Source organism: Durotheca rogersii (assembly GCF_024521655.1).
Source record: "Durotheca rogersii strain YMJ 92031201 chromosome Unknown GGS23scaffold_18, whole genome shotgun sequence".
NCBI lineage: Eukaryota > Fungi > Ascomycota > Sordariomycetes > Xylariales > Xylariaceae > Durotheca > Durotheca rogersii.
Genome location: NW_026251249.1, coordinates 534808 through 737927, shown reverse-complemented (window position 1 = coordinate 737927; position 203120 = coordinate 534808). Strand labels below are relative to the sequence as shown.

Here is a 203120-nt window from a genome sequence, read left to right as displayed (position 1 = left end):
GAATATAAGGCTTAGTAGCGTATCGCTTCTTAAGTTAATAGCGAAAGGAACCATTATCCGGGCCGAGCTAAAGTTAACGGTTCCTATAAAGGTACTTCCGTCGAATTCGAGTTTCATACGGAACTAAAAGATAAAGTTTACACTAAGTAATAAAAGATAACTAACGAACCTATCTTTAATAACGTAAATCGGTAAACGAAGGTAATAATCGGTAAGCTAGATAGAACCGTCGATTATTCCTATATATAGGGTTTCTATAAAGGATCTAAAACCTCGCCATATCGCCTTAATACCGGTTATTAAAAAACGCTACTTCTTTACGTAGCTTTCTACGATTATATTAAACTACGTCCCTATATTAATTACCGTAAATACGAGAGCTTCGTTCCCGTTAGGTCTTACGTTAATTATTAACTTAGGGAGAAGCCGGATATAGTTTTTAATATCCTTCGTAATAACGGAATTTACCGCTATTCTATTCGAAGTATTAATAAACGGGGCGGTAGTTTACGGTACGTTAGGTATTTTAACGCTTTTTTTCCGATCCTTTTATACCTATTCCTTTATAATCTTAATAACCTTAGGTTAGCCTTCGTTAATCTCTATAGCGCGTATCGTAAGGTACTTAATTACTTATTCCGAAAACCCGGGCATAAACTTAATTAAGTCGTCTTACGAAACCTCGAAGCGTTTCCTATTATTCTTATTAATCTTATTTAACTAAAACTCTTTTAATAGCTCGTTAATAATCTTCGCCTTCTTAGTTAGATCGTTCGTATTCGAAGTAACGCTCTTACCGGCTTTAGTCGGTTTACGCCTAGGCTATAACGTTAGAACTTCTATATCCTCTTAATCGGGTACTTCTCTTTCGATATATTCGCCGTTAGGACCTTTAGTTCGCTTAACTACGTTAACTTCGACTAGGTCCGTTTTAATAATACCCTTATAATAATAAATACCTTCGTCGTCGATAAGACCCTTAGTCTAACTATAACCTAAGATCCTAGTCTCGTATAATTCGTAGCTATATTTACGTTCGACTATTTAAATAACGTTAATCTCCGATATAGCTCTTAGTATCTTTTCTTATTTTAATACTGCTTCCTCGTTTTTAAAATATCGTAAGTTAAGGAATATAAGCTTTAGTTTTCCGGCTAAGTAATAATATATCATCCTACGTACCTATTCTAGAGATTCCTTACTCTAGTATACGTAAAATAAGATATATTAAGCGATCGGTTCTCCTTTATGCTTAACTTAGATAATAATCGTTCCTAGGATTAGCGTTAACTCTAGCTTATCCGCGTCTCCGTTCTCGAGATAGTATAGTCGCTTATTACTTCTATAACAGAACCGATTCTCGGTTATATCCATTAATAGCGGGTAGCGGCTATAGTTATAAAGCCGATCGAAAATACCATAAAATTAATATTCGAATTCTTTATAATTACTTATCTAAGTTAGTAAAATCCTACTACGTATGCCTCGGTAGTTTAATATAATACTACGTCTAGAACTTATTAAGGTCCTCCCGCTAATTTATAGGTTATAAAGACTTAGGTTCTAAACCGCGTTTACTAGGAACGGGTTTTCCTATTAATATTATTAATCGGCGCCGTACGTATCCTTAGGACTATAAGAGCTACTTTCTTAACGATAGTTCTACGAAGTTATCTTTATCTTTAAAGCGTTAAATCGATCGTAGAAGGCCTATATATTAACTTCTTAACTAATATTTAAATAGCCGTAAGAAGGTTTAAGCTACGAGGAAGGCGGTAATAAAAGTATCTAAAGGCTAAGAGTCGTTAATCGTTAAACTATCTATATCATAGGCTTCTCGGGCTTCTCGAAAGTTACCGTCTTTTACTATCGTCGTTCCTCGGCTTAGGTCCTATCGGTAATTTATACTACTATACGACGTTCCGCTTACTTATAAAGCTAGGTATAAAAAGTCCGGTAGTCGATATTTCCGATCTTATTATAATTATAATCTCCCGTTTTATAGAACTTTATAATTAAGGATATCCGGAATTTATCGATTAGGTATCTTACTTTCTAAGGAAACTTTTCATTATCGTTTACGAGTTTAAAAAGACGTTTATAATTTATAAGATACGTAAAGATCGCCTTAAAATCGTTAATTACGTTACCTCGTTTTAGTTATACGAGTTTACGTTTAACGTTAACTTAGCCTAGTCCATCGGTAATCCTAAAGCGGTACTTTAAGGCTATAACGATAACTCTTTAAATCGTTTAATTCTTCGTAACGTCGTTAATACGCTCCCTAATAATCTTAATAGTAATTTATTCGCCGATCTCCTTAATCTTATCGTCGTCGCTTATACGGTAGCGGTTAAATAATCGATCTACCCTCTCTAGTTATTAGGTTACGTTATATTCGTTAAACTTAAGCCTAGGGTAATCGGTAGGGTTAGGGAATCTAATGGCTAGTATTACGATAATCGGGATAGCTACCGGTATATTTTAACTACTAAAGGCATTATTATTATTATTCTAAGATAATGCCATGAGGATTAGCGGAATAAATACAGAGCCGCGGTTAAGGAATAGCTAAATAAGAGTTTTATCGTCGTCTTCCTTTTCTTCGGGCGGATATAAGGGCGAAGAGCTAATATCGACTCTTAAGGTCTTTATTAGTAGTTTAATCTTTACTACATCGGGTTTTAATAACGATTTATTCCGTTTCCTAGCTATAAACTCCGTTTAATCTAACGATACGAGGTATAAAATAAAAAGAAAGATAGTAGGGATCTTATTATCTAATAAAGAGGTAAAGGTATAATAATTATTATTTATATCTTAATACTTTTCCTCTAGTATAAGTATATTATTATCTATTATACTATCCCGATCGATAGGGTCCGGATATTATACGAGCTTTTCTAGTCGGTTAACGCCTAATTAAAGTACGATACGTATTCCTTAGATTAATAATTTAACTATTATAAATAAGTCGACGATAATTCCTTTTATTAAGGTCTAGAACTCCTAACGTATAATCTTCGTTAAAGTAATACGTATAAGGGATAGATCCCGAGTAAAGAATCGCGTTAAATACGAAACCGGTTATAGCTATAGGCCGGTTTCGATTTAACGGAAGCTATTTAATAATATTAGCGGTATTATCGCTAGGCGCCGTTTTACGCCTATATTAATACTTCTCGCCATACTAGCTATTAGTTAGTAATATAAGGCCAGCCTATATATAGGTATACCTATTAGCTCGACTCTAGTTCCGTTTCCCTAATTCTTTATATCTACGTAGTCCTATTAATATTAATTCCTAATTCTCTTTAAAACTATCGGTTACTAGTAGCTATTAGTTTATTAATTCCTATCTATATTATTAATATAAATATCTATATTATATCGTATACTATATCGTCGAGTCGCTACGCCTAAGTATCCTAAAATACTTCTAGTATAATAAGTTATTAGTATCTATATATTTAATCTATATCGATTAATAGGTTTAGAAGGAAAAAAAAGCTATCGTAAGGTCGGTTAAGGCATAATTACTATTAGCCTTTATCCGCCTTTAGTATTAATAAGGGAGTAGCGGGTCGTATAGGTTATTATAATTTATATTAAGGCGTTCGTACGTCTTCTATATAGTAAGTAGATAACTATAAGGGGGCTATCCTAATCGCTATAAGCTTTATTTACTCGCACGAGATATACTATATTATTAGCGGTTCGAGGAAGCGGTTAATATCGAAGGCTAAGTACTATCTCTAATAGCGGTAATATTACGACGATAGTTTCCTAGGCTTATAGGTTCCTCCGTATAATAAATAAATAACCATACGAAGAATGTCCTAATCGGTATAAACGCGGTTTAGTCGTCGTATTATATCGTAATATCGATAGCTTATTAGCGTTATAAGTATTAAGGGCTAAGCGCTATCCTAATAATAATAATATCGTTATAAAAGTTCCCGGGCTTATACGTACTTCCTTATAGTAAATAAATAATTATAAGACGGGATACTTTATTTAACGTAAAACGCGGACTACTTCGCGGGTTAAATAGCGGCGCCGACGGCGATCGGTATCCTTTAAATCTTAGTAGCGTAATAAAAACTCCGTAAATTAAAGGTCAAGGGATCGAAAAAGTTATAGGGTAGTCGCTACTAAAGAGGAGCAGAGCGTACGCGATACTAAAGACCCGGATATATTTACTCGAAAGTATATTCTATCGAAGACTATAGTACGTACGATAGTCTAATGTAGATAAAACTAATATCGCTATATTAATCGAGAGATAAGGAATCTAATATAGTTATCGTATCTTAACTATGTCCCTTAGTCGTAGAGATATAATAGTCGCTTACCCGAAGGCATAAGAGGTAAGGAAAGAAAAGGAGTAAAACGTAAAAGTTACTTATTCGGCTATAGCGGTACGACGAAGTAACTTAAGCGCCTATAACTAAAATAAATATACTTATCGGAGAATAACGAATCTAATAACAAAAACGAATCTTTAATTAAGGTAAAAATAATAAAGATAATAATCTAGCTAGGTAATAAATTAAATAATAAGCATGGCATATCCCGCACTTACGGGAGCTATGGTTACTCTATATAGGCATAAGGCCTATCGTAACGTATTACGTAATGCATTAAGAGGGCATGTCTTACCGCACCACTATACTATACGAAACTAAGATCTTAGGTTATAATTAAACGAAGGGTTTTATTAACGATAAAGGTATGTATTATTATAAGGATATTATTAAAACGGACTTAATCGAAGTTAACGTAGTTAAGCGAGCTAGAGGTTCTAACAGCGAGTATATCGAAAGAGAAGTACCCGATTAAGAGGATATAGAAGTCCTATCGTTATAACCTAGGCGTAAACCGGCTAAAGCTAGTAAGAATGCTACTTCGAATACGAACGACCTAGCTAGGAAGGCGAAGATTATTAACGAATTATTAAGCGAATTTTAGCTAGATAAGATTAATAAGAATAATAGGAAACGTTTTAAGGTTTCGTAGGACGACCTAATTAAGTTTATACACGGGTTTTCGGAACAGGTAATTAAGTACCTTACGATACGCGCTATAAAGATTAACGAAGGTTAGCTTAAGGTTATTAAGATTATAAAGGAATAGGTATAAAAGGATCAGGAAGAGAGCGTTAAAATACCTAGCGTACCGTAAACTACCGTCTCGTTTACTAACCTTTCGAATAGAATAGCGGTAAATTCTATTATCGCGAAGGATACTAAAAACTATATCCGGCTTTTCCCTAAGCTAGTAATTAACGTAGGACCTAACGTGAACGAAGCTCTCGTATTTACGGTAATCGACATAGGGGCGTAGTTTAATATAATCGTAAAAAGCTACGTAAAGAAGTAGCGTTTCCTTATAACCGGTATTAAAGCGATATAGCGAGGTTTTAAATCCTCTATAGAGACCTTATATATAGGAATAATCGACGGTTTTATTTAGCTTATCCATTATTACCTTCGCTTACCGATTTACGTTGTTAAAGATAGGTTCGTTAGTTATCCCTTATTACTTAGTATAAACTTTATCTTTTAGTTCCGTATGAAACTCGAATTTAACGGAAGTACCTTTATAGGAACCGTTAACTTTAGCTCGGCCCGGATAATGGTTCCTTTCGTTATTAACTTAAGAAGCGATACTTTATTAAGCATTATATTCGGCGATTAGGAAAACTAGATACTATTAATACCTTAGGGCGCTTTAATGGCGTATATAGGCCTAAAAACGCGTTCTTAGTCGATTACTTAAAGACCGACGTTAGCCTTTAAGTTAAAATTAATTATACCGGCTTTTATAACGACGATATAAAGGTAGTACCTATTTCCGAAGCTAAGGACTTATCGGCCCTAGAACTCGGTTTAGATAAGGGAGATAAGGCGATCGTTAAATTAAGTAACGAAGAATTCCTTTACGTTTTTAGTAAAGTCGTTACGAAGGTAATTCGATATGCGACGTAGGAATCGAAATAACATAGGCGAGACTTAGCCTTTATTTCGGAATGAGCTTATTAAGTTAAACGTACGTTTTTAGTTAATATTATATATAAACCTAAGTCGCGTAAGGTTTAGCCCATAGATAATATACCGTTAAACGGCTAAGTACTACTAGGAATATTTAATTAAAAGGATTAAGTAATAAGGGAGGTTAAGTCGAAGTACGAGGTACTAGATATATTATAACGCGATAGACCCTATAAGAATATTATACTAAGATTCGTTAGTAACCCCCGAGGTATTAGATTAATAACGGAAAGACTTAACGTTATTAAAATAAGTTTATTAAATACGGAATTAACCGATTAAGAGAAAGACGTATTTATTAAGATCTTATACCGAAGAGAGATAGCCCTAGCTTAGGATTTCTCTAAAATCGGGAAAATCTAACCTTAGGTTTACCCCGACTATGAGATTAGGACGGTATTATATAACGCCTAGTAAGCTAAAGGCATTCCTATCCTAGTACCTCTTAAGGAACGAGTAATTAAAGTTTTACGTATACGACTAAAGAACGGAATCCTAAAAGAGAGTTACGGTTCTTATCGAAATACGTAATTCGTAGTCGAGAAAAAAGATAGTAGTTTACGACTTATTAACTCTATAATAAAACTTAACGACTAGATTATTTATAACGCCTTCCTATCCCGAAATAAAGACTCCTTTACTTAAGAATTCGTTATATATCTAATCCTTATAATCGTCGACTTTTTCTTTAGGTACGACTAAGTAACGCTAACGGAAACGAACCGTAACCTAATTACGTTCGCTACTCCTATTAACCTTTTACGTATAACGACTCTATTATAAAGCGCGACGAACTTAGTTACCGCTTTTTTCCGGGCCGTTATACGAATTCTTTACGATTTAGTTCCTATTAAATACGAGTCCTTCTTCGACGACGTCGGTATTAAAGAGCCGGTATCGAGATACGATAACTAGGAGGCTTTTCCGGAAATACGACGCTTTATCCTTAAGTACTCAGAGAATATCGACGCCGTTTTTCTAAACTTCGAATGAGCCGGTACTATTACTAGCGTCGTTAAGTCCATTTAGTATAAAAGTAGTACGGTAATCGTCGGATATTTATACGGTATAAACGGTAGGAAGCCCTTAGAAGCGAAGATAATTAAGATCTTAGAATAAAAGTTATATAAAAATATAAACGAAGTAAGGTCTTTTATCGGTATTACGGTTTTCTTTAGGATATAGATCGATTACTACGCTATAATCGCTAAACCTCTCCTAGAATTAATACGTAAGGAAGTATACTTTATTTAAGGTATCAAATAATAATATATTATAGATTTACTTAAAACTATTCTTATTAACGTATCGGTATTAATTATTTTAAACTATATTATTAAATAATTAATCCGAGTAAAAGTCGACGTATTAAGAGACGGTTAAGGCTACGTATTAGGTTAGGATAACGATAAAGGTAACTTTAAACCCTTAAAATACGAGTTAGGGATCTGGAAAAGGGCGGAGTTAAATTACGACGCTACGAAACGAGAGTATTTAGGAGTCGTTAAGTCCTTACGATAGCTTCGAAACTACCTTTACGGCATCTACTTCGTACTTAAAACCGACGCTAAAGTATTAATCACCTAGCTTAACGACGGATTCTTTAGTCTCTTAAGCGTTATCCTTATTAGGTAGATAACTTATATAAAGATATTTAGTTTCGATATTTAATATATACCCGGTAAGAGATACTCCGCTACGAACGGTTTCTTACGTAAACCGAATAACCTAAGCGACGACGACGACGATTAATAAGAAAGCGATATAAAGGACTTTATTAATATATGGCTTAATATAATATACGCGAATATAGTCGTATTACTTAACGTCGTCGAGTAATTTAGCGATAAAGCCCTATCGTTATAACCGCCGGAAGAATAATCGATAGAGTCGTAAAAGATAGTAACGTTTCTTACGCGATTTTAACTACGTAGCCGATTAAGAGATAACCGATTAGTAGGGTATTAAAAGCGATAGACTTAGTTTAAGAAGGAAGCGCTTAAATATATCGTTTCGGAGGATATTATAGTGGTGCGGTAGATCTAGGCCACGTAGCCTTTTGGATGCGTATTTATATAGGTCGCGTACTTATATTTTTATTAGTTAGACTTAGACCTATAGATATTACGACCTATAGCTATTTACTCGTTTCTTGCTATGCCTTTCTAGCTATCCTCCTTACCCCTTTCCAGTCCCCTTTCCCAGCTGCCGTTTTTAGCTGGCCGATTAACCGATTATAGCTATTTATAGCTGTGATCTTAGTTGATCGGTACTGGGCTAGTTGTTGGTAGTTAGGTAGCCGTTTCGTGCCTCCGTCAGCGTACCTACGCTGCTCTTGTTTAGTGGCGACCACCTAGTAGCCCGATCCTTACCTCAGCCTTAGGAGCGACCTTTTGCGCCCGTTTTTGTAGTTAATAGGTTTAGGATACGACGATTAGGAGATTCCCTGTTTTTCAGTTGATTAGGAGCTGTTTTCGTGGCTTTTGGTCAGAATTTTCAGGTCATAGCTTTTCAGGTTAGGATCAACAGGGAGGGCAGACAACCATGGCGACCATCAACAACCACGCCCTCCCATCAGCTTTTGATCAGCTTACCTGAGAGCTCGTTCGCCGATCAGCAGGAACCCTTATCCTCGTTTCTCAGTTATCTCTTTTGAAGGAGCTGTGCCCGTTTTTGTCTGGTTTTGCCCCCGTTTTCAACAGTGCCTAGATGGCAGTTTTTCGCCCTCAGTTGATCTAACCAAGTCACCGCCACTACCCCTTTTTACAACAACCTCGCACGCGCTTGAAGGCATCCGTTCTTTACCGATCAGTTTATTTTAATTGCAAGAGGCTTGCCGATAGCTCCGATTGCCCTTGTTTTATCCCTGCCAGCCAGTTACGGCACCTGGGGAGGTTTCTCCTTGCCTCCGTAACCGATAGGTGCCACGATGCCCTTAATTACTAAGAAGATACCGACATACCTTATACCTACGAACCTAATCGGGACCTACCGATTAGCGCGATAAACCCATATAAACGATACCGCGATATACGAATTAAATAAATATTAAATAAGATAGCCTAGAAAAAAAAAAAACAGTTATAGTTATAGAATAGCTATAGGAATAGTAATGCCTAGAGATCCCTCTTATCGCCCTTACCGATATATGGTTAGTAGGAAGAGCCTAGAGAGCCCCTAGAACCACGTACCGGGGAGGGATCGAGGGTTAAGGAAAGCTCGGTAGATGCTGCCGGACGAATACATAAACGGTTACTAGAAACGAGTTATAGAAACGGGCATTAAACAGGATATATTAGTTAGTTATAAGATCAGGATCAGTTAAAAGGATCGGCAGTTATATAGACGAGAAGGACGGAGATTACGTTATATCGTATGGGGATTATTTCTTTCGTTTTTTACGGGAGCTACGCTTGTTTTACCTGCCCGTTGTACTTTCTGTTTCCTAACTATTAATCTCTGTTATTTCTTAATGGCCCTAATAGACCTAGCTCGCTCCTAGTTAATTAGGGTTAATTAGGAATAGGTTAATTAGGTTAGTTTATAGGTTATAGCTCCGCTAGCCTAGTTCTTATTATTAGATCTTTCCTGTTTCATATTAATCGTTAATTAAACTGGCTTAGCTCTTAGTTGGTAGCGATTGAATAGGTTTAGGATTGATTAGGATTGATTAGGCATAGTTAGGTACGGTTGCAGTCACCCACCCCACCACCCACTTGTTGCAGTTGCAATTGTCTCCTGTTGTTTCAGGATCAACCAGAGACCTACCTGACTTATCCTGTTGGCCGTTGATTGAACTGGCTAGCTTTCAGTTGATCAGGGTCGATCGGGATCAGGTTGATCGGGATCAGGTTGATTAGGTTAAACAGGAACGAGAGCCACCGCACCTGTTGCTGTTGGGAGTTTAATTGCTCCTTGCGGATTAATTAAACTGGGGAGGCTGTAGTAGTACGGTAGATCTAGGCCACGTAGCCTTTTGGATGCGTATTTATATGGGTCGCGTACTTATATTTTCATTAGTTAGATTTAGACCTATAGATATTACGACCTATAGCTATTCACTCGTTTCTTGCCATGCCTTTCTAGCTATCCTCCTTACCCCTTTCTAGTCCCCTTTCCCAGCTGCCGTTTTCAGCTAGCCGATCAACCGATTATAGCTGTTTACAGCTGTGATCTTGGTTGATCGGCACTGGGCCAGTTGTTGGCAGTTGGGCAGTCCTTGTTTCGTGCCTCCGTCAGCGTGCCCACGCTGCTCCTGTTCAATATCCTATAAAGGAAACCCGAAAAGTATAAAGGCATACGACGAGTTATCGACTAGGAGAAACTACGTAAAGCTATAGTTAAGGATTACTACGAGGACAAGCATGCCAGGGCCTCCCTTCGGGGGGCCGTAGGGGTTTTAGTTTATTGAAAGGATAATTAGATTATGGACGATATTATTATCTATTATATAAAACGTAAATATTTATCCTATCTAGAGGATAGTTATAATACGTTAAACTCCCTATTATACTAATTTATTTATAAAGGTAATTTCCTGATAAAAATACCCTCATAAATAATCCTATAAATAACCTTATAATTACGAAGTTATTTAGAAGATATTCTATTTTTATTAGCTAAAAGTTTATACGGCTGGTTTAAAGAAGATATATTTAATAAAACTATAATATATGTAATAGGATCCTTATTTATTTAGTAATGTATTTATTTTTTAACTATTTTAATTTTATCTATATATAAATTAATTTAGGTTAATTTCTCTTTATTTAATCTAGTTTAGTTTTTTCTTATTACATCTAAGTTAGTTTCTTTTCATTTAATCCAGGTTAATTTCTCTCTGTTTAATCTAGGTTAGTTTCTCCTTCTTTAAATAAGGTTAGTTTCTCTTTATTTAATTTAAGTTAATTTCTTATTGTTTAATTTTAGTTAAGTTCTTTTCGTTTAATACAGGTTAATTTCTCCTTGTTTAATTTAAAATAGTTTCTTATTATTTAATTTAGGTTAGTTTCTTTCTATTTAATCTAAGTCAATATCTCTTCGTTTAATTAAGAATCGATTATTAATTAATTCTTTTTCGTAGTTAAATTTAGTGTCGATTCTTACTTATCCTTTTTCTCCTAGCCTTTAGAGAGGTTCTAAGTCTTCGATACCAAAACTTAGAGAAGCGTAAAGCGCTTTGGTGTATTTTCTTTATACTTTACTATATAAAGGTATATAAAGAGTACTTTAATTAATATATAATATTAACTTAATTTATTATTATCTTATTACTACTTTAGTATTATTATTATTTATTTATAATTTTATTTATAATTTTATTTATAATTTTATTTATAATTTTATTTATAATTTTATTTATAATTTTATTTGTTATATTATTTTCAAATTCTGATTTTTATATTACGTTTTAATTTTATTAAATATTATATCTATTATATAAAAAGTGACCTATATATAACTCTATATTTTTTTAATTATTCGTTTACCTACTTTAAATTTTAATTCGCTTATGTAGTATAATTCGTAATCTCTTATTATTTATATAGAGGTAGTTTATATTTTCTTTATTTATTTATTTTTTCTTTAAATAATTATTTAATTTACTTTCTTCTTTTTATATTTTATTACTTATAAAGTAACTTAAATACTTACGTAGTATAATAGTACGGTAAGATATACCCTCTTAATGTATTACGTAATACGCGACGATAGGCTTTATACTTATATAGAATAACCATAGCTCCTGTAAGTACGGGCCATGCTATATTTATTATCGAGTTTACTACCTAGCTAGATTACTATCTTTATTAATTTTACCTTAATTAAAGATTCGTTTTTATTATTAAATTTATTATTTTCTAATTAGTATATTCATTTTAGTTATAAGCGCTTAAGTTACTTCGTCGTACCGTTATAACTAAGTAAATAACTTTTACGTTTCGCCTCTTTTTTCTCTGTACCTCTTATACCTTCGGGTTAGCGATTACTATATCTCTACGACTAAGGGGAATAGCTAAGATATAATAACTATATTAAATTCTCCGTCTTTTAGTTAGTATAGTAATGCTATCCGGAGGATAGTTATAATACGCATAACCCCCTATCATGCTAATTAATTGCGGGGTTAAATACCCCTGTAAATACCCCTGTAAATGGGTGTCATTTGGGGGAAACTCTGTTTTTATTAGCTGAAAGTTCGTATACGCCGTTTTAATTGGTTAAAAGTTCGTATGACCCGCTTAAAAGGGATGCATCCAATAAAACCGCAGCATACGCGTCCATCTATTTACCTACGCGTTTAATCCTATTTCCTACTTATTTTAATCCTATTTAATCGAGGTTAGTTTCTCCCCGTTTAATCCAGGTCAGTTTCTTCCCGTTTAATCCAGGTCAGTTTCTCGTTCAATCTAGGTCAGTTTCTCGTTTAATCCAGGCCAGTTTCTCCTCGTTCAATCCAGGTTAATTTCTCCCCGTTTAATCAAGAGTCGATTACTAATTAATCCCTTTTCGTAGTTCAATCAAGTGTCGATTCCTACTTACCCCTTTTTCCCTAGCCTTCGGAGAGGTTCTAGGTTTTCGGCACGAAAACCTAGAGAAGCGCGAAGCGCTTTGATGTATTTTATTAATTTCATCTATCCTAGATCATCGTACGTACCGTAGTCTTCGATAAAGTATACTTTTAAATAAATCTATCTAGAACTCTAGTATCGCGTACGCTTTACTCCTCCTTAATAGCTTTTCCGTTTTATGTAATAATATTTATCATATTTCTTATATTTCTTATATTTCTTATATTTCTTATATTTCTTATATTTCTTATATTTCTTATATTTCTTATATTTCTTATATTTTTTATATTTTTTATATTTCTTATATTTACTATATTTATTATATTTATTATATTTATTATATTTATTATATTTATTATATTTTTTATATTTATTATATTTATTATATTTATTATATTTATTATATTTATTTTATGATTTAAAGCGTTAATATATATAAATATAAACGTTTAAATAGATTATGATATATTATATAATTTATTTTATTATTATGTTTTATTTAGTTTTAAAACTTTAATTTATAAGCTTAAAATAATTATATTAAAATTTATATTTACTTTAAGATATTAAATTATTTAATTAATATTTAATTTATAAGAAAGCATAATATATAATATTAATTATTCATGTATATTGTTAATTAGTACCGTATACTACGTAACGTAAAGCGTAAGCGTATGGCGTATAGGTACGTAGGTACGAACGCTATCGACGTAACCGTACGGGTACGTAGGTACGAACGTTCCAAACGTATACGTGCAGGTACGTAGGTACGAACGTTCCAAACGTATGCGTACGGGTACGTAGGTACGAACGAACGCTACAGACGTAGGTGTGTGGCTTTGTGTCGCAGGGTGGGGTAGCTTGCGTAAAAATGACCGTTTCGTAAACTTTTGCACTGTGGCGCAGGATTGATCTTAGTATATTAGATTTCGGCTATAGGGGACGTACTTCGACCTACGATCGGATAGCTAAACTATACTACTAGCGCGGCATATTCGAATACGTCGCTTAAGAGGTTAAATCGTATCCTAGATATTAAAAAGGAAATAATACCTAGAAAGTCGACCCCGCCTTATATTACGAGTTAATTAACGTTCTTACCTACTAGGTAATAAACGTATGGTATATACTAGTAAATAACGGATTTATCGTAATAATTAAAGTACGAAACGAACTATCCGGTTTTCTCGAAGCCCGAGTCATTAGAAAGCTAGATTCTAAGACGATCGCTAAGTTCCTTTAGGAGTAGATATTCCTATAATACGGCGTACCCTTAGTAATTAAGTATAATAACGATTTAGAAAATAAAAAGAAGGTCCGCGAAGTAATAAAGCTAGTCGGTATTAGAATTAAAATCGGTATTATTTATTTCCCGTAATCCTAAGGTATAGTCGAGGTTAGGTATAAAGTAATTCGCGGAGGCCTTATAAAATATATAAACGGTAATAATCGGGAATAAATAAACCTATTAAGGGTAATTATATAAGTAAATAAGACCTCGACGCGCTTATACGGAATGTCGCTATACGAATTAATATATAGGCGTAAAGCTATTATCCCGATAAAAGTCGTTATCCCGATCTAGCGTATTATAAATTAAAAGAATATCCCGGACCGAGAATCGCTTTTAGCTATACGCATACGATTAATCGAAAGACGCTAAGAAGATATATTAACCGTAGCTAAGGTTCTAGCGGCTAAATATAAGGAAGCTACCCGGTATTAGAACGAGAAGAACGCTTACCGGATACGAAAAGAGCCCCTAAAAACCGACGACCTCGTGCTATTATACGATACGCTACGATATATAAATAAGTTAATAGCCGTAAAACTAAAGTACTATTAAAAGGAACCGTATCTAATCGCTAAAGATTAAGATTATAATCGTTATAAGCTTAAAGAACTAGATAAAGTTCCGTTATTATACCCGGTTTTAGGCTATAAACTACGAAAATTTATCTAAGATACTAACGGGTTTTAAAAGCTAGAAAACCCGGAAGAGGACGAATAAATTATACGCCTATTACCGATTAAATATAAGGACTAGTAATCGACGACTACTAACGACCCCTAAGCTAAAGGAGGCCTAGAGCCTATGCCTTCGGTAATCGACGACGAAAAAAAAGAATGGTTAACCCCGAACGATAAGGTACGAATTATAGTAGAAATATTAAATAAAAAGCTTAAAGGATACGAACTTATACCTAACGATAAACCCACATTAAGAAGATTGACCCGATTTAATAAATAACCCTTTTATTATAATACGATAAGGCTATAGTACCTTAAAATAACCTGCTGAACAGGAGCAGCGTAGGCACGCTAACGGAGGCACGAAACGGCTACCTAACTGCTAACAATTGGCCTAGTGCCGATTAACTAAGATTATGTCTATAAATAGCTGTAATCGGTTAATCGGCCAGCTGAAAACGGTAGCTATAAAAGGGAAGGACTAGAAAAAGGTAAGGAGGATAGCTAGAAAGGCATAGCAAGAAACGAGTAAATAGCTATAGGTCGTAATATCTATAGGTCTAAGTCTAACTAATGAAAATATAAGTATACGATTCATATAAATACGTATCCAAAAGGCTACGTAGCCTAGATCCACCGCACCACTATAGCCTCCCTAGTTTAATTAATCCGTAAGGAGTAATTGAACTCCTAATAGCAATAGGTGCGGTGGCTCTCGTTCCTGTTGAACCTAATCAACCTGATCCCGATCAACCCTGATTAACTAAAAGCTAGCTAGTTTAATTAAAGGCTAATAGGATAAGTTAGGAAGAAATAGGTCTTTAACAAGGAGCGATTGTAACAGTAAAAAGTAGGTGGTGGGGTAGGTGACTATAACCGTACCTGATCCTGAACCTGAACCTATTTAAACCTAAACCTATTCAATCGTTGCTAACTGGAAGCTAAGCCAGTTTAATTAACGATTAATAGGAAATAGGAAAGATCTGATAATAAGAACTAGGCTAGCGGAGCTATAACCTATAAACTAACCTAATTAACCTATTCCTAATTAACTTTAATTAACTAGGAGCGAGCTAGGTTTATTAGGGCCATTAAGAAATAATAGGGATTATTCGGAAAATAGGAACTATAACGGGGTAGGTAAAATAAGCGTAGCTCCCGAAAGAAACGAAAGAAATAATCCCATACGATGTAACGTAATCCCGTCCTTCTCGTTTATAACTAGCTTTACCGATCCTTTTAACTAATCATAATCCTATAAATTAACTGATATATCCTATTCATGCCCGATTATTTCCGTTTCTGACTTATATCTAATTATTATTCGTCCGGCAGTATCTACCGGGCTTTCCTTGACCCTCGATCCCTCCCCTATACGTGGTTCTAGGGGCTCTCTAGGCTCTTCCTACTAATTATATATCGGTAAGGGCGACAAGAGGGGTCTCTAGGTAATACTGTGACTATTTTCGACTATAACTTGCGACTGTTTTTTTTTTTTCCTAGGCTTTCTTATTTAATATCCTGTTTAATTCGTTCGTTTCGGTATCGTTTATAGGTCTATCGCGTTAATCGGTAGGTTCCCCGATTAGGTTCGTGAGTATAAGGTATGTCGGTATCTTATTAGTAATTAAGGGCATCGTGGTACCTATCGGTTAGGGAGAAACCTCCCTAGGTGCCGTAACTGGCTAGTAGGGATAAAACAAGGGCGATCGGATGGCAAGCCTCTTGCAATTGAAATAGACTGATCGGTAAAGAACGGATGCCTTTAAGCGCGTGTTGTAAAAAGGGGGTGGTGGCGGTGACGGTGTTAGATTAACTGAGAAAACGGCCATCTAGGCACTGAAAAACGAAGACGAGACCAGATAAAAACGGGCATAGCTCCTTCAAAAGAGATAATTAAGAAACGAGGATAAGATAGATCTACTGATCGGCGAACGGGCTTTCAGGTAAACTGATCAAAAGCTGATGGGGGGGCGTAGGTTATTGAGATGGTCGCCATGGTTGTCTGCCCTCCCTGTTGATCCTGACCTGAAAAGCTGTGACCTCAAAATTCTGACCAAAAGCCACGAAAACGGCTCTGGAGCTACGAAAATAGCTCCTGATTAAACGAGGCTCTGGGGATCTCCTGATCGACGTATCCTGAACCTGATGACTGCAAAAACGGTCGCAAAAGGTTACTCCTAAGGCTGAGGTGAGGCTCGGGCTACTGGGTGGTCGCCACTGAACAGGAGTAGCGTAGGCACGCTAACGGAGGTACGAAACGACTACCTAACTGCTAATAATTAGCCTAGTACCGATTAATTAAGATTATAGCTATAAATAGCTATAATCGGTTGATCGGCTAGCTGAAAACGGTAGCTAGGAAAGAGGAGGACTAGAAAAAGGTAAGGAGGATGGCTAGAAAGGCATAGCAAGAAACGAGTAAATAACTATAGGTCGTGATATCTATAGGTTTAAGTCTAACTGATGAAAATATAAGTACGCGACCCATATAAATACGCATCCAAAAGGCTACGTGGCCTAGATCTACCGCACCACTACACTACCTATACCGATCGAAGAATAATAGAGCCTAAGAGCTTAATATATAGTCGCTTTCTTAAGTAAAGGAGGAAAGAGGTTATTCTCATATGATTATTAAACCGGTAGCCTATATACGAAATTAATACCCTAAATTATAATATTAATAAATATGCCCCCTTTATCTCTTACCTTAAAAAAAAGCATATTTCCATAGATTATTAACGCCGATTAACGCGTTTTTATACTTAGATAAGTTATCCTTTACGTTTATCGTTAGGAATCCGGGATATTAATATCTTAATATTATGTAATTATTATATTTTAATATAGGTATATTTTAATATTTAAAAGGAAAGTAAGGAAAGTAATTTATATTAATAAAAGGAAAAGAAATAGGAAAAGAAAAGGAATACGCGTCTAAAAATAAGCTAGAAGTAATACATACCCGCCGATTAATACCTCTCTTTTCCTTTTAGTTCCTTTACCTTATCCTTTACTTACTAGTTACTAAGAAAACCAAAAGCTTATTTACTTCCCGACCCCCGGAACGTAACGATCTTTGAGTTTATTATAATTAGTAATTCTTTTTCCGTTATTCGTATTATAAGTAGGCATAAGGCCTAGCTTAGATTTTCTATTAGAGGGGGGTTACGATCCATTTTCGTCCGTAGGTAGGCGAACCGCTTATTTCGAAATTTATAACGTACCTTATTAATAGAAAAGAGGTAGACGCCGTAGGAGTACCCGAAGATATAATCGGGAGCTAGGGAACGATAGGAAAAGAACGGTTATATACCTACGTACTTAGTAGTATCGGAAAAGGCGAGCCGGCGCTCGTAGTACTAATAAGGTACCTCGTTAGGTACCTTATACTATTAAATAAATAAGCTAACGACGTAACGAGGATCCGTCGCTAGTCGACGGAAATACTTACCGACCGGTTCTTTATTATTAATCTTTATAAATAACGTCCGACGACGAAAGAACTAAACGTAACGGGCGAGGAATATAATATAGCTCTAAAGGTAGGTAACCTTTTTAAAATCCTTACTTAGGATTTCCTATACGATATACCGGCCGGCCGCCGGCCTACCTAGAAAATAAAACCGAACGTTACGAATTATTTTACTATTAATTAATCTAACTTTTAATTAATAGATCCTATTAATATTAAGAGCTATATACCTAGCGCTATTAATTTATTACCCGAATTCCTTCGATACCCCGGAGCTACCGGCCGATAATTACTTTCGGGCTTTAGTCTAACGGGCGGAAGTACGGGATATACGGTACTTATTAAGGCTTAGGAATTAGTCGATTAACGTCCCGGAACTCCTCGGTAGAAGGTAGCCGACGGAAGGATTCGTCGGGCTACTTATTTATTAGATTTATAAGCGGCGGTATCGACTTAGCCCGTTAATACGTTACGGCCTTTTTTTTTTTCTCCTTAGCCTTCTTAAACGTCCCGGCGATCTCCTCGTCGGTAATCCCCGTAGCCTTAAACTACTCGAGTAGCTTAAGAACGGACGCCCGGTTTAGTTTAACAAGTTACTTTTAAAGGGTAGGATCTATCGTATATATATATATATATAAGAAGTAAGGAAGTAAGGACGACGAAATTATAAATCTAGAATCGAGAAAAGTCGAAAAATAAACTAAAACGAAAATAGAGGACCTAAGGAAAGGAAGAAAGGAAATAGATCGGAACCGTAAAAAAACGAGAAATAAGAGAAGAGGTCGGACGAAAACGAGAGAGTTAATACGTTACCTAGGTCGTAAGTACCGTACTTAGGAGAGTCTCGATAGTACCTACCTTAGCCTACGTTTAATTACGAGTCTACGAATATACGTACTTATTACTTTATTAAGAATATATAATAGGAAGTTATAAGCTAGCGCGTTTCCTATCATAACTTTATACGTATACGGGAGAACGCGCTTTCCTAAAGCATTAGTCGTAAAGATATATTTAACTATATCGTCGATACGTCTCCCTTCCTTCCTTTCTTTTTCCTCTTTAGGTATCTTATTTCGAAACCCCTCTCTTTATAATTATTATATTTTTATTAATCTCTGCCTACCTTTTTTATTATTAATTTAAATTTTTATTTTTACCTTTAACTTATTATCTTTTCTCCTCCTTTCCTTAATTCTTTTATTATTTTTTACGATATCTTCCCCCCGCTCCGCCGGTATTCCCTCTTCCTTTTCCCTCCTTTCCGTTAATAGAGACGTACGTCGCGCCGATTTAGCCGATTAAATAGAACTCCTACGGGAGATTTATAGTAGTAAAGATAACTAAAGTAATATAAAGGAGTATTAATTTAATACTTTAGATAATTACGATTCGGGGAGGGATTCGATCGAGTTAGAATCCGATATAGCCTAAGCCTTCTAGCTATTCGCTAATCGATCCCGAATTATAAATTAATAGCTATAGGAATAAACGAATGTAGCCCTAGCTAACTCTTTCGTATGCGTCGCCTGTTATAACTATCTTATTAACGAGGATATTTATACCTTTTATATTATAATAAGCTACGACCTCGAAGGTAGGAAGGCGGCCTTCGAAGTAGACCCGTATTAAACGATAGGCTATCGATCGGTAGAATCGTTTAACTTCCTAAACCCGTTAGTACCTCCTCGATAACCCCGCCTTTATTTTAGTTTTTACGATTTATACGGACCTAATAGATTCCGAACGAGCTATTACCGATTCCGAAAAGTTCTCCTCGGCTTACTTCGCCGTAGCGCTATATTTCCTTAAGCTCTAGAGATTATATACCTTTAATATAATTAGGAACGGCGCTTTCGATCGGGCGGCGTACGCGTTCGGTTAGTTACGGCGAGCCTAGAAAAACGATAGCCTCGAGCCTTACATAACCTCTTCGTTTACTTATTACGTCGCGTTAATAAATTAATAAAATAATTATAATTACGGTTTTTAAAGCGGCATTTTACCGTATTTTATCTTTAAACGACGGATCGAGGTCGTGCGTTAAGCCTAAGAAAATAAGGGGCTTAATTTCTTTAATATTATAGAAGAATACGCCGAGATAGTAGAGTAATTTTATATCGTTTAAGTTTTAAAGGGGGGGGTAGGTATCGTTAAGCGTCTTCGGTAAGCCGTAAATTATTAAAAGCGAATTAACCTTATTAACGCTATAACGTCCGTTTAAAGTACGCCGATTAGCGAGTCCCTTAACCGTAAATCCTCCGTCCGTTCGATCGCGTAAGCAAAAGTCCGCCGTTTCTCTATAGCCTTAGTACTTAATCTCCCTTACTTCCTAGTATTAGCGGACGCCGAGCTCTGTTACGATAATCTCGTTAAGGTTATAACGCGCTTCCTTCCTTTCCTTAGCCTAATAAGGATTAAAGCTTTTTAATCCAGGGAGACCTTTATACCGTATAGGTAGAGGAAAGATACCTAATTAATCCTTAGGACGCGCCCGCTCCCTTATTATTCTTTTAATTAAGAAGGCTAAGCCGAGACTAAGAAGAAGGTAGCCGAGGTAAAGAAGGAATATACCGATCGGGTTAGATCGGTAAAGGTAAACTAAGCTAAGTTAACCGTAAAGTAATAGAGGGGCTTTTTTATTATATTAAACGATAAATTAAAGGCCTGCTTTTAATAATTAGATAATAACCGGTAGAATGGAGTTTTGCGGTAGTTTTTAAGGAAAGATATTAATCGAGACATACCGTATTATCCTTTTTAATTTAATTATCCCTTACGGTATAATTAAACTAAGGAGGCAATAGTAATACGGTAAGATATATCCTCTTAATATATTACGTAATACGCTATAATAAGCCTTATGTTTATATAAAGTAACTATAGCTCTCGTAAGTACGGGATATACTATGTTTATTATTTAGTTTATTACCTAGCTAGATTATTATCTTTATTTCTTTTACCTTAATTAAAGATTCGTTTTTATTATGAGATTCGTCGTTCTCCGGTTAATATATTTATTTTAATTATAGGCGCTTAAGTTACTTCGTCGTACCGCTATAGCCGAATAAGTAACTTTTACGTTTTACTCCTTTTCTCTCCTTACCTCTTATGCCTTCGGGCTAGCGACTATTATATCTTAACGACTAAGGGGTATAGCTAAGATACGATAACTACATTAGATTCCTTATCTTTCGATTAGTATAGCGGTACTAGTTTCATCCGTCTTAGATTATCGTACGTGCTATAGTCTTCGATAAAGTGTACTTTCGAGTGAACCTATCCGGGCCTCCAGTATCGCGTACGCTCTGCTCCTACTTAATATATTTAACTTTATCGTTAACGCGTTTCCTTTCCTCCCTTTCTTTTTCTTCTTTAAGTATCCTATTCCCAAATCCCTTTCTTATAGTTATTATATTTTCCTTAATCTTTAGCCTACCTTTCTTATTACGAATTTAAATTTTTAATTTAAGCTATTTCTTAGTCTTTTTTTCCTTTTCTTTTTAAATCTTTTCTTTTTTTACAATATACTTTCCCCGCTTTATCGGTATTCCCTTTTCCTTTACTATTTTCTTTATATATAAAGACGTACGTCGGGCTGATTTAATCAATTTTATAGATCTCTTATAAGAGATTTATAACGGCGAGGGTAATTAAAGCAATATAAAGAAATATTAACTTCATACTTTAGAAACCTACAACTCGGAAAACAGCCAAATCGAATTAGGAACCAATATAGCTTAGGTTTTCTAATTATTCGTTAATCAGCTCCACATTATAAATTAAAAATAATAAGGATAAACGAAGGTAACCTTAACTAACTCTTTTGTATGCCTCGTCTGCTTCGTTTGTATTATTAATAATGATACCTTCATCCTTTACGATATAACTATCTACGATCTTAAAAGAAGAAAAGCGGCTTTTAAAGTCGACCTTTATTAAGCCTTAAGCTATCGATCGGCGGAACCGTTCGATTTCTAAACCCGTTAATACCTCCTCGATAAGCCCACGGCCGCTTTAATCGTTATAATTTATACGGACTTAGCTTACCCAAAACGAATTATCGTTAACCCTAATAAGTTCTTCAAAGCTTAATTCGCTGTAATATTATATTCCTGTAAGTTTCGGAGATTACTTATTTTTAATATGATTAAAAACGGCGCTTTCGACCGGATAATATATACGTTTAGGTAATTACGGTAAGCATAGAAAAAGAATAATCTCGAGCCCTTTATAACCCTTTAATCCATATACTACGTTGTAATATTAGTTTTCTTTATCTTAAACTATCGTACGTACTATAGTTACTGATAAAGTATACTTTCGAGTGAGCTATCCGGGACTCTAGTCTCACGTAGGCTCTGCTTCTTCTTAATACAGGTACTTTTAATATAAATAAATTATTAAACTTTAATTCTAGGACGTTTAAAATTAATTCCCATTCTTCTTCTTCTAGGTTTTCTAAAAACGCAAGGCTTCTTAGATCGTCTTTAGGTAGGTTTATTTCTTTACCATAGAGGAACGAATTGCTCAAAATTCGAATTCGTGTAAGAATAGTTAACGTTTCTTTTAAAGAGGATTACTTTCCCAATACTCGTTCTCTAATAAAAGGTCGCCCATATCTTTCTTATTTAATTCTGTAATGAAAGAGCTATTAAGGTATTATAACCTAATTATTTTATAAATAATATACTCTAATTATAAAAAGGGTTGTAATATATTATGGAATTAAAATTAGATTTATAAAACCGATACTTTACTTATCTTTTAATACTTCAGCGTAAAATAATGCTTAAAAATAAAATATATCTAGATATTAATAATTAAAGAACTAAAGAATGATTATTTATAAAGAGAATATCATTTATTTTATATAGATTCTAATAAAAGTTTAATAAAATCCCTTCTCTTACAGCTAGTTACTTTTACAGTAACTGTTACCGGCCAAGTAACCGCCTACCGGCTATATAATCGGTACTAGGAATCTAAAAAGGTACCGGCTACGTAAGAAGAATTAAAGAAACTTATTTCCTATTATAAGTACGTTAATATTAGTATTATCCTGCTTCTTGTAATAGTATCTATTAATACTTTTTCTAATCGTAGTTTTCAATAGTTATCTACTGATAAACAAGTGGAATTAAAAACATAAATAAGCTTTAATATTCCTTAAATAAAAGAAGAAGCTACCTATACAAAAGGGCGCGCGAAGAGCTATCTTACGAGTAACTGGAGGAGAAGTAAAAGCAAGAAAAGGTTCTCTTTTCTCTAACTAACTAAATGAAAGTAAGTAATGAAAGCGTATATATAAAAGCTTCTATTGCTAAAGTTAGCAACGAAGAGAAATAACCTAAGGTACAACCTCTACGTAGCATTATTTTAATATAATTCTATTTTATATTCTGCTAAAGCTGCTAGTTTGTTAACACAGTGTCGGCAGGGTCGTCGTTTCGACGAAGGCTTTGCAACCCTGTCTTATGTTCCGTATGATCCTGACTAAGTTTCTTTTGAGGAATAAACGGTGCAAAGATTAACCCTACCCCAGCAAATGCCGTATACATAATGAACATGTCGCGTAGACTGTTCCAGTAGGCAGCCCGAGCAGCTTCTCCTTGAGCGCCTGGCAAGGAAGCGACGAGCCCAACGTTGCCGCCGGCGCTCCCACCCGAGAGCTGCCCGGCCAGCTCTGGGCCCAGTTGGGAGAGGAGAGTCAGGTACTGTCTATTCATACCGTTTTGGAACACCACACCGCCGATTACTACGGAAATGGATGTCGCAAGCTGGCGAATAAACCCAAATGTCGAAGTCATAGCCGCGATGTCGCGGGGTTCAACGGTTGTATGCAGCGCTACAAGAGGGGATTGGAAGTTTGGGCCTACACCGAGGCCTGCGATAATCTGATAGATAATGATCTTGGCCCAGTTTGGTTTGGCCTCGAGGCTGATGAGCAGACCGAAGCCGAGTGTCATGAAGACCATTCCGAATATGATCAGCGGCAGGTATTTGCCCGTTTTCCTCATAACCAAGCCCGAGATGACAGACATGAACGATAACGCTAGAACGTAGGGGAGTAGATAGACACCTGAGAGTAGCGACGAGACGCCGAGGACAGCTTGAAAATAGAGCGGCAAATAATAACTTCCAGATATGAAGACAATACCGTGGGCGATACAGACGGCAAAGGTTGAAATGTTCTTTCTGAACTTGAACAGTCGCAGCGGAATAACCGGATACTTGGCGTACCACCGCTCGACGACGGCGAAGAGGGCGATGGTGACAACGCCGAATACGATCAGGCAGATGGTAGGGGCCGAATTCCACGGGTAGGTGATGCCGCCGAACTCCAGGCCGAACAGGAACATGAGGGTGCCTCCAATGATCAAGAGACTGCCGAGCCAATCGACGGCGGCCAGGCCCTGCCGAACGGGGGTGCGCGGGTTGTGCAACTTGAGTACAAATAGGAGCACGGCGAAGCCGACGCCGCTGATGGGCAGATTCACGTAAAAGCACCAGCGCCAAGTGACCTGGGAGGTGAAGACGCCGCCGAGGATGGGGCCGATGGCGGACGCGATGGCCCACACCATGCCGAAGAAGGCGTAGTACATGCCTCGCTTACGCATCGAGACCAGGTCACTGACGCAGATGTTGGTGAGGACGACGATGCCGCCTCCGCCGACGCCCTGGATGGCGCGAGACGCGATGAGCATCCCGATGTTGATGCTCAGCGCACAGAGGAGCGACCCGATCCAGAAGATGGCGACGGCAGCTAGCAGGACGGGCTTACGGCCCCAGATATCGCTCACCTTCCCCCAGCTCGGGACAGTGGCGCTGTTGGCGAGCAGGTAGGCGGCACCGATCCAGGTGTACCCGGCGGGCGACCGGAACTGCTCGGTGATGGTTGGGATAGCGGTGGTGATGATGGTGACGTCGAGGGCGGCGAGGAAGAGCGCTGAGCACAAGGCGAACATAATGAGAGTCGTCTCCAACTTCGTCCGCCCAGCTTCGGGCTCCTCTTCTTTTGCCCCCGGCACAGCATCGCCGGGGGGTCCGTTGGATTGGACGACGGCCTCGGCGGATGCGCTGCTGTTCTTTGGGGCATCTTCCTCCTGCGCGGTACTCAAGGAAGAGCTTAGGTGGGTGGCGTGGCCGGATGTCTTCACTGCTTCCTCGAGGTCGTCGATTTTTTCGTCATCCCGAGCGGGAGGCGTAGAAGCCTCGCGATCCGGCGTGTCCTGCATATCTTACCCCGTCCGTGGAAACCCGACAACCAAATGGACATGCAATTCGAAACAAGATGAGAAGATATGCCTAAGCAGAAAGGCGAATGCAAAGACAAAACAAGGGGAGAGAGGATGGGGGGAAGAAATACGAGACGATATTTCACGATGTAGTAACTATGGTAAAAACGACCAGGAGCACCAAGCCACCTTTACTCTCTACCTAACCGATTTGGTTGTGAGTCGCGAGCAGCGTGTTGAGCCTTCGCACAAGGATAGAGAATCCACAGCCGGTAGATGAGTGGCCAGGCTGGCGGGAAGAGAGAGGGCCGAAAGCCGAAATGGAGGTGTGGAAGAGGTGGGAAAATAGAACCATGACAAATTCATGGAGACGCATACTACTTCATCTCCCTGCATAGAGCGCGAGCGTAATTTCCAGCCATCGCTACTCAACCGGGCAGGCATAGGATAGCGGGCAGGGCGGAGGGGAGAGATGGCAATAGAAGAAGAAACCGGGAATTCTGCATTGACCATCGATGGCCCGTCGAAAACCGGAGAGCTTCAGAATTAGAAGCCTACAGGACAGCCCATAGAGACTCGTGAGCTCAGCATAGAAGGGGCTGGCATAAATGAGCGGGGATTGTGAATCTCCTAGACGCGGCCGAGGGCGGCCGAAGAGGCGAAAAAGCGCAAGAGGAGGCGAGAGGGAAAACAACGAGGTGGCAAGGTGACAGGCGGTCAACAGGTGCGGGCGGGTGACAGGTAAAGCACCTAGAGAGAAGCCGTCGCAGATACGGAGTTTACGGCTGTGTAAACCCGAGGACAAGAGCAAGGGCGGCAAACTATGAAGACCCTTGCGAGACGTTGTTCTTAGTTCCGAGAGCTACCTACCTAGGTACATACCTACCTACCTACCTTGGGTATTTCCTAATTATATCCATGGGTACTAGTTGCATAATTAGAAAAGCATCCGCTCGGTTTGGTTGTGGTCACAATAGATAGATACCTCGCCCATCCCAAGAAACAGTCCTGTGGAATGCTACATGGGTTGTAGAAAGGTCGGTCAAATCAAACTAAGAGCTCAACTGATGATAGGACTAGATGAATTTCTGCAGCAAGTAATAGGATAAGAGGACCCTAGAGTCTCTCACAGTCTAGGTGCCCAGTACAGGTATATACCTACCTAGGTACCTTAAGTACTTATGAATACGGGGAGGACCGAATGCCGAGACCGGCTACAGCTTTCTCTCTATATAGAAATACATCTGGGTATTATATACCAACCTCAGCTCCTATCTATCAACCGAGAGCCCGTGGCCGAGGCTAACCTCAACTAACGAGGTCGGTCCAGCAGGTAGGCAGCGAGCCGGAGCGTAAAGTATCCAAGTAGACTCCTCTCACACGCGCGCCCACCACTTGGCGACAACGCGGCCGACGCGGTCCCGTGTTGGCGCGTGCCGGCGGGAGTCGCGCATCGCCTCGAGCTGGAGGTACAACAGCGTGTGGAATAGCACCCACGCCGCGTCGCACAGTGTCGCGTCCCGGACCCAGTATGCGAGCTCCCCGCCGCGCCGCTTCTCGCCCGCGCCAACCTCCGCCGCCCCGCTACCGCCGAGCTCAGCGTAGCACCGCAACACGAACCGCGCATACTGCGTGTCCACGTCCCAGGCCGCCGCCTCCGCTGCGAGCCGCGCCGGCAGCACCGTCGCCGCGAACCCCGCGTCGCGGCTGCGCGCGTGCACCGCGTCGTGTGCCGCCTGCCACTGCCCCGTCGGCGCCTCCCACCCCCACCTCCGCCCCACGAGGTGCCGCTCCCCAAATTCAATGAACGCCCTCTCCACCGCCGGGTGCGCCAGCAGGTTACACGCCCGCTGCCGCGACAGGAGGTCTGCTCCCGCCTCCTCGCAAAGCCCGAACACCGCCGCTAACTCCCCCGCCGCCGCGTCGAGGTGTGGTGGCTTCTTCTTGTACACCGCCCACACCCGGTCCCGCGCCGCATCAGGAAAGTCCTTCGGCGGCACGAACACCCTCAGCGAGCGCTTCGAGCCTGCAGTCGACATCGGCGTAGCCGATCCAATAAGGCGTTGAGTTTCGGGTTCGGTTTGCGAGGTCATTTTTCTTCTGTTTGTATGTATCTTCTGATTTATTTATTTGGGTTTGAACCTGCAGCGTTAGTGGTGGGTAGGGATAGATGCTACTGCTGATGAGATGTGACGATGAGCGAAGTAGATTGCAATCTCCAAGCAGGATAACCGGGGCTAGCCAGCATCATCGAGACTTTTATAAACTTGATGCGTGCGGCTCTCCGGCTTTGTTTTGCGTGAAGGTCTTCGAATGATGTTTTACCGAGACTGCTTTGTCCCTACCGTTTCTCAAACGTTAGATAAGGAAGTGAAAAAGCTCTCTGAGACATTTTTGCTAAGCTCTCCTATAAGAAACAAGAACGCTTTGTAAAGTCTACATAGAGAGAATTGTGACATAGAACAAAAGGGTGTGCTAACTTAGAGTACTCTCTTGCAAACAGGCTGCCAGCAATCAAAGAGAACTGAGAAGATGAATGAAACAGTGCTTAGAAACACCGCTTACCTTGGGAGCGCATTTACGTACAAAAGCATAAGGTGCATTTTATGTAGGTGAAATATTCGCTAGTTATTACCACAGTGTCATGCTAGGAAACCAGAACCAACCCTTCTCTGCTTTTCTCTCCAGAGCTCTCTTGTGTTTCTTTGCCGCCTTCTGGCGTCTCTCAAATTCCTCCTCCCCTTTAGCATGCACAGGGCCTGACTTCTTCGCCTGAGCGTAATCGTGGTCAAAGCTATGTGGATGCTGGCGGAGGTGGTCCTCTACGTAGAGGTTGCACTCATACTTGAGCTTAACGTAGAGGAGGTATGCAGCGGCCCATTTATCCACAGCATCCCAGGGATGGTAGAAAGGATTATCGCTACCAAATGAACCGGCATACATCGCCTGGAGGAACTCAAAGTCGCTGCCGCTAGCTGCCGTTCCATCATTGAAATGCCTGCGGTAGTTAAGCAAGCGTATGATGAAGGCACAAATGTAGTCAATCGGCTCCCAGGTAGCGAGAGGAAGTTTGCTCTCGGGGCATAAACCAACATACTCGTGAAATACCTCAGGGGTCTCGAAGACGTCCTGTAATGCCTCCACAACATCCTCCCAAGATGGTAAGGCGACCAAGAGGTTCTGGTTAAGCCACAGTCTCACAAAAGTTGACCACGCTTTTGCGTACTCTTCGCAATCGTAAAACTGAGCAAAGTCGTCTAGAGTCCACTGTACCATCCGCCATTGATCTCGTGATATATTTTGGTTAATCAAGCCGTAGGCTGTAGAGTAGAGACTTTGTAAATCAGCATCAAATGTCTCTTTTAGATCTACCTTGGAGGGTCCCCAGAATCTTAACAAGTTCCTAGTTACCATAGGAGGATCCATGGAAATAAACGATAAAATAGTTTCTTGTTGACAGTAGATATTGGTGAAATAATATGCTGAGACTTAATTTGTTTAGATTGCGCGTTGTACGTAGGATGAAATACAAGTTATAAAACTTGACATTTAATAAACAATACGACTTTCAATAAATTATACACTGTTATTAAACTATAATTAAGAATACTAACTCATCATAATACACTGTTATATGTATAATACATTGTTTAAATTCTGTTTCTTTATTATTACTACATATTACTGAGAACAAAGGCTAGTATATATTGAATAAATGCAACGTTGACACGCTGTTGGAAACTCGTATGGTAACAGTCTGCCCAACTGTCAGCAACTAGCCTATTGCCGATTGACGTAAATCACAATTGTAAACAGCTGCAATTAGTTGATCAGTTAGCTGAAACGGCAGCTAGGAAAGAAAACAAAAGTGAAAAAACTAAAAAATATAAATTGAAAGCATATTAAAAAACGAGTAAATTGCTATAGATTATAATATTTATAAAACTAAGTTTGATTAATGGAAATCTAAATGCGAGGCCTATAGAAATATTTATCTAAAAGGCTATGTAGCTAAGATTTACTATACTACTAAAATATTTCAAAGTTTAAAAATAATTATTATAAGAAATTATTTTATATTAAGTTATTAATTTAGTTTACTTTAAAGACTAACGGACTTGATTCTATTTAAAACCTAATTATCATAATATAGTAAGCCTTACTTGATTATTGGGTTTTCATATTTAATTATATAGTAATAATAGTAAAAGAAAAAACATTTCGTGCATATTAGTAGTAAATAAGTCAAGTAGATACTATATATTATCTAACTACAGACTTTACCTTTTCATACTACCCTACCTATTACTAAAAAATAATAAAAGTTACTACTTTTAACCATGTATAGCGTTATTAATTTAAGATTATAAGGGTTATAAGTTATATTATATAATTTCTTTTTATATAATTTTTAAATAAATATAAATTACGTAATATTCAAGCAGTAATATATACACTATACATAATTAAAGAAAGGAAATATTAATAAAATATATAATAATTACATATTTATAAATAGCATGCTAAATTTAATATACTTTTTAAATTTAAAATAAACACTTTTATAAAGTTTTTTAATATTGTAGTAGTGCGGTGAGACTAGGCTACATAGTCTTTCAAATGTATATTTATATAGGTCTCGCATTTATATTTTCATTAATTAGGCTTAAATATATATATATCAGGACCTATAGTTACTTACTCTTTTCTCAATGTCTCTTCTTAATTATTTTAGTCTCTCTTTTTTGTATTCTTCCTAGTTGCCGTTTCATCCAGCTAATCAACTGATTATAGCTGTGTCGCGTAAAACGTAGACGCCTACATTCACGCTTTGCGGTATGTAGGCTTATATAGGCTGGTTCAATTACTACGTAACAAGCTGTTTATAGCTGTAATCTAGTTCAATAGCACTAGGCTAGTTGTTGGCAGTTGAGTTGACCTTGCCTTACGTGTCTTCATCACAGCGTGCCCACGCTGCTCCTGTCCATGAAGCATAGAGACGTTTAAAGTATTTCTAAAGAATACTCAGAATATTGAGATTAACGATATACTTACGTTTAATTACGAATATTATAAACTTGCGATAAATAAGAAAGTAATCTCGCAACGATTATTATTATATTATTCGTTACGCTCTTTTTAATATATATATGAGGATTTATTTAACTTTTCAGATAGATACGACAGCTTTAAATAAATATAATGTGATACCTTAAATAGAAACTCTTAAGATGTCGCGTAAAACGTAGACACCTACATTTACGCTTTGCAGTATGTAGGCTTATATAGGCTGGTTTAACTACTCCGTAATATACCCCCTAGTTTTTAAATACCCTAGTAGGTAGGTAATAACTGCTAACGTCCGACCGCCTCTTTTTTAGGGGCCCCTCGTAGAGAATCAAACCTCCTACCTCTTAGCGCGACGCCTTACTACTAGTTCTAGTCTAGCTCTAGGGCTTTACCGCGTAAGGGGCTACGCTTACTACGCCCGTATACGCGTAATTAAAGGAACCGAACCACTAAACCAAAGCACCTTGGAGCGCTAACCGGGCTCATAACTATCGCGTAAAATGTAGACGCCTATATTTACACTTTACGGTATGTAGGCTTATATAGGCTAGTTCAACTACTCCGTAATATAAAAATAAATAAGTTTATTTAGTTATATAAATTATTCGATTCTTTAAGAGATAGGTACTATAATAGTACAGTAGAACATACTCTTTTAATATGTTACGTAATACGTTGCGATAGACCTTAAAACTATATTGAGCAACTATAGCTCCCGTAAGTATAGACTATATTATAATTAGAATTATTACTTTATTAAATTATTAACTTATTACGTAGCTATATGAAGGAGCTACGTACGCGAGAGCGCGCGCAGAGAGCTATCTCACAAGTAACGAGAGAAGGAGCAAAAGGAGAGAAAAGGTCGTCGATCTATCTAAGAACGAGCTAAAGGAGTAGAAGTAACGGAGCAAATATATAGGAGCTCCTATTACTAAGGTAAGCAACGAAGAGGAACAACCTAAGAAGCCACCTTTACGTTACATAACTTTATTATTTTTACTTTAATTTAGGAATTGTTTTCATTACTCAATTTATCATTATTTAATTAGTATATTTATTAGAGTTATAAATGCTGAAGTCGCTTCGTCGTATTATAATAACTAAATAAGTAACTGTTACATTTAGTTCTTTTTCTCTTTTTACTTTCTTTACCTTCGAGCTAGTGATTACTATATCTCTAGAACTGAAAGATATACTTAAGATACGATAACTATATTAAATTCCTAGTTTTCGATTAATAAAGTAATATTAACTTCATTTATCTTAAACTATCGTACGTATTATAATTACTAATAAAGTATGCTTTCGAGTAAGCTGTCCAGAACCTTAGTATCGCGTACGCTTAGCTCCTTCTTACTATTCACAGTGCTTCTTTCTTGATGCCTGATTGCCTTAGGATACTATAAGTATATCCTTCAAACGGTAACCGTTTTAATTCATCTCGTTTCTAGTTATATAAGCAACCGCCTTTCGCTAAGTACTTATTTGTTTATTTTTTTTTTTCAAAAAAGTAAGTACTTGTTTTTCTTACTATGAGAATATATTTATTACCTAGCTTTGGGATTTTATTATAATACTACTATATAAAATCCTTAATACTATATTCTTGTAACTAAGCTTTATCTTGTGTATATATTACAAGATTCAGCATTTAAATAATATCTGCAACAAGACGAAACAGCCACTGTAATAGCATTTATTCCATTTATTACTTTATAAAACATAGTAATATACGCCGTACCTCTATCTATATATCGTATACACAAGTCTACCTAAATCCTTTATATTTATATACTACCTTAGCGCGTAGACTCTAACTCAAAACTTGCCCTTTATAGTGAGTGTATTTACCTTCGCCCTCAACCGCGAATGCTTCTTAGTTCTCCTTGTATTATAAAAAAAGAAACGTTCTCTTAACCCACTCACGAGAATCAAGAGTCAACAGTCGGGGACGCTGACGGGGATGTTGAGTGGCACGCTAGTAGCTAGACCACTGAGGCTCGTCTCCTTGAACTCGTTTCTCATGCCTTTAGCAGTGAGGCGCATAGCGCGAATAGCATCGTCGAGCCGAACCTTCTGGGTGCCCGTCTTGCTGCTTAGGGCTAGGTTCGCGCTTGAGATGGCCTTCACTGCGCCGAGGGCGTTGCGCTCGATACAAGGCGCCTGTACTAACCCGCCGATAGGATCGCACGTCAGGCCAAGGTTGTGCTCAATACCGATCTCGGCCGCCTGCTCGATCGCCTCGGGGCTCGCACCCATGCATGCCGCGAAGGCGCCAGCCGCCATGGAGCAGGCTACTCCGACTTCAGCCATGCATCCACCTTCCGCTGCCGAGATAGTGGCCCCGCGCTTGTACAGCATGCCTATGGCGGCCGCGGTCAGAAGGAATGTCATAATATCGCGTTCTGTGTCGTCGCTGATAAATTCGATAGTGTACTTTAGCACGGCAGGGATGATTCCTGCCGCGCCGTTTGTCGGCGCCGTCACGACTCGCCCACCCGCCGCATTCGTCTCGTTCACTGCGATTGCGTACATAGTTAAGTAATCCATCGCCGGGAATGTGGTGCGGCGCGGGAGGCACGGCATGATGGGGTGGTAAATAGCGCCGTGTATCCGTTGGGGTCTCCGCTTGTTAATCGGGCGCTTTCGATCTAGTGTGGCTGGAGTCGACGTCACCGGCTCTAGTGGTGGTGCTTCGCCATCGCTACCATTCTGGGACGACAGTTGCTGTTCCCCCTGGACTGTGTCATCAACCCGGGCGTGCGACGGGTACAGCCCTCTCGTTAACCGTCTATACAGGCCCGGCGCCCGTCTATGAAGCTTAAGCGACCCCGGAAGTATTGCATCGAGAGGCGCCTGGACACCTTCGAGTATGCTGTCGTCCATAACCTCCCAAATGCGCATCACTTTTCTAAATATCTCATCGTCTGTGTACCCATGACTCTTCTCGTTTTCGTAAACCAACTGCGCAATAGTTAAATTGTGCTTGTTACACAGCGCCAACAGGCTCTGGGCGTCGTGAAACGGGTAGCGAGGTTGTCGTTCAGCCGTTTTAGTATTGGTGACTTCAGCGTCCGCGTCTCCTGTCGCAGGCTCCATAGAAGAGAGGGATCCGGATTGACTCGAATGAGCTCCTTCTAAAGTCATTGGCTCGTCGGCAGGATCACTGGCGTGGGACTTAACCTCGGGACCAGTTCTTCGATCCCCCGCTGCATTAGCTCGTCTGATTTCTTTGTAGAACATGTTCTCGGCCAGGTCTGCCGGGTGCCCACCGGAGCTCTCGGATTGGAGTTCTTTAGTGTTCGAGGTATCCTTTGCGGCCTGGACTGCTGCTGCTGTGGTGGCCGCGGTGGACAACGCACCGTTGACGACGAAGCCACCACCTACGCTGAATAGATCATTAGTTGCCAGCATATTCCCCTCGTTGTCGAACGCCATAAAGCGCATGCCATTACTATGCATGGGCAATTTCTTGCCCCACTCCCATTTGAAATCGCGGTCGTAGTCGAAGTCAATTTGTCTCGCCTTGCCTTGGGGAAGCCTGTGACCCAGGAATAACTTCTTCTCCTTTTTGATCCGCTCAAAACGAGTGGGCACATAGGACGTGTCTACAGTTTCCACATTCGCACCCTCGAGGCCGAGCAGAAGCGCAGAAGGCGTCATGCTGCGGAAAGTCCCAGAATCAGCAGGTGTCCTCTTCAGCAAATACATCGAACTAAGAGAGATCTAAGTCGGGTGCCGTGGAGGCTTTACTCTAGCAACAAGATAGGTAGAGAGATGGCCGAACCTTAAGGAAGAGGAAGTGTTGAAACTTACTGGCCCTCGCCGGTGAGTGCAAGACTGCCGTAGATGGAAATGCGTATCATGCCCACATTTTCTAACAGGCCAGCCTCGATGAGATCAGTAACGAAGATACCACCTGCCCGCATCGGCCCAACTGTGTGGGAAGAGGAAGGGCCGATGCCGATGGAGAAAAGGTCGAAGGCTGAGATGACCGCATGCTCATGGTCGGCTTCGCTATAGGTGCCCGGCTGAGCATCTTCACTGTCGTCGGGACTGGACGAAGGCACGCTGAAATATCGAGTCGGCCACAGGCGGGATGAAGTCTTCACCGCCTGTCCCCGTTCACGCCGACATGTGCCGGCGGTACTGGTCCGCCATCTACGCGCGAGTCGGCGAGAGGGTCCGATGACAGCCGCGCGGCGGAACAGACGCGGCTGCTGCTGAAGGACCGCCCTACTCATCGCGAGCGATCGTTAGACTTAACGAGACGGGGCGTATCCCAACTTCACGTCATCGGAAGAGGAGGAAGGAAGAAAACCAAAGAAGGGAGGGGGGGGGGGAGGCATACAGAGCGGTATGTGGGGAGGGAGAAGGGTATTTCCATAGAGCGAAGGCAGTGAGTCGATGTTGTTGTTGGTGATGATAATGATAATGATGATAACAGCTAGCCTCATAGGAGGGTCCGTCCAAGGGATCGGCCCTACCATCCCGATGAGCGGAGCAGAGGCGGATGCCTATACGCTGGTTGATGTTGTCGTCTTTCTTCATCTTGATACTGACCATAAGCAAGCGAGACCCAATCGCAGCACGGCGATTTCCAAATTTCGAATCACGTCGGGGTGGATCTAGGAGGGATACGCTTGGACCAATAGGCGTCGATGTCTCGCTACATTGTTTGTACCTGCCTACAGGTGTGGAGGGGTATCTTAATTCTACGGGAAGGCAGGTAGATACCTAAGGTACCTCGTGTGGTGCCGGAGGTACTACTACATGTAGGTAGAGGTACCTAAGGTGAGCTATACTCATACTCTCCAGCTTCTGTTGTGGCAGGATTGGTACGTACCTCTCGTAAGGCTCATTCGTACCTCATCTGTAAGTATGGGTACCTATACACGACATTTTGAGACTAGAACCCCGAAGGCCAAGTATGAGGTACTTGGGCTTTTAGTAAATCCCCGATCCTGCTTACCACCCTATACCGAGGTACCTACCTACCTACCTCATACCAACCAACCAAGCCTGCTGCGTCCTGCTCAAAATATCCTGTCCTCTCCTGGCTCTGTGCCGAGTCCACAGCAATCAACACGGACACATGCCTACAACCTTGCACTCTCACTCTATCATCGCATACTCTAGCGAGGCGATATCACAGTCGACCTCCTCGGATCGCGTTCTCTGCCTGTTGCTTTCGCCATCCCGCCTTCCTGGAGAGCATGCACCGTCACTGTTGACAGCCTCGATTTTCATGCACATGTCTTGAATACCAACATTTGCAGCTTCAGGCGCACCGGCCTGGCCTTTCTTCTTCCGCCATGGGCCTCCTCTCCTTCTTCCGAGCCACCTACGATCTCGATACCCTCGACACTCGCTTTACCAACTCCTCCTCGACCCCCTACAGCGCCGTCATAGAAGCCCGAAACGACCCAGCCTCGAGCAAGGAGAGAGCTGCCAAGTGGAGTGGTCAAGCCCAGCCCTCGAAATGGCATACCCCGGAGTTCATCTTCTACCGTGTATTCATGCTCTGCGTCCTTCCTTACATGTTCTGGATCGCCTACGATGCCTCGAGAAGTACGCTCTTCAAACCGAAGCCCCATCTCTTCTGACATGAGTTAACCTGTGTTCACCAGCGACGGACCCCAAATATGCCAAGTATGAGCACTTGCTCGCTCCGGGATGGATTCCTGGCCGCAAGATCGTGGGCGTTCCCACGCCTCGGAAACGGCACTTGCTAACAGCCGGCAGGACACCTCCGATTCCCAGTACCACACCTTCCGATCCAATCTACCGTATATGGCCGCCTTGCTTGTCCTACACCCGCTTCTTCGCCGGCTCTATATCGCAATCGTGTACCGATCGAGTTCGGCGGAGCGGTCGTCGCGGCCCACGCCAGAGGAGGCAGACCAACGATTGAATCAACGGGCAACTTTTGACTTCGGTTTCGCACTCATATACCTCATTGCGCTCCACGGGATTTCCATTGTTAAAATCCTCGCGATCCTCTATGCGAACTACCAGATCGCGGCAGCATTACCTCGAAAATTTATACCCGCCGCGACATGGGTGTTCAACGTAGGTATCCTATTTACCAATGATCTATGCAAGGGGTACAGATTGGGGGATTTGGCTGTCTGGATCTCGGGTCCCCCGGTTCATAGCTCGCTCATAGATTCTGATCCCGCATTGGTATCCTGGGGTAGGTGGGTCGATAGTTATGGCGGTCTCATGAGCAGGTGGGAGATCCTCTTCAACCTTACCGTCTTACGCCTGATCAGCTTCAATCTGGACTACTACTGGAGCCTCGATCGCAGGAGCTACAGCCCCATCGAGGTGAGTCGCGCAACAGCGCACGGAAAGGGATTATCGAGACGGTACTAATGCGCCTAAGAAGAAGCAAGTCGACCCGGCTTCTCTGAGTGAACGGGATCGCGTACAGATCCCGGCGCAAGCCAAGGACTACTCGTTCAGGAACTATCTCGCGTATGCCATCTACGCACCCCTATATCTAACGGGCCCGATCATCACTTTCAACGACTTCATCTCTCAGCAGCGGTACAAGCCCGCCACGATCGAAACCCCGCGCACGATCCGCTACGGAGTGCGCCTCCTCCTCACCCTGGTCGCCATGGAAGTGATCTTGCACTACGACTACGTGCAGGCCATCTCGAAAGCGGCCCCGGTGTGGGCCGAGTACACGCCCGCCCACCTAGGCCTGTTCAGCTATTTCAACCTGCATCTCATCTGGCTAAAACTGCTGCTGCCGTGGCGGCTCTTCCGGCTCTGGGCGCTCGTTGACGGTATCGACCCACCCGAGAACCTGGTCCGGTGCGTCAGTGACAATTGGAGCACGTTGGCCTTCTGGCGCAGCTGGCACCGTAGCTTCTACCGCTGGTCCCTCCGCTACATCTACGTGCCCCTCGGAGGCTCGAGCTTCCGGAACCTCCGCGAGGCGGCCCGGTCCGTGCTCACCTACGTGCTTGTCTTCACCTTCGTGGCCCTCTGGCACGACATCCAGATGCATCTCCTCATCTGGGGCTGGCTCGTCGTCTTCTTCATGCTACCCGAGATGGTGACCGGCTTCGCCTTCCCCAAGAGGAACTGGGAAGGCAGACCCACCGCCTACCGCATGCTCTGCTGCGTCGGCGCTGTGGGCAACGTGCTGATGATGATGACAGCCAACCTAGTCGGCTTCGCCGTCGGCGTAGACGGTTTGAAGAGCATCATAGCAGGCATACTGAGAGATTTCTCTGGCAAGTCCCTCCCCCCCTCATCCTCGCTACCGGACAACTGCTGACAATAGTGCCGTATAGGGTTCGCCTTCCTGATGGGGTCCTTCTCGGTATTGTTCGTCGCCGTGCAAATCATGTTTGAAGTCAGGGAATCGGAGCTGAGGCGCGGTATCAATTTGAAATGTTGATCTTGGGAGACCGTTCAACTTTTGACATAGCTACTACATACGTAATAGGTCTGGTACTACTAATATCACTTACCCCCTCCTGTACGAATAAGAAGACGGAATTATGAAGTATTCGACCGGAGTCCCTTTATACAATGTAGATGATTATATATATGTATATATATTGCAGCTAAACGTGGCATTACTCGTTTTAACCTATATACGACTCGCGCCTGAGGGTATCTCGCAAAAGGCGATAACAGAAAAAGATGAAAAGAGGACAAGAAGAGGGGAGAGGAGCGCATGCGCAACCCATGCCCGAATCTTTCTCCTCTCTGAATTAAATAATCTATGGCATTCGCTCAGCCAACTGCTTAATCCACCATACGCGTATTCTCATCGTAACGCCATCCACACGTAACCGAGTGTCCAAGCACTAAGTCTCCGCTGCTAACCGCCCTCCCTCCACATACCGCAACCCGTATACGAATAGCCAAATCCCTGGTCGCCAGCTGGCCACCGCTTGGCCGCTAGTCGGGCGAGGGCTCACTTATGCACGAGAGACTCGAGGCCGGAGACGCGACCCATCTCGAGTTCGTCGTGAACGGGGACGGGGGAGGGGCCGGCGAACTTGCCGCGGCAGCCGAGGCGGTCCTCGACGAGCCAGCGGCGGAGGGCGATGAGGTACCTGACGAGGACGAAGACGAGGACGGTGACAGCGGCGATGCCGACGATGTAGGCGGGGACGAGGGGGCCGGCGGCGCCGTCGTGGGCCGGGTCGGGGTCGAGGAAGGCGTAGGGGTAGAAGCCGCGGACGGCGCGGATGAGGTAGGCGAGGGCGAGGTAGAGGGCCATGAGGACGACGAGCCAGAGGGCGTGGAGCCAGGGCGGGGGGCGGGTGCGGGGGAGGGCGATCTCGACGAGGGCGAAGGCGCTGTTGAGGGCGTGCTCGGAGACGTTGGACCAGGCGGCGTAGACGGAGGGGAACCAGGCGCGGCCGAAGGGGTAGATGACGGCCCAGTAGACGACAGTGACGAGGAAGGGCAGGGTGACGACGGTGGTGTAGAAGAAAGCGTGCAGGGCCTGCAGCGGGCGGGGCCAGCGGCCGAGGGGGGGGCCGCGCGCGGGCGGCGCGGCCAGGTACGACAGCGTGTGCAGCGCGGCGGCGAGCTGGTAGAAGGCGATGCCCCAGTACGTGAGCACGGTGAAGAAGGAGAAGCTGTCGCGCGCCTTCTGGCAACCGCCGAGCTCCTCGTGCGCGCACAGGTAGCCGATGTCGAAGAGCAGCGTGACGAAGGCGTAGAGGCACTGGGAGAGGAAAGTTGGGCGGCGGTCAGCGGTGGGTGGGTGGCTATGGATCTGGAGAGGGAGAGGGCGGGAATGAAAGAGAGAGGGGGGGAGCAGAAGAACAGGAGACGGAGCTCTTGCATGGCCGGCCCGTGGCGGCGTGCACGCTCCGCAGCAGCCAGCGACCATCGCAGCGACGATCAGACCCCGATTGCCAGGGACGCCGCATTTTCTCTTCTTTTGGGGGTTCAACACCGCCATCACTAGCACTATCATAACAGTTGTTCCCCTCTTTCGTCACGAAACCCCACGAGGGAAAAGGCAAGATGGGTAAAATGGTATAAAGCGCAACTCACCATGAGGGCGCGGAGGCCGAACAGGACGCGCGGCGACACGAGCCACGACGTGACGAAGCGGTGCGTCGGGTCCCAGGGCCCGGGGCCGAAGGCGAAGGGGTTGCGCAGCCCCATGGTCGGCTGCGGCGGTCTGGCTAGCGATCCGGGCCCGATCGCATTCGCTTTCTCGTGGCGCTGTCGCGATGTCGTCGTCGTCGTCGACGCTGATGTTTACGGATGTGGATATGTATTCGGCGTTCTCGCGTGCCCTTCTTCTTGTTCTTTTTCCCGCTCTTTTCTCTTCCAAGTATATAGAACTCGCGTGTCCTAGCCCCGCGTGTTCCCCTCCTGCGCGTCTCGCGCGCGATCGCGTGGGATGTCTGGTTTGTTGTCGTGGCAGCGGTGGCGGTGGCGGCAGCGGTGGTTGGGGTGTTAGTGGGCGAGGCTGGGTATGGCGAAGGCGCGCGAGAAAGACGGAGTGATTGATTCGATGCTAGTAGGTAGGTATATATACACCTATATAAGCGCGCAGGGCCAAAGACACGCAGCGCCCTTCACATGTTGTTGGTCGCGGGGGCGGGCGAGAAGAAGAAGAGGCAGCACAGGATATGTCCGCATACATATGCAAATTGTTGGGACGAAATGCTACGTGGGAGCGCGCCGTCCAAACTTGGCTTCCAACGTCCCGGACAACGGCTTGCAACTCCATCAACCCGGACCACACACGCCGACGACAGACAACCTGTCAGACAAGACCAAAGCGACGCGGAGAGGGATACCGAAATGCGCCTAGGTACCTTGGGTCAATTCCATTTATTCAGGAGGGTATACATCAGACTACTACGCAGTCGGGCTAGCCATGTACCCTGCCCGCCAAGAGCGCGCTCTGTACCTGATCGCCTCGATTCGCCTCGACGCGCCTCGATACGTATAAATAACTAGGTACGTGGGCATATGCGACACTCGCTCCGCCTCCTCCCCCCCCCCCCCCCCCCTCTCCCCTCTCTCCCCTCCACTCCCTCCCAATGGGCGACGAAGCCGGTGGGGACGGTGAGCCTTCGCAGCGCTAACCAGAGACCCGATAAGTCGGCGCGGCACCCGGCACAGGTGGCTATGAGCTGGCGTGCGGTGGCTGGCCCTGTCGAAGGAAGCTGCCGAAGTTGCAGGGGTAGTCCTTCGATCCCTTTTTCTCGAAATATGTAAAACTACCTCCCTATCTAATACCCTAGCAGCACACGTTTCTATATATACCCTCCATCCACCCTCTCCGTATGTATACATGTAACCGCACCAGGGCGCCGCCATCCCCGACGCCATACAGGCGCCTGTGGCTGAAAGGCCCTCTCGATACTGGGAAGCTACCCCGTACCCGAGTCGTGCTAGTTACCCGTACATATACACTAGCAGAAGTTGTTGAACCTGGTTACATGCAAATAGGGACGAGGCGGGCGGGCCCAGGCATCGTCCAACAAAGTGACGCCGTCGTCATCTTGGCCAGGCACCAGAAAAGAAAGAAAGGAAAAAAGGACGATAGAATATACATGAACCCATAACTTGTTGGGCGGTACCGAAAGGCGACGCCGTGTGACCGGAAGATCTCCGATTCGACTTCGTGCGGCCCATTTTATTAGCATCCGGGGGACGCGATCAGCGTAGATCTCTGCTGCAACACCCGCGAATAGTCCACCTTCTCGAATAGGAAGGATCCGACGTCGCAAATTCCGAGACGCGATGGGCTCAGCACATGTCGGCGTGTCGAGGCTGGCCCCATCCCATCATCTGTACCGCGAGGAAGACCAACTGAGAATTCTTTGTGACTACGATTAATGCAATGACCGTAGGGGCTTGCCGAGTCCCGAATTGTCCGTCCTACTTCCCAAACTCCGCCGGCTCCCTTGACGCTTCGCAAATGCTTCGCTATGCCTCCCGACTTGCTTCTCAGACCTCTCTTACCCACGTTGTCCCTATATATACATTATCGCTATACGACAATACCTGTCCTTCTGCCAAAACACCCACATCCGCCCCAATATGACGAGAACCTCCAAAAGGGTCACGACCAACCATCTACGATGTATCCACCCGGCCTCCTAGGCCAGCGCCTCAATTGTTTTTCTCCTGCTCTCATCGTTGTGTAACGACAATCCTCGATGCTTGTTTTTTTAAAGGGGAAGAGCGGTGGTTGGGGTTAGGGTTGAGGTTGGGGAGGGAGCAATTATCAGATCAGTAGCATAGCATAGCAGAAGCCGAGCCATAGCGTTTACTTGGCCAGACGTACAGTAGCAATAGACTTGATCTAGTGCCCCTGAACCCGATGCGGGTTACGAGAACCGGAGACTCGATAGACAAAACTGTCCCGGATTTTTTGGGGGTCCGAGGTCTCAACCATGATAAGTTGACAAGTGCCTGTCGATCGCACGTCGATAGTCGCATACCCAACCTAGCCTTCCCAATCGAAATGACGACATCTCGACGATCATCGAAGTCGGAGGATTCCCACCTCCCCCCCTTCGTTCCCCCTAAGCCCCAAAGTTCTGTTCGCACCTGCAAATCAGGTCCTCGTTCCACTAGAGATCACGGTTGGTAGCGCCTATATTCGGCGACGCGCTTCCCGTCCAGGAACTGCGGGCTTCGGGCACTGTAGTACGGATTCGGCGACTGCTGAGCCTTCCTGGCTTCGAACTCCGCCCGTTCCTCCTCGTCGAGCGAGAATGCCTTTTTTAGCCACCCGAAGGCGCTGCGTTTCTTTTTAATCGTCTTCCGCTCCGGAGTGATCGTCGTTACGTTACTCAGCATACTCATTCCCATCGCGGACGGCTGGTTGCGCAGGTGGCCGGGATGGACGTGCGTGCCTGCCGTCCAAGGTCTCTGCTGCAGGGGGGAATGGGGACTTGCTCGGACAGGGAAATAGTGCTGCTGGTCGGAGAGTGGAGAGGGTATCGTCGTGAGCGGGAAGGCTGGCGGTGTCATCTTGACGATGTCTTCTACGGGGTCGACCACCGAATGAATAGCGGGACGGGCCTCGACATCCGAACCATAGGCAGAGTCCGGACCTTGGTACATGCGTGGAGACTGGTGCCGCGGCGAAGCCTGCTGAGCGATTGGATACTTCGGTCTCTGAAACTCGGGAGCGTCCCGGGAAGGAACTTGGATCGCCTCCGGTAGGTTGCTACCTTTGAGAGAGATCCTCTGGCGCAGGGACGTTCGCTTCGGTTGCTCCTCCCGTTTCGGCTGCTCCTCGCGCTTCGGGCTCGGAGGGTCCTGGATTCGAGGCGACGGTACTGGCTCCGGCGGCTGCGGAGTGTACGTCCGCGGCTGCAAGATGTAAAGGCCCTCGTCCATCGCAGGCTCGGCCTTCTCTTCCTCGCGATCGGGCGTCGCATCTTCTACCAGGCTCACAACCATCTGGGGAGGGCTGCTCGCCTCCAGCTCTGCCGGTTCTGCCAGTTCTATCGGGGCACTGAATTGAACAACCATGAGTGTCTCTCTGGCCGTAGCGGATCCCGACGGAGACTTCTGAGACGTCCTGCTCGGAGATTTGACTGCTTGGTATCTATCAGATGACAGCATGAACGAACCCGACGAGCTGCCCTTCGGCACGGACTGGCTAGACGGGCCAGTGAAAGGAGCAACGCTAAACTGCCAGAAAAGTCAGTAGGCAACAAAGGGATGCCGGCATGAAGAAATCTCCTCACCCTTGTCCTCCGGCTCACCTCCCCGGCCCGGTAATTCGTCTCGGCCACCATCTGGCCCAACCTACTAAGCAGCCTATCCAACGTCGACGTAGTTCCTCGCAACTCTGCAAAAGCCTTATGCCACCCTTGAGCATTCCCCTTCATGGCGTCGAATATCTCTACGACCTCGGGGCGTTGCTGGCGCCACGCTCGATCTTGCTGGCCGCCAAGGTACGTGGCAAATTCGTCAGTCGCTCGGAGGCCTTCGTTGAGGTCCAGGATAGTTGCTTCCAGTGCTGTGGTCGTCCGGGAGATGATATGCTCGATCTTCTCGTTCCCGGTCACAATTTGTAGCCGAAAGTTTCGGTCCTCCAGCATCTCCTCAAAGGTAGCAATATTTTCCATCGGCAGTTTCAAAAAGTTGACGCGTTCCCGAATATCCTGAATTGCCAAGTCGACGTCCTCTAACGTCGTCTCGAGAAACTCGTCCACCTCGTCGATGTGGCCTTGCAAGATGTTGACCACTTGCTCGTTGCTGTTCGCGATGCCATACAGCAGAAGATATACGCCGAAGGATATCTGTGCCATAAGCTTCCAGAGTTCGTGGTAACGCTGGCCCGGCCGGGAACGCCATAGATCACCGTGTAGCTTTGCGCCCTTCGCACAGCTCAACAGGTAGTTCCTACGCTCCCTCGCAGGGGCAAACCTCAACTTCGGTTTCGACACGACAGGGCAGGTGGCTTCAACCAGGGACTCGGAGAAGGCTAGTTGCATAGCGGGTATCGGGTGAGTGGGAATATTAGCTGCGGCATCCTTGGTCTTCTGGCGCATAGCTCCATCGCCCTCCCCAAATTCGGATCGCTTCGGCTCGTGCATTCTGCGAGGGGTAGGGAGCAGGTCGTCATCGTCCTCCGAGTCAGACAGGAGAACCGAACGATCTTCGTCATAGTGAAGAGATAACGGCAACGCCATCGTGTCGAAAAGCAGGCACCGCGCCCCCCTCCCCTCCGCACGAGGTTGCGTTCGAGCAGGGTGTTCAAAGTCGTGGTTAGATGATCAATCGCTGGGGTAGGCAGGCAGGCAGGCAGGCAGGTAGGCAAGAAGGCAGCGGAGTGTACAAAACCTTACGGATGCAAGCCCGGAAAGTTGATAGATTTTGTACACCCAATCCACGACTACGCCCCGGCAGGAAGACAACAGCTTAGTCAGTGGAACCGAAGGTGGTGCTGCCCCGACCGACAAAACGACGAGACGATATAGTACGGCAAGCTGCGCCGAAGGATCGATCGATGGAGTATTACTCTTGGAATATGGGTGGGATATATATATATGTGTGTGTGTGTGTACGTGTGTGTGTATATGAAAAGAACGAATCAAGATCTGGCTGTCAAGGAGAACGCAGCGGGGTATCTGAAGAAGGTTGCCGAACCGTGTCAAAGATTATTATTATTATAGGTTGTTGGTATGGCGGACTATCGGGGTGTCGCAGAGTGGAATCCTAACCCTAATGCGAGGCTGGGAACACGACGGGATTGGGGAAGATGGCCGAATTGAAGGGAAACTGGAGCGAATTGGATTAAGAATTATGCACTATCATGTGGTGTTCACCTTTGGGGGGAGGGAGGGAGGGGGTGGGCATGCGGGCGAGCGCGAGCGAACGAGAGAGATGAGCATGTGAGGGTGAGAGTAGGAGTTGGAGTTGGAGCGGGATCCGAGAGAGTAGCGGGTTGGCCGACGGGCGCCAAATTAACCGAGGAGGGACGGGGACGGACTGAGAGCGAAGAAGGTGGAGAGCGAACGAGCGGACAAGAGAAGGGGGATGCTTCTTCTCTCTCGGTCGGGGTCGAGGAGGGCGGTAAACGGAGACAAGAAGAGCGGAGTTGGTGGGCGGGTAAGGAAGGAGAGAGAGAAGGGGGAGCAAAAGCCGGGCCTGGCGATGGCGGGAGAGAGGAGCGGAGGAGGGAGAGAAAGAGAGATATTCGTCGCTAGAGAAGACGGAGGAGAAGGGACGAAATCATCATCTCACTATCTCTCTACTCTACCCTCTGGAGGTAGACGATGTACGCAGGAGCGCAGATGCCGGACGGATGACAGGACGCGAAGGGAATCGTGCTGCTGAAGACTGACGTGAAGAAGCTGAGCTGAGGAGGAGAATTTGAAGGCGTCGACTTGGATGGATTGAGGATTTCGCGCAGAGCGTGGCCTAAGCAGAGTGGCCTAAGCAGGTTGCCCAGAGCCCAGAGCCCATCGAACCTAACCTAACCTAATCTGCGGCAACACTCCGTATGAGTATGAGTACAGGCACGACCCGGACTTGGACATGCCCAAGTTGAGCTAAGCTAACCTCATAAATGTATTGTCGTAGTCTCATAAATGTGCCAGGTAAATGCTGAATATGTGGGACGTATTTATTATGTACATGCGTGGCGCCGCAACTGATGTACTTAGGCTATAGTGGACCGTACCGAGGGTACGTTCAACCCTGCGCGGCCCGGGTACCTATCTCCGATATCAGACGTCAGGTAGGTTGGGTAGGTACGTGAACCTTGCACTCTCACAGGTAGGAAAGTATGCCATGTGTTGATACGGTACCTACCTGCCTTAGGTACATCTGACACCAACCAAGATGGTTTGCCAACCCCCCCATCTATCTCCTATATCAGGTGCCTAACCTACCTACGTAGCCTTCTCTATTTTTTGGGGGGGGTCTTGCTGTTGTTTCTTGTTCCTAGACGATGGAGGCTCAGTTGGGAGCAGGGTGGAAGGCCCAATTGAGAGAGGTACATGGCCTACACGCACGCGCGCCCCGGAGACCTTGCCCAGGGCGCCCCAGCCCGTTGGGGGCCATACCACCTACCAACCAACCTAGCGCTGTCCGCGTATGTATATACCTGGAGCCACTAAGGGGAGGGGAGGGGGCTCTAGCTTAGCCGCTAAGACGACGAGCTCGGACCAAGAATGCGACCAGTAGTGATGGAAGCGAGTTTAATGTTGCGTGCTATCTCGACCTAAATCCCTATCGGGAAATCGGCTACGTCTCCCTCGAAGGGTCCGGGCGGGCTTACGAGTAGGTGCCACGCCAGTGTCAGGGGGAAAGGGGGGGACGAGGGGGGACTTGTTGACCGCATTGAGCCATGAACCGCTTACAGCAGCATCTGTCAAGGAGGCAAGTCACCCTATCAGCCTACTCGGTACCTAACATACCTAGGTACCTACCTCCTATACCCAGTACATGCGCCACCTCCATTAGGCACGTTAGCTTCTGTCCGGTAGGTACCTACCTACCTATGAATTCCACACCCACACACACCACATGACAACACTAATACGCCCACGTTCAATCAAGCCCTGTAGCACATATTAGGTACCGAGATAGGGAACCTACCCAGCATATATGAATAGGCAGCCCTGTAGATGATTGCAAGTCGCTGCTTATTCCCCCCCCCCGTTCTCCCCCTTTGCAGCGTCATCAGTGTCGCAGTATAATTTCTCTCCTCTTTCTAGAATCCCACATCTGGCTAGCCACCCGCTCGTCGGCAGCCCAGCCGTTCATGCATGACAGCAGCGCGCGCAGCCGAGTCTGTTCGAATCCATTATCACCACTCACGTATACGACGAGATGGGGTAGGGTAGCATCCCACAGAACTCCCCCCCCCTTCACCCTTCTTGCTTTCTCTCTGCCCCCTCTTCCCACTATGCACGTAGCGAATCGTGGAAGTTGGCCTCGCTTCGGAGCCGCCCTTCGACAGGCTGGTCCGGATGCTTCCTGTCCGTCGTCGCGGCTCGACCGCAATACCAGAGCAGCGCAACAGGAGGACCTATATGTGGTCGTCTTATTTATTACAGCCTCCCCCCTCTAACCCGGCCATTGGGCAGCGCTTCTCCAGTCCTTTTTCCTTGCCTTCTCCCGCCTCGTTCGGCCCCTTTTGCAAAAAACCAGCCGATGGAAATTACGAATAATCTATACACAGACAGCCCTCTTTTAACGATGCCGATATCTCGGGGGTCGTATTTCTGATCATGCCGTCCTCTCTTTTCCACCTTGCCCAGTAAGTTCAATAGACCACTGCCGACCCTCTTCTCTCTTCTCGCTTTTCCTCGATGGGATGGAAGCCAACGGGCAGGCTATGCTTACCTGGGGTACCTCTCACATACCTGGTAGAGCACGCCCATCTCGGGTACATCCATTCTGTACCAGATTCAGGTGGTTAGTCGTATCAGGTAGGTACCTGTATACGTACATGTACCTACGCGTGCTCAGAGAGAGATGAAAGAGAGAAAAAGCACATGGACATCTCCACGAATCTCCACGTAGAACGGGTAGCCCCCCCCCCATCCTTGCGGCCTGCAACGTGCACGGCGATCCTCCCAGCCGCTTTCGGTCTGGCCCCGTGTTTCTTCTCCTGACTCCTGCATGTTGGGGTCGCATTCGACGCCCGTTCTTGATACGCCTCGCCCCCGTGAAGGCCTTTCCCTCGAATCTCGACCTGCCGTTGGACACGGTCGACCTAACGGGGTCTCCTTCGCCATTGCTGGTCGTTCTGACGCTCGTCGCCCTGTCCGTCTGCCCAGAATCTGAGCTGATCGAGCCTGAGCTCGAAAGATCCAGTCCCTCGCAACATGTGAGGAGAACCCACCAGAACGGATCGTGCTACGGGCGCACCTACATACACAGGCAGGTAATGCACGCCCAGTTTCACGTGCGAACCCGACGTCTTGACCACTGGGGCCGGCCTTGTTTCTGAGAGGTCGCCATCCCTTGATGGTTGTCGGTCAATACTTCGCGAGCGGCTAGCACATACATACGGTACTCGTAATAGGGCCTAGTCTTCTCGCCCTGAGCTCGACGTCGTGGGAACCCTGAGCGCTAGCTCTATACCCACATGTACATACCTACATGTCGATGAGCGAATCACCAACAGCAGATACTCGTCACTCGATCTCGCACCATTCCGTGACACAGATTATAAGGAAGGTCGCCATCCAGCTCCCCATTACTATACGTGCCTAGGGCATGCATGCATAACTACAGGTAAATGTATGCATATCTACAGTAGCAGCATTAGCACCCGCGTCATGAAGTCGAGTCCGGCGGACGCCTCCCGACGACGGAGCCGTTTAATGAGGTATGGCAGGTATGGTAGTAGTTATTATCGTATATCGAGTATCCGCCTAGGTTAGGGATATGAATGGAAATCCACACTTAGGTTATGACATCTCTTCCAGTCCAGTCCAATCCAGGCCGAGATTAGCCGCCCCTGTCTAAGCTAATTATGATAATATCGCTAGCCTTCTCCTCCCTCTATCATATACTAGCATATACTATATAGGTTAGGTACCTAGGTGTGTATAGTACGTACAGTACGCAGCTATGTACATGGAAGGGAGGCAGAAAAAAACACGGGCACTACAAGATGCAACCAAGATCTGTATCGCAAGGAAGGTCGATACTTTTAATCACCGAACTCCATTCATCATCCACTTATAAGCTCTAACCGGGTTCATATATATATACCTATATAAGGCATGCCTCAATCTGACCTTAGCGCACGCGGAACACCCGCGAATCTCAAGCCTAAGGGATTGCGGACGAAGCCTTCTAGAGTTGGGTCAAGATAGAGAGAGGATGATGTGAGCGCGCGCGCTTGGTCAGAGTTGACGAAGGAGCCCAGAGTCGCAACGACGGTGGAGTTCCGGTGACGAAAGGGGGATTACGTAGCTCCCTAACAATATCTATATGTATGTACAAACGTGCCGGGACTACGGCGTGGCAAGCAGAAAGCGATCAACGATCACGAAGGTGGATGGCTCTATTCCCATCCCTCCTCCATGACGTACTACAATAACAGCCATCCAGCGTTTGCCTTTCACCCCGCCTAACCTGCCTCATACACCACCTCTCTCAGACCCAGGTGGATATGCCAATTCGTAGGCATACCTCTTACATACCTACCTCCTTGCGTAGGTACCTACGTAGAAGCGCATGACGCATATCTACCTATTATACCTAACACCCACGATGAGATTAGGAGGTAGGTGTATATATACAGATGTACGCGCATATCCTACAAGGACGTTAGGTACCTTCGGTACTCAAGGTAAGTGCTTGCATTAGGAGACACCTCCTCACACAAGTTGGGGCTTGTAGGGGCTGTATATGGTTGATATGTAAGCATACGGTAACATCAACCAACACTATAGTCCTCTCCTCTCCCCCTCTTTCTCTTGTCTTGATTCATTCTTCTTTTCAGACTCCCTATCCTACTTTCCTCATCTCAGGGCTCAGTGTATGGGATACATACGTCCCTCAGTATGTAGGTATCACGCCCCTACGGCAACCGGCAGCGTGACCAACACAGCAGCATTACTATCCCGTCGGCCGCCAGCGCCCTCGCCATTCACTCCTAAGGGAACGGGTGGATGGGCGGGATTTGGGGCGTATGCCGCGCCCAGGGCCCGCCCCCCTTTCCCGACCAGGCCCGGATAAGTAAAGTTGCACGCGAGCCGGCACCGATGCCATCAGCACTACGCTGCACAGCCTTGCGGGCGTGCCTGGGCGCCGCCGGAGCCCAACGCCTCCTCGTCGCCCTCCCTCTCTCTCCCTATCCCTATCCCTCCTCGCCGTCGCGCGCGCCGCGTACAGCAGCCATTGGCGTCGGGGCCAGCGGCCGGCCTGCCTGCCTGCCTGCCCGCCCGTACGCTAGCTCCCCCGGCACCGCCGCCCGCGCGAAGGAATCCGCCCAGAGGCACCAGCCGCGAACCCCAGCGCATCGCATGTACCCTGTCGTCGCCTCGCCGTTCGCGGCCTAGCGGGGCGCCTCGCGATTGGCCCACGATCCGAGAAAGGGGGGGGAAGGGGGAGAGGGGGGAAGCGCTGAAGCCCCCCTGACTGGCTGGGGAGCGAGCGCGGGACGATAGGCGACGACGGGCCCTGGCAGGCGGGCGAGCGAGCGAGAGAGCTCGGCCCGGGCCCAGGAGGTTGCGAGACGGCTCGCTGCGCTTAGGCAGCCTCCCGCGTAAACGGCGTAGCGCTGGGTTTTTAAACAAGTGCTCGCTAAGGTCATCGGGGAAGGGAGGAGGGGGATAAACAAGGGAATACTTACAGGCGTACGCGCGCGGGAGTGCAGGAGTAAGAAGCAAAGAGGAGGATGGGGGGGAGGCAGGAACTGGGTTTTGCGCAGACTCTACGTGCTTCCAATATATTGCCCTCGCGGCCCGGGCGAGACACCAGCACGTCGTATCTCACACAGCTTTGGCGTCCCTCCTGGGTCGGATGCTGAATCGAAGACCGGCGCGTGGAGGGCGCTTCTACCTCTGTTTACCACGACGCTTAAGCTAGGTACATCACCAAACCCCCCTTCATGCTCGCGCATGCTGTAGTTCCTAATCTCCCGCCCGGATGGGCTCCCTTTACGTGCTACTCCGATAGGCGTCGCGGATAAAGATCGCACGCGGTTAGTTAGTACCTAGCGTATATTAAGCGTATAGGACTTAGCGGCCTCGACCAAGTTACAGTTATATGGGGATGTCTATATACGGGGGTGGGATTCTGAGCCTCCGACTCGCATCAGCGCTCACTACTAGGGTCTAGGACGTTCGGGATTCAGGGTTTGGCAACGAAATTGCCTGACGCCATCTTTCGCTGTTAGGATCTTGACTATATGCTCCTACTTGGTCCCGATTCGCCTTTCTTTCTTTCTTTGCCTCTCCTGCGCCTTGCTGACAACGTGGCTGATTCGTCGCGTCTACACCAAAAGTAGGTAGATGGTCCCGGTTGGCCCTCGTGACCCGGACTCAAAAATGCCTAAAAATATAGAAAGCCCCTTCTAATGACACCAGCCAAGAACCGAAGTCCAACTATGCGTCTTCGGCCTGGTACATCTGTTTATCCGTCTACTCTCCCCCCCTTTAGGTACCCATATTAGCATATCGCCGGACGGACGTACTTTCCGGGTCCTAGTACCCGCTTCCGTAGCTCTTCACCCGGCTGAAGAAGAACGGCTTATCGTTTTTGAGCGTGAACTCGGCCCAGTCGTCGGTGAGCATATTGTAGCTCCAGAACCCTTTCCATGCGAGCCTCCTGTTGTTGATCCGCGTGGCCGTGGTCGCCGTCCTACCGCTGCCGCTGTGGAACGTCAGCTCCATCCTATACATGTACTTGGCGCCAACACCCTCGGTTTCGATGTACAAGTCGCCCTCAGAGCCCTCGGTGTCGTCCCCGCCGACGCCGCCGCCTACCTTCTTGTCGCCACTACCGCTACCGCTACCGCCCACGCTCAACGAGGAGGAGAGCCGCCAGCGGCCACGGAGGGCGCTGGCGCCGTCGCCGCCGTGTCGGCGGTGCAGGTGGCAGTTCTCGACTGTGAGGTGGTGGACGACGCTGGCGGGCTCATCGGTAGTGAGCAGGCTAAGGGCGGAGCCGTCGCGGAAGAGCCGCAGGTACCGGTAGTACGTTACAATGTGCACGGGGCTGTTCCAGGCGATCTGGTGCACCGAGGCCTGCCCCGCGCGAATGTAATTCACAGTGCTGATGTAGCACCCGTTGAACCGGACGCGCGGTCGGCGGCGGAACATCATCTGCCACGAAGACGCGTACAGGCTATGCAACAGCACGTAGGTGGCGGCATGATTGCGCTCTAGTCGCCGCCGGGCGAGCTCGTCCATCGTGTAGACGACTTCCCCCTCCTCCTCTTGGGCGTCGGCGAGCTCTTGCACCGCGTCGAGGGGTTCCCACCGGAAGCCGAGCTGCCAGCGGTAATGCATGGCAGCGAAGCCGACCTCGGAGCCCAGGCAGACCCGGCGCCAGATGTGGTCCTCGGTGGCTACGAGGTACGCCAGACCGCGGCAGACCTTAGCCAGGCGGACAAAGTCCCCGACGTCGGCGACGGCGACGTCGCGTAGGACATGTACGAGTATCTCGTTCGGAAGGGCTGCAAGCGGGCAGGGGGGTGGTGGCATGCCCTCGCACTCTGGCGGGGCCCCCTCGATCTTGAAGTCGGCGAAGCTAGCGATGAGGTCCGGCACCGAGACCGCATCCGAGGGTGGGGCGGGTCCTTGTAGGGAGTGGTGGGCGGTGTTCGGGACGGTGACGGCAGCGCCAGACGGATTGGCCTGGGCATGAGCCTGAGCCTGAAGCTGAGCTGACCTCGTCCACCGACCCGGGAAGTGCTTTTCCCGATAGGATCGATCGACGTTGTCGTCCATCCGGAAAGCCTTCCGGTAAAGCTGTAGGCTATCGCCGAGCTTGCCGGTGGTCTCCTTTTCGACCGCCTCCTCGTAGAAGTCGAGAGCAGTCCGCGGCTCCTGGGCCCCAGACGGGTCCTTGCCGGTAGTAGCAGCATCGCCGGGCCGGCCAAAGTTGTGCCCTCTAGGAGAAGAGGCCGGATATGTCTCCTCGAACAACTGCGTCTTCACGTAGACGTCGTCTTCCTCTAACTGGGCAGTCTTCGAAGCCGCCCGCTGGTGTGGAAATTCATTTCTTCTCGTGGGCTGGGCGGAAGGGCCTGCCTGAGTTAAGGACGCGGGCGGTTTCGAGGAACCGGCCGCATTCTTGGTGCGAGCTGACACTTCGGCTTGCCATTGCTTCCTGAAGGCCTCCAATTCGGATTGTATCTGCTCCGTCGGTCGATCCATGTTGCCTTCGGGGTGGTTGGGTGTCGTCTAGGGGTCGGCGCGTGCTCCCGGCGGTTCAGTAAGTAGGTAGGTAGGTGTAGGTAAGTTACGTATACCTGAACGGACTCTGGGGCTGAATTCTTCAGACCAGCTCTGTATTTCCTTATTCGATATCTCGCTGCGGCCAGGCTCCAGACTTTTCTCCTTTTCTCTTTTCCTATAGAAGTACGAGTGCGTGTAGGTGTGGCGATATACCTGGAGTCGCTAAGTCGAGCTGGTCTGCGGACCTGCCGGAGTGAAGGTTAAGATAGGCGGTGCCGGGCCGGGCCAGATGGGATGGTCGGATGGTCCTACACGTGCATACGCATAGGCGGTTAGTATGCAGGTGTGGATGGACGTATGAGCGTACGCAATTGGGACCGTCTTATGGTGTGCCCTGTTGGGGTGGATCGAGACGGGCTGAAATGGAGGGGGGCCGCAATCGTGATGGGGTCATTTGGGTGGACGACACGGGATGGGATGGATAGGGATGAGGTGGGTACCTGGGTACGCAGGCAGCTTACGATAAGGGACCTTATCTCAACACTGACGTAAGGGGCCCACCGGGTCCCTACGCGTGGAGGCATCTGAGGTACCAGCTCTTCACCTTCGGGTACCTCCCGCCCGCACCTACCTAGCCTAGGCCACCACATGTAGCCTGTAGGTACCTACGCTATAGGGGTCCGATGTAGGCGGTTTCCCTATACCTGCTGTGCCCCCCTCTAAGGCCCGGGAGCGCGGGGGGAGCAAGCACCTAAAGCTACAAGCCGGGTACTTATAGCTACGCATACACACAAGGGCGCAAGCAACGCGACGTGAATGCCGGTGCGATACGCTCCGATTGGCTCTGCCATCGCACACATGCTATCGGCATTTTCGCATGCTGGATTACATAGGTAGGTAGGTAGGTAGATAAGGTACCTATGTAGTTCTGTGCTTGAGCTTCGCTCGGGGCTCGGGCCATGATCGGCCAAAGGCAGCTAAAAAATCGTAGCTCCCCCTCGCCGCATCCTCGCCCGCGACGACGAAAAAACACATATGCGCATATTCTGTAATATTCCATAGTAGGCATTCCTAGGCGCTTCCATGTGTTTAGCCCAACTCTTCTAGCGTGCTCTACCATCGCCCCCCTCCATCTGTCCTTCGCCTCTCTACAAACTTCTCTTTTTCCCTCCATCGGCAAGACAAGGTCAATTTGCTTACCTTGTCCGCCCACCACATCCGTCTTACACCTCGTCTCGGCGCATTCACTTTTTTTTTCTTCCTCCCTCCGATCTCGCATCGAGCCGCCGTGACAGACCGCGCCTCTGGGGACGTCCGCACCGCCGCGCGCACGGCAGCCACGGTGATCGCTATGGATCATCACCGTGACTTCGGCGGTCACAATCACGATCGACTAAGCGAGGCTGAAGATGCTTTTGCGGGGCAGACGATGATCTCATCTCAGGACGACGCCAATGGCGGCGATGACGGCATTGAAATCTCCGCTGGCCAGAAGATGATCTCCGCGATTTCGGGCAGTTTCTTAACTTCGATTCTCGGTGAGCTCCCCCTCGGTGGCCCGAGTCAAGACCGGCTCGGCTCGAGTAGCGCATGCTGACGTCAATGTCACCACAGTCACCCCTCTAGACGTCGTCCGCATCCGATTGCAGTCGCAGGGCACGACACGGTCCCCCCCGGAATGGCAGAGACTTGCGGTTTCGTCGCCTAGTGCGTTTCGACCGTCGAACCTCGGGGTTACCGCTTGCTGCCGCGAAGTCTTCTTCATGAATAACACCGCAGAGCTTTGCCTCGCCGGCCCCAGGATCGAAGCATTCGGCGGCGGTGCCGTCTCGCCCGGCGATTGCGCGGTGGAGGAGGTGCAGAAGAGGCGGTTCAACTCCACTTTCGATGGCATGAGGAAGATTGTGCGCAATGAGGGGTTCACCACCTTGTGGAGGGGCCTCTCGCCGACTCTGGTCATGGCCATCCCGGCGAACATCATATACTTTACCGGCTATGAATGGCTGCGCTTCGACGAGGCGAGCCCCATATACAAGACCGTGAAAGACGGCTACGCACCCCTCGTGGCTGGCTCCTCGGCGCGGATGCTCGCCGCCACTGCGGTGAACCCGATCGAATTGTTCCGAACACGTCTCCAGGCGACGCCAGGCTCGACTGCGACCAACCACCTGGCTAACACTTTCTGCGGCATGCAGAGCATGGTGGCCGAGCAGGGCTATCGCTCGCTCTGGCGAGGGCTCACGCTGACTCTCTGGCGAGACGTTCCCTTCTCGGGAATGTACTGGTGGGGCTACGAGACGGTCAGGGGCAAGCTTACCGACCTGCGCGAAGAGCGACACAGCCGATCTCTAACTCGAGACAGCAATAGATCGTCCCGAGATAGAAAGCGGTCACAGAGTCGGGAGGGCCATGGACAGACCTTCGTAGATAGCTTCACCGCGGGCGCCCTCTCGGGCGCCTTCGCGTCAACGATCACGATGCCCTTCGACGTAGGCAAGACGAGGACGCAGGTCTACCGAGACGCCGCCAGGAAGGCCGCGGTGTCGTCACACAGCACGCCAGCGCCGGAACAGCAGAACATGGTCCGGCTGCTATGGCACATATACGCTACTGAGGGCCTGGCGGGGTTGTGGAAGGGATGGCTCCCCCGAACGCTCAAGACGGCACCGTCGTGTGCGATCATGATCAGCAGCTACGAGGTCGGCAAGCGAGCCTTCCGGAGCGTCAACGAGCGGAATGCTAGGAAGTAGCATAAGGGACGGGACGGTGAGCCTTGATATTGCCCTGGACATCATTCCCGCCGCTCCCACCTCCGTGTTTAGATTTTGCATTTCGAGGCGTTTTCTTTTCGCACAACCATGATGATACCTTGCCTAGAGGGTCGGGGCTGTCGCTTTGGAAGTGTGGGTTCGGTCACGGATCACGGTCATGGTCACGATTACGGCTTGCGAGAAAAAGTTGGCCCCATTCCATCGCATCGAGGGACGGGAAAACGGTTCGGCGTCTGCGGCGAAAAGAGAGAGAAAGAGGGAGAGAAAAAAGAAAAGCATCTTGTACAATACACTGCTACTACTACTGACTGCGCACGAGTCTGTACGCTACGCGAAGGACGGGCCATTGTTCCAGGCTAGAGGATCGATCCACTTCGTGTAGGTCGGGGGGGCGGGGAGGCTGGAGCGTGGCAGTAGGACCACCTAATGTGAGAGTAATTCTGACGATCGGCCCACTGTGCCTATCGTATCGGGACGCAATCAAACTATGCCTGTTTTTCCTGGAGTGCACGACCGCGAAAATCCTGGGGTTTTTTTCCTCCCCTTGTCCGCGCTTTGACTTAGGTATGTGTAGGTAGAATGTTTTCAGCCCCGAGAGCCACCACACCACTATACGCGTCGTCACGTTTTTTTTTGATAGGGGGTGGCTCTGGACCGCGTCTCGGAGACCCGCCTCCACCTCAACCAATTTTAACGAGCCCATGCACCACCTGCTTACAACCTCCTTGCCTATAGCCCTTTTTCCTTACCTAAGTAACAACCTCTTCCCGCCATTCAGCCCTTCCTTTTATACAGCCCGCTTTCCTCACCGACTGCCTCGCTCTCCTTCTTTCTTCACCTTGGTATACGCTACGCTGTGGGATTTGTCTCATCCGCGTTGCTGGGACGAGACCATCCGCCGGCTACCTGCTTGCTCGCCTGCCCGCAACCTAAGGAGCTCGACGCTTGCTTTTTCCGCAGTCTTGCGCTCGCTCTTGAGGGACACGGGATAGCTAGCCGTCGCAGTCCTGGCGCTCCGCCCAATACGCAGTCGCTACTCCGTCTCGTCGCACCCCGACCCTCCCTATCACTCCCACTCCCACCAACGCCGCTCCTCCCCCCCCCTCCCAGAGTAGCCGTCATGTCCTCGCCGATATCGTACATGAAGCGCAAGGCGCCGGTCGACGGCGCCAAGTCCGACGCCGCGAAGAAGGTCAAGACGACCGCAAACGCGAGCATCACGTCGTTCTTCAAGCCGCCGGCCAAGGCCAAGTCCACGACCCCGTCCTCGTCCCCCGCCGGCGCCGGCGCCGGCCCCGATGACTCCGACGCGCCCCCGTCCACTTTCAACCTGGCCAAGTGGGTCGCGACCCTAACCCCCGAGCAGAAGCGCCTGCTCCACCTCGAGATCCAGACCCTCCACCCGAGCTGGCTCGCCCACCTCAAGGATGAGATCGTCACCCCCGAGTTCCTCGCCCTCAAGAGGTTCCTCGAGAGCGAGGTCAAGGCCGGTCGAACGGTGTTTCCCCCACGCGACGACATTTACTCGTGGTATGTCGTCTCTCTTTTACCTTTTTTTTCTTTCTTTTCTTCTTTTTCTACTACGCTCTTCTTTTGGGCCTGTCGTTGGTCACTACGTTCGCGCGATTTGTACGCATTTCACGCATCACATTGGCGCGTCTATATCTGTCCGTGTATTACGCTGTGGTCTCTTGACGTCATGCACGGCGAGATGTAAAATAGAGCAAAGCAAGAATATGAAGCTGACGCGACAACTACAGGTCCCGCTATACCCCGTTCAGCTCGGTGAAGTGCGTGATCCTGGGGCAGGACCCGTACCACAACCACAACCAGGCGCACGGGTTGGCGTTCTCGGTGCGGCCGCCGACGCGGGCGCCGCCGTCGCTCAAGAACATGTACATCGCGCTGCGCAAGGACTACCCGTCGTTCACGGCGCCGGCGCGCGACGGGGGCCTGCTAACGCCGTGGGCGGAGCGCGGTGTGCTGCTACTCAACACGTGCCTGACGGTGCGGGCGCACGAGGCGAACTCGCACGCCGGCAAGGGATGGGAGCGGTTCACGCAGCGCGTCATCGACCTCGTGGCGGCGAAGCGCGCGCGGGGCGTCGTATTCCTCGCGTGGGGCGCGCCCGCGGGCAAGCGCGTCGCCCGCGTCGACACCCACCGTCACCTAGTGCTCAAGACCGTTCACCCGAGCCCGCTGAGCGCGTCGCGCGGCTTCTTCGACTGCGGCCACTTCAAGGCGTGCAACGAGTGGCTTGCGGTGCGCTACGGCGACGACGCCGTCATCGACTGGAACCTGAGCCCCGCCGCCGCCGTCGAGAAGAAGGAGGCAGTATCTCCGCCGCCGGCCACGGAAGAGGAGAAGGCAGATGAGACAGTGGAGGGAGGGGAAGAAGACAAGGACGACGAGGGGGACGAGGACGGGGCGGCAGGAGAGGAGGCCAAGTCAGATTCAAAGTGAGCCCGGATTGTGGGCTCAGGGACCCCGAGAAAGGAATGGGAAAAGGGATAGGCAAGGGGAGAGGCGTTCCGGTCGGCGTTCTTTGTACCGCGGGGCCGACGGTTATATTGTGCTGGGTATCAATACATCGTGTCGCAGATTGTACGAGCCTCTCAACCTCCATTGAGGTTGCATATCCTTCGCCCCCTTAGGACGGAGAGATGTAGAATAAATTAATAAAGTGCGCAATAGCAATGCTGCCTTTTTTTTTTTAATCCTCGTGTGTACTCACTTGGTCGAGTTTCTAAATCCTAGGTGTTGTCGATGGCGCCCAGCAAGGAGGGAGGATGCCTGTACTACCGCTGCTGTAGCGTGGAACTTGACGTAGCGTTAGTACCTATGTCGACTTTTGCTACGATGCGATTCGCAATGATAGTAAAGCTGTCTAGGATAGGTATCTAATAAGTCCCGAAAGTCTTCATCGGCATGTCTTAGAGCCGTCGGGCTTCGGCTCAGGTACGTTAAGACAGCTTCATTCCCTAGGCGACCAGGCGAGAGATAGTCCGGCAGCAACTGTTCGAAAACATATACTATTAGCCAATCGAGGGGGATCGACCCTTCAGGGAGGCGGACTAGATTCGCAAAGTGAAACGGAGGGATCGTATTTTCCAGACTCGTACCCGGGGGATTGGCGTGGCATAGATGTAGGTATGCATACGGCGTGGTCAGATAAGCATCGTGGTGTCAGTTGGGCACCGAAGCACGACACCAATGGAGATTAGGTAGATAGCGGCCCACGATCTTTGCGACGAACGAGCCTTAAAGCAGTTCAACGTTGGAAATTGCGCACGCATACGCAAGCACATACGTACCTGTCGTAGCTCATGTATGTCTGGGTAGAGGGAGGGTTTGTAAGAGCAGGCTGGCAGTTATACATAGTGTACGTCTCGCGACCAGAGACTAGAGCCAGCCAAGGCGCCGTAGACAGAGTGTGCAACATGATCACAGCGCATCACCGGGGTCTTGGCGCATGAACGGATTCGCTGCACCGTGCCGCCGACACGCTCCCCTCCATCCCGGTGACCACGTCTACTAGTGAGACTTCTAGAACGGAAGAGCCGTAGTCAGCACATGGATGTGTTGATATCGCGGTTGCGAATGGGCAATGCATGCAATGCCGCTACGGGAACTAGGAACTGTCTCGGGAACCGGAAATGGAGGGAGGGAGGACGGAGGAGACCTGGCTGTCCCCACCACATACTGCCCTGCCCTGTGAGTGTTGGGTATCTAGGTTATATTTCCGTTTGCCATGCGATTCCCAGAGGTCGTTAGATGAACTGCTGCCCACCCGGTCAGTCCTATACAGGCAAGGGAGACGGACAGCACCTAGGGTATATTCCTCTTCCAGGATGTATACGCCCACCTACCATTGATGCAATTGATTCATCATATCTACTGGCCTGCATAAGCTTCTGGCGAATGCCTGCGGAGCACCGGTGTCGGAACAGTATGTGACGCGCAGAGAGTAAGGCTCCGTGACTGGCAAATAGGTAGGTGCATGTACTAGAGTTATCGTGGCTGTTAGGGGGCGACGGGACGCCCGTTGAGATCCAACGCTAGGCATGCAGGTCCGCGAGTCCCTTGAATCCCATACATATGCACGGCAAGCCTCCACGCCTGCATATCATCTCCCAGAGTTCCAATATGGGGGCTTGGCTGGCGTGGGACCCGAGAGTGGATTATCGCAATAAATATCCGCCTGTAGCCTGCTCGAGTTTGCGTATGAAGCTATTTGGGTATAGATATGTAGAGGGACCCGGGTATAGGGGAGGCCATTCCCAGAAGCGTTTTCGGACTGGTGTGGCCTCTCTCGGACGTGGCGAGACCGCTGACAAGGAGCAGCCTGATTTGGGCAGAGTTGCCTGCAAGCCATTGGCGGAGTGCCGTTGCGTGTTATTGGAGCTCCGAGTCTCTAGACGTACCCGTTCGTCGACCGCGACGTTCTGCGACCAATGGTGGGCGTGGTGGCTGACACGGTATTTCGTGCGTCTGAGGTACTGAGATTGCGCTCCCCCTTTTCCCCGACAGTCCGAGTATACACACCACAACCCCCTTCACCCTGATGGAGGGTTTGGTTGCCTAACGCGCGCCAACTCATCTCAACCCCTCATCCGCGCAAGTGACTGGTCCTGCCCGGGAGGGTGGCTCCCACGAACCCATTGGCTTCTCGTTTCGAATGATGAGTTGTACTCCTGCAAGCGTGATGTCTTCGAACCAGACCTGGAGATTTGAACGAGAGGGGAAAGAGGGTACCGGCAGTATTGTCTTGGCTCCTCGTTGGATCCCGTATCTCGCATGACCACCAACTAGGTACCTGTCAACCGCGTGTGGCATCATCGACATCTCGTTTCCCTCACCGGCACGCATTCTTGTTCCACCTGTTTCAACGTGAGTTATTGTACCTAGGTACCGCGAACACGGCTAGACACGACTTGAATCTAGATCGAAATACAGCATCGAGCAGCCTCGAATTCCCGACGCAAGGCAAATAGGCAACGTAGAACATGGTGCGATATTTCTGGCGGCACTTCTCGGGGTTGGTGTCGAAGTGCCGGTGTTGCTCTGTTGTCCAACCCTTTCTCTGTTGAGGCCCTACGCTACCGGGGTATTGACACATGGCGGCTTGAGGACCATACTAGGGTATCTTACACCTGGCAGTAATGCGCGAACATAAGGAACATAGGTCAGTCGCAAATCGTTGCCGACGAGATTCGATAGACGATGTACGCAGGAGGTGTGACGTTCCTTGAGAGAGAGAGAGAAAAGGAGAGGAAAAAAAGAAAAAAGGCGAAGCTACCACTAAGCCAACCAGGCTGGGGTAGATTGTGATTAGCCCACATCTGCCGGTTAGAGCTGACAGTGTGCCGTACGAGACTAGGGAGTCGATAGGCAAGCAGCTAACAGGAAGAAGAGCCCGAGTCACCTTCATCTGCTAAAGGGAGACGTAGCGCCAGTTCTTCGTATTGGCGGGAGAGCAAACGCACATATACAAAGCTTGTGTGGCCGAGTCGGAGATAGGGTATATAGCCAACAACATGGCGAGCCAGCTAGCTAGCGAGAGCACGAGACCGCTAGAAGAAAAGATGGAGAGGGGCGAAACGAACAAACAAAGATATCGTATATTGATGGATTCGAGTCGTGGAGGCGCCGAGCTCCTACACGAACGAGTAACCCAAGCAGATTTGCTTGTGCTAGGCAAACTAGCGAAAGAGGTTCGACAAGAGACGTAGGCATGGGGAATGTGGTATATAAGGTGGTAGGTCTAGATTCGGGTTCCTACATGGACGACGATGACGAAGGACCCTGGGAATACCTAGAAGGCGCGGGAAGAAGATTATAACAACTGAGACGAAGAGGAGATTATCGTTGAAGCGTGTGCGATTTTCATTTATGGCGTAGGTACGTACATGACGTAGAGAGAAGAACCCTCCTCCGCCCCTCTTCCCCTGGACCTGACCTATACCTACCTCCTAGGTACCTCCAGGGGTGTCTGAGGTACCTAGGTACCCATGTGCCTGCCTTAGGGTGCTATACCGATTCAACCTAAGGTTGTAGGTTGTATATCGACTTCTAGAATTCTCATATGGGTACTAGTACCTAACGCATAGGTACCCTATAGAAATGTGTATACCTAGGTACCTACAGTGTACATACCTGTAGTGGTAGTACCTGGTATACGCAGGTTGAGGTAGGTTAGGTCGCTGCTTGACAAATGAGACTGGGCCAGAGTCTAACCGGAAGTCGCCCGGCCGCTAGCGCACTTCCCGCCCTGCAATTAAATTAGAGTTTCTCTTCTCGTCAAGTGGTCACAGGTAGAAGTGCGGTATTGGTAAAGGGGTGGAGGTACCTGTTGGGCCCGTGACGCGAAAGTATTATCAGGCGCGTCGCGTACGGGAAAGTGACCTCAACCCATCACGTCGAGGCCGGCGCCGGAGACGTACCTGTACGCGGTCCTGTACATGTCTCCACATACAACTCAATGGCAACCCCTGTCAGGATGGGCCAATCAGGCATGGTTTCACCTTCTCCACGTAGCTAGTCTACCGGCCAGACATCGCACTCCGTCCGCCGTGGCCGCGCCTGCCCTTCTCGTTGGCGACAAGCACCATACTGAGAAGGGATAGACGGCACACATCAGGCACGCAGCTGCGCTCAGGTACTCGGGTACGCTGGGCCTGGATGGGAAAGAGCAACAGACAATATGGTCCTCTTGGGACGTTTGGCCTGTCTGCCCCTTAATTTTTAATTTGTGCTGCTTCTTTTTTTTTGTTCTTCTTTTCTCCCTCCCTCCTCTTGCCATACCCTTATCTCTTCGCTCCCCGGCCTCGCAGCTTGGGTCGCTCCGAACCCTCCTGTGCATTTTGATACCCCTTCGTCCTGTCGCCTCACATCTCTCCCTCTCTCTCGGTGAAGGCCTCAGTCCCAGTTGTTTGGTCGTTCCATTCTCTTATTTCCTATCTCTTTTCCTGTCGCCAGGCGAGGCGTGGATCCCACCCATACTTAATCAATGCCCACACACCCCGGTCTTCTGTGTTTTCCCGCCAGCAACGAAGAACTAACCCAGCCGCTTTGCATTCAATACACGCCCAGATAGGTCGAACGAGCTCCATTGCCAATACCAATCGATGTTATTATTACTTACCACTTGATACCCAACCCCCACTCCCTGTCAACGCAAATTGGACAGTTCTTCCTCTTCCCTCACAATCATCCCATATGTTAGTTAGCCCGTGCTGCAGCGAGGGAGAAAAAAAAAACATTGACCGCCTGCCAAAAACCACTGATTCGGGTGTCTCGCTCTCCCTTCCATTCTTCGACTTCAACCTACATGGTGTAAACCCGGAATTTCTTAACCCATCCAGACGTCGACCTCGAGTCTGCCAATCACGATGCCGAGCCTCTTTTCGAGAATAAGGGGCAAAGACAACCCTTCGAAACTGAAGTCTAGGAAAAACCCCCATCTCGACAACTTGACTCACCAATTGTCCCATAGGCCACGGTGGGAGGACGCATACACCAGGACGTCGGTAGAACCGGAGGAAGTCCAAGAGCTCGTTGCGCGTTGTACGGAGGAACTCAAAGCCAGAGGTGGGATTCAACCTGACGCGCCCTCGTCCTCGCGAGCCTAGGCTAACCAGTCCGTGACGCGTAGCCCTCGATCTTCCCTTTCTTCTTCTCCCTTTTCGCCCGACTTCTGACCCTAGCGCTGTGCGCACCTTTATCCGCCACTTCTTCGATGGCGATCAGAACCTGTCTGGTGACCCTCTTGCCCAAGAGTTACGCATGGTGGCACCCATGGTACGTCTCGTCACGTCGAAATGCGCCGGCTCGCAGGGTCCCGTGATTAACAAACCACCAGGTCATCTCTGGCGTTCTTAAATGGTGCTGGAGCAGGCTGCCGGGCGGTCTCGTAGGCTGGGATGCCTACGAGCTGTTCAAGGTCGGCGAGCAAGGTATGTCTGGATAACGTACCCCTCGCAAAGAAGCAGGAATGCGAAATATATGCTAAGGGCAAACGAACGATGTAGACTCGAACATGGCTCGCGACTCCTTTTCGACCTTTATTCCGCTAAGCGTGGAAAACCAAGCGCGCTCTCACATCATTTTCGACTATTTCGATCTGCTCTCAGCTATCGCGGCACACGGTAAATCGAACGGCCTCAGCGGCCGCAAGCTATCCCGTATGGCGGCGTGGTGGGCCTTTGAATATGGGGATACGGGTAGTGGTTTCGAGGGCGGATATAAGTCGTGGCTGAGGTTCGCGCGTCCCCGAAATCAATCTCCTCGCATCGGTCAACTAATGAGCCCCTAGCGCTGCGGATGCGACGAGCCACCTGTTCTTCGCCTATTTAAGGTCCCTCTCTCCCCAACAGGCTCGTGCAGGTATATCCATGCTTCCGATGTCCTTGCAGAAACTACTGCAGGAAACCGAGTACCCCCCGCAAACGCCGTCATTGATGATGTCGTCGACGTATAAGGTGGTTATGATCGTGGAAACAGTGTCTCCGACGCCGTTTGCGCTCCTGCGCCGAGCCAACAACTTCCAGTACCGGGATGACGACAGAGCGCTCCGAGAATTCTCGGAATACGAAGACCCCGTGACCGCCCTGACCGAGGAATGTCGGAGAGTTCTTAAAGCGATTTCTCTTGCGAACCAGTCTCACGTGTCCAGCTCCAAGCATTCTACTGGCCTTCGGGATGCTTCGTGGTCGCGCTTCGAGGACATCGGCTTCGGAGATGCCCTGGAGGAAGAGGATGAGGACGCAGAGTTGGCCAAGATTAGCCAGGCACGCAATCCTCGTGGACTGCGGACTATGCCTGCGTCGGGGGCCAACCTGGGGAGACCAACGACGCCCTCCTGGGCAGATTTTCTATCCTCTGGATTCGTCAATGATTCGCCCAATAGCCCCACGAATCTCCTGTTACCTCCGGACAAGATCCTACCGCCAATCGAGACAGCAGTCAGGCAACGGAGCTCGCAGTCGCACCGCCCGCGCCTAGAGAGCGATCGTAAATTGGAGCCCGCAGAACTCGCCAGCATCACTCGAATCGACCTGGACGACGCGTTCTGGTGGGTGTGGATGAATAGTTTAGCTCCTGAGGAAACTGCAGATCGCAAATCTGCCTTTGGCCGATGTACCGTTCTCGAGACCGTCATCCGCGAGGGCCGGTGGCTCTTGATGGAAGAGATGGTGAAAGGTGCGGCCCCTGAACTCGATGCCGGAGCTTATATCGCGGAGAAGAAGGGGTTCTTCAGTTGGACGAGGCGCAACAAAGGCGTCACTCGTAGCAAGTCGTCTGCGAAGCCGGGCACCGATAATCGTCTGAGGCCCGGTGTACCGGCTGGTCTTGGCTCGAGTAAGACGAGCATCGGGCCTGATCAACAAGCCAAGATCCAGGCAGCCGCACAGAGACTACAGGCAAAACAACTTCAGGAAAAGCAGCCGGAACCCAAAATTGAGCGGCGCGGGCGTACAGACGTTGAGCTAATGAAGGAAAAGACTAACAGCGTCCTTACCCTACAGCCGAGCATCATGAATGCAGCTTCGCCAGCGATGAAGTGGGCGAACAAGTACGATAAAGAAGCTATTCGCGAAGCCTATCTGGGAAATGCATTTGCCGGCCGTGGTGTGTCTCAAACATCACTTTTAGCGTCTAACCCTGCCGGCGCGAGTGGACCGGCAGCTAATGGCAGCGGTCCCAATCCGGACGCCGTAGAACACGCCCCGTCTTCGGCTGCTGTGCCTCAAGGCTCACCAGAGCCCGAGCAAAAGCCAGCGGCATCAGGTGGTACCCCGGCTCAAACCCCGGCTCCAGTTCCCGAGAAGAAACCGAATCCCCTCAAACCTATCCGTACTGCTGAGCGTTTGGAACCCGCCGGCCGGAACTCGCCGTTGCCCCCCACTCCACGTGCAGAGGAGAGCATGGAGGCGACTCGGGAAAACATGCTCTCTCCCGAGCCGGTCAGCCCTGATAACAAAAAACACAAGAAGCTGCACAAGGAGGAAAAGAAACCCAGCGGTTTCAAGAAGCTGTTTAGTCGAAACAAGAATCGACAATCCAAGCTGCCAGAGAATGCCGCTGCTGAAGTGAACAAAATGCTAGCTGCAAATCCGCCTCAAACGCCCGAGGCGGCCGGCGCCCCTTCTACGGCACCCGCGGCACAGCGCTCGCTACCCGCCCCTCCGGATGCAGCTCATTCTGACGCCAGCCTCAAGACCCCTAGGGAACGACCCGAGGACAAGACACCCACGCAGACACCCATCACACCGGCGGGCCCCGAGCCGGCGTACGACCCATCGATCGACGACAATCTTTCTCGCGTTGATACCGCGGATGCCGCCGAGGCTCGCCACGAATTTTCTCGCTTCGATCAAGGTCCGCTCCTAGACCAACCCGCCTTCGTCCCCGATGAGGATCAAAGCGTTGACAGCGCTGCCCCGCCGCCGATCGCTAGGCACCCTAGCCGACATCCCCCGGCTGAGCAGGACGACGACGTAGGTGCGCCGTCACCGACCGTTCCGAGGCAGGACCGATGGGCCGCTATTCGGAAAAACGCGGCCGATCGCGCCGCCCGACAGAGCGAGGAGCAGAGTCGAGGTGCATACAGCAAGACCACAGACGGCGATGACACTAGCGGCAGTGGTGAAGAGAGTAAGTAGTGCTCTCTGTCCTTTTATGGAACTCGATATAATTGCTAACCCGTCGAAGCCATCGAGTCCCGTGTGGCGCGCATCAAGGCCCGTGTTGCCGAGTTAACGGGTAACATGGAGGGTACCTCCGGACCCGGAACTCCAACCCCTCCTAGACGCCGCTAGAGTTGGTTTCTCAGGATGAGGAATTGGCTCTAAAACGACGCGGATCATTTACTCCCATTCCTCGGGTCGTCTCCAACACATCTCATTACTCTCATTTGTAGCATCCGGCATAACCCGCATTGGATGCTCTTTAATACGCCTAGTTTTTCTTTTAAACTTCGTCTATCCCCCGTATTCCGATGATACCATTAGAAAATTTCGTTCAGTTTTTCTTTCTCGGCGAGAGCCAGACTGGAATCTAGTTTTCTCGATGTTCGACGTCTACAGTCCAACACAATGCTCTTCTCTTCGAAACTCTCCCCGTGAAACATTTGGCAAATACAGGGGCTATCGCCGCTCTAACGAGGCAGGCGGCCCAAGAATTTAAGAGACGTAGCCCTGGCTTCTTGTGTGTTACTATTAGGTTCGACAAAACAGAAGAACGGTTCCGCGGTACTATCGCAGTCGACCTCCTTTTCGTTATGCGCTATGTTTTTCTTCTTCTTTTCCATATCGAGGGAGTAATGGGGCGACGAGAGAGGAAGATACCAAATTCGCAGAAAGGGTAAGAGGTCTCAGGGGGAGCATGGAAGATACCTTAGGCAATACTTGCTCGGGGAGTGCCATCGCGCTTCGTTTTGATTTCCTTTGTCGTCACGAGTTTCCCTTAAGGTCAATTATCTGAGCATTCCAGTAGGCGGCTTAGCAGCTCCTTGTCTTTTCCCGTTCCTCTCTTGCGACCTCGTAAACCTGGAACGGGATAAATAAAGAGGAAGCGAGGAGGAAAGAACCATGCTTGCGCCAGAAAGTCTTCTCATGGTTGCTGCCTAGGGTGGAAAGGATAAAGGGGGGTGGGGATGATAAGGGTCAGAGGGGAAAGGAGGAGATGAGTTGCTCGTAATGCGAATTATTCTGTAGATCAGGAGAGCTACGTAGGCACTGAGGTTGCTTCTGAGAGCAACGGAATGTGAAAAGAAGAAGGTGAATTGACTGACTATTTAAGAAGGAAGGAAATGAATAAAGGAGATATGAGCTACCTATATATAGATAATAGGGAGCTAGGAGCTAGGTTAAGTAGGCGAGCAACTAGAGAAGAGGTAGGCAGCCATGTATAGGTGGCTCTTTACGTAATATAATTTAAAATCAATTAAAAATTAATCTTTAATAAGTTAAGAGTAATATTTGTTCTTTTTCTATAACGTTCTTATATGTTCTTAATTTAAAATTTTATAACTTTTATACTTTTAAATTAATTCTAGATTAATTGTAAAGGTTTATAATAATATTATCATTTTAAAATAAGTTTAATTTAAAGTTAAGCTTAAGATTTATTATATTTAAATTAAGTATAAAATCTATATTTAATGAAAAAAAATTAATACTTAAATATAAAGATAAAAAATGATAAAATATAATACGTTTAATATTATAAATTTAATTAATTAGTAATTAAAATTAATATATAGGTTAGTAATTTGAACTTTCGAAAAATTTTAATTTTAATAGGATTAAATTTAGATAATCTATAGAATATATAAAGAAATATAGATTTATTGAACAGGAGCAGCGTGGGCACGCTGACAGAGGCACGAAAAGGGCTACCCAACTGCCAACAACTGGCTCAGTGCCGATCAACCAAGATTACAGTTGTAAACAGCTGTAATCGGTTGATCGGCTAGCTGAAACGGCAGCTAGGAAAGGGAAGGAGACTAGAAAAGGGCAACGAGGATGGCGAGAAAAGGCATGGCAAAAGGAGTGAATAGCTGTAACTAGTGATGGCTACAGGTCTAAGTCTCACTAATGAAAATATGAGTGCGCGACTCATATAAATAGACATCGAAAAGGCTACGTGGCCTAGATCCACTGCACCACTACAGTATCCTATTTAATTAATAGAGAAAAAGCTTAGTATAATCGTCTAATCTGGTTAGAAGTTAGAATAAGGTATAGGGGACTAGTTAGGCTAGTCTGAGACCTTATTAAAAGATCTTTTCGTTTGCTACGAGGCGCCTTGCCTAAATACCTAGGGTACGAATACGTTAGTTGAGTGACCTTGTTGCATTTTATGCTCGGACTTTCTCGGCATCCTCTTCTAGCTGCTATGCACTCGGAACAAGGCCTCTCTCGATCACAATCCAAGCCGTTGATACTGCAGTGGTAACACGTGTTGGCCGATTCCGGCAGCTCTTGTTTGCAAGTGCAGAAAACCTGCGATTGTCTACGCCATATATTTTGGCAAGCCTGATGTGTGCGGGCGGCGACTCACACCCGAGCCCTGCGGTCTGGCAAGAGGTGCAGGGCACTCTGTTACACGCTATCTATATACCTTTGCTCAAGCTAAGGCATCTGCGATATCTCATATCCGGTACTGCATAACCGTCCTCAGGGCATTTGTGATGTTGATCAATATATTCCCCTAGCTTGTAGTGGTTTTTAAATGCTGCAGGATAATGGACTGCCTCCAGGACCTTCCTTGACTGATATTGCGCCTTAGAACATAAACTCCGCGGACACTTCCCACCGGTGAGTTCGATGACGCCGAATGTGTTTCTTCAGATCTTCTAACGAAACAAACGATTTGCCGCAAAGATGTTTGGAACATACATGCCCGTCTTCGGCGTTTGCGTGCTGTTCTTGATAATGATTGTCCATCTACCTTTTACCAGAAAACCAACGATCGCAGGTTGAGTGGGGACATTCACACGTGACACTCATTTTCGAGGATAGATCTTGTTGATGGGGATATCGATGACCTCGGTCTCGATCAAGCTGTTAGACGGCCTTAACGCTGCAGCTGTATATGTAGGTATAAGCCTTCAGCTGATTGATCTTTGAGCAATCGGTCAACTTTTGTAACCTTGGTAAAGGTCAAAGTTGGCGAAGAGATTGGTTCGAGGCAGAGGAGATGCACCTGGACAGGCCCCATCCATATTCTTAGACGTAGGTATTCTTTATTTAATATTCAATCTATGATTTTCTGTTAGTGCATAAGTTGTACGTATCGCGTACCCCGCCACCTTCAGGTACCATTATGACACGTGCGTTGCGGGGTTAATAGGTGGTAGGTCTCACGAGTCTGAAATCTGGTTTTCCTCTTCTCCCCTCCATCTCTCTAAACCGAGTCAGTCAACTGTAGCAAGATGGCTCATTTCGAAGCGGCCACTAAAGCCCCGCTGGCTCTTGTTCTGCCCAGCTTGCTGTTGGCGAGCTACCTGGAACGAAACGAGTCGCTTCCCTCAAGCTGGCTACCACTTTCCAAGACGTATACTCGAGCTGCCTCCCTTCGCAATGGCGCCTCTGTCCAGCTTACCTCTCCTGGAGCCGAGGGAACAACCTGGAGTGACCGGGATGTCATGGAGCAGCTGGTGTCCTCTACATTGAAGCTACCGCCCCCGCAAAGCGCCTCGGTAAGTGCTGAGCTCTCTGACCAGCTGCCGTCTCGTTCTGATCACCATGTCCTTACCAGGTCCAAGAGTGGGTTCGACGTAGCTACGACTTGGCCGTGAGAAACCCTCAGAACCTGAACCAGTCACTCCTAGAGATCGAGTCTCATCTGACCCTACGCACCTATATCGTCCGCTACGACCTTTCCCCCGCCGACATTGCCGTGTGGGCAACCATCCGAGGCAATCCTATTGCCCTGTCCCTGGCCAAGAAGGTGTACTGCAATGTCTCGCGGTGGTACCACTTTATCGAGGCTTCTAACCCGTGGTTCGCGGACGTGCTCACCGATTTCACTGCTGCCGACGTCAAGGAACGCACTCGAGCAATAGCCGCCGCTTCGGCGGCTGGCGCCAGCTTCGACGTGGTGGCTTTGCCGGAAGTTGACGGTCCCATGGTTACCCGGTTTCCTCCCGAGCCCTCCGGCTATCTTCATATCGGGCATGCTAAGGCAGCGCTTCTCAACGACTACTTTGCCCACCGGAATCCTGGCGGCGTTCTCATCTGTCGGTTTGACGACACTAATCCGTCAAACGAGTCGATGGATTTCCAAGACGCTATCGCCGAGGACTTGGCCTTGCTAGACATCGTTCCCGACAAGACGAGCTATTCCAGCGACTACTTTCCGCAGATGTACGACCTGGCTGTCCAGATGATCCGAGACGGCAAGGCCTTTGCCGACGACTCGGAGCTCGGCAAAGGCGACGAGAGCAGGAAGAATCGGCTTCCCTCCAAGCACCGAGATATGGGTATCCAAGAAACGCTGGAACGCTTCCAGGAGATGCGAACGGGATCCGCCGAGGGCCAGCGATGGTGTCTCCGTGCTCGCATCGCCTATGATAGCCCCAACGGCACCCTGCGCGATCCCGTCATTTACCGGTGCAACCTCACCCGACACCACCGTACGGGCACGAGCTGGAAGGTGTATCCAACGTACGACTTCTGTGCGCCCATCTTGGACTCCATCGAGGGCGTTACCTTGGCCCTCCGCACCAACGAGTACCGTGATCGCAATGCCCAGTACGAATGGATACAGCAGGCCCTCGGCCTGCGCCCGGTGCCCATCTGGGACTTCAGTCGTCTGAACTTTGTGCGCACCGTCCTCTCGAAACGGAAGCTCACGCGCATAGTGAAGGAGGGCAAGGTCTGGGACTGGAGCGACCCGCGCATGCCCACGGTTCGAGGCATCATCCGCCGCGGCATGGCCGTGCCCGCCCTCCGCGAGTTCATCTTGAGGCAGGGTCCCAGCCGTAACATCCTCAACCTGGAGTGGGGCACCTTTTGGGCCACCAACAGGAAGTACATCGACCCTGTAGCTCCCCGGCATACTGCCATCGCGGCCGACGACGTCGTGTACTGTGATGTGAGTCACCGCGATGGCACGCCTGTTGATGCCGCCGCATCAGACGTGCCCAAGTACGTCAAGAACCTGAGCCTGGGCACTCGGAAGGTCAAGACGGACAGGATCATCATACTCGAGCAGTCCGATGCACAGAGCCTAGAGATCGGAGAGGTGGTCACACTGATGAACTGGGGCAACGCCACGGTTCGGGACATCTCTAGGATCCAGCCGCGTGGTACTGGTGACGCCGGCGCGGCCACTGCCGACGACCACGGCCAGGGCAGCGGTCCGCATTCTGTCGTGAAACGCCTGGCCCTAGAGCTGGACCTCGACTCGCGCGACTTCAAGAAGACCAAGAAGATTACGTGGCTGGCGGCCGTGGAAGAGAACATGGTCCCGGTGGAGCTGATGGCCTTTGACCATCTTATCACCAAAGACAAGCTCGAGCCTTCGGATGTGCTCGAGGAGTGCCTTACGCCCACAACGCAGTTCACAACTCGCGCCTTCGCTGACTGCAACGTGGTGGACCTGCCAAAAGGTGCCGTTGTGCAGTTTGAGCGGAAGGCGTACTACCGACTGGACGCACCCTATCGTGGTCATGACACGTCGCCAATGGTGTTTTTTGAGATCCCTTCTGGTGGCAAATGAACGGAGGGTTTTCTCACCGGGCCAGGGAAATATTTGCGCGCGTAGATGTTCAGAAAGTGTACGGAGGCGATAAAGCAGACATGTCGGTACGCTCTGCGAGGGCAATGTAGTTCCTAGCTGCAGGCCTAGCAGCTGCGTACTATTATGCAGAGAAAATGCTGCCTGTTAACCAACAGTCACCTATAAACTGCTGCTCTGCAAGACTCGTCCATGGGACACCCTTTAATGCCGTTGTCCAATTCGCCGCGTGACCTGTGCGCTTTACTGCATGAACGTCTTGGGTGGAGTGTTGATGCTACCCCTTTTTAAGACCCGGTACGGCTATCGCCTAGACCGGGCTTGCCGGCGGGCGTGCAAATCAAAGCTTGGCTCGCTGAATTTCGTCGCGTGTGATCACCGCTTTCCCTCCCCCTCCCTCTCCTGTATCTTACTTGTCCAGGGTGACATCCTACTGTATGACCTCCAAGACTGCTTACGGATTCATAATATACAAATATAAAGTTACGGGCTGCCTACTCGGGGATTGAGTCAATAACCAGGACAGTCCGAGATAATGTAGCCTCAAACATAGGGCCCCGTGAAAAAGTCGTGCGATCATGCCCATTCACACAAATATATACCTATACCTACCACTGGCCTCTCTTCCTATGACCACATCAACTGTCAGCCATCACTCTCTGGCTGGCGTTACTTCCTTCGGTCTTGGGAGGCCGGAGGAGTTAAAATATCGATATCGGCTTTAATGGGTTCCGATCCTTTCGCTATATAAGGGATATATCTAATATTGTAAAGGTATGTATCATGTATTATGGGTACGATCAATCAAGGTCACGTATATAGAAACATAGTGTGCAGCATTTGGTGGCAGAAAAGAGAACCCTTGTGTTGGCTTCAAAGTCGGAGTCGCCCAAAACGACCCCCTGTCGAAGCCCTCGCGAAGAGTTTCCGGTTCATTGCATCCTCTCGGTTACAGAACACTGCCAATTGACTAAACCATAAGCTTGGGGCACCCAGTGCCTCCCCTATGTCCGCCCTGTTTATTTAGTGCCGGCTTACCACCTGTAAGGCGGCAGGCTGTCTGCGGCTCTGGAGGGCAAGGTTCGGGCAGCATTACGGCATAAGTGAGAAATCAAACTTATATAACGAGATCGCCCGAGTTAGACCACGCGACTCCATCAAGGATAGCATTAGTGTAAAGGAAAACGGCCTCGTGTATCCCAGCGTCTCCGATGATTCGCGTTGGTCACTTTGCCCCCCCCACCTCTTGAGAAATATCCAGCGCTGATAGACGTAGGTGTCTCAAACGGCGTTGTCTTATCCCCAAACACTGTCGTAATGAGAGAGCTGCTACGCCGGAACCTTGATGAAGCTGCTCATCGCCGAGATGATGATGGCCGACAAGTCAGTCTATGCCCCTTACATATATAGCATCCCGAAAGGTAATAGAACTTCATCTATACCAACAAACATTAGCTAAACTTAGCTGCGAAGGGACGTTCATCCCGAGCCACCTCACCTTGATCAACGAAAGCTCATCTCGGTTCTCTCTACAGCCGTCGCGTGGCATGCCACTTCGGGGTAAAGATCGTATCACCAACGTCTAAGCACGAAGCAAAACTAATGCCAACTCCGCCTAGATCTCAACCAGGCCCTAGATGAGTTTTATGACACTCGTGCTATGCGATACACGGTTGACCGGTGGGTGGAGAAGTACCCTGTCCATTCTGCAGTGACAGACGATGCGGACGACAGGTGGATGTCGACATGAACCAGGGAATGCCGCGAGCAATAATTCTGCCTATTACACCGAAGGTGGTTAGGCTGATATATGGGTATTAATCGGACTGGGCAGCGAAGTATCGTACTCCTCCTACGTTCTCCGGGCGTCTTTCGTGCAGGTCATGGATCCGTGCTTCCTTGTATTCGGGGTTAGCCTGATGTTATTGACGAATACTGTCTCTCTTTGTAAACAATGCCCTTGTGAGAAAATAGACGTGTTGAGTGACCTTGCATAAGATAACCGTCTTTGTCCCTTCGCTCTGATTGTCATCTGTCGACACGTACGCCTCGGATACTATACCGAAACCTCGCCGACTCGATATCCTACAATGTGCGCTACGGATCAGGTATATCCGCGGCCACGGGCCCGAACATTTGGTATCGAGCTTGAGATGGTCATTGCATGGATATGGGATGATGAACCTGATATTCATCAAAGCCTGGCAGGTCAGCTGCCACCACTTCTCAAGTTACCCGCCCAGAAACGAGATGAACCTTACTATTATGAGGATGATTGTGTACGAAGTCACATCCTACAGACGCTCGTCGCCCACGGCCTCCCTGCCAGCCTAACCCCTCAAAGCGTCTCCCAGACTTGGGTGGTAAAAGATGATCGCAGTATCCGACACCCTGAGATTCAGGGGTATCACTGGACGGGAGTTGAGATAACGTCGCCGGCTGAAAGGGCCAACACTCCTGTGGTCTTCAAGGTACTTCGCTATGTCTGTGAGCTACTGAAGTCGAATTACAGAATCTTGACCAACACATCCTGCGGATTCCATGTCCATGTAGGCGACGGCGACAACGACATGACGCTCGAGCACATCCGGCGAGCCCTCGGATTTTTCTGGGCTGCGGACCCGCTGCTGAGCTGTTTGCACCCACCACACCGGAGATACAATTACTACACGCAGAACATAAGGGAGGGGAGTGCATTATCACATGGTAAAAGCAGTAAGGGTTATTTTGCGGGAAGCCATGGAACGCGTGACAAATTCTGCACTCGATATGTTTTCGCCGGGACGCGGCACGGGGAACTGCCAATACAGTGGCGGCGCGACAATCGTAGCCGGCATCACATCGAGGCTTTCGAAGCAACTAGAGCACCCGGCCATTACGAGCCTTTCATTTGGCGAGACCATGCCGAAGATGAACGGAAAAACAACGAGACCCGCAAGACCTACGACGAGTCGGCGTCGGAACTTGAGTTGGCTTCATTGTTTGAGGACTGGGAAATCGAGTCTCGTATAAAGAGACACAAAGCGAAGGCCGACGACGAAGGCATCGCCGCGGACGTAGGCGCTCCGTATGTTTCGACGCGGCCCCGGCGGGGTCTAGGCCATTTTAAGATTCCGGTATTTACACCAGAGGACCAAGATCGGATCCGCAGAGAATTCAATGTGGAACATGCCATATGGCGGCCTAATGGCAAGGCAGAGCCCGACATCGGGGTCTTTGCCGGTCTCGCGGAGATATTCTCAGCAAGCAGCTCGTGCACGCTGCAACTGCTTCACCGAGTCTCGAGGAACGAGCGCCCGAACTACAACTTCGACTCGTACGCGTGCCCCATAGCTCAGAGCCGCCCCTTCGAACAACACACTGTAGAGTTCCGTCAAGCGGCGGGAACGCTAGATGGCGCCTGGGTCGAGGTATGGGCGAGAATCTGCGTCGGCCTCACGCACTTCGCCATCCACGCCCCCGTCCCCGAGTACTTGAGTGTCATGTATCACCTACATGAAGCCCAAGCCGAGGGAGCCCCGTACAATGTGATAGACTTGCTAGACGAGGTTGGCCTATTTGCCGAGGCAGAGTTTGCGGCGAAGAGGCTTGCGCGGTATAAGAAGGAGTGGGGGCTGAAGTTCACGAACGAGACGGACGAACCGTCATGAATGGAATCCAGGTAGGTAGGTATGTAAACCCGCCTTGCGCTGGGACCCAATTGACTCCGAGGCTCTCTCGTTTCCAGATTGGGTTGGAATTCACGAAAATGAGAGAGGGCCAAGAGCAGAGGTAGGTAGGTAAGACGCGAACGACTCTCGAAATACAGAGCGTTGCTCTAAGGTAAGTAAATAAAAGATAACGTTACATACCAATTGAGCCAGCCCTTATATGCCTACATACCGCAAAGCGTAAATGTAGGCGTCTACGTTTTACGTGACAGATAAGTAATACACACAATGATATAGATTATATTATTATACCTAGCATACCCTAATGCATGATTCGATGCCCCTCTGCGTAGCCCTTAATACCTAGTGCCACATAGCCACAGGTGGCCAGGTGTGGCTGCGATGTCTGGGTTCTGTGCCCTTATCAACTATCCTCAGTACCGAAGGTTCGCGGTAAGATTGATATCGCCATCGGGCCCGATCATCTCCCTTCTCTCTCACTACCCTCCATTTCAACACCAGCCATCTCCCCTCCCTTCCGGCATGGAGGACGCTTCCAGCACTACTAGTCGCCATGGAATGAGACTTCGCGGCTCGACAAGACAACGACCTGTCTGCTGGACGTCTCTGCCCGCCGAGATTCGCCTCATGATTTTGGATGCGATTACACAGCAGAAGCATCCCGGCTGGGCTTCTTTCGCATCCGTCTGCAAAGAATGGCAGTCCGTCATAGAGAGGCGAAACTTCCACCGGCTGAAGCTACGAGCGTCTTGCCTCAATGATTTTGAACGTATCATCGTTCGTCCGAGAGAGCTCGTTCGCCATATTTGCCTCGATATCGAATTGCGGAAGTACACATGCCGAACTTGCGAAAAGAGCGAACGGTTAGGGCAAAACAGCTTAGTCTTTACCAAGGGAATCGAAAAGTTATTCCGTATCCTCAGCACCTGGAAGCTAGCGAATGGCTTGACGTTGGAGCTCAACGCCTATTCTCCCAGCGACTCGGACCACTGGTTTAAGAACTATTATTTCACCTCCAGTAACGACGGTAACGGAGACGCAACTTCTACACATTTTACACAGGAAACCAACCGCAAGTGGCACAACCCAGAGCACGATTGGGCCAATGGCCGACAGCATACGACTCCCCCTAGGTCAGCTATACTGGGGGCTCTTCGAGCCGCTCCAGCTGCATAACCAGGAAAAACTTGCTCAAGTCGACGGCGTCACATGTTTCATCCTACGTCGACAATTACGTCGTCGCATCAGGATTGGGGATCTTTGGCGTATATTGAACAAGTTTGGTCGTTTGGAACACCTTATCTATGAGCCATGGAGGGAATGGGCTAACCGATCGAGAGTCCTCCAAGATAATAGTACGTGTCGAGACCTTCCCCCCCCCAAAAAAAAACACACACAGATACACACACACATTTTTCACATTTGGTCACTAAGATCTGGGTCGCAGAGCTCATAAGTTTCGTCAAGCGACACCTTCCCCAAACTCTCAAGAGAATATCGGCTTTTGAAGATTTCAGCGAAGATATTGTCGCAGCACTGGGCGGCGCTGTCCCCGCATCAAGCTGGAGCTGGTCCTTTTTGTCGCACACGGCCCCCGGGGCGATCCTAGTGAGCGCCTCCCGCGTCGTAGAACCCCAGCTTGGCGCGGCTTTTGCTGCAAGGAGTCTCGACCTTGAACAGCTCTCCGTCTCTTACATGGTCAACGCCCGGGATTTCTTCCAGGCTTGCACGCCAACTTGGACTTGGGAGCGCCTGGAGTGACTGGCGCTGACATCGCAACTTCTCCGAGAGACGGGAAGTCGTAAGGAGATCGATGCCTTGCTGTTCAACGCTGGTATTACCGCGCTTCGGATGCCGAAACTGCAGACTCTAGTCCTCTGGAATGGCCACACAGAGAATGCATGTGCATTTATACACCACACGGGCAAGGACCATGCCTCTGTCGCCTGGCGCGGCACATGGAATATGGACTTGAGCCCTCGCGTGGTCGAACTGTGGCGACGCGTGGCCTTCGAGGGCCATTCGCGTCACGCACTTCGGGTCGACAAGCAGCGGGCGCGAGGCGTCATCGAGTCCCATGGCGATGCCATCTATCATTTGAACTTTCCCTGTCAAGTGGTTTCGCCCGTGTCCCTCTGGCAAATACGCAAGGAAGCAACCGATCGCAGCGCATAAAAGCGCAAGACAACTTCCCCCGTCAAACAGAGTCCTCCTTCCTGTGACGGACGTCAATAAGATGGCCGTCCTCTGCCCGCCTCGGTCTCGCCCTCTCTTCTCCTCGTCCTCGTACTCCTCGTCCTCGTACTCCTCGTCCTCGTACTCCTCGTCCTCGTACTCCTCGTCCTCCTCCTCTCCACCATTGCCACCACCACTACCATCGCCACCACCAATGTGAGTACTGCCTGGTCTTATCACCGTCCCTTTGCGCCCATCTCGGCTCTTCACACCAGTCCTTGCCGGACTCGATTGGTCTAGACTGGACCGAGCCGATGCATCAACATTGATGGGACTTGGTCCAGACTGACTGCGATCTGTCATGAATCAACCTCCATGGGAGAAACGCGTGTTCTCAACGAATATCTAGTTAACGTGCCTTTCCCTTAGGCCGATACTTCGATCTGGCCGTGTTGTCTCCGCCGACGCCGCACTCGCGAGGGCCCGCGCCAGCCACCTGGCCGCCTGGAACGCTGTCCACGTCCTCGACAGTCTCGATAACGGCAAGTTTCGCCGGCTGATGCGGGCCCTCCAGAAGGCCTCCAGAGCCGTGGTACGGGCCAAAAGAGCTGCCATCCGGGCAAACGCCCAGTAAATGTGAGTTGGATATTTTTCTTTCGCTTGTTTCTTGGCACCACTCACCATAATTGGGGCAGCCTATGAAGCCTTGGGCAAGTGGTCTTCGGCGGAGGTATCGGTCAGGAAGTTCTGGCTGATTCAGGACGATTGGCTGGCACCTTCTCGTGGTGTCCTGAGTTAGTAGCCGTAGATCTCGTACGAGAGCTCCGGTGAAGCGAAGACCAGCCATATGGGACGTTGGCAATGCTTGGAAATGCTGCAATGTCTTTTATTTTTCTTCTTCTTTCGTCTCCTTTTTGCTGTGGTGGAGGAAGCTGGGCAGGGTTTGGCTGCAGTCGGGATGTCCGAAACGCACTTCGAAGAAAGTCATGAGCTTGAGTCCCGTGTTTTTTTATGCTAGCGTTCAATTCCAAGTTGTGCAAAAGATGCTCTGCTTGCTATTCGACGACGATACATACACCCAAATTCACTTTGCCATGCCTCCCAAACGACAAGGCTATCCCCAAACCCTGGCAAACCAGCAATAAGGCTTCTGGCCGTAGATGACATAGCTGCATTAAGTCAGTGATTTTTAAAAAAAGCTAGACCGGCAGAACTCACATCGGCCAATACGAGTAGATTCTCGTGTCCTTCATCTCGTTCCGGATGCCGGCGAGCAAGCACACCTCCGGTTCTAATCCCATGTTAGATCTTAGCGTTTTTGTCAAGGGGGTATGTTAAAGAAGTCAGTATCAAGAAATAATAGAGGGAGCGTTCACAGGAGATAAGAACGCGAGACTCGGAAGGCGAAGAGCGACCTACTTACAACATACAAAGAAACGTAAGAATCCCCAATTTCGTTACAGGCTTAATGCAGACAGACATTGTCCTCGTTTCAGTTGCTCCCTACCTTCGCGTACTCGCGGGGGGACGAGTCAACAGCATAAAACAGACAATACTAGGATATAATCCAACCGTCACAGAATACCTTCGACACGATGGCTTCAGATCACCTCACGTGGAACGAAACAGCGGAGTGCACAAGGATCAAATCCAAGTAATATGAGAGAAAGTACGCGGTGTGGGTATTAAAACTACCAAGAACCCACGATCAGCCGCCACCGTTGTCTCAGCCGTGGTGCGCGTAAGGTATACCTATGACGATGCCCCCCCCACACGCTCCTCCTTGGCATGCACGGACGGTCTCACCATCCGCATCCCAGAACCCCGTGGGGAGCACTCGCACGGTTGCTATTGCGCCAGGGGCAGCACCCAGGTGATCTCGGTGAGGTTGTTCAGGTTGGTGACGCCCAGCATGCTCATGCGGAAATACGCCTGCGCGTAGGCCTGCGCCGGTGCGTTAGCTAATGGGGGAGAGAGAGCGGAGGGAGGGAGGAAGGGAGGGAAGGAGGGGAGAGACTCACGGGATTCCACAGGATCTGGCCGCCGACGGCGGCGAACTGGCGGAAGCGCGCGCGCGTCTCGGCGTACGCGGCGATGCTGCTGTCGCTGTGGAAGATGAGGATGGTGCTGTTGTCGCCGGCGAGCGTCTCGCCGTAGTAGCGCGTGTCCCAGCGGGCCGGCGTCGAGTCCTGCGGCGTGCCGGCGCGCGCCGGGTCGACGAAGCGCTGCGCCGACGCGCTGTGCGCGCCGAGCAGCGCGACCAGGTCACCCGGCGTGAAGGTCTTGGCCGCGAACAGGGCGAGCAGCTCGGGCGCGTCCTGGAACGGCAGCGGCAGCCGCCCCGCCGGCCCCGGCCGCGCGTCGTCGCGCCGCCCCACGAACGCCCGGATCCGCGGCCCCCCCGGGCACGACACCGTCGCCACCAGCGCCGCCGTCTGGATCAGGTCCGCCATCCCCACCCCGTACGGCGCGAACTTGGCGTGCCACGCCCGCGTCTGCGCCGCGATCTCCGCCAGCCCCATGTTGTCCTGCCGCGCGAGCTCCTCGTCGTTGAGCAGCAGCGACCCGTCCGCCCCGCCGTACGCCGAGTCCCGGTCCCACGTCGCCGCGTCGTGGAAGCCCTGGCGGATGGCGCCGCGCGCCAGCGCCGTGCAGCCGGCGTCGTCGCGGAACGCGGCGCGCAGCTCGACGACGACCCAGTGCCAGACGCACAGGAGGATGCGCTGGCACGTGGCCGACAGGAAGTCCCCCGGCGGCGTGTACGTAGTGCTGTCCGCGTTCGCGCTGCCGCCCGCTAGGATCTCCTTGATCGCCGTCCCGCTCGGCGTCAGCGCGTCGTCGGGCATGCTCGCTAGGTCGCCTATGACCTCGGTCGACCGCTTGCCCAGCGAAGACTGGCCACCCTCGAGGCCCTGGAGCTCGGCCATCGCGCGGCTTAGTCCGGGGTAGCAGAAAGCCCGGGTAGCCGCCCAGCCAACCAGCAGGAGCGCAGTCGAAGCCTTCATGATGGACAGGTGTTCGCTGTCGAGCCCGGCGTGCAAGTACGCGTGGGTGTGGGTGTGCGCGCGCGGGGGGGGGGGGGGGGTCACGGTCGTATTACTAGGTAGTAAACCGGCGTCGTGTCGCGTTGCGATACGGATGATTGGGCCACTGGGTGGCAGACAGGAAAGAGAAACGTGGGCGACCGGCGAACGGTTCGGTGGCGGAAACGAGAGAAGTTGATCGAGAATGATATGTATATGTATCGGCATCTCTCAGCCCTCGCGGGATACCTCCCCCCTTGGGTCCCATCCATACGACCGAGAGGCACATCTCGGCCAGGCTCGCGTACAGCTCGCCATCATCAGCTGGAAAGCTTTGCCTGAGAACTATCCGTCAAGAGGGACCCTCTCGCTGCCTCATCAGACAGATAAGCATGAATTATGTGGACGGCGCAGGCAAGCCTCCGACGGCGCGTGACACGAATGGAAATCATCCTCGCGAGAGCCTAGCAACAACGCATCATGCACGGTGAGAGGCGAACAAATGCCCGCGCGGTTAAAGGGGGGGTGAGGACGGGACGGTGATGTGTGCTGCTCACTGAGCGTGATCGCACAGAAGGCTGCGTCGGAACTCAGTCTAGAGCACGGCGGGATGTCATGGCACGAACGCCGACGCGCATCCAACACTATTGGCGACCTAACAATAGCCCTCGATGCGTAATGGAGGCATTCCCATACGTCGGAACCGAGGAATCCCGCGGCAGCGAGCCTCGCTCTTGTGTCCGCTCCTTCTGGCTGGGTCACGGCCGCGTCGTGGTCGTCAAATGTAGGTATATCGAGCGGGCGACAGAGCTCGTGTCTGCATTTCCACCTTGGCTAGATCAACCTGGCCCAATCGCCGAGCCTTTGTCCTACAGGTGACCCCCCTGGCCTTGCAGGGGAGGCGTCAAGCCAAGTCGATAACACTCTCAGCTATGTATATGATGAGGTGCGCTCGGCGGTTGAGCGCGTAATTACAGGCCTCCCTCCCCCACCCACACTGCGACTCGCGGGTTATGATGATCGTCGGCGAAGACCTACGGCGCGCTTCTCCGTCAATCCCTCTCATCCCGCAGCTTTGGGGGGGGGGGCCATGCATCATCGACTTCTACGTATACCTATATATAAGACAGGGCTTGGTGAATACAGGACAGATCCAGCTCAGCTCTCGCCTGACGCGCGAGGCACGCTCGGCATCGTTGTAACGGTGGGTCACAAGCCGCGGCTGCGGCGGATCAGCCAATCCACCTCGACTCTCCCTCTCGTCGCTGGCGTTGGAATATGATTACTCGTCCCTCCCGATTGGCTGCGAAAGGGGTTCGAGCGGTCTATACTTAGCCAGCGAACATCTTGCCCACGGCGCACGACATCTCGTGTTATCGGACGACCAACTTTCCGGCTCTTTTCATCCGTCGATGCGACTTGGTGCCGATGCCGCCGACATTCGCTGGCTCTGTTGACAGAATCGAAAGGGGAGGGGGGGGGGGGGGGGGGGGGGCAGCGGGCACGGCGGCGACCGTCGATCGATGCTCTCTGCACGCCCTTTTTTTTTTGTATTCGCAAAGTTGATCGCACTTACGATAGATACACACGCGCAAGCCCGAGGGCACCTCGCATCGGGTCGTACCGTAGAGCCACTGGGAGAATATAACTGCTCCCTTTCCCCTACCGGGGAGCTCTGCCCGAGATTTGCTGCAACTGGAACATTACACGAAATAAATGTGCCTCCATTTTCAAGATAGAGCACCAAGACGGTGTCACTCAACTCTCCGTATAGCACCACTGCTGGTCCTTGGCTTGCCAGTCGGTCTCGGTATACGCTGGCTGGATGCTCCGGGTTGGTGGCCAGATCTATATGCAACAGGCATCCCTGGCCACCACTATCCGTCCGCATCGGATGGCTCGGGTAGAACTTGGAGGGCCTCATCAAAAAGCCATGCATGCATGTATCCGGCACCCTGTGAACCTAGTGAGGAAGAAGGCGGGCTCATCCGGGGGAGCACACAACCACCTGCGTACATACTTAAGGGGCGCCGTTGACGGCGTGTACCACCGACGCCGACCTATCCTATGATCTTCTTTAACCATTCTCTCTGTTCTGTCTTATCTGCAGTCTTAATCCCTTCCATGAAGGACTCGTACTGCATCCGAACAATCTCATCGTGGCAATTGCTCCAGCTCTCAACCATGTCACGTAGTTTTTCGCCATACCCTTCGCCCTTCAGGCCTAGGGCTTGTAGCATGAGCTCTCCCGCAAGCTCAATACGTAGATAGTCGACGAGACTGAATTCTGGCTGCGGGCGTCGTTCCAAGGAGCCCAATTCGAGAGCCACGGGGATCCTATACATCCGGTAACACGACCCCAGGGCAGTCTCCTTTACGGACGGCCACGTCTGGTGGTATGGCCGCTTGGTCCCCACGAGTTCTTCAAGTAGTGAGGTTATATCGCTAACGAAATCCTGAACGCTCTCCCCAAACAATTCTAGTGGCACCGTTTGATACCTGCCTTTGAACAGTTTCAACTTTAGGGGTAGCGTGGCCGGAAGTTTCGGTGGCTGTCGATTCGGGTCGCGGAGCCACTCTTGATTTCGCAGCGACCCGATACGTGCGATGAAGCGTTCGAGGAGGGGTAAGTAGTTCGACCTGACGAACCCGGAGAGTTGCGCGCTCAGACTGGCCCCACGATAGGGATGGTCAAATAAGGAGAGGAACCGGTCAAACCCCGCCGTGTCGGCTGCAGAAATGTAGGCATCCGCTACGTCGACGAGGAATTCTTGAAGGCCCGCGATCGTAACACTGCCCAGCGGGTGGGGGTGAGAGTTCATCTTCTCGCTCAAGAGAAGGCTCACGCTCTGAGCTACACCAAAGCTCGTGGCATCTACCCCATTCCAGACGGAAATCCAATGCGACCCCGCGTCGTTGATGATCCCCCTTCTAGCCGCCTTGTTGATTGCGTCGATGTCCTTCGGGGCTCTGATGTTTATCATGGATAGCTCTCTGATCGCCCGGAAAGCGGCCTCTGGGAGAAATTCAGCGTGGTCCAGGAATATGTCAAGCAAAAGTTTCGGGTGCACCGGCACGAGAGGCAGGCTCTCCACAGGGAGGGTAAATCCGCCGAGATTCAGGAATAGTGTAGTCCACCGTCGGTGGTTGATGGATGACTGTTCCAATATCGGGATAATGATCCGCTTCATCCAAATTTCTTTACTTCGCACAGCAGCCTCGCTTCTGTCTTTTAGATCCGGGATGGCCCCCACAAGCAATCCCAGGATTGGGGGAAAGCAGGAGTTCTTGTCGATCCGGGGCATGGGGCCATCTCCAGACTCAGCCTTCAGCCAGTCTTCCTCGGTTGGCGGGTGACGTTCATTTATGGATGCCGCGATTGGGACGGCATGCTCTTCTATCAGGTCGATAATACTTGATTTCAGCTTGTCGTCGTTGGTTACTGATTTGAGGCTGGTAAGATTTTCGACAATCGCTGTCCGGATGTCTGGATGAGTAGCAGTTTTCAGCAGGGCGGCGAGAGCCTCGCAAGCAAATGCCTGGTCCAGGTACTTTCCCTGGCATAGTATCTGAGTAACCATCTTAACAATGGTGACTCTGATGTGGGGAGCGGTGCTTCCTGTCTCTTCTTCCTGTCCCGTCGAGGTCGCATCGTTCTGCTTTCGAAGCCTATCGTGTATTTCCGAGAAGAGATCGCTCACGAACGCTTTCGCGTCGTGTGCAGGAAGGCTGCTGAGAAATTTGGCGTTGCATATATGCCTGTGCCATGAACTCTCGTCCTGGTAAGCTAAGATGACCTGCTTAACGAACTCGCAAGCAACCGATGGCTGATCCCCTCGGGAAATGCTCCGTATACAGGATATTACAGGTCGAAATGTCGGTCCGTCTCCCATCCGCTCAGAGTCGAGGCATTTCAAGAGAGATTTTGCTAAATTACCAAGTAACCGCGTTGGTATTGTGGACGAAAAACGCTCTAACGTCGACAATACTGAGCTCATATTGGCGCTATTCTCTCGTTGGAGGAATTGATCGTCTAGGCGCACAGCAGGAAACCGAGCATCATATAACGAGGGGAACGGCTTCACGAATGTACCGGATTCGAGGACATATTTCGTCTCCAGGAACGCGATGGCAGCCGCAGCAACGGCATCCCTTACATGGGGGTGAAGACCGGATGACGACCGATAGAACTCCCATATGGACGGTAGGTATTCAGTATCGCGAGTTCTAGGCGTGTATTGGCGGAATGGTAAATCGGCAGTGACTATGCCGTGGAGACCATAGGTATCGAGCATATGGTCAAGGGAATAAGCAGAGAATTCCCCGGACGTGTCGGTTTCCGGCATTTCCGAGAGTGGCACATATGCTAAGGTTGGATTCCAGACAGTAGGACTTCCGATACCCTCATCCGTCGAGGGCAAATGGGGGTGCTCGATCTCAAACAATGATATGACTGACTTCGGCAGCGTGACATCGATCTCATCGTAAACATCTTTCCAAAAATAGAGCCCTTCTCTTGGGGACATACGACTGCCGGTAAGCTCTCCTGTGACATGATTCCACGCTTTGAGGACCTTCTCCTCTCTTTGGGTCCCCTCCTCCGCTGCCAACACAAATTGGCGCAGGGCGAAGCCGTAATCGTCTACAAATGGTCCTATTGCTTCGATCATTGCTGACTCTGTCGGCGGGGGGGCTAAGAGTACGTTTCCACGGGCAAACACAATCGCCTCGACTCTGGACTTAGTATACGGCATATCCTTCAGGATCAGAGGCGTCAGCCATTGGATGGGAAGGCCGTTTGGCCAAGGTGCTTGAAGCCTTGCGGTCATGGGGTACACCTTTACTCGGTATTCTCGCCATAGCTTGTCGCGAGATTGCGCGAGATTGTCCAAGAACTTGTGGACATGCCGTGGCACCTTATCGAGGAAGAGTGCCTCCGGATACCCCTTTTTCAAGGGCCCGGAAAGGGTGTTTAGGCCAAGGCTTTTGTGAGCCTCTCGTAGGCCAAAGCTCTCGATCTCTAGAAGCATGTCGATGGTTGGCTCCCAAACAGAGAGGAAGATCTCCTCATCGGATAGTGTTATCCGGTCTTGTAGGGCGGTCAGCCTTTCTACACGTTTCCAGATCACTCCGGAAGGCAAGTCAGAAAGACCTATCATATATTTCCAACTCCAATAGGGCTCCCGAAGACATGTGGCTGCCGTTTCCATATAGTTCATTATGATTTGATTCGCCCGCTGAACGTCCGCCCGAAGCTGTTCATGCAAGAGGCCCTGGATTCCCACATGATATGGAATTGCACTCAGAAGATTTATGTTTATTTTTGAACACATGACGTCCCGCGAGTAAATTCTGTAGACGGCGTTGGCATCTCTATCAAATCGCCGTGCCCAAGTCATCGTATCTTCATATAGGCTTAGCGATCCGGATGCCATGGATAGAAGGACTGCTGTGGCAGCCCTCTCCGACCTCTCTCGCGCAATCGGCTCCGATACGGCTTTGCGCTCTTGCTCCTGCAGGGCTTTCTCTATCTCGACAAAACAGGTAGCATCGTGGGAGTCGCCAGCATGCAGTCGCGAATTTAGCTGAGCGGAGACTATGCGCAGATTGGTAAGCCCGTCGCAGCTGGGCGCGTAGAGCCGTACTAGGCCAGCGTTTTCCCTATTAAACATGTGTCGAGGATACTCTATGAAGTGGCTATGCGCGTATATCTTCCTCAAGTACTCAAGGAGGAGGTGGGAAATGGCACTCGGGAGAATATCGAAGAGTGTTAGTGGCCAGACACCGTCCCAAGATTTGATCTTCTCGCCGCGCGTATCGGAAAGGTCGATCGTAAAGCCTAGAAGCGGAACGTTCTGGAGCAGCAGCTGCAAGAGCGAAAATCGCTGAGCGGGTTGGACGCCCCGGAGGACGCTGGCGACCTCGGTCAAGGACCACTTGCCGTTCTCTGCCACAAGGGATATCAAGGTCGAGAGAGGTTTTTCCAGTCCATCTCTCTTCCCCTGAGACGCTCTCCTCCAGGCCCTAATGGCGTAGTAGAGAATATTGTCGGGGATGGTTTTCCCGATACGGGGTTCCACGCCTATACACCCAATAAGGAGACTGTAAAAGCGTATCTGAAGGCTGGAGTTCGCTCTCCTATTGCGTAGCCGCCTAGCCAACGGAATGGCAAGGTCCTGAGCCAAGTTCTCTGCGTTCTCCCTGAGTGCATCGGGCGCGGCAGAAAGTCTCTCGAGGAGCCCAAGAGCAAATGTGACATCACTGGCCTCGAGAACGAACTTGTAGCCCGTGATCCTCTTCGGCGTGCCCTCTCCGCAGAAAACAGCAGCAACCAGTTCTTCTTGATATGCGCCCACATGTGCCAGCCAGGTGTTTCTTCTAGCACGGCCTTTTTCATAGACACAAGTCAGCTTTGTGACTATATCCGACGTACACGCAGGGGCGATAGCGTCATAGAGAGACCCTAAAGGTCTAGGATCAGGGTTCACCGGCACGTTGGGGTTTCCGCCGCTGGTATTATGCAACGCTTCGAAGAGTTCAGACATGCATTCCTGACGCTGCCGTCCATGGTGGGTTGCCGTGCTGGATCCCCCAATGCACTGACAGAGGAGACGTACTTCGTAAACGGACATTGCCGACATCAAGGCAAGCATCCCGGGAGTTCCTCCGACGGATTTCCACATATCAGGGAAGAATTCGGTCCGAATTAGTTTACCGAAATGATTGATGGCCACGTGTCTGCCAACAGCGGACACATTTTGGCAAAGACTTTCGACGATAGCACCGGGCTCCTTGCAGACGCAGAGGAATACATGTACGACAATAGGTGGGATGGCGCCAGAGTCGATACTAGCATAAATATGATCTGATATCGGCTTCCAACCAACACTTCGAAGCGACTGCCGGAAGTACTCCACCAGCTCCTTGCTGGAGCTGGTGCGGAGAGTGCGGTTGTTCAGGTCCAGCGACATATTTTCTAGTCAAGACGTAAGCTCAGTAGCGAACGAGGGTAAACCCAGAGAGACACACAGGGGGCGATGAATCCCAGTGGAGAATGAGAGCTATCAATGTGTGAGGATAAGCTCTAGTGTCGGGGGTAGAAACAAAGGCGATGAATTTATCATGGGTGCTCGTCAGCGCAGGTCCATCGTCACTTGGGACCGGCCATATTCAGGGTCGACTTACCCCCATATACGTCACTCGCACGTCACGCGCACGTAAGCCTATAGATATAGGTATACATACTTACCTATGTCAATGCCAACACCACCAGCCTTCACGAGTTGCCACAAAGGGCCCCCTTGGTCCTATCCTAGCCCGTGCCCTCCCTGACTGTGTGTATTGTCGAAGCATTGGCCGGTGACTCGCTGGGGACTGACGCTGGCTCCGATTTAGATCTGCAAACTAGGCAGCGATCGACTGGGCGGATGACGTGAGCCAGCGACCTTTCAGCTTGGTCCAGCCAGGCAAATTCTACGTAGCAGAGGCTGCTTGGTTTACTACTCCCATAGGCCGGGGCAGAGCAAGAGAGGGAGAAGGGCTGTGCCGGCCAACGAGACCGGATGTCGACGAGGGTGGTCAGAGTCGGAGGAGAGAGATGTGGCGGATGAGGTAGGGACGTAGGTATCAGTACTAGAAACGACAGGTGGCTGCCAGGCTGTCGCCCCGACTCTCAGTCGTCCAGCCATGTGGCAGCAGCTGCTGTGGGGTGCTTGCTATTTTATTGCACTGCGACTTGATGCCCGCCACTAGATACCTATCTATAACGGCCACTCCAATGAATCGTCCAGGCCTTTCGGGAGGAAGACGTGCCCTAGGTATGGAGTTGTATTCCCTGCTATCAGGTACCCGAGTTTGGCCTCCCGCCGACGGTACCTAGGGGACCGGATCTTCTCGTAGCCAGAAAATAAACCGCTTTTTGCATAGGTATATGCGATTCATATGAGTACATAGACCAGCCCAACTAGTCCCCCTATACCTCACCCCAAAGAGGGCCACGGCTTTCTAAAGATTCTGTTAGCTTTTTCCAAAACCACCAACTCCACTAACTGGTTGGGGTACCTAAGTTTTTTTTCGATTACTTAAGCCGCCACTACCGCTACCACCAACTGCCACCACCAACTGCCACCACCAACTGCCACCACCAACTGCCACCGCCAACTGCCACCGCCAACTGCCACCACTGCCACCACTAGGTACTAGCCAACTACCACCACTCAGTAGCTGCAGCACCACCACCACTTGCTCTATTATATGAACGTACGCATCTAGGGCAACGTTTTGTCGCGAAAAAGAATCAATTACATGCGCTCTCGCACAGAGGTTAGAAATGCATTGGAGAGGAATTTTTAGAACCCCTATAAGGAATTCGGATCAAGCTCGGCATAAAGCGGGTTTTTCGCATAACCCGGTTCGAGGCCGGGGTGAGGTACAGGGGACTGGTTGGGCTGGCCTGCGACCTCGTCTGCGACCTCGTCCGCGACCTCCCGCGACGGACCGGCAATTGTGGTCGGGTACCCCCACCTTGAACTTCCTCCTACCTACACGGGTAAACGGTGCCTTAGGTACTTGTGTGGGTACCTACCCCAAGGCGGGCGTTATCATCAATAACAACGCCCGGATATGCAGCTATGCCGGTAACATGAACAGAAACCACCGCTACCGGGCACACAGCCACGAGACATTCCCGCAAACCACCGACACAGCAGCAGGACGCAGTTCTGAGGGGATCATCATGGCGTCGACCTGGGTGCCCGGCGTTTCCGCCGAGACTCCCTTTTCCCTGGCCAACATCCCCTTTGGCATCATCAGCTCTCCCGCCGACCCTGCGCCGCACGCTGCCGTCGCCATCGGGTCCCGCGTGCTTGATCTCAAGGTGCTGTCGTCGCATCCCGCTTTCGCCAGCCTCTTCCCCGCGCTCAAAGACTGCGCCCACGTCTTCTCGCAGCCGACTCTAAACGAGTTCGCGGCGCTGGGACGGCCGGTGCATCGCGATGTGCGAAGGGCCATTCAAGGTCTCCTGGCCGCTGAGACGGCACACCCGGACGTCCTGAGGGACAATGCGGAACTTCGCGGGAAAGCCTTGCTTCCCCGGACAGGGGTCCAGATGCACCTACCCATGAGCATCGGCGATTACACTGATTTCTACGCCGGCTTCCACCATGCGTATACCGTCGGCGCCATGTTCCGCGGGCCGCAGGCCGCTCTGCAGCCAAACTACACTCACCTACCGGTTGGTTACCACGGACGCGCCTCGAGCATCGTAGTTTCGGGCAAGTCGATCCGGCGTCCTGTCGGTCAGATCATCCTCGACCCGACCGCCGAGCCCAAGCAGCCCACCACCGCCCCGAGCCGGCAGTTGGACATCGAGCTGGAGCTCGGCTGCTTCATCGCGACTCCGAACGAGATGGAGAGCCAGATCAAGGTCGCGGACGCCGAAGACCACATCTTCGGGTATGTCCTGCTGAACGACTGGAGCGCGCGTGACATCCAGAAGTGGGAGTACGTCCCGCTCGGGCCCTTCAACGGGAAGAACTTCGCCACCACCATCAGCCCCTGGGTCGTGCTCGCCGACGCCCTCGAGCCGTTCCGGACCAGGGGGGTCGACAACTGGACACCGCTCCAGGCGTACCTGAACGAAGGCAAAGAAGAAAATGTCTTCGACATAGAGCTGCAGGTCGAACTGAAAAGTACGTATACCTCGCCCAGAAAAATACCTCTGCGGTCAGGCCGGCTGGCAATGGGCAGGGCTAACGTGGCGCAGCACCGCAAGAAGACGTGACCTTGATATCGATGACCAGCTCCAAGTATCTCATGTGGTCGTTCCCACAGATGATCGCCCACCACACCCTCGGCGGCTGCCCGCTGAGGACGGGCGACCTCCTAGGGTCTGGAACCATCAGCGGCCCGTCGCCCAGCGAAAAGGGGAGCTTCCTCGAGCTGAGCGACGGGGGCAGGAAGGACATCTTGCTCTACGGTATGGACGTGCGTCGCTTCCTGAAAGACGGCGACACCGTTACCATCACCGGCATCTGCGGGAAGCCGGGAGAAAGGGTGGGCTTTGGTGAGTGTGTCGGACGTATCCAGGGAGCCGCTCCTCTGTAATTTTATGCCGCAACGCTACTATCGTGGGTGTATGCGCCGGAAGTCCGGTCATGCAAGACTTTGCCCCAAACCTGTCGTTTATACGAGAATATCCTGCTGCGGTTTTATGTATCTAAATCCATCACGGCAGCATTCGAAATATGTACACATCAGATATAAGACGTTATAATCCAACCCCGCAACATTCGTTACAAAGAGAAAACGGATGTATATAGAGTAATGAAAAATGGGACAGGTAAAGATTCTAGATGCTTTCGGGAAAGAGATCCTACTACTCGCAAAACTGGCCATTCTAGGGTCCTACGTCCTGGATAACAGGCCTGATGTTGACCTTGTAGTGATCTGACAGATTTAAAACAACTCGATCAGAGACGCGTCTCGAGATCGAGTACTGCCTAACAGCACATGCAACATGTGCCACTGTCCACATTTCGTTACATACACAAAATGGTGGCTTGCGCTATTATGCGAGTTTTGTTTAAGACATGAGATAATAGCGGCACTGTCTATTGTAACGCTTCAATGTCTTTGAGACAGATATTCATGGTTTGTAATAATGCGCCTTTGAACACCTACCATTAGTAATCGGGAATTGTTGAAGACGTATCCTATGGACATTAGAAACAGTCACAACTTAGGGAGGACATGGTAGCGATTAAACAATTCTGTCTCCGAGTATAACGAATATTTTGTTTCCCATCAGTCCGAGTGTTGCTTGTGATGATGAAAGGACCACGCAGGATATATTAACAACTTGGTATCTCTCAGAAGGATATCCGCCACTTGACTAACACCACACTCTCTGGTAACCAAGCAAAGACATAATTTAACCAGAACTACCATTGTTAACTACAAGCACTGTTGCATCGCTACAATGACAGCAATCGAAACAAGGCCATCATCGCCTGCGTGCCCCGCTCGCCGCGAATCTAGGGGCAGACATCCACGTGGCAGTTGCCCTCCTCCATTTCCCGTCAAAGGGGAGGGGCAAGAATACGGTGTGGTCCAGAAGCACATGGGGGACGTATTCTTCGTGGTCAACACGTACAGCACGGGCGAAAATGGCTCGGTGAGGACCTATCTATGCGTAGTCGCGGATGCGGTACTGGAGGAGATATCCTGCATAGTCCGGGGAAGCATTGTGCTTCTCACTCTGCCCGGCTTCCCGCGCAACATGGCAGAAATCGCTCACCTGTATTCCCAGGATATCGCTCGCAGCCTAGTTATCCACGGTTGCGTGCCTTGTACAGCGTTCCAGAGCAATGTTATAAACTACGCTGACGATGGCCCCGATGACGGCCCTCATGTAGATAGCACACATAATCAGGGAGTTCCGACTGGTGCTGGGGAGGATGGAGATGAAGACTCAGGCGTAGAACTATAGCCATGCGTAGACACGCTCCAAATAGAACATAAACTAAGCCACCAGCATTGACTACCATTGATACTCACAGGATGTGCCATCTGAGGAAATGACGAAACGAATCTCGACAAGTGGTCACGTACTAAGCAGGTCTAAAAGGAACAATGTTTCAAGATCTCCCAATCGTATTGAATGTCTACCTCGCTAAGCGGCGGCCAGCCAGCCCGCAGAGCGCTTAATGTTGATATGTCGAGGCTCAAATGCTTCCAAGTGTGATGCTTTCAACAATCCATGCAAAATGGGTATCTTTTTTTTGCTCCAGCTCCAGCTTCGATCCTGATACCTCCTATCCCTCCCGCGTTGTTCTCCCACGAGGGGCGGACGCCATATTTTCTCGTTGCGACATCCCTTAGTACAGACCGACGCAGACGTCACCCCTGACTCGGGCGGTCAGGTGGACTTCGGCCTCGAGGTCGAGCTTGATGCCGACCAGCAGGGCGGCGGACTTGTGGTTTCCGTTCTCGTCGGTAGCACCACGGAGGAGTTGACCTGGAACAACGATGTCAATACGCCGCATTGGACAATTCTCCCGGGAAGCGCCTTACCAGCTGGCTGAGCGAGACCGGCCGAGGTCGGTAGCTGAGGAAGGCTAGAGAGCTGACCGCCCTTGCGACCACCGCGGGCCTGGCCGTCGGAGTCCGAGTCGCTGGTGTAAGCGACGTTGTTCTTCATCGGGATGGGGGCAGTACTGAGACGCGGGTTAGTCCGAGTCACACGTTACCTCTGAGACCCGAAGGACCAGGGGGGAGGGAGGGGGCGCCAGGGAGACCGTGTCACTCACGCGGTAGTGGAGGCCATTTTGAAATGAGGTTGTTTTGGTTGGAAAGTGGCGGGAAGAGATCTCGAAAAGATTTGTGGCGGAGAATGCGAAGTCTTTGAAAGTCAGCCCGGCTGAAGTTGTGAAGATGGAGTTTGATGCTGGATGCGTAGAAAAGACTCTCTTCATCGATCTGGAGAAGGGAAAGCTAGCTCTTATACAATCCGGGTGCTACGCACAGCCGATGGCGCCGAGCTATATGTTCTCCACGAGCTTGCGCAGGGGTTCCCACCACTATCGGGACGGTGGAGTAGCGACTGGTTCGTTGCAACACAAATCTTATTCCTAAGCATTCGGATGTAACATTCTCGTCTGATATGGCATGATTGGAGCCTCCCAGGAGTGTGTATGGGGCAGGCTGGGTTCGTTGGAGAGAGTATTGTGTCGTATTCTCATTGCTTGACTTTCCTTGTCTTTCACTGGGACGCGGCGGGTCTTCCTTGATCAAAGCGTTGAGCCTCAAACACCCTGGGTCTCGCTTGACCCCTGTTCTCGAATGACAGCGCTCAGATCTGATCTGAGAGTGGTACGACTCGTCGGGGAATAGGCACTCTCGGATGCAATGGGACCCTCCCCTATTCCAAGGACCCTGAAGTCGAAAACGGTCTAGAGCCGAACCGGGAGTTGCTGAGGGTGTGGCCGCCTTGCTCGGGCTAATGAGAAACAAGTTCGTCTTCCCTGGAAACCCAGATCTTAACATCTTTGGTAAACATCGTCAATACTCTTCGCTACCCTGGTCTATTTTTGTTTCTGCGTGCATACGCGTGGCCTTTCGATAAGCAGTGCTTGTCGAGTGCGAGAGAGAGACACTGATGTCGCCGTCTAATACCGCCCAAACATCTCAAACCTACACATTCCGCGGGAAGACCCTCCAGGAAGCCCTCGAAGAATTCGCAATGTCAATCCCTCTGCTGCTTGCCATCACGATCTGCCCTGCTCTCCTCGGAACACAGGAAGCCATCCGACAAAGCCAGTCCAAGAGCAAGCGCGAAGAGCACCGCTCCCGCAGGTGCAATCTGGTCGTGTCCTGCGTGAAGCAGTCAATCAGGAGCCGCGATATCCACGGAAAATTAGTCGTGCTCAAGGATAACAAGGTAAATACAATTACACCGTTTACCATGAGAAGAAGCAGAGGGCGAATTGGCGGGACGTGCCACTGATGCAATTTGTGTTTGTAGCTCTACATTACTACGAGCGTCCCATCAACAGAAGATGGCGTGCCGACCACCGCCGGCGGTGGGTACCCTTTCGCTGGGTACTATCTGCCCTATCCCGACAAGCCCTACGAAGGCCTAGTGAGCACCATTAGCGACGACCCGCCTATGCTCAACTGGATATACGTCGACAAGGACACGTATGAAGTCAAGTACGGCGTCCGCGCCGACGCGCAGCCCAACATCACAGGCCCGTTCGATTGCACCCGGCAGGACCGGCGCATGACCTTGCAAGGCTGGGAGGGGTTCGTCGCCGTCGAAGAGTTCCCGGGGATCTGGGCTCTGTACTTCGACAAGGACGACGACGGCCTCGTCACCAAAGTCCCCATGGGGACACGCGTGCTCGAGATCGAACTCACCCGGCGCGAGAAGAAGGAGCGCAAGCCCGAGCCGGAAGACTTGAGCCAGGCGCAGACGCTGGACGAGAAGATGAAGGAACACCAGGAACAAGCCGAGAGAGAGGCTCGGGAGAAGGAGGAATTCTACCGTAAGCAGGAAGAGGAGCGACGACAAGCGGCAGAGGCAGCAGCTGCCGCTGAAAACGGGCAAGTAGCGGAGGAGTTGGAGGAGCGGCCAGATGGCGTGGGGGACACGGATGATCAAGCGGAGGATGTGGCACAGGCGAGCGTAACATTCGATCTAGACAAACTACGTCTCGCCGTACCCGGCGGGAGCTCGGAGCCCTCTGGTAGTAATCCTCGCTCACCTAGCGTAGTAACTGACAACGCTTCATTCTGGTCGTCAGCGAGGAAACTGAGCGATATCAGCGACAGCGAGTCGGTCACGGCGGCGAGCTCGATCGCCGCCGGGATCGACGAGGCAGACAGCGTCTCGGGAGACCCGGGCTACAAGCGGCCCTACGTCGAGGATGTCGAGGACGAGGGCGATGACGATGTCGAGAGGGGAGAGGAGGAGGTGGCGAGGACATGACGAAACTATTATCTTCATTTTCGGGCAGGTTGGTCGGTCGGTTTGTGGGGATCGGGCCATGGATGTATGTATACCCTCGCAGGCGCCATCTAGATAGAGCCTGGTACTCTCATCCGCTGGAGCAGCAAGCCGCGGGGAGGGAGGACGGGGAGGGAACGAGAGACTAGGGACACATTGCGGGGGGTACCCGGCGATCTTATTATGGGCAAGTAAAAGGCATGGGAACGTAACTACCAATATGAATATATATGACGAGGCTTCTAGAATATCACTCAAGCTACTAGCTGTGTTCTAATCGTCGCATCGGCTAGGGAGGCGGAGAGGTGAAGCTAAGTTTGTTCGTGACCGTGCCTTGCTGCCCGGGGGTGGTACTGCTCAGCGGGTCTCCGCCTGGGGGTAGAGTTCTCATTTCCAGAGACCGGTCACTCGTGCTCGACTCGTGATAAGTGTACAGTGCATAACACAGAGGTATGTACATACTACAAAGGCATACCACGTGCTTAGAGGGAGAGATGTCGCCTACGAGGCCCTCGCGGCTTCACGTTTTAGTGTGGCCATTGGGACCCATGGAGTTGACAGAAGAGGACGTGTTGACACCCTCATACTTGGGACGATCGGTTCAGGGGCCGACGGACGGGCCAGCGAGTCCTAGCCTGAATGTGGATGATAAGGGCTCTTTTGCCTGGTCGACATGATGATCGTCCCCCCCCCTTCTGCCCTCCTGTTCCTATTCCTCTACTGCCACAGTTTCAGATGTAACCTCGCCCAGGGAGCTGGACTGGCTGGGCCCATATCAGCTGTTTTCCAGGGCTTTTCTGTCTCACTTACTCCCCGTGCGGCCGCAATCACGCGTTCGCCCTTCCCTCCCTCAGCCATCGCTCTGTTAGTAGTAAGCCAGCACAGTCGACCAAGCCCTCCAAGGCCGACCAAGCCAGCAACTTGCAAGGCAGCCCAGCTAAGCTTCGCTTGCAAATGAGCCATCCGCCATCTTGGGTTGATCGTGGGTTGTTAGCAGCTCGGCGAGGAAGACCTGTTTGGATCCTTTCTCTCGCGGAGATTCTATTCTAATCTATACACTAGGATCGATATCCAGTGCAGGCTCTTCACTTCGTATACACACCGTAGTTTCGCTTTATTTTTTTTTCCTCCCCTCTACATCCACCTTCACTTCTAAGTCCACCGGTTGGCCACGAACGTTTTTTTCTTCTTAATTTATCTCTTTTCGTAATTAATTTCCCGCTTTCCATTTCCTGCCGCATACACACGCACACACACACTTCACGACTGGGAGCGGGCACTGGCTGGGATGCCATGTAATTTTCGAACCAGGAAACGACGGTAACCAAGGAAACGAGAGAAAGAAGCGAAGCAAGAAGACCAGAATTTTGAAGAGAAGGAGAAGAATATCGAATCTCATTAAATGTCGGAAATGATAGCGGATCTCCTCCACTCCCTAGCCCACGACTCCGACGACGCGGATGGCGTAGCGCAGCTGGTCGTGACCGCCATCGGATCCTGCGGGCAACACTACGTCTGCTGGAAGACGAATTCCGGCGAGTTCAAGCAACGTAAGTAGACACGCTGCGGCGACCCCTTCCCTCACCGCCGTGACTCATGCTCAAACGTGTTCTAGAATCGAATGACCTCCCCAAGGCGCTGCAGGAGTGGCTGTTCCCGGCCGACGGGAGCACGCGCGACTTCGAGACCCTGCAGGTGGTGCTGTCGGGCGACGACACCTTCTGGGCCTCGGATCGCGACGGCGAGGTGCGCAGCGAGCAGCCGAGCTCGCAGCAGCAGCGGCTGCGGCGCGCGCTGACCGTCGGCGGCGATAGCGTGTCGCCCACGGGGCGGCGGCGCGGGAGCAGGGCGCGCGAGCTCGCCGAGAGGGGGATCGGCGGGTTCATCGGCGACGCGGAGCGGCCGCGGGCGAGCACGGCGCCGTCGGCCTCTCCGCCGGCGGCGGCGGCGACAGGCGAGCGCCCCCACCCGACGCTCAGGACGACGGGGTCGCTGCTGCGGTCGGCGGCCGACCAGCACCAGGTGGTCAGCCCGAGCCACAGCCGCTCGGCGTCGGTCGACAAGCTGCGGCGCGTGGCCCTGGTGCCGCTCGCCGTCAGCCAGCAGCGGCGGTCGTGGGCCACGCGCCCGCGCAGCATGGTCTACGGCGCCGGCGTCTACCACCACGAGGACCTCGGCGTGCTCAGGGAGCAGCCCAGCTCCCACCGCCCCGACCTCCCGCCTCCCAAGTCCGCCGCCGCCGCCCTGCCCCCCGGCTACCCGCAGCACCGCCCGCGCGCCAGCAACACCCCGCCCCGCGACGACGACCGTTGCACTTGCACCTGCCCGCACCACCACGGCCCCGCGCCGAGCGCGGCGCCGCCCGCGCGCTCGAGCTACGCGGACGCCAGCGTGCAGACCGACCCGACCCCGGAGGACGACGGCGGCGACGACGAGTACGCGGCGCCGCGGCGGCGCCAGCGGCACCAGCGGCACTCGACGGCGTCGTCGACCGGCAGCGTCGACTCGTTCCGCTCGAGCACCTTCAACAGCCAGCGCGCCAGCTTTGAGACCACGACGACGCGGCCCGACGACGCCCACGTCTACGCGAAGGGAGACCCCGACGCCGCGTACTACGAGGGCGGATGGGGCTGGGCCCACCCGCAGCACATGCAGTTCCAGCCGCCGCCGCCGCCGCCGCCGCAGGAGGTCTGGGTCCTGCCGCCGAATCCCATCATCATGGGCCGCATGCAAGACTACTTCCGGTCCTCGGCGTACGTGCTGGGCGGCGCCCTATCGTAAGCTGGCGGGGAGGGCGTAGACGGGAGGGAGATGCTTCTAGCGTGGGGGTGCTGTGTTTTCCGGGGGGGGGGGTTATAAATCTTTTCTTTTCGTCTTGCTCTTTCGGGGCCTCTTCTCTTCTCTTCTCTCTTTCTGCACTTTTTTCTTTATTTTTTCTTTTTTGCGCATTTTGCATACCCCATCGTGATCCCGTCAGTTGTAAACCAGACAAGACCGACCCGCGCGTATTTAGAAAGCCAGAAGGAAGGGGAGGCGGGAAATGTCCAAGTATCTACGCACACGCGTCCTCATATGCGAAGTAGATAACGCGAAGAAATACTCCCGCGAGGAGCAGCAGCATTTAAGAGAGAAACGGAGTTTACGGAATGTATAAAGGGGCGCACATTCAATGCACATATCTACGCGTGTATACGTGCTTACATATCAGTACATATAGCGAAAAGCAAAAGACTGTTATCGGGAGACAGGACCTCCTTTATTCCTGTCCTGTCCGACGACTCGAAGCATGTAAGGAGAGCCTGTGTGGACTAGGTACATACAACCGCGGAAGAGTAATGTGTATCATAATGTATAATAAACAGACCGAGAAAATTCTTATCTACGAGAAGACTTGTTTAGTCTTGCTCATGGTTGAGGGTTCCGTCACCAATTTGATATCGTAATGTAATAGGCGGCAACGCGCCCATTCTTAATTAGTGGTTGACCTGGTGCCTCTAGTAGATATTCTACTAGTCTATCACTGCTCGGTTTTCGCTATGCTGCTATTCTATCTGCTTCGGGGATCATACATGGGGATAAGACGCTGATAGCTAAGCTAAAAATGAACGACACGGGAGTCAACCCTTCGTGTCTATTTTGATACTTACCCAAGAAAGACAATACCGAGACCGGTTGTCTACCTAATCTACTTTCCCCTTGGCGGCCTTTATTTTTTGAGAGAGCTTGATAATGCCCTCTATGACCTTCCCCTTGAGGCCGCTGAGGCCGACCGCGGGTCCTTCGTCGGCGCCGACGAACCTCCGTATCAACATGTTGTACAAGCCCCCAAAAGCGAGGGCGATAGCCGTGCTAGTAAAGATGATCACGTTATATGGCATACTGAAGTCGGGCGTGGGCAGGCTGAGTAGTAGGGTCGTGGTCCGTAGGTTGGACGTTATCGCTCGCGCGTGAGGGGCGTCGGGCGCGGTGGACGGCAGTATGGTGATGATGGCAGCAGCGACGTCGAAGCCACGGTTCGCGTCTGGGGGATACTCGGTGTAGCGCAGGATGGACTTTTCGAAGTCATAGCTGAGGAAAACAGTGCTGGCTGGCGGAATGCGCATCCGTAGCTCGAGCTGTGTTCCCCGGACGCGATCTAAGGCTGGACGATAGTATATTTCTTCGAGTATCTCCTTGCCATGCCCTCGCTTACCCCCGCTAATCTGTGTCTTGAGAGTGTGGAGATATATTCGCATAAACCACGGTAGGCTCTCCATATAGATAAACTCGACCTCGTAATCCGGGCTCGGGTTAGTGAGAATAGTACGGATGCCGCCACGTTCTTGTCCGTGGCCCGTGGAACTGCGCTCGGCATAGAGAAGCGGGACATCTGGTTGGAACATCTCATCCGCATCCGTCTTGCCGTGTTCTCCCTCCCGCGACATACGGGGGAGGACCATGGAGAAGTCCACATCGGTGGGGATTTTGTAGCAGCGCGTGGCGTGGTCGGGATACTTAACCTCGGTCGCGCCGCCTGCTGTAAAGACATCCCGGCTATAGGGGGCTACGATGCAAACGGGGGTGGCATCGAGACCAGCCAATGGGCAAGCCCCCTTAACGGGCTTGCCGAAAACTTGGTCCAGAGTCCATTCTTGGCCCTCGAGGAAATCGTTGGGGAAGCATGTGTCGTCCGAGTGGTATGGCTTTGTCGAGTTGCATTTGAGATCGTGACCTGGCGGTGGCCGGGGAATCGGATTACCTGCATCATGTTAAACAACTGGGGATGTGACCAGGCTGTCTTCTCTGCTTACCCCTGGGCCGTTTAGACCGCTCGATATCCAGAACCATGTCGATTGTCTGCTCGATTTGCAACACGCACCCCTCCCCGCCCGTACATATAGGCCGGATATCGATCGCCATGCTCTGCCAAGATGCGTCGAAGAGCTTGTGCCCGTCCAGGAGACTCGAGATTCCGGCCTTCCCTTTGCACGGGAGGAGCTTCAAGAACGGGGTCAAATTCTCGGTGCAGACGACTTCTCTCGGTAGGACGCCGTGCAAGAGGTGCAGGTTGGCGAGGGTAGAGTTGACGTGGGTGCCTTCGGGCTGGAAGGACATGACAGGTCGGGTCGTCCTCGTCTCGTCGATGAAGTTCAGCGACGCGCAAAAGAGGCCAGACAACGCGTTCGTCAGAGTCAGCCATTTATGGTCAGCCCTACCGGTGCACATAGTCAGCGAGGGGGGCAGAGATTCGTCGACAGCGGGACCGCCCCAGGCGACACGTACTCTTCGCCGGTGTCCGCCTCCAACCACGCCCAGAGCTCGACGCCGGTTCCGCCCTCTCTCGTGCCATCCCACGGCCGCCGACCCCAGCTCTCAGCATCCCACCTCCCCAGGCTGAACCTTAGATGGAGCTCGCGCGTTCCTACATGCTGCAGTATCTGGCCTATCGACCGGGGGAAGAAGCGAAAGTCGTGCGCCTCGAATTGCGATAGGCTCGTGTTGGATTTGAAGTTGAAGCTGGCGAGGAGGGCGGATTGCGGTAATGGTTTGAGGGTGAGGCGCTCGTAGTAGTCGGAAGCGGCGGACCGCCAAAAGAGGAAGAACAAGGGTATCAAGTAAGAAAAGAAAGGACGCATCGTGGCCGTCGATGGTCCATCAGAACGACCTGGGTTGGAAAATGGTTGGTGGTTAGTTGAAGAGGGAACAGGATGGACTCGACGGGCTCCTCTGGGGGCAGCAAGATATGACAGCGAGCGAGGTAACAGGACAGGTACACTGTTTAGCTGAGGAACAGGGCTTGGGGAGTGCCCAGGTCAGGTACCTGACGCTAGGTTAGGCACGCTAGGTAGGTACTCAGTAGTGTTGGGAGAGGGGGGTAGATACCTCTAGTTGTTCCGACGAGAGGTCGGAGATACTTGACAGAGTCGGGGGGGGGGGCAACTTGCTCCGTATACTGCTATGCTACCGTATACCTACCTGTAAGGTACCTCTTAAAATCAGGGGTAGATAATACCAACCAAATATGTCTAAGCCATGTGTAGGCCGTCCAAGCCTCTCTCCAGCTTTATGCGTTACCCGCGCCGATTGAATACAGGTATAATACATGTATACGTACATGCACATCTGGCCCAGGCAAGCCTGTAAGTCAGGTACCCAGGTTACGTACCTGATACAGGTAACGCTGTCCATTACCTCCCGCCTTCAGTGGCCTCCGGTGCAGATCCCTAGAGCTCTCCGGTAACAGCCAGCCAACCAATAGCGATCTTGGCCTAGAGGCACCTATGAGATGACCACTGCTAGAACAGCTAATTGGCCCCCCGCAAAGCCCCACGGGACCTATAGTGTCGGGTAACCTGCGCCTTTCCCGCATCCTTACCTAGGTAGGTACCTTTTTTTTTTCTTGTAGGTCCATTCCATTACATTGCTCTTCTTTCAGCCTCGTCGCCGTTCGCCGTCTTCTGGTACCACCGCGTCGTCTACTTGGCACACCTGCTCTACCTCACCTCGCGTATTTAAGTAAAACAACACCGGCGATACCGCAAATCCGTACATCACCTGCAAGGAATCAGGAGCGTCGTTCGCGATAGTACCAGCATACCTGCACCGGACCTCGAGGGCTCCGTTCCCTGAGGACATACAGCATGGCGGCGGAACAGCGAAAGCTGCTTGGTAAGGCCTCGACAGCAACCTTGCTTCGTTCATTACCTGTCGTATGGCCATTTATTTGCTAACTCTTGTCTTCCTTCCTTCTAGAGCAGCTCATGGGCGGCCCCCAGACCTCGCGCGCGGCCCAAGTCTCCCTCACCGACCCCAAAGTGTGCCGCTCGTTCCTCGTCGGCACGTGCCCGCACGACCTCTTCACGAACACGAAGCAGGACCTCGGGCCGTGCCCCAAGATCCACGCCGAGTCGCTCAAGGCCGAGTGGGAGGCCCTGCCGGAGCCGGCGCGGCAGAAGTACGGCTTCGAGATCGACTACATGCGCGACCTGCAGAAGTACATCGAGGAGTGCAACCGGCGGATCGACGCGGCGCAGCGGCGCCTCGAGAAGACCCCCGACGAGATCCGCCAGACCAACGTGCTGCTCAAGGCCATCGCCGACCTCGCCGCCACCGTCAACTGCGGCCTGCACGAGGTCCGCGTGCTCGGCGACCTCGGCGAGGTCAGCCGCGCCTGCGACGAGTTCTTCCGCGTCCGCCAGGCCGCCCAGGCCAAGGCCGAGCGCGAGCGCGAGCTCAAGGCCCTCAGCGACACCAGCGGCCCCTCCGGCCACCAGAAGCTCCAGGTCTGCGACGTCTGCGGCGCCTACCTCTCCCGCCTCGACAACGACCGCCGCCTCGCCGACCACTTCTACGGCAAGATGCACCTCGGCTACGCCCAGATGCGCAAGACCTACGACGCCCTCCCCAAGGACCTCCGCGGCTCCGGCCGCGGCCCCCGCGCGCCCCTCCCCGACGACGGCCCCGGCATGCGAGATGACGGATACGGCGACGGTGGGTGGAAGGGCGGGCCTAGAGGGCCCAGACGCGGCGGGTACGGGGGCAGGAGCGGACGCGGGTTCCGTGGTGGCTGGTGAAAGGAGAAAAGCGATTTATATTAGACGTGGGATATTTTTTGGTTCGTATTATGCGCAATGCTGCGACGCATCCGATGGAGTTCCTGGTGTTTGGGTAAGAGTTGGTTGCAGACTACGGTTACGATACCTCAATAATCATTACGAATAGGCGGAAATAATGGGCTAGTCATCCACAAATGCACATCTCTGTCTATTAGGTTGTCGTTTTTGAACTGGTATCTTGTACTGCGTGTGTTCCCTCTCGTCATCTCCAGCGCTATAGGCACCACTTCAACGGATCGCCGCTCGACTTGCCTATCCATCAGTCGTACTTTCGTAGATCTCTTAAGACTGCCACGTCAAGCTCCAATGAGTGCCCCAAACCCAGGACAGACCGTCAGAGGGGAACAAAATCAAGGAAAAAAAGGCAAGGTCAGGACGTTGGCTAGGCGGCGGTCTTGGTGGCGTCGAGCGCGGCCATCTCGTCGTCCCACTTCCCGATGGGCGGCGAGTTCAGCCCGGCGAGGGGATCGGCCAGGGCCGTGTCGATGACTGTATTGTTACTCGTATCCGGTTTCTTGGACCCGGCGGCGGGCGTCGGTAGGGCAGGGAAGTCCTCGATGGTCGGTGGAGCTTGAGCGGGCCCCTTATGCTGTTGCTGGGGGTGGGCCGCGCCGTTTTGCGCCGGCCTGCCCCTGTCGCCGTCCTGGTAAAAGCTCCCTCCTCCTCGGCCACCTCTTCCGCCTCCCCGAGTCGGGTCTCCCCTACCGCGTCCGCGCCCGCGCCCGCGTCCACGTCCCCGGAAATCGTCGGGCCCGAACTCCCGCGGCACGAAATCGTCGCTCTCGGCGAACCGGCTGCTCGCCAGCGAGGATCCGGCGCTGCGGGCCCCGCGCACGCCGCCGTTCACGCCGCGGAAGCCGGCGCGGCGGTCGCGCTCGTCGTCGAGCGTCTTGCCCTCGTCCCAGCTGCCAGCGCCGCTGGCGCCACCTTCCCGGGCCCCCATAGCGCGCAGCTTGCGCTCGCGGTTAGCGGCGCGCTCCTCGTCCATACGACGGCGTTCCTCGTCGCCGCGGCGTCTACGCTCGGCCTCCTCGGCACGGCGGCGGCGGGCCTCCTCCATGCCCTTCTCGTACGCGATAGCGTGCGACCGGCTGTCGCGCTCCGCTTGCTCGAAGCGCCGAGTCTTCTCGGCCGCCAGCAGCCGCATCTGCTCCATCTTGGCCGCGAGCTCCGCGTCGGTCGGCTTCGTCCGCGGGTTCGCACCCGACGCCAGACGGTCCACCGACGCCGTGTTCTGACCTGGTGCTCCGGTCCCCACCGCGGGCGATGCGCGCTGCTGCTGCGGATGCGGATGCGGATGTCTAGGAGGTCGGGCGTCACCGTTGTTGGTACTGCCGACACTGACGGAGGGGGCGTCGTGAGATGGCTCAGAGGACCCGCCGTTCGCTGCTGTAGCTACGGTTGTTGATGCTATCGTCGCTGTCGAAGCGGCCCCCGCCCCCGCCCCCGTCCCCGCCCCCGTGGCGGCGGCAGGCTTCGGAGAGTGCTTGCGTGGGCGCTGCGATTGGTGATGCGGCGACGGCTTTGCGTGGCGCGATTGGGCTAGGGACGGCGGTATACTTGGCGTAGTGGCCGATTGGACCTGTGCAGAGGGCGTGGGCTGTTGACTCTCGTCGATCGCGGGTGCGGCGGGGTTTTCGACACGGTGGGCCGGCGGCTGGGCGATCACGGGCTCAAAGTCATCCGCGAACAAGTCGTCGTCGGTCCGGCCGTTGAATTGGTCGTCCATGACGGGCAACTTTTTCCTATCCAAAAAGCGATGACTGTCGGTGCTCAGATGCCGTAGTTGAGGTGCTAAGGTGAGTGCGGAGGATACTACCGAGAGAGAAGATACGACGAGAGGAAATTGTGTAAGTAAATTCATGCAAGGAACAGGTGTTCGCAAGGCCCGGCTAGTGTAGGTATGTGATGTGGGCACGTGGGTGAATATTGGAATGTCCGTTCACGCGTCCACATGTGGTCGATATAGGTACAGATCCGAGTCCGAGTCAAGGGAGGGATGGTATAACGGTAAGAGACTGTCTCCCTTCGTATGTAAGCAGCGGACGCACTGGCTGACTGGCTGACCTACTGCAGAGCAGACGATAACGACGTACCGTGTCGAGGGAGGAGCCTAAGTGTCCAATGGGGATGGAATGGAGGCATGGAGATAGGACAGGGACTCGAAGCAGAGAAGATGCTGTATGGTGGAAGAACAGGAGGGGGAGTTCAGGCGGAGAAAACCCGGCCACTTTGCTTCTCCCTTAAACCCCGCGTTCCGAGACAAGGTGAGGTGGGTTATCGAGGTTACGTAGCTAACGCGGCTCAGGCATATTATCATAGGTACTAGTGTTACTTGTCTACTCGTAACCTTGTGACGCCGCCCGAGTAGGTATACCCTTGCCCCGCCCGCTTATGCAATACCGTGAAGTTAGGTCGCTGCAAGGTGTATATGTGAATCCTAAGGCATCTAATTAATCAGTAAAGGACTCTTGCAACGCTTACCTATTTATAGTTAAAGACTCTTATAATGATTACCTATTTACCTAAAAGGAGGCTTATTTATTTACTTATAAATCAAGCTTTATAAAAGCTAATTATTTTGTAATTCCAGAACTTAGAATCTCCTCTTAATAAATTTGTAGTTAGGTTTAGTTTATAACGTTTCGTATACCTTTAAATAACTAAGTAATTATGAAGTAACGTAAGCGAGCCTTGCCAAAACGCACACATAGACTATCCAATATTGTAATATCGCTTAGGTAGGTGCCTACTACCTATGTACCTATCGATAAGCCGCCCCTCGCGTCGCCTGAGCACCGAATACCTACAAGGCACGATACTTTTCTTTCCATCACCCGATATTGCTGTCGTCACGGAGAGTCGGCGGGCAGTCTCTTCGCTATGGCTTCCTTCAAAGCGTTGATGCTTCCCACCATCTCCAGCCCGTGCTTCTGGCATACGATCTGTACGTTTCCCCGCTTGGTGTATCCCTCGGGTGCTACTACGATAGCCTTCCCTGTCCTCGCGCAGAGACCTAGCTCTAGCAGGCTGATGGGTGCCTCGGTGGCCGGGTGAAAGTGAAAAACCACTATATCGGCCTTTTCTTGCATCTCCAGTTCCCATTCCACCTGCTCGCGAAAGGGCGCACAGGCTGCGTCTTCGCGCCAGCTCTTGTCCCAATCCGCCCGGTACGGGTTGATGATGGTAAGGGGTAAGTCTGCGAGCGATTCCGCCAGGACCTCGCGCCAGTCTCGGTCGTCTGTCCTCGTCGTCGTGCCGGCCAAGAAGACGGACTTGATACCACGGTGGGGCTCCTGCGACGGTGCGAAAACGACGTGGTTTCTCGGATGATTCTGCGCCATTGTTCTGTCTTCCCCTTGCGGGAGGAATGACCGGAGGCGAGAGCTGATAAATAGGCGACGAGAGGAGGCTCCGGATGGCCGTGTCAAAATTACAGGCGGGCGTCAGATTCATATACCCACTACCTACCTATGTATGCTTGGCTGCGGCGAGACAGATACAGACAACCAGGGGTCCAATCACATCGTCGACCTCCCTTAACCAGCTCAACAGACGTGCGCTTTTCAACGAATTCCTGTCCCCGTTTGTTCCTCTCTCGTCACTCTGGTTACTAGTCCCAATTGCTGGATTCGCTTCTACCCCGGGTGGAGTCGTGGGAATATGCCTCTGATGGATACTGTCGTCCTCACTCGCTACTTAGCACCTAGGTCACCCGGCCGTTTTCTACCCCTCGGCGTTCACAATCTCCTGCGAGTATATGGGTATGTGCTCCTAGTCATTGAACGAGTGAAAGACGTGGTTTTCCGCCGTGGAATGCATCCCAAGCTCGGTACTCGTGCAGGCTACCTAGCCGCGACGGTTAAGATACGTAGGTAGTGCTTCGCAACCAACCCTACTAGGACAGCGATCCATACTTGTCTCTTCGTTATCTTTCCTAACACACCAGTGCCTCCTTTCACCCCTGCATGTCTCTTGCTTATCGACCACATATCCATACACACGCATATGAGTGTGGCTTATCTCCGCGACTGGGACAACCTGGGGAAGTGGGTATTGATAACCGACGGGCTCTGGTTCTCCCCTATCACCATCTTCCTTGGCCAGGGTCGGTTTAAAGCTGCCGAATCTTGGCAGTAGGTCCGAATGCTTGTTTACCCGTGGAAGGCCGATTCACCCTATTTAAGCTATTCGGCGATGTAACTCGTCTGGTACGCAGAGACGCTTCTATCAGACTGGGAAGGTCGATAGCCACACGTACCACACATAGGTACCACACGTATGCAGCCGACGCAAGGGAGGGTGAAAGACGCGGGGAGCAACTTAAGATATGCCGGTGGCGTTACCAATTCTTCAGCCCGTCGAGAGTCTCGATAGGCGGTTATCGGACGTGGGACAGGTGAAGGCTATCTATCCCTCCGAGCAGGAGGAGATAAAACTCACTCGTCCCCCTTCTCGGATATGGCACGGTGGAGGGTGATCCGGGTCTCTGCCGCGATTACGGACTCTGCCTGGCCGTATCCCCCATCATGAAGTATCCGTTCAACGAGTCGGCTTCTGCTTCTATAGGAATGTCGGCCAAAACCAGCCCCGATCCGGCCGTCACTGAAATATCGTCCGGGAATTCGTACGATGAGAAATGCGGTCGCGTTGATGTCTCAACTGCAATCGCGGACCTGGCCCAGATTCGACACGCCCATCAATGGGACCCTAACCTTCCCCAAGAGAAGCTCGATGCTGTCGAGTCAGCACTCGAACATGGAGACGCCACAGATATTGCCGCAGCCGAACCGATTTTCACCGAGGACTCGCCCTACGAAGAAGTTCGTGCCGCCGTGCGCAATACCGATGGCAGGGAGGTCGCCTGCACCGTCAGGGCGTGGATACTGGGCATGATATTCGTCACCCTTGGCAGCGGACTGAATATGCTGCTGAGCATGCGAAGCCCTGCTGTGAACTTCCCGGCCTTAGTGGTGGTACTACTAGTTTATCCCATTGGATGTCTTTGGGCCAAGGTTATGCCCACGAGGAAGTTCAATATCTTAGGGTTGGCGTGGACATTAAACACTGGCCCATTTACTATTAAGGAGCACGTCGTCGTCACCCTCATGTCGAACGTATCCATCTCATATGCCTACTCCACCGATGCTCTACTCGCGCTCCAGGGAAAGCCATTCTACGACGTCAACCTAGGATGGGGCTTTGCCTTGATATTTACCCTGAGCTCGCAACTCATCGGCATATCCCTGTCCGGCATGTTTAGACGGTTTCTGGTCTGGCCTTCGGCGATGATGTGGCCTAACCAGTTTTCGTACACCTCGCTCTTTTATGCGCTTCACGACAAGAGCAAAAGCGATGGGGCACAGTCCAATGGATGGGTCATTAGCCGTTACCGGTATTTTTTCATCGTGATGACCGCCATGTTCTGCTATTACTGGATCCCAGCCGTTCTCTGGCAAGGCCTCTCTGTATTCGCGTTTGTCACTTGGATCAGACCCGATAATGTTGTGCTCAATCAGCTCTTTGGTGGCTTCACGGGACTCTCCCTTCTCCCCATCACGTTCGACTGGACCTACGTTTCCGCATACCTGCAAGATCCTCTGCTGGCCCCGACACACTCCCACGTGAATACGTTACTCGGTCTCTTCATTTTTGTCATCATAACTACGATCGGAATTACGTACTCGGGGGCCATGTAAGTTACCACCATCCTACTAGAGACCAACTCTGCTTTATGGCTCGTTTATCATCGCGTAGGTACAATAACGTGGAGTTCCTAATGTACCCGCAGCTATGCCGAGTATCTTCCCCTCGTTACCTCTCAGGTTTACGACAACACCCAGAAACCTTTCACCGTCTCGCGAGTCCTCGGAGATAGTTTTACCCTCGACGTAGATAAGTTCCGGGCCTACTCTCCGCTATTCTTGTCCCCGACCCTGGCTCTGAATTACGGCCTTTCTTTTGCGGCCTTGACTGCGTCACTCGTCCACATCTCTCTCTTCAACGGCAAGGAGATATGGTACCGCTTCAAGACTGCTCGCAACCAGGAGCCCGACATACACCTCATGCTGATGAAGAGGTACACGGAGTGCCCCGAATGGTGGTATTTCGCACTTCTTCTCGTCTCCATCGCGCTCGGTCTGGGCACTGTCTTGGGCTACGACTCGCAACTTCCTTGGTGGGGATTCTTCGTATCCATCGTCCTGGCGTTCGTGTTCGTGATCCCCACGTGCATGGTGATGGCTGTGTCGAACATTCTGTTATCCTTGAATGTCCTCTCTCCCTTCATAGCTGGACTTATCTTCCCTGGCCGTCCGATAGGCGTGATGATATTCAAAGTCTTCAGCACAATTACGTTAGGACAGGCTCAGACATATGGTATGCGGGACGCTACCTACCCTTTTTACACAGGAGCTAACGAATCGGCAGTATGTGTAGTTCATCTCACTTTCCTCCTCCGTCTCCTCTGCTCAGCTTTGCGCCGCCTCCCTGCAAAAGCGATTACCCCTGACCCGAGCTCATGGGGAGGGGCAACTCCATTGTGCAAGTCCATTTTCGGATAACTGATGCTATGCAGAGCGCCGACCTGAAGTTGGGCCATTATATGAAAATCCCCCCCAAGGTTACCTTTTGGTGTCAAGTGGTAGCGAGTATCTGGGCGGTGTTTGTGCAAATCGCTGTCATGAACTGGACATTGGGAAATATCCCTGACGTTTGTTCCAAGTAAGCTACTTCACACTATTAGCTACTCACGCTGGACTAACTCGTAGTTCTCAAAGCAACCAAGTGAGTCACTTCAGCTGCCCGAACGGCCGGGCATTCTTTTCGTCGTCCATCGTATGGGGTGTCCTCGGGCCCCGTCGCATGTTCGGGCCTGGGTCAATGTATGTGAACTTCAACTGGTTTTGGCTTATTGGAGCTGGCCTGCCCCTGTTACTATGGATCTTGGCTCGGAAGATGCGGGTTGGGTTCGTACGCCATTTAAATGCGCCGGTAATGTTTGGGGCTATGGGGTGGCTGCCACCGGCTACGCCTCTCAGCTTCTCGTCGTGGGCAATCTTCGGGTTGGTATTCAACTACGGCATACGGAGGAGGTTTAACGGGTGGTGGCGCACGTACAACTACGTGACCGCGGCTGCTCTTGATGCGGGACTCATCTTGTCCACTATCATCATCTTCTTCGCTATCACCCTTCCCGGCGTTACTATTCCTCAATGGTGGGGAAACGTTGACGTGTTCAACACAGTCGTAAGTCAAGACACGATTCCGATGGCTGCCGTTACCGGTATATGCAGAAGTACTTACAGATATATCTAGGACGCTTCTTATTCAAGTTGGTTGAAGACGGTGTCTGAGGGTGAAACCTTTGGGCCGGAGACGTGGTAGAGATCCATGTGGGACGAGGGAATGAGTTCACAACTGCGTCTACTCTAGCACGTATTTATGCTCGATTATCTCATGCTCACTTGTTATCCTACAATATTCCCAGGAGCAACCTGGCCTCGCCGGTTATTCGTATAATTAACCAAGGAAATCACCGTTCTCTTCTTCTGGATGTAGTTGAAAAATACTCCTACATTCGATATTTTTAGCGCTACTTAGGGCTTATGTATTTATAAAGCTTCTAGCGCCTCCGAAACTCGCCCCCCTTTCAAAGCAATGGGGCGGGACGAGTGAAATCTCCTTCCCAACCCCTTGCCCCTTTCCGGGAATCATGTTCACGACGAGGAGGACCAGGCATTCTAGCAGCTCTATGACTCCGGCGTAAAACTCTGGGTTGCCCGCGACCTCACCGGGTTTGGGGAGCAACTATCTCGTTCCCGTTCCGAACTGACGTTTGCCCTTCGCCACATTAACGGGGCGGCCGTTCTCGTACACAATCCAAGGCATCTCCAGACCATTCCTACGCGCGGAAACTTGTCTCCTAGCACCTAATCCAACTAATGAAGGTCTAAACGCAGGTTTCCAGTTGTCAAGTTTCACGATGACCGGTATTTATTTGCTGGGGAATCCGCATTTCCATCTAATGGTGATGGCAAGGCATATTTGCCCCTACTCGGTTGCATGGGCACACCCCTAGATCCCGTACGTAATAATACCCTCGGCTGTCGAATACGCCTATCGAGGCGCGCCTCCTTGATGCCAAGAGGCGCTGGGGCTAGAGCGAGACGCGTAGGCGACTCAAGCACACGCTGGCCGCCGCGGAGGGCCCGCGCAAGGTCCGTAAGCTGCTCTACTTAGGCCTCGGGGACATGATGGACGCGCTGAGTGGGCGCTGAGGCGTAGGTACGTGGTATCAGCGCTTCCGGTCTAGTCCATGTACCCGCCATAACTTGCCCATCTGCCTGCAGATCTCCATGCATACAAGTCTGCTGGTGCGGCTGCGTCGATCGTCCCTAGCTACCAGCCGATCCCGTTCAACAACGAGCCTCCCGACGCGAGCGCAATGTGAGAGGAGTACGACGGCTTCGGCTTCGGCTTCGCGAACGAAGAAGCGGAGGACATGATGGGCTTGTGGGAGCTGAAGATCAGGGGCTTGGCGGGAGGCATCCACGGACAAGCATAGGGGATCCCGCACTTACAGTACTTATGTAAACTAGGCAATACCGGAGAGTGTCTAGCATGTTCTCGAGATCGTGCGAACTGCGTGTCGTAACGGAGCACCCTTCCTAAGAGAAATCGAGACGGGGTGCCTTAAGCAGTCATAGGGCGTATAAGTTCGACTAAGGGTGCCCGAATCTAGCAGTTCTTCTCGGTGCGTAGGTGTGCCTAATTCACGCTTAATAAATCACCGTGGCCCGGCCTGTTCCACCACACTGGTTCTCATCCCGAATCCGACCAACAATCCCCTCCCCCTCCCGCAACATCTCTCTCTATCCTTCACCAGACCGTCTCCAACCCGTTGACGCCGACGGGGCGCTCCGCCAGCGTCGTGATGCGGAAGCCGTGGCGCAGGCCCTCAGCCGCGACGTTGACGTCGTAGTCAGAGATGGCGGTGTGCGCCGTCACGCGGTTGTCCCAGAGCGAGACCGTCTCGTCGTCCCACTTCACGCGGACCTGGAGGTCAGCGCTCTGGGAGATGTGCTGAGGCGGGCGGCGTTAGCGAGGATTTTGTAACGGGGGACTGGGCCAGCTAGTGGTTGGTAGGCTAGAGGGGGTGGGACGGAGTAGCGACAAACCTTGAAGAGGAGCTGCAGCAGGGCGTCGGACTCTTCTTGCTTCAGCCCGATAATGCGCTTCGTGAATCCTGGGTTGATAAAGAGTGCTTTCTCGCCGGTCACCTTGGGGGTCAGGTTAGCGGTGTACTCGGCTAAAGGGGAGGGAGAGGAGGAGGAGTCTCGGCTGCTCACCGGGTGCACTCGGACGATGGGGTGGTACGATGTGACGGGATCACGGCGGACGAACTTGCCGTCGCGTGTCGCCCGGTCAGCCTGGGGGAACCCGCTGTGCTCAGCGCGCAGGCCCTCGAGCAGGGTTTTGATGGGGTCAGAGAGGCGCTCGTAGGCAGCAACCTGGGAGACCCAGGCGGTGTCGCCGCCGGTTGTGGGCACCGCGAGCAGCGTTAGCAGCGTGATGCCGGGTGGCTGGTGCTCGTACGACACATCTGAGTGATAGCCCGTCGTGGTTAGCCGGTCCGACCGGAACTGCGCCCGGTACAGGTTGTCCGGCCCTAGGTAGATGTTGTGGAACTCGATGGCGCCGTCGACGTGAGATCCCACGGGCTAGAGAGAGAGTGGCGCGGGTACATTCCTACGGTCAGCGATGACGAGGTAGAGGTAGAGGGAAGGAAAAAAGAGAGATAGTAACTAACGTGGACGTGGAGACGCCCGAAGTAGGACCCGAACTCCTTTTGCTTCTCGACACCAATGTCTTTGAAGTTCTGACCGCGGAAGACGACAACGCCCCGCTCAGCTATCAACAGAGCGAGCTCGTTCTTCTGCTCGTCGGTCAACTCGGAGAGCTGCAGGCCCGTGATCTCGGTGCCGACCCGCGGCGTGAGCTTCGTGATCTTTACGTTCGGGTCCTTCAACCCGAGCAGATGGGGCTTCGCTTTGTCGGCGGCGAGGCCCCGGTCTACGAACTCGAACGGCTCCGTCGGAGGGAACTTGGTTACCTCATCGTATACTGGCAGGTAGGCAGTATATTTGTACTACAGAACTCGCTTCAGTGCGCGTGTTCTGTGACAACCCCCGCCTTCGTATAATGCATCCTCACTTACTGCTGCGTGTTGGCCTTCGTCGTAGGCACGACTGATTTTCTTTTCTGCCCGAGCGGCCAGCTCATCTCGGCTTGGCAATTCAGCAGCGACTGAGGGGGCCATGATGTATCACGGAGAGTTGTAATTCAACTTGGGAAGCAGAGATCCCTGTTTCCTAGGTGGTCTCCCTGTCGGTTATTTATCTAGGATCGACGTTATAGGCCGTCGACGGCGTTATCAAGAGTCAAGTTGCTCCCCGCACATTCATCATACCTCCCGCGGATGGTGCGATACCAACTATCCCAGTATCTTCTCCAACAAGCTCAACGCTTGTGAGCACGCGAGATACAGCCAAGACCGGGCTTTCCTCTCTGATTGCCTAGATTTGCAAATGCTTCGATCTCGTTTGTTGAGTTGGCCCGTCTACTGTTACGTTCTTTCGTCACCTGTCGCGGAGATAGTATAAGATCTAGTATACTTATCGCTCCAGGTAACGGTGCGTGCGGAGCACGCAAGATGGGCATCCGCTGGCAAAGATAAACGATCGTCAAGTGTTACCGCAATGGCGATGGATCAATGAGAGGAGCTTGACCGGCCAATAAATACGATGGGTGTAGCGCGAGCCGCTTTCTTCTCGGTATCGGCAGATGTGAAGTCATTAACTGGTTCGGGCCGGGTCCGACCAAGTATAGGACGACAAGATGGCGACTAAGCGTGATATAATCACGGTCAATGAAGCTTCAAGACTAGACAATTCGTCTAGCGACGGGCTCAAGGATGCGGACCAAGAGAAGCAGCAAACGAAGACGTCCGCCGTGGCAACCAGAGAAGACAGCGCTCGCCCTGAACATCCGATTCTTAGTTTCTTCAAGCGGAGAGACAGACACAGGCCGGATGAAATCGCTACCCAGCCATCAGTCTTCGACGACCCTACCAGAGCACATCAGTTCAAGCCGAACCCCAAGTATGAGAATCTCCACCGATTCGAACCGTCCCTGAGATGGACGTGGCGGGAAGAAGAGGTACCCACCGTCTACAACTTGAGTTGAACTCTGTTCGGTGGAAGAAGACGGGTGACAGCAGCAAGCCGTTTGTATAAAATACCGAGCAGCTGACTCGCTCACAACAGATACTAGTTCGGAGGATCGACTGGAAAGTCACCGCCTGGGCCTGCATCGCCTTCTTCGCCCTGGATTTGGATCGGAGCAACCTTAGCCAAGCGAACACGGACAACTTCCTCGATGACATGGGCTTCACAACTAATGGTGAGGGCCACAGCCCCGGATAGGTTATGATAGCAGTGGGATCTCACGCACCGCCTTTTTAGATTACAACTATGGCAACACGGTGTTCACCGTATCTTTCCTGCTGGCCGAGCTCCCCTCTCAGTTGGTAAGCAAGAAAATCGGTCCAGATCGTTGGGTATGTAATACTCCTTCCTTTCTCACTCATTTAGTATCTCTAAAATGTACCGGTAGGCTTCGAATATTAATGTGACGCAGATACCGATTCAGATGATCCTCTGGAGCCTCGTCGCAAGCTTCCAGTTTTTTATGCGCAGTCGATCGTCGTTCCTCGCTTGCCGTGCCCTACTGGGCCTTCTACAAGGCGGGTTTATCCCGGACCTGATTCTCTACCTGGTAAGGAAGCCCCTCTTATGCCTCCGGTTTTAAGAGTCGGGTATTGACCACGCCCTTGCAGTCGTATTTCTACAAGGGCACTGAGTTGCCCTTTCGTCTGGCCTTATTCTGGATGGCGAACCGGCTGACGGATGTAATCGCTCCTTTGCTCGCCTACGGGCTCCTGAGGCTCAGAGGCTATCATGGGTATGAGGGTTGGCGCTGGCTGTAGGTCGGGATTTCACCTTTCTAGTCTTACGAATCCCTGAGACCTCTTCAATTCATTTCCCTCGTTCGCATTTTCAGTAATGAAAAGTGATGCTCACGCTCGGCGCGCGGCCATCCGAAACAGGTTTCTTATCGAGGGAATCCTTACGCTCGTCATCGGAATCTGGTCGTGGTTTATGATGGCGCCATCGCCGACGCAGACGCGGGCGTGGTACCGGCCGCGGGGGTGGTTCACGGAGCGCGAGGAAGGGATCCTCGTCAATCGGATCCTACGCGACGATCCGTCTAAGGGCGACATGCACAACCGCCAAGGCATCACTCTCGCCATGCTGTGGAAGTCCCTCGCCGACTACGACATCTGGCCTATCTACGCCATCGGTCTGACCTTCGGCATCCCGCCTGGACCCCCTGAGCGCTACCTCACGCTTACGCTGCGCGCCCTCGGCTTCGATACGTTCAACTCGAACCTGCTCAGCATCCCGGCGCAGGTCATGACCACTGTCAATGTAGGGCATACAAGCGAGAAATGCAGATACAAGAGGACTTGGCCCCTCCCTTGCGCGCCCATATGCTGACAAAGTGGCAGATGTTGATCCTGACTTACATCTCTGAGCTTGTCGACCAGCGAGCGTACACCGGTATATTCACGCAATTTTGGTATCTTCCGTGCATTATAGCTCTAGTATTGCTACCGGCAGACACGTCACGTTGGGGCACGTATGCGCTATTGACGGTTCTGTTGTCATACCCGACCCGTAAGCCCACCGGCCGGGTGACGGCCTCAAAGTTTGGTCTGTCCACTTTCGCTGACATTTCGTGTCGTAGCGCACCCGATGCAGGTCGGATGGGCGAGCAGAAATTCGAATACTGTTCGTACTAGAACTGTTTCTGCCGCCGCGTATAAGTGCGTTTCTACACCTTGCTCCGCGTCGGGGGGTGCGCGGTATAACTGACGCTGGACACAGCATCTCGGTGCAATTACAATCCATCATAAGCGCCAACATCTATCGCGACGATGACAAGCCACTGTGTTCGTACATCCCTCGGTAGCTACTCTTCTCTGCTGGGAGGTGGAGTGCAGACACGTTGCTTATGCGATCTAGACCGTCGGGGTAATAAAGTGCTTCTCGGAATCAACTGTGCGAACTTTTTCGTATATCTCGCCGCCAAGTTCTACTACGTCTACGCAAACAAGCGCAGAGAGAAGATATGGGACGCGATGACACCGGAGGTAAGCCGTTTAGAGGAGGAGGAGGAGGGGGGGGCATGGGGCCGAAGCCGTCGCGCGCCGCGCTGACGAAAAGCCTCCCCCCCCCGGATCTTCGTTCCGACATAATGGCGTGCGTGCACGGAATATTGTGCTAATGGCGCTCGCAGGAGCAGAATGACTATCGCGAGAATACTAAAGATGAAGGGAGCAAGCGGCTCGACTTCAGATTCGCAAGCTAAACCGACCCCGCACGCGACTGGGGGCAGGTCCTATAACAGGACAAGGAGGTGTTACCGTAACTCCTTTCCTCCGTCAGCGGCGACAGCCCTTTCACCGTTCAGGGGTAGTGGAGGGGAAAGGGGGGAGCTGGCGACGAGATAATTGATATGGGGAATGGCTTGATGATTATAAATCGTGCCATTTTACGTATTTTCCCTTGTCAAACAGCCCACGGCCCATCGGATACCGTTGCGAGGTTTTTGTTTAGAAGTGCGCCGCGGTGATAATTTCAGTTATTCGGTGGATAGTCTGGAGAATGGAGGGTTTTGCTGTCTGCGGATGAGGGACCGGGTTCTTGCAGTCGGCGACAGAGCTTATGATAAATAGACATTATCAACTATGTCGAACAAGTCCAGTGGCGGACTCGAGATATACCGGTAGATGTGTTCGTAGTATATACTAGGCCATGGTGCGGCGGGTGAAGGATGGAGGGATGTATGCGGCCGGCACCGGCCCAATCGATATTGCGTGATTCTCGATAAGTTGTCGCCATCGACGTCACGCCTCCGACGTCTGTATATAACGATGACCGGCGGCATTCCTAGCGCTGGCCAAATTTCTGTAAAACAAATAGCGGCTCAGACGGACGTGACTGTCACCACGGGGGAAAAGAGAAAAAAGCGCCAAAATGCCGACGGAATTCATTAGCCTAACCTTCCCCTCTCCTTCGACGGAGCTGGACCCGCTCCCCGAAACGGCCATAGACCCGGACTTCCTCGTCCGGTACGCCCGGAATCTGGATGACTATGCCTTCAACTACACCCTCGTGCCCTATGACTCGTCATATTTTGACCCCTTCACCGTCGGCGCCACCATCGCTTCCGTGACTAAGAATATCAAGATCATCATCGCCCTGCGGCCGAACACGCTGTACCCCACCGTTGCCGCCAAGGCGCTCGCCACGCTCGACCAGCTCAGCCGTGGTCGCGCCGTCGTGCACTTCATCGCCGGAGGCAGCGACGTCGAGCAGGCGCGCGAAGGCGACTTCCTGAACAAGGAGGAACGCTACGCACGACTCGAGGAGTACATCAAGATCCTGAAGCGGGCGTGGCAGTCGGCAGACCCGTTCGACTGGGATGGCAAGTATTACCAGTTCAAGCAGTTCACGAACCGCGTCCGCCCCGTCAACGGCAAGTCAATACCCGTGTCGGTGGGCGGCTCATCCGACGACGCGTACCGCATCGGCGGCTCGCTCGCCGATATCTTCGGGCTCTGGGGCGAGCCCCTCAAGGAGACCAAGGACCAGATCGACCGCATCTACGCGGCCGCAGACAAGGCCGGGCGGGCCCCGACCGACCGCCCGCGCATCTGGGTGACATTCCGGCCCATCCTGGCCGAGACGGACGAGCTCGCGTGGGCCAAAGCGCACCGCACGCTCGACGCGCTTAAGGGGAACCGCGCCGAAGGCAAGGGCCGGGTGCCGACGGACGCGCCGCCGCCGCAGAACGTCGGCTCGCAGCGGCTGCTGGAGATCGCGAAGCGCGGCGAGGTACAGGACCGTGCGCTGTGGTACCCGACGGTGACGGCGACGAACGCGCGCGGCGCGTCGACGGCGCTGGTGGGGTCTGTGCAGACGATCGTCGACTCGATCGTCGACTACGTCGACCTTGGATGCGAGCTCATCTCCATCCGTGGGTACGACAACCTCAACGACGCGATAGACTATGGTCGATACGTGCTGCCGGGCGTGCGCAAGGTGCTGAAAGAACGGGAGGCCAAGGCCAACGGTGCTTAGTAGTCGTAGGTAATTAGTCACGTAGCCGCCACGTAGCCAGCACGTAGCCAGCACGTAGCCAGCTACTCCGAAATGATAACGCGTCCATATCCCTGCTGAAGAAATACCTAGACTTATCGCACTTTCATCAGGTACGTGACATGAATCATGCCCATCGGCTTTCAAGCTAGGAACGAGGTGAAGGGGTGTCACGCGCGATCACCTTCCCGTCCGACGTCGTGTTCCCACCCCCGAGCCTCGGTGGTCGAAGATAGGACGTAAAGATCTAGAATAGCGCCCGCCCCGCGATAATCGAATGGTCTCAGTGGGACCTTCACGAGAGGACGGTGCGTACGAACATGGCTAGGCATAACAGGTGCACCACCAGATGCACAGACGGGCCGCCTAATGCGGGTTGCGTCTGCTCTTGCGCGTCAACTTGGTAAGCAATGCGGATGTAGGCTCGATAGCATGGCCAAAGATGATAGGATCCCAAGGCGGCGGCGAGTAGCCGTATCGTGTTATCGCCAAGGCTAGGTTGGGCGAGAATGACGATGCATACGAGGTTAGTTGCGAGTAGCAGCCCGCCATACTGGCGTAGAATGAGCTTCGCCGCAGGGGTGCACGCCGGAAGCTGCTTTTCCGGACGGAAGATGAACGACAGAGCGGCAGCGGTCTCGACGAGGGCATGTGCAGCGAACGGCAGTTTTGTTGAGATCATTGCGCGTCGCCTCGGCTCGATTCGGCGAGTCGGCAATGTGGGTTGCACTTCGAGAGCTGAGGTCGTATCGAAGAGGGAACAAGTTCGCGACGAGAAGAGGGTAGCTAAGCCTTCATAGTCCGGGCAGGCAGGTTATCGCATGTACGCAGACAGAAGCCGGGTGACATAATCAGGTGTTTCTCGACTTCAAACTGTCTCCCGCCCCCATGCATGGTACCGGTGTAACAGGTAGGGGGAGAATGACAACAATATCTTAGGTGCCTCTAGCCACGACCTCCCTGGGCGGACCTAAGTACCTGCTTCGGTGCTTGGAAACAACAACATCTTTTACCTCCTAAAATCGACCCTCTGGCGGGTATTGATACGACCAAAACAAGAAAGGATTGAGAGGCAGAACCATCGGGAAGGGAACGTCGATTTCCCATCCGCCCTTCACGGAGCAAAGAGGTGTACATACCTCTATGTAGGTAAAATCCCAACAACCCCTGACAGACGACGCCCCGAGCCGACAGGGGTGCGTGTAGCTCCAAGGCACATAACCTCGCGTACCTACACATACTCAGATGTCCGAAGAATACCTCCTAGCATAGGCATGTGCTTAGGAGAAGGGCATTACTGCGAACTGGAAACTTTCCTGGAAGCGTCCGCTGGGGCTAGCTAGAGAGCTACCGCACATCTACTGAGAGGAGAGGAGTAGGACAGGCCAATGGAGTTAGCGGACGTACTGGCGTTGCAGCGGAATCAAGCCAATCCGACGGCGATAGTAGCGGACTCGCGGGAGTGGGCTCGACAGGGGAGCATCTAGCCTCTATTATCATCCCCTATTCCGCACTGAAGCCAGGCCTCACCTCCAACGTGGTGTTGCGAGTGAGCACGACGTACATACCGAATCTGGCTATGCAAACCCCCAAAACCCGCCGCCGACGTCTCTACGTGTACATGTAGACCTGTTCGGACCGGCCTAGGTACTTCACATATCAGCATAGGCACATTGACTGTTGAGTGAGAGCCGTGGGTACCTACCTACCTCTACCTACCGACGCACCCCTTACAGGGTCCCAGGGAGCAAATTAAGTACCTGCTCTGCTCGCCCCGAGCGTGGCCCAAGTCGGCGGGTGGCAGGGGTGCCAAGGGCGCTGGAGTGGTAGCGGGCGACAGCGGGCGACAGCGTGTGGCAGCCAGCCGTTAGGCGGTGTATCATGATGGTTTCATAGCTTCGGGCGCTATACCTCCTTGAACGAGAGGTGAGTCGGGTACCGTAGAGATACCCAGCTCGGCAGCGGGCGCGTCACGGATTGCCCAGGTACTATGTAAGTACATAGACCCCTGATTAGCGGCTCGCCAGCCGAACAACAAGAGAGAGACCTTAGGTAGCCCCAGCCTCTATGAAAGCACCTAAGCTGTGCCCTACAGGTACCTGCAACACCGCAACACTGCAACACTGCAACACTGCAGCAACCCACACTTGCCCCGACACTGCCCTGTTCGTTCCCTCGTCGCTCTCACAGTCTCGTGTTACTTAGGTACCTCGAGCAAGCGCAACTTGGCTTCAGACCAAGCGCTGCGTAGTAAAGTCGCCTGGGCCGCGTCGTCTCTTCTGCTTTTCCTGCGTTTCTCTTCCCTCTCGTCTCCTCGCCGCGAATCCTGTCTAGGCGGCTTGGCATCTTGGAGCGTCGAATGCTGTCCCCTCACTCGCTGCAACCGTCGCTGGGTGTCCGTCGTCTCTCCTTCTTCTCTTTACATAATCCACGGCTTTCGTTCCTTATTCACCCAAGTTCGCTACACAGCCTCACTCGACGTCAGCTAGTCGGGCTTGCTCTCTATACTCGCTGCCTTCCTATTGTATATATACGCCGCCGCGGCATCCTCAGGACTTGTCGAGACGATATCACGAGGGGGCACCGAACAAGTCGACCTCGCTTAATTTGTGCTTACGTAGCCGTGCCCACCGCCTACCCTCATCGGAGCTACCCAGCAGTTTCTCAAGCTGCTTTGTCCCATCGCCGAGACGTATAAGCTGTAGTAGAGCCGACGATAGAAGCTTCGTTCGCACTCCATAGCGTGCCGCCTGAGCCTTCGTAAAGAGTAGCCTCCTCCTGAATTCGCAGGATGGCGTTGCCCAATACCTTTAGGGGCCTAGGCCTCTCGATCCTCGGCCTGGGAGCCGAGTATCCGCCCAACTCCCTCAAACCAGACGAGCTGGCTAAGCTCGCCGCGAAGTATTATCCCGAGTCACATGCGTAAGTAATCCTACTAGATCGTCGGGGACGGCACCCGGATCGTTGACGATACATCTAGAATGGAGAGGGTGTTGTCCATAAATCGCTTTACTGGCATCGACACCCGGTCGTCTGTCGGCACGTCTGACCATCCCCTGGTGAATAAGCCAGATGCCCCCTCGATAGCAGAGCTTCACGGGCTGTTCGTGTCACATGGCGTCCCGCTTGCTGTTGAGGCTTCCAGGACGGCCATGGCAGAAGCTCGGATGGATGTCTCTCAAATAACCCACATAGTTTCCACGACGTGCACGGATAGCGCGAATCCTGGCTTCGACCACTTCGTAGCAAAAGGCTTAGGCATCACGCACCCGGTCGAGAAGGTCCTGCTGCATGGTGTCGGCTGCTCAGGCGGATTGGCCGTTCTACGTACTGCTGCTAATTTGGCTCTGGGCCACTCGATGAGGGGGATGTCCGCCAGGATTCTTTGCGTTGCGCTCGAAGTGAGCACAACCATGGTACGAAGCGAGCTAAATAGCATCGACAAGCTACAAGAAACGCGCATCGGCGCCTGCTTATTTTCAGACTGCGCCAGCGCCCTGGTGTTGAGCAATGGCATCGGACTGCCCACGGTTGAACCGATCTACGAACTGCTAGGATGGGACCACAGAATCATCCCAGACACCGAAGCCGATCTTGGGTTTGACGTGGACCCTGTCGGCTGGAAGGTCGTGCTCTCACCCCGCGTCCCTACTCTGGCGACTCAGGCCCTCAGACCAAGTTTTGCCGACCTATTAAGAAGCATTCCTGGACTCCCTTCAGGATATCGTGAAGCGCCCGACTTCGATTGGGCGATGCACCCGGGCGGTTTAACGATCTTGACGGGAGCGGAGAAGGCGATGGGTATTTCGCCGGAGCACATGCGCGCTAGCTACGACCGATACATGAATCACGGGAACTCGAGCTCGGCGACCATGTTTAGCGTCATGGACCGCCTACGAAGCAAAGAGATGGATGAAATGGCCCCGGGCGGTCGCGCTCGGAACTACGTTGTGGGGTGTGCGTTCGGACCCGGGGTCTCTGTCGAGATGTGCATGCTGAAGCGCAACGTGGAACAGCGTGGGATGCAGACCCCTCCCGAAACCGACAGCGAGGCCAGCAGGAGCGAAGTCGGTGAAGACTCGGTAGACTGGGCGAGCGTCGAATCCAAGGAGTCGACCCCGGACACGCCCGGATCCGCAGACGCCCCAGGCGACGACCGTTTTGTCGACGAAGCACTTGCCAGCGTTGAATTGGACTGATTGCAATTACCTACATGTCGGGTTAAGTCGCGACATCGATATATACACCCAAGCCGCATCGATATGCAAATGATTCGAATTGATTCATATATACGTGCAGTATACCTATAGTAATGTCAGCGTGGGAAAGGCGGTATGTCGACCGTATGTACCAGTTGGCTCAACCAAAATTGTGCTTCCTTACACCTCAAGCGAGCCGTCTTCAGAAAACCCCCCCCCCCCCCCCCGTCCTAAATGCCCCGTAGGCCAGTATAATCTTGACGGTCTTAGCGGGGAGGACGGCGACTTATCCGAACCCACACGCGACGATACGGTACATCTTGCACGGGGCGCGAGAGGACGATGTTGCAATTGCTGCACCCGCTGAGATAATAGCCAAGCCGAACGGGGAAGATAAACAAATGAAGGGAGTCCGATGCGGGGAAAGAATCCAGGAACCTCCGTTTCTTAGCTTCCGGGATAGGTTAGCACGACTCCGTACACGATGCCATCTTGTAGGCGATAAGCACCTGGGAAAGCTTGGCTTGTTGGGGCGCATCGAGTTCCAAGTTCGTCGGATAACCGAACGAATGTACGTGGCCGGCCTTTTACACCCGGCCGCTACGTTGCAACGGCCATGACTTCAGGCAGAGAAACCGGGCTGTTCGTGGGGCGGCTGCGGCATCTTCTCCTTCCTTTCATCGTCTCTCTTGCTGCGCTCGCAGCTATCATGGCGCCTCTTCGTGAGTTCACGGTGGCCCCTATCATACTGTGGCTGTCAACATCTATTCTTGCTAGAAGCACCAATGACACGTACACGGGCAACAACTCGCCTGGCCTGCCCATGGTGATCAACACGTGGGGAGGGCCGTTTACAGCAGCGACTGACGCCGCTTACCTCGCTCTCCTTCAGCCTGAGACGTCTGCCCTCGACGCCGTCGAGATTGGATGCTCCACCTGCGAAGCAAATCAGTGCGATGGGAGCGTGGGGTTCGGCGGATCTCCAGACGAGAACTGCGAGGTGAGACACCGTCCACCCCTCTCACTACACCCCTCCCGTTATTAACCGGCTACCAAGACTACCCTTGACGCTATGATCATGGACGGAACGACCATGAAGTCGGGCGCTGTCGCCGCGCTGCGCCGCGTCCGCGACGCGGTCTCCGTCGCTCGAGCCGTGCTCGAGCACACCACGCACTCTCTGCTGGCGGGCGACCTCGCAACCGACTTCGCGGAATCCAACGGCTTTGCGGTTCAGGACCTGTCGACGCCCGAGTCGATCGCGTCGTGCGCGCGGTGGCGCGCTGCCGCCTGCCAGCCCAACTACCGCCTACGCGTGACGCCGGACCCGGCGACCTCGTGCGGGCCGTACTCGCCGTCGGCGGGAGACGAATACGGGGAAGAGCCGTCGGGAACGGCGAGGGAAGGCCACGACACCATCTCCATGATCGCGCTGCACGCCTCGGGTGCCATGGCAGCGGGCACGTCGACGAACGGCGCGGGGCGCAAGGTGCCGGGGCGCGTGGGCGACGGGCCCATCGCCGGCAGCGGGTCGTACGTCGACGGGGAGGTGGGCGGCTGCGGAGCCACGGGCGACGGCGACATCATGATGCGCTTCCTGCCGTGCTACCAGGCGGTGGAGAACCTCAGGCTGGGGATGGACCCGCAGAGGGCGGCCGCGGACGTGGTGCGCCGCATGGTGCGCCGGTACCCCGCGTTGCAGAGCGGGATCGTGGTCGTCGACAGCCAGGGACGGCACGGCGGCGCGGGCTCGGGCTGGACCTTCACGTACGCGTACCGCGGCGCAGGGATGAACGAAACTATCGTGGTCAGTGTGCCGCCGCTGAACGAGGGTGCTGCGGCGGGGACGGGCGATCTGCGGAAGAGTTAGGGAACGACCAAATTCTAAAGAATTGTGTGTAGCGAATGTCGAGATGCAACTGTTAATTCAGCTGAGGATAGGCCTTTGGTAGAGCCCGGGGCCGGATTTACACTGAACACGCCTATTTCTGAATCCCTATATTGAACAGTATCGACTGACAGTTCTAGTACCACATACCTACCGACCGACTCGACTCGGCACTCCGCCATCGCAACGCCGCCTGTCCCCTCCTTACCTCGCATCCTACTTTTTCGCATCCCCGTCTAAGTACTTCTTCCTCAGCTCGGCCTTCCACTGGTCCATGCTGATCCAACGCTCGGCGCCGCCGTCCGGCAGCGGGACGTAGCCGCGGGGCATGCCCTCGACGAGGCGCGGGTCCCAGGACGGCACCTCGATGAACTCGTGCTGGGGGCGGCACCGCAGGTCGGGCTTGCTCTTCTCCAGCTCGCCCGTGCGCAGCTTCTCCAGGCACGCCGCGCACAGCTGCAGCGCGCCGACGCAGTCCGCGCACGAGTGCAGCGTCTCGCTCATCACTGCCCACTCCCGGTCGCACCCGTCGCAGCTCACGAACCACGTCGGCTTGCCCGGCGCGTCCCCCGCCTTCTCCTCGCGGTCTCCGTCGGGCGGCTGCGGTGCGGCGGCGGTTTTGCTCTCGTCCTCGGCGCCGTTGGCGCCGTTGGCGGCGGCGGCCTCCTTCTCGGCGTCGACCCACTTCTGCCACCGCTGGAGCGCGTTGTACTGGACCATGTTGCGGAGGGCCCAGGTGATGCGGTTGTTGCGCACGTCGTCGACGGTGTTCGTGAGCCGCGCGAACATCCAGTAGGCCATGTCGTCGTTCTCCTCGTCGTCGTCCGACAGGAGCTCGATGCTCGTGCGCACGATGTGCTGGGTCCAGTCCTGCGCCAGCTTCAGCCCGCTGCCGCGCTTGTGGTGGAACCGGATCAGACAGCACGCCGTGACCGAGTTCATCCAGAGGTCGGCCACGTCGGCCATGTCCGGCAGCAAGCCGGCGAGGGAGTCGCCGTACTTGGCGGCCTCCTCGGCCGACACGCCCTCGCGGAACGCGCGGTCGAGGTACGTCTGCGCGAGCGAGTCCGTCATGGCTTCGATGGCGTGGCGCGACAGGCTCTCGGTGCGGGTGGGGCGGATGTCCTGTAGCGCCGTCTCCTGGATAGCCATGGCCTTGTCGCGGCGAGCGGGGTCGGCGGCGGAAGCGAGGGTGCGGGCGAAGCCGTCGCGGACGAGGAAGAGCAGGTCGTGGGTGTCCTCGTGGATGCCGTGGCTGACGCCGATGGCGAGGGTGAAGAACTTCTCGACTACGTCCCAGCGGCCGGTGGCGTCGGCGGCGCGGGCGAGCATGTCGGACTCGCGGACGTGGACGATGTCGAAGACGAACTCGTTAACAAGCTCGTCGAAGAAGGCGGCCCAGCTGTCGCTCGCCGCATTGAGCGCCTCGACGAAAGCGATGAGCTCGCCCCACGCCTCGCGGTCCCGGTACCGCAGCAGCACCTCGACGTAGCTGACGAAGTGCACGTAGTCGTAGTCGAGGCTCTCGCGGTGGATGCTCGCCGCGCGCGCGTCGTCCTCGCCCTGGTCCCACAGCCGGTCGCCGAGGTCGAGCGTGATGCGCGCGAGCAGCGACGAGTTGGCGTGGTCCTTAATCCAGTCTTCGTCCTCCTTGCGCAGCTCGTCGATGGCCTTCTTGGCGCGCGAGAGCAGGTCGACAGCCTCGGTGGAGCTCGTGTTCGGCTGCTTCGCGATGAAGTGGCACGCGTGCCAATTCTTGGGGTCGAGCTGGACGGTTTTGCGCGCGCGCGCTTGGTAGATCTCGACCGCACCATGCTGAAACGGGCACAGCTGGAAGGTGATGAGCGCTCCGTGGATCTCCCAGCTGGCCTGCTCGACCAGTGAGTCATTCTGCTTGTCGAGCACCTTCGCCGCCCAGGCCTCGATCATCGCTATGTGATCGAGGGAGAACTCCCGTCCCTCGTATTCCGCGAACATTTCCGAGTCCTCATCCCGATACGGATCCGGCTCGCTCGGCATCCGGCTTGACTTCTCCGGATCAATCTGAGCCGATATGTTAGCGAGGAGTTTACTTGTAGACGTCGATGGCTTACCCGTGATAAATAGCCGCGTATGAACCAACAGGCGCTGAGAAATTGGCGAGGGGTGAACTCGACGCGGCGGAAGAGATGATGCGCCAGTTCCTTCGCCGCGTATGAGTAGAGCACTTCATGTAGGTTGGCTGATGGCGCCTTCACCGCTGCGACAAGAGAAACGCCCGGCTCTTCGGTGATGTGCTTGGTCACTGAGGAATCGTGGAACCACCGGGACAGTTCTTGAACGCCAGACATGGAGTACACCCATTCGCATCGCGCCTCATGCAGGGTTTTGTATTCATTCTGATCCCAGGTGTTCATGCTTACGTTGGTATCGAAGGGCCAGAACATAGAGTCGATCCCACATTCCTCTGTGAGAAATTTGACAAGGAGTGGTCCAATCCTGCCTTTGAGATCTCGGTCCGCTATTGCCAGGTCGACTTCCTTCAGATGGTCCAGTAGCCAGTTCACCGAGTACTGGCGCAGTACCTTGTTGCTCCGCAGCTCTTCTTCCGTCAGGATGGTTAAGCAGGTAAGAGCGATTTTTATGTTCGCATTGTCGCTGTCGAGGCATATGTAGTCCTTTCGTCCAGCGCCAAGCATCGCATCAAAGAACCCTTCGAAACCAAACCTGGCATAAAGCTCGGGGGGGCAGACGTTGTTGAGGAAATGACGAACGATGGAAATCTCGGACTCCTGAATAACCTGTTGACCGTACGCGGCTACATCGAACAGGGCATCCTGCTGAGAGCCCTTCTCGGGAATCCGTTCTACGATTTCGGAAGATCGCCAGTCGACGTAACCCGTGTCCGTAATGGTGAATATGGGGTACTTTTCGGCGAGCTTCTGGGCAAAAGGGAGAAGCGATATCGTTAGTGTAGCCTGGGTCTCCCCCTCATCAGCAACCGACACGCCGGTCTTCCGCCTTGTGAGCGTTGGAGGTGCAGTAAGGGCATCTGGGAAATCTCTGGCCCGGTACTTGACAGATAGAATAGCTTCCATTATTTCAACTGAGTACCAGCTTCGGCCAGTCTCGACCCACAGCATTATCTCGTTGATTTCTTGGATCTCCTTAACGGTACGCGTCCTGTTGAGGCGGCGGATCTCGCTGTCAATTTGGTCAGTACGAGTCTTGTCAGCGTCCCTGAGCACCTCTTTAATGTCGTCGACGAGGTCAACCTTGGAAAGGGCATCGAGACTCGTATTCAGCTTGAAATAATCGCCGTCACATTTTCTTCGCAGAGTCTCCAGAATCCTATTCCTCCAGTCATCGATACCAGGCCGGCTAGAATCCTTGAGAATAGGCATGTTATCCATCCGATCCGTGATGTATTTATCAATATCGTCGTTGTTCTGATCGGAGAGTGTAATTATATCGTACTCGAGGCCGCCGTCTTGGTCGAGCCAATCGGATACAATATCCGTCCTGGCCGTTAAGAAAACGCGGGCTTTTTTGTCATCGGGGACTGAGGTCAATTTCCGGAACAGCTCGACCAGCGTCTTGTCCAGGCCGTCAACGAACAAGAAGAAAGTTGTGTCCGAATTCATTCTCTCCTTGTTGTTGACAAACAGTTGCTGCCAGAGGTCCAGCGTGCCGTCGAAGTCGGGAGATCGCTCAATGATTTGGTATACGGACTTCGTCATCGCTTCATAGGAGGTAGCGATCTGCCAAAGCAGTATTCGCGATACCAGCTCCAGTATACTACTAGTGTCCTCGTCCTCGGGTTTCCTCTTCTCGCTGTCCATAAAGAAGTAAACGGAGACCGTTCGAGACGTAGGCCCTGCTAGTTCCCCTTTCCTAACACATCTCAGAGCATTGGCCATTGCAGACGTCTTCCCCGAGCCATTCTTGCCTTCTAGCACGACGGCTGACCTTTTAAGGGAGGACGACTGCACCCACTGGCAGAAAACCTGATCATCTTTCAACCACTCCCCCGTTCCGCCAACCAGCGTGTTCTTGCGGGAATCGAACGTCCTCTGCCACGTTGGAATCGGTTCCCCGTCCACATCCAACGTCGTGCCCGGGAACCCGAGCGTTTTGGCGATTTTCCGGCGCCACTTCTTCGCCTCGTCCTCTTTCTTCTGCTCCTTCTGGGTTTCCAGTATCAACTTGACGTCTCCGGCACTGTCGCTCACTATCCTGTAGGTCTGGGCGTTGACTAGCAAGGACTCCTTCGCATTGAGCCGGTCCATCATACTCAGCAGGTCCTGGATACCGTTGTCGTTCAGGAAGAGCTGCTTCGTGAAGGCAAGAAACCTCTTGTGCTTTCGCCGCAACTTGATGGTGCGGTCGCATATCTCGACGAACAGGCGGAGATTCTGGCACGCGACGCGCGTGAGCCTGAAGTCCATCCTCCCCTGGTACGACTCGAGACGCTCGAGAAACTCGACGCATTTTTCTAGGAGCTCGGCAAGGTTCTCGAAGATACCCTCGTAACCCTGCCAAGCTTGTATGACGAAAGTGAGTGCGTTATAGCACATCCCTGCCGGCGCAAATACCTAGACCCTTCTCAGTAAGACATCCCTACCAAGAAATGCTCTTAGGGAGAGAGAGCCCTAGTCGGGGCGAGCACACGGATCCGATCACACGGCGAGGTACTTACTGTTGAGGCGCCTTCTGCAACCAGTCCACCAACGGTGTTGATGCACTGCAGAGTTCTCCCAACGATTTTCTTGAATAGGCCAAACTTCTCCGACTTCTCCTTGTCTGAGTCCTGGACACCATCGATGAACTTGAGAACGGCGTCAATGTCAAGAGTCTTCTGGATCTTGGTGGGGTCTCCACCAGCCAGCTCGACGACTTTGTTATTGACTTCCTTCCATATTGCCTCGATCTCCTTCTGTTCGGCTAGGTCCGTCGCCTTCTCGGAGGCCGCACCGACGCTTAGTCCACTCGTCGACGGTTGCAAGGTTGAGGGTGCCATTATGGCACGTGCCGTATGGTTGTAGGTATGTTAAAACGAACCTCTCTTGCTTTCGCCTGTAGCTACTTTGGAAACAGAGTGAAGCAAATATTCCCGCGTATTCGTAAGTGTTCTTTCTGTCTATTGTTATACTTCTTCGCTATAATACCCACCTCTAAGTGTAGAAACCTCGAGACTCCGACGAGCGAATTTCATGCCGCCGCATACCCCGGCACGGCCTAACATGGCTTGACCACATCACACAAGGTCAGCCAACCCAGGGAAATATTCCCTGTCGAGTGGCTCCCCTAGTGGAAACCCGAAGGTGATTGGTATGAGACGGCTACCCTTTCGCGTTGCCCCTTGTTCACGCATACGACCTACCCCATGTGGCTGCATCTGATGGGTCATCAGAATCCGAGTTCGAGTTAGGCTCCTTGCACCGTCTGGAGTAAAAATAGCCACGATCGAGTCACAGCTGTATAAGGGATGGAGCCACATCAAGATACCACAGCTATTACACGTAGAGCATTGTTATGCCCTCACGTAAGACGAGCGGTCTGTGATCCCCACCGGGTTCCCATCCCGATTCGATGAGACCGTTGCACTGCGGCGGATTTCAGCCTTAACGCATATCATCACGCATTTGCCGTCACCGATCCAATACCCCGTCCGACGAACAGGGAAGGTAGGTATAATAGCGTGGGGAGCTGTGTAAGCCTACCCTAACCAAACAGGGAAGTGTAAGCGCCTACATGTTCCGTGGCGAGGTGGAGAGAGCTATCGAGACGCTATACACCTTGGCTGACTAGTTTCTCCGCTCGTCATGAGAACGTTTCATCTGGTTGTCATGTTGGCAGGAATTCTCAAGGTTACGGCTGGTTAACTACAGCTAGGTAATACACGACCGGCCCGAGGCGTAATTGGCTTCCCAGACACCCTCGGTGGCGCATCGCTATCGAAAGGGGGCCACAGATCTCGCTCTTCCCCTCTCCAATCTAACACTGGATGACGGGGACGTTTCCGGGCGCGCTGTACGGCTTGCCAGCGTTGTCGGGCTGGCCAGCGAGGCCGTAGATGTTGATGACGATGCTGGGATCGTTGCGCTGGTAGGCGCCGGGGAAGCTGACTGTCTGGCTGGCAGAAAAGGAGCCGCTGCCGCCGACGCGTATCTGCGCGCACGACATGTAGAACTGGGCGCCGTTCTGCATGTGGGCCGAGTGCAGGGCGAGGATCTCGACACGCATGAGGTAGTCGCCGGGCGCGATGCACTGAGGCAGGCTGAAGTTGACCCAGCCTTGGTTGGCGATCATGCGGTCGACACCCCACTGCTTACTCGATGTGTCGAACGTGTCCTCCCACACCTTGAACCACTTCTGTCCCGCCTTGCTCGCCGTCGCCGCGTTGTCTACTTTGGCAAGCCATACCGTGATCGGGCCTTTGTGCGACTTCGCGATTGGGTGGTCCGGGTCGTTGGGGAACTGAGCGCCGCCGATGATGTGGCCGAAGTAGGCGCCGATCTTGTCACCCGGCGAGACGCTGATGACCTGGTTGGAGGTTGTGCCCTGCTTCTGGCAGATTATGTCTGCCGACCTATTCGTCAGCGATTGGGGCCCCAACCCGAGTACTCTCTACACACGGGCGTCGAGTGTTCGAGGAGGGGGTGGTCACGCAGATGACATCTCTTTGGCCTGAGAGCTCTCACCTTGGGAGTTCACATCAGTGACGGGGTTATTGTCGTTGGGTGCCCGGAGACCAACCAGCCTGCCCTGGCTTTGTCCATTGACTGAGACTTCCTGTAGCAAGAATGGTAAGCTGGACGAATGATGAAGCAACTATTCTAATTGGTCTTACCTGGAAGATGGTGTGGGCCTCAGCTGACAGAATGAAGGCCGTAGCGGCAACCAAAGAAAACTTCATTTTGTCTGCTTTTATTTGGGTCGAGGATACGATGGAGGGTGTCAGCGTAGAATGGGCCTGGGTAAGCTGAGTTTGCGTTCAATCCTCCGGGACGCCATCGGACATTCTTATAGAATATGATATCGGGCATGCACGACATCGCTGCATCATATGCCGAACAAAATATAGTAGTTGTGGGCGACGCCGATACGAGCGGACCCCCTATTTCTAACTCCGTGCCGTAGAGGGATAGTCGAGTCTTCGCCAACGCTGGCGGGTCGGAATTCGGAAGTTGAACGGGGAAGGTTATGTCATGCAAAAGGAGGCCATCAGATATTGGACAAGGCCTCCGTATGGCTGCCACATCTCCGGTGGATCTGGGGTAATATAGCCGGTAAAGCCAGAATTCATATCCAGGCCTGGGCTGATTGGACGCGGGGAAGGGTCTCCTTAAGGGGAGTGGTTCCGTATCACGGCCCTCATAGAAAGATGAACATATTGGAAACGAATCATGGGGATTATCGCGATGATCTACATGGGGAATCTGGGGAGCACGGCGATTCGCCGGCACGACTGTCCTGGTTTCCGCGTGCCAAGCGAGTCCAATGGAGTAGGAACGCAGGAGAATAGGGGGTGGCCACACAGGGCTTCTCCGCAACATTCGCATTAGGCCGACACGAGAGTAAAGACGGGGGTTCAGGCCGGGTAGCCATTGGTGGCGGAAAGTATGTCGCTATACACGTGGTGTTGACAAGAACCCCTCGTCGCTACACATGACTCCATCGACATTGCAGGCGGGCCGACTAGACTTGGAATTGCTCATCTCATTGCCCTACTGATAATCCTCCAGGTCGACATGTTGCATTGTAATTCTAACTGAGCACTTAACAGACGGACGCAGGAAGAGGGTCAAACGAGGCATATATCGAATTCGTCTACCTGCCTCTTGGTAATGCCTCGGGCCGCTGGCCTCGAGAAGCGTACATGTTTTCGTCACGAACATATCACACGTTCAATGCCTACCGCAGATTCGTGGTTATGTAAGTTCGCCTCTCGTGCCATGTTCTTCTCGTGCTGGATATCCCGAAAGGGGTGAGCTTTGCTTACCAAGTCTATGTTGCGGAGGGTTTGAAAACAAACGGCTGTACCGCGCTGATAAAGTGATGCTAAATGCCGTGTCTCTACATAGAATTAGCAGAGAAGGCCTGAAAAGCCGAGGCACTGGTCACTTCTACAGGACAACGAGACCCCGCGAGAAACAAAGGAGAGGAATGAAGTGTCGAGAGACTTGTATTCCATCGAAGTAACAGGGAACACGGCGAGAGAGAGACTTTTCAGACTGAGCTAAATAATATATGTGTTGATTGCCATATAATATGGCTTTGAAAAAGAAATTCAAGTGAGTGTTGATCCTGGGTTGTTCGGTGCATGACTGTTAGTAGCATGAAGAGCTGTGTAAACGAATATTTATGTGCTGGTAAATGAAATAATAGTATCCTGAGATGAAACTTAAGTGAGATCTTAGTCAGCGTGAGCGACCGCTTTTAGGATCTAGTTGCACCAGACACGCACCAACTCACGGCTTCAGCTTTCTTGTTTTTCTCGCCTCACTTTCATATGGCGTCACTTCTTCGGCGGTTGGCTTGGCCTGGCCGGGTATGGAAGCCTCTTATCTTCTCCAACCCTAATTTCACGCGAATTGCCTTGGGTGAGAAGATAGAGGAGGAGCAGTTCCCCGACTACGTCGTATCGCGTTACTACCCGGTCTGCATTGGCGAAGTCCTCAGGGATCGTTACCAGATTGTCGGCAAGCTGGGCTTTGGATCTAGCTCGACAGTTTGGTTGGCGCGCGACCTAGAGTGAGATGCTCTGGTGTCCATTCATGTGACCTGCTACACGCGACGCTTTGCTAATAGAGAGTGTAGGGGTCGTCGGCATGTGGCAGTGAAGCTTTTCGTGCACTCGAAGTCTATGGGCGAGCAGCTGGATCGCGAACTCACAATGTACAAGCGGATTTCCGCATTTTCGGCAAAGCATCCCGGTCGCGGTGCCGTCAGGGAACTCCTGGACTCTTTCGATGTTACCGGACCAGACGGATCCCACCGGTGCCTAGTGCACCCTCCACTGTGGGAGAGCGTCCTAACTTTTCTTCACCGTAACCCAGTGAGGAGACTACCCGTGCCAGTCCTCGCCTTCACCCTCCGCCGTCTCTTCCTTGCTTTGGATTTTCTGCATACAGAATGCCAGATCATCCACACAGGTGCGTATGAGCGGACTGAACCGAGCGGATCTATCCTTGGTTGTGTTTCATTCACCCACCCACCAAGAACAGTGCTGAACTGCTGCCGAGTAGATATTAAAGCCGATAATATCATGTTTGGCATCGAGGACGATTCGGTTTTCAGCGCATTCGAGGAGCAAGAGCTGCGCGACCCGTCCCCGCGAAAGTCGGTGGATGGAAGAGTCATTTATGTGTCGCGCGAGCTCCAAATGCCAAAGCATTGGGGCGCACCGGTCCTCTGTGATTTCGGCTCTGCCGTTTCTGGGGACACGGAGCATCTGGAGGATATACAGCCCGATATATACAGAGCACCTGAGGTCATCCTAGAAGCACCGTGGTCGTATCAGGTTGATATATGGAACACGGGCTGCATGGTAAGGACTCGAACCGAACATGGGGCTTCGCAGATTCAAGAGCTGACCCGTGTCCCTACCATCTTTTCTAGATCTGGGACCTCTTTGAGGGCGGTCACCTGTTTACGGGATACGACCCGGAGTCTCAGACGTACCGCAGCCGGGCGCACCTTGCCGAGATAGTTGCATTGCTTGGACAACCTCCGCAGGCGCTCCTCCATTCCGGCAAGTCGAGCCATAAATTCTTCACCGATACAGGTAAGCTCGACGTGCCCAGGTTTGGGCTATGAGCTCTCCTCCTTACTGACAAGACTCTGCTTGTTCTACAGGGGACTTCCGTAAAGATATTGCGCTCCCGGAAAGCACATCGCTCGAGGAGAAAGAGACCAACCTGGAGGGGGAGAGTCGAGAGAGGTTCCTTGCTATGATGCGGAAGATGCTCCATTGGGACCCTTCCAAGCGTGCCTCGGCGAAGGCACTGGCCGACGATGAATGGATCCTGGAGAATATATAAAAAGGTGCGTGCGGACCACGAGGATGGCCGCGGGGCCTGCTCAGCGTGTCCATCGGTTCCTGTCGTATAATGACCGTCTCAATGAAGCCCACTCTGATAGCCGGAGCCTCATGAAGCACATTTTGTAGTTAGATCTCCTATGGGAAACTAATAAAGAAAGCTCCTGAACTGGGCAGCACAACATCGGGCTTCAGATATGGCTTTAAGCCTTAGATATCGCTCTCAAATAGGGGTGTGGTCGAACGTGGAGAGGGTAATAAAAGACCCCTATGTCTGTTTGCGTGTTGATGACGTTTTAATTGAATACTCTCACAACTCTCTACACGGATGGACACTTCCGATTAGGCAGATAAATCTCACGCTGCTTTCTCCATAAACAAATACATCGCCGCCTCGCCGTGCGAGGCTCGCTTGGAAAAGTCGGCCGCATGTCGCCCGGTCGCCGGGGGCTGGATGCCCGACTATATACTAGGTCGCTGGAGCGCCCCCTTTCTTGGTCGATCTCGCGGGATCCATGTGCTCGACGTGGCAGGAGGGGAAATGTTGTGGCTTACTGTCTCATTGTAGATACCCAAATGACCTCCAAATCTCGGTAACTGGGCTAACCCACATATTCGCAGTTGTTTAGAATAACTTCCGGTGTTAGATGGCTCGAGTACATACTGTAATAGTAATAATACTACTCGTCACCCGGGTGTTTTATCATCTCAGAATTCTCATATAGCATAGGGGAATAGGTAGGTATTGGGTGTTATGCGTGGAATTGAAGTTGCCTGATGTGTCGTGTAAAACGTAGACGCCTACATTTACGCTCTGCGGTATGTAGGCGTATAAAGGCTGGTTCAATTGGTATGTGACATGATGGGGAAAAGAAATCATGCATTAACGACAAAAACCTAGCCCCTTCACGGCGATATCATGTCGCGAAGTTACTGCGGGGCCGGCTGTACAATGCAGAGTGTCTACGAATACTTCTTTTCCACCACCGTGCGGAACCGAGTGTGAGGTCTCGCTAGTTTACCCAGAGTCCGGAGCCAAGAAACGGGGTTTGGAGCTTGGAATTAGCCCGGACTGGCAACCCCCTGCTCCCTGCCGTCGTCAAAGAGAGAGATACGAGGCTGCTGCCGCGTAGACTCTTCGTCCACGTATGAACACACCTACGTTGGCCCTGGGAGATAGAGATAGGCCAGGAAGGTGTCTAGACGGGCGGCATTTCATTTATAATCTTGACGCAAGGGATTTCTGGAGGCTTTCTTTGTAAAAGCGGCTGTCTGGCGGAGGGCTCACTTGTGGGACCGTACAGCATTCTTAATACGCCGTACTAATAATATGAAGTAGAGATGAAGACGAACGCCAGGTTCGCCGTAATCTGCCCGAGAACCTCGTCTCGGCGTTGGCTTAAGTATGGACTCGCTATGTATACCTACCTATGTCTTCAAGTTGCGACCAACGCTTCTAAATAAGACGCCTCCGATTGGAGAGATACCTAATATCTGGCGTTGAAGCAAGAGGTCTGCGGAGTAGCGATATCCATGACAATAGGCAACAATCGTTTATCATTACCTATCAGGTGGCGCTGCGTAGGGTCTCTCTCCACCCGGCAGGGCTAGGGATGCATGGGCTAATAACCAACACGGACAATGTTGTTAACCGGAATGCGATGCTACGACGCCAACGAAGAAGGAGGTGGATGATCGGCGGCGCTAAGCCACGATTTGCCGCGAGTTCCCGTGCCGGACGATGTTCCTTCGGCTCTTGGGAGACCACGCGAGTCAGAAGCCTCTGGAACGCCAGGCCATCCACTCTCCGTATTCGGTTTCCACGCGGGTTGATGGCAATTTTGGGCGTGCTGGAGTTTCTCCTTTGTCGTGGACGGGTAGCCTTACGCAGGGATGCGCGATGGAGCCGAACCAATCTCGGGGCTCACCCGGATGCCTCATCGGTTAGTGTGCGTATGTGTGTACATCGCAGGATGCCGTCAAGGCAACCCTGCTTGCTGGTTCTCTTGACTTGTGTTTCGTGGCTTGAGAGTCTCATAGTCCCCAGGACCTGCCTGGTGATGGGTGAGACCTCGAGACCCGATGATGAAAGAGCTTCTCTGTCTCGCTATGAAATGTCCTACCTTACCTGCGCCACATTGCTACAGTGTGCTATGCAAGTCACAAGCCGTACATAGGTAAGCATATATGTATTACCGGTAGTCCTGCGGTGTTATATACCGCGACCACGTCGTCCTCTTTTGTCCCAATCCCATAATACTACGATATCTCGCTTGCCTTGGCCGGCCGCTAACTCCTGTAGTGCCAACCAGACGTCAGCAACGAAGTCATGGGCCAGTTATCGGCAATACTGGACGACCGCGGACCTGTGTTAGCGTCTGTGGCTGTCATATTAGCTGCCGTATTCATCGCCACCCAGCTGTTCGGAGACGACGCCGCGTCGAAACTGCCGCTAGTAGGAGGAGAGTATGGAAACGCTGAGAAGCGAAGGAAAGCATTCATCACAAACGGGTTGGATTTCTACCAGAAAGGATACGAGCTATTCAAGTCGAAGGCGTTCAGATTGACCACGCTAGATGGTATTAAGCCAACCCCCGAGACAACAACCCAAGATAGGATAGACGAGCTAACCTGCAACTTGACCAGGCGAGCGCATCGTCTTGCCGCGTAGGCTCATGGAAGAAGTCCGAGAGCTTCCAGACGACGTCATTAACATCGAAAAAGCCTTCGACATTGTGAGTCCCACAACGCGGAGCGGCAAACTAATAGTTGACGTAAGCTAAGACAGTGTAGATGAATGAGGCCAAGCATCTCGAGATGGGAAATCACAAACAAACTGCTTTCCTGGTCCACATTGTCCGAGGCGACCTGACCCGAAGCCTAGGTGAGCCACCACTACACCTCGATCTCGCTTGCAGCCGTGGGGGGGCGGCAGGTCTAACTTGAATGTTATAGTCCGTATCAACCCTCGCCTCTCGGAGGAGACGGCGCGCACGATCATCGAGGAGCTGCCGCCGTGCGGGGACTGGACGCCGGTCGTCGTGTACCAGTCGGTGCTGCGCATGGTGGCGACGATCTCGGGCGCCATCTTCATCGGGTCAGAGTTGTGCCGGTCCCCGGAATACCTGCAGGCGAGCATCGGGTACACCCTCGACTTCGTCAACGCCGTCAACAAGCTGAAGCAGTGGAACCGCCACTGGCGGTGGATCGGCCGCTACTTCACCCCCGAGGTCGACAAGCTAATCGGCGAGCGCAAGAAGGCCCACGCCTTTCTGCGGCCTGTCATCGCCCAGCGTCGCAAGGCCATGGCAGCCGGTGAGGAGGTGCCTGATGATACCCTCAGGTGGATGCTTAATAAGGTTGACGAGTTCGGCCTCACCGACGACGACCTCGCCGAAACCCAGCTGAACCTGAGCATGGCTGCCATCCACACGACGACGCTAACGGTTACCATGATGTACGTATTCAGTGCCTTTAACCTCCAGCCGGAGAAGGCTAGGCGAAGTAGGAAACTTATGTGTTGTTGCGGCGGCCGCTAACAGAGGGTGTGAATTCGTGCAGCCTATACGACCTCGTAGTCCGGCCCGACGTGGTCGCCGAGCTGCGGGACGAGATCCGGCGGGTCCTCGCGGCTAACGACGGCGTCATGACGAGCCACGCCCTCTTCGAGATGAAGCTCCTAGACAGCGTGATGAAGGAGTCGCAGCGCGTCAACCCGGGCAGCCTTATCCGGTTCCAGCGCTACGTCGCGAAGCCCGTCACGCTCAGCGACGGCACCTACTTGCCGGCCGGCCGGTTGATCGAGACGCCGCACGCGCTGGCTGTCAACGACCCTGCCGTGTACAAGAACCCCGAGGTAATATGACGACCCAGCCCCTCCCTTCCTCCCTCTCTCACCGTTCCACCCGTCTCAACCCGAGAACGAGGCAGAACCGTTAACCAAACCCCTCGCGCGCGACACCGCAGACGTTCGACGCGCACCGCTTCCTCGACCTGCGCAACGGCACGGCCGAAGACCTGCTCGGGTATAAGAACCGGGAGCAGCACCAGTTCGTCACGGTGACCAAGGACTTCATGCACTTCGGCTACGGGCGGCACGCCTGCCCGGGGCGCTTCTTCGCCGCCAACGAGATCAAGCTCATCCTCGCGCGCATCCTGCTCGACTACAACCTACGCATGCCCGACGGCCTCACCGAGCGCTACGCCAACCTCAAGATGGGCACCAACGCCTTCCCCGATCCCACCAAGGAGGTCCTGTTCAAGCGGGTCAAGGTGTAGGAGAGACACCCGCGAATATTTATATACCTACTACGTAGGTAGTAGATTTCCATCTACACCTGTAATAGCTGTGGGTGCATTCATTAGCCAGCGTGGTCGATGTTGGTTATGAAGATGCACACACGCTCATGTTGCATTCCATACAAGCGGATTTTTGCCCATCCTGATCTATGCTAAGAAAAGGCACAGAATAACAGATCTGTATTTCAGATTATAGACAAGCTGAATTGTGATATTGCCTCTACCATACGGGGAGTAACCAGGAAGAGAATCCGCCAAGAGCTGTTCCCCTCGCCCTCATGCTCGGACTCACCTATTGTAACACGAAAGTACAACATGCCACGCAACAGCTGCGGTCGTCTAGTTGTTCGTTGCCCTCTTTATGCTCACGGTTTCCACCTCCAGTCGGGGTGCTTCCACTCGAGGCTCGCGATCTGCGTCGGCGTCAGCCCGGCGAGCACCTCGGCGCCGTCGCGGCGGTCGCGGCGGCGGTTGTCGGCCTCCATCCAGACGAGGGCCAGGGCGGCGAGGAGGAGGACGGTAGTGGCGGAGGCGAGGTTGAGCCCGTTGCCGGGGCGGTAGTCGGGGGCGTCGTGCGCGAGGTAGGACCAGGTGGCGATGAGGCCGCCGACGTTGCCGAGCATCATGTTGGTGGCGAGGGCGACGCTGCGCGCCGAGTCGCTGACCACCTGGGCCGATACCTGCGCGTTGCTCAGCGGCCCCATCGCGAAGCAGCTCACCGCCGCCAGGAACGTCGCCGCGTACCGCGCCTGCGCGTTCGCCGTCCCCAGGAACGTCGCGTACCCCGCCATCGTCAGCGGCGCCGTCAGCACGAAGAATATCTGCCGCCGGTCCATCCGCGAGCTTATCCGCGGGATCGCCACCTCGAACAACGCCCCCGCCACGTACGGCGGCACCGTGTACAGCTGCTTCTGTACTACCGAGTACGACGGGTAGATGGTCGCCACGATCGTCGGGAGGAAGAAGGCCAGGCCCTGAACGGTGATGCTGCGGGGTGGTCGGTCAGACGTAGCCTGGTAGAGAGAGGGAGGCAGAAGACGGGAGGAAAAAGGAACGCCATACTTGTTGAACAGGAATATGAAGCTAGTCGCGAGGACCATGGGGTTCCAGAAGCCGAGCCAGAGCTTCTGGCTGTTCATCTCGTCGAGGACGGCGATCTGCGCGACGCGCTCCGACTTGACGCGGGCGATGGCCAGCTTCTTCTCGTCGCTCGTGAGCCAGCGCGCCGTCTCGGGGCGGTCGGTCAGCGTCAAGAAGGCGATCAGCGATATGCCCATAGTGATGACGCCCTCAACCAGGAAGATCATGCGCCATGCGTAGAGGTCGCCGATGTTGGGCAGGCTCAGGATCCTAGAATCGTGAAACCGTGCGGTTAGTGCATGCTGTCTTCCTACTAGGACACCCGCGAGAAACGGTGACGGAGAAGTGGGGTGTGACGGAACCTGGAAAGAAAAAAAAAGGAGGGCGGGGGGGGAGATTAAGCACACACCCCGAGGCTAGCAGGCCGCCGAACGCACCGGCGAGCGGGGCCGTGACGATGAAGAGCGATAGGCGGAAGACGAGCTCGGCGCGGCGGTACCAGCGGGAGAGGTAGTAGGAGATGCCGGGCATCATGCCGGCCTCGAAGAGACCGAGGAGGAAGCGGACGCCGCAGGCGGCAGGCATGTCGCGGACGAAGGCAGTGCCGAGGGAGCAGGCGCCGAAGCTGAACGAGATGAAGGGGATGAACCAGCCCGGGCCGAACCGCTTGCACGCGAGGTTGCACGGGATCTGCGCGAGGATGTAGCTGATGTAGAAGACGGACAGCAGCGCATTGTAGTCGTTGCCGGTCATGCCTAGATCATCCTCGAGCCCGGCCAGTCTCGCGTTGCCTGGAGGCGGTAAGCCGGCGTGTCTATCCAAGCACGCATATCGCGCGGAGTTGAAGGGGGATGGCTTAGGGGTCGGCGCCACAGAGCGGCTGCAGCCGCCCAGAGGCTCAAATCGGCGAAGGGCAACGTACCGATGTTGGCGCGGTCGATGAAGCAGAAGAGGTACAGGACCGAGACAGTCGGCACTATCATCCAGTCTATCTTTCTCCGAAGCTTCTTCTCGGCTACCGGGTCGAACTCGACGATTGGTACGCCATGGCTGCAATAAAACGTGGCCTCAGTTAGTAATATGCGAAGACTACATTCCTCACCGCCAGGTTTCCACGGATCGACTTGCCTATCTGTGGCGGCAAACCCCTCTTCGGCGACGAGTTGGATATCTCTCTCAACCTGCCCCTCCTCGGTGGAGGATCTCCGAGGAGGCGTCTCCTTAGTATCGTTGGGGATCGCCGTCGCGCTTGACACGGTCATGGTAATGCAGACTCCCTACCGGGGCGAATGAATCTCGATCTATACGAGATGTGCGTGGCAAGTTGAAGTAGGAGAAGATCCAACCCCGAGCGAACCGGCGTATCAAGTTATAGGGTGTCTCCTGAACCACCCAAGTCTCACAGCTCACCGTATGTAGGTCTTGGAGACAACACGCAGATATCCTGGCCAGGGAGGTGTCGAGGGATTGGTTGATTCACATAAGGACGTAACCCATGTTGCCACTCAGCATGCCTTGGGGAGTAGTAAAGGGAGGGAGCTTATAGGACGCCAGCTCGTTCCTAGGGTCGGTGTGTGGGTGTAGGTACGCGATAAGACGCACAGTAAGACAGGTCCTAGCCAGGGATGCAGCAGAGAGACGCGGGGAGGCCATCAGGCCTATCAAGGGGTCGATCCAATCCTTGGGGTAGCGTTCGGGTCGGCGGCTCGGAGTGGGAGCTGGGTGCAGGTGGCAGACCAGCGATCCTCGACGATGGGTAACCCAGCACGGTAGTAGCCGGGACTGATAGCGTGGTACGCACAGCAGCACGCAAGAGTAGGCAACGCATTGCATTCGCGAGTCTCGGCACGGTATGTTTAGTGTGTAAGGACGTAGGTATAGTCGGGGCGAAGAGAGCGGGGAGAATGAGATGCGACCTCGTGATGTTGTATGTGGAGTTGAGGTTGGCAGCGCGGTCCAGACTTTCGGTGCTCCGCGTCCGAAAGGGAATGGGTGGCGGTCCCCGGCATGGGCCAAGTTCCGGGGGCTCAGGGGGTAGTGATACTCGAACCGATCTACATTACCGTGGATACCAACCCCACACTCTTACCCTTGGCAATGGCACAGTTCTCTCCTCTCTTGTTGGGGTCGTTTGCTAAGCATGTGGTATGAAGGGCTGTCTGCTCCGGAGCTACACGTGGCCAGGCATCTATGTATAAAAGGGTAACGGAAGAGCTGAGAGCTGGCGGTTCGGTAGTTCTTCTCGGTAATCCACTCACACAGCTCCGCAAGATGCTACGCATCAAGAGCTGCGTTTGTATTCCAGCTACCCGTGGAAGGGAAGCCCAACGAGTGCACCTTCGAGTGATGATATCCCACACCCCACACCCTAATACCGAACAGTCGCTTGGGAGATTGGGGTAACAGACGCACTCCTCAACAGTCCCGCGTGTCTTTGCCGGGATGTCCTAGTGCCAAGTTGTTATTCCAATGAGGGAACAAGAACTTCGTCTTAGGCCATCGAGGACGAGAGGTCTGGACGGTGTCGTGCCGAAGTCGTGTCCTAAGAACGTTGAGAGTTACCGGACACTCGGAAGTTAGTTGAACACTTAATACTAACAGATCCCTTCCGCCGGCGTACGCATTATTTCCTTGCAAGGATGGAAGTGACTAAAAGGCTGGGTAGTGTATTAGGGATGAGAAATCAAGGCGATTGATTTCTCGAACCCTTTCCCGCCCCTGAGTTCTCCCTACTTCCTGTTCCCAGCCTCCCGTTCTAGCGTCTCGACTCATAGCTCTGAACCAGTCTACAGATACCCAGTGCGCGCGCTGCCTCCTCCCACTCCTACCGACAGCTCGTCGTTACCACCACCAGGCTACCACAATGACGGCAGCCGGGAGATTATGCCTCTTGTCGTGCCCGTATTCTGCTGTGTGGTTTCTGGCCCACTGCACCGCGCCGGGAAGACTTGGCACGGCGACACGCGACGGCGCGCTCGGCCCGCAAGCATATCACGGCTAAAGTCGTGCGAGTGATACTTGGCACCGATCTGGTCCAGCGGAATATAAAAGTGCAGGCGGACACCAGAATGGCCTCTGAATCGGATAGGTCGGTTGCCTGTAGCCTTGGAAATTGAGATCTGCAATGGTCGAGGGGGGTGTTATGTCTCCCAGTGAGGACCCTTACTCACAATACCGTGCTAAGTAATAACGTGTCATCTCCATATCGGAGTGTCACACATTCGGCCCTGCTGTGGCGTGTGGGAAATAGATGGTGTATGAGTTGGTGAGACGGCAAGGTATCAACTTCTCGGTCTCTCTCTTTGTCGATATGCAGATCAGCATGCGCATACCTTTCGGACATGATCGCATTGTTCGGAGCACACAGCTTACTGATATAGGCCCAAGCTGCCGTTAAACGGTCTATGGTAACTGATTTATTCTATAATTACAGGTGGTTATGCCTCAAGTTCCGCTTATTCTCGCAACTGAGCGGCGCAATAGTTCGTCCAAGGTGGCGTAAGTAGGTTCACAGTACGCAGCTTCTCGCATGATCTGAAGATGTGTTCTGGTGGTATTAGTCGCCAACTTCTCTGCTCTCCGAGCCGACGATCGGTTACTTTAGGTGTCTCCGTCGGTATCGCACCCACCCCGCCTGTCAACATTTATATGCATCTAGATACCACTGGTACCGACTTCAACTATCGCAAACAGACCCGTATCCACGGATTCATTAGTCGTCTTCGAGACAAGCGTCATATCTCGCCGACATCCAACGTAAGCTGGGAAAACTTCGTGTTGCTGTCAGGTTGGGGTGGCCGTGTTGTGTGGGGGGGGGGGGGAAGACGAGTTTGTAGTTTCGTATGTTCTCTAGCACGGCTTGTCTTTCACGACACGCCTGCCGCTTTGCCTAGACTGCCAGATCCTCGACTGCTGAAGATGCCCATGATACCGAAGCCGACGTAGAATAGCATCAACGGATACGCGACCAGTGCCCTCATCTCTTTCATCCGTCCGACGGCGCAAAACATGCCGCTCGCGCTGGCTGTACACCAGACAATCGCGGCAATAGTTAGGATGTAGCCAAGCGGTCCGTCCATGGGCATGATGATGCCTACCAGACTCGTCATGACGAGAGGCAGAAGACAGTATCCGAGCACGCTCGCGCTCCGCACAAATGTCAGGGTACTGCTGAGGTGGCCCTTGGCATCGTCCCTGCCTCCTGTGTTGGGATCGCCGGGGTAGGCCGGGCCCGAAGAATACGCAGGCGACGCGTGGGATGGTGTCGGAGAGCCGGTGCCGTCGTTAGACATGAGCGACAGGATGGTGTGTAGGGCGATGGACCCCATGAGGGCAAGGCCGTATATGTATCCGAAGTGCACCTTGCCGCTGAAGAGCAGGAACGTGCCGAATAGGAGGAAGAAGAGGATGGGTCCCGCGAGGTCGGAATCGTCCATAATGTGTTGGTCTATTCTTCCGAAGGGGTTGAGCACTGCTAAGGTCTGGGCGCACAATCAGCACCTCGATCCCGGAAGATGGACATGACGACGGGCAGTCCAGTTGGGGAGTGGGTTAGCGAGCGACGAGAGCGCCTACCTTCATCTGGATATGGCCAAAGTTAACGCCCAGCTCCTCGAGCAGAGGCGGCTCCCCATCGTACCCCTCGGTCGAGAAGGCCGCCAGCCAGCCCGTCCGCAGGCCGCCCTGCTCGCCCATCCTCCCGCTCACCCCCGGCGCGCCGCCAAACCCGCCATATGCCCCGGGACCGGGAGGAGGCGCGCCATAGCCGTATGCTTGCGCGGAGGCCGCCTGGCCGGGGACGCCAGGAGAATAGGACGAGGGATAGAACTGGAGGTTCTGGGCGGCAGCCGAACCTCCCGCGTACTGATTTGGAGGAGGAGCGCCGTAATACTGCGACATGTTTTCGTCCAGAGGGTTAGGCGCGGCAGGGCATCGACTCGCCGACAAGTTATCGCGACGCCGTGTGACGAGGGTCCGTCTAGAGGCAGGCTGCTGTGGGGGGATGAGTGAGAACGATTCAAGGTCCGAAAAGGGCGGCGGCAGGGAATCGGGAGGCGATTGGTAAGGGTGCGTAGCGGAGGAGCGGTATGGTGGATAGCGTGAGGTGGCGTCTCGCAAGTGTTGTGTGGATGGGGGAGAGGATAGAAGGGATGATGGATGTGTTTAGGTCGAAGGATGAAGGGATCGTCAATAATGAATCTGTCTTCACTCATTTGCAGCGCCGCGACAAATAGGTACGTGGTTACAGGGCAGACGCAGCCGCATTGCCCTTGGTGCGACTGACCATTAGGTAAGCTTGGGTAGGGTAACGGACAGGGGCTCTCAGCCACGCAAGTTCAGAGACTGGTGAGGTAATCAGCGTGGCTGATTCCTGTGAGACCGAGCCTTCAGGGCCACCTAAGGTAGGTACTCATGTACCTACCTACTTCGAAATGCCCCGCCAACCATTGTCGGACCTGGCCCTGCCACAACTCCGATGTGGGGTTCCTTAGGTAAGGCGTCGGGATGGTCCGTCATCGAGATAATTCGGTAATTTTCGCGCGGCAAATCAGTCTCATTTATCGCTTCACTCTTCCGAAAACCAGAGTGAAGCCCCAAGATCTCTGTCATCCTGCCGCCTTCGAACGCTGTCCTCCCCTCCGCCCACCGTACCGGATACCCGAGTCGATAAACAGGGCTTCCTCAGCCTACCTCGACGTTCTCCTCACTTTAGGATCTGCTTTGAAGATGGTACGTTTCATCTCCGCGCCTGGCTGCCCGCTCACCCCACTGCCCGCGCTGCGACTCGCTGCCACGTCCACCGTGGAAACCTCCTCTCAGGCTAATATTGTGGCCAGGCGTACCGCATCATAACCAAGATCGTCATCGTAGGCAGTCGGGTGCTCGGCCGGTCCTTTGTCGAAGCCTACAAACAGGCGCAGGCCTCCTCCCACTATGCACGCGCCCAAGCGAAGGCGAATCCGAACGCGCCCTCGGCCCGCGCCAGCCTGTCCAGCGGCATGACCCTCGACGAGGCCTGCAAGATTCTCAACGTCAAGCCGCCGCAGGGTGGCCAGGCCAACATGGAGGAGGTCATGGCCCGCTTCAAGAAGCTCTTCGACCAGAACGATCCCCAGAAGGGAGGCAGCTTCTATCTCCAGAGCAAGGTACTGAGGGCGAGGGAGCGCATAGAGGCCGAGGTGAAACCCGCCTTGGAGAAGGCCGCACAAGAGGCCGAGATAAAGGAAGGGTGGAAACCCAAGGTTTACAAGGACCGGTAGCGCATTGCTGCTGGCGGCGCAAGGATACCACGAGCTTGAACTCGGCTTCTTGGCGGTACCCGTCCGAGCCATATACCCAATGACATTTTAAAAAGGCATCTTCACTCGACTGCGGCATGGCCTGGCGTTATCTGGAGTTCCTCTGATTTGTTGCTTCACCGGCCGATCTGCCTTCCTGGTTGGGATTAGACGAGACAGGAGACATGAGACGGCATGTACCATTATAATCGTTGTATGTATATCCAAAAGGGGCGACGGTGGCACGGTGACCCCCTACACCCAGCAGTATCCTACGAATACTTTCGCCAGCGGGACAGGAAAATATCAGACTTCGTTCACACATTAACCGCCAGCTTCCGTCAGGTGTTTGTTGAAGGCACGGTATTGCAACGGTCCGGTTGACGATATAGTAATATGATACGGTTGTTGTATACCCGAGTCCAACTGCCCCGAGATCCTCCTCGGGAAATCGGCGAGAGATTCTCATCTTGAACCAAATTCTGATTCGTTTGGCTAAAACCTATCACCTACCGGGATGTCATGTCAGGGCGACATCTCACAGAGCGGGCGTGTAAGGAAGTAGTCAGAAAGTCCCAAATCTCAAATCTAGACAGCCAGGAACAGTCCTCCGCCCAGGGAAACGCGGGAAAATACTTTATTTTCTGCCTGTTAACCTTTCCACGCTTATTAGTGAATGACCATCTGAACCGTTCGGCCGTCGAATGGGGGCGACATATCTTTACCCCCTAGACGAGGCGTGTTAGATTTCCAATTTGTGCGTAATTGTACTACACCGGGAGCTACGTAAAGATGCATCGCCGACCATGAATGAGTGTGTATGTTTCCATGAGATAATTTATCTCCTAATTTGGCCGTCAGGATATCCCATGCCTATGAGGGAATACATACAGGTCCGTAGATTGTCCGAGTTCATTATATATGAGCCTCTATGCTCATTCGCCGCTCGAGCCCATCTACATCATACCATGCTAAATTCGCGTAGTTTCGAAGTCCTCTCTTTCCGGGCGCTAGCTCGACACAATGCTTAAAGATTCTTCATAACAGTGGCTTTCGTTTACATTGATGGACTTAAGGTGCGAATTCTGGGGGTGTAGTTCCGAATCGTGGAAAAACAGAGTATTTTAGATAGGAGCGGCAAGTTGGTAAGATATCAAGTTTCATAGATGGGACAAGGCTTTGGTGACCTCTACTCTCTAAGGCTTTATTCTGCCCAGCGGCACGACGCCAACCAACTTGTCTATGTTGCAACCAGACACTAGAACCGTAGTAGCAGGGTAGACCTCAGTTCGCAATCAATTTCCTAGCGACCTACTCCGGATCTCGACTTGCGCGCTCCGCGGCTTGTACCCTAAGCAGGGTTGCGGCATACCTACGAAAAACCGCCCTCCCGTACCACTTAAATCCTCGCTCCCCTCACACGGATGCGATATCCACACCGCGCGCAACTCCTAGAATAGATACGGCAGCCGGTAGCCAGCCGCGGGCATCTCAAATCCTGCGCCTGACCAGGCCGCGGAAGAAGTCGAAGCTGTTCTCGTCGCTCTGGAGGGCCCAGACCCTGCCGGTGGGCCGATCGCGGTCGTCGAGCTCCTCGGCGCGCAGCAGGCCCCAGTCGCGGGTGATGCCGACGATGCGCGCGCGGCCCTCTGCGCTGCGGCCGCCGGCGCCTGCGTCGTCGACGCCCTCGAGCCGCACCACCTGGCCGCCGTGCAGCCAGTGCGCGTAGTACGCGCGCTCCATGTCGGGCGTGAAGCCGCGGCGCGCGAACGTCGCGTACAGGCCCTCGAGGCGGGCTACGACGGCGGCCGCGAGCCGCTCGACGCGGAAGGGCGCGAGGCTCTTCGCCGACGCCGACGCCGAACTAGCCGCCGCCAGCAGCAGCGCGTCGAGTGACGTCGTCGGCCGCCCGTTCGTCGTGTTCACGCCGATGCCCAGGACGACCTGGTACGCGCCCGCGATGTATGAGCAGTTGGCGAGGATGCCGCCGATCTTGACGTAGGACGGCGAGGAGGAAGCGGCGGCGGGCGCGTCGGAGGGTGAGGCCGGCCGCGGGTCGAGCGCGTAGATGTCGTTGGGCCACTTGATCTTGACGGGGATGCCGGCGTAGCCGTCGCCGTAGGCTTGGACGGCCTTGACGACGGCCAGCGCCGCAAGGTACTGGAGGAAGACGATGGGGCGGCTCTGCGCCAGGTGCGCCGGGTGGTTGATGACAGTCGACATGATGAGGCACCCGGCGGGAGACACCCAGACGTTGTTCCCGCGGCCTCGCCCAGCGACTTGCGTCGTGGCGACGAACGTGAACCCTGACGGCAGTCGGGACAGCAGCTTGGTGTTTTTCTCGAGCACCGTGTTCGTGCTCGTTACAACCTCGCCGTACATCAGAAAGTCGCCCCAGTCTTCTGCCTCGGGCTCTGTCTCTCGGTATTCGCGCAGGCTGGAGTAGTACGTGCTGTGATTAAAATACGGAGTTGCCTTAGCTTCCGGCCAGTCCTTGTTGTGGGCCACAACGTGTTTGATGACAGCGTTATAGTCTATTATGCCCTCGCCCTTCCCATCCGGCGGCGTTTGGTTCGGACTATTACCAGAAGTCAATGCCTCTTTCATATCCGAGACGGACCACGGAGTTTCGGGCCCTTGTAAGTGGAATGTGTCGTTTTCGGCCCTGATGTATTCCTCGCCATCTTCTCTGCTGATGATATCTTGGAAAGAATGCAGCAATTCGTCAACGTGGCTGCTAGTGATGGATGATAGATGGAGCTGGGATAACGACGGCACATGCGATGTCTCCTGGTTGATTTCGAGCCCAAGTTTAGCCAAGCACGCCTTCAGGAAGGATGACCGAGCGTCATCACTGGCGCGGAGGGTAGCGATTAGCTTGTCGTATCCCGGGACGTCATTATGCGGGCTCAAGTTCACCGCCGTAAACTCGGGGTGGGGGCCTGTGAGAATGGCCGCCCCCTGACCGACCTTGCAGTATACTATCGCGGCTTTTTCGGGCCCCCCGTCGACATCAAGTTCATCCGCATAGCTTGCTAGAACGTCTACGTCGCTAGTCCCGATTGCCGAACCGACGAAAACGCCGCCGCCATTGTAATAGGACGTGAAGATCTCGGGGACCACGCCGGCCCCCGAAAATGCAGCCTTCGTGACGTCCAGTCTCACTGCTCGGGCGCCACTTTCGCTATGGTACTGAAAACCTTTCCATGCGCCGCCCCTGCAAGTACCAGGGAAGAAGCCCAGCTCTCTCGGCCCGGCCACTTCCATGGCCGGATTGCCGACCTCGAACTCGCACCGTTTCGTGCCGTAATAACCACCTGCGCAAAAGCCCAAGTACGCACCACCGCGGCGCACGTACTGGGAGATGATAGAATTGCCATTCCCGTCGAGCACACGGCAATACCCGAGATCAGCACCCCCCGGAAAGACGAGGAGGGCGCATGACGGGCCCCATGGTTCCTTGAGCAGAGTCGTTTCGGTGATGGGGATGACGGCGTAATTGGGAGAGAGTAGGCGACGTAGGGTGTAGATTGCGTGCTTGACTGATTCGACGGTAGACCCGGCGCCCGTGTACACGAGCACGTTGAGTTTTCGCGGCGGCATACTTGGATGCGTGTGTTGCGTGCCGGGGGACTTCGAGCCACTCAGGGGGTTGGATGGGATGATATTAATGAGTCAGTTCGGGTTGCCGCGATCCCCGAAATTCCACCCGGTTTTCTCCCTTCTACTTCGTCTCTGGCCGCTTTCCCAGCGAGATTTTAGCAGGGCCAAAACAGACAGCCACGCAACGCCAAACCACGATAATTCAACCCTTTCGAATATAGTATCCACGACTGGGTGGCTTAGCAACGTAGACGTTAGAAAGCGATCAGGAGGCGCCTACGATGTCCAAGGACCAAAGCGCAGCGCATCAGAGCGAAACTCTGCAAGACGATGACGAACCGGATGAGTGGTATGCTTATCCAACGACGGAGGAATTGACCAATTGATTTCGTTACTAACTAGTCGTTTCCACCCCGCAGGGACAAGAGGATCTTCAGCACAGGATGCGCAGGTAAACAGAGATCCTGGGGAGCCGGCAAGGGATCGGAGTCTAGTTGGGGGAATGCTAATCGAAGGTCTTCCTCCTCGGATTAGATGAAAATGCGAAACTGACCGACTGCTACTATGAGAAGAAGGACTGGCGAGTGTGCAAGAAGGAGGTAAGAAACGAAGAAGAAGAAACGAGACAATTGCTGTCTCGACCAATATTACCGATATCTCGCTTCTTTTAGTTCGTCTATTTTCTTTTTGTCGGGAGACTAACGGACTCCGCCAACGGCAACGATAGATGGAGATCTTCAGGGCGTGCTGGAAGAAGCATCATAACAACGAACGGACGATGACCAAAGACGCATAGCTTGGCCCGAAGTTGAGTTGTGACATCGGGTACGCGACGATGGCAGAGGCGGGGAGGGGGACGACGGAGTTATACCTAGGCAATGAAGGCATGCTTATGGATCGAGATACTTGATTACCCGCTCTCAACGAGGCATCTAGATGGGTTGCGGCATTATAGTGTAGGATGAGAAAAAGAAAGTAATCCCGCTCTTAAGACAAATAAATATGGGCTTCTCGGAATGGCATTGAGAATCTCCGATGTCACCGGCGCAGCATCGCATAGCATAGCGAATTACTACAACGAGTCTGCGTAGAGGACTAGTGATGCGCTGGGGTGGTGCACTGTAGTAATGAGGCGCGTACCTAAGAGATACCTATAGGGAGAGAGTAGAGGGGTTACAGGGTGCGCTCATATTAGTCCGAATTTACCCCGCATCGATGTGCAAGTGCTTCCGTACCTACCTAGCCCCGCGACCCTCCACATTACCACATATCACCTGACCACGGGCCAATTACAGTTTACAGCCATTCACTCGTTTCTCAACATGCCTTCAATTGCCATTGCCTTCTAGTTTCATCTTTTCCCAGCTGCCTTTTCAGCTGGCCGATCAGCTGATTCCAGCTGATTCCAGCTGATTCCAGCTGTGATCTAGCTTGACTGGCACTAAGCTAGTTATTAGTAGCTGGGTAGCCATTGCCTATTTACCTTCACAGCTTGCCTACACCATTTCGCTTCAATATAGCTTATCGTCCAATATTAAATAATATATTAAGAGGGCATATGTTGCCGTACTACTATGCTAGAAAGTTAGAAAGTAGGAATAAAAATTTTATCATTATATTAAATATATTTAATTACTATGAGCGCGCAAGCACACAGTCGGTCACGTGCAGCCACAGGGTGAGCCCTGCCCTATCGAGGGCCAATCGGAAGATAAAAGGCACGTAAAACGGCTCCAAAAGGCTCCGTAGATAGATGCAATTCCATCAACTGTTTACTCTTTCCTTAGATGGCCACAATTACTATTTATAATCAAAGCTCTAGTAGTATTTTAAGATAGATTATATAATAATCTTTACTTTAATTACTTTTTAAAAATTTTTAATATTTTTACATACGCTATTTAATTTATTAAATGGTAAGTTTTAGCTGCTTTTAATAGAATAAAGAGTAGCCCCCCGGGGGGGTGGCCCGTGGTCAGGTGACACCTGGTATTGTATCTTTGTACCTCAAGACCCAATCCTTATCCAATCTCATTTCCAATCCCCACTTGTGAAATTATCTTCAAAAAAAACACCATCCTTGACGTAACCTGCCCTCCGAGACGCAAACACAGCCGTCTTCCCTCAGCGTCCTATCGCCATGGCTTCACGATCGCTAACCCCTCTGCGGGTCACCGCTCGAGCCTTCGAGAAAGCCTTCGCCAGCCCGCAGATGGTGAATTGGGCCCGGAGGATCCCCGCCAGCCGAACCGTCGTGAGCAAGAGCACCCTCATCTCCTCCACCTCCTCCTCGCGCGCCGCGTCGACGACGGCGACGACCCCCAAGTCGGAGAGCCCCTCGAGCGAAGCTGCGCCCGCAGCCGCGGATGCCAAGCACAAGCGGGTGCCCGCGGTCTCGGGGATCCCGCTGCCGGACGCACCACCGACCCCGGATCCAATCACGGAAGGCGTGATCGACTGGTCGCGATCCTATCACGGCCTGGGCACGTCGACGTTCGGCCCTGAGGTCGCCGCCGTCCTGCAGGCCCCCCTCAACCCTGACGACATCGAGGTAAAGCCCGACGGCATCATCTACCTCCCGGAGATCAAGTACCGCCGCATCCTCAATGCTGCCTTCGGGCCCGGCGGCTGGGGCCTCGCCCCCCGCGCCGACCTCCAGGTTAACGACCGCACCGTCACCCGCGAGTACGCGCTCATCGTCCACGGCCGGTACGTCCCCCCCCCCCTCCCACCCCCTTGTATAGTTTTGCAAGACACACTGCTCCGAGCTACAATTGCGTTTGCGCGCACTCTTCCGCGTCCCGTCTCTCCCACATCTGTCTAGCCCCGCTCACCTGACGATCTATCTCGCGCTCTCCGCTGACACCGCAACCGCAGCTTTGTCGGGCAGGCCCGCGGCGAGCAGCAGTTCTTCACCGAGGAGGGCATCGCGACCGCGTCCGAGGGCTGCAAGTCGAACGCGCTGATGCGCTGCTGCAAGGATCTCGGCATCGCGTCGGAGCTCTGGGACCCGCGCTTCATCCGCAAGTTCATGCGCGAGCACGCCATGCAGGTCTGGGCCGAGCACGTCACCACCAAGAAGCGCAAGCAGATCTGGCTGCGCAAGGACGAGGAGATCCGGTACCCCTTCAAGAAGGCTTAGCGCATCCTAGCCGGTCTGCTGGGCTGCTTTGTATCAGAACACACGTGGGGTCGGTCCGTAGATATGATTAGGGTTAGTAAGGATTCATAAGAATAAAAAGGTTAGAAGAGAGAGAGAGACGAGGGGGGGGGAGAGAGACGAAGAAAAAGAGGAACGGTTCGGGTTCTCATGGGACGCACGTGAATGCGAGTCGCTGCGCAATCTGTCAGGGAGACGTCGGTGACGGAACGGGCGATGAGATGCGTCAGAAGGGCGGTGTAGGATAGACGTGGCAGCAACGGGAGAGATACCCTAGCTATTGCGCACAGCAGGCGCGCTCACGACGAAGAGGACGAAGCATATGAGAGGAGGGGACGGAGGGAGGGTTTTGGCTGCCAGTGGCAGGCTGGCCAGCCGATGCTCTAGCAGCCGACTACCCTCTCCGCGTCGGCGACCAAGTACATAGTCCTGTAATGCCTAACTGACTCCACTTCACAAATGCTCACACGCACGAAGACTAGCAGACTAGAGACCGATAGTCGTAGAGTATGCGCCAAGGCATATTTTTTCTTTGGTTCTTTTTTTAGACGGTACACACAGAACTACTTGTTGGTCGAGGTACGAGGGTGCGCCGCACGCGACTCGGGTGTGCGAGCGAGTGAGCGGTCTCCGGTCTCGGTCTATCATCCCCTCTTTCCTACTACCTGCCTCCGCACTCTGCCTGCTGCCCTTTTGCCCTCCGTAATGTCAATGTCTATCCTGTCCCTCGGGACGATGCCGAGTTGCCCGTCAGGGAACTCTATGCACGCAAAACCAGTATACTTGTGTGACCGCAACCAAGATCCGCGGGGCGGAGAGCGGCTACTGCTGCACGCCGGAGCTGCGCGCGCTGTCGTCCGGTCCCTGGGCCTGTCCCTGAGTCTGGCCGGCCCCGACGGTGCCCCAGCCGAGGAACCCCCAACCGCGGGCGCCGCCGGCGTGCTCGTCGAAGCCGTCGGGGGCGGCGGCGTGGGCTCGACGGCGCAGCTCGCCGTCGTTCTCTTCGGTGCCGCTCTCGGCGTCGATCTTCTCGAAGTCGACCTCGCTGCGGCTCTTGCTCAGGCCGCTCCAGACGCTGTGGCCGCTCGGGGGCCGCGACAGGCTCGCGCCGGCCGCCTCGGGGCCGGCCGCCTCACGGCGCTGCAGCTGCTGCGCCTCCTTATCCAGCGCGCCCATCATCAGCGCCAGCTGCTCCCGCTGCTTCGCGATGAAGCTCATCTTGGCCTCGGCGCCGCCGATGTGCTCTGGGATGAGCGTCGACGTCGACGTGGCGGCCCCCCAGATGTCGAGCGGCGAGGAGGAGGAAGAGGAGGAGGGGGCCGCGCCTCCCGCGCCCCCGACCGCGTTGGCCAGCATGCTGAAGAAGTCCTGGCCCGCCGGGCCGGCACTGCCGGCGGCCCAGCGCGCCACCGGAACGCTGAATCGAGCCAGGAGCGCCTGGGTGTAGCCCTGGGGCGCGGCGGCGGCCTTGGGCTCCTCCGCTCTCAGCTCCTGGTTGGGGGCGAGGCCGAAGACCTGGGTGCGGAGCAGCTCGATGGCGCGCTTGAGGTAGGTGATGCCGGCGGTGCGGAGGCGGTCGTGGGCGTTGGCGATGAACTCCTCGATGGCGGACTCGTTCTCGGAGAGGTACGGGTATAGGTAGGTCTCGTAGAGCACGCGGGCGCCCTGGGTCTGGGGCAGGACGAGGTAGAGCAGGAAGACCAGACGCATGTAGGAGTAGAAGGGGATCCAGACGAGGACGAATTCCACCCAGGACTCAGCGAGCAGGGCGCACGAGAGCACGGACCAGTACATGAGCCATGGCGTCAGCTGGGTCGGGTCGGATGTCTTGAGCGCCTTATACGAGGCGAATAGGGGGAAAAGGAAGGAAGCTACGGATCTGTTGTGATGGTGTCCGGCAAGCCGCCAGGGTCAGTGATGCTCGGCGTCGACACCCCAGGAGATCCTCCCGAGCAGGCAGGGGAGGGGGGGCGCTCTTAGACGTACGAGAGAAGCTTCGGGATGATGTCAAACATCATGAAGAATCTGCGGCGGGTTGTACGAGCAGGGAGGGGTGCTTCGTCGCGCCGTGGATGCAGGGTTGTCGATTGCGGCAGGTCACCCAAGACTCGGGATGGATGCAGCAGTCGTCCTGGGGTCGGGGTTGCCCGGGTCGTAGCGGGTGGAAGACTGGCGAGGGGGGAGAGGTCGGGACGAGGAGTGGAAACGACAGGAGGGAGAATATATAGAAGAAGGCAAGGCCGGTCGCACCGACTGAGGCCGAGATGGCGTTGGGAAAAAGGGCAGAAATACCTGGGTAGGTAGAGCGATGCAAATCGGGCTCTCTCTCCTCAGGTACCTACCCCGGGCGAGGGTGTATGACTGATGTAGGTAGGTAGATCGGGTGGCAGATGAGAAAAGTGCAGCAGAGGGAGCTGGCTACTGGTCGCGGGCGGTCGAGGGAGAAGGGTTGCAGGTTATGGAGAGGGACTGAAGCGTTGATTGATGGCGAGAGGATGCGCACTCTCTCTGTCTGTCTCTCTGTCGACGCCGTGACTGCGGGTGACGGCCTCCCAGTGGTAAGCCGTCACGGATGACCCCACCAAGCCAACGTCACAAGCCGTGTGTGTAGGAGCAGGTCTGTTTGGCCTGTCTGGAGCCGTGGCGGGCCCTGCCATGTACCCTACGCGGCGCAGGTACCTGGGCGGAGCGGGCAGTCTGGTGGCAGGACGAGGTACCCCTTCCCCCCCCTCCGTAGCTCAACGCACGGCCCAGGCGGGCTGCCCACACACTGAGGTACCTCCCTACCTCAGGTTCCTAAGGTACCTACAGGTGGTCCCCTACCAGGATAGCCTGCTTCTGCTTGGGTGCTGCACCGCACCGCAACGCCTGGTGGAGATATTTTTACATCGGGTTGCATGGAGCGGGGACCAGGGGTCATGTAGCCATCTCCTCATCTACGCCTCGACACCACGCCTGCATCAACCTGGGATGTACCGAAGCCGACACCTCCTCAGGCAATCTTCCCTTTCCCGCGAGCCGTGTCGCTATCTATGCGCTGTACCTGGGTAAGGTGCTCGTCTGGCGGGAATGGCGGGCTGGATGCCTAGTCAGGCTGACGCCTGGCTCGGGATCAGAGCCGCTGTCTGCTGCCGCAAGAGTCGGTTTCAGGGAATGATATCAGCTCCGGGTAGGGTGCCACGCGACCTCTCCCCGACATCCCAGGCCGCTACAGCACCGGCACTTCGCAAATTAAGCAGCTCGGCGTGCCGACAGGGATTGTGACGAGTATCTACAGGGGAAGGTAACAAGTGCTTACCTACCTGCCTCTGATACTGCTTCGCTGGTACACAGCAATAAAAAAAACCGAGTTGCCTTTTCTCTTCGTCGAGCATCGAAGCAGCCAGCTCGCGGCGGTTATACCAGGCAGTCATTATCTATCTGCCTAGGCATACTTCCCTTGTATTTCCGCAAACACGTTGTACTTTTTTGGCTGCGTTGCTCGACCTTTTCATGGAGCGCGCGCCCTGTGCGGAGTCTGGCCTGTCTGCCTACGTAGGCTGCGAAATAACCACCAAGGCAGCGCCACATAGCGCGGCTTCGGAGCTGACATACGGCAGACCTAGAGAAGTCGGCTTGTCCCCGGCAGCTTGAGGGAAACATGGGGATGACATGGCCCACTCTGGGCTTTCCAGGACTGCGATTGTGAAACATGATAAGGATCGAGATCTGATCGACCAGTGGGCCAAGCCGTTGCTCTGCAAATCCGCCCTCTTCGCGTCCACACCTCTTTTTCACGCCGCAACTATACCGACTTCTTCCCCGATTTGTCGACGAAAAAGACACTGCAATTTGCTAGAGGGGTGGCGTCCATCTAGATATGCTACCGCACAATCGTGGAAGCGTGCAGAGCGGGGAAGCAGCTGTCCGTGACTGAGCCGCGCGAGATAGGTATCATATCGCCACAGCAGGTGTTGCTATCCAATGTTAGGCTCGGGATCCGGAGATAAGAGCCCATACATAATACCTACGCGAGCAGAGTTGGCCGTTTGAAGGTAAATGATAAACAGGTGCTCTACCTCAATACAGTCCAATCGGCTTACTTCGGTTCTAGTTCTCGCGTGTGTCCGTAGAGTATGCTAATATAGGCGACGCGAGGCCCAGTCCCTGCCAAATTTCATTGTGCAATGCCTAGCTGCCCCATCTAATTGTTCGGTGGATAGCTGCTTAGGACGGCGATGTTGAGGGCAACCCTCGAACGCCACATTCACCGTGGCGTTTTCCATGATGCTCTTTGCGGCTCCTTGCTGTTTCGGCGCTGCACTCGGCCCCTGATTGATACCCATAGTATCCGGCATCAATACTATCGAAACCCCAGCTATACGAAGGTAGCTCATGAAAAGACTGGCGGTCACTGACCCTACGATGGCGAAACCTTTCTGGCTAGACCCTGTCCGACTGCTTCTATGCTCTCAACTCATCGATTCTCCTTCATTTCCTTTCCTTTCAGCTTGTCGGGCGAACACCGCCAGCGTAGCGCGAATTCACACTTATCGTCCACGCAGGTTGTAAAAGCCCTCTGTTAACTATTCATCTCCTCTTGCGTAAGACGTAGACGCAGACATCCTACGACTTGCAGATATAGGTTTATATAGCTAGGTGGGATATTCTACGTGACAACTTCAGTTTCATTGCTCGATTTCCCATCCCGGTTTACCACCCCGTGGCTGGGTTGTAGAGGGACTTGCGGCTACACGCTAATCGTCGATAGGTGGCCTGCGATTCGAAGTTGCGCCCCATGTTGCTCCTTAGCCAAGCCATACCCATATCTAGCAATATGCGTAGTTATATGTGGTTATCGACGAGCTCGTCTCCGCAGCTCAGGTTATTTCTACAGTCGGCTGATGATATCACTACTCCACATGACTCAAAGTCCTGTCAACCTGGCCGCAAACACGGACTTCACAACCTTATTTTATAGTGGAATTTTACTGGTGTTTTTACTCAACGACTACTAATGTCACTGTCACGTGAGAAGCTTTGTTTACAGGTAAACATAGCTTCGTATTAACTAGCACTAGGGTTTATATACTTCCCTTGGGCGTCTTTCTAAAGCCCCCTGCCCCTTTGTAATAACAGGACTTCTAAATCATCCTGTCGTTAATATGCCCTTTAAGCTTGTAGTATATTTTCTACCAGACCCCTACTGCGTACGCGGCAGTGGCAGTGGCCCCGGCCTACTTACGGGCATTGAACCGGTCAGGAGTAAGACTCGGGCACCATTAAAACCTTCAATACGTCCCAACCCCCCACTCGTGTTATATACGATTTAGCCCTGTATTCCACGCTACAACACGATCCTAACCTCTTAATCAGTATATTCTCAGGTCGAAAGCAACCAGGCCTGTCAAGCGGTACCGGGAGCGGAAAAGGCAAGGTCACGTACCATGACAAAGTCTGGGAGTATGGCCGCTAATATTCTGACCATAGACGCTGCGTTGCCTCTGAATATTTTCCCAGTGGCCCCGCCGAGAATGTCCTTAACTAGCGAGTAGGCAAAGTCTTCTCGTCTGCCCAGCATGCCCTCAGATATGTCCCGTCCAGTGGCGCAATCGCCGATCTCCTTCTCAATAGGCTTATAGAGCGAGCCAGGCGGGAGATGGTACTCGGGTGCGTTTTCAAATATGTTGGTGTCGACGCCTCCCACCAAAACGGTGGCTACCTTGACCCCGAACGGCTTCAGCTCCACGCGGAGACCCTCGCTCAAAGTAACAACGGCGGATTTGCTACTACCGTAAACCGCTGATGCCGATCAGGAGAGGTTAGCAGATAGGATAGGCAGATTCCCAGGCGCAAGCGTCTTTAGATGAAGGGTGAGGGCTAACCTTTATAAGGCAGCCACGATAGCGCGCCGATGGATGACAGGTTGACGATGGTCCCCTTCGTAGCCAGAATGAGAGGCATGAACGCCTGTACCATGGCGAGGACCCCCCACAGGTTCACGTCAAACATGGCCTTGGCCTGCTGGATATCGAAGTCGAGGACTGGCATCACGATCTGCGTGCCCGCATTGTTGACGAGGTAATCGAGTTTCCCGCCTGTCTTCGCAGAGACTGCAGTAACGGCGGCGGCGATGGAGTCGGTGCAGGTGACGTCCAGCGGCAGTACCGTGACGTTTGCGAGCTTATGCAGAGACGCCATCTTAGACTCGGACCGCGCAGTGGCGAAGACGTGTAGGCCCCGGGCTTGAAACTCCCTCGCAAGCGCCTCGCCGATTCCCCCTTCACTGCAGCCAGTAACCAGGACGGTCTTCCTGGCCTCCATTCTCAGAGTGGCGTGCGGGGATCTTTGCAGTTCAAGGATGTAAACGACGATGAGATATTATGGCCGAAATGAGCTGATACGAGACAGAGAGTAAAAGCTAGCAACTAATTAGCGTCGAGTTCGAATTCCCGGACGGGATGAAGGGTTGGTTATCTTGGGTCTACCCGTGCGGATGGAAGCTATTAACACCCCTTTAAGCTTTCGCCTAAGGCAATAGGGGCGCTCGTGTCACTATAAGGGCGTATATTTGCAGGGGCAGCTTTTGTCAAGTCTTCCAGGGCCGCTTCGTGTTTCGTTACTTACGCATATGCCGCAAGGGTGATATACCAACCTAGAGGTGGCGTGTTCCGCGTTCCCTCGCTTGGGACCTCCGCGCATTACATAGTCATTATGTGTAGATGGGCTGTAGGAAGCACCCCATAACTAAGTCCGCTACAAGGCTTCCCCCTGAGCGTGGTTGGCTGGTCATTTTGCGGAGCTTAGTCATTTCGTTCCTGGAGCATGGCACGTACCGGACCTCGATGAAGAACCGGGTTCTCTTTGAGATCTCGCAGGCACATAGGCATACGGAAAATGCCTGCGGAGTTGTCGTTGTACTCCTGCGGATTTTCAATCTCCACGCGCGGGGTTGATGTTCTCCACCGGCGGGGTTGTGGACGAGATGAGCCCACGAGCTGCGACGTGGTCCAAGAAAAAGCCTTGGGAGCGCTCAGCAGGTAATATCACACGTGCTGTCGCTTCGGGACATGGAAATGTCTGCGCCAGCCCTATGCTCCTTGGGCCGTCGGTAAAAGTAATACTTCGAATTCGTAATCAGCTTGGTATCGTTTTGGGGGGCCCTAAGATAACAGAAGGAATCGCCAAGGTAGACCTTGAGTCCAAAACGGACGCCAGTATCTAAATATGTTTATCTCGTGCAGAAAGTAAGACAGGCTAGGGCGACATTGTCGCGGGGAGTTCTGTCTGAGGATATGTCCTGGGATATATGAAGGTGGATATAACAATGGCTACCTAGTCATACAATGTGTATCGGCAAGAGAAGTACTAGCAACACCCGTCAGATTCGGATACGTTCGGTCTCAGATCACTTTTATTTACAGAAGATCTCCACGTCGAGATAATATTGGTTGCCCGCGGAAGTATGGTATGGTTAACCCCCCTGCTCCGGTTACATGTGAGAAGAACCAGGCGAAAGAGTTGTCGGGGTTACATAGACTGGGCTTGACCTCGCATAAAGTTGTAGTTGGTAAAAACCTCGTTGTAACAGAGTATGGCTAACTAAGATTCTCCGCATATCGACTTCGGCCTCGTCCTCAACAGCTTGGTTGGAGAAACTTGCAGAGTAGGCCGGAATAGAAGGAGATGTCGAAGGCAACTGGGCTCGAAGACACTGCTACCTGGTTGAGTAGGACTAGCTGACGGCCCGTAGGCTGAAGCCCTGTGTAAATCCGGCGAACGCGAGAGGGGCTTCGAGATCATCGACGATGCCTCCGGCGCCCAGACGATAGCCGCACCGCCATGTTTACATGCATGCACCATAGAAACCCTGTATGCGCATACATCATGTGTTCGTGGAGTGTTGGCAACGGATGTCTGCCGAGAGACGGCGCAACGGAATTTACAGGGAGGTTTATTCTGCCGCACGCCTTCGTCAGGTCGTCCAGATAGGCAATTGTGACTATGATACCCCCGCCTAGTGTGTATTGTTTATTATTTATTATTTGGCCCACATTATCACATCTGCCATCTGCCATCTGCCATGGGTAGACTTGGTTTGATACAACGAGGCGGGCAGCGCCGCTGGGTTCCCACCACCGTACGATCCCGGCTGGCAACGCCAGGCCCAGGGCAACAATTCGCGCTGTCGATTTCTTCTATCCCCTGCTATCGAGATATCGACTGACGGGATTCGGGTTGGGTTCCGCCCCCTTTCCAATTGCGCTTGCGTGTATCCAACACGAGCTACTCACCAACGGCATATCGATCGACCAATACGCCAACCCCTAACATCGATTTGTGTGTGCCAAGAGCGCTACCATGTAGCTAGCAACCTGGAGCGCGGGGATTCCCGATACGACTTGAGCTGCTCTCGCTGTCGCTGCCATTGGCCTGAACCTCTGCGGTTGATGCGGTTTGTCAGAATATTCAGCACACCACCCGCTTATTAACGGTAACCATGCCGTCGCCGTAGGATCGGGCCGAGATCGTCAGGCGGACGATGTGCACACTGGCCGCGAAATTTTTCTCAAAAAGAGAGCAAGTTGTTGCGTTGTTATCTTGTGTTGATACGTCGATCCTCTCGGTTCTTCCTGCCCCCATTGTCAGCATGTCAGACCGCGCTCCGGAACAGGCGAGCACCTCCAAGGACCAGGTCTCTCATGGCCGAACTTCCCAGGAGCGGAAATCACCAGGTCCGTCGCCGGAAGGGCTTCTTCCAGCTCAGCACTGGACACAACTAGAAGAGGCGCGTACAACTTTAGAGGCCTTCTAGATTAACAGATCTGACGCGAACAAATAGGTTCGCGATGAGGATGCGGATGACACCGATTCGGCACTTGGCGACAACGCCAGCTCGACGGCCAGCCTGACGTCGTCCATCCTCGAGTACCGGACGATACTCGGACGATCATTTCACAGCGAGCGCGGGAACGCCCAATATTGGTGAGTCTACCTTCTCTAACCAGAGTGCAGTTGCTGATCGCTCGTAGGGGATCCATCGATGCGGAGCAGAATGAGGCGATGGATATCAAGTGAGACCTAATTCCGGATGCGCGATTATGAACAGAGCTCATGTTGTTGATAGCCATCATGTGCAAACCCTGTTGCTGGACGGGAAGCTCCATCTGGCTCCTCTAGATAACGTCGAGGTACGTGGCGCTGCGATGCATTGTCACGATTAGCTCTAACCAACACACGCAGAGAGTTGTCGATATCGGCACGGGAACAGGTGCGACGTGCGATTCGGGATATTAGATGTCTTCACGATGACTGACAGTCAGCAAAACGACACAGGTCTCTGGGCTATGTATGTCGCCGACTCCTTACGGAACCCATACGAAGGGAAACAACCTGCTAACCCAGCACAAGCGATTTCGCGGACGAACACCCAAACGCAACCATTATCGGCACCGACGTCTCACCGATCCAACCCAGTTGGGTACCGCCGAACGTACAATTGTGAGGTCGCGCAAGTCCTTCCTGTTCGTCGCATTGGCTCTAAACATCTCAATCAGTCAGATCGACGATTGTACCCAGGAGTGGACGTTCGCGGAGAACTCCATGGACTACGTGCACATGCGGTGGCTCGTCGGCAGCATCCAGGACTGGACGGCGCTTCTCAAGCAGGCCTACCGCTGCCTCAAGCCCGGTGGCTATATAGAGAGCCACGAGACTTCGGCGAACATCCTGAGCGATGACGGATCCGTTCACGACCAGACGGCCATGGGTCAATGGGGAAAGATCTTCATCGAGGGTGGTCGGAAACTCGGCAGGCCGTTCACGGTCGTGGAGGACGCGATTCAGGAAAAAGCGATGGAGGCGGCTGGCTTCGTCGATATCAGGGCTACTTCACTCAAGGTGAGCACCGCCCCACCCCTTTTCGCTTCTCTCCTTCGACTTCGTGCATCGCTTACCACGTGTTTCGGCATTTAGTGTCCTATCGGCGCGTGGCCTAAGGATGAGAGGCTGAGAGAGGTGGGTAAGTATATGTATCTGGCACTTACCGAAGACATCGAGGGCTCGGTGGTTTTCATGGCCAACCTGCTGGGCTGGAAGAAAGAAGAGGTGTTTGTGTACGCCGCCCATCTAAGACGCGAGTTGGCCTCGAATAAGTTCCACCCTTACTATCGGCAAAGCATCCTGGTTGCGCGAAAGCCTGAAAGCAGCTCGAGATGAGGAGGGGAGGCCTGCTCGTACCTACGTGATGAGGGTTAGCGGGGGGGGTGTGAGAGAAGAAGCGTGGCGTTGCTTATATGTATATGATTGGGATTGATTCTATGGTCCGCCTCGCTAGGTGGAATCTAATAAGAGTTACAATAGCGGTAAGAAGAGTTCATGACGCAGGGCGCGACAAGTCGAGAGAGGGGGGGGGGAGATAAAGGGAGTCCCTCGAATATCCCCGATAGGCCGGCTTCTTCGGATAGTTACACCACCTCATCATATCCCCCTTTCTAGCATGGTTTTATCGCATAGGCATATATGAAGTAACGAATTCGATATCAATGTCATCCTACTTTTCGTTAGGGGATCGGCCTGGGGAAGTCGATTCACCCATAGATCACTTCGTTGACAATCTGATAGGTACCCGTCATAATGATCTCGGGTCGGAATCCCATACTGGGAGATGAGAAGGATCTCCTCCCTAGACATATCTACGTAGTAGTAGAAATTGGGTCCGCATTTCGGTTATCTCGCAAGGTATCTATCTCGCTCAAGTATTAAATTCCTTCCTATGTCCACCCCGCCATCTTCCCCTCCTCTTCTCCCGCGTGCGCAACAAGAACTACGTGTGGTCCCTACTGAATCGAAGATCATCCCTTATTTTACTATGCACTTCGCGAGACTTGCTCTTCTACTATCGTCCTTCATTCCGTGCTCCAGCGTGGCGTCAACATCGCGCAGCCGGAGGAAGCCAATAATCGTCGATACCGACATCTTCTCCGACGTTGACGATGTCGGCTCCTTAGCTGTCGCTAACGTACTGCACAACTACGGCCTGGCAGACCTGCGCGGAGTGGTCGTCAACACCAATTCGAAGTACGGTGCTTTAGCTACTAGCGTTGTCAATACGTACTTTGGAAACGGTCACATTCCCATTGGAGCTCTGCGCCCGCTGACCGACGAAACGTTCTTCGATACTTACAGCTTCGTGTGAGCCAGTAACCACCCGTTCTCGTTACCTGCCGCCAATTGTTGCGTCTCGTCTAACGGCGCTGCTTTGTATATAGCCTAGGCGAGTACGCGGGGAGGGTAGCTAGTAACTGGCCGCGCTCGCTGGAAGATTGCTCTGCGACACCAACCCCTGTGGAGCTGTATCGCTCTATTCTATCCGCCGCCGAAGACCGAAGCGTAACGCTGATCTCCCTCGGCTTTCTGACCAACCTCGCCGCACTACTGGACAGCCCCGGCGATGAAAGTAGCCATGTCGGTGGGTCATCCCTCGACGGATCGGCTCTCGTATCTGCCAAGGTGAAGGAACTCGTAGTCATGGGCGGGCGTTACCCCTCGGGCTGGGAGTTCAACTTTGCTGGCCACGATCCTGCGTCGGCGCGCCGCGTCGCAAACGGTTGGCCGCGTGACGTACCCGTCACATATTCCGGGTTTGAGCTCGGTGCAGACGTCTTCTCAGGGGAGGGGCTCGCGCACAGCGCACCACCAGACTCCCCCGTGCTCGCAGCGTATCAGTGGTACGTTGGCCGGTGCAGCACCACTCGCGAATCTTGGGATCCGATCACGATGTTATACGGAATACTTGGGGTCGAGGGTTCTCATGACAAACTGGGGATCGGAAAGCTATTTGCGTATGCTAACGAGTTTGGATACAACGATGTCGCGGCCGACGGTACGAATTCTTGGGTCAATGACTCAAGTGTTTCGAACCAGCATTGGCTGAAATTCGCCGACGGGGTGACTAATACCAGTGTTGCGGCGTTATTGACACAATTCTTTTCCAGAGGCCCGTTAGATAAGAGTTGTTCTACGTAGAATTCTCTTGAGCTTCAGAGGGCCGAGTAGATCACTGGGGAGGAAATAGTCATTTAAAGAGCATTACGATACCAAGAAGCCTATCCACCAAACTCAAAGCAGGCTAAGGTGGTTAGAATAGAGATTTGACGTGCATGAATCTGGTGGAAGGATGTCGTTTCTCATATACGTATGAAGATTTATTCATATTATGTTTTACGTAAATGTGAGTGTGGAACCGAGATGAAGAGCATACTATATGTGGATATGGTATTGCCACTGAAAATTCATGTTAAACTCGGAGACGGTCTCTCTGAAAACCCTCCATATAACATTAGTCTGGTGGTCCCCTAAACCTCGATACTCTGTCAAGGTTGCCGCTCTGAATTAACGCCGATAAGCTGCACCGCGGTCAATGTTGTAGGTAGTTGCCTGAAAGGTATCAGCGGTCTCTTCTATTGAACTCGTGGGAGCTTAAATACCTAGATTGTATATATTTAATGGGTTAATATTTCACAGTGTGTTATAATAGATTTTTCCAACAGAGAATCTCTACTACTTAAACGACACTAACTTCGATTAATAGATCACGGGAAGGGGGACAAGGAATGAATTAAGTGCCGTGGCCGTACCAAAATATTAACTGCATCTGTTCAGTGGCTAGATTTTGTTTCCGAAACGTTTGAAGCTGAGATTTCCGTAGAGCCATTTTCCAATCTTCGGTTGCGATCCCTTTCTTCTGCCACACGCTTTATATTCACCCACTCCATGGCACAGGATGATGGAACTGCTAGCAGTGTGCCAGCCAGGCCCAGGATGATTGTCCGTCGGACCGCCTCGACATAAGCCGATCGTAGAGCATGCAGGACTTCAGGAGAGGTTGCAACCAAAGCCAAACCTGTCGCACCGATTTGGACAACGTCGGACGCAGAAACGACCTGTGTATACTTTGGAACTGCGGAGTAAAGACCGTCTATCAGAAGGCTCTGGCCGATCGCGGTGCCAACCGAGCTGTATTATGGAATTAGCTTAAAACATTCAAGTTGGTAGAGAAAAGGTAGGATAGGCTTTGTATTATACGTACCCAGCAAGATGAAAGGAGAAAACGGCGATTGCTATGCACACGTTAGCGGCAATGTATCTAGGACGATTCCATCACATACCATTCCCCGTTGCTACATCTTCGGGACTGTGATAGGTTAGCCTTTGAGATAATCTCATGACGGTGCTCGATCCGACGTACTCTAAAACGGCCTGTAGCGCCGTATAGGGAAGCTGTCCGCCCATGCCAAGACCCAGTCCCGTAAGGACTAGGTATGCGGCCCATTTCGGCGTCGACGTGGAGAGGTTGACAGTGGTTAGAAGACCGGCACCGATGCTACATATGATGCTACCAGCTATCATGTAAGGAACCTGAAGACAGCCCCAGTTAGCTAACGAGCAACGAGAATTGCGGGAAGGCTACCAGCATAATAGCCCCACTTCGACACGAGGGATCCAACAATGATCAAAGCAACGATCTGCGGACCAACGAGGGCGATATATCGTAGTCCACTTTCGGTGGTAGACACCCCTTGTGCGGATTGAAAGAGTATGGGGAGATAGTATCCATACTAGACGGTAGCTCGCCGAGGTTAGCCGCCAGTAACTCCCTAAAACTGCAAGTTGATGGTTACTCACAACCACGTTGAGTGTACCAAAGCCAGTTAGAGTAATAGATCCCATATATATCGAGCGTTTCTTTAGGACTCTCAAGGGAATCAGGGCTAGATCTCCCTGTCGTACAAGCCAGTAGCAGAAAAGTATAGTGATAAGCCCGAATCCAACGAACAGGCCGATAATTCTGCTATCACGCCAGGGGTACGTCTGACCACCCCAAGTTAATGCAAGCAGGAGCGAAGTTATTCCACCCAAAAATAGGATGAGACCAGGAGTATCCATACGACGGAGTTTCTCCCGTATGGGCAGGCTTTGATTGGCACTGTTCGCGGACTTCGCAACGGGCACAAAGAAGAAGACGATAATCATCACCACAGCGCCGGCTGGCACATTGCTGGCGAGAGAGTTAGGAACCCCACAGCATTATATCACGAAATAGGGGCGAGCTGTTCAGAAGTGCTTACATCCAGAAGCACCAGTCTGTACACTGTCATTAGCTTTTTAGTGGACGCGCCGCTACGTCTGAAGTAATAGGGGCGAGGGAGAGGGTAAACTTGCGGTACAAAGAAGAAGATATTACGTACGCCAATTCACATACTCCGTGAGAGCACCACCTATCACTGGTCCGAAGGTTACGCTTATGACCAGCGAGCTGACCACGATGCTTTGGAATAGAGGCACACGGTCCACGGTCACGGCATATCCGATGATGGCGAGGGCTCCCTGGAGCAGCCCAGCGGCCCCGAGACCAAGGAATGCGCGTCCAAAGATGAGGACGGCAGAACTCTGCGCTGCCGCGCATATTGCAGACCCAGCTTTATCATAATCGTCAGCTTCTTCATACGCCGCGTCGTCATGTCCGACAATGGTAGCGTGGAAAGTAAGGCGAGAGTCTTGAATAGGCCCAATAAGACGTACCTTCGAAGATGACGAGCGAGGACAGGTAAACGACCTTGGCGTTGAAAAACTTGTAGAGGTTACCGAAGAAAGGCTGGAAGGCAGTGAGGGTTAGGAGGTAGGCGGAGCCGTACCAGGCGACGTCGGGAAGTGAACGGAATTCGGTCGTGATGGGCGGGATGGCGACGCCGATGATGTTGACATCGAGCCCGAAAAGGAAGATACCGAGACACAGGCTACCGATAACTATAGTCAGGCGCCAGGAACTCAGGTGGTTGTCACCCTCTTCCACGGCCGTGACGGTGATGGGGGCCGCAGTCGGAGGCTTGGTCTCGTTCTTGTCAGCCATTGCGGAAATGTGTATGAAAGAAGTCCCAGGCTAGGATGGATTTCACTTAAGCCACGATCATAACCCAAAACCGGTCTGTCTGTTCTAACCGTGCTTGACACCGAAGGGAAGATGGGTGGAAACTGTTACAGGTAGGGTTGAAGAGAAGAAAGCGATGGCATTGGCAAAATTTGCACCACAGCAGCCCACTAGCCGGTCAATCGAGGCTAGATATTCTCGTATATGAGAGATTCGGTGGAACTGACAACATGACATCGGCGTAACCAAAAGTGCGACACGAACCAACCTGTCAACCCTAGGTAACCGATCACTCTTTGCCAATATCAGGCCAATTTCCGGATGCCAAGCTCCACCCGAGCCGGTGTAAATTCTCATTTTGAGCTGTTCCTTCTATAGGACGGTGGGATAGTAGTAGTGAAAGATAACCGCGTTGGACTTACGGTGACGGACAGTTAGAGGCGAGCCAGTCAGCGCCGCCGCAACAAACGATGGGATGATTACGGATCATTCAAAACTGGCACCCATCCATTATGCCTGCGAGATTGCGTGTGTTGCTAATATTCTCACCCTTACGGTTCCTATGTTCCACGAGCCATGCGCGTACAAGGCTACCACCCGGCTTAGGTTCCTGCTTCCAACATGCATATGCAGATGTTACCTCGATACCACGCTGCCGGGCCGAAAAGAGGAAGAAGAATCGCGGAGGGCACATTGGGGGCTGTATGTGATACCTACGATGTGCTACGCACCACAGAGCGGGACGCCCCGCGTTAAGAATACTACCCAGAATTGCAATAACTGTTCTTTTCATATCACCCCCTTTTCTTTGTCTTGGCGTTTCTCTCACTGACCCGCCGCTTTCTGATCCGAAAGGGGGTGTCATGGGCCGGAGGAAGAGCGCCAAATGGCGCGTATCGCATATTCGGTTGCACCCTGCCTGGGTCGGGAAGAGCTAACTCGATCTCGAACTTATCAAACAACATCGCGAAAGTGAGCAGCATTTGATGTTTCGCAAATTGGCGCCCGGGGCAAATGTGGTCCCCCCCTCCGTACGGGATCCACAGCCCGAGCAGGCCCTCTGTCGAGAACCGGCGCTCAGACGACGAGGCTGTCTTTCCCGTTTCCGGTGTTGTCTCTTTCTCGCCGGATGTGCCGTTCGCTCTAGGCCGCATCCAGTCAGGACTGACGAGAAATCGCTCGGCGTCGAATTCCTCGAGCGGTTTTCTCAAGCGCCTGCCGGCTCGGATCCATGCCTCAGAGTCGAGGGCCATCGTCCGGCTATACATGATTATCATGCTGTCCTTAGGGATCGCGTAGCCTGCGACGTGGATGTCTTCGTACTCGGCAACGCGGCTGATCGCGGTTGCGACGTAGAGACGCAGGACCTCGGCATATGTTGACTGGAGCAAGGGTTGCGTGACTAATTTGCTCAGGTTGAACCTATTTCCGTCACCAGCGCGACACTGAGCGACTTCGCCCGTGAGCTGTTCGAAAAGTCGCGGGTCCTTCAGTGCTTCCAGTATGAACCAGAAAATGGAAGTGGTAATGTTTGTAGTTGACCTGGAGCCAATGTCAGAAGAGGAAGAGGAACGTTCGCGTCGGAGTCACTTACGTGAATATAAAACCCAGGTTTTCCGTAGCTCGAGCATCGGCGTTCATTCCCTTCGCGTTGCGCGTATACTGTTGCCTCACCCTAACGAGTTTGGTACCCCAGTAGGGTTCCCATTCTGCATCCTCGGGGCCGACTTGGGAGCAATCTGAATGCTTAAGGGCGTGCTCCTCCCACTTTTTGAAGCCGTCGAGGATCCGCTTCCGCACTCGGTACGCTTCGGGGACCAACCAACGCGGGCGGAGGTGAAGAAAATCGGGAACATACGACTGGAAAACTAGAATGTCCTCGACGAGCTGAGGGCAGAGTTCGAGGACCTTGGAGCCGGCCAGCGCCTCGATGGAGGAGTGCATAGCGATGCGCTGGAGGAATACGTGGAGGTCGGGAAATGCAACCCATTCGTCCCCGACGTCCAAAGCATCAAGACGGCGAAGCAGTATAGCCACATACAGCTCATCAAGAGTCTGGAGGTGACTGGACGACATGTAGACCTTCGCATTATGGGCGATCAAGAAATTGATCCTATTTTCGGGGCGCGTTTTGCTTCCTGGTCGAGGGGTTAAACTCATGCCAGAGTCGTCGGCCTGGTAAAAGTTAACGGCGCTTCTAGGAAGACCGAGCAGATAGTGCAGCGCGAAGAGCGTTGAGGATTTGTTCGTCATCCGTTTCGAGTTTCTAAACACCGTCTTAACTTGCTCAGAGTCGGCGAAGACATAGAATCGTAGGGGGCCCGCTTTGACCAACAGAGGCTTCTCAGACCCGAAATCATTCCTGCCACAGATCGCCGTTGTCAGCAATATACATCATCGACATGGGATTTCTTGGGATATTGCCAAGTAGGTAAGCACCTTACTTCAGTCTCAAGAGGAATGCCGAGGGGTCCAGCATTGACAGGCCATGGAAGAGTCCGGGGATCCAGTAAGGGACAACCGGGGCGCTAGGTGGGCTGTTCCTATCACCCCTTCTCAGGGATCTTCGAAATCTGACAGTGGACACAAGGTAGGTAAATGCGAAGCATAAGAGAGGCATTACAACCGCAATAACCGCCCATGTTGTCGATTTATCCTGCAAAGTGGTTGGATGTGGGAACGTCGGGAGCTTGACTTCCAGGTTCTGGGGACGTCAACTTTTACTCCAATACTAAAACGGAGTGGAAGCGATGGAGGAGGTATCGTCTGCTTACTTCTATTAGAGTCAATACATAGCTGGCGATGGCCAAATTGTGCGATTCGCAGTGGACGTGCGAATGGTCCACACAAGAGGAGAGAAAGTGTTGAGTATTACTCATTCTTGAAGATGGCACAACTTCCGGTAAAAATGGAGCAACGACGAAAGACTGAAATTGTGTCTTCATTGAAAACAGCTCACGGTAGGCTTTCGACTGCTTAGCGGCTCTCTTAATTATATGATGCTATATATCATCGACCAACACGCCGCGGAATGGCGCTTGAGGTGAGTGAGTGGTGTGCCTCAACTTGGTAACTTGGACTCACCACAGACTACAGACGTGTACATGCATATACAGTACACATGTAAGTATTGAGACTTTGGATCAACCGTTACTTGCATCTCCCTCTCATGACAGAACATCCCGGGACTTGGTTTTCTTTCCGAGCTGTGCCACGACAACAATAACAAAAAGTACCAACACATATTATATATTAGCCCTCGGAGGACCTTGCAGGGGGGTGAGATGGAGTCTGGTGCCGCTTGCAGAGCCAACAGGGGCGGGTCGATATCTGCCATTCACCCATCGCCATCTCTCGTCGCCTTTACTGGTACGCCCACCCCCATCGTAATCATATCTAAAGAGGTTGTCGACAGTCCTAAGCTTGGGGATGGTCTCTTCGAACCTCGTGATGATCACGTCGGAGAGCTCGCCGACGTCCTATTAGCTACCCTCGCCTGCGCGAAGACGTCGCGGCACGGCCGCGCCCAATACCAACCTGTATTATGGGCGCGTCTCGTCCTATTCGTGCCGCCGTTCTGCGTGAGAGTGGTTACACTTGTGATAAGTCTATCTCCCACTTTTATCCCAGGAGAAGGGCGGCGAATACGACAGGCCGTGCAAATTAATATTGTATGCACACCCTTCCACCAACATGGCAACATGGCCTGCGCATTGCGTACTTACCTGCTTAACTATCCGCAGCAGTACGAGACGGTGAGCCCGGATCAATGCTGACCTGTTAGGTCTGAATTTGGTTGCATCGCATGCTGTGTCCTCTTCATGAGACACTGCAATCCTCTATTTTCACTTCTTGCCTGCGATAATTCTTCCTCGCCTTCTTTTTCGCCCCCTTCCTTTCTAGCCTACACACTTCTTCATCCTCGATCTCCGACGGCAGGATTTTTCCTTCACACCCTCTAGCGGCACAAAACCAATCGTCTCTTTGGATGCGTTTGGCGTTCCCAGAGACTAGCGCATCTGTTGCTTAATCCTTTGAACGATGGCTTGGTATGCAATGCTACTGGCCGCCCCTCTGCTACTGGCAGCGGCGTGGGTTGTCGACACGGGCATCCGCCTTGCGCGGAATTACGCGTCAGTTCGCACGATCGGCGTACCTATCCGCATGATTCCCATCAGTCCCCTCAACCCATTCTGGGTTCTCCTGGATAGGAAGGTCTTGTCGGTCCTTCGCCGTCTGCCGTTCGGCGACAACAGTTTCACCCGGTACAACTGGCGGGGATGGGAGATCAGTGATAGGTACCGATCACACTATGAAATGGGCGACATCTGGGTCCTGGTGACGCCTTTGAAAAACTGGGTATACGTCAATGACCCGGAGGCTTTGATGTCTGTTTTCCGAAGGGGAACAGACTTCCCTCGGCCGGTCTTTGTCTCGGGTTCGTGAACCCCCCCCCCCAACAGCTCCACGAGTGGTACATTTGTCCTGGACGAGGAACCATACGCTAAAACACTCGCAGAGGTCCTCAATATCTTCGGGCCCAACATTGCTACGGTAAGACATTCTTGTTCTCCCTAGCGGGAGTTTTCTTGACTGCCGTTGAAACTAACTAGGGCGTTCCCTTATTGCAGGCAGAGGGCCACCAATGGAAAACGCAGCGGAGAGTCGCGACACGATGTTTTAACGAGCAAAACAATGAGATTGTCTGGGTTGAGAGCATCACCCTGGCCGGCGATATGCTCCGCTACTGGACATCCAAGACCTCCCTTGCATCAGCTGCGGCAGACCTACGTACTCTATCCCTCCACGTACTCTCGCGTGCTGGCTTCGGCAAGTCCTTCAAGTTTGTCGGCCACGACGAGAGAGACGCATCCGCCAACCCAGCCAGCAATTATAAGGTGTCTCTGCAAATCATCCTGGAGAACTGCATCCTTATCCTCGCGTTTGGTACCAAGTTTATTGCGAACCCCTGGCTTCCGCGCAATTTCCGGATCGTGCACGAAGCATGGGTCGCATTTCACGCGTACATGACAAATTTATACGAAGAGGAGAAGCGCAACTTGTGAGTATCATCACCTCCCCCCCCTTCTCTCCTCCTCCCGATATTCTTCTACACCCTTTGATACAGTGAGAATGGTATGTTCCCGGTAGCACAAGTAAATTGACTCAACATGTCGCAGTGCCGAAGGAAAGACGTCCGACCACAACCTGATGACGTTGCTCATCCGCGCGTCCCAGGACGAAGCAAAGACTTCGGGTGGCCTCACAGAGAGCGAAATATATGGCAACATGTTCGCCTTCAATTTCGCCGGCCACGACACCACTGCCAACACATTTACCTTTACTATGTACTTTATCGCAGCGCATCCCGACGTTCAAGACTGGCTGTCTGAAGAGATTCGGGCTGTTGCCGGAGATCGTCAGCCGAACGAGTGGGATTACCGCGCCGATTTCCCACGTCTCAAGCGTTGCCTAGCTGTCCTGTTCGAGACAATGCGGCTCTACACCCCCGTGCCCGTGATTAAGTGGACTGGCGACCATGCGCAGCCGCTAACAGTGGGCGACAGGACTATTGTTATCCCACCGCAGTGCATGATCTCTCCGAGCTATGGCTCTGTGCAGACGGACCCGAGGTACTGGGGAACGGATTCTCTCGTGTGGCGGCCCTCGCGGTGGATTAAGGCCGGGCGAGCGGGTGACGAGGAGATGGATCTGCACACACGGGGCGCATTCATCGGCTGGTCTGAGGGCACGCGCGACTGCCCGGGCAGGAAGTTCTCCCAGGTCGAGTTCGTCGCGACTCTGGCGGTGCTATTTCGCGACTGGCGCGTAAGCCCCGTCCTGAACGAAGGGGAGAGCATAGCTTCTGCTCGGAAGAGGGTAATGAACCTCATCAAGAATGACTCAGGCACCGTCTTGCTCCTCCAAATGCTTCATCCTGAGCGAGCGCCCTTGACTTGGAGCAGACGATAGGTTGAATCTATCAACTACCAGGCAGATCCTCGACAAACTAAGATGTGTTATTGAGGAATCTACTATGAAAAGTATTACTCTAATAACCTCTAGGCATAATAATGTCACGCTTTTACTTGCCTCCTTGTTCCCCTTGATGGCTTATATTATTATCCTTCACGCCATCACGAAGTGAAGACGATGTTCCCATATTAACCAACCGAACACTTAAAAAATCAAAACCAATACTACACGTATACGTGTATTTATTCTCACCTATAGGGCGCCGTTGAATCATCGAGTTACTGCAATACGCCAAGGTTATCATGGTCCCGATCAGCCTTCCACCCCTTGCCAATATCGAAGAGGTATGCAAGTGTCACGTGGCAATTGAATCAGCCCTTATATGCCTGCATACCGCAAAGCGTAAATGTGGGCGTCTACGTTTTACGCGACAGCAAGGATAGCGTCGCAAATTAGAGAAGTGCTTCTCAAACATAAGCGGTTGCCGAAGTGAGGGCAGAGGCAACTCCCCAGGACAGCAATGCCCATACACTTGCTTGAGATCAACTTACTCAAATGCAATCACTCCGCATTACCCGACACTGCCAAACAGAGAGAATGCAGTTACTAAGTGGCCACGTTTACAATTGAGACTACTCTTGCGCACTCAGAGCTTAGGGGGGTTCCCCTCGATCTACTGTGCCGTGGTGCTAATATAGCTCCAAATTGCTGGGTGATTTATTGACAAATACCCAGTACATGAATCTACTGTTCCTCAAAGTCCCGCTACTCTCACATAATATAATATTGTGCAATCTACCCTAGAATCCGTATGGGAATTAACCTTTCTGTGTCGTTACGACAAACTCAACCTGGTGCTCAATCTGGCCTTCGGGGTTCCTAACAGCGTTCTGATGCGGCCCCGTGTATGCGTGAGCAATGAGCCTTGATTCATTCGGGACAAGAATTGGCTGCCAGCTATCAACGCTCTGCTGGACAGAAGTTTCAGCAGACGAGGGGCCTAGGCGAGATTGGTTGAAGTCGACGGATTGGGAGACAGCAGTAAGGTCTATCCATTGGTCGGCCTGGTGTTTCTTCCCCGAGCGGATACGCGACATCATTCTCAGGTATGTCTCCGAAGGCGTGAAGGCCGGCTTCATATTGCGGGTCGACTGCGCGAAGAGTTGTGGGAACGCGGAAAAGCAAGAGACGATGATAGCTATTTTAAGAAGGTATGATACGTAAGAAAGTGCTCAGACGCCTTCAAATAACGAAATGGTGGGGTCGCGATGGGAGGGAGAGGTGAGGAAAAGGAGCTAAGGCTTGACACTCTTCAATAACATACCAACTGGTGGTTCTATGGCGCTCCACAGCCACAAATAGGAGACATCGTCGTTGCCATCCGGTCTCTTTGTCAAGCCAATGCTTGCTACCCGTACTATAGCAATGGTTATTGTCACAATGGAGAGTGAGAAGAGACACAATATCGCGAGCTTTTTCGTCCATCGAATCCGGACATTCCAGAGGAGGATGGCAGGAAGAAGCATAACTGTGGCGGTAGAGTTAGAGTTGCACTGTGGGACTAGAGGAGGGATTTGTAGTCAGTACTCAAAAAGTCCGTAAGAACGTCCAAGGCGCAGTTGACTTTGAGAGTCATGTCGGTCCAGTCGATTTCCTCCAAGGTGGTACATTGCCCCATGATCGTCTCTTCAGGCCCAAGGAGACATTTGTAGTTAACATCTCCAACGGAACCAAGATAACTCGCTAAAGACAGGAAGGCCACTGGCCACCAGACGTGTCTGAAATAGTTGATATCGCTGCCGAGCCTCCAAAAGAAGAATAAGAACGCAAATTTGATCAGGATCAGGGCGGTGTAGAAGAAGAGCTCGACAACCAGGGAAACAACGAGCCAACGTTTCAAACGATCGAAAAAGTCCGGCTCGAAGTTCGCGAGCCCAGCTTGCACATCGATCACGTAGTACATCTCCCTGGCTTCCCACTGCCACAGTGCGCCCGTGATCAAGACTAGGACAAACGCAGCGATGGCGAATGCGTCGTCCCAGAACAGTCTGCGTGGTCCCTTAAACCGCGAGTAAAGCCGGCATGCGAGCGCTAACCCGGACATAGCGACTCCACCCCATATGGCTCCCTACGAAGGTAAGAAGTTAGTATCAAGCCATATAACCAGTATACATGGTACGCTCAACAGTCATTACTTACCAGGAAGCTATGATAAGGAACACCTAGCGGAGTCACTCCGGGCACGGGTTGACCTGGGATAACTTCCGCCATATTCGCGAACGTGAATTCGGGCTGGAGACAGTAGAGCGGGTGAAGCTTTCCGAAAGGAGAACACCTTCAAGAAATCGACGAAATAATACTTTCGAAGCGAACATACGAGCTTAACTTTCGTTGGACGTTTAGGGTCTTTTCAACACCGTCGCTGTGTTAGCAAAAAAAAAAAAACCGAAAAGCGCCCCGGATAGCTGCTAGTAAGGGAAAGGCGTATAATATGCAAGGGACTTATCTCTAAACGTACATTACCTGTCCGATACTCAATACACGTTATTAGCCGCGGTTGTGACACCTAATATGGGTGTATGGGAATCGTGTCGCGATAGGGCCATAAGGAAATCCTGATATGTCCATGCCTTCCTGTTCCGTCCCAACTCACTCTGGCTGACACTTATTGAGCGAGGAAACCTTCTCGGCCGTTGGAGCAAGAAGACAGTCGGACGAGCGCAGTCACAGTAAGACCTAGAATATGCTCATGATAGGCCAGTACGCTCTCATGTGAGAATTCTCTGGTGTTACGACTGGTCTTGACCTACATCTGCATTGTAACTTCAGAATATTAATGTCACGCACAGGAAGGATGTGAAATGCGGCCTGACCCAACCATCTGTCCTCGCCTGCGGTTATCGCTCGGCTCGATCCGTAGGGATGTCTACATAAATAGCTTACGCCCCCAACCCAGTGGCCACCATCCTTCAACCAACGCATTCCGCTTTTTGGTAGGTTATCATGTCGTGCATTAACAGATTACCTTCCCCCGCCTCTAGGTCTGCATCGTGCATATATCGGTTAACTAACTACGCCTCTTACAACTTAGGTCTAATATAGGAGATGTGTAGATAGCTAACTCAGAGAGTACTATTGGGCGAATTGTTGGATCCCAACCACGATGCTAGATGTATTAGATTGGTACGACTCATGGTGTTGGCTCATCACTCAGCCCTGATGTGATGTAGACAGTGGCACGACTGCGCCTGGTGTCTGTTCCAGTGTTCCTCTGCCTCTTGATCATCGGGAAGTGTGTGGCGAGGTGTTCAAATATGAACTGGCGGCGAGTATAATGCCGTACGTAATGATTTGTAGGAGGTAGGTTAGAGCATACATTAGTGACGGCAAAGTCCTTGGTTCACCCGCAACCCATCTTCTAGATTTCACAGTTACGGTGCTGATATTCTGCGTGCAACTTTGCTAACGACCCAAGATCAAAATGCTGGGAGAACTCTTGCAAGAATGGTGGCGTAGTGCGACTGGTACTCTTATCTTGACAAGCCTTCTTCTCTTGTGGCGTCTATGGGTATTCAGTCTGAAACCCAAGCTATGGCCTTCGGAGCCGAAAGAAATGCCCTACTGGATACCGTGTTAGTGGCTGTGAAGGCGAACAAAAAGAGTTTCAACCTGCTAATAGACTAATAGTTATAGGTACGGTAGACAGCGTCGTCGTGAGGAACAGACCGATACCTAACCGAAAACCACAGGGCACACATTCAGTTTCTTCGGGAACTATGTAAAGCTTATCGAGGACGGCTTGTATTACATCTCACCGAGTTCTTCCAATGAGTTTGTAGGGCTAACACGGAGCCTAGGAATGCCACCGGCCGCACGCGAGAGCCCTTCGCGATACAGCTGCTCGGCAAGAAGCTCTACATCTGCACCTCTCCGGCCGATGTTTCGGCCATATTTGACAACACGGTAGCCTTCAACTTTGACGTACATTTAACCAACCTTCTCACCAGCTTTGGAATCTCGAGCGAGGGCCTCAGGCGCTCTTGGCACGAGCCGAAACCCGGCGACTGGTGCTACGTCCCGAATAACCCCATCAACCCGAAGCAGAAGTGCCTGATCCACTGCGTCGAGGATATCTACAAGCAACAGCTGCTACCGGGAGAACGCATGGACAAGTGGTGCCGCACATTTCTGGACTCGGTGCAAACGTCGCTGCGCGGCGTCGACGACCTCAGGTTCTGCACGACGAAGTTCGACAGCTGTGTCTGGTGCAGCGACTGCACGCCGCGGGACATCTCCCTGTACTCGCTGGTCTCGCACTTCAACGTGCAGGCCACCACGCGGGCCATGTTCGGGCCGCACCTCCACGAACTCGACCCGTCGGTCGTGGACCACATGCTGTCCTTCAACGAGCACGTCTGGATGGTCGTGTTCCGCTACCCCAACGTCTTCGGCCTCCCGGTCGACGGGCCGCGGCGCAAGCTCATGGCTGTCATGAGGGGGTTCGTCCAGCTGCCGCCGGAGAGGCGCGGCGAAACCTCCTGGGCCATCGCCAGCGTACTCGCCGGCATGGAGACCGTCGGCATGGACGTCGAGTCTAAGGCGTCGATGGTGCTGATGATATACTGGGCGTACGTGCGCCCCCTCACCCACCCATCCCCTCTCCCTTCCTGCGCCGTCTGTTCCGAATATCCACCACTAGGCCGGTCCAAGCTAAACGTAGAGGTCTAGCGCCGTGTCCAACGAGCACAACAGCTGCTTCTGGCTGCTCGCCCACCTGCTCTACGACGAGCCACTCCTGGCACGCGTGCGGCGGGAGACCGAGGCGGCGTGGCGCGGCGACCAGCTCGACATCAAGAGGCTGTGCGCGAGCTGCCCGGCCCTCGACGCGGCCTTTAACGAGGTGCTGCGGCTCAACAACGCCGCGGCCGCGGTGCGGGTGGCGTCGCGGGCGACCGTCGTCAGCGGCAAGGTGCTGCGCGCCGGCGCGACCATCGTGCTGCCGTTCCGGCAGCTGCACCGGGACGAGACGGTGTGGGGCGCCGACGTGGAGCGCTTCGACGCCGCGCGCTTCCTCAGGAACCGCGCGTGGGCCCGCAGCGCTTCGTTCCGGCCGTTCGGCGGCGGCGCCACGCTCTGCCCCGGCCAGACCCTCGCGCGCCACGAGGTCTTCGGCTTCGTCGCCGTCCTCCTCCGCCGCTTCCGCCTCACCCTCGCCAGGCCCCCCGGCGGCGAGGTGCCTCCCTTCCCGCCGCTCAACTCGGTCACCCCGTCCTTCGGCTTGAACGGCCCCATGAGGGGCACCGACGTCATCGTGAACGTCGCCGAGCGGAGCGTGCCGCGCGGGAGGGAAGACGTTCGGACGGACTGATGGATTTGACGTGTTATGAGATGTTTCCCGAGTACCTACATGAAATCCGTGGATGTATCTGGCGCTGTTTTTGTTTTCGCTCTTTTTTCATGCGTATTATCTGCCTAGGGTTTCATACCTACCATCGGTCACATGTAACATTAACCTCCATGTTGCAATTACAGCGGTGCAAATACCGAGTATTGCTTCTAGTACCTATCTTCCATCCATGTATCTACGCCGGGATGTATTCTGCTTCTATGTGTACACATGTAATACGCCGGCCTCTTTTTGGCAAGTATCAGATAGAAAGCCTGGCGGATGGCGCAGCGGGGTCACTGAGGAGGCCGACCAACGGGGCCTCTCACCATAGGTACGGCGAGAAGACATGAGACGGCTAATAACTACGAGCCTCGTTTCACTATTACTCCGGCCGGCTCACCGATCGCAAATAGGGGGTGGCTCCCGTCAGTATGTCTGCCCAGTCTTAACGCGCGAATCGCCCGAATACGAGCTTCTGCTAGCAGAAGCTGTAGCGCCGATTGGTGGCATGTATTCAACTAGATGGCATCGTCTAGAATTGTTACCTGTCGGTAGGGAATCGTCGTGGCACAGCCCCAAAGGAACTGCCAGCCCAGCACCTCTGCCGCATCGTCCAGTGGACAATGGGGAGCGGTTACTTGCTTTCTGCTCTGCACCGATGGTTAGCTGGCCACTTGTCCCTCCTGCGTGGCGTCTCGGTCGGGGTCGGCCTCGGAGATATTCTGTGGTAATGCGACGAGGTTAGCAATAAGTAATGGTAGCCCTTGTTTCGTAGTGACGGTGAGTGCTTGCGGAATGATATTATACCATTAGCTCCGCGATGTGTAGCCGTTAAGTACGCCTGCTGAATTTCTTATACCCGTTCTCCGAGGCGACATGGTGAGGCGGTTGACGGACTCGAGTGGGCTGGCCCGCATCTTGGTGATTTTTACCGGGTTTCTAATTTCCCTAACGGCCCTGGTAATGATCTATGCTGGCATACGATGTAGTGATGGACTATAGGTATATTGACTCTATCAGCATGTCTTTTATCGGCATCACCAACAAGGTATCTACGCTTAATAATCATTTCCTTAGTCTTGGAGTTCTTTCTGTCTAGTAAGAGGACGTCGCTCTAAAGATCACCTCCGGCATCTGACAAGACTGTTGTGCGTGCATCCCTAAATTTTCACCTTCTATCAGGCAGTTGATCGGTCGAGAGAAGCAAAAAGACGTTGACTTAGATACGATCAGCCGACGGAGACAGTTCAGGTTGATGTCAAGGAGCAGAAGTTAATACAAGCTGCTAAGGGGCAAATCGAGACCCAATTTAGAGGACTCAACGAACAAGGCGGGCACCATCGTGTAACTGCACGTCGCACACCCTGGATGATCTCCAGAGGGCCTTCGGAGCCACCCTACTCGGCTCGGTGGCGGTGATGGAAATAACGGACCCGAACTACGTAGACCGCCATCCTCGCGGCCACTCGTATCGCGTGCCACCACGACAGGTTTGCCAAGGGTGGCAGTGTCACCTTCAAGGTAGGTTGCGGTTCTAACTTAACCAAGGAAGCCGGGCGGGAGAGGGAAGGCGGATTAATCTCATTTTTATAACATTGGGGAGCGTTTCGCAAGATCGAAGAGTCTCTATGGGACGGAAGGAAAAACGATTCCGTCTCACAAAATTCCTAAAGGGGAACGCAGGATCTCAGAACCAATCGTCCGGAATCTGTCAGCATTGCATGAATTGGGTAGCACGACCTAAAGCAGTCGGACATTACCATGTGGACTGTACAAGACAGCGAGCACTACGTTCTCTACATAGACCTGCCTCTCTGCAGCGACTTTCGAGTCTTCCTCAGCGTGACGATGACTGGCAGTGTAGGGCCCAGTGCGCTGTCTTCCCAAAGCTGGTCCGCATTCGGGGGATGGGGGAACGACACAGCTAACGCCATAACACCCTAATACAAATCGTAATTACATCTAGCAGTCCCCTTCCCTGGCGCGAAGCCTATCGCCTACGAAGACTGGGGTCACCGCGAGGTACACATAGATCATGACGTCGGCGTTCATCCGACGCCACACTGGACGTGAAAGATTTGCCGCAAGCTTTCCAATTGGCCTTTGAATGTGCACGGTACTAATACGAAACAGAATGGGCAGGGAGGGCTGGATGGTCGTAGTCGATCGTGAGGAAATAGGCGAGGAGCCAGAAGAAAAAAGAAAAAAGAATCACACGAGGAGTATTAGAAGCGCGTCATTGAGGCTTGCGTCGACTTATATATTACTACGAACCTGCTAAACAAGCACCGGGATATCAGCACATCTGAGCCGTTTCAAGGTCCCGCGAAAAGGATCATTTCTTCGATTTCCACGCTGATTATCCTTCTTTTCCCTCTTTCCTCCTTTCCTCAACTGGAGACGTCTTGCCTCCGCGGCGCCTCGCCCTAACATATTAGTGTCTTACTAGATAAGATGCCAGGAAGCCTCCCAAGCTCCCTCCCCTCTTCAAAACAACAGCGCGATAGGCACAGAACCCCGCTACTGGGGCGTGCAAGATGCATCTTGTCCTCTTCTATTTGTTTCAATTCGCCGCTCTCTGGCTATCTTTGGCCAGCACCCAGAGTCCGACCCGCGTCTCTTCGACAGTGCTAGCCCCCATCTACGAACAAGGGCTGTCGAACCTGAAGCAGAGCCCCGTCCTCTCCAACCCGTATATCGGCGGCCTAGATTGGAGGATGTGTTGCAAGCTGGCAGTCAACGAAACCGTCTTTGTCGAAAACGGCACTCTTTTCATTCGGCCCGGACAGACATTCTTCACCGGCACGATTGAGAGCTTGGAGGAGTTCCCTAGATTCCCGTGCGGCGCTCAATTCGACGGGAATCTAGAGGCGCCTCGGCAACAGTTTTGGGTCCCTTACTCCTGGTGCCACGACCGTTGCCCGGGATGGGGGCTAACCAAGTTCACCTCCCCAGAGGAATGGCTGAAACCGATGATTTTGTTTATAATCCCGTCGGTCGCCTTTTGCCTCAACATCCCTCGACGCCGGCGATTAAGGGTTCCAAGTACGGTGTTCTCGAACCAATATCTCAACTTCACGGCGTTTCTCAGCTTCATACTTAAACTCCCCTTGGCGTCGTTTATCATCACACTCGACATTGTTGTGTGGACTTGCGTGGTGTTCTCGACCGCCGGTATCATGATGACCTCCGGAGTCTACGAAGCGCTTCTCGACGCACGAGTCCTAGGGTATTTGCGAAAAAAAATTCACGACAACTCCTTCACGGTACTGGAGAGGGCATGTGTCCTGCTTGTCGTCCTGATCGGTAACTTGGACGACGATGCATTGACGTCAAGCAGGGCTTCAGTAGATAGCCTACCAAACGACACCGTCCTGTCCAGAGTTCAGACGGAACGGCACAACAGCTTGACGGCGCACAACTCCAATGAAACCGCTGCACACGCACCCCAAGGCCCGGATGACAGCGGCTCGCTCCCAAACATCGGACACATATACACTAGAGAAGAAAAGCGGAAAATCGATGCCTTCAAACAAAAGCTGAAGGCCATATTGGACTCTCAGGTCAGCTTCGGTAGCTCCGTGGGAGCTCCTGTGGTGTTTTATATCGCCTCATTCATTTGGTCAGTCTACGAAGTGCGCGAAGATTTGGGCTCGTAGTGAGTTATCCGGGATCAAGATCCACCCACTGCTAGACCAGCACTGCTAATTCTCGACTATAGTCTGACGGCACACCAACTCGCGTATGGCATGTTCTGGACCACGATCCCTCACGTTGCCCTCGTCAGTTGTCTGCTCCTCGCGACCAACAATACGAACATCTGGGAAGCCGCCGCGCCCGAGGCCGCCACGCTCGAATCCGCCACGCCCCAAACCGCTGCATCTGAAACCACTGCGTCCGAAGCGACAGAGTCCGAAGCGGCAACGCCCAGAGCGGCAACGCCCAAAGCGGCAGTGGTCCGGGAAACCGCCGTTGTCAAAGAGGGCCTAGACCGCCCTACGTGGCTTCGGCACCTTCTGCAAAAATTACTCGATGCTGTGTTCGCATCGGCCTACGAAACATCGAAGTTCAAGTCGGCGTGGATGTGGAATAGGGGGGAGAACAAGGGCACGTTTATCAGGAAGGTTGCCAAGCGCAATGAGTTCCTTGAAAAGATGTACCGGGAAGTGCTGAAGGATACGCTCGGGAAAGACCTGGTAATTACGGAGTCGCATAGCTACAACTGGGAAAAAACTCCACTTTTCGGTCGAACGCCCCAGTTTTATCGTCTACACATACGCCCCCAATAGGAGGAGGTATGTATGTTTGCTGCAAGTCCCCGATAGCTTGATATTGTATTCGTAGTAGCTGGTATATGTACTAATAGAGTTATAGTACCGCTTTACGAGCTACCCCTTCGCGAGCCGAGTATTTTATATAGGTTTATATATAAACGATTTATCTCCGTAAAAAACTAGGAAAAAATCAAAAAAATCGGAAATTTACTTACGTAATTAATTACTTTAATTAAATTAATATATAAACTTTCGACCTTTTCGCTTAGTATTATTAGAAATTATTTACGATTTAAGGTTTTTTAAAATTATACCAATAATTTACTATATAATTTATTAATTAATCTATTAACTATACTTTATATCGGCTTCTTAACTTATTTCTTTTACGGTAATGAAGTAGGTTTATTACTTAATCCTTTATACTATAGATAAAATAATAATTAAGATTATGTAAACTTCTTTCTTTTTATTTTTCTGATTTTTATTAAATCAATTAAGTCTTAAAAATGTTGATTTTTAGTATTCTTTTTTAGAACCTCTTTATATAGAAAAATAAGATAGTTAGAAAGGTAAAATTCTTATTATAAAAATAGGTACGATTTTAGAAACTCTTAACCTATTTAAAAACGTAGTTTTCTTAAAATAATAAATTAAATAAAAACAGGAATAAAGAATAAAAATAAGATTACTTAATACTAGTTATTTTTCTATTTATAAAATAAAGTATTAGATAATAAACCTACTTTATTATCGTAAAAAAATAGGTAAATATATTAATATGAGTATAGTTAATAAGGTTATTAATAAATTATATAGGAAATTATTAATATAATTTTAAAAAACCTTAAATCGTATATAACTTCTTATATGAATAAGTAGAAGATTCGAAAAATTTATATATTACTTTAATTAAACTAATTAATTACGTAAGTAAATTTCCGATTTTTCCGATCTTTGCCCGGGTTTTTACGGAGATAAATCGTTTATATATAAACCTATATAAAATACCCGGCTCGCGAAGGGGTAGTCTAGCTTACTTATTAGCCGACCTAACTAGAGGGTAGCTCCTTCCCTACGTGTAATTGAATATCCAACCTGCACCTTCCTACCTACCACACCCCTAGGGTATACGTACCGAAAAGTGGAGTTTTTTCCCAGTTGTAGCTATGCGACTCCGTAGGTAATCTCAGGTCTTATCGCGCTCTTCCTCTACGGCGTACCCGTATTCTTTGGTTCCCTTGTCAGGTAATGTCCCACTCCCTAGTAAGTCTAATCCGCCACTAATCGCGCCGAAGCCTCACTACTCCGCAGTCCGGCTTTGGATGCCGCTCACTCATAATTTTGAGCTACGGCGCATCGCAACTCTGGCTCCAGATGTTGTGGTTGCTGCGTTGGTACATTACGAGTTTCGAGGAGGAAGACAAGGGCAAACATGCAAAACCTTGGCTCGCGGCGATCGCGCGGTCGCCTCTGATGAATGCCGTCTGGCTGTTCTTGGTAATACCCGGGGTCCTCCTCGGCGCCCTGAGCAGTATCGGCGGAACAAGTACGCAATGCCCCCCCCCCAAACTGAGCATGCTGCTGACGCCGAGCTTAGTATTGATGCTGTTGAACGTTTTGACTAATTGTCTCTGCGCGATCCCGGTAAGCATCCCCCCTCTTCCCTCCCCCTCGGCGTTTCGTGTGGGAAAAAGGCTCACAGCTACAAGCAGACCCGATACTGGGCCCAGCGGTGGTCGCATCCCAAGGCACAGTTATTCGTGGACGACGCGACCAAGGAGCAGGTTGACGCGGCACAAACCTGGTGGTTTCCGGCCGGCATCGCCGCCGCAGTGTTTATGGTGGTGGTAGCCTACATGGGGTGGTGGTATCAGAAAAGCCTGCGCGAGCGCTTCCGGCACCTGGCGGACAGTATTGATTACGTCGACGAATCCGGGCTGCGGGAGCAGATCAGACAGCAAAATGCTCAACGCTAGGGGCAGGGCAGGTCCCCGAGCGGGTCACGGCCTAGTGTTGCTAGATAGTCACATTTGCATGTCCCTACCTATCGAGACATATGATTTCCTTTGTCCGGCGTGAACGCTCTATTATACCTGTCGTGATAGTAGTAGTCGTAGTAGTAGTAGTAGTAGTAGTAGTAGTAGTAGTAGTAGCAATTAACCAGCCCGTTTACAGGGCTCGTTTCCTCACAGGCCCTATGTTCATGCCTTATCTAGGTATCTAGGTAGGTACTCATCATGACTTTTAGTCTGTTTACGAGGAGAGCGGACGCAACGCTGCCATCGGGAGGGATTAAGAAATCGAACTGCGGGGAACTCCTTCAATGCTCTGCGGGGTTGGAACGGATGATTTACCTATTACCTAGGTGCCTGTACTCGATTCTCTGTCTTACTTCAGTCAGCCCTACCCTACTACCAGCTCAGTGGGTTAGATAATAGAGGACAGGTTCGATTCCTGACAGCGCTACTTGGTAGTCTCTATTGTTTAGTCTATCTCTACCCTACCCTTCCCCTGCGATGCCGTGCACGGAGCTTACATGGTAGGTAGGTATTATTGACTCGTGTCGGCTTTGCCTGTGCTCGTTGTTGAGCGCCAAACCCACCACTGTATGCCAAGGAACTCCCCCCTCTCGTGCATCATCACACTAATTATCCAGCGCATCCAACAGATTTTAACCCTACAACTAGAGGTACGGGAAGTGCAGACTAGGCAAGTCTCCTGTAATATTGACCTTTGGCGTCCCATCGCTTCCCACGCCATCATTTACAGTGTCTTGCCGCCAATATTGTAGTCGATTTTAATTTGGTGTTCATTTCTGTGGCATTAGGGGCACAGCAGGATGTGAATATCTTTTAACTTGAATTCATGCCATCATTGGGAAACCAACATCTCATGGAGGCCAGTAGGTCGGTCGGTTGGTAGGTTGGTAGGTCAGAAGTCTAGTAGGTCAATAGGCAGGCTCCCTTGAAGCCTAGTTAGCTACGCCTGTTTCTAGGTGGTGTAGTGGGTGACCGGTACCCAACTTACCTACCTACCATCCACTCACTAGAAGCCCCTAACCCACCCACCACCTGCTTGCCTACTGACCTCCTTAGTCGCTGTAGAATATGACAAGATATTGAATACTGGTATCCAATTGATGTTTTGACTCACGTATCAACTGTCAACGTATGCGGACCAGTTTTTAATAGGGTGCATATCACACTGTGTTCCTGAGGTCGCCGTAGGGTGTTAGAGCCATCAAGTCTCCGTCTGGCAACACCAGAGTCTTGCGGGACCATCAAAGTAGGTTAGACGCTGGGCAGAGGAGGAAATGGGTATTTTTACTCTGTGCGACATCAAAGCCGTGGAACAGTCTACGTTATTTTCCGATTGAAAATCGAGCTCGTCTCCAAACGACTTCCCGCGCTCTCCGATGCATCGTTCCAAGCTCGCCCCATACCATGGGACGATGGTCGAGGACCCCTGCTATCCGAGACAGGATGCTAAGTCCGCGAACTCACGAAATCCCCCAGACGGTACTGAATACTATCTTGAATATGAACGTAGTTGCAGTAGGCCGCACCCCGCCGGTACTCATCATATATTCACAATATCGACGCACACAATTCACACTTCATAGCGTAGCTAGTTGATTGTCCGAGGAGTGGTCGAAGCCGCCGAGTTATAGGGCATGCCCCTCATATTGCTCCCTACAATGCACCCTACGGAGGCAGGTCACGGCATGCGGTAGTCGGAGCCTATTACTCTTCGAGGCGACCAAGGCAACTAAATCACCGCAATTTGTATATCGCTGAGGTGTGGTCGAACAGTAGGAGGAATTTCATACTAGTTTTGCCACCCGCTGGCTGCGAGGATTCATCGAGCACGACGGTGGCAAATTCTAGCTCAGACCCGTGTGAAGTTACGATCACCGCCTGCGTTGGCAACTCGGTTACTCTGGGAACATATTACGACAATGGCCTCGTTCTGAGGTGTCTATCCAGTTCTCAGGCACACAGGAATAACTTTTGCCAGCCCGTTCTCTATAAATATGTCCCGGCCCCCTCTCTTTCCTCTCCATAATCTCTCTCCCTAATACTTCATCATTTCCACCAAGCCTCCTTTCCCTTCTCACCACCTGTACCCAACATTAGCTGTGGCTCGATAACCCACTTACAACCCATACTCGCCACGATGTCCGGAGATATTCCTCACAGCTTCCCCTCTATGGCTCTCACTCGGAAGGGCCCTCAGGAGGAAGGGGAAACATCTGCTGAAGCTTCTAGAGAAAAGGAGTTCGAAAGGTAACTAATACCCTCTCGTCAATTCCTTCGAGTCATGTTCATAGAGTTGAGTCGCTAACGGTAGGCATATAACAGGTACCTCCAAATTATTTCAGGCCTTTCTGACATCCTGTCGCCTGATGGAAGGCTCAAGAAGATTGTCCCCCGGCCCAGACCCTACCCGAACACCGAAAATCGTAAGCGATCATTCTTTCTAGAGAGAATCATACCTCGCAGTGAGCCTACCCATCTCAACACGGCACTTCAGACACTTAACAGCCAGGATGATGAGCCCGCTATCGATAACCGTCTAACAACAGCCTCCGCCACCAATGACGACGACGACGACGAAACACAAGCCAAAGAACACCGTGAGGAAAACACACCAGTCTCAACTATCCCGCGATACCAGCCACCAGGGCTACGTAGCCGGCAGAATCTCGACATCAGTGCGACCGACTCCCTGTCTAAGCCTTCCTCCTCCTCCTCCTCCTCCTCGAAGCCCTCAGACAAGCCCTTCAACCCCTTGGCAGCCGAGTGGCGAAGCAAGAGCCTCGAGCCTTCCACTTCCTCCTCCTCCCAACTCGGAGATAACGCCACCGAGCGCAGGCCGCCCCGGTTCCCGCGAGGCATGAGCCGCCGATACATGGGCGACCCGACCAGCGCGGAGAACCGCGGCGACAGGGTCTCGGCGAGCAGAAACTGCTCGCTGCACATCACGAACCTGCCGCCGAGCTGCACCGTCGCGGACCTTCTGGGCTCCATCCGCGGCATCGGCAAGGTGTACGCGTGCAACATCCGGGCGCCGACGGCGGCGTACCCGACGGCGGCGGCCAAGCTCGTGCTGTGGGACCGGGCGGCGACGGAGGCGCTGATCCGCGAGGCGGCGGCGGGCCACCTCGTCGTAGGCGGGTACGCGCCGTCGGTGCACATGAACGACCACCGCGTGGCGCCGCAGCCGGTCAGCTACGCGGTGCCGGGGCTGTCGCGCGTCCTGCGCGTCCGCGGCCCCCCCGAGATCGTCGAGCGCGGCCGCCTCGAGGCCCTGTTCAAGCGGAGCTTCCGCTACGAGCTCGAGGGCGTGACCAGCAGCAGCGGCGGCGGCGGCGGCGGCGGCGACATCGCCGAGGTCGAGTTCCGCTTCTCCTCCTACCGCTGCCAGGCCTCCAACGCCTTCAAATTCATCCTCCAGGCCTCCCGCAACCAGCGCATCCCCGGCTTCGAGTTCACCCCCCACGAGCAGGCGCTCTAGAGCCGCGTCGACTGCCACTGGGGCGTCGACCCCTGCGCCTAGTGCTCCCCGGACGAGAGCCCGGAGCGAATACCCAACCTATGCATCAGCCTGTGTGCTGGATCTGCCCCCTAATATCTATCTCATCTGATTTCTGAGGAAAATGGTCAACAATATTACTTATCGTATTGCCACGGGGTGGTGGAGAGTACATGACGGAAACTACTTTACCCCTCGTGAAGAAAGGGGATGTCTATGTGTCTTTGTTGGGATTTGCACTGGGGCTCGGACGTGGGGGGGACTTGTGTGTGAACACTGGTGCTTGGGAGAAGCATTGTCATGGGCAGCCTTCTGCCCCCATAGTTACGGGAATCGCCGCAAAGACTTAGATGGCTTATTAGACCTGGTATGGTCCTGAGATGTATGAAGCGTGGATATTATCATCATGTATGACGAGAATCTAGGCGGTTTTCGTATGTATGGAGATGATTCACATGTCCCACCTTAGTTTAGGCACTCTAGATAGTCAATGGGATTTCTTTTTCACTGCCAAGTTAAGATCTACCTGACATGTAGTTTAAGTGCAAGTGCAAGTGTGTGTGCGTGTTCGCTGTCTTTATGTTAGAGTATAACCACCATCGATAATCAGGTCAGCCCCTGAAGCCACTCATTAGCACTGAACATCCTGTAGGGTACACTAATGCATACCAGTCATGTAACTGCTGGCGTCGCTGGCCAGGAACACATACGCCCCTTTTAACTCAGCTGGCTTGCAGAATCTGCGGCCTGGAACCATCGAGTTCCATGCGCTCCTCCACTCTTGAGGATGGACATCCAGCACTAGGTCACCATTCAGACACGCGCCTCCTGAACTAGCATAGAGACTTACTTTCGGTTTCGATAAATCCCTACCACGAAGTCAAGTCAGTAAGACACCCTTTCCCCTTACTACGGCTTAGGCTACACATACCGGCGACACGGAATTAACCCTCGCGAAGTCGACCCACTCGACGGCGAGCGACTTTCCCAGGTGTACGAGAGCGGCCTTGCTCGCGTTGTAGGCGGCCTGCTTCTGGGGGATGTTGACGAGGGAGGCGGAGACGGAGGCGGTGAAGATGACGGAGGCGCGGTGCGGCGGGCCGCCGGTGGCGGCCGCGGCCTGGGCCTGGCGGGCGAAGACGCGGGCGGCGGCCTGCGCGGCCCAGAAGGCGCCGTTGACGTTGACGTCGAACATGGCGCGGAACTCGGCCTCGGGGTAGTCGAGGGCGGCGACGTTGGCGGCGACGCCGGCGTTGGCGACGAGCACGTCGAGGCGACCGCCGCCGACCTCGCGCGCCGCCGCCTCGACCACGGCCTCGACCTCCTCGCGCGACCGCACGTTGCACCGGTAGGCCTTGACGGCGCGGCCGCCGTTCGCCGCCGAGATCTGGCCCGCGATGGCGTCCGCCTCGGCCGCCCCCGTGCTCGCGTACGTTATGGCGACCTTGGCCCCGGCCTCGGCGAGACCCCGCGCCACCTCGAGGCCGATGCCCCGGCACCCTCCCGTCACGAGGGCGGTCTTGCCCTCGAGGCTGAAGTGCGACAGCACCGGGGCGTCGGGGTTGGGATGCGGCGCGAGGACCATGGCGGATGACGATGCACGAATTGGCCTGCTCCTAGATCTATAACGGCTTGCGCGTTATCAATAGAGGTGAAACTCGAGAGGTAGGCAAGAGAGATGAAGTTATCAGGGGGGCATATATAGAGAGAGGGAGAGATCTGCCTCTTGTTATGTTCGGCACGTCTTTTTCCTCCAACGCCCTACGGCCTCAGGGCCGCGATGTAACTCACCTGAAAGCGAGCCACGGCTTCTTACGGATTCTACTAGCTCCTTTAAAACGACATTACTCCATTAATAAGTAAAGGCAAGTTTTATGTGGTTACTAGAGTTATCACTACTGCCAGTATTACCGTTACTGTATCATTACACATTAACATCACCACCACTACCACCATTACCATTATGTAGCTGCATTATTAGGGCCACCGTTTATTGCATTGCTTAAAGAATGCAATTGAATGCACTATTCTATGGTTGTGAATGGATTCAAGGGGCAATTCCTATATAACCTTCATAAAAACCACGGGATAAAGCTTGGTATAAGGCGGGCCTTTCGCTTAATACGATTAAAGGTGAAGATAGGTTATAAGGGATTGGTTAGGCTGGTCTGTGACCCTGCAAGAGACCCTCGGCGTCCTTTCGCCGAGTCCTATCCTCTGATGACCGACCACGGGTATGCACACGCGAATAGATACAACCCCCCCAATCACACATCATGGAGCTGACCAGGGCTAGCGGGTATGGCGACAACAGGTCCAGTCGTCCGTCGTGGTGTGGGGTCTCTCTCCATCCGAGTGGGGTTTTCTCTTTTTCTTTCTGGATATCAACTGGCGGTAATGTCCCTCATCCCGCGCAGAGTAGACCTCGTATTATCGTAGAGATAGACGAGCACGTAGCAATACATAGGGATGTACTAAGTAGTAGGTAGTTAGGCGTACTATTCTCACAAAAAACTATCACGGTCTATCTCGTCAACGGCCGCCCCTTCGCTGCACTCGAGCATGATCTTGGTGGAAACGTCTTGCGGCTTGTTCGCCAAATTGGAATATCCTCTGTGTATAGGTACACGTTTGCATCTGTTGGTGGTGAGACCGCGGGTGTCGATCTTTCCGGGGGCGGTCAGCCCTATCGCCGTACGGCAAATCGGTCCCCTGCGTTCAACACCCGACAGTCGATCATCGTTCTGGCGGATGCGATTTTCTGACTAGTTATTATCGTAACCTAATGGGTGTGGCTCTTAAGGCGCACGGATTGGCGGGTATTCGTTGCACCGTCACACCGAGTCTGACCTAACTGACTTGCCTCCGTTTGCATCCCTGCTTAGACATGCCTCGTCCCGTCCTCGTCGCTAAGAGGGTGCTGGCGCGGAGGCTATAACGGAAGAGTAGTGCTCTCACGTCTGTGCGTGAGAGCATTGTCAGATCAGGTCCCGTCTTGAGAGAGTCACGCCTGTTGGGCGGCACGCAGGAGCCTATATCGCAGCCAAGTTGCCAGCTTTCGCGGTCATCGCGTCGGTACCCATTTCGACCCCTATTCCCGAGCTCTAGTCGCCCAAGTCCTTCATTAGGAAGGGAAGTAGACGCCAGGAATAGGTCGAAACATGGCAGAAAAGGGGATGGTCGGCGGAGACGAAGGTGCAATATGACACGGCACCTCATGGGCTACCTTTTCTCAGACAGACACAATAACACGATCGAGAAAGAAGAATGGATGATAGCAACGATAGCGCACAAGGTTGCTCCTATTATATGCTGCCGGATCGTGCTATTTGCATAGCTACGCTATTTTATCGTAGGCCTGATGCTCGTGGCCGCCCGTGCATCGACCCGAGGCGGCGCGACCTCGACGGGCAATTGGTGAGGCGGGGAATGTTTATAATACAGGAGCGGGTAATATACTAGAGTAACGACTAGACTGTTTTCATCCTATCTAAGTTTCTGGGCTGAAAGAGCCAGTGATACGACGCATCGCGCCGTGATAAAATGAGAGATCGCTGTAATATATGCCTAGTCAACGCCTATATGCAATGCCAATTTGGCCCCGCTACAAGACAAAGTCTCTCCTTGTCCCCTTCTTCAGGTGCTCCTCGCATATTACATCCGGTACGCCCTGTAGCTGTTGTCTGTAGGCTTGTGGAACTCGGAAAGGCCCCGGTTCCAGCGGACGGACTTCTCGGTCGACACGATCGACATCGGCCGACCGGAATCGTACGAATCGAGCCGAGACAGGGCTTCCTCGTTGCCATTGCGCCTCCTCCGCCACACGCGCCGAAGCGTCAGGAGAACCACGAGGATGATGGCTAACCCGCCCACGCCGCCGGCGATGCCGGCTACGGCCGCCACCGGCAGGCTCCCAATCATCCCGCTCTCCGGCCCCGGCGGCTGTGTACTGAGACCAACGCTGGGGCTCTCCGTGGCAGTAGCCCCTTCTTGGAGGAGCTGCGTGGCGAGAAGCGACGACGTCGACGAGACGATGGGTAGCTCGCTCGGCACGTCGAGCGCCGGAACTGGAGTGCTCTCGATGGGGTTCGAGGCTACGACAGACGTCGCTAGGGTCGTCGGGACAGCGGGCGAAGCGCTCACCTGCGACGTCGGGGTTAGCGACGTTGTGGTCAACAACGTTGAGGATAAGGATATCGTGGGCAAGAACGTCGTCGGTGAGGACGTCGTGCTTGGCTCAGGTTTGGCTGTGGTCTCTGGCACCTTTTCTGTGGTCTCCGAGGTTTCCGGCGATGCACTCGGCGTTTCAGCACTTGGACTCTCAACAGAGCTCGAGCTGGGCGCGACGGTAGTAGTCTGAGGGGGCGGTGTGTTCGTGTTCGGCGCATCTGTCGTAGCGGGCTGCGGTTGGGCAGCGGACGTTGGGCTTGTCGCGAGAGGGCTCGATGATGCCGCTCGCGCTGATGTTGTGGTTGGCGATTGGTTTGCGTTGTCATCCGCTGAAGTGTTTGGCTGAGGCCTCGAATTCGGACGGCCGCTTGAAGCCGTAGTAGGAGCAGGTTCCTCCGTCGTCGTTCCCACACGCGTCTGTCTGGCGTTTTCCGCCGATGTTGTCGCCTGCGTTTCCCCATTACCATTATCGTTACTGTCGCCGAGAAGCCCACTACCGACGTCCCCCAAAACGTCGCCCAAACCATCCAAGAGGCCAGCCATCGTGGAATGGTAGTATTAAAGAGAACAAGAACACCAGGTCCTAGGAGAAGTGAAGACGAGAAGCGAAAAAAAAAAAACCGGTGAGATGCTGTCCTCGTGGAGACTCACATCTACAGTCTTAAGTTCGGCTTGCCAAACAAAAACAGAGAAAACCTGGAGACGTTTCGTTCGAGAGGCCAGAGACGGGGGTGAAGAAGCTCCATCCTCAAGACAGGAAGAGCACGCGCCTTTAGCAGGGACGGCTCCCGAGGATTCGCAAGCAAAGCTTAGTCGGGGCCATGATCCGACTCGAGCTCCGCTAGGGTTTCAGGTTCCCTGGCAAAACCAACCCCTGCTTGGTCTTCTAGACCGGGGATGGCGTCGATCTTGGCCTAACCCGAAGTTCGCCAACCAGTGTGATGTGATAGTTGCCTATCCTGCATTGACCGGCCCCTCGACGATCAAACACCTACTACCATTATTAGTGAGGGGTCCAAATCGGCTCCCTCCACACAAGTCGTCGTGGGCGATTCGTGGTGTTTCCCAGCGTAAGAGGTGGTACCCCACGCTCCCTATAGCCAAAAATTAGGTGGGACGCCAAGAAAGACGAAGAAAAGAACGGCCAGCCATCCTGTCGGCCTTGGCGCTGTGATGTTGAACCTCTTCTCATTTGCGTGCGAAATCCGGCATTGTGGGTGAAGTCGCCTTCTGATCGCCATGCCTAGGCGGCAATGTCATCCAGTAGTGGCGGAACGCTCAGTTGCTACGCTGAGACGAGAAGATCACCGGTTATCTGCAACACACGCATAAAATCCGAAAGGGGGTGTTGTAGTCTTCCATCAATGCTACTGTTGGTTGATGGTGCCAGCACCTAATGTGTGCCGATAGCGTCTCTGGCGATGCGATTTCCACAGCTCACGAACCCCCGCTGCCGGTTAAATCGGACGACGTCCACAGACATTACAGCGCGCTACCTACGTAGTAGACATGCCACTCCGTAAGTAGGCTACAAAATGAAGGGGTGCCAATCGCACGACCGGCCATTTTCCACGTGGTAAGGAAAATAATCCTAGACATAATATTTTCTATCCTCTTCTCCCGTGCCATTCCCACCACGCTGTCAACACCAATTCGATTTCGATAGCCTGTCTCGCATCAAGTAGGGGAAGCCATGTAAGCCTATATTCCCAACTCGGCAACACAAGCGGCCGCATTTTCCTGTGGTATCGAGTGTACGCACCCCGAATTGAGATGTGAAACGCGATTCCCAACTCGCTAGAGCTCACAGCTGAATCAGGAGTTGGGCGAAAAAATAGCTGCGGTGACGCCGCCGGACGAAATTCGAAGCCCTACCGAGGGTCGATCACGATCTGGAAGCTCCACGGGGCTCCTGTGCGCAACCCCCAAATGTGGCAGCTGCTGGAACCGCCGACGGAACTATTGAGGGATCCCAATCACAGTTGCTCCTACGTACGGCCTGTAAACACGCGTGGGTCAGGGTTCTCCAGGGTGTGCGCGTTGTGTTGTTTGATTCCATCGCATCTTGAGATCGCCCGGGTCCTGCGCATCCTGCGCGCGGGTAAGACGGCACCGGATCGACATTCGACGTCTTGGCGGGCGAGTTTCGTTTGTCTAGCCTGAACGCTACCTACTTACAGTTTCTCTCTCGCTACATTTGCCTCTCTCGGATGCGGCTATCCAGGTTTTCGGGGTGGAAACTGGAGTACGCGCGCAGCCGAGCGATCCCGAGCAGCGTCTAACAGCCATCAAGCGCGCAACCCGGCGACGATCGCCTCATGCCCTGACGGATCGACGGCAGTGCGACCGGCGACCGCTAGCAGCGGCTATCCCGCCCATCACGGGCGCTGCGGAACCAACGGCTCGGCGTAAGCAGGGTCGAGGATCAGTAGTTTCGGGTACGACGACACTAGCCCAATCGCAACGCTCTAATATTTATAGAAATAGGATGGGATAAGAAGAATCGCGAAGTAGCCTGGGAATGGCTGGCTGGGTTGGCAGCTCCCTACTTTGGTAGCTCGCGCCAGTGGATGGCTAAATATGGGTTATTGCTACATGCACCTATTGTACCTACGAAAGGGAGGCAAGGGATTGATACGAATTTGGGATTTGTCGAACTGGATTTAATCGCGATGCAGACCGAGTTCGTGACAACACGGCCAGGATTGCTACGCATTTCGCATACAGTATATCTCTACCGATTATGTTTCCGCGTGGCTTTCGGTGCACGATTCGCTCTATCTATCAGCCTACACGCGCATACCATGTTTAACTATATTACGGAGCCACGTTGAATTGCAATTCGCAATAATAATCACTGCCCTCTACCTCCCCTCCTCGTATTCCTCTAGATGCTCTCTTGCAGCAGGCCTAGGGCAGGCCGCAGGGGGTGGATCCGGTGCTGTAGTTGGAGAACAATTAAGAAACCTGGCGCGCAGAGTCCCCCAGAGACAGGTCGCTCAGGCTTACGAGAACAGCTCAACATCTCCATTACTCAACCAACCAGCAGAGGCTTACGCTTATACTAACAACATAAACAAATGCATTCTAGGGGCCGGCAATCTTCCCGTTTTTCGCACTTCTGCGTTGTTAGCTGCACGGGTACGTATGCACTGCTTACGCGCCGCTGTCATGATCCATCCATCTTCGGGCCGCTGGGGCACGAGCGGGAGGCGTTTGGGGGCGGTGTCCCAGACTCGCCAAGATGGAAACGCGTCCAATCAACTCGGCTCCGGATTTCCATTTTGGTCAGCACCTTGTCGGTAGGGGGCTTCCACGTTGCGTTGGCATCTCCTAGTGTTTCGGGGTGGTACGCAGATTCGGTCGTGGGGAGACCTCAGATTACGTCTTACCACATATTATCCTGCATTGTCTTGTGCATTGTAATTTGTACGAGGCTCCTTTTAACCGTACTACACCAATCGACTACAACACTCTCGTCCGTCTTTCTCTCGAAAAGCGTAGTCAGGTAGGGCCTGCGCACAGGTGGAAAGGCAATTATAGATTCTGCTTTGAAAGGGCATCTGGATCGAGAACTCGGTTTCTTCGTCGCCCTGCGTTACCACCTGCTTAACAAAGGGAAGGCCAGTCAGCCGCTGACCACAAGGCACAGGGTAGTGAACACCTGCTTACCTTGACATAGTTGCAGCACTGAAGTCTAGCTACGCGAATTCTATTACAACAGTGGCTAGGAACTCGATGTGGGTAGTTTGAGCATCCGGGCCGTCGAAAACATGCTTCCGGAGACACGCAACTGGATAAATTGGGTGACGCGGCAGAAAGCGTCTATTAAACGTCGGTAGGGGGAATTTATGGCATAGCCGCCGCAAACGGCGCTCTGTGGAATAACGAGCACCGTGTTAACCTGTGTAGGCTCGCGAGGATATGGACAGTGATGTAATGGAATCCAGGGGCTCCACGATCGCACCTGGCGATACCTTACAAAGCGATATCTGTGGGGTCACTAGAAACTGAGTGGGCGTCGTTGCGCTGCGCCCTGTAAGAGTCATACGGAGATTGGGCTCATAGTTAGGCTGAAATAACTTGCAAAGGAAACTCATTTACTGAGCGAATATTTGACCTTTACGGCAGACAATTTAGGTACCGGTAGAGTGTCGGTTTGTAGCAACGAAGTATACCTGGCCACACGTCACGCATCGAAATCTATGGCCAAAAATGAAGCGCAACGACCCTCAGGGATCCATCAACAGGAGAAGATCGTAGCATACCTACACCCGAGGCTCATACATAGGAGCCCAACGCCATGGGCGAGTCCCCGTGCCGTGTGAGGCACACGCGGCGGGTATTCCCGACCAGAGCCGCAGACCAGCCAACGACCACCAAACTGTCCATCCTCGATGCCTCCGTCGCGCGCTTCGCGACCTGCGGCGCGATCTGGCTGTACGACGCGGCGCCGGGGGCCGACGCGCGCGACCCGGCCGTGTTCTCACGGCTCGAGGAGGCGCTACGGCAGACCCTCGACGACTACCCCCACTACGCGGGGCAGCTCCGGTGGGCGACCGCGGAGCTGGCCGCCGGCGACGCGAACCCACGGCACGTAGGCCGGCCCGTTGTCGTGTACGGCGCGGCCGGGGACCCCGGCGTCGAGCTGGTGCTCGCGGAACACGCCCGAGAGCTGAGCGCCGTCGCGCCGAGCCGGGCGGAGCGTCTCGCGGCGAAGCAGATCTGGCGCGCGACGGACTTCCCCCAGGAGGACCTGCTGCCCGCGACGAAGCTCGCTTTCGCCGACCTGGCAGAGTACGAAGGGCGGCCGGGCGTCGCCGTCCAATTGACGGTGTTCAAGTGCGGCGGGTTTGCGGTGAGCATCAACCTCGCCCACTGTTTGTCCGACGCGGTGTGCCTCATGCACTTCGCCCATTCCTGGGCGGCGCGGTCACGACTCCTTTTCGCGGAACACCAACCCCCTTCGCCTCGGCTCGACGAAGGCGTCGGCTTACCGTCCCTCTTCGATCCTTCGCAGCTCGACCAGCACGCCAATCTGACAGCGCCGGCGGCTGTGCCCGATCCGGAGAAAGTCGCTAAAGCTAGGGCCTTGCCTATGCATCGGTACGACTGGTGGGCCGAAGACGCGCCCGGATATCCTAGCTGGGCGGCGGCAACAACAGCGGCGACGAAGCCCCCGGCCGACGAGCTGGCCCGCCAGGAGCTCACCCCGTCGACCTTCCCGCCGTGGCCGACGTGGGACATGGGTGCCCCCGTGGAACACGTTCAAATCCGGTTCACGGCGGCAGCGATCGCGAGCATGAAGCGGGCCGCCGAAGCGAGTCTTCCAGAGCCCCTGGCCGCGGAGCCCATCTCGCGCCTCGACGCCGTACTCGCGCACGTATGGATCCTGATCAACCGGGCGCGACAACTCGCAGACGTCGGGGAGGCCGTGTACCTGGACGTGACGCTGGGGCTACGCGGGCGCGTCGCGCCGGCGCTGCCGGCGTCCTTCGTCGGGTCGCCGATCCTGCTAGCGTACGTGGCCGAGACGGGGGCGGCGGTGTGCGCGGCGACGCTGGGCGCCGTCGCGGGGCGCATCCGAGCGACGACCGCGCTGTTCACGCCCGCGGCGGTCGCTGCGCATCTCCACGACGCGGCGCACGAGGCCAGCCCGCAGCGCCTGTGGCAGGCGTTCCTCGGCTCGCGGCACACGCTGGTCACGTCGTGGGTGCGCGCGCGCGCGTACGAGGTCGACTTCGTTGGCGGCGGTGTCGGGGACCCGCAGCGGCGCCTGGCTAGGTACGTTCAGGGCGTCATGCCGCGCATGGACGGCCTCGTTCAGGTCATGGACGTCGCGGACACGGGGGACTTTGACGTCAGCGTGTGTCTGCAGCGGGAGACGATGCGCCGGCTAATTCGAGACCCGGTGCTCACGGCTTACGGGGTGTTGACGATGGACAAGAGGATAAACGACTGGTAGGCGGGAAACACTTAGTAGATCAAACAGCTGAAAATATCGCCCTCTAACCTAGGCGAATCGTTATAACTTCGTAATCGATCCCTAAGGATAAAGGGAAGTTAGTTAGATTCTCTGATCCTGTGGTAAAACGGGAGGCAGAACCTATCAAAATGAGCAGCGTCCCCGAATATACCTTTCAACCCTACTAGACCGTCCCGGGTGGGAACGCTACGACGGCCCCTATACCTGCTTCCCCTAATCTTAAACCGAGCACTCTAAGCCCTCCGATTATGGATGTGGTACCCTATCACCTAGGGGTATAGGGGGAGACTTCGGTTTGAAAGGGCTAGAGAGATACTGGAGGCGTTACTATGAGCGCGGATGACGCTACCCCTGGCCTCTCGAGCAGCCCCCGTGGGCACCTTTCTGGGGAGAGATTATATATGTGCCATTGCTGTCAAATATTATCTAGCCGTGTTAATACAATTCCATACCCCCTGCCTTTAATTACGAAGGGTAGTCCTTGCTGCCATCGCGCATGCCGATTGCCAGAGGGTTGCGCACAGCCGATTTTCTGGCCTTCTGGATCGGATAATTCCCGTGTCACATCCAACCTCAAGAACTCCTCAAACTGGCCGTCAGAACGAGTTGATCGTCACGTCCTTTGATGGCTCGACCACCTACTTGCCTATACACCAGCAGCAATAGACCAAGCCTTCTTCTTCCCCTTTCCTTTCGCTATTCCGCGTCTTTTGACATAAGTTCTTGAATCGGAAAATACCACCTTGAGTAGTATTCGATAAATCGATTACCCACTTACCTATATACTACTAGTAGTAGATTAAGCCTTCCTCTTTCCCTTTCCTCTCGACACCGCGCGTTTCTCGTAAGTCCCCAAGATCGAGAAAAACCACCCCGCGTAGTAGGTATAGTTATCTTGAACCTTGACCTTTTCTCTTTGCCGATACACATTTTGAGCCAGTCGATTTCCGAGATTTTAATCAAGAAGGGAATTCTGAGCTCGGCTAGTAGTCGGGGGCCAGAGGAGCACTTAGGAATCAAGCATTTTGTTATAATAGAGAATTTCGGTCTGTCCCTAGAAAAGAACATGTGGATGATCCACGAAGCCCCCAAATCCCTTGGCGGAATGCAGGTACCGGGGTCGGGGTAGCTGCTTTCTGGCCAATCAGATCCACTCTCAAACCAATCAGACGACCAGGTTCTTGTAGCAGGCGCAAGCCACGAGGACCCACCAAAATGACGTAGGAAAGCAAAATCGCCTCTCGCCTACGGAAGCCGCTATCTACATACCAAAAGGAAATAACGATTTCTAGGGCAGGTTTTTCCCTCATATATACATGGGCTTCTGTACTCGCCAATACTTTTTCCACAACAACAGTTCGGCCTACCCGTCTCTCAACACCAACACACACACACACACACACACACACACACACACTCTCACTCTCTCTCTCTCTCTCTCTCTCTCTCTCTCTCTCTCTCTCTTATCTCTCTCCCTCTCTGTCATCCGCCGCAACACCAGCATGATGCCGATCAGCGTCAAAGGTATACAGCAACTGGCGGCCTCGTTCTGGCCGACTGCCCTGCCCCAATAACTAGATGCACTCGAGAGATTTCTTACGACGAAACCCCCCCGTGAGGGAGACGACCGACGACGTGATTCCACCTGCCGAGGAAGCCCGGATCCGCCTGGAGCTCGCCCAGCAGCTGCGAGATATTTTCCGAGTGGTGACTGGTATAACCAATTGGCGGTTTTCAGCCTCGTCACGTAGCAATTGAACCAGCCCTTATAAGCCTACATACGCAAGTCGTAAATGTAGGCGTCCACATCTTACGCAACAAGCCCCCAATCTCGCTGTCATTTTTGCCATGCCGACCGACATCCTCAGGCAAATGGCAAAGCTCTGGCCGCCATCCGACCTACCCTGACTACTGTGCCGGTATCGCGCTACAACTTGCACCCGATCTGGTCGAAGAATGTAAGTTAATTTGTATTTCCTTCTTACCCCATAGTTAATAAAAGGAGGGTAGCTCTTTCGACGTTCTCTCCAGAAACATATACTGCGATTCTCCCATCCAAGGTCGCATTCTCTCGCAGTAGCAAACGCGCCAAGACCTTGTCCGGAACCGCAGCAACAACACAGAAGCGTCCGCGGGAAGAGTCAGCTACTCGTAACGAAGCCGATGCCGAAATGGTATGTTCATTATTTATACTCGATAAGTGTGCTAATATGGTGTGCTAATTATAAAACAGTGCCGTGACCAGGAGAAGAATGCTTGTCTCTTTACCGGTACAGCAAACCCGGAGGCCTGTCACATATCCCATTCGCCTTCAATTCAACCGTAAAGAACAAAAATCGTCTCGCTACCTTGATGCCTTCTGCGCGCTTATTTGGTGACCGCCTGCGGGTGCAACTCCTTTCACAGAAAATCGGCTCGTCGGACTGCGCCTGGAACATGCTGGCCGCCAACAGGCAACTACATGCCTGGTAGGGTATGGGGCTCTAGGCAGTCAAATGCCTCGTTATCACGCTAGCGGAGTCCCAGCACATAGTTACCCTTCAATTTCGATAGATGCCGAAACGAAGCCAACTGCTGCGAGGCGGGGGAATTAATCTAGGGAATAGCGAAGGGCGGAGGATGCTGGACGGGCTAGCCACCTGGCACGGTAGCCCCGGCGCCCAGTCGAAAGATGGAAGAATCGTGGCTGCATCTAACGTCCAACCATGATCTCGAGGACTTCAAATGCACACAAGTTCCTAGAGACCAACCACCTTGGCCCGGCTGACGTACCTCCCTCCCTCCTCGCCGGAGTCGATGTACCGGATATATTCCGGCACTACGACCTCTCCTTCCACTTCCTGCGGCACTCCGACTACACGGAGGCCAACCTACACCTCGTCGTTAGGCTGGACAGTAAGGAGGATGCGGAGAAGATGAAAGATATGGTCGACTTGCAATGGTCTCTCATCGTCGTTGCATCTCTGGCCGGCGCTGCCGATCCGCCGGAGCTCTTAGACGACGATGGCGACGACGGCTCGGACTACGGCGCTATAGAGGTCGATCCATACGATGACAGCAATGTACAACAGTGGCTTGAGGGGCTTGGGCCTACCGCTTCTCCTAGCGAGCGGCCCGACCTCGAGCCGTCGAAAGATACTACGGCAGGTTAGAAGCCAGCCGGTATCGTCGGCGTCGGTCCTGCAACGCTTGGCGCCGCGACGAACCTTGCACGTCGCCCGTCGGGCTTAAAGGGGAGTGACGGAACGCCCAAGAAGCATCCAACGACACAGCCCTCCGAGATTGACCCGTCGCCGACTAAGGGCGAGAACACGCCCCCCCGCGCCTAATCATCCCTACCACAATATCAAAAGCTTGTCTGTAAAAGGAGGATTGCACCCACACAGAGAGCGCTTCTTTGGAACTTTCCTCTGTTAGTGTGTCACGTAGAGGTTGCGCCTCTTCGTTGCTTACCTCAGCAACAGGAGCTCCTATATATACGCTCCCGTTGCTTCCATTCCTTTAGTTTTAGTTCTTAGATAGAACAAGACCTTTTCTTCCTTTGCTACTCTTCCCGTTGCTCGTTGCTCGTGAGATAGCTCCTCGCGCGCGCTCTCGCCTACGTAGCTTCCATTCTACGTGATATAGTGCATTCTTTAAAACGGCCAAGGCCCCCAATATGGGTCCTCAATTTCCTTTGGACTCTGTACTAGGCAGCTCGCCCAGTTCTGGGCCAACTCCCACTGCATATGACGGCGGCTTACCCATCGCTTCACTACTGCAGTTTTTTTCCCTTGTCCTACGGGCGTAAGGACCCTACGAAAGGAGCTAGCGTGAACTAATTGCTAATATAGCTAATATTAATACGCGCCCCAGGGCCTCGGGGCCGGGGCAGCGGACACCAAAATGGAGTGCCCCGGGACTCGGATCGCATACGATTTTCATTCCTATAGATGGGGGCCTTCTGCCTCCGACTTGAAGGACTTCCTTCAACTAAAGTAATACATATTCTTCGTCTCGTTGCCAATCCTGATTGTCTATGTGTATCCACACTTATTCAAGGCCTTTGCCTCCCTGTGCTCAGCGAGAACCAACCCATACCCCACCCTCAGACCTCAGGCGTTTACCTAGACTCCCCTTACCCATCTAACGTGTAATCCCACCTGCAGATACGTAATAGACTCACGTTTTGTTAGGAGCTAACTTTGGCCAGGGGGACGGAAATGAGTCCGGGAGCTGTGGCAGCAATGAATCGCCCTCGCTCAGGGAAAACCAGGGGGAGCTTAGGTCTGCTCAGTCGAAGCTCGCCGCAGCTCGGTGCCGGCTACGACGATGGCAATCGCGAGTGCCCAGATTCGT

At 52.5% G+C, this 203120-nt stretch overlaps 59 protein-coding genes across 59 annotated transcripts; 31 read left to right on the top strand and 28 right to left on the bottom strand.

Annotated features, from left to right (window-relative positions):
* Positions 1 to 22480: 22480 nt before the first annotated feature.
* Positions 22481 to 25315, bottom strand: GGS23DRAFT_606341 (MFS general substrate transporter; the record flags this gene model as incomplete). Its single annotated transcript, XM_051519895.1, has 3 exons — positions 22481 to 22565; positions 23547 to 24905; positions 24945 to 25315. The coding sequence occupies 3 exons, from the start codon at positions 25313 to 25315 to the stop codon at positions 22481 to 22483; spliced, it is 1815 nt and encodes a 604-aa protein (XP_051370196.1).
* A 1246-nt stretch (positions 25316 to 26561) lies between these two features.
* Positions 26562 to 27784, bottom strand: GGS23DRAFT_612050 (uncharacterized protein). The gene has a single exon (XM_051520458.1). It carries the CDS (start codon positions 27406 to 27408, stop codon positions 26692 to 26694), a length of 717 nt encoding a protein of 238 aa, XP_051370195.1. The 5' UTR covers positions 27409 to 27784; the 3' UTR covers positions 26562 to 26691.
* A 162-nt stretch (positions 27785 to 27946) lies between these two features.
* Positions 27947 to 28741, bottom strand: GGS23DRAFT_612043 (uncharacterized protein; the record flags this gene model as incomplete). The annotated part of the gene is made up of 1 exon (XM_051520457.1): positions 27947 to 28741. The coding sequence occupies one exon, from the start codon at positions 28739 to 28741 to the stop codon at positions 27947 to 27949; it is 795 nt and encodes a 264-aa protein (XP_051370194.1).
* Positions 28742 to 32070: 3329 nt separating this feature from the next.
* On the bottom strand, positions 32071 to 35029 carry GGS23DRAFT_576974 (serine dehydratase alpha chain-domain-containing protein). The gene is made up of 2 exons (XM_051516897.1): positions 34205 to 35029; positions 32071 to 34052 (listed from the first exon to the last, which is right to left on the bottom strand). The coding sequence occupies exons 1-2, from the start codon at positions 34630 to 34632 to the stop codon at positions 32327 to 32329; spliced, it is 2154 nt and encodes a 717-aa protein (XP_051370193.1). The 5' UTR covers positions 34633 to 35029; the 3' UTR covers positions 32071 to 32326.
* A 361-nt stretch (positions 35030 to 35390) lies between these two features.
* On the top strand, positions 35391 to 37955 carry GGS23DRAFT_576971 (MBOAT-domain-containing protein). The gene is made up of 5 exons (XM_051516896.1): positions 35391 to 35959; positions 36019 to 36086; positions 36134 to 36718; positions 36780 to 37638; positions 37699 to 37955. The coding sequence occupies exons 1-5, from the start codon at positions 35704 to 35706 to the stop codon at positions 37803 to 37805; spliced, it is 1875 nt and encodes a 624-aa protein (XP_051370192.1). The 5' UTR covers positions 35391 to 35703; the 3' UTR covers positions 37806 to 37955.
* A 375-nt stretch (positions 37956 to 38330) lies between these two features.
* GGS23DRAFT_598632 (uncharacterized protein) lies at positions 38331 to 39541 on the bottom strand (the record flags this gene model as incomplete). The annotated part of the gene is made up of 2 exons (XM_051518811.1): positions 38331 to 39092; positions 39428 to 39541. 2 exons carry the CDS (start codon positions 39539 to 39541, stop codon positions 38331 to 38333), a joined length of 876 nt encoding a protein of 291 aa, XP_051370191.1.
* Positions 39542 to 41980: 2439 nt separating this feature from the next.
* Positions 41981 to 43911, bottom strand: GGS23DRAFT_606337 (uncharacterized protein; the record flags this gene model as incomplete). The annotated part of the gene is made up of 2 exons (XM_051519894.1): positions 41981 to 43045; positions 43102 to 43911. 2 exons carry the CDS (start codon positions 43909 to 43911, stop codon positions 41981 to 41983), a joined length of 1875 nt encoding a protein of 624 aa, XP_051370190.1.
* Positions 43912 to 50612: 6701 nt separating this feature from the next.
* GGS23DRAFT_576962 (uncharacterized protein) lies at positions 50613 to 53181 on the bottom strand. The gene is made up of 2 exons (XM_051516895.1): positions 52809 to 53181; positions 50613 to 52757 (listed from the first exon to the last, which is right to left on the bottom strand). Exon 2 carries the CDS (start codon positions 52711 to 52713, stop codon positions 51037 to 51039), a length of 1677 nt encoding a protein of 558 aa, XP_051370189.1. The 5' UTR covers positions 52714 to 52757; positions 52809 to 53181; the 3' UTR covers positions 50613 to 51036.
* Positions 53182 to 53713: 532 nt separating this feature from the next.
* On the top strand, positions 53714 to 56051 carry GGS23DRAFT_576961 (mitochondrial carrier). The gene is made up of 2 exons (XM_051516894.1): positions 53714 to 54272; positions 54349 to 56051. The coding sequence occupies exons 1-2, from the start codon at positions 54086 to 54088 to the stop codon at positions 55482 to 55484; spliced, it is 1323 nt and encodes a 440-aa protein (XP_051370188.1). The 5' UTR covers positions 53714 to 54085; the 3' UTR covers positions 55485 to 56051.
* Positions 56052 to 56417: 366 nt separating this feature from the next.
* On the top strand, positions 56418 to 58230 carry GGS23DRAFT_152111 (uracil-DNA glycosylase). Its single transcript, XM_051511371.1, has 2 exons — positions 56418 to 57035; positions 57266 to 58230. The coding sequence occupies exons 1-2, from the start codon at positions 56626 to 56628 to the stop codon at positions 57966 to 57968; spliced, it is 1113 nt and encodes a 370-aa protein (XP_051370187.1). The 5' UTR covers positions 56418 to 56625; the 3' UTR covers positions 57969 to 58230.
* Positions 58231 to 62632: 4402 nt separating this feature from the next.
* Positions 62633 to 66494, top strand: GGS23DRAFT_152072 (DUF1708-domain-containing protein). The gene is made up of 6 exons (XM_051511370.1): positions 62633 to 63095; positions 63160 to 63305; positions 63367 to 63460; positions 63536 to 63764; positions 63820 to 66161; positions 66219 to 66494. The coding sequence occupies exons 1-6, from the start codon at positions 62897 to 62899 to the stop codon at positions 66323 to 66325; spliced, it is 3117 nt and encodes a 1038-aa protein (XP_051370186.1). The 5' UTR covers positions 62633 to 62896; the 3' UTR covers positions 66326 to 66494.
* A 2821-nt stretch (positions 66495 to 69315) lies between these two features.
* Positions 69316 to 72311, top strand: GGS23DRAFT_576952 (glutamyl-tRNA synthetase). The gene is made up of 2 exons (XM_051516893.1): positions 69316 to 69711; positions 69771 to 72311. The coding sequence occupies exons 1-2, from the start codon at positions 69445 to 69447 to the stop codon at positions 71733 to 71735; spliced, it is 2232 nt and encodes a 743-aa protein (XP_051370185.1). The 5' UTR covers positions 69316 to 69444; the 3' UTR covers positions 71736 to 72311.
* A 455-nt stretch (positions 72312 to 72766) lies between these two features.
* Positions 72767 to 73746, top strand: GGS23DRAFT_576950 (uncharacterized protein). Its single transcript, XM_051516892.1, has 4 exons — positions 72767 to 72973; positions 73030 to 73174; positions 73227 to 73313; positions 73373 to 73746. The coding sequence occupies exons 2-4, from the start codon at positions 73099 to 73101 to the stop codon at positions 73501 to 73503; spliced, it is 294 nt and encodes a 97-aa protein (XP_051370184.1). The 5' UTR covers positions 72767 to 72973; positions 73030 to 73098; the 3' UTR covers positions 73504 to 73746.
* A 331-nt stretch (positions 73747 to 74077) lies between these two features.
* Positions 74078 to 75654, top strand: GGS23DRAFT_576945 (uncharacterized protein). Its single transcript, XM_051516891.1, has one exon. It carries the CDS (start codon positions 74324 to 74326, stop codon positions 75401 to 75403), a length of 1080 nt encoding a protein of 359 aa, XP_051370183.1. The 5' UTR covers positions 74078 to 74323; the 3' UTR covers positions 75404 to 75654.
* A 328-nt stretch (positions 75655 to 75982) lies between these two features.
* Positions 75983 to 77599, top strand: GGS23DRAFT_606331 (uncharacterized protein; the record flags this gene model as incomplete). The annotated part of the gene is made up of 3 exons (XM_051519893.1): positions 75983 to 76557; positions 76882 to 77181; positions 77224 to 77599. The coding sequence occupies 3 exons, from the start codon at positions 75983 to 75985 to the stop codon at positions 77597 to 77599; spliced, it is 1251 nt and encodes a 416-aa protein (XP_051370182.1).
* A 22-nt stretch (positions 77600 to 77621) lies between these two features.
* On the bottom strand, positions 77622 to 78900 carry GGS23DRAFT_598623 (uncharacterized protein; the record flags this gene model as incomplete). Its single annotated transcript, XM_051518810.1, has 6 exons — positions 77622 to 77640; positions 77715 to 77948; positions 78037 to 78207; positions 78281 to 78295; positions 78736 to 78768; positions 78818 to 78900. The coding sequence occupies 6 exons, from the start codon at positions 78898 to 78900 to the stop codon at positions 77622 to 77624; spliced, it is 555 nt and encodes a 184-aa protein (XP_051370181.1).
* Positions 78901 to 79447: 547 nt separating this feature from the next.
* GGS23DRAFT_606330 (putative class II peroxidase) lies at positions 79448 to 80604 on the bottom strand (the record flags this gene model as incomplete). Its single annotated transcript, XM_051519892.1, has 2 exons — positions 79448 to 79543; positions 79621 to 80604. 2 exons carry the CDS (start codon positions 80602 to 80604, stop codon positions 79448 to 79450), a joined length of 1080 nt encoding a protein of 359 aa, XP_051370180.1.
* A 1500-nt stretch (positions 80605 to 82104) lies between these two features.
* On the bottom strand, positions 82105 to 87593 carry GGS23DRAFT_612019 (uncharacterized protein; the record flags this gene model as incomplete). Its single annotated transcript, XM_051520456.1, has 1 exon — positions 82105 to 87593. One exon carries the CDS (start codon positions 87591 to 87593, stop codon positions 82683 to 82685), a length of 4911 nt encoding a protein of 1636 aa, XP_051370179.1. The 3' UTR covers positions 82105 to 82682.
* Positions 87594 to 89356: 1763 nt separating this feature from the next.
* GGS23DRAFT_598620 (Fumarylacetoacetase) lies at positions 89357 to 90726 on the top strand (the record flags this gene model as incomplete). Its single annotated transcript, XM_051518809.1, has 2 exons — positions 89357 to 90311; positions 90386 to 90726. The coding sequence occupies 2 exons, from the start codon at positions 89357 to 89359 to the stop codon at positions 90724 to 90726; spliced, it is 1296 nt and encodes a 431-aa protein (XP_051370178.1).
* A 1421-nt stretch (positions 90727 to 92147) lies between these two features.
* On the bottom strand, positions 92148 to 93119 carry GGS23DRAFT_576920 (uncharacterized protein). Its single transcript, XM_051516890.1, has 3 exons — positions 92931 to 93119; positions 92695 to 92837; positions 92148 to 92638 (listed from the first exon to the last, which is right to left on the bottom strand). The coding sequence occupies exons 1-3, from the start codon at positions 92945 to 92947 to the stop codon at positions 92499 to 92501; spliced, it is 300 nt and encodes a 99-aa protein (XP_051370177.1). The 5' UTR covers positions 92948 to 93119; the 3' UTR covers positions 92148 to 92498.
* A 273-nt stretch (positions 93120 to 93392) lies between these two features.
* Positions 93393 to 95629, top strand: GGS23DRAFT_576919 (uncharacterized protein). The gene is made up of 2 exons (XM_051516889.1): positions 93393 to 94060; positions 94145 to 95629. Exons 1-2 carry the CDS (start codon positions 93779 to 93781, stop codon positions 95108 to 95110), a joined length of 1248 nt encoding a protein of 415 aa, XP_051370176.1. The 5' UTR covers positions 93393 to 93778; the 3' UTR covers positions 95111 to 95629.
* A 901-nt stretch (positions 95630 to 96530) lies between these two features.
* GGS23DRAFT_598617 (uncharacterized protein) lies at positions 96531 to 97909 on the top strand (the record flags this gene model as incomplete). The annotated part of the gene is made up of 2 exons (XM_051518808.1): positions 96531 to 96678; positions 96744 to 97909. 2 exons carry the CDS (start codon positions 96531 to 96533, stop codon positions 97907 to 97909), a joined length of 1314 nt encoding a protein of 437 aa, XP_051370175.1.
* A 664-nt stretch (positions 97910 to 98573) lies between these two features.
* On the bottom strand, positions 98574 to 100983 carry GGS23DRAFT_576913 (Gpi16 subunit, GPI transamidase component). Its single transcript, XM_051516888.1, has 3 exons — positions 100391 to 100983; positions 99919 to 100319; positions 98574 to 99866 (listed from the first exon to the last, which is right to left on the bottom strand). The coding sequence occupies exons 1-3, from the start codon at positions 100741 to 100743 to the stop codon at positions 98809 to 98811; spliced, it is 1812 nt and encodes a 603-aa protein (XP_051370174.1). The 5' UTR covers positions 100744 to 100983; the 3' UTR covers positions 98574 to 98808.
* A 513-nt stretch (positions 100984 to 101496) lies between these two features.
* Positions 101497 to 102873, top strand: GGS23DRAFT_576912 (LUC7 protein). The gene is made up of 2 exons (XM_051516887.1): positions 101497 to 101776; positions 101861 to 102873. The coding sequence occupies exons 1-2, from the start codon at positions 101749 to 101751 to the stop codon at positions 102679 to 102681; spliced, it is 849 nt and encodes a 282-aa protein (XP_051370173.1). The 5' UTR covers positions 101497 to 101748; the 3' UTR covers positions 102682 to 102873.
* Positions 102874 to 103105: 232 nt separating this feature from the next.
* Positions 103106 to 104452, bottom strand: GGS23DRAFT_598614 (uncharacterized protein; the record flags this gene model as incomplete). The annotated part of the gene is made up of 1 exon (XM_051518807.1): positions 103106 to 104452. The coding sequence occupies one exon, from the start codon at positions 104450 to 104452 to the stop codon at positions 103106 to 103108; it is 1347 nt and encodes a 448-aa protein (XP_051370172.1).
* Positions 104453 to 105575: 1123 nt separating this feature from the next.
* On the bottom strand, positions 105576 to 106067 carry GGS23DRAFT_598613 (uncharacterized protein; the record flags this gene model as incomplete). The annotated part of the gene is made up of 1 exon (XM_051518806.1): positions 105576 to 106067. The coding sequence occupies one exon, from the start codon at positions 106065 to 106067 to the stop codon at positions 105576 to 105578; it is 492 nt and encodes a 163-aa protein (XP_051370171.1).
* A 1227-nt stretch (positions 106068 to 107294) lies between these two features.
* Positions 107295 to 110109, top strand: GGS23DRAFT_606325 (small oligopeptide transporter; the record flags this gene model as incomplete). Its single annotated transcript, XM_051519891.1, has 5 exons — positions 107295 to 108418; positions 108515 to 109101; positions 109272 to 109446; positions 109503 to 109971; positions 110041 to 110109. 5 exons carry the CDS (start codon positions 107295 to 107297, stop codon positions 110107 to 110109), a joined length of 2424 nt encoding a protein of 807 aa, XP_051370170.1.
* A 747-nt stretch (positions 110110 to 110856) lies between these two features.
* On the bottom strand, positions 110857 to 113437 carry GGS23DRAFT_576900 (TauD-domain-containing protein). The gene is made up of 6 exons (XM_051516886.1): positions 112943 to 113437; positions 112535 to 112873; positions 112074 to 112445; positions 111903 to 112004; positions 111075 to 111807; positions 110857 to 111009 (listed from the first exon to the last, which is right to left on the bottom strand). The coding sequence occupies exons 1-5, from the start codon at positions 113042 to 113044 to the stop codon at positions 111604 to 111606; spliced, it is 1119 nt and encodes a 372-aa protein (XP_051370169.1). The 5' UTR covers positions 113045 to 113437; the 3' UTR covers positions 110857 to 111009; positions 111075 to 111603.
* Positions 113438 to 113622: 185 nt separating this feature from the next.
* On the top strand, positions 113623 to 116217 carry GGS23DRAFT_606323 (MFS general substrate transporter; the record flags this gene model as incomplete). Its single annotated transcript, XM_051519890.1, has 11 exons — positions 113623 to 113943; positions 114051 to 114186; positions 114249 to 114343; positions 114424 to 114561; positions 114623 to 114768; positions 114893 to 115274; positions 115355 to 115523; positions 115594 to 115672; positions 115734 to 115798; positions 115872 to 115999; positions 116146 to 116217. The coding sequence occupies 11 exons, from the start codon at positions 113623 to 113625 to the stop codon at positions 116215 to 116217; spliced, it is 1731 nt and encodes a 576-aa protein (XP_051370168.1).
* Positions 116218 to 116458: 241 nt separating this feature from the next.
* GGS23DRAFT_151396 (bacterial luciferase-like protein) lies at positions 116459 to 118149 on the top strand. Its single transcript, XM_051511368.1, has one exon. The coding sequence runs from the start codon at positions 116886 to 116888 to the stop codon at positions 117990 to 117992; it is 1107 nt and encodes a 368-aa protein (XP_051370167.1). The 5' UTR covers positions 116459 to 116885; the 3' UTR covers positions 117993 to 118149.
* On the bottom strand, positions 118150 to 118824 carry GGS23DRAFT_151374 (uncharacterized protein). Its single transcript, XM_051511366.1, has one exon. It carries the CDS (start codon positions 118690 to 118692, stop codon positions 118306 to 118308), a length of 387 nt encoding a protein of 128 aa, XP_051370166.1. The 5' UTR covers positions 118693 to 118824; the 3' UTR covers positions 118150 to 118305.
* A 1826-nt stretch (positions 118825 to 120650) lies between these two features.
* On the top strand, positions 120651 to 122429 carry GGS23DRAFT_151339 (thiolase-like protein). Its single transcript, XM_051511365.1, has 2 exons — positions 120651 to 120932; positions 120991 to 122429. The coding sequence occupies exons 1-2, from the start codon at positions 120802 to 120804 to the stop codon at positions 122207 to 122209; spliced, it is 1350 nt and encodes a 449-aa protein (XP_051370165.1). The 5' UTR covers positions 120651 to 120801; the 3' UTR covers positions 122210 to 122429.
* A 489-nt stretch (positions 122430 to 122918) lies between these two features.
* On the top strand, positions 122919 to 124079 carry GGS23DRAFT_598607 (asparaginase-domain-containing protein; the record flags this gene model as incomplete). The annotated part of the gene is made up of 2 exons (XM_051518805.1): positions 122919 to 123209; positions 123267 to 124079. The coding sequence occupies 2 exons, from the start codon at positions 122919 to 122921 to the stop codon at positions 124077 to 124079; spliced, it is 1104 nt and encodes a 367-aa protein (XP_051370164.1).
* Positions 124080 to 124313: 234 nt separating this feature from the next.
* GGS23DRAFT_598606 (uncharacterized protein) lies at positions 124314 to 129096 on the bottom strand (the record flags this gene model as incomplete). Its single annotated transcript, XM_051518804.1, has 3 exons — positions 124314 to 126140; positions 126191 to 128671; positions 128776 to 129096. The coding sequence occupies 3 exons, from the start codon at positions 129094 to 129096 to the stop codon at positions 124314 to 124316; spliced, it is 4629 nt and encodes a 1542-aa protein (XP_051370163.1).
* Positions 129097 to 129777: 681 nt separating this feature from the next.
* GGS23DRAFT_576865 (glycoside hydrolase family 61 protein) lies at positions 129778 to 131469 on the bottom strand. The gene is made up of 3 exons (XM_051516885.1): positions 130930 to 131469; positions 130781 to 130871; positions 129778 to 130660 (listed from the first exon to the last, which is right to left on the bottom strand). Exons 1-3 carry the CDS (start codon positions 130993 to 130995, stop codon positions 130074 to 130076), a joined length of 744 nt encoding a protein of 247 aa, XP_051370162.1. The 5' UTR covers positions 130996 to 131469; the 3' UTR covers positions 129778 to 130073.
* A 1053-nt stretch (positions 131470 to 132522) lies between these two features.
* GGS23DRAFT_576863 (serine threonine protein kinase, CMGC group) lies at positions 132523 to 134629 on the top strand. Its single transcript, XM_051516884.1, has 5 exons — positions 132523 to 132833; positions 132900 to 133234; positions 133328 to 133629; positions 133701 to 133866; positions 133938 to 134629. Exons 1-5 carry the CDS (start codon positions 132592 to 132594, stop codon positions 134120 to 134122), a joined length of 1230 nt encoding a protein of 409 aa, XP_051370161.1. The 5' UTR covers positions 132523 to 132591; the 3' UTR covers positions 134123 to 134629.
* A 1821-nt stretch (positions 134630 to 136450) lies between these two features.
* On the top strand, positions 136451 to 138399 carry GGS23DRAFT_606316 (cytochrome P450; the record flags this gene model as incomplete). The annotated part of the gene is made up of 6 exons (XM_051519889.1): positions 136451 to 136700; positions 136768 to 136856; positions 136915 to 137005; positions 137077 to 137578; positions 137683 to 137977; positions 138088 to 138399. 6 exons carry the CDS (start codon positions 136451 to 136453, stop codon positions 138397 to 138399), a joined length of 1539 nt encoding a protein of 512 aa, XP_051370160.1.
* On the bottom strand, positions 138386 to 140869 carry GGS23DRAFT_151250 (putative MFS transporter). Its single transcript, XM_051511364.1, has 5 exons — positions 140629 to 140869; positions 140423 to 140550; positions 139910 to 140291; positions 139483 to 139770; positions 138386 to 139407 (listed from the first exon to the last, which is right to left on the bottom strand). The coding sequence occupies exons 1-5, from the start codon at positions 140760 to 140762 to the stop codon at positions 138786 to 138788; spliced, it is 1554 nt and encodes a 517-aa protein (XP_051370159.1). The 5' UTR covers positions 140763 to 140869; the 3' UTR covers positions 138386 to 138785.
* A 2386-nt stretch (positions 140870 to 143255) lies between these two features.
* GGS23DRAFT_151090 (Yip1-domain-containing protein) lies at positions 143256 to 144570 on the bottom strand. Its single transcript, XM_051511363.1, has 2 exons — positions 144076 to 144570; positions 143256 to 143981 (listed from the first exon to the last, which is right to left on the bottom strand). The coding sequence occupies exons 1-2, from the start codon at positions 144397 to 144399 to the stop codon at positions 143367 to 143369; spliced, it is 939 nt and encodes a 312-aa protein (XP_051370158.1). The 5' UTR covers positions 144400 to 144570; the 3' UTR covers positions 143256 to 143366.
* A 401-nt stretch (positions 144571 to 144971) lies between these two features.
* On the top strand, positions 144972 to 146459 carry GGS23DRAFT_576836 (Pam16-domain-containing protein). The gene is made up of 3 exons (XM_051516883.1): positions 144972 to 145230; positions 145338 to 145992; positions 146124 to 146459. The coding sequence occupies exons 1-2, from the start codon at positions 145006 to 145008 to the stop codon at positions 145758 to 145760; spliced, it is 648 nt and encodes a 215-aa protein (XP_051370157.1). The 5' UTR covers positions 144972 to 145005; the 3' UTR covers positions 145761 to 145992; positions 146124 to 146459.
* A 408-nt stretch (positions 146460 to 146867) lies between these two features.
* GGS23DRAFT_150971 (class II aaRS and biotin synthetase) lies at positions 146868 to 149847 on the bottom strand. Its single transcript, XM_051511362.1, has one exon. It carries the CDS (start codon positions 149379 to 149381, stop codon positions 147270 to 147272), a length of 2112 nt encoding a protein of 703 aa, XP_051370156.1. The 5' UTR covers positions 149382 to 149847; the 3' UTR covers positions 146868 to 147269.
* GGS23DRAFT_150967 (uncharacterized protein) lies at positions 149523 to 150245 on the top strand. The gene is made up of 4 exons (XM_051511361.1): positions 149523 to 149730; positions 149801 to 149832; positions 149916 to 149980; positions 150109 to 150245. The coding sequence occupies exons 1-4, from the start codon at positions 149663 to 149665 to the stop codon at positions 150175 to 150177; spliced, it is 234 nt and encodes a 77-aa protein (XP_051370155.1). The 5' UTR covers positions 149523 to 149662; the 3' UTR covers positions 150178 to 150245.
* A 1066-nt stretch (positions 150246 to 151311) lies between these two features.
* Positions 151312 to 153009, top strand: GGS23DRAFT_576830 (Mgm101p-domain-containing protein). Its single transcript, XM_051516882.1, has 2 exons — positions 151312 to 152090; positions 152259 to 153009. Exons 1-2 carry the CDS (start codon positions 151522 to 151524, stop codon positions 152521 to 152523), a joined length of 834 nt encoding a protein of 277 aa, XP_051370154.1. The 5' UTR covers positions 151312 to 151521; the 3' UTR covers positions 152524 to 153009.
* Positions 153010 to 155179, bottom strand: GGS23DRAFT_576819 (TB2/DP1, HVA22 family-domain-containing protein). The gene is made up of 2 exons (XM_051516881.1): positions 154528 to 155179; positions 153010 to 154420 (listed from the first exon to the last, which is right to left on the bottom strand). Exons 1-2 carry the CDS (start codon positions 154557 to 154559, stop codon positions 153364 to 153366), a joined length of 1089 nt encoding a protein of 362 aa, XP_051370153.1. The 5' UTR covers positions 154560 to 155179; the 3' UTR covers positions 153010 to 153363.
* Positions 155180 to 157745: 2566 nt separating this feature from the next.
* GGS23DRAFT_150892 (oxidoreductase) lies at positions 157746 to 159159 on the bottom strand. Its single transcript, XM_051511360.1, has 3 exons — positions 158406 to 159159; positions 157967 to 158322; positions 157746 to 157880 (listed from the first exon to the last, which is right to left on the bottom strand). Exons 1-3 carry the CDS (start codon positions 158842 to 158844, stop codon positions 157839 to 157841), a joined length of 837 nt encoding a protein of 278 aa, XP_051370152.1. The 5' UTR covers positions 158845 to 159159; the 3' UTR covers positions 157746 to 157838.
* Positions 159160 to 160545: 1386 nt separating this feature from the next.
* Positions 160546 to 163075, top strand: GGS23DRAFT_576810 (S-adenosyl-L-methionine-dependent methyltransferase). Its single transcript, XM_051516880.1, has 9 exons — positions 160546 to 161308; positions 161363 to 161505; positions 161553 to 161594; positions 161648 to 161711; positions 161764 to 161791; positions 161857 to 161869; positions 161932 to 162021; positions 162078 to 162420; positions 162496 to 163075. Exons 1-9 carry the CDS (start codon positions 161063 to 161065, stop codon positions 162736 to 162738), a joined length of 1212 nt encoding a protein of 403 aa, XP_051370151.1. The 5' UTR covers positions 160546 to 161062; the 3' UTR covers positions 162739 to 163075.
* Positions 163076 to 163275: 200 nt separating this feature from the next.
* Positions 163276 to 164804, top strand: GGS23DRAFT_576807 (nucleoside hydrolase). Its single transcript, XM_051516879.1, has 2 exons — positions 163276 to 163713; positions 163791 to 164804. Exons 1-2 carry the CDS (start codon positions 163295 to 163297, stop codon positions 164545 to 164547), a joined length of 1176 nt encoding a protein of 391 aa, XP_051370150.1. The 5' UTR covers positions 163276 to 163294; the 3' UTR covers positions 164548 to 164804.
* Positions 164805 to 165118: 314 nt separating this feature from the next.
* GGS23DRAFT_611997 (major facilitator superfamily domain-containing protein) lies at positions 165119 to 167431 on the bottom strand (the record flags this gene model as incomplete). Its single annotated transcript, XM_051520455.1, has 8 exons — positions 165119 to 165537; positions 165611 to 165641; positions 165690 to 165715; positions 165770 to 165939; positions 165972 to 166139; positions 166207 to 166579; positions 166766 to 167000; positions 167104 to 167431. The coding sequence occupies 8 exons, from the start codon at positions 167429 to 167431 to the stop codon at positions 165180 to 165182; spliced, it is 1689 nt and encodes a 562-aa protein (XP_051370149.1). The 3' UTR covers positions 165119 to 165179.
* An 812-nt stretch (positions 167432 to 168243) lies between these two features.
* On the bottom strand, positions 168244 to 169928 carry GGS23DRAFT_611992 (cytochrome P450; the record flags this gene model as incomplete). Its single annotated transcript, XM_051520454.1, has 3 exons — positions 168244 to 168991; positions 169044 to 169811; positions 169894 to 169928. The coding sequence occupies 3 exons, from the start codon at positions 169926 to 169928 to the stop codon at positions 168244 to 168246; spliced, it is 1551 nt and encodes a 516-aa protein (XP_051370148.1).
* A 1562-nt stretch (positions 169929 to 171490) lies between these two features.
* Positions 171491 to 173422, top strand: GGS23DRAFT_606304 (cytochrome P450; the record flags this gene model as incomplete). Its single annotated transcript, XM_051519888.1, has 4 exons — positions 171491 to 171887; positions 171969 to 172003; positions 172081 to 172511; positions 172630 to 173422. The coding sequence occupies 4 exons, from the start codon at positions 171491 to 171493 to the stop codon at positions 173420 to 173422; spliced, it is 1656 nt and encodes a 551-aa protein (XP_051370147.1).
* Positions 173423 to 174122: 700 nt separating this feature from the next.
* Positions 174123 to 176270, bottom strand: GGS23DRAFT_576801 (uncharacterized protein). Its single transcript, XM_051516878.1, has 6 exons — positions 176078 to 176270; positions 175972 to 175975; positions 175625 to 175831; positions 175013 to 175553; positions 174750 to 174953; positions 174123 to 174623 (listed from the first exon to the last, which is right to left on the bottom strand). Exons 3-6 carry the CDS (start codon positions 175694 to 175696, stop codon positions 174244 to 174246), a joined length of 1197 nt encoding a protein of 398 aa, XP_051370146.1. The 5' UTR covers positions 175697 to 175831; positions 175972 to 175975; positions 176078 to 176270; the 3' UTR covers positions 174123 to 174243.
* Positions 176271 to 176899: 629 nt separating this feature from the next.
* Positions 176900 to 178793, top strand: GGS23DRAFT_611976 (cytochrome P450; the record flags this gene model as incomplete). Its single annotated transcript, XM_051520453.1, has 5 exons — positions 176900 to 177057; positions 177113 to 177118; positions 177175 to 177226; positions 177283 to 178053; positions 178154 to 178793. The coding sequence occupies exons 1-5, from the start codon at positions 176907 to 176909 to the stop codon at positions 178791 to 178793; spliced, it is 1620 nt and encodes a 539-aa protein (XP_051370145.1). The 5' UTR covers positions 176900 to 176906.
* Positions 178794 to 181351: 2558 nt separating this feature from the next.
* Positions 181352 to 185067, top strand: GGS23DRAFT_606301 (uncharacterized protein; the record flags this gene model as incomplete). Its single annotated transcript, XM_051519887.1, has 5 exons — positions 181352 to 182472; positions 182536 to 183072; positions 184387 to 184637; positions 184689 to 184735; positions 184804 to 185067. 5 exons carry the CDS (start codon positions 181352 to 181354, stop codon positions 185065 to 185067), a joined length of 2220 nt encoding a protein of 739 aa, XP_051370144.1.
* A 2048-nt stretch (positions 185068 to 187115) lies between these two features.
* On the top strand, positions 187116 to 189099 carry GGS23DRAFT_576794 (uncharacterized protein). The gene is made up of 2 exons (XM_051516877.1): positions 187116 to 187377; positions 187453 to 189099. The coding sequence occupies exons 1-2, from the start codon at positions 187268 to 187270 to the stop codon at positions 188606 to 188608; spliced, it is 1266 nt and encodes a 421-aa protein (XP_051370143.1). The 5' UTR covers positions 187116 to 187267; the 3' UTR covers positions 188609 to 189099.
* On the bottom strand, positions 189100 to 190435 carry GGS23DRAFT_576793 (NAD(P)-binding protein). The gene is made up of 4 exons (XM_051516876.1): positions 189558 to 190435; positions 189477 to 189495; positions 189296 to 189427; positions 189100 to 189244 (listed from the first exon to the last, which is right to left on the bottom strand). Exons 1-4 carry the CDS (start codon positions 190209 to 190211, stop codon positions 189204 to 189206), a joined length of 846 nt encoding a protein of 281 aa, XP_051370142.1. The 5' UTR covers positions 190212 to 190435; the 3' UTR covers positions 189100 to 189203.
* Positions 190436 to 192063: 1628 nt separating this feature from the next.
* Positions 192064 to 193569, bottom strand: GGS23DRAFT_150610 (uncharacterized protein). Its single transcript, XM_051511359.1, has one exon. The coding sequence runs from the start codon at positions 193337 to 193339 to the stop codon at positions 192281 to 192283; it is 1059 nt and encodes a 352-aa protein (XP_051370141.1). The 5' UTR covers positions 193340 to 193569; the 3' UTR covers positions 192064 to 192280.
* Positions 193352 to 194390, top strand: GGS23DRAFT_576787 (uncharacterized protein). The gene has a single exon (XM_051516875.1). It carries the CDS (start codon positions 193425 to 193427, stop codon positions 193905 to 193907), a length of 483 nt encoding a protein of 160 aa, XP_051370140.1. The 5' UTR covers positions 193352 to 193424; the 3' UTR covers positions 193908 to 194390.
* A 2503-nt stretch (positions 194391 to 196893) lies between these two features.
* On the top strand, positions 196894 to 198956 carry GGS23DRAFT_576776 (transferase family protein). The gene has a single exon (XM_051516874.1). It carries the CDS (start codon positions 197100 to 197102, stop codon positions 198759 to 198761), a length of 1662 nt encoding a protein of 553 aa, XP_051370139.1. The 5' UTR covers positions 196894 to 197099; the 3' UTR covers positions 198762 to 198956.
* A 1404-nt stretch (positions 198957 to 200360) lies between these two features.
* GGS23DRAFT_606298 (uncharacterized protein) lies at positions 200361 to 201491 on the top strand (the record flags this gene model as incomplete). Its single annotated transcript, XM_051519886.1, has 5 exons — positions 200361 to 200529; positions 200651 to 200740; positions 200793 to 200956; positions 201111 to 201250; positions 201350 to 201491. The coding sequence occupies 5 exons, from the start codon at positions 200361 to 200363 to the stop codon at positions 201489 to 201491; spliced, it is 705 nt and encodes a 234-aa protein (XP_051370138.1).
* Positions 201492 to 203120: the final 1629 nt, after the last annotated feature.

What these genes read in the sequence shown, in the direction of transcription:
- GGS23DRAFT_576819 (XM_051516881.1), bottom strand. Translation starts at nt 154,559, where the DNA reads ATGATGTTTGACATCATCCCGAAGCTTCTCTC. An exon ending in ATCATCCCGAAGCTTCTCTC is followed by an intron (nt 154,421 to 154,527) that starts GTACGTCTAAGA and finishes CCATCACAACAG; the next exon opens with ATCCGTAGCTTCCTTCCTTT.
- GGS23DRAFT_150610 (XM_051511359.1), bottom strand. Translation starts at nt 193,339, where the DNA reads ATGGCTGGCCTCTTGGATGGTTTGGGCGACGTTTTGGGGGACGTCGGT.
- GGS23DRAFT_576950 (XM_051516892.1), top strand. Translation starts at nt 73,099, where the DNA reads ATGAAGCTGCTCATCGCCGAGATGATGATGGCCGACAAGTCAGTCTAT. An exon ending in CATATATAGCATCCCGAAAG is followed by an intron (nt 73,175 to 73,226) that starts GTAATAGAACTT and finishes TTAGCTGCGAAG; the next exon opens with GGACGTTCATCCCGAGCCAC. An exon ending in GCGTGGCATGCCACTTCGGG is followed by an intron (nt 73,314 to 73,372) that starts GTAAAGATCGTA and finishes AACTCCGCCTAG; the next exon opens with ATCTCAACCAGGCCCTAGAT.
- GGS23DRAFT_576900 (XM_051516886.1), bottom strand. Translation starts at nt 113,044, where the DNA reads ATGGCCCCCTCAGTCGCTGCTGAATTGCCAAGCCGAGATGAGCTGGCC. An exon ending in CCATCGTCCGAGTGCACCCG is followed by an intron (nt 112,005 to 112,073) that starts GTGAGCAGCCGA and finishes CTGACCCCCAAG; the next exon opens with GTGACCGGCGAGAAAGCACT. An exon ending in TGCTGCAGCTCCTCTTCAAG is followed by an intron (nt 111,808 to 111,902) that starts GTTTGTCGCTAC and finishes CGCCCGCCTCAG; the next exon opens with CACATCTCCCAGAGCGCTGA.
- GGS23DRAFT_576913 (XM_051516888.1), bottom strand. Translation starts at nt 100,743, where the DNA reads ATGCGTCCTTTCTTTTCTTACTTGATACCCTTGTTCTTCCTCTTTTGG. An exon ending in GAGGCGGACACCGGCGAAGA is followed by an intron (nt 100,320 to 100,390) that starts GTACGTGTCGCC and finishes GTGCACCGGTAG; the next exon opens with GGCTGACCATAAATGGCTGA. An exon ending in GCGGTCTAAACGGCCCAGGG is followed by an intron (nt 99,867 to 99,918) that starts GTAAGCAGAGAA and finishes AACATGATGCAG; the next exon opens with GTAATCCGATTCCCCGGCCA.
- GGS23DRAFT_150892 (XM_051511360.1), bottom strand. Translation starts at nt 158,844, where the DNA reads ATGGAGGCCAGGAAGACCGTCCTGGTTACTGGCTGCAGTGAAGGGGGA. An exon ending in ATCGTGGCTGCCTTATAAAG is followed by an intron (nt 158,323 to 158,405) that starts GTTAGCCCTCAC and finishes GATCGGCATCAG; the next exon opens with CGGTTTACGGTAGTAGCAAA. An exon ending in TACTCCCAGACTTTGTCATG is followed by an intron (nt 157,881 to 157,966) that starts GTACGTGACCTT and finishes TTAAGAGGTTAG; the next exon opens with GATCGTGTTGTAGCGTGGAA.
- GGS23DRAFT_576793 (XM_051516876.1), bottom strand. Translation starts at nt 190,211, where the DNA reads ATGGTCCTCGCGCCGCATCCCAACCCCGACGCCCCGGTGCTGTCGCAC. An exon ending in CGCCAGCAGTTACATGACTG is followed by an intron (nt 189,245 to 189,295) that starts GTATGCATTAGT and finishes GAGTGGCTTCAG; the next exon opens with GGGCTGACCTGATTATCGAT.
- GGS23DRAFT_152072 (XM_051511370.1), top strand. Translation starts at nt 62,897, where the DNA reads ATGCCGAGCCTCTTTTCGAGAATAAGGGGCAAAGACAACCCTTCGAAA. An exon ending in TACGCATGGTGGCACCCATG is followed by an intron (nt 63,306 to 63,366) that starts GTACGTCTCGTC and finishes ACAAACCACCAG; the next exon opens with GTCATCTCTGGCGTTCTTAA. An exon ending in TAGCGGCAGTGGTGAAGAGA is followed by an intron (nt 66,162 to 66,218) that starts GTAAGTAGTGCT and finishes AACCCGTCGAAG; the next exon opens with CCATCGAGTCCCGTGTGGCG.
- GGS23DRAFT_150971 (XM_051511362.1), bottom strand. Translation starts at nt 149,381, where the DNA reads ATGCCGCCGCGAAAACTCAACGTGCTCGTGTACACGGGCGCCGGGTCT.
- GGS23DRAFT_576836 (XM_051516883.1), top strand. Translation starts at nt 145,006, where the DNA reads ATGGTCCGTCATCGAGATAATTCGGTAATTTTCGCGCGGCAAATCAGT. An exon ending in TAGGATCTGCTTTGAAGATG is followed by an intron (nt 145,231 to 145,337) that starts GTACGTTTCATC and finishes TATTGTGGCCAG; the next exon opens with GCGTACCGCATCATAACCAA.
- GGS23DRAFT_612050 (XM_051520458.1), bottom strand. Translation starts at nt 27,408, where the DNA reads ATGACCTCGCAAACCGAACCCGAAACTCAACGCCTTATTGGATCGGCT.
- GGS23DRAFT_151250 (XM_051511364.1), bottom strand. Translation starts at nt 140,762, where the DNA reads ATGACCGTGTCAAGCGCGACGGCGATCCCCAACGATACTAAGGAGACG. An exon ending in CATCGACCGCGCCAACATCG is followed by an intron (nt 140,292 to 140,422) that starts GTACGTTGCCCT and finishes TACCGCCTCCAG; the next exon opens with GCAACGCGAGACTGGCCGGG. An exon ending in TTCATATTCCTGTTCAACAA is followed by an intron (nt 139,408 to 139,482) that starts GTATGGCGTTCC and finishes ACCACCCCGCAG; the next exon opens with CATCACCGTTCAGGGCCTGG.
- GGS23DRAFT_576830 (XM_051516882.1), top strand. Translation starts at nt 151,522, where the DNA reads ATGGCTTCACGATCGCTAACCCCTCTGCGGGTCACCGCTCGAGCCTTC. An exon ending in GCGCTCATCGTCCACGGCCG is followed by an intron (nt 152,091 to 152,258) that starts GTACGTCCCCCC and finishes CCGCAACCGCAG; the next exon opens with CTTTGTCGGGCAGGCCCGCG.
- GGS23DRAFT_576807 (XM_051516879.1), top strand. Translation starts at nt 163,295, where the DNA reads ATGTCCACCCCGCCATCTTCCCCTCCTCTTCTCCCGCGTGCGCAACAA. An exon ending in TTCGATACTTACAGCTTCGT is followed by an intron (nt 163,714 to 163,790) that starts GTGAGCCAGTAA and finishes CTTTGTATATAG; the next exon opens with CCTAGGCGAGTACGCGGGGA.
- GGS23DRAFT_576912 (XM_051516887.1), top strand. Translation starts at nt 101,749, where the DNA reads ATGGCGGCGGAACAGCGAAAGCTGCTTG. An exon ending in GGAACAGCGAAAGCTGCTTG is followed by an intron (nt 101,777 to 101,860) that starts GTAAGGCCTCGA and finishes CCTTCCTTCTAG; the next exon opens with AGCAGCTCATGGGCGGCCCC.
- GGS23DRAFT_152111 (XM_051511371.1), top strand. Translation starts at nt 56,626, where the DNA reads ATGTCCTCGCCGATATCGTACATGAAGCGCAAGGCGCCGGTCGACGGC. An exon ending in CGCGACGACATTTACTCGTG is followed by an intron (nt 57,036 to 57,265) that starts GTATGTCGTCTC and finishes CGACAACTACAG; the next exon opens with GTCCCGCTATACCCCGTTCA.
- GGS23DRAFT_576919 (XM_051516889.1), top strand. Translation starts at nt 93,779, where the DNA reads ATGTCGCCGTCTAATACCGCCCAAACATCTCAAACCTACACATTCCGC. An exon ending in TCGTGCTCAAGGATAACAAG is followed by an intron (nt 94,061 to 94,144) that starts GTAAATACAATT and finishes TTGTGTTTGTAG; the next exon opens with CTCTACATTACTACGAGCGT.
- GGS23DRAFT_150967 (XM_051511361.1), top strand. Translation starts at nt 149,663, where the DNA reads ATGTCCAAGGACCAAAGCGCAGCGCATCAGAGCGAAACTCTGCAAGAC. An exon ending in GATGACGAACCGGATGAGTG is followed by an intron (nt 149,731 to 149,800) that starts GTATGCTTATCC and finishes TCCACCCCGCAG; the next exon opens with GGACAAGAGGATCTTCAGCA. An exon ending in GGCGAGTGTGCAAGAAGGAG is followed by an intron (nt 149,981 to 150,108) that starts GTAAGAAACGAA and finishes CGGCAACGATAG; the next exon opens with ATGGAGATCTTCAGGGCGTG.
- GGS23DRAFT_576945 (XM_051516891.1), top strand. Translation starts at nt 74,324, where the DNA reads ATGACGCTCGAGCACATCCGGCGAGCCCTCGGATTTTTCTGGGCTGCG.
- GGS23DRAFT_151339 (XM_051511365.1), top strand. Translation starts at nt 120,802, where the DNA reads ATGGCGTTGCCCAATACCTTTAGGGGCCTAGGCCTCTCGATCCTCGGC. An exon ending in TATTATCCCGAGTCACATGC is followed by an intron (nt 120,933 to 120,990) that starts GTAAGTAATCCT and finishes CGATACATCTAG; the next exon opens with AATGGAGAGGGTGTTGTCCA.
- GGS23DRAFT_576801 (XM_051516878.1), bottom strand. Translation starts at nt 175,696, where the DNA reads ATGGCGGAAGTTATCCCAGGTCAACCCGTGCCCGGAGTGACTCCGCTA. An exon ending in TTCCTTATCATAGCTTCCTG is followed by an intron (nt 175,554 to 175,624) that starts GTAAGTAATGAC and finishes TTACCTTCGTAG; the next exon opens with GGAGCCATATGGGGTGGAGT. An exon ending in CGCCATAGAACCACCAGTTG is followed by an intron (nt 174,624 to 174,749) that starts GTATGTTATTGA and finishes TTCTTAAAATAG; the next exon opens with CTATCATCGTCTCTTGCTTT.
- GGS23DRAFT_576810 (XM_051516880.1), top strand. Translation starts at nt 161,063, where the DNA reads ATGTGCACACTGGCCGCGAAATTTTTCTCAAAAAGAGAGCAAGTTGTT. An exon ending in GTACCGCCGAACGTACAATT is followed by an intron (nt 162,022 to 162,077) that starts GTGAGGTCGCGC and finishes CATCTCAATCAG; the next exon opens with TCAGATCGACGATTGTACCC. An exon ending in TCAGGGCTACTTCACTCAAG is followed by an intron (nt 162,421 to 162,495) that starts GTGAGCACCGCC and finishes TTCGGCATTTAG; the next exon opens with TGTCCTATCGGCGCGTGGCC.
- GGS23DRAFT_576920 (XM_051516890.1), bottom strand. An exon ending in CGGTCTCGCTCAGCCAGCTG is followed by an intron (nt 92,639 to 92,694) that starts GTAAGGCGCTTC and finishes TCGTTGTTCCAG; the next exon opens with GTCAACTCCTCCGTGGTGCT.
- GGS23DRAFT_576863 (XM_051516884.1), top strand. Translation starts at nt 132,592, where the DNA reads ATGGCGTCACTTCTTCGGCGGTTGGCTTGGCCTGGCCGGGTATGGAAG. An exon ending in TGGTTGGCGCGCGACCTAGA is followed by an intron (nt 132,834 to 132,899) that starts GTGAGATGCTCT and finishes TAGAGAGTGTAG; the next exon opens with GGGTCGTCGGCATGTGGCAG. An exon ending in TAAATTCTTCACCGATACAG is followed by an intron (nt 133,867 to 133,937) that starts GTAAGCTCGACG and finishes CTTGTTCTACAG; the next exon opens with GGGACTTCCGTAAAGATATT.
- GGS23DRAFT_576865 (XM_051516885.1), bottom strand. Translation starts at nt 130,995, where the DNA reads ATGAAGTTTTCTTTGGTTGCCGCTACGGCCTTCATTCTGTCAGCTGAG. An exon ending in AGGCCCACACCATCTTCCAG is followed by an intron (nt 130,872 to 130,929) that starts GTAAGACCAATT and finishes TTCTTGCTACAG; the next exon opens with GAAGTCTCAGTCAATGGACA. An exon ending in CACTGATGTGAACTCCCAAG is followed by an intron (nt 130,661 to 130,780) that starts GTGAGAGCTCTC and finishes ATAGGTCGGCAG; the next exon opens with ACATAATCTGCCAGAAGCAG.
- GGS23DRAFT_576952 (XM_051516893.1), top strand. Translation starts at nt 69,445, where the DNA reads ATGGCTCATTTCGAAGCGGCCACTAAAGCCCCGCTGGCTCTTGTTCTG. An exon ending in CGCCCCCGCAAAGCGCCTCG is followed by an intron (nt 69,712 to 69,770) that starts GTAAGTGCTGAG and finishes TGTCCTTACCAG; the next exon opens with GTCCAAGAGTGGGTTCGACG.
- GGS23DRAFT_576974 (XM_051516897.1), bottom strand. Translation starts at nt 34,632, where the DNA reads ATGAGTAGGGCGGTCCTTCAGCAGCAGCCGCGTCTGTTCCGCCGCGCG. An exon ending in GCACTCACCGGCGAGGGCCA is followed by an intron (nt 34,053 to 34,204) that starts GTAAGTTTCAAC and finishes GACTTTCCGCAG; the next exon opens with CATGACGCCTTCTGCGCTTC.
- GGS23DRAFT_576961 (XM_051516894.1), top strand. Translation starts at nt 54,086, where the DNA reads ATGGATCATCACCGTGACTTCGGCGGTCACAATCACGATCGACTAAGC. An exon ending in TTTCTTAACTTCGATTCTCG is followed by an intron (nt 54,273 to 54,348) that starts GTGAGCTCCCCC and finishes ATGTCACCACAG; the next exon opens with TCACCCCTCTAGACGTCGTC.
- GGS23DRAFT_576787 (XM_051516875.1), top strand. Translation starts at nt 193,425, where the DNA reads ATGCTGTCCTCGTGGAGACTCACATCTACAGTCTTAAGTTCGGCTTGC.
- GGS23DRAFT_576962 (XM_051516895.1), bottom strand. Translation starts at nt 52,713, where the DNA reads ATGGATCGACCGACGGAGCAGATACAATCCGAATTGGAGGCCTTCAGG.
- GGS23DRAFT_576971 (XM_051516896.1), top strand. Translation starts at nt 35,704, where the DNA reads ATGGGCCTCCTCTCCTTCTTCCGAGCCACCTACGATCTCGATACCCTC. An exon ending in CGCCTACGATGCCTCGAGAA is followed by an intron (nt 35,960 to 36,018) that starts GTACGCTCTTCA and finishes TGTGTTCACCAG; the next exon opens with CGACGGACCCCAAATATGCC. An exon ending in CATACTGAGAGATTTCTCTG is followed by an intron (nt 37,639 to 37,698) that starts GCAAGTCCCTCC and finishes AGTGCCGTATAG; the next exon opens with GGTTCGCCTTCCTGATGGGG.
- GGS23DRAFT_576794 (XM_051516877.1), top strand. Translation starts at nt 187,268, where the DNA reads ATGTCCGGAGATATTCCTCACAGCTTCCCCTCTATGGCTCTCACTCGG. An exon ending in AGAGAAAAGGAGTTCGAAAG is followed by an intron (nt 187,378 to 187,452) that starts GTAACTAATACC and finishes GGCATATAACAG; the next exon opens with GTACCTCCAAATTATTTCAG.
- GGS23DRAFT_151374 (XM_051511366.1), bottom strand. Translation starts at nt 118,692, where the DNA reads ATGATCTCAACAAAACTGCCGTTCGCTGCACATGCCCTCGTCGAGACC.
- GGS23DRAFT_151090 (XM_051511363.1), bottom strand. Translation starts at nt 144,399, where the DNA reads ATGTCGCAGTATTACGGCGCTCCTCCTCCAAATCAGTACGCGGGAGGT. An exon ending in TTGGCCATATCCAGATGAAG is followed by an intron (nt 143,982 to 144,075) that starts GTAGGCGCTCTC and finishes TTGTGCGCCCAG; the next exon opens with ACCTTAGCAGTGCTCAACCC.
- GGS23DRAFT_576776 (XM_051516874.1), top strand. Translation starts at nt 197,100, where the DNA reads ATGGGCGAGTCCCCGTGCCGTGTGAGGCACACGCGGCGGGTATTCCCG.
- GGS23DRAFT_151396 (XM_051511368.1), top strand. Translation starts at nt 116,886, where the DNA reads ATGCCGACGGAATTCATTAGCCTAACCTTCCCCTCTCCTTCGACGGAG.